Below are 288358 nucleotides of genomic sequence, written 5' to 3'. Positions count from 1 at the left end.
ATTATCCATCAGGACAACGACAGACCAAACATGGCCAATATGTTACAAAAGGAATGCATTTGCATCATATTGGGCTTGCAGTAAAATTACCATACGAATATCCCTTCGAATATTACCCATTCTTCGCCAGAAACCATCCATTATCTTCGCAACATTCTTCGCCGTAACTTATTATCATAAGTTTTCCAACCATTTGCACCAAATGCACCAATTACAAAGCGTGACACCGACCGTTCGTGGTGTTCCACGACTGGTGACCTGTATCACGCCCGGCCAACTGGCCAACTTTTTATCAACCTTCAGCTCATCCGCAACTCATTGCACTCCTGGTTCACAATCATAGACCACCGGTGGGACTTAATTAATACTTCACTAAATTATATCGCACTGTGACAAATTAATGGAAACGATAAATTTTCCGACTTTCACGCGAGTCTTACCGTTCGTGTTTGGAGTTCCCTGCCGCCTCGCCCCGTTGCCTCAGTGCGTTTGCCACCGCCAGCCCACTCCAACCCCTCGCAACCCCTTTACAGATCTAAGGGCGAAGATTTATATGCATCCATGGTTCGGCTTTATGGTTCACGTATATAGCGTGAAGCCGAGTTGATCCACCAAAGCCGGCGAATGGAGGAAACCGGCCAGGAGTGGACGAGGAAACTCTTCCGTGTTCCGAGGTGGACGATAACGAAGCACAGGCGAAGGGGTGGTAAAGCAGACGTTGTTTGTTCAATTTACTGTTCCTTGCATGCAATTTCCCTCCCATCAGGGGAATTGTCTCGAAGTCTCCCGGTCGGGAATGTTCCATTGCTTTTGGGTGTCCTTTTGCCGGGTTGTACGGCAGACACACACACACACACACACACACAAAGGAGTTACGGGTGGTGTTTGGCCGCAATGCCATAAGGTCCGATAAGACTTATGATTTAGTAAGTGTAAATGGCAATTTATTCCAGCGTGTTTCTCCGGCACTCCGATGGGGGGGGGGGGGGGGGGGGTTTGGCCGACGAGAAACCATTTGCATACTTGTGCACCATTGTTTTGGATGGAACAGGTTTGTTTGATTTCTAATGAGGAACTGGTTGCAACGGTTGCATCGTTTGTTTGAGTTTCTGTCCCAGCAGCGATGAATGAAGGTTTCGATTTGTTGTTCAGAGGGGTTGGTCCCACAGAAGAACAGACCAGTACAGTATGGCATCAATAATTATGCAAACATTCCTCATACACTTGATGCGTTTTCCGGGTGGAAGGAGACGCACGATAGTGGGGAAAGGGAATGGACTGCAATTTCGCCCCGGATCAACAACACACATGCCGCACCCAGTGAAGGGGAAGATACATTTAAATATTGGAAAGTACGAAACGGCTAAGCTGTATGGAATTTGGAAGACAAAAAGTGGAGTTATTAATTCAATTTAAATCAAACCCGAATGTGTTCGGTATGATAACGGGAAGCTTAAAAGTGTTTCGATCCAAAGCGAATAGTACGCATGTTTGTGCAGCTATATTAATTAACGCTTGAGCAAGTCGTACGTAAAGCTTTTAATTTTTCAATCTATATGCCGAATAGCACGTGTGCTCACTACATCCTAAGAGACAATAGCGAACAGCACACACAGCTATTGAAACAGCTCGGATCATCAAAATGATTGGTTTTGTTTGAGTGTTTAACACTCAGAATTTCAGTTGTTGTAGAATAAATCTGCGCAAGTCATGCATTATCTACGCCAAAACTTGTTTAATCGACAAAAAAAAATGCGATTGAAAAGTGTGGGCGATTTATGTCTGTCATAAAACGTCCGGATTTATTGACGATTTTTCAGTACGAATGATGGCATGGCATGGCCGTCGTTATCGTCTATTTGCTATGAGATGTTTTTATTACAGTCTCGAAAGGTACCTGGAAGTTGGCGCTTAATGCCCACTACAAACAGGTGATCAATAAAGCAAAAAAAAACAAGCAAGATTTCAACTGCGAACAGTCTCAAGAACTCATAAATCCTCTTATGTGTCAAAGTGTTACGTTTGTAGTGATCCGGGTAATTCACCCATCACTACACAACTTATACCACCTATCATCTATCACCACCAATCCCATCCTTATCATTTGAACACACCGCGGACACTACCACCAACAAAAAATCAGGAACAAAAAGACACAGGCAGGGCACCGAAAAAAGTCAAACGATAATCGACAGCCGATCAGATACCACGTAGTGACGATCATAAGAAATAAAAAGTGACGCCTAAGTTAAACCTCGTCACGTTTGACGCTCAATGCAGGAGTTCAAAAGTGTCTTTTGGTGTCCATACTTAGGATTTTAAAAGTAAACTAAAGGGGATGAATGAGAAACTTTCATAACTCCCATGAACATTTTCACAACTTGAGATCTTTAATGTAACGTTTCAAAAATAAACTATTACTCCTTTACGCTTGAGTTAGTTCTTAAGCTCAGGTTAAGTACATTGTTTAGGCCACATTTTGGACCACTGACTGAATGATAGAGCAAATGAGTAGCTTCATCATCTGTGGCACTTTGTTTAAATGTAAAAGTCACGCTTATTTGGATAAATATTTCGACCGAAGCTGAACCCACTGACCGAGCTAAGCGGACTGCGCTTGTTACCTCTCTAATGTATGCGGATGTTCCTGGAGAACTCCATGCTTGTTCGTTTCTATCCTATGTTTTACCTTTACTATTAAAAGATTTGCATTGAAATGTAATCATTTCTCTTCGTCTATTTGATGTTATAGTCTGCCTTATATAGAAAGTTTCCATTATATAACTTGAAATCCTTCGAGACGGAAACGAGATTCTAAGACCTGATGAACTTACTCAAAAGGGAGTTTCCAAAAAATTAGGTTAAAAACAAAAAAGTTATGATAAGTGTGGTAGTGTTACTCAATATACTAAAGCAAATACAATGCTCATAACATCCGGTACATCCGGTAACTTGATCGTACAGAACGATCTCGTCGCTTTAAATTCTGGATTTATTTATCGTTTTCTCCCTCTCTATTCCTTGTTCTTTATTTCTCTCTCTCTCTCTCTCTTTCTCTATCTATCTTCACGTTCAATTTCCAACCGAATTCCGTGCGCAAAATACAATTAAAACTGGATACGGGTATTATGGCTTTCCAAAGGGATACAAAAATCGTTCCCAAAACCATATGGAATCGGTTCGGGATAATAAAACAAAAAAACGGCTCTCAAACGGCTGGCGAGCGGTTGTTGTATCCCTGTCCTCCCAGGGACTTCCCACTGCTTTCCATCCGAACCGCTGGCAGCACGATGGCACTAACTTTTATTACACCGATGTCAGCACCCATTATCGGACGGCCATTTATTCCACCGGCCATGATGATGATGCCGACAACGAAACTGCCATTACTGTTACCGCTTTCGTTCGATTTGATTCCGTGTCCTGGTTCTGGGATGGTTGTTTTTTTTGCGGGTGTGTGTGAGTGTGAAGCGAGTGTGTTATATCGCGGTTACGTAAACTGGCACCTGGTCGGGTCATCCAAGGGCTGGTGGTCTTGGTCATTGCACCGTCGGGGAAAAAGCTGCCGGAAGCCGGAAGTTTTCCATTCGTTCGCTTTACGGCGTTCTTTTTTTTCTTTAGTGCATGACAGCATGACGCGGGCTGGTGGCGCACCCGCGTTGACCAAACTTGACTGCAGTTGACTGTTTTTCCGCAGAAACTTTTGACAGCACTCTCACCATGCAATGGAAATACGCTCGGAAGGTTTGCTGCCGAAGGTGCAACTGCAAGCTTTTGCAGACCGTGCCATGCCTGCCGTCTCCGTACGTATTGTGTACAACAGCCTCGTCGTGGATGGGGCCAAAGGATGGTATTTAATTTTCACTTCAACCTGCAAAACTTATCCAACATGGTGGAAAACGCCCGCGCGTCCAGTGCAGTTCGTTTGCAACCGATTGTGTGTAATGTTTGTGACGAACCGCGCGAGACGCAAGGCAAAAAGGTTGTGTGGTAAAAGTTGTAAAAGTTTTGCCTGAAACAGTGCGGGGTTTGGGTTTGGGTTTTAACATATTTAATTTTTAATAGACAGTTGGGGCTTGTTACTTTACACTGTTTTACTGAGTGTTCCACCGGTGTGGTTTTGCTCTGCGATGCATAGCGTGCAGTGAATATCGTTTTGCTTGGGTTGTTTATTTTTAAAAAAGTATGTATATAGTAATAGATTTATTACAAATTTATGAGTTCTCAATCTGCGTCGCAGAATCAATGCTAGTCTGCAACAATACGTACTCTGGGAATTGAATAGTTCTGTTTAAAGTTTAGTTCCACAATATTTAGTAGCGACCATATGACTTTCTAGCCACAAGTACATTAAGTCAAAGAAATTGAGACATGGCAAGCTTGGACCTCTTGAGGTTGTTGTGCCGGTAAGGATGAGTAGACTCGTCAGCCTCCGGTGTCCATTCCATGTCAACGAGTCAATCTGTATGTCGTTTAGGTTTTCTACATGGACAGAGCTTGAGATGGACGTTTTGAGATTCGAACTAAGGTGGAGTTCATGGTCAGTTCATCACAAAGGCCGAAGTATTTGCTTAATGATGGCGCTTGATCCTGAGTGGTTTGAGGGATCTAAGGATCTAGTCTAAGTTTTGTGGATGTTAGATAATTCTTGTGTGTGTAAGAGAGAGAGAGACATTGACATAAAGGAAGTAATCCCTGCCAAGTTCAAGGTTACTATGGCCATTGGCTAGTACACAGATGTACATTTTCTAATCATCTTCCTTATTCCAAGATAATCGTATTTAAAGGTAAATGCCGGAAATCAGCAATTTGGAATTGAAAAAGATCCAGCAGTGGGTTTGAAAACCATTCCAAACGCATGTAGGCCAAACGTTTTAACATTAATATGATACAGAATTTGTTTCAATTATCATGGAACATGTGAGCAACACTGTTTCCCCATCTTAATAGTACACCCTGTAGGACGCAAGACAGGAAGTTTTCCCTTCGTTGGAATAGGTGTTCTTTTGGCTTGAAGATTGAACAGGGCGTGTCGAAATTAGTGCCGAAAGTGTTGATTCGTTACCGCTTTTCTAATCATTTGGAAAATAACCTAGTTTTGCTCATGCTCATTGCGATTGTTTTCTATCCGCCGAGGATACCACGGAAAGTGTCCTCACCAACGCTGTTCTACCAATTTCCCGGCTGTACTTGTCCTGCCATTACTCCCTGTTCTATTAGGCATCAGGTGACATCATTAGCACTTGGTGGAAGTACATTTCTTTTCCCTTTCTACCACCGTAATGTTCTCCAGCATCGGTGCCTACTGTACGGTGGCGCATCATTCGGGTTCGCGTACGTGCCACATGTGAAAAAATACTTCCAAGCGCGTCCCGACCACGCGTGGTTGAACAGACGCTTGCAAAAGTGTGTAAAATTTAATTGAAACATGCTGTCTCGTCGTAGTCGTCACCAGCAGCACCATCATCCAAATCGGTCGGTAATGGCGATGGTACGCAAACGCACTCTCACCCGGTTTCAACCATCCACACTCACTACGTGTCCCGCGTGCAGGCTTCAAGCAGCACACAGGTGTTTTGGGTGCTCTGTTGAGACGTGGAAAATTACTTAAAATTTGAAAATTTAAACACTTACCCGCATGTGTTGCCGTGTGCGAGTGCCACATCCACAGCTGGAGCTTTCTTCACATTTTCGCAACGATCCTTCCGGAGTGGCTGCCACACATCCGTGTGGAACTGAACTGAACCGAACCGACGAGAGGTAATGAAGTTTGATTTTATGTGCTTTCGATCCATTCTACGTTAAGACTGGAGGAGAATTTCATGAGTCGATTATCTTACTTTCCCTCGAGTGCGCTATAGAATCGCTATTACAACGGTTTTGTAGAATGGGTAGTTTATTACCCATGGTGGTGGGTGGTGGTATATTGCCGCACAAACCTTTTTGCGGAAGTACGGCAGATAATGGTCGTGTGGTACCGACTGTTGCTTAATTTTACAACGATCCAACGAATTTGCTGCATGCGTAAAATTTAATGCGCATGTGACAAATGTTGTAATCATTTTTTGAATCGAACCAATGAAATTATGTCAAGCAGGAGCATTTTTAATAGGGTGGAAAGGACAGTTCCTTTTACCTTTCAATTTCTCCTTTCTTTAAAGCTTTCATGTGGGAAAACCTTTCTCATCTACAGAATCTTTTATGGGAAGGAAAGTTTCAACACTTGTATCGTATCTGGTGCTTGCATTGGAACTGTAATTGGTGATAAATTGACAATATTATATAAATTCAAATAAAAATCCGCTGCAAGATTACAATACCTTAGGTCAATAGGACCTTAGATCATGATGTCTCCGGGAAGGATAACGCCAAAAGTTATGCAATACGTTTAAATTATATTCTTTAGCTGCAGTTACGAGCTTCTAAAGGCTTCTAATATGATGATAAGAAATCAATAAATATGTAAATCAATATTCATGTTATGAGTAGTGTTAGGAATTCATAGAAGGCTCGGTTTAATTGAGATCTACAGGGTTTTTGGAGTTGGAAATAAAGCAAAGTTGAAGACATGTATGGAATATTTCCAAATTTATATGAAATGTGTTGAAGTAAAGAGGTCTAAATAACTGTTTGTATTGTTTTAGCTGGTATAAGTTACACGTCCCTGAATAATGCGCCCCTGAATAGGTAGAATGCACATCACAATGAAAGAGATATAAGCATATTCTACACAAATACATATCGAAAAACTTACAATGCTGCATTTGACGTCCATTAAACAATGTGTCCTCTCAGAACATCTCGAAACCTGTCGGGCTACCATTCTTTTTCCGCCATTCCCTTTTGTTGAGCACCATAACAATTTACTTATTCATACACTAATTTGATCATCTTCGGGCAGCTTCACCCTTCTTCTGCTTCCGATTGTTATACCAAACCCATTCTCTAACCTCTGCACAATAAACTTTTCCCAATTTTAAACCTCCGTACCTCCTTTTCCGACAGTGCGCCCGGAAATGGCCGTACCAATTGCCGATAATTATTACTCACCGAAAATGGCCATAAATGCCAAACCGGGCTGCTTCATCGCAGCCAACATTCATCATCTGCGGCTGACATGTGACAATTCGCAAATGTAATTACCCACATTTGCACGTTTGTGGTCCTACCCCGCCGTGCCGGAGAATTATTGTCTAGTGTCATTTGTTTCCTTCCATTCTTTCCAAACCCTCGTGTGATACAATTTGGTACAGAGGGAAAACAAAAAAAACCTCCCTCACAACATACAAAGCCCCCCAACAACATACCTTTATCCTTCCTGAATCCAGCGTACGAACAGGCCCACGAAAACTGGAGCCGAACGGGGAACTGGGACAACTAGGGCAGGAGTTCAACCCTCCTATCCGATCCTATCGAGCTCGGCTCATCCTCCGGGCAATCGCAATTGACGGGTTTTGCCGGTACGATGCTTTTGATTTATAATTTAATCATAATTACATCTCACGGCACAGCAAAAATCCCTTCCATTAGGCGGAAATACATTCCACGAGCTCAATCTTGCCGCTCATCTCGTGGCCACCGATAAGACCCGGCCTGCCAGTTATGGTATCAATGCGGGAGGATAGGAAACAAACAGAACGGTGAAGGCATGGGTACAAATTGTCCAATAAATTTCCTGACCAAACTGGACGGTATATCTTGCTCGCTGGGGAGATGTAAACACCATCGAGGGTGGATTCGGCTATGGTTTTAATGTTTGCTTCTGGTGGTTTTGGCCACACTTTGGCCAGCGGTAGGTGAATTTTCGAGCCTGGGCGTGTAATCTTTCGGTTTAAATCCCTCGGAAATTGTGCAGCGACGGCGATTTTGTTCGCTTATTTTGGCAGTGGAAGCAAAACAATTGCCATGCAAATAAGCAATTTCATGTGCAACAGCTGTGAGTAATGAGGGTTTATGGGATAGTAAAAGGTAAATTACCACTTACTTTTTTTCGTAAACGATTTTGTTATTTTAAAATCAGTAAGAATGAATTTCGTGTGTTCTGTAGCACCTTCATTCTTTGCTTAATGTTTATTGACATTCAAAGCACTTCTTATATGTTTAATGCCTTAAAGAACACATTTCGTGACAAGCATAATGTTATTCAAGATAAAAACAAATAAACCTAGCTGTATAAAATAAGTCTGAGTAAACCTAAGAATAAGACTTACACAAAAGCATTCAAATTTAGGGAAGTATAAGTCCTCTTTGACCTCTTTTTCTTTTTTGAAGTTTTAAAAATTATTGAAATTACAACAAAAATGTAATGAATACATAAAACATAAATACAAAAAACAACCATATAAAACATAAAACATAGAAAAAAAAGATGTTTAACTGTCGCTCGAAACAAATCCCCAAATGAACCAAAAGAACTATTCATGCAGATGATCTGACAACATGCATTTTTTTACTAGAAAAAATCAATCTTCTCGTAATGGTATATCGTACCATTTACTAAGCTAATCATTTTGAACGTTGAACATCTCAAAACGCATGTCACAAGCAGGAAAATGCGTGCGATACGAAGGATTGCTTGTATCTTCGCAATCATTTTCCTTTCTCAAATGTACAAAATGGTAGAATGGATACGGCAAAAAAACACCATCTAGTGAGAAAGAGAAAAAGAGAGATAGAGAGAGATAGAGAGAGATATATTGGAAAGGAAAGAAAGCTGACCTCGAAAAGGACAGATTATTAAAAGGTACGACACATCGAGTGGAAACGATGCGATGCGCGATTGTAGCAGCCTACTACGGTTTTGTGGGAAATCGAAAATATTGCACACCTACACACACCCACACACATGAACATAAGAAGCAAAAAATGGAAAAAATGGGAAAAACATGCAATTTAATGGAAAAAATGTCCCCAATATACGCCCGCACACACACACACACCCTAATTCTCTATTCTCATAATTGGATTACAAAACATTTTCCGCCCGTAGATGTGTGTTTTCCTTTTCTCATCTCTTTTTTACTGCTATCCGAAGTTGTGTGTGTGTGTCCAGAGCCCTTCCTTTTTGCAAGGAAGACACTTGTTTTCGGCTTTAATGTGACTTTGGTCCAATTCTCTGGCCTACAAGCATCCATGGCATGTTATTTTCACCATGGATAGGCCGTGGTGTAAGCTTAAATCTTACACCCAGCTCTAAATTGTCCGTGGTAAAGCAAAAGCCAACAACCATCCCGGGGTGGTGTGCTGCTGGGTGGAAAAACATTACCGAAGGGTAGAAGGATAACAACAGCAACAGCAAGAAAAAAAAAGGATGCTTACACCATGGGATGGCCAGCTTAAGGTCAATGTTATTAGAAATTTCATCCCCAGCGGCACAAGGATTTGGTCACATTTGTTCATTTGCGCCTCCTCTTCATTTACCCAAAAAAAACACACACACACAGAGCGGAAAAGCGGCCTTTGGGTATGATGTTGTGCCTTCCCTCCTTACGCCCGATGATGCGCCGGTGACCCGAACGGAGAACGGATTAATGTAGATTTTAACGCGCCACCCACTAGCATTACCCCGCCAGTAATTTGGTCTTGTGTGTCGCCCCGCACAACGACACTCAGCACAAAATTCAACGAAAGCCGACCATTTTCGAGCCCCGGGACCCGTCCGGAAAATGGTTCTTGCACACGCGATAAAAATGCGGGAAAATGGTGTGGTTGATAAAACGTAAAGCACACACACATACACACATTCACGAATGACAAGGGATAATCATCACCAGGACACAGGGCGATCCCGCTAGCTCCGTACCGTGTGCCAGTGTCGCTTCGTACAACGTAATTCCAGACCAGCGTAGTGAAATGAAATTTTACGCCCCACTGCACTTTCACATTATCTCTCATCTGTTGCTTTGCGCCGGACAAGCAACAAGGAAGGCCGGGATGCACTGGAATAGGGGGAGAGAAGGGTGTAATGGCAACGGGGTAATGGGTTTGTACTTTTCGCTTTTCGTTTTATTGCGCGGCAGGTCTTACTGTCGGTAAGTCCAGACCCCTCCCCTCCCACCTCACAGGAGGTGGAGGATCACCGTCAACTCGACTGAAGGAATTGCAATAACAGACAGACGGGACTGGACAGAAGAGCTTTTTCGGAAAATGAAGCGCATTTTCTTGCAGCAACAGCAGTAACTAGCGACAGATTTTTCTCCCATTTGCTTGCAGGATTAAGCGTGAGCTGGGCTTTGGGAGGTGCGAATACTCCCGCAGTAACTCACAGCAGTGAGCGTGACGTGAAAGCTAATGCACAAGCAGGCTTTGCAAAGGATGGGGGAGTTTTCATGTTGATTAACGTGTCGTTTAGTAAAAAGTTTACGATATTTTTGTTTTCATTCAAGAGTGTCGTAATGACCGTGATGGTGGAAAGACTTTAACTTGTAACTTGATGACAGGAGCTCACACACTTCGCACTTTTTGGATAACATCAGCAGCACTTTTGAACGATCCGAAACGTTTGTTCGTGTGCCAATTCTTTACTACCCATTCCCAATTTTAAAGTTAAATCGCCCTTGTGCCATGAAAGATAGGAATTTGTTCGTGAAATCAAAATTGATCATGATGGGAGTTTATGACCCAAAGTTACATCTTCAACACAGTATGTAAATCTTGTAAAGATGCTACGTCCCATGTTTAACATATCAACTTCATTTGAAAATGTTATGTTCACCGAACAAACTCCATAAGGCTGTATTTTATCCAAGTTGTCTACAGCTGAAGTTACTCTGAACATTTCTCCAAGAAATCCCAGATGAGCCTGTACCAACTTTGAGGTTTGGAAGACACTTACGTGTCTTTTTTTTCTTTTTAAATTGTAAGAGCATGAATTGTATCCTCTTGTACTCGTCGATACTTACTTTATACTGCTTCTCGACTTCTAGGAGTCAAATTAGCTATTAAGTATATATACTTCCATGTCTGCGTATCTACTGGCTTTATTGATGATACTGTGAACATTTAAAATAAAAGTTTAATTTTTTAAATTTTAAAATAAAGTAATATTTGAAAAAAAAAAAAACTTCAATTGTTAAGATTTTTAATATGTTTTATTTTGCTTATCATTGTGTTGTTACCAAAGGATTACAAATTCCATCACTACACTGCTGCTAGAATAGTGCGCATCCGTAAATGTTGCCGCCTGTCGTGTGTTTTGCTTTCCTTACGAAAAGCTCTACTCTCATACGTCATACAATTCTCTACCGGTGATGTGTGTTCCTTGCAAATTGGTTCCATTCATTTGTCCAGCGGAAGTTGCCGTGCTAAATGCTTCCGGTTACCGGGGTTTGCACCTGTTTTCATTCTACTTTGGTTTTTCCATTTTCGTTTTTGATAATTGTTTCACGTGTAGATTTTCCGCTAAAAACTATTTCATTATGCATTATGGCTTGATTTTACAGTGGTTAATCTATCGAGAAGCTCTTTGTTATTTTCCATTCGGGTACGACACACACGGTGTCAGGTTGACTTACGGTTACGAAAAGCGAGCGAATACATTCCGGTACAGAAGTTTACTACAACTATCATTGTTTGACTTTCACTATGCAGGCTGCTGATTGATTGATCGTAGTATTTTGTTCGAATCAAGTTCACCAACGTTAGTTTCGATTTTTTTCGATTGATTGATCTAATTGAATTGTATTTCTAACGTTACTCGTTTATGTTTTTGTTGTTGTTGTACGGATTACTGCGCTAGCGGTATATTTCAAACAATTGTCTCATCTGCTTCGTTTTATCAGAAGTTTATCTTCTTATGAGTTTCTGTTGCACCTTTCTTCTACTTAATGGAGCCAATTTAGGAAAGTTTTCGTTTTTATTTTCATTTACGGATAATGCGTATTCCCCATGATACACATCGTATTACGATTCGGATTTGTTCGCGTTACGATTCCATTAGCTACTTCGAGATTTGCAATAAAATAACTTAATTTTAAAATACAGTTCACTTTACACTTTGTACAAAATGAATGGCTTTTCGCTTCCATGCTACTATCGTTTTTTTTACCTCTGTCACTATACTCTGTACATTGATGGTGATTAAGACTAACAGGGCATATCACTCTCCCATGGCATTGTTATAGTGAATAGGTCGAATCTGGTTAAAACAATTGTTTCAATTTTAATAACTGCTGCTGCAAAAACTTGATAGCATGAGCTTGTAGTATGTTTGTTGAGTATTACGAGGCGTATTCGTAAGTTTCCTTCGTTTTTAAAGCGCCATTAGTTTATTCCAAATTCGTCCTTGCTTGCTTTCCTTTGCTTCTACTCGTGCCAGAAAGCGTTTGAGGCAAAGGAAGAGTTACAAATGCATTTAAATTAGTTAGCGCATTATGTACACAGTATTCATATCATATCCATTTCTTTAAAACAGTTGCAAAAATTAACCTTCATTATCGTAGCTTTTCATTGGGGACGATTTAAGCCGACATAAAAAAAAATCCTCTACCAACTGTTGTGCCCTATAAAAAAAGCGGGGTTTAAGCCTGGAACAATGACGAAAAAAAACAACAACACACAATCAATGTCACGTAATGTACAACTAATAATAAATATGATTTACTTTTTTTCGCATCGACTGCAAAACAATAAAGCAGGATCGACTGCAATAATGAACCACAAATAATTGAACATCACCACATCAACCCTGAAGCGGTTGCGCACCGGGAGAGTGAAATTCGTTTAATACGACACGTGTGTTGTTGGCTTTTGTTGTTGAACCAATAATTGGATAGACGTTCCCGTTAATGCTTTGCCAGTGCCGAAAATTGACAGTCGGTCACTGTAGTGACAAGTGCAAAAATAAAATCGACACCACTTCGTGCCGGTGTTCCATGAGTATGGAACACTCAGAACGTATGCTGTTGTTCCAGGGCGGACAATTATAATGAACGTTAATTCAATATGTGGTTCTTATACTGGGATTTCTGCTTTCAGTTTCGACTTTTACCCTTTTGCCCGGTTTTATTCCTACCCTGTCTCACGCGCAATTTTATCGCAATGGAGTGCGAACCGTATTAATCGATTTCGAATCGATTTCACACGTCCCGTTTCTATAATGGGTGCACCAGTTATTTTGAATCTCATCCGCTGCGTGGTAGTGTTTGCGCTTTGTTTTTTACTTTCCAATCAGAGCATCATTTTATTTGCGATTATTTTATCATTTTCGCTCTGTTTTTTCTTCCGCTGGCTCTTACCTGGCCAATTAATAAATCGCCAACGGCCGGATACTGGTGCCCAATCATTTGCGACTCGTTATATGCATGTTTATCACGAGTGCTGAATTTTTCATTCAGCATCATTTAATCATTATTCATCGATAAAAAAGGAAACACGGCTGACCCGGTTAATTGTATCGTGGATTGATTTTGTTATAAATGTAAAATTACTGCAAAAAAATAAATAAGGCTACGATGCACTGAACCAACTATCGTCGCAACTATCGGAACGGAATGTGCAGAATGTTTATCAAAAATGTTCAATTATAACACTTTTATTCGTATTGCTATTTACTTCATGTCAGTTGTGCAACAAAAAGCTCCAAAACAGTACACGCCACAAAGCCTAGTATGCAAATGCTGTACATTATCTTGTATCATCTCGAAGTGCAAACACTGGTTCAGTTTTGCATTAGCATAGCCGCGATTAATCGGCCGCGAACCGTACCGGTGTATTATATTTCTGCATTAATTGGACATAGAACGGGAGGTGGCACGGAAGCTACGAAACAGCACCGTAGACACGTGCCCTTAAAAGTAACAATTTGCCGCTTTCACTCCGATGTTGCACAGATCGGTCTCATTTGCTAGCGTGTGTTGTATGAAAAAAATAAAACCCACCAAGAAACTACCTATTGAGCACCCTTCTGACCTCACGAAAGCCGTTTCGAAGGATTCTGCACACAGGGTGAAACGATTGAAACGAGAATATGCAAATATGGGCTCATCTCTCCCCGATCCGAGTGGCCAATTCGGTACATTTCTATTAGCATTTGCGCATCGAACAAGGTTTTGCTTCGAGCGATCGGACGACACGGACCGACGGAAGGTGGAAAAGTTGCGAACAAAATCGTGGGCAGTGATTGAAACCAACCGATAAAACGATGGCGTTCCGGTTCGAAGTTCAACCGTGGGAGACACATCAGTTGGTCTGCGATGGAACCGCTTACATATGTGACCGTTTTTTCTTGTTTCGTTCGAGATATTGTTCACATTCTTACCGACATACGATGTGTCAATGTGATTACGGTACGAATGTACCATTTGTTTTATGCATGAAACGTTACGATGGAGCTTTTATAACTGAGAAAAGGTTTGTACAGAAAAGAAAAGAAACATTACTCCATTCAATAAACATTCCCTGGAACATATCCCCCGAAAAGATTGTTTTTGATTTTTTGTTTTTTTTTTTAATTTAAAACAGTTTCTAATACCTAGTTGTGATTATACAAGAGCAACTTTCTACACGCCACATACTACATAAACCTTTTCACTACACTCCGGTCAAACGTTAGTACCTTACCGTGTTAGCGAACGGTGGAAGGAACGTGTGAACCTCGATCGATCAGATTGCCGGGTCGGTGGATCGCGGTTCAACCGATTTCTAGTGATAGTCCATGCGGGGAGCATCCAACCCAGTGTGCAGGGTCAGTGTCACGCCACGGTTGACGCTTACGGCCGGATAGAACACACCGTACAGATCGCGGAACGCTACCGAACCCTGCGGCATCTCGTTGACGATGAAATGAAGCGTGTGCCGTTCGAGGTCGAGCAACACACCGACCGTACTGCCCGTCGAAATGCCGCCCTCGACGCGTCGCTCGTGCACGCTGTTATGCTGGAACCAGGACCGCTGCCTATCGATGTACATCGCGAAACCCTTGTCGTCTTTGCCTGCAACCAAATCGGGAAAAGAAAACAGACAAAACACTCGCATTAGTTGTGTGCCGTCGTTCCAGGTTGCAGAGATGCTGCAGCAGCATCACATTACGGCGACTTACCAAGCATCTTATCGCGGGCCACATCTAGCCTCGCCACGCCAAATGCCGGATCTGTGTCGGCGGTGTACTTGTCGATGGTGAACTCCCAGTAGTGCACGCCCCGGGAAAACCCGACCGAACCGAGCGCAACCCGGTGCTCCCAGCCGTCCGCCGATACGGTTTGGTTTTCGTTGGAAAAGTTCAGCCCGGAGCAGGGACCGCCGCTAAGGACCGAATCGAATGTGAACCAAGCAACTGGAAGGAAAAGAAAGTGGTTTTCATTTTGCACGAGGAAATCGATACATCGTATGGGTGGTATTGGTTGTAAAATAAACGAGCGTGCAGAGAATCGGTTCTAAAGTATTTTGTTAAATGCTGAAATATAAATTCTTACAACACTTCAATTCACCGCAACTGATAATTCACGGAAAACGCCCACTCCTCGCAGTAAAATGGAACAAGTTTTTCATCGTAGTTTATTTGATGCTGTCCAGAACCTCCTATACCAGAAAAACGATAGAGGCTCACAGTACTATAGCAGTGGCAAAATGTATTCCAGCATACGATACCCACCAGCCACCACCAACGATGCTTGACGAAGCATATAAACATCCCTTTTTAAATTGCGTCCTGCTGCAGCACGATAGGACCGTACACTAACCATTCATGTTATTTACAGACCACGATCGATGTGAAACACCGTGAAAAAGGCATTTAAGCAACAAACATAACACCTGAAAGGTGGAATGTGCACGCAGGAAAAAAAAACGTTAGTTCCACCGCAAATACATCGCCCCAAAATGGCGTTACATTAAACGAAACGGGTTGAAATGGAATAGATACGGATGGACGGTAGCAACAAGGACTGAGTCGAACATTAAAGGTTCGGGTGGAGGAATACTGTGGTAGCAATTTTCCAGTTCGTTTTAAGCATCAGTGCATTCGATAAATACATCACCGATTGTGGCAAAAGATGAATGCTACCCACCATTGTGGGTATATCCTCTTCAAAAGCATGAATGATAGTGCTGCCTGTCTTGAACTGAAAAATGGAATGGAATCGCATAAATTCCTTTTATCTGCAATTTAAATGGTGCATAGTTTTGAAAATAACTTTAATTTGTCGGGATTATTCAAATTTATGAGGGTTTTCTTTTATCGTCCAAAACCACGTTTCAAGTAGGAACTATTCCGGATGAATCGTCCATTTAACTTGCTCGATTCATATTTTTCACATTTTCCATCCATTTAATAGTTCGACGCCTGTAACAAAGAAATGGTTAAATCTATCTTTGAAACTTCAAAATGGTAGAAAGTGTAGAATTTCACAGATAGAACCACCCTATCATACCTCTGAACATCTACAACCGCTATTTTCGAGTGTCTGTTATCGTCACTTCCAACTGACAGCGATTTGTGCACCGCGATTGATGGTCTGGTCTCTAACACGCTAGTCCCAAGGTTTGGTCCGTTCAGATGGCCCATATGACTGGCGGTTCGGCTGCGGTTGTCCTCATCCTGCTGCACATTCATGCTTTGGACTGACTGCACCGACTGGTGGTTGGTACGGTTCGTCAACTCCATGTTCATCATGACCCGAGCATCCGTGATGACCTGCCAGCACTTGGTCATGCTGTTGGCCAGCACCGTCACATTACGACCGAGAACGGCATTCTTCCGCGTGATGGCACTACAAATTTCCTGCAGCAACACGTACAGCTCCGCCACTAGCAGCAACTCCAGGCCGCCCTGTGCTATCTTTAAAGCTATCGCTTGGATACAGTCGCATTCGACCGTTCCACTACTTCCCAGCAGGACCATCGATCTGCGTGCCTGCAACGTACAGCGTTTGTTTAGATTCTCTTGCAGTTCCTCAAGTTTTTCGAGTGAACTGTCCAGTTTGTTGCGCCCAACTGATACCTCCGACGCATCATCGTTCGCTTCGTCCTCAGTGTGCGCTTCGTCCTCCGGTTCAGATTTGATTTCCTCCGTTTCTTTCTCATCCTGTTCACTGCCAAACTCTTCCTTGATGGAAAGTGGTTCAAATTGTTCTATTTCATCACTGATACGAACGCTCTTTCGTGATTCCTTAGAAGGATTAATCACCAGTCTGCCTATTGCATCCTCCTCATACACCGCTAGACGTTTTCGTAGTTCAGCAAGCTCTTCCTGGCATATACGAACATCATCGGAAGGCATCAACTCCTTTCCTTCAGCCGTCTCTTGCATGTTCTGTTTGTTCTGAAGTTGCTCAATCAATTCGTTCTTTTCGGCCAGCTGGGATAACAACGAATTCAACTTAGCACTATCGTCACCAACTTCCTGCTGCAGCACTGGCATAGTTTGAGGAAGGCCTTCACCCTTATCCATGGTTTCCTGCAGCGTCTTCAATTGCTGTTCCCTTTCCTGCAGCTCTTTTTCTAGCGTAACTATTTTTTCCAGAAGGTTTGCATTTTCCTCCACACTAATCGAGGTCACAGGCATTGCATTGGAGGCCTCCTTCAGTCCGGAAATGACTTGCTCCAGCTGTGTAATTTTGTTGGCCTTTTGTACACAACATTCTGCACCCCCACCAGAATCAACCTGAATCGAGGAACTTGGCACCGATCGTACTTTTGATTGAAGTTCTGCGACAGTAGCTTGGTTTTTGACTAGGTCTTCCCGAAGCTTTTCATTTTCCGCCTGTAATGCATTTAGCTTCTCATTTGTTGTAAGGAGCTCCAGTTGTCCCACGGCCTCATCGGATGGCGTTCTATCACTGGTTAGCTGGTCTAGTTGCAGCTTCAATCGTCCCAATTCCTTACAGTCAGCAATGGAAGTTTCACGCAGAGCGGCAAACTTCTCAGTTGTTTCCATTAACTCACGTTGACACTCTGATAATTCGTGCCGAAGGTCCAATACCTGCTGTTGAAATGCACTTTCTTCAGCGACTGTTTTTGTTATACTGGTACTTTGATCTAACTCTTCAATGTGTTGCTTTTGCTGGTTGATACGTTTATTAAGTTCTTCGATTTGTTGCAGATGTCTGGCGCAGTTCGAACAAGCATCTACAATCTCAAGATCTTCGTGCGGGATTCTCTCTATGGTCGTTTCTGAAATGGTTGTACGAGATCCATACGGATCATCCGTGGATTCATCAAAAAGTCGATCATGGGAAGATCGATTCAAGGTATGAACTTGACTCTTCAGTTGATTCAATTCAATTGATTGCTGTTCGTACATGTTCTATAAGTTTTGAACGAAAGCAACATAGTTAATGCATCGAGACTAGCAACACGTTGTTCCCTTCAACTTACCACCAACATTTCAATTTGTTCCTCACACAATTCTCTACGATGTAGCTCGTCTTTTAGGTTCTGTTTTAGTTCCACTGCCCTCAATCGGTATTGCTGTGCACGCTGAGCTTCTTTTGCCAGCTTCCGCTTCTGCTGCGTCAAGTTATCATGCTCGGCTTTAAACAGGGTCAGCTCACTTTCCAATCGATCATAGTCCTTTGCTTTGAACTTGAGAAAATTATTTTCAGCCTCAACGTTCACACGATCTCCTTGATTATCAGCACTTGCAGAATCTGCGGCAGCTTGTAATGCTTTAATTTGATTCCGCAAGGTTTGCATTTCCTGCTCGAGATTTTCATTATAGTCCCGTAGGTCAATGATCATTTGGCTAATTTCGGCGAGTTCCTGCTCATCAAACTGGTTCGTCTCCTGTTGCAGATCATGACAAACAGCGATCCGTTCGATTTCGGCACTGAGCAAAAGGTTCACTTCTTGTAATTCATTCAGTTTTTCATCGAGAGATTCAGTTTTTTTCATCAGCTCTTGTTTGGTTTCCTCTAACGATTCAATCGCGCTGTGCTTCTTTTTCACCTCATCCCTTAGACTCAGGATATAGTCGGCTAAATTATCGGCATCCAGACGAACTAGAATTTCTTTCGTTAGTTCTGCCCCGGAAAAGAACTGTTTGAAAAAAAGATAACTTAATGTGCACCAATCATCCGCAAAAGTATATCCTTACGTGAATTGGAATTTTAGCAGCTTGCGATAGTGCCCGATTGGCGACATCCCCAATAAATTGCGACTGCTTCAGTCCATCTCGCGACCAGGCACGGTAGTCGTAGCAAGAGCTGTACGATTTCAACACAGCATCACTACGTTTGCGACTCGGTAATGTTGGGACTTCGTTCGGGAATGCAATGCTTAGAAATTGTCTTTGGGTGGTGTACGACATCTTTTCCCAACAAACGCTTCTGCTAGGAACTCCTCTCTTTAGCTTGCCAACCGAGAAAGATTGTATTCACGACGAATGATGAACTCTCGAGCAACACCCAGTACGATTCATCAAAGACTACTACGTAATAGTGTCATTTCATAAAACCCCAAAACATTGGTTACTAAGCAACACTTTTCATGCCGACAACGAAATTACTTTTCAAATAGGCTCATATTTTCATCTCATTCGTGCAGCTAGAGCCAAACAAGCAGGGCAAAAGTGACACTAATGAGAAGACGGAATCATTATGTGCTTGGCAAGAACACACTTCTTATGTGGTAGCTTGCATATTCACCCGAAAGAATCTTCTCAAGCATTCACTTCGCTTTTGGAGTTCTTTCACAACGGAAAGGAAAAAAAACGTAATTTTCTCCATCATAAAACAGCAGAGACACGTGCTGCGCACCGAAGGTTTAGCTTCCGTTCCCGTGAACAAGTGCTTAATCTGTGTTTGCAAAATACGACCACCACCGTTGCGATGGTATACAGTATTGTGCTGTGTCCTCTTGGGAAGTCAGTAAACACGATGCTAGGTGCCCAGCAGAGAAATGCCACACTCATCTGTCTCGGAATAATCCTGCATCCCTTGGCAGTAGGGTTTTGTTTCTTTTTTCCTCTGTTCTCATACTATGCTACGAACCTCACTAGCTCTACACTTTATTTCAATCAACCACCACCGTCACGATGTGTGTGTATGTGTGTTTGTGTACTTAGGGCGTAACGTTGCAACAACCGATCCAACTTACCTTCTGCCGTCTGTAATCCAATAAGCTCGGAATATTCACCCTCGCCGGTGTTGTTGAAGGCTTTAACACGTGCGTTGTACATGGAGTTGAAGTGCAGTCCGTCGACGGTGCAGATTGTTTCCTTGCCGCAATAGACCTCCTGCACAGGGCGAAAGCATTGAAGAAAAAGAAAGGATGTGTTTAAAAAACAAGGGTTATTATTAAATGCATTTCATTGCAATTTGTACTCATTTATATGTTATATCAATTTTAACAGGTTTTCATAATTAATATGCTTTTAACTAAGTAAATATTTTCTGTATGAAACTTTATATGAACTTTTATACTTTTATTCCTGTGATGTTTTTTTTCTTTGGGAAAAACGTTAAATTTGTACAACAACCTCTAAAACGCTAACAATTGTGCAATACCCTGTCTGACATGTTGGTCATGAACTGAATATTTATGCTTCTGTCGATTCACTGTCTCTGGTTGCAGCACTTCAATTGCATAAAGAGCAGACCCGTGTACAATGATGCAATCCTGGGCGCTGGTTGACTCAAGAGGACGAGTTTTGAATTTTTAATTCCCTTCGGAGGAGCTTTAAGCAAACCTTTGCCATTCCCCAACGGCACGGATCGATGTTTTTCATCATTATCCTGCGTTTTGGGGTGTACCTCGAGTAGCAAATACACTTAAGAGAGGAAACTGTTTTTTTTTTCTTCCGGATTGAAATAAGCGACACAAGTGACTCATGTTTTATTCCCTTTCCTACTGTCTGGAAGATGACTAGGAAAAACCCCGGAGTTGTTTTTACGATTGTGAGCATAATCAGTCGGAGTAAAAGGAAGCAATGCTCACATCCACCATGGTAGCATGACATATGGAAAGGTGAAGGTTCATACGGTTCAAACGGTATGTGACCGGGGTTAACAGTAATTACCATGAATTTTCTTTTTTGTGACAATCTAACCTCGGATATCTTGTTCAGCCATTTCTTGCTGTCTTGGCTTATGTTTAAACCCAGCAGAATAATTAGCCCTGCATATAAGGCAATCGAAAGTAACAATAATAAGATAGACAAAATACATTAATTCAATCTCATAGTGATCAATCAACATTGTTGTGAGCGAAAAGTTACTAGTGACATACATTTGAAGGTGATTGACGGGAATCGATCGAAACTTATCTTAATCTATCTGAGCCAATAATATGGGATCAACAGCTCCAGGATCACTTATGTAAGGCAAAAAGTTATGGGAATTATTTACTGCAAATAATATAGGAAAGTTGGAATCGGAACGAGCTGATCAAATCGCAAATTTTGGAGCATTTACCATCACTAACTATTACTGACAAACAAACTAAATTGTTTTCAATAATAATTTGGGGTAAAAAAATCAGTTGACGGAACAGAGCTCATCTAAACTTTGTGTATCAATTTCACAAGAATTTTTTAGTTGTGAAATTAAAATATCGACAGCAAGTTCGTTTATGGGAAAGTAAAGTACCAAAAGAACTATTGTAAACAATTCCGCAACCATAAACATTAAGTAAAACATTAAAACCATTGAAGAAACATAAAGTAACACACACTTCCAACATATTTCAACACTTTAAATTAAAGCTTATTGAAAAATTCATGTAACTAAGTAACAAATAAGAGTATTCTAAAATTTCTACTTGAGCTTAGTTCGGCGAAAAGCGATTACAAGCTAGCTTATCAAACATTCACCTACGTATGCGGTAACCACAATATCTACTCGCCACCATGTGTATAACCGATTCCTTGCTATGGCTCTGGAAGCAATTCTGATAAAGTGTGACATGGAACTACCTTCCCGCAACAGCAAAAAAACACACTTTTCTCTCCCGTTTGAATATAACCACATTGGAAGCGTTATCGCCCTCGTGCTTAGAACCGTGCCGTGTCTGAAGATGCAAAGTTCTCCGACCACCGAACAACGTCACTTGACATGATACGGTCGGTGCATGGCCTGCAGCCATTTCGTAGCAGAGCTGCTACTCTTGTGCGTCGTCGTAGTCGTCGTCGTCGTCTGCTGCCATTGCAAAAATATTACACCAGCTACCGTCAACCGTGCGTCAGCAGAACGGACGATACCCAAAGACCGAGTTGGGGCCGGGTTTCGGTGGGGGAGGCGCAAATATGGAACCCGAATGGCATTCCATAAGATATGAAAATCGCTTTCGCTGTGGTCTCAGCTCAGCAGGGAATGGAAAAGAATGTATGGTTTGCACACACTCGCCAAAAAAGAAAAGAAACCCAAAAAGGACGATTTCAGCACGCGATAGTAGTCGGATGGTTGCAATGGAACACAATGTGTGTATGTGTGGTTTCCCGCGCAAGTAGGTTTGTATGTGCAATATTTCTTTATTTTCCGAGCGGAATAAGTTTTTTGTTATTCTTGTCTGTGCACTGTTCTACTGCTGATGGAGTGTCAGACCGGAACCGGAACAAAAAGGGAACCGGCCCACACAATCACTGTGTGCCCAACGTGGTGTGCGTCATGGGGATCTCCCCGGATAAGGATGGTCCCATCGGAGTCGGGGAAGGAATGTCATATTGCGCTCGCAAAAAATATAGTCATTCGTTCATACCGAGCCGGCGTTTGCTATTGTTGGTTGGACGAAAAATGAAAGATTTTATGCACGGCTGCCATCCCGGGGACGTTGATTGTTTGTCGGTCGAGGTGAGAATCAACTTAAATTTGAATCTTCTTGGTCTTGGTGCGGACAATTCTTCCCGATGGGGGTTGGAAACAGATTTGTGTTGAGTTTGAATTTTGAATGAGTTTGCAACATAACATCATGCCCATTCCGACGGTTCCCATCGAGAATTTGAATTCAGACATGTCAGTAATGTTTACGCTATAAAGATTCCACCATGTCAACGTTATTCTTATGAAGAATACACCTAATAATGTCGTTAATGGATTTTTGCAAGATTCTATATTATTTTAAAACATTTATTTTTCAACACTCATGTTTCATTGTCATATCCACCAAGCATCCTTTTTCTAATATAATAATTTTTAATGTCTTGGTGTTGGATAAAGCTAGACTCTACCTGATATAGAAGTATTTTTTATTAAGTTATTCTTCAGACATAATGAAACAAATTTAAATGGAATAAATTAGCTTAAGCTAATTTAATATTATCAGTATATAAAAATAATGAAAAATATATAAAAAATATAGCCATTCAGTTATGTTAAATTATGATATCAAATAAATATTTAAATTTTCCTAAGTAAATAGAACGTTTATTCACGGAAAGGTCCAAATTTGCAACCGAATTCGAGACTCACAGATGAAATATTTTTTTTTTTAGTTTTTGAGCTTTTTGAATGATAAATGATAATAAACCTGTTAATTGTTGGCAAATGTTCAACACATTACATAGTTTGAAAAGCATTAAAGTAAATAAAATACAACCAATGTTATAGATAACAAAAACAGATTACGATAACAACCAGTTTAAAGCAAAGAGGGACTGCTTTGAATACAATTCACTGCTGCTAATAAGCTACCTTCAAACCCAAAGTACCATATAATGAAGTCACGCTGCTTACATGGGTGACAATTGGCCTGTAGTAGTGTTTTCTTCCTTTTTTCCCTTCTCAATTGACGCAAGAAAACTACCGCCCTATTACTCAACAGAATGGGCCACCGGAAGTGGTAAGGCTACTTACGAAACGACAGCTTTCAGAAAGGTTTTCCCTAACTTCAATGGCACAACGCACGTAAACGAACTCTTTGGTAAGGGGAAGAAAGGAATAAAAAATAGTTAACAAAAAATATTCTAGGAGTGCTGCTAATTTACCATGTTGTCCGATTTGGGAGATGTCCACTACCAACCTACAGCGACGACGACGACGGGCATTTGCTTCGTGCGCGTGTAGTAATATTCCCGTGTCCGGGGTGGATGAAAACCCCTTATCCACACTACAATGAGAATGTTACAATTTTCCTTTTGCCCAAAAACCACACGCGAACGCGCACACACACACACACACACCCACCGTCGTCATCATCTTCATTCATTTGCCACAAATGCCTTTGTCGTTGGAATGCATTAGTTTTCTGTCGTCCCGAAAACCCGGAAGCCATTTTCCCCGAGGGAGCATTCCACGTGTATGCCCCCACGGGGCGAAGGGTGCGTGAGGTCACTAGAGAGGTGAGGGGATTCCGTCCTGTAAGCGGACAGACCGTTGGGGTAGCAATTTATGTGCATTTTTGCCTCTAATGATCCGTACAAAGTCGACGTCGGACAACCTCCCTCGGGTTTGTTGATGGGCAGGCAAAAGGTCAATCCCTTCCTAGGACACCAAGTTTCGGACAGCTTTTAACCGTGCCCCTGCTCAGATGGTGCTGATAATGCCACACCGATGTTGTGGCCATGGTTTGACGAAGGCACTACTTTACGGGGCACAAGAAGGCGTCTGAGGGAGCGTCTTGTTCAACTACAGCAAACTCACGTACTACTTCACCGTGCGAGGTGACACTTTGATGTGTTTCAGGACAAGCGGGGATGAAAAAAAAGCCATTTCTAGGATTTCGACGCATGCGAAAGATGCCAGTGCGAGCCAGGGGTAGGTTTCCGGTGGGATTTCAAACTTTACGACACGCACCATATAATGGAATTCATTCCGTACTAGACATATTTCAGTGAGAGAGAGAGAGAGAGATTTCACGTACCAACCAACCAACATGGCGAGAATGCAGTAACTTTAACCGCGGGAGGTTATTATGGTATTAGAATACGTTTTATTCTACACCGTTTATTTGCTAAGAACTCAAAACTCAGTTGTATTATTATGTATACATTTTACGAAAATACTATGAATATACTACTTATATGTGAATACTGAGCGTACGTAGTAAGAATGTGTTAAGTTAAATATTATTATTGAATGAATTAAATCGAAACTCCACAAAACGTTGGTACAACTCTTAGTGAAGATTATCAACTCACACTCAGAGATTGAGTTATTACACTAACAGTAACATAAGTTTTAACACTCGTTATACTTAGGAATGAATTGATAGTCGTCGCAAATTATTATAACTCAAGAGTGACATCAGAAGGGCTGCACTTCAATGTGTCAGATAAAGAGTTCACTTTTCCACGCAGCTTCCCCGCTCTGAGGCAACTGATCTTAGTGATTTGTTATTCCCACCATTAGTGCTTACGACAAATGAATTAATGTACTAAGCTACAGTAAAGTTAAAGTCCTCTGTGAGGCTCAAAGCGACATAAATCAAACCAATCCTACTTTCTCCTTCTGAAATGCTGATTCACATCAAAGACAATCGGAAAGGTTTTTCCTTTCCGATGCATTGCTTCTCGATTATAGTCGACATCAATGGAAATACATCCGTAACGAAACATTGTCCTTTAGTAAATAAATCCCCAAAGTCATCATCCTGTCTTGCCTGAAGCTTCTGATGCTACCATTACCGCTTGTATGTGATAAATCCTTGCGGTAAACCGTGTGTGGTGTTCGAAACCATCCGACTTACAAAGCCGATTGGCAATCGCAAAAACCCTACCCCGGACGTCGTTGCCGTCGTTGAGACATCGTTGAGAATGTCTTTCCTTGTACCTAAAAGGAGAGTTACACCATTTCCATAGATGGAAAGCAACAGACACACCACCGATTAGGAAAAGCATCTGTTTCTGATGTGGTTTTAGCGCTTCGTTCCTTTTATCGAACCCAAGCAAACACACGGGCTGCAGTTCTGCAAAGCACTGGAAGCGCAATTGGAAAATGTGCAACCGGTAACACTTACCCGAAACTCGCCTCCGTTCCCATCGTCCAGCTCGAGCACATATCCCTGTACGAACGAATGGCTGGGCGCCTGCCATGCAACAGTTACGGAGTTATTCTCGGCCGAACAGTCCTCCGGGATGATGACGGGTGCTAGGGGCACTGTGGAAAACAACAACGAGAGTATTAGCACTGGCGGGATGGCGAAATGAAAGATGAATTATTTAAATTATGAAGCGTTTGCTGGAGCATTCCAACGCTGTTGACTGCAGCGAGTTCCGTAAGGAAGCTGCGGATACAAAAACGGAAACGGTGTGATAGTGCCGTTGAGTCGGAAAAGCTTTTCCAGCTAATGGGAAACCCGTGCGAACCGAGGCGAAATGGAATGGCAAAAAGTAAATGGAGCAATTAAAATTTAACGTAATCATAAATACTTTAAAACTATGCTCATTGGGAGGAAAATCCTTCAATGTGCTCGCTTTTTTAATGTTCGTCTCGAACGAGAAAAAAATTCAACTCTGCGATGCGTCTCTAGCGAAGCATGGTACATGGTATAATACCGTGCGAGACAAATAATACGATTTAAAAAAACAGATAAAAACGAAGTAAAAATATGTTTTACGGTAGATTTAATGACATTAAAGCGATTTTTAATTCCATACGCTTCGGATTGCGACTTACGGCGCCAGAATGTATAACATGTTGTGAAGTTAATTTCATACAAGAAAATATTGCAAGCATTCTAGGTTCGTTTGATCCAAAATATCCAATAAAAGTAATAAGACGTAACGCTTATGCATAGCCGATACGTTTCAGGAAAATGCGTATCAGACAAAAAATGGCGCCAAAAGGTATGCAAAGTACGTTACAAACCAGCAGATCGTTTGTTTTTCGGAATTTTAAAAGCTGTCTACTAGCGCAATGCTGGGATTTAGAAGTGTCTCTAAATTATTGCTTCCCAAATACCAATAAAAGCGTATTTTTACTCATTTTTGAACTCTTTGGATCAAAAGGACCACCATAAAATCATGTATGTGCATCTTAATAAAGATAAAGTTTTATCACTCTCCTCATACTTTAACAAAGTAATTACTCAACTTTATTCATGAGATAGCTCAAATGTGCCAAAAACAAACCGAATGAACGAAACGTTGCAAATAACAAACGAAACAAACCTCAAGGTAGACCGTCAACAACCTGCCAGGAATAGGCCGCCGTCAGACAATGTTGCAATTTTCAACTCAACACAACGGTAACAACCACAATCTACTACTGCTGTGCTTCTGGTGTGATTGAATGCAGTGTTGCTGCCGTTGACGCTTAAAAGTGCTTCTGCATGTGCGATACGGTTCAATAATGACCGGTCAATAAATCACCACACCACCGACAGCTTGGGAGCGAAATGCAGCAAAAAATGTGCAAAATGAGGAAAAAAAACAGTTTTTCCACACTGAATATTTTGCTTGGACGATGGACGCGTATAGAAAAAATATGCACGACAGGTTACTTTTACACATAAAACACACACATGCCGGGTTTGGGTTTTGGTAAAACGACTGCAACAACGACACTTTATGCATGGGGCGTGCGGTACCAGTTGAGATAGCACGTAATACGCACCCGGTACCGCTAAGTGGCAAGAGAGTGCAACAATGTCGTGTAACTTCACACTTTATCACATCCGGGCGTAGAACGCACCGAACGTATGAGGAGCGCACTCTGCTTATATCGTTTACGTTTATACCGAGCTTACGCAGTGTACGGTCTCGTCCATTCTTGGCGGGAGTTTGTGTTTTCTTTTTTGATGACCGTACAGCGTTATTATCAGTGCAGCCGTGACACTGTAGGTTAGTACGCGTAAAGCCCGCATGAGTGGGCTACAATTGAGGGAAGAGTGCGTTCCACTGCAGTAAGGTTGATTGGTACCGGGAGCAACAAAAAATGTACAACACCCCCTTATTCTCTACGATGCGCATTCCGAGAAGCTGTACCGGGCACAGCATGGTCGTTAAATCGATACCGATTAGTATCTCGAACCAGAGTTGCAAAGAGACACCATGAACCTCAATTTGTGAGTGGTCGCTTACTAGCGAGAAGCTCTTGGTAGAGAAAAAGAATAGAAAAAACATTACTCAAATACCCACAAACCAGGACAGAGCATCCTTGTCATGTAACGAAAACCTTCGTCAGAGATAGACATGATCGATGAAGCTTTATTTTTCCGTTGCACCGTAATGGTTTGATTCGACGTTGGCGTCAGCCCAGTTCGGATGGCCACAATCAGTGTGGTTGGGCGTTGTCAATGTTTTTGAAGTGGCGAGTGGATTTTTTGTCCGTCCGGTTCGGCACATGTATCCGCATTCTCTGGTAGAATGGAGATTGTACCTTTTGCGTTCACTGGTCTAATCAGAGGCTTTCGCCAGGACAAAGTGCGTACAAAGTGCGTATTGTAAATAACGATTGAAGGCACAAGAAGGGTACTAGAACTGTAACTGTGATAAAACGAACGACGAACACCATGGGAATTATTCCGTTTGAATGGAAAAATCTCCATACGAATTGGAGAAGATGGAAATTTGATGTAATTTCTGACGAGAAAAAAAACGTTGATCCAATAAATCTACCTATACCTAAATTCAAAAATATCCAATTCAATTATTTTCTGACTAAAATAAAGTTTAGCATTTCAAAATGAGCTATCTCAAGAATAAGTAATTAATAGTAGATAAATGCAAGTAGTAGAGCAAATAAATAGAACAAAAACTTGAAAAAAACAACTTGTCCTTTAAAACCTAGTGTGTGTCAAGTAGCTAACAATCAACTTTTGTTCGCATTGTTGTTAGACATAAAACTCGCAGAAAATGTCGTATCGATTTAACAACGCTTTATACTGTGGAGTGTTTCCATTCAACAATTTATATCAAAACTAACCTCGAATTACAACGTTAGGAATACACTGAACTCCAATTGATGAAATAAGACAACACCAAAATATATCACCCATACCCACATTCCCATATCCTATCCGGATAATCCCTTATTACTATTCAAAAATGGTACCTAATCACCAACAGAATAGCCAAAACAGATCATTATATACAACGATTTGCAAAACAATAAATAAGATAGGTTATAATTAGCTAGGATTAGAACTTCGAAAAAGATTAGGCTTAGGTTTCGTTCTTGTTACTTCTCCTTTCTCTATGTTTCTCTTTACACCTAATGCGGGTTTTTATATCAAAACTTTTTCCCCGCGCAACTCCCATCACAACGCCTAAACAGGTAACTAAAATTAAGAACGATAAGCTCAAAGATTTGTTACACATAACGAGGAAAGATAGATTCGAACCCGTTACATAATTATCAAATAATTGTATACTGTACTAAATAATGTTGCAATCAAATATATTCTTCTACTACTACTACTACTACTGTGGAGTGTTTTGTGACGAAGAATTAGCAATTACAAAATAAAAAAAAACCTTCAACAGCACATTTGCAAATTGAATCCCATTTAAATCGAGTACATTCGGTTTAATTTCGAACAGACGCACAGACACACAGCCGTACGGTTTTCGTTGTTTGAACAGCCCACTGTGCCAATGTTGACACGCTGATCGAACGTGGATGGAAAGTACACCCACCCGGCGCAACAGCCCAACATCGACCGAAGGGTGTCAAGTGGGTGTTTATGTCCACAGGGTCCCCGTGTGTATTCGGGTCTCGTTGCTCTTGCGGCACCCTGTTCATGGTACTCCCCTCAGAAAATCAGTATGGGCTGGAGAAGTATTAAAAGAACACGATCCTCAGCCTGATAAGAGGATCTCCCGGCATGTGGCGGAAAAACCGGGTAGCACACAATGTACGAAAACACTCGTTTCGAAGGATGTTTTTGTTGCGTTCAAGTGTCCTTGCCGCAAACAGTGTCACCTCCTAGCGAAAACGCCTGCGATGATAAAGCGGGTACACGCTGCTATGTCATCGTTCATGCTGATAGAGTGCATTCGATTTTCCCTAGCGCTAGGACAAAGAAAATCCTGGGACTATTCGGTTCGCGTTCCTGCAATGCACTAACGAACCGGTTGCCAAGGCTTATGTGAATAAACCGACGAGCCGAGTGGTAGCAGCCTTTTTCTATGCGATGTTTTGCACAATCAGTTAACAACACTTTGTGCAGGCGCGAGCGTATGAAGCTGGATTAGATTGTAGCGAATGGTCGAACCAATTGTGAAGCGCCTATGAAGCGTTGAACAAATGTTGAATATTTGGCATAGAAACCTATCGTAAATTTAGTAACAAAAGCGTAAATACCCTTTGAATGCATACGCGTTGAATGCACAATAAATAAATAAAAATGGAAAATAAAACATATAAAATTCAATTATATGTTCCAACTCAACAAAACCGTGACATTAAACCAACCCAAACAGAATGGAACAAAAAACAAACAGAGGTGTTATCTACGTGTTCTCACCTGCCGGTAGCCGTTCTTCGCCCTCCTTGGCGGCTGCATGAAACGAGTGAAGAAGGATAAGAAAAAAGAACAGGTTAAGATTACCATACACGCCCGTCACGGTTACAACTAGCGATCGTATCTTGCGTGTCTCCAGTAGCGAATGTGCAACTCTGTTGCTCCGTTGCCTGTGATTGCATTTCCCATCGATCGCGCGGAGTCGGTGCAATTAACGCATTCATTCTGGGGGTTTTTATGTTAAATTCCTACCAACACCCAACTATCTGCCACATCGTTGGTCCCCTCGATGGTACATGTTGTTTCCATAAGAGCATTAAAAACCCATTGCCTCGGCCACCTTCAGCAGGGTGACTCGTGTGCCACCTACCACCATGTGTGGTTACTTCACGAGTTAATTAAAATTCAACTGCCATCGAGTATAGCCGCAAATTACCGTGCCGAACGGCATCGATGTAAATCAGGGAGGTAAAACTGTCCAACGACCAACGGCTCGTTATTATTAGCGCATTTCGCGACGGGTTGAGAATAATTAATACACACGATGCTCACCTGCTTGAGATGCAAAGTGAGATGGTTTTGTTGATGTCTTTTTTTTTTGGTAACAACCAGTGACAAGATGCATAATGCACATGTTTTGATGGGGATGTAGTTGGTGAATTTTGTAAAACCACAAACAAATACATTGCGTTCCCTCCTGCGACACTAAAGAAGACGAACATCAAAGAAATTATCCTCCTTCTTGAATCAACTTGATCATTAAGGGATTTCTGAAGATGCAGTTCTATTTTTCAAGGCTAAATTTCGACCAAATGCTGCATCTTATGCAAAACGATTCTTACATACGTACAATAAATCAGACACTTACAATACACATTCTACAGCAGCTACTGTAAATTCTACTTTAACTCTACCCAAACAATGCTCCAAAAACCTAATGATGGTCTGCGTGAGAAAATCTTAATTCCGTCTTTAATTGAACACGAACTATGCAGCTCGTGCATTGTTTCGCCCAGCGGGGCGGGTTTTCTGTGCGCTCCTTAACACACCTTGAATAAATTAATTCCACACCCACCCGGGGACAGGCAGCGACGGACACCTTCAAGTCGTGTGTGCCGGGTTCTTATGGTGGTGAAAGTCACGCCCGAACCCATTCCTCACAACCATCCTCATCATGCGCACCCCGGGGGGAAGGATGGACGGCCGCATGCATACTTACGCTTCATCTGTATGAAGTTGAGGTTATCGATGGCGCGAATCACCGACGAGTCGTCGAGCGTGAGATCGATAATTGGCGATACGCGTGGGGCCGCATTTGTGACCTCCTGGTGCCAGGTCATGTCCGTGTTGGCGACGCGGTTAATTAACATGGAGCCCACCTGCAGCCGGGAGAACCGAGAAGGAAGCAGAAAAGAAAGGATAAGATTAATACATCAGCCGAAACGAAAGACGTTGGACAAGCGATGGAGCAGAATCGTCACCCGGGCCATAGTGGGCCAGATGAATAATGTTTATGTTTTCTAACCCTTCGACACACCACAACCCTTTCGGGAGATTCGTGTCGTCGGTCAGCAATCGGGCAACACATTTATTGTGTTATTTTGCAAGCAATGAACAAAACCACAAAACGTGGCTCGCTACTTTAAGGCTGGTTTTGCCGGTACAACCTTTGCGCACCTTGCGCGTTTGCGTAACTGCAGCCGAAACGAAGACACCAGTGCCAACTGAAGGCCCAACTGGGAACAGTGCACGAGAGACGTATCTATTACGAACTCGATGTCTCCTTGTTTGATTTATTTCTTGACCTTTAGCTAACCGATGACCTCCATCGGAGCGGTATTGCTCTCTATTTGAGAAGCGCTTCGCGTGTGCTTTGGACGTGTTATGTTATTCACCTAAATTCCCTGCCTTCACGAAAGCGGTACCGGTTTAAGCGGAGCCACAGCGTCAACAGTAAATGAAGTCTAAAAAGTCGTGGCAGCGACGAGAACTCCATATTTGGAGGAGGCGTTGAAAATGTCTGTCAAATAGTATTGAACCGCGGGAAGAATGAACGGGTGGAGCGCTGACGCAGAAGGTTAGGCAAGGCGGTATCACGAGTCGAACTTCAAAATGCTGTCCTAACCGCACGTGATTTTTTGTAAGAAGGCTCCGAAATTAAACCACGTCATGTTGGTCGGGCGGTTGTTAATATCGTTATGAAATATGGTGGAATCGATGGTTGGATTTTCTCACAATAAATCAAGGCTTTTGTGTATAACTGAGCAAAATATATGAGAAAATGTGTTTTAAGTTCTATGAAAGATCAAAGCGTGTAAAATAGGGGGCTTTAAAACATATTTTTGATTATTGTCATACTTATTTTCATTAAAAAGGAATCATTTAGACGCGAGGACTAACTATGTTTGTGAAATAAAACTATGAAAATTGCTTAAGTAAATTAATGTTTTAATAAAATCGAATAAAGTGCTTCTGATGTCCTGATGGGAATTCAACGTCCAACCTATATCTAACTCAATGAAAACATTTATCATTCCTCTTGCTACGCATGTGATTAACTTGCGAATTAAATTAGACGCACATGATTGAAGTATTGATTTCCGAGCACCAAATAAATCCTATTCGCATGGACAGCATAAAAGCGCCGAGTAATTAAAGCGACTAATAATGTTTCACTGTCAACGTTATGCTTCACCTGATCCAAAACCATAAACGGTTCGGTTTTTGGGAGGCATAGGTTATGCGATCGAAAACCACAACCAATGGAGCAGCTTTACCCAGCTCGGGTGACCACAGAAATCGATTGCCAGTTTCAAAGAGCGCATTCCAGCCAACGATGGACAGCCATTAGGACACTTGGTGACTGATTAAGTGGAAACGCCGTGACTTGTGGTGGCGGTACACTGCTGTGTTGGCTGTGCTAATGTGCCTTGGTAGCAGGTCTATCACACCCCATTTCAAGGCTGATTGTTTGGAAGGGTGCATTCGATAATTTCTCCCGGGAACCGTCTATCCGGAGCAATGCTGCATTCCCTTAATGGTTCATAATGGAATGGAAATTATGCAACGGTTTGAGTAACACCACACTAAACATATGAAATGAACTTTTAGTGGTTTGTGCACGAATGCAAAACGTAATGGACAAGAATTAATATATGCCAATAATAATATGCCATTTAAAAATGAATTAAAACATTCCTAACCTCGAAAGGTGTACAAAAGTATATATTCTTTTGGAACATAATTTTCTCTCCTTGGCGTAACAACCTTCTAGGTCATGTCTGCAATTTCTGGCTTACTAAACTTAATTTTACCACGTAGCCGGATAGTCAGTCAATTCTTGCTACGGGTGTTTGGTCTGGATATTTAATCGGTCCTGTCGTGTAAAGACTAATGCCGGAACATAAGCGTCATATAAATATCTGCAAAACAAGCGCCACCATGTGTATGGTAAATAAGTACAAAAAATATCCCAAATTAAACAACGAGTGGAAAAAGGGGAATTTTAAACGAACGCTTTATTTGTACAAATGTATTAACACTTGAACTTCACACAAAAACCATACGAATTTACCCTAGTCTAGAGGACACAACTCTTTAGCACTCCATAAATCTATACCAACAACACCCAGACAACGATATTATCTCTGCTCGCTAATCGAAAGCGGAAAGTTACCTTCACGCCAAACCACACATTCTATCAGTTTACCCTTTCCCGGCTGCTCGATTCCAATGCTGAGCAGCGTCGGGTTTTTCCAGTTGGTCGCATCGCAGCCAAAAGATAACGGGGGAATTAAAAATGCATTTTAATTAGTCGCGGATGCGCATCACCCAGTCGGGGCAGCGAAGGGATTATGTGGTTTTCGCGATTTTTTGCCTCAAAATCGAATGGTAAATGATTTCAGGTGAGGTGTAAAACTTTGCCCAAAACAGTGCCCGATGCTAATGTAGACAGGTCCACCGCAGGCACCACAACGGGTGGAACGCTCTTATGCTTATAACAGGGCATTAGCTTGCCGAAAGGTACGGATTTATTGAATAGCTCCATGGTTAATTAGATGAAGTGCTATTGAAATAGTTTGAAACACGTTGACAATTCTAGAGCAGTTTGAATGATAGTTTGCTTTTAATCCGTGAAATGCCAATTTATATTAAAACATCTACATTCGTCAGCTTCAGCTAGCAAACCACAATTATTGAATGAGCATGCCTCTCAACGTTCGAGATGCAAGAAAATAGTAATATAAAATAAATGTTTGAATAATAGTTCATTTCCACCCGTACCAGAAAAACCATTTCATCCGAACCACAACCATTTCCTATTACGAACGGACGTAACCCAACGGAACGGAAGTGGTTGCTTCTGCTTTTGAAACCCACACACTCTGTCCCAATCCACACTTTGATGTTGTTGTTTTGATGTCTATTTGGTGAATTCTATCGGCCATAAAGGCAGACAAAAACCCAATACGCATGAAAGCGCTTTTCCGCGTAAGTCGGAAACAAAAAAAAAGACGAAACAACCGATTTCACCTCCTGTGGGGCACCAATGCCTAGTGGGAAGTTCTTGCAAAAGGATATGGCATCTCCTAACTGAATCGTTTTTCCGGTACGCTTTGGTTAGTGTTTCCGCTCTCGATTCGGAAGCGAAACTTTCGACCGAAAAAAAACTATACAACCACTGAGCAACACAAAAACCATCCACATTCGTCGCGGGGAAAATAAACAAAACGGTAGCAAAAGTTTTCCTAACCAAACCAAACATGATCTTTATGGGGGATGGAAAAAAAACCTTTCGTTAACAAAATGGAGCTTGGGATAAACGTGGAAATTTATTCAGTAAATTGTTAAGAATGTAAGGAATGGAGTAAACATAATGCAGAATAGTAATATAAAACAGGTATTCAACAAGAAACTATAAAACTAAACATTGAACAACAAACATTTTCATGTAATGCAGATAAATTAACTTCAAACTATAAAAAAAAAATCATTTTTAAACCATTAATGAATCAAATTTTTTCGAATATTTGAGTTAATAAAAAATAAGCTTTTAAGACAGCTTTTCATACAATGTTTAAGGGTTTCCTTCCAAAACAAACACAGATTCGATGGAAATTTCCATTCGTGGTCTAGTTCAGCGTATGTGAATTTGCTCAAAAACAAACAAACCGGATCGTACAATAACTCCAAACGTTAAACAAACCCTTACGCCCGTGACGCTCACAGGAGCCCTTAAATATTTTATGGATTTTTCTTTCGTCCCTGTGACGCCAACACTATCGCATGCGGACATCTCGATGGGTGGCTGGTGGTTGGTACATCGTACGGTTTTACTGCAATGTTGCAATCGTAAAAATGATATCGAAATGATGGCCATATGAACTTGTTGGGATACAAATGTTTCATACAGCACTCGAATAAAAGAAAAACACTCAATTCAAATAGTACCCCCTATAGGACATAAAGAACTAGTTAGCTCGGCATACGATGTTTTTTGATTCTGTTTATTCAAAATAAACTATCCTACAAACATAATACTTTTTAGCACAAATTACCTGTAAAAATGCTGCGCTATCCGTTTCCTTTAGTGCTTCGATGCAAAACTGAATTAGACCGGTGGTTTGCTGAAGTTTCCCAGTACAGCTTGCCTGTTGATCCTGCAATACAAAATGCAAACGAATTATGGTTTAATATAGTGCAAACAAGCTACGCATCAAACGCTATTGCATGCTATTGCTTCACTATCGATAAAGCGCCAAACTTTCTCCCTTCCATGGAACGGTCATCTTCCCCCGGCTCCGGATCACATTCATTTGTGTTGGGTTTGTTTCGTTGGACACCACCGTTAAGCAACTCGGGCGTTATCAATCCCGTATCGCAAATCAAAGCGGTCCGTATCCGGAATCGGTTTACATCCAAATCAATCTTACCTTCAGTGTGCGTATTTTGGCTTCCTTATCGCTTCGAATTACATCGAGCAGGACGTCCCTTCGAGCGTTAATGGCCGCTATCAGCGCCTCGCACTGTACCGTAACCAGCCGCTCGAACTCGATGCACGAATCCTGAAACGAGTCGAACCAATGCGTGTGAGAAGTTTGTACCGAAAAAGGGAAGAGAGGAGGGGAGGGGAGCGTGGATATGTGCAAAACGATGGGAAAAGCACACGTGGTGCGCAACCGATGGGATACCCATTCGAGGAACCAGGCAGTTTGGGGCCGTATAAAGAACAAAGGATCGGCCACAGTGCGGATATCGTTTTTCAAACGGCGGATGGAGAATTTCCCATCGAAACACAAACGACCTGCGATGCAATGGGATCCACATTCGCGGACTCCCGGTGCCGGATAAAGGAAGTAAGTTAGAAGCGGCCTTTTTTGCACAAACGGGAACTAATACAGGAAGCTGGAGTTGGGTTGGGAGGGTTTTTGAGGGGTTCATATAGGCCTCACCGTCACTTTATCGCTCATTCCTTTCAGTCTTTGGATGAATTCGGTTGTAGAGCGCGCCTTTTCCGAAAGCTGCTGCAGATTGTGAGATAATTCAGTCTGTAAAGATAGAGTGAAGATGTAAAATACGCATATTAGTACACTGTCATATGTTTAAATTTCATTCCAATTTTATGTTCTTTGTTAAATTTACAGTCTTGTGAAATTATTCCTCCATGATTAATATAAAAAAAATAAAAATTTATGAGTTTTGCACCTTCAATGGATCCTCCTTCAACGCAATGAGAAGAAATTAAGGTGCAACATAAGTCAATTAGCTTCTGTATGCATTTTACGGTCCAGGAGAAAGGATAATACCCTTAAATTCATTATCATTCGCTAAAGGAAAATGTTTACCATGGAAGAAAGTTATGGAATGTTTGCTTTGAGCAAAGAAAATCGATGATAAGACTGATTGCAACCCATTGAAAACACTTGCAACCATTCGGCTTAATGAAGGTTAGTTAGAGCTTGTGCTGAGGTAAGCATATGCTGGCACTAAAGAAACAGTTCTGCGTGATGCTGCTGGCAATGCGTCAAGTAAATGGTTTGCCACCAGACAGCATTCCCTGCTCATCGGTCGGTGTGTGGTGAAACGAGTAATTAAGGTGCCAGACAGCATCAATAAAATTAGACCAGCCCGAATGTATTCATGTTACCGCCGGCTCCGTCCACAACTCCTGCAGCTATCTGTGGAGGAGATACAGCGGAACATCCCAAACGGTTACAGTCGCTGCATACGTTTGCAGACATTAATTTGAAATTACACCCAACCGATGTCGTCTGCCTGCTAGCTATCCACGCACAAGCCGGATAGCTAGGTTTGTGATGGAGGAATATCACTACAGGCTGTTGCGTACATGTCACGGTGAAGGGGTTTTCCCTGGAGCTGATAACTTCGACTACGCACTACGCAAAGCGGTGCAACCCCAACCGGGATCGACAATGAGTGAATGGCATCTGCTTCGTACACAAAGCTGACTCCACTTGACAGACAGGAAGACTATTCGGAAAGAATGTACAGGAAGAGTTCGTAATCTATGCGGTACGAGTACAGTGCAAAGTGCGCGGATATACACACTCAGATGGAGGAACTCTTAAATTAACGGATAAAATATACCATTGCTGAGTTTCGGACCTTTAGTTGAACTTGTACATTATAATTAACTTCCACAAATACAACATTTACATGGGTAATAGCTTTCTTCAATAATCAGAAGCAAACAGTTTCTCCGGTCCCACTACTTGGCCCCCTTATCTTCTTTATCGGCACAACAACCTTAAGAGGTCTAAGGGCTGCCATTTCAGGTTGTCTTATACTTTGATTCCCCATAATTGGATAGTCAACCCTGCGAAGAGGCGATGGTATTTTAGCCTGATCCTGTAGTGTGAAGACCGTTGCCGCTACCAATACACCACCAGGCCAGGCACCAAATTCATTATTTTTGACCCTCTTGTTTGAATGAATATTTTTAATAACGTAATAATAATTTATGCTTTTCGGAAAAATGGTCTCAATTCTTATACTTCCCGTTACACAAAACATACCAATGCACGAATTTCTTTTATGTTCACGAAATTTTTTCGGTTGCCCGCATTTATGTTCATAAAATGCCTTCATTAATTTACATGATAACAACCTCCAAAGCCCATAAAACAAAAGCTTAAACTACACACACACACACACACTCCAAGCTTCTTGAATGCATAATGAACTACCGTATCTTGGCTTCCCATCGATTCCAACGAGATTCCCAAAAATGTGAACCAGTTTGACTGTTTGGTACCGAGCTCCAGTTTCTTGCGCTCAATCGCAACAAAACAAAGTGCCGGAAAAGTTTAGTACTGGTAAAAACGGGCACACCAATAGTGCCGTAAGATAAGCGGGTTTCATGTTCGGTGTGCGCGGGAAAAACTCAAACTATTCGCTAGCGAAACACAAAATAAACCTGTAGCCCTTCCGCTTTCCCCTCTATTTTTGTCCCCACGGTTGTGGACACGGTTCTCATGATCTGGCATGATAAAAATGGAAATCATCACTAAACACGCGCAAAAACATCAAAATATGCAAGGCGTGGTAAAATCTTCACCGCTACCGAACCGAACTTGTCAGGCGGCGTTAAGCCAGCAAAATAGCTTCCAAAAAATATGATAAGAGCAAGCGATAAATTTAACCGATTTTGGACACTAATTTGCCATAATTTCTATTCTCTTTTATGGCAACATTATATTGTCTCGTGTTTGAAGCGACTTAACATCTACAAAAACAGCAGTCAACTAAGCCTGCACCTATCAGCAAATAATGGCTCTAAAGCAAAGAATGTCGGTCACATGAATAGTAAATGTCTCATTAACGTAATCTTATTAACTTAAATATACAGTATTACCAAATCGTCAAAAATTTACCTCTCAGAGGTACAATTTGAACTCATGTTAAACCAAATCGTGATTGGAAATATCATCTGTAGCGACTAAACTATTTTTGCCTAAGTCGGTTTAAATCGAGGTGTTCAATTCTCAATTACTTGTCCGTTAGAACAGGGGTCTCCAACCTAAGGACCGCGAGCCACATGCCTCCAGTCTCCAGTGCGGCCCGCAAACAGCTCGAGAGCCTCCAGTGCGGCCCGCGACGCTATGGTTGTTGTTACCATTTTAACAAATTGTCTAACTATAAAATATGTAATATTGTTTCACTGATCAAATATTAATTACTGTAATAGCCAGTAACAGTCAATACCAGATATTGTGAAAAAAAATCATCTTGAGCGCAATATCTGTGTATATTATCCGCAAGATAATGTGTTAGTAGCCCCCAATGCTATCGCAGTATTAACCAATGCGGCCCGCGGGCTGAACAGTTTGGAGACCCCTGCGTTAGAATAACAACACCTTGTTCCACAACTCCGGCAAAAGACTGTTCGCTGTACGCACACTACTCGACTAAGAAACAAAACCACTTTCCACCATAAGCACACTAGTTTCAGTAATTGTATGTGCGGCATTAGAACAAGCTAGACAGCAAAATAGCAAAATGGTCATAAGAAATAGACATTTGTTTGAACCCATCCTCAGCAACAAACTAACTTACAATTCCAATTGAATCGCAGTCCTTCATCCAACTGTAGCTCTTGCAATCGGCGGTGTTTTCATCTGACGATGAAAAGCACATGAACAACTGTGTTTTCTTTCCTACCTTTTCGTATTAGCTATTGACACAGTTGAATTCTGGCACACGTTCCAGTAAAAATTACCGCCATTCCAATAGGTTCCGTACGCAACACAAACCAGTTTTGCTCGAAGGTCGCATAACGACAATATGTTTGTTACTTCATGCTCCGATTTTGAGATATCGAATCGCGGTATAGGGAGCAATGTTTTAGGGTTAGGACGAATAATAAAAATAGCTGAACGAAGACACTTTTGTGTACTTTTCGTAAACTTACGCACGCGGACACAGAGTTCCACGAATGAGTACTATAAATTTGCCGTAGACTTGCTACGTTTGAAGCTCATTGAAGCTATCGTAACGTAACCATTATATAAAGATTGCTGGCATCGTAATGCATAATGAAAGCTCCAATAAAAGCTCAGCTAAAATCAAACATTCTAAATTCCATTCAGATTATCGAGGCAAGGTTTTTTGCAAAACAAAGCATTTTTAAAAGTATTTTGAATCATACTGTAGAGTATCTAGAGCTTAGCTTATATGGTTACAGTTTCGCTTCGTTTCGTCTCCAATTCCATCCAAACAAAATCTGTTTTCATGCTCGATCTGTTTGCGCAAGTGTTGAACGGCGAGTATCTGTATGTAGATCTGTATACTCCCTATAAATGAATACCCCACGGGGAGCGACTAGCTATTCCCACTTATTCGCCATTGGCACGGTGTACAATGGCACGGTTAAGTACATCGCTGTTTCTTCTGCTGGGCTGCGTGTTGTTTCAGGTAACGTTGAAGCAAACCAACAACAACAAAAATCTTCCACGTTACCTACTACTAAAGTGTGCCAAAGTACTAATCGATCCCCTTTTGTGTGTGCCCATTTTCTTCTAGCGCGCGTTCACTGAACCACGGCCAGAGTTTGGTTCACCCGGCACAGTGCAGTCGAGTTTGACTATCAAGAACACTGCCAACTCGATCACACCTTTGCTCGATGCAGTAGACGATAAAAATTCTCTTGTATTGAAAACGGACTATTCAGTGCTCGTTCAGGTACTGCCTTTAATGAAATCGCTCGGTACCAAGGTGGCAACCCTTGGCCCTCCGGTATCTAATGCGATTGTCGCCGGTGTGCCTAAAAGCGACGGGAACTACGATGGCGTGTTCGATCTAGTTGTGAGTGCGATCACTGCGTTGCAGAACTTTATCAAAACAGAACAGCAAAGCACGCGCAGCACCTTGAAAACCATGCTAGGGGACGATATCGACCATCTGTTTGGTGATGCATTTGGCAACATGGCTGTTGCACTCACGCAGGTGCAAAGTTCATTGCTACGTTTGAAGGGCGCTCTGAAAACTGCCAAATTGGTGAACGGCCGGGCTCAAGTCGACCCGTCTATTGTGACGGATGTAGTGGTTGCGATTAGCTATTTCAAGGCAACCATATCACCAGTGGAGTTCACGATACAGTCCACCATCGACAACATAGAGTTTGCAGATTACTTCCTCTTCGATCTGGAAGACATGAACAGTTCTTTGGTATCAAACCTTCAGACCTACACCACCGATTTCTCCAATGCTCTAACGAACAACGGTGATCTCGTAAAAACTGCAATCCAACAGTTGGAGGATAGTTTTAAGACGATAAACGATGGCTTGGCTGGTGCCACGTCGAATGTTGCCTCGTCTGCCGAATACACAAACGGTGCTGATAAAGCAGTGAAAACATTCCAATCCGGTTTCTCAACATTGACAACGTTTAAAACCAACCTTCCGCAGGCCATTACAAATTACCTCACTGCTTCAAATACGTACTTCACCCAATACACAGATATCCTAGTGCCACGGTCCTACGAGGCCATCACCTTCCTGATCAAGACGCTGGTTGCAGGTGGTCCCTATTCGCGATTCTGCTTCTTCAAGTTTTCGCCCCGGCTAATCAACTACTATGCATTACTCGTTAATGATGTGGAAAGATGCTACAATCAGGAATCATTCCGACTATCTTTCATAGCGGATGTGGCCACAGCGATTGGTAAACTGATCCTGTTTGATGTGGAAGACCTGATTAACAATCTAACGGCGTGCAATGCAAAGTCCCCACCGGGCCCATGCCTTACTGCTGTAAGTATTGAACTCCTATCTGACCATAGTGAGTCAAAAGGGGGCGGGGGGAACAATGTGTTATTGTAAAATAATTGTGTATATATTGATATTTCACAGATCGGACCATACTACATCGCACTGGCGGATAAGACAACAGCGAAGATAACATCGTTTACAGCATATGTAGGTTACGAGAGCACCGCGAGTGTTAATCGTCTTGGCAGCTGCATCGTTACCAGCAAATTGCATAACATGCAATCACTCACTTCGGCCGTGACCGATGTTCAGAAATGTCACGATCTGGGTCCACAGGCTCCGTAATAAATGCATAACTTGCCCGAAAACGCTTGCGCATCGATAAGTAAGTGCGATTTATCGACTCACGATGGCTAATACAAATGATCGTTGTATCTATCTAATGTGTGTTTTTTTTTCACTTTTATATTCAAACCTTCAGCAGAAAGCATTTCTATTGTACGGCACATATTTAACCTTAAATATGAAATATACAGCTTATCATTTGTGTGGCGGTTCCATAGTGTTCTATTTTTCGCGTTTGGTCTAATAAGCCGAAGTTCAGACTGGCCAGTCATTCCATGAACTGACTGTTGGACTGTATGCCAAAATAATTATAGTAAACCATTATATGGCAGGAAATACTTGGTGAGATGGTAACCCAAGGAAAAGCTTAGGATTTTTGACAACGTTAGTTATAAGAATATAAAAATATACGAAAATGGCATCCATCACTACGAAACCACGTGTATAATATACGATTCATACCCATCATGAGTAAGTTTCATTAAACGAGTGCTATTCGGCACTTGACAATCACCTAATCTACAACCCTGGATTTGAAACTCCACTGTCTTCGGAATAAGCATCGCACAAAACTTAATGGCTCAAGCATTCTTTTGTTAGCTGTATGACCTTGCCGTTCTTTATGCATTAAATAAATAAATTTAAAAATTGGGCTACAACCGTTTATGCCATCCTGCAAATTTAATAACACCAAGGACGAAATTATATTTATTTTAATAAACTTATTCATGTGTACCTGTAGTTAAGTCGGTTTAAGTATGAAAAGTATTTTTTGTGAGGAATATTTTTTTTTTTTTAGGAAAACGAAGTTTATGCCACGTCTAAGGCCATCGTCGGTCTAGTGGGTTAGTTTTCTGCATTCAGGATGCGTGAAATGTTCCAATATGGCAAGAAAAGTTATTATGCTCCCTACCTACAGCTCCCCAGGAGACATTGTGTAACGAGATCGTGGAAAAAATGGCACGATGAACACCACTACCGTATGGGGGACGAAAAATAAAGCGGATGAACCCATTCGTCAGCACATATGGTGGGTTCATGCGTTGAACGGCTGTAAAACTCAAGATCTGCCTGCGGTGCGGATGAAGGGAATCAAATTTTCGCTATTGATTAGAAGATTTACGACTCTACCCATTCAGGATCAATTCCCCAAGAGATTGGCCAATTCGTTGGAAGGGCGATTTTCTTTGTACTTAATGGCGTTTTAACGTCAATGACCTTACGTACGTGGTTAGTTGACCAGTCTGAACATTGCTTTAGCTGAACCGGAACTAGGTCAAACTGTTAACGGCGTGGAAATATTTTACCAAAATGGGCGCATTGAGCTCTGCCTAATGGATCAATGCAGTATTACAATGAATAAATGAGCAAAAACGAATACATACATCATCGCAAACTAACTTCGATGTAAAATTAAATCGTATCGTATCATCGTTTTATCAGTAAATTAAAGTATTAAATTATTATTAATACAATATAAAATAGTGCGAAGCAAATCAATTTATAATAAAATGAAGCAGAGAATAATTCAAAACGCGTAACGAATATAAACAAATGAATAGAAATTAATTGAATGAACCATAATTGAAAAGTAAAAATTGAAGAAATCAAGCCACAACCAAAAAATCAAAATAAAAGACATGAAATTATGATCAATCTAAATTCATACTGATTTTTTATTTCATACGTTTATACTTCCGCAAACAAACACAACCAGCAAAGACGTGACATGGCCAAATCGCTCAGCAGCTCGCGTTATGGTTCAATAATTTGCAACACATACGAAGGCAAGGAAACTCAAGAGAATATCAAGAGCGTGTATCCGCCAGCGAGTATTGCTTATATTCATACCTGCTTGAGTGATGAAGAGCTTGAGAGTAAATTTGACATTTATTGAAGCGAAACGATACGGCTTGATGAGTTTTGCGTACTCATTGAACTGGTCTAGCTCCGATGTTACCTCCGTATGCCGTAGCAATAGCACCGTCTTAAATATTCGATCGTATAGATAAGCACAATTGTCCTCCAAAAATAAACAGCTTTCATGTGCATTCGCAAAACATAAACCCTGACTCTAACGCCTACAATTTATATTATTCTGCTATTCAATCATTGCCATCTCATACCGCAACACGTGCGTATATATCACAATCAAATGCGTTTAAAATACACACAACACATAGAGACAGATGATTGTGCATTCTTCCAAAAAAAACCCCGCATCCATTATCCTTATCGGGGTAATGAGGGTTTTGCAAAAATAGCTATATTCACATTTAACTGCGCAAACTTTGCACCATTTGGCTGGCTCGTTCCCGTCCGAAGGTCGACCATCCCGTCGTGCGCAGGAACGGAAAAAGGCTAAACAGTGTTACCCATCGAAAGGGCAAGAGTTCAACCATTAAAAAACTTTGCCTGTCAAGCTTGGGGAAGAGATTTTTATTTTTCTCGCCCACAAGATAAAAGGTTCGAGAAAAGGGATGAAAAAGTTTGCTTACTGTTCCTTGATTCGTTATGCGATTGTTTGCGAATGGTAGAGAAAACTGTTGTTCCGAGCGCTTGTATGTAGATTCGAAAGCTGTTGTAGTGATAAAACAATCAATAGTACAAGTTTTAACGATATCCATCATACATCAAATTATTACCATGGCTTACAGTTGATGAGGGTTTACTTATTGCTCACTTTAAGTGATGTTTGCTTCCAAAAGATTCGGTACATGGTTTTAATTGAAAAAAAAGGTAGCGAGAATAAATCTTTCTTTTTTAGTTACTCTTACTCGTACATATGTTAATGTTATTGTTGGTATTCAGCTTAGAATCAGATACAAAATGAACTATCACATTTACTGTCTTACTGTAAAGAATTTTACTGTTTCTAACTCAACACTTGAAAACAGCACAGGGACAGGAAAATTCAACTCACATTTACTCGTGGGAAAGGAACTCCATCAAACCAAGAATACTTCGATCAGCGAATACTGCGGCTTGCAATACAAATTGGTTTTTTTCTACTTTTTTTGTCCGTAAAACAATCTAACACAGCCCCAACCGGTCAACATATTGGCCCACCTTTCAAACAGAAATCGTCCAGCTGCTTGGGAAACGAATGAATTGAAATATTCATTTCCGTCCAACCACTTGCGGCCACGATGGTCGTAAAAACGTGAAACAATAAAACACTCTCCAGTGGCCACCCACCGCGGGAAAAAACAGTTCTTCCCGCTGCATTCCAGCGTTGTGAAAATTCTACTTCACCGTTCTCCCGCTTACTCCACCCCCCCCTTTCCCGGCCGAAGGTAAACACATGGAAAAAGCCCATAAAATCTACGCAGTCACTTTATGGCTCACTATCAGCTGCTTGTTTTTCATTCGTTTACCTTTAGCTGGGTGTGCATATTGTCCCTTTTTTATGTACGCGAACCGGGACCCACACACAAACATACACACACAAGCGGTAGAATATAGTAAACTGGCCATAAAATATAATTCCGCATACTTTTTGGAACACCTTACCGATGGCTCCCCAGAGAATGGAGGGTTACTACTACCTTCACGGCCACCGCCTGGAGACTGAGGCACATATTATATGCTCAGCTGCCACTGTTCTCGGTCTCAGTGGCACGGGCAAACGTCAGTTGATCGCTTTTGTTTCGCTTATGTGGCAAAACAGGCTCAGCTCCTCCCACCAGCTACCAACCGCGGCACAGCAGTTCATATTGAAAGCATAAATTAAATTTTCATATTTTATTTCTCTATTTTGTGTGCAGAAAGTTGAACATATCGAAAACGCTGGTTCACCGCTCGCGTGTGGCATTCCCCGCACGCATACGCACGATGAAGTGCGAAAACTTTCGTCATTTGTTTTGTTTGCCTCGGTGTGCGTCTCCTGCTGTCCGAAGGGGAACTGGTAATACAAAAAAAAAAAAAAACAAAAGGTAGCGCAAGGAAAGCGCAATCATTCGGTCGGATGTTCAGTCTTCCTTGCGGCGAAGCTTAAGATACCGTAAAGCACACCACTCCGGAGCACTCTACTAGCTCGGTGACGTTATGACATCGAAAAGTTGGAAAATAAGGTACCAACGTTATAAACCTTCCACAGAATGAAAGCAGGTAGCCACACACACACATACACACAAATCACATCATGGACTTCGTAACCATTTACCATTTATACGCTACCGTTGCGTTTAGTTGTTTACACGCCTTTACACCCCCGTCGTGCTTCGCAAACACGCCGTGTTTTCACAGCGTGTTCCGAAGGGATAAACTTTTCCAATGTCCTTTTGGTTTTCCACCTGCCATGCCGGAAGCTTTGCCGGGCTACAATACGGCGCTACACCTTGGCAAAATATTTCCTCCATGCATATGCTTTGCTTGCCACATACTTCCGACAGGACTTTTCGTGACATACGGCCGTAAAAGTTAAAAGGTGTATAATTTTCCCCTTGTTCGGTTTGGGGCACTGTCTTATTTACGTTTCAATGCTATTGCGGATCTGGGATGGTATTAGGAAAGTGAATCGAATACGGGTTACAGTTCCAATGAAGTTAGTTTTTTTTTTATTCGTACTTGTTGGAGGAAGAATTGTTGGAAGAATTGAATGGCAAATGTTTTTGGTAAGAAAAGGACGAAGAGGATTTGACTTAGGGTACATTATTATTGAAATATTTCATATTATTTAAAGATTTGTTTGCATTAAGTATGCATCATGAATACTTTTCAAAAATCTATTCCAATACGATCGTTTAACATCACAGCGGATAAAATTATTCGAGCAGAAACAAACAAATCCTTCCATTCGTCTAAAGACTAAAATTTTCTTACTTAAGGTGTGGTAGGCTACCCTTTACTCAAACACCCAATAGCAATGCTAGCTTTGTTTTATGAAAATAACAAAATCGTGTAAAATTGAAGTCGATTCCAAAGAAAATATAAACTAACGTGCGTAGTATGTAATGGCCCTAATAGTAATTTAGCATGCATTAGTTGGTAACGGATGGATGGGATTTTTGTCATCTTTTTTTAAAATTTATTTCGATTTATTTATTTATTATTAGTAAGTAATTTTGAAAGATTTTTGTAGAATTTTTTTTATAATTAATTACTCAAGTGCATTCTAAGAAATTGGAGTTGAAGAAATTTTAACTTAAAATTACAAAATACAAGTACTACATGAGACACAGCAGCGCATCGTCTGCAAGCATTCCAATGCCGATGATAATTAAGCACGATAGGAATATGATCACATCGACCCCACGCGGCAATCACGCTACGATAAATTGCTCCACGATCATTTATAACCACCGTGCGCAGCACCGTACCGTACCGCATCACCAAACACACTGATTTAAATCGACCCCAGGACAATCCTCTGATCGACCCAATTGAAATCGTGAGCATCAATCAAAGAAATTAAAATTACATAAATCGAGCAGTAAACTATAAAAATAGCCCTAGAAGCGAACTGCAACAAGGGCCGTTGTAACTGTGCGATCGTGCTGCCTGGTATCTAAAGTAATCATAATTCATAGCATGGTTTGTTTTTTTTTTTTTTGTTCCATAGATCCAACGGCTGTAACGGCCGCATCGATCGGCAGGCGGGAAAGAACGGAAGAAAACATGTCGAATGGAAATGAATTGACGTTGCATGTAAATTACGCGGGTGCCTATCAGCCAATGTTGACCGATGCTGAATGATGTCGGGTCAAAACGCTATCGTTGTAACACAAAGGAGAAAAGGTAGTGGACTAAAAAAAAACAAGCGATACAACAAACCCTCTCAAACGAGACCCTTTTTCCCAAACGGCTCACGTCTTGGGTGTGGTACATTTTAGGATTGTGGTCGTGTTCGGTTGATTACCTTTTTTTTCATCGTCGTTTCATCGCACGGGAATGGTTTTTTTTTGTTGCTTATTTTCTTTTTTACCCATCCTGGCAAGTAAATCACGCGACAAACGCCCAATGCTGTGGGGCTCTTGGTCTGTGGCGGAATGCTAAAGTAACCCAACCAATGCTTCGAATATGATTACCAGGAGGGGGGCTAACCCAGCAGTTTGGGTTGCGGTGGCGGAGAAGCGCGGGCGGAAACGAAATCGAATCGAAATTCCATGCCCGATGGCAACGCGAACGCCACCGTAATAAGGTAAATCAAATAAAGCATAATCGATCCCGTGCGATATTGTTACAGAAAACGAAGCGTGGCGCCGCTTATCGGTGTCCCCACTCGGTGCCCCTCTGGTTTGGTTACTTTTCGAAACATATCAACATTGGCCACCGCACCGGAGGCAACACATATCACACACCCGCGCACACACTCCCCCGTGGGACGATGGAATAAATTGGAATCGTGAGCAAATTTATGCTCTCTGCTTCTATTTTTTTGGAGGTTCAACAACTCTAACATCGTTTGGAAAGTTCCATAAGTTCTTCTGCTGCCATTTTCCCGAGGCACCCAGTACCAACGCCGGTTGCGACTTCCGTTCCTTTCAGCGCAACATATCTTGGCTGTGCAAAACCATGCGCGCGTGATAGCGTGTGACGGTGTGATTTGAAGGCATTCCGATAAATTCTGCTTCCATTTTCGTTCTTTTCCATCTTTCCATCACCTTAAGGTAAGGTACAACAGCGGAAAAAAAAAAAACAAATGTATAAAACGATTCCCATATTCGCTAATCTCTTGCCTTCATTCGGACACCGGCGATTTCGTAACGAACCACCACGCGGCCATCCATCGCCAGTGATAATCGGTGCCGAGGGAAAAGCTGAGCGTAATTAATGGAAATGTTACCTGCTTTCATCCATTTCCACCGTGCTTTTTTGGGATGGTACAACAACAGGTCGCCGGGTGTTAAGTATTACTCGGGTTTTACCAGCGGGAAGTCACTTTGCTTAAACCACCAATTTCATGGTAACCACCGTTGATTAAAAGGGGAATTTGCTTTGGAACACATTTCGCTAATTGATAAAAGTTTTGGTGAATTTCTGCGATAGAAGCATTTCGGAACGGGTGATATAGACTTTTATCGAATGATAGTTAAATCGAAGTTTAAGTGATGTCCATCGATGTGGAATTAATTATCCTCAATAGAAAAAATACATTTTTTAGCTGTTTGTCAATGATACAGCAACTACAACGCTTACATCAACTGCAAAATAACGACTTAAATTTCCAAAATTTCCTTATCTAATCTTAGGAAAACGGGAGCAACATATAGCTGGAAAACGGTCGTGGAGTGCAGGCTGGAGTGCAGGAAACGGAGGAATTGCTCACCGAGAAATTAGATATTTCCCTCAAGGACTATTGCGACACAATATGGTTCCCGGTTTCACACAACGTAAGACCGGCACAACATCTCATCTGGACCAACCTCTCGTACGTAGGAAAGAGTACCAAGCTACGGGTAAATAATGTCAAAAAATGCCAGAAATGACAGATCTAGATCTCTTCAGGATATCGTGCAATTAAAGAAAAGGATAAAGAAGGAGGGATCTCAGTAAGACAATTGCTAATGTCTATTTTTGTTTTTTTTTTGCTGGATGGGATGTCCAATAGAGATCAATTAAACAAAGCTATCAGGAGGATCATAAAACAAAAAATATCCAAAATGACGGTATTGTCACGCTTTTCAGAATATAGTTGCATTAATTGAACTTAATTTTTTTACTCTCAATTTCTGTTCAATTAACACAATTTCTGCTTTTATTTCTCTGGTTCCCACTTGGACGCACCGAACAAACATGGCAGCGTGAATTTAAATACTTTATTATACCTAGTTACCGATTGGTCATACGCGACTACCAGCTTAAGTGGTCCTTGCTGCGACGATTCTCAATAAAAATATGACCAAAAAAAAAAAACGAGCCGGTCATAAAAGACATTTATAGCAACACTCGTAAAAGTGTTACTAAAATCCGGCTGCTCCTGCCATTCTGATAACGCAAGCAGGATGGGTGCCGGGCAGCGTTAGTTTAACGAGCCAGACCCCGGAGGCTTTTTACCCCGAAGAGCACATTGGTTACAGTTCGTTTCAAGTGCCCGAAACGGGTGGTGATGCTACCACCACGACCCGTACACGAGACCGTTGGCTGGGATCGGCTTAAAACGACGTGTAAATATGTCGTTGATTTTTTATGACGAATGGAAATTATGCTGCACAGCCCAACACACCGGGCCCGAGCAACCACCGCCGCAAGCTGTAAAGCATGCCGCACACCATATTTACGTCATTAATTTCCTTCGTCTTGTGAATGCCACGGATACACACCAGCATGATGACCGGACCATTTATTGAATCAAATATTAAATTAACTTGTTCGCCGTGGGAAACCGTAACCAATAGTGCTGCTACGGCATTCGCCCGAAAGCTGATCCAAACCGCGATTCGGGACGGTTCGTTTGTGCCGTCAAACCGATGGACCACCGATCGGTCATCGTTTGTTACGATTTCGGTCCTCAAACAATGCTGTCCGTTTCTACTGCAATTGTGCTGGAAACGTATCGAAAACCAGACACTGTATGGAAAGAGTATATTGTTACCTCAATTCTACATAACCGGGCAAAGTAGGGCGCCTTGGGTTGAATGTTTGCCTTCTCTCTAAGCCGCAATACCATTCGCTGCATGTGATAGCTCATATTACATTCTCGAAAACAACGGTTCCATGTCTCTGGGGTAGATTCATTTAGAAATCCTTTCTGAACCATTAGTAATCTCTGTCTGGAGCAAACGGAGATCATACGGAATCTTTTTTCTTCTTCCTCTAAAAACAGAAATACAAACCAGAACCCATACCCCCGATACATTTACCATGTATTTATGCACCGATGAGGGGTTTTCCTCTTCAAATTTTTCTTATCCTCACGACGACGTCTTATGCCATGTGACCGCAACAAAAAAAGGGAAAGTGCAGTCAGTTATTATTCATGCTTCGCCTGACGTCTTCATCGAGTGCAACGGCTTCCGTCTAGCAGCAGCAGTGACTTACCTTTTTTCGTTTTGAGTTTTTGGTTAGGTTTTTATAAATCATCCCGCTGCATTAACACGCCACAGCGAAACGGCTGGTTTGAGTCATCCCCAAAAGGGGAAGTTAAGCCACCCCAAATAAGCCGCCTAAAATCACCATTGGGATCGGCAAATGTTATGTGTGATGGTCTGGCACGGCCTTTTTTCCCTAATTCCAGCACCGTTTTGATAGCTTAATACACAAATGATCCGTGACCCATGGAGCGTCCCATGTATTCTTCACCCGTATCGAAACCTGGTTACATGTGATAGCAATTAGGCGCCGAAAAGTACTTTATGTTGCTGCTGAACCGAAACATGCCTCTTGACACGCGAACCGTACAAAACGCATCGTACGACTAAGCCCGTGGCAATGAAAGATTGGAACCCACGTGTTCTTCCTTCGTAAAGCATGTTTTCACTAATGGCCTCACGTAAATGACTTACGTGAAGTGATGTTAGATAGTTTAGGGCCCCTCCACACAATGGATCTCGTAACGGAAACATACCACAGTTCGGTTACAAACATTCTATTAAGCAAATAGGTGTACTCTAAGTAAGATAAATGGGTTTAATTCTGGATCTATCTGTTAAAGTCGTACCTGAGCGTAATCTGATACAAAATGATATATCGTACAAAAATTAGCTTACAAAACATAATTTTAATATGATTATAGAGCTTATAGAGCTTAGAGCAGAAATGTTCTTTGTACCAAATAATTTATATTTGCAAAATATAACGATATAAAGCTTATCCCGGTGGATAACTTATGGATTTTTGGCATATTTGTTTGACATTTCTTTTACTATGATGTTACGCAATGTATTTGTGTATCCCCGTGATAATAGACAGAGAATACATCACTAATACATCACTAAACATCTAAAAATGTTTCAAATAATTATTAGGAAAGCTTACTATCGTAAAATAAAATCACAATTAATAAAGATAACTGTTTTCCAAAGAACCTTCCAATATCTGTAAATATCTTAATTCTGCAATAATGACATTATGGTAATCCAAAATTGGTAATCTGTTGATTATACATTATTTTAATTTCAAACGTTAACGTGACAAAGAACAAAATAAAGCCCACGTAAATGTTTTACAAAGCCAAATCACATAAATATGATGTCCACCAAATGCGTTTCCGTTTCACATGCAGCACGCACATTCAATAGGTCAACAGCGCTACATTCACGCCCCGTCTCAATAGCGCTTCATCTTGCCGAACGGGGCAAAAGCGGAAATATTACGACCTTAATGACCATTTGCTCCACGCACCGTGTTCTACACACCCAGAGGAAAAACAAAACCACAGCATCTAAACATCACTTCCCACCTTTCGCTACACCACAATAACTCATCTGCACCGTAATGCATCCGAAAGAGTTACAAGAATAGCGCCCATTGCCCGTCCACCGTGCCGTGGCAATGCCAACCGCATTTTCAAACGCAACATTCTAACGCGGGTCCAGAGAGATTTGTGCTTAGAAAAGGCGGGGGACATAGAAAAGCCAGGCCTGCCAGAGTATGGGGCCGCTGCACATAAATATGGAGAAAAAATGTAATAAGATGTAAACAGCGCACCGTTGAATGGCCCTTGGGAGCAAAAAAAAGGAAAGCAACCGAAGCACAAACACGGCGCATCTTTATACCCGGTGGCAAACGGTGCCGCTCCTTCTGCCCGCTCCCGTTTGCTGGGCACGTGTGGGCGGGCCAGGGTCATGGATGGCACGTGCTGTCGAGGGTATACTTGGATGAGTAGCATAATAATAATTGGCGGCATCGATGGCGTCCCCATTGGCTAGAGGGTTTTCTCACCCCAGCGCCCGACCCAGGCAGACAAAGTCGACAACGGTCAGATCGGTTGATGGTTACAGTGGAGAGTTGCCGTGGAGAGCATCGAAGAGCAATATTTACTTGTGTCTTATTTTTTCCTCGATCTTTGCTCATTCAGTTTTGTTCTTCTGCCTTTCCGTCCTATGTCCATTCAAATTATTTCCTCATCATCTGACGGGTGTGGGTGTACGCCACACATCATAAGACACTTCACTGCACGTTTGTTTCCGGTGAATTGAGACACGGATAACGGGCGAAGATGCTGGATGCTGTCAAGCGAAATGAGCGAGAGTGTCGTTCGCTTTGGTGGCAGTATTTTCTTTTCCGATGATATATTATTTACACGATCAGTTCACAATCGTTCACGGCGATGCCTATAAATAGTGGATTTAACGTCAAACACTGACAGATTGATGTGGATCAAATTTTACCTTTCAAACAGATATGATTGAGGCAGTTGTGTTATCTTATTAGAACATTCTTTAACCGGACCGAATGCATCCGATACACGATGAAGTATGGACGATCAATGAGATGCAAATATAGATGGCTTAAATTAAGATTGAACACATACAATATTACTACGATATTTCAACAGAATTACTTTCCTATTACACTAGTCTTCTTCCGCCTGCTTAAAGCAATATTGATAAGCAACATGAACGCAAGAGAAAAGAAACCGATTGCAAAAATAATTACGCGCTGAACTGGCTCTGAAGTTATCTTAACGTAGCATCTGACAAGTAGATTGCGATTATGGCACCGAAAGGCAAGCTGGTAAGCTGACGAAAAGCAGCGAATCGTCAAAGCAAACGATAATGAGAACTCCGTTTGGTGCTGCTGTTGCAAATCACAACACAGCTACACACACCCTGCAGACGGACCTTTTCCCAATCAACATACACCGCCCGTTTGTAACTTTGCTCCATTTGTATCATAAACGCAGGCCAACACACTGACCCCAACTCGGAGCGGCACAAGATTGATTCAATCAGATGCTCGTGCTTGATAGTGTCAACCGTATCTTTCATCATTTGACAGCTGATGTTGAAGGTGTTGGTTGATCGCCGATAATGTCGACTAGTCGTTTGTTGGTTTTGTTGCTTCGCTAATGGTTTTATAATCACTCGATTACAACAAACTACGGTTTGCCGTCATGTTTTGGAATGTTTCGATTGAAATTTACAGCATGTCTTTACGTTAGTTTTAAATGGAGTTAAATGAATCAATTTGTTTTGACTTGCTGTCTCCTAATGTTCGTGCACTGTCGCGGTGTTTTAATGTGGTTTTCAATATCTTACCTAAAGGGATACTGAAGTACATATTTAACTAAACAGTTACTGTATACGTAACTACTCACATATGGGATGCATTTGCATTTCCATTGGACTTGGCATTCATGGACATAATGATATGCGAAGCGCAATGAATTGTAGCCAAAAAATGATAACTTCACGTACGGACATCATACTACAAAGGAATACCGTGCATCAGTTATTCCATCTAATTACTTAGCGTCTTATGCCGTTAAGTGTCGTTGCCTAAGTAACAATCATTCGAGTGGCATATCATTCCAGGTTGTGCCGGAATGGCAAACACAGCTTCTCGTCCACACAACATTGATTCCAATAAATGTAATTAATAAAAAAAACAACATCGACGCTAAATCGCTCGTTTCGCCAACATAACTGCAAACAGTATCTACCATTGCATGTCTTAGTCAGAGCTCCTCAGACTGTTTTGCTTCTTCCAAAAAAGGGAATCTTTAGGAGCATTGGCTGCTTCCGAATGCCACGACGCAAAACAACCCGGCGAACAAAAGAAAACTCCATTAGTGTAATTAAATTCCATGCAAATATTACAACCCATTGCTAATGTTTTCCATTCTTCCAAACCCCCCAAAATGGAAGGGACCTGCCCCGTCCGTTGGCACTCACTGGCTGTGGAGTGTGTGCCCAAGCGCGGCATAACAATCGGACCATAATTCACTCCGTTCGCTAATGCTTCTTTCGCAAGCGCGCTGCGTTCGCTCGAGGGATCGATGCAGTTAAATATGGTTCCGTTTATGCTACGGTGATGGGCTTGCTGATGGACTCCCCGGGATCCGGCCGTGCCGGCGCTCTCATTGCTAACTAGCATATTAAGCCGTTCAGTAGGGTTTTTAGCCTATACGAATACTCTTGCTGGCCAGCATCAAGTGAACTTCCATCCAGCGGCTAGTCAAGCTTTTCTGATTTATGTGCAGCACGTTAGGTGCTTGCCTGCCTGATGGCCATGAGCTGAATTACGACGCATACCCTTTCCTAGCAATCATCTCACACAGTTCCTAAACACTAAGGGCTTCGCCGATGTCATTAAGCATGTGGACATGTGTTGAAGTTTTGCGTAAGCGAAACTATCTATCATCTTTTAACTTAATCAAAAATCAGTTTCAGACCTTCCTCCAACAACTATTTAACGTAAAAGCTTAGTAAAAACTCTTAATTCAAATTCGGTTTTTTAATTCTTATTTCAATACCTGAAACATAGCGACAAAAACAACTCACAAAAGCAAACAAGAAAAGCCAGAAGGTGATCCCAAGACACACTGCAAGGGCGAAACTTTTCGTTCAACCATCTTTCGTCCCAAACTTTTACCGCTTACGGGGTTTGAGTGCAATCGTAAAAATTCCCATTCCAATTCCTCATCCCCAAGTCAGATGTTAAGTATTCAAAATAATTCCTTCATCGCAGCCCTTCAATTCTTGCCGATTTTCCTTATTTTATGCTTCAATCCGTGTATGCAAATGTTTGCTTATATTAATTACTATTATTCTTTTAAAATATTTAACAATTTAACGGACATTTCAATAAAACATGGAAAAAAGTTGTTAATTAAATTTTTGTTACCTTAGAATGGAGGGCAAGAGAATAATTAAGAAATATGTATATATGTTCGTTCGTTCCTGCTTTAAGCAGGAAACCAACGTCGCAAACAAATCCGGGGTTGAATTTGTTTAATTTTCACATTTCTGTTGTCTAGCTCTCTTCACGGCATCAAAACTTTACCATGTTACCGTAGTGCATAAATGTGTACACTTCTTCACTGCATTCCATTTGGGACGAGCATCAAAATGTGAAGACACAGACGTACCATACCGACCGAGACGAATTCCACTCCGCGACGAGTTACACTGTCCTACGCAAACGCGAAAAAACAGACGGAAAACGCATTAACACAGCCCGCTGCGCTTCGCTCCTAACCGTTTCAACTTTACACTCCAAATACCCTCGGTTGCCGCCCGCTGCCCGTGGAACGGTGAAAACGGTAATAATAATTTTATCTCCTCTCCAGGAAATGTAAATAAAATTATGCATTTGAAATCAGTGTAAATATTATGATTTCCGACCGGCATCCGTCAGTACGGGTGCCTGTGGACGACTCGGCAGTGAAGGTCTAGTGGCTGGTACGTAGAGCACCAGCTACCAGCAGTGCAAACGCAACTGGACGGAAGCTTAAAAGCAGCATAGATTACCATAGATTGGCTCCGTCCAACCGTGCACCACTTCCGAAAAGACTCGCCGAAGAATTCACCGTGCACCTTTCGGTGGATCTCGCTACGGTACGATCAATGTGCGGAAAAAGGCACAAACAAACGCACATCGGATGATTCATATGCAAATGCACACAATTGCAACATTGCACTTATGAATGCACACGATGGGACGCAGTGTAGGCGGGAAGAGCCAACATTCCAGTAAGACTCGCCAATTACACAAACATTGATCGACGATTCGACTGCCGCGATTGATTCAGTCATCCATCAGTTGTGAGTGCATTTAAGGCAAACGGCTTTTGCGGCTTTCGCTTGGATGACATTTCTGTGCTGTGTCTGTCTTTCATACGCTGACTGCGTAACTCAGGACAGCAGGTTGCCCATGGTGCTTTTCAGCAACGAATTGAGTTGGAAATGTTTTTTCAGCGACATTTGGAAGCATAACTTTATGATTTTAACCGGAGTTGCAGTAGGTTTTCAATAAGCGAATGTAAAGTTTTATAAATTCCCCTGCAATCGTGATATTGTGACTTATAAAAAATTTTACTAAAATTTCTTCCATTTATATTGTCGGAATTGTTCTAACAACAGCCACGCAAAGTCTAGCATAACAGCAGCGGTGTCAGACTTTCACACGACAGGATCGAGTATTACATTTTATACTGATCGTTATCTAAACATAGGATGTTTTCAGATGAAAATTGCATTAAACTTGTTCATGAAATAAAAACATCTATCAAACAAGATAAAAACAAAAATATTTTAAAACAAACAAACTGAATAAAGTAAATATATCCAAAACGTCACACAAATTTGTACAAAACATTCTAGAGAGTGGTTGAAATATTAAAAAAAAAACCAATGAAGTCCAAATCCAAATAATGTAAACAAGAAATAAAACTCTCTCCATCAGTACAAGCGTATTCCTTACAAATTCGTTTTAACGATTTTCTTTTCAGCTGTAGATTTTTGCTTTCAATCGCAAGACGCATACAATACAATGCATTGAACCAACCATTGATAAAACTTCTCCCATTCGTGTCACACCCTTGACACATCCAATTTACAAACCAACATGTCGCAGCAAAGCGAATAAACATCATTATCAACAAGTCTAAACAACCCGTCAAAATATGTCAATTCATTTCATCCACTCTGTCTCTGGCAACGAGTCCGAAACGAACGAGGAAAAAAAAAGAACCGAACTTGGAAACAAGCGAGTTTGGCGCTGCCGTCTGTGTGACGTTTTGAAGCCACTCGAAAGGATCGGTTGAACTTTTGCTTGCGGCAATCGTATTATGTAATTCCCGTCATCCGTGCAACGGCTCGGGTTTTGGTTGCAATTTCTCAATTTCCGTTGTCAAAGTTTGAATGTTCGATCTGGAGTTGAATTTTGGCTTTTTTTGCTTGTTTGCTGCTTTTCCCCTCAGTTATCGATTTTGCACAGTTCTCGGTTTTTCTTCTGCATGATGGTGAAAAAGGGATCCATAAAGCAAACAGCAGACGGTTCGGAAACGAGGGATGGGCAAATAGACAAGGTTGGAAAACGGGCCGGCACAGTTGATCTGTGTCCTCGAATCTGTGCTAAATTCAGGTTTGCTGTACCCGTAACACCCGAAAGGATAATATCAAGCTGTCAACAGTGTGAACGGGTAGAACGTCGTTCCGTTCCTTTTCTTAACGCTCGATACATTTTTATGCGCTGGCCCGAAGTTCTTCATTCAACCCTTTATTCTTTCCTTTTTGACCTCAGCCCGGGAATAGACGTTGACAAGATGTAGCAGCAATATAGGGATGCTGCCCGCAAGGCACCATAGATCAGCCCTGTTTGTGCCATTCTCAGGACATGCTGTTTTATTACGCCGGTGTCATACAGCATCCTTGCCGGTTATTTCATCACGGGATTAAGGACCGATATCGGAGTGCCGGGTGCCGGGGAGCGCACAAAGAACGGTGTACAATATTTTACCAACACGATCATGCGCGCGCGTGTACGACATGATGGTCATTGTTTGCGATTCTATTTCCTTCACTTATCCTTCCTCGTTAAGTTCTTATCGTGTACGTGTACAGTGAACGGTAAATAATCTTATTTTTTTGTGTTAACATTTTGGACAAACTCAATCATTTCAAGCTGGACACTGAAATCTCCGAGGTGGAGTTTGATTTTCATCAAAGTCCTGATTTCGTTTCCCCCAACCATACAAACACAAAGAGTACTTGCAACTCGGAAACAATGGCAGATACAAAAGGCGTTCGAAGGGGAGCAAGGTTTGAGAGTAATTTATTCGCATATTGCTCCACACCACATAACATCTTTATTCAAAAACATAACGTGTACTATCGTCAGCAAAATCCTCTTCTCCACAGCAGAATATGCAATGGTTCATGTTATTACCGCATTCATTTCGCCGAGATAATCTGCACCACCATGGCCACATCTACGACGTGATCAACGGTTCTGGCTAAACCAGAACCCCGAGGATTGAGCTTGAGCAGTCGATAGTGAAACAGTATCGTACCGGTCCTGTGTCACTTTGTCTCAGGGATCATGACCGCGTGTGCATGTGCATAAAGATTATCATTTAATCGGTCGGTTCCTCCCCCAGCCCTAACGTTATAGCTTCATTGTAAGTGCACTCGAGGTCGCCGGACCGGCGCGGTCCGAACCGTTGACTCACACGCTTGCTAATGAAATGATCCGCACTTGGATGGACTTTTCCCTAGCTATCGATTTGTTCTTCCGGCATTCATTGCTGCTATACGCTTCTCGCTCGTGGAACATGGTGCGACGCATTGCGATCCTGGGAGTGCATTGTCATTATGAAACTAAATTAATGGCGCCTCGTGAAAGATGGTGGATGCGTCTATACCATCAGACAAGAAGGTTCTCCTTTGTTATGTTCTATCAGGGAACTGTCGCCGTCGCTGTGAAATGTTTCCTGTAGATTATCTTAAAGGAGTACACTTGTTTGTTATTGGGTTGCATCAATCTTGGGGCACGAGTTATTTTTATTTATTTAAGAAAATTAATATATGTGACCAAAGATCATCTGATGATTTATGTCTTATTTTATCAAAGAACTACAACTTAAAAAATTGAAGCACAAGAATCAATCTATTTATCTATGGAACATTCAAGACTAGGAATTGCATCAGTTGTACAAATAATACAAATTAATTAATTATCACCCAACGAGACACAGCGCATTCCATCAAACAACTAACTGTGTACTGGATAAAACAAATCTTAGAGTTGCGAGACACCGAAAAATCAAACAATAGATTATTCAACTATGGTTATAGACTCAGTAAATAATTTAAAATATTCTGTAATTCAAACTTCACCTATACGGCTTTCATCAACTTATACGACTTTAAAGGCGTTTCTAACCATCACCTACGTAATTTATTAATAAACTTATTAAACCCTATTGTGGATTTATGACGCATTCTGTCCATAACATGGCAACTTTATCCATCTTCACTAGACAAGAACAAAACCTACATTAAATTCTCATTTTTAATTCACACAACGCATTACCACAAGGTTGTTCAACAAGGTACAGTGCTTCTGCGTAGGAGAAGGTCCCCAATGACGGATCCGTCCGGATGGTATCGAATGCAAAAGACGACTTTCCTACGTTGGAAGATTAACTGTTCACATTAATCAAACAATTAAAGAAACATGGTTCGCTCGTGTGGTAAATGCGTAAATCCACCATCGACCCATTGCGTACGATGCCAATTCTTGAGTAAATCTGCTAGCAAACGCTGCCGGGCTGAGAATGATGAATAATACCATTTAAATTAGAACAACTTGGAACAACCAGCCCGGCCAGTTTTTTTTTATTAACAATGTTCGATAACTATCCATCAAGAAACGAATGGGATTTAAAGTTCTTTTACATGAATCCACACTCGCTCAGGAAGCGTTCAGTGGTAATACAAAACGTAAAGAATCGTATTTATAACAAACATAAAATGTTTTCGACTTAAGCAGGTGATACGGTAACACTTTTTTTCGACTAGTCAACGTACAGTAAGCAGCAAACTACAAACACCAAAGCCACCCAGTTAATTCACTTAAGCTGCAAAAACTGGTTCCACATTTTTGCTTCCTGCTATCATGTGATTTCATTTTTACACGCTTGCTTCTTTCCTTTCTGACTGGCAGCGTGGTAATGATCGAACAAACCAACCAGCTGTTTTTTTTATCCCTTCCGCCTCATTGACGTTCATTGGTGGTGCTTCACGGGATGACATCTTAATTTTATCATCGCCTTAAGATGTTATTATTTTGCCGGGGGTATTTATTTTTCTTTTAACGACCATTTTTGTGATTTCACCGGTTTTTTTGCTCGGATTTGCCAACATTCAAAACGTGAGGCGGATTTGTGTCTGCGTGTGTGTGTGTGTGTTAAAACAGCGACCTTACCGTTTGACCAGTTTGCCCAACTTGGACAGCTTAGAAGAGATTACGCCACTTTGCACGACACATTAACACCACCGGCTTTAACATTGTTTTCAAAGCTATTGCAGCCAATTTTTTGTTTTTTTTTTATCTTTTTATATCTTTTTTATATATTTGCTGGGCCGGGTCGTTTGAAGCGAAAATTCCATTGCAAATGTACAGTGAAGGTGTCGAAAATACCGTTGGCTTTTCATATCGATTGAATGGACAGTTTCGCCCCACCGTTAAGACAGGGATAGTGCCGGTGTCATTTGCGGTGCGTGAAATGGAATGGATTTTCGGCACACACTTCTGTCGAGCACCTTCGAGTGCCGGAGGCAGTTGGTGTATAAGATGTTGGCTTTCGCATAGTTGCCAAATTAACGCTTCAGAGTTCATTGCAAACTGTTGAAACATAAGAAAGAGGTGCTTAACGATTGCTTGCGGTGCAATATCGGATATTGGCTGTTGTCCGAACTCCATTGTCCAGCTAGCTAGACCCAATATTGAATAAGATATGAGTTCATATAAGGAGCGTTATCCAACTCAACTCTATAAGGGGACATATTATGAACGGTTGTTTTGTAAATTTGTCTCTCAGTTCAAGGCTAACAGGACTAAAAAATACCCCTCAGAAAAAATACCCCTACAACGACATTGAACTTTCCCCTGAAAATGTTTGCAAAGCTCTGAGTCTCAGTGTCTGCCAATCACTATGTCTAAAAAAAAATACTTATTCGCATGCAAAAACCTGTATGATAAACTATCAGACACGTCTTCGGACTCGCCAATAAAATGAGTGTACTTTCGCAGGAAAATACTCCCAATCTAATATTAAAGACAGCTTACCCATTGAAACCCCCAAAAATAACCATTTTCTTCAAATTACTGAGATTCTATATCTACTTACACTAACACTTACACTAATATAATATTTTAAAAACTCGTTATGTAACTAAGAGTAAATAAAGAGGAGGAAAATCAATAACCCAAGACCAATATCTCTTAAGATTACAATGTCCAACGGATATCCGAATTAATTCGTAATATATAAATACTCTTCATATATCTAACAATGACATACATTTATCCAATATCTCTGGTAAAATAGATTTATGTTCTGACGTTTCCGGTACATTTTAACAGATTCCATATTATTAAGCAAGTAATTTGACTACCCCATGAATGGTTTAATCACCCATTTTCATTGTGCCAATAATGGTGAATGTGGCTAGTATCCAAATGACTTGTGATCCCCATCATTTTGCTATGTTACGGATCCTATTATTTGCACACGTGGCACGTTAATATGAAAATTTTCAACGAAAATAGCTATTATGGACACTTAACTATGAGACGGAACCTGTCCTAATAATCCGACACCTACTACCAAAAAGAGCTCACCCTTAGCTCTGTCGCCGGCATGATACTCAAGAAAAACGCCCGAACACCCTTTAGCCAGAGACCCGCACGCCGTTGCCTGTGAAGCGTGTCAATTTCTTCAGCACATTAAAATGCCGTTTAAACGACACTAATTAACTTTAGCTTCGGTACGCTAGATGCGCAACCATACCCATGACACTTCCGACATTGGCCAGACGTCCAACAAGATACAAGATGCAGAGAGAATGGCGCGGAGTTGCTGATGCTGCTTCGACGCTTTTTGGCTAAAGTGTCCCAAACGCCTTGTCCCACCTTTCCCGATGTGTTTAGTGAGCCGAGGCGCAACCGTTGACGACTTAATTCAATTAGCCGCTATCACATTTTGATGGCGAAATTAATTGCAAATTGCAAGCTTTCCATCAGTGAAACTCCCAAAACCTACTTCCACAGGCAGAGCATGTCGATGAAAACGTGCAGTTGTGCTGTTTACGCTGTTGTCACGATGAAACGGAGCGCGAACAGTTTATAGCGCGGGAAAGTACGTGAACAAACGTGAAAGGATACGAGACCCGATGAGGATCCGCTGCTGATCAAATGCTTCGAATTGCTTTTCATCCCATCGGAAAAGGATGCTGATTTCCCATTGTAACGCCACGATCCTACTGGAAGGTGGTGGAAGTGGCCCAGGAACGGTCGGTCCACCGGTGGTAAAAATCGACTGAAGTGAAATTTTCAATTTCCGCCCATAATTACGTTTTCCCAGGTGCCGACACTCACTGCCGCCCAACAAAAATGCGTTCAACGATGAAAGGCAATCGAAAAAAAAAACTTCCATAACATTCCATCCTCTTCCCAAACCGGAAAAGCAACAAGCAAGAGGATTGTGGAAAATGAGAAAATAAAATAAATCTAACCACGCGGAAGTACCCCAAGTGCCATCGTAATGGGAAAGTGATTGCCCCAAGGGTAGAAAGGAAACCATTCGGTCACCAATATTGGGACGGAGAGCTTTTCATGCGCTAATTTTACGCACCAAATTGGCGAACCAAAACCGAACACAGGGCATCGGTTATCATCCATCGGTGGTTGGCGCAGTATTAGGCCGTTACATTTTATGGCAACACAATTCGATTTCATTAGGTAAGTGCGTTTTAGGGCGCGGGGCAGTTTTCTAGGGCACAATTTCACTGTGTTCTGTTGTCAGGAAGTTATTAGAAATCGAAATCACTCGATTAAACCTTTATTGATTGAAAGCTCCATTAGTCCTTTCCGTTTCCAATCATAGATGTTTATATACAAAAATATATATGATTTCCACTGAATAAACCAAGATTTCCACAAGTTTGGGTTTGCCCTTGAGTTTTAAAGCTCATGGTTTTCTGGAGTTGTTCCATGTTATTAAATTGCGCTCTCTACTTAAATGGGCTGAAATTGAAGATTAATACACTCTACTGATGTAAGTTGAGGCGGCCCGGTGGTTTATTGGTAGCGGCGCCGATCTTTACACGATAGGACCGGTGGGCCTAGACCTCTTGATGACCTTATGCCGATAAAGAAGAAGAGAACTGATGTAAATATTATTTACGAATGAATCGGAAAAATATTTAAATATGGTATCACATTTCAAATAATATTAAATTTTACCAGAATATCTAGGAAAATCTTCCAATTGTCAATTGAAAATGATTACCTTAACAGTTTACCGATTCCTGGTGAAAGTTTAAATCTGGAAAAGATATTTTACACTCATTGAAACATTGTATACTCCAAACAACAACACTGTATCACAATAACAGTAAGATGCATCAAACAATGCGTGAATTCGCTATACGTGAACAAAATACAATTTTGTTATCCTTGATTGAGAATTAATGAATGAAAATAGAACTTAATAACCCAGACCTTACGGAAGATCATGCCCCAGCCTAGCCAGCTCAATACTGCATGGATCAATTTGGCCAACAGAGCGAGCCTGTTGCAATCGGATGTTGATTCGTCGTCTAATTACGGTTAGATTCAACGGCTTGTAAAACGCTAGCGCTAGGGAATAACCGCTTGTTCGAGTCCGATGGACGGCCGATATGTTTCCGATAGGTTTCCGGGCTCCGTGTGCATTGACGCATAAGGACGTTTGTGAGTGTTGATGGTTTGCATCGAAACATCCAAATGCATGTTGTTGAAGCCGATCCATGGAACAGCATCCGTTTTAGAACGATACGAACTCGATGGTGCATTGCCATGGCAAGGTGAAATTGCAATTATATCAACCCTTGTATCCACGCGCACACACTGTGCCGGATTGACTTTACCTTGGGTGTGTACTGGTAAGCCGCTGATACCGCTTTATGACCTGCTGCTGCGTAACGCTTTTGTAGCATAGCTACATAATCAATAATTAAGTGATGTCAAGTGGTATTGCAGGCACGCATTCCGTACCCACATGGTCGTTGAACACTGAATGCTTGGACCCAGCGCCAGATGTTTAATTGATGAGCATGGATTATGGGTTTTGATGAGCGTCATTTAATTACTGAATTTAAATATCGGACGGCCGAGCAGGAGACTAATTGGAAAATGTTGGAACGAGCAGTAAATCACCCTAATGTATCTTTTAAAACGAATTAAGAATAGCACCAAAGATCAAACACAGAGTTCAAGCGAAAAATATTGGATCTAAAGCTTCATGCCAAAATACCTCTCACACATGGTATTTTCGTTCGCTTTAAGCTAGAAAAGCTAGCGAAGCTATTAAAATATTTCTCATTCATATCCTTTTACTCCACAACCATGTAACAGAGTGAGCCGATTGGAAAGCAAGGTCGAAGACAGCAATAAGCCATCATTCAAGAAAAGTCCCAACGAAATGGGATCGCAGACAGTCGCACAGACATACACTGTTTGTCTCCCGCCTCCCATGGCCCTGTGTCAAGCGGCGTGCATACCATGCAGGCGCACTGCACCGTAAGCAAATCACCAACCAATGACTTATCCATGTTATCCAATGGTTTATCACTGAGCTTTACCTTTTGCCGGGCGTCGCGCCGTACACTTAATCTATTTTATACCCGTTTCCTCCCCGACACAACCAACGCAGACACGAGAATTCCAGCGAACCCACCGACTAAGGGACTGACGCGCGTTTCACATTCTCACATTTTTCCGATGGTTATCGAATGGCTTTTTTTTTGGTTTGTGCCTCCTGTTACGCTCCGCACCGCACCGTGTCAATATGGAGCGATGGCGGCTAATCCCTTGTTGAAACGATAATAATCAATATCCACCATGGCATTGGAGCTGTCAAGAGGATATCAAGTTTCGACACGGGGCCACACGGTACATTGAAACGATTCCACACTAGCCGCCAACGACGCGCCGAGTGCTGATCGTTCGCCTTCACGTTGGCTCTTCTTGATCTTGGTTTGTGGGTCACCTTTCAGCGGGGTTAGAGAGCGAGAGGGTCTTGGGAATGGAGTCTGTCACTCTGCTCTACAGATTTACAGACGCAGTTTGACAGGTTGGGTTCATTTTTTTTTCGTCCGTCCGTGTTAAAAAAGACCACTTTTACTTTCGGTATATTCGGTTGCCATTACGTGTCGTATCGAATGTTGCTTTTCGACTAACTTGCATTTATTGCTTTTATTGGGCAATTTCAACACACTTATGTTGGGTATTGGTCGAGAAGTTTTATCCATATTTAGTTACTAATTTTTCGTAATAAGTTACTACATAATTCGCAGATGCAGCAAGAACATCGAGCTTTCTATAGAAACAACATCAAAATCATTTATCTGATGTCATTTACACAAGGATCAAAAATGTATGCTATAAAATAGTCTGTAAATAAATCGTCACTTGAAGGCAGACAATAAATTTTAAGTAAATTCCAATGTACTAAATAATTCTGCACCCAAAACTGTCTAAAGTTTGAAATTTACACATTTATAACGCTGCTAACGAATTCACGGAACCATTTCACCATGTTTTCTAATTAAAGCTCAAATACATGACACCGAAACAAACAGCTCTCGTCCACAGCAAAACAGGCAACAAAGAAAAAACACAAACATTAGGTTGTTGTAACAGTATACGCTGTGTCGAATAAAAACGCTTCAAAGCTCTTCCAGCTCCTCAGCGAAAGGACTCAGCTGCCCGCATTTCGGTGACCGTTCTCCACTGGGACGGGCTGAAGGACCATCTGCTCACTCATCCCCCGGAGGCAGTCCCACACAAGTGGATGGTTACCCGACAGTGGGTGGATTGGTTGGAAAAGTGATATTTTAAAGTGTCCTCAAATATTCATGATGTGGAAGCTGTAAGTAGTAGCAGGGACTGCAGCAGTAGCAAAAAATAAACCATCACATACAAATGGACCCACGGCTCCATCAATTTCACTCCCGTTACCCAATTTTGGCTTCCGTTTCATTTCCGGTGCCATCGTGTGGAAGTGAAAATGGGGCCGAAAAAAACTCCCGCAGGATCCCAGCTAAAGTTGCTGTATGTGTGTAAGAGCGGAAAATACACCTCCGTCCTCTGCACACATTTAACCCACATCTACAATGCTAGGGCATGGGAAAGTAATAGCGTTTGGAGCGTTTCAGAACGCTTTTTTTGGGCCTGGCGTTCGGCAACTTTGCACAACCTGATGAAATGAAACAAATAGTAATCACCTCTTCCGAGAATTGGGATCCACACCGTTAAGTGATACATACGACCATCCCGAACGAATGGGAAATGCACTGCAGAAAAGATAGCGAACCTTCAAAACCGCACGACTCAGCGCTTTGCACAACAGGATATGGGACCAACACTTTCACCCTGCCCGGGCAAACAGGACATGCTTTACGCGCGCGCTGACCGGAAAAATGGCAAACGCACGGTGTTCCTGTCCCGTACCGTACCCCGTGCCGAGGGGAATTTTAAATAGCTTCATGTGAGGAAAAATGCCAACAAACAGCTTCACCGAAAGCAGCACGACACCTCATCCGGGAACAACAACGGCGAGAAAGTAAGATAAATGGGATCACTAAAGAAAGCATGACTCGTGTGTATCCGGAAGCTGTTAACGCAAAGTGTAGCGTATGGTTGCATTCTTGCGAGCACAGTCCGGACAAGCGCGAGGTGTCGTCCATGGTACCATGGCGCCACGAAGAACATTGCAGTTAATCTGGAATGTCTGACGGTGACGGACTAACGGCATGAGGGCAAACAATGTGAATTTTTTACGATGCAACGCAAACAAAACCTGTTGTTCGCAATGTGCTAAAGACGCATTTGGCAGTGATGCAACACTGTAGAAAGTAACAAACTTTGGTCGTTTATTTTGGCTACAGTTTGATTTCTTTTTAATTGGATGACGTCAGATCAACTCCTTATACCAATTCCAATAATGAAACAATCAATTTATACATCCAAAATTAATTGAAAATAAATTTATCTCAATTAAAGTAATGCATAAATGAAAACAATATTCAAAATAAAAACGAATTAATTTGAACGCATTGACGGCCTGTTTTCAATCCTGTCGTGTTCTCTTTACTAATTTAAAAAAAATATTTTATATGAAATGTTCGATGGTAACTTTATGCAAAAACTGAAGATAAATCTTTTTACTTCTTGTGATATAACCCAACTAAGTAGTATTATACAGTACAGTATTATACCCATAATTGAGGCGGTCGGGTGGCATGAAGGTAGCGGTGCCGGTCTTCACACGAACGGACTGGACCAAAATCCCGTCCGGACTAATCCTCCGTACGCAGGACTGATTATCCAGCTACAGATAAATAAAGTCACTGAAAGCCAGAAATGGCAGGCCACAACCTCTTGAGGTTGTTGTGCCGATAAAGAAGAAGAACGCCTAAAATTATGCAATCGCTATCTTCAGGATAATTTGAAATAATTAAAGTGTTCTATTACATCACCTCAACCAAGATTTATTCGAGAAATATGTTATATATCTGAGTATCGCGTTAGAATACTAGAATACTCTAGTATTCTAGAGTTCTAGTTGAAAATTCTAAATATCTCCACACCATTATCAAGAAATTAGTAAGTTGAAACTGAAACACACACAACCAAATATTATTGAAAAATTCAAAATATCAACCATAAAGCATTCTGAATTCAAGGTTCGTATTTTTAATAGTAACATTATTTGCTCTTCGACGCCATCTTTTTCCGGTTTACTAGTTCCCCAGTATCAACTTACCGCGCTTCCCCTCAATGAAACGGTTCGCACAACCTAGCGGATGCGGATATTTCATTTACATCCACAGACTACTGCGGAACCTTTTCCGTAATTAGATTCCTTTCAAGAAAGTCAACGAGCGACCAAACGTGCTACGTCTATGAACACAAACATAGCGCTGGCAGCAGAAAACATAACAAGCAAAAATTACAAACTTTTCACCGTCCCGTAGCCCGGAGAAACATTTTGCATCTTTATACAATTCGAAATAAGTTGATACTGCAACCAAAAACCATTCCCGATGCTACGCGAACATCCTGTGTGTACCAGTTTCCCGTGGATCCCGAGGATGCAGCTGGAATTTCAATTTTTGTTGCCGCTTCACAACTCTGTAGCAAAAACTAACAGCATACTCATCTTAAAGAGCGGGGAAAATACATCCCTTACCGATAGACAGCATTTATTCTGGCGAGTGCCTACGTGAAACCGTACCAGTGCACCGCGTGCTTGCGATGTAATTTATCATTGTGTTGTTGTGGAATTAATAAAATTGTGTTACTTCGGGCACTTCTGATGCTGTTTTTGAGGGATCGTGATAAAGTTACAGCGCAACGGCAACGAAACATCATCAAATCCTGAAGTAGCTCACCATAGTTTTCAACGTTGCTAAATTGAATCTTGGAAATTATTCTTCCTTTAAGACGGTTTTCTATCCCCCAAAACGAACATGATGGAACAGATTGACCTGCATGTAGTTGGATTTTTTCATTAGAAAATGTTAGCACACAGCAGACGATACGAGCATGATGGAGAGCCGCCGTACACTTTACTACAGTAATGGAATTTTAATATACATAAGAAGCAAAACAGATCATCATTTCCTTGATCTAACGGATGGTGATGAGAAATGTTTCTCCGTTTCCCGGTTATTGCAAACGGCAAAGGAAGTTATCTTTCAGCTTACTTGCATTCCCAACTGTTTACACTGCTTTTACTCTCAAGGCAATGTTCGCTCACGGCTTTGAGTCTGTGAGTTCAAAAGTCAGAAGATCAGAAGAATTTGTTTGTATCAACCTGAGCGCGATTAGAGTTGAAGAAATTTGCAATATTCATTACATGTAGTTACCTGAAATGAGAGAGAGAACAAAAAAAACGTGTTAATGTATGAAGATATTTTAAGTGATCGTAGTAAATATAAACTATTTCAGGAGAAATTAGCATTTATTTTTGTGCAATATATTTTCTATTTCATTTCAACTATTGAATCCATCAAACGCGATTAGCGCGACGTAGCGCTTCCGGATTGCAAAGAAGATTAGTATCGTGATTACGAGAGATCCGCTTGTTATCTGTTTTCGTTTGATCGAGCGAACGAAAGAGTGGGCAAACAAAAAAAGCAACACAAAACACGGAAATGCTACAAACGAATTCCGCTTCGAAAACTCATCCACAGACGACATCATCAATTTTCAGTTCACCATTGAAGCGTCCCGTTACCTAACGCGCTCTAAAATTACTCAGATAATCTGCAAACGAGCAGCGAGCGGAAAGTGAAATGAAAATTTCCAATTGACGTGAGCTGGTGCTATTTTTTCGCACTTTCGAATGTCTACGGTCCGCAACACTATCCCTAGACATAAGGAACCGTGTCCAAAGCGAATGATAAAAGGACACAATTCGAGACATGAATGTCGTTGAAAAGGGATACCACCGTTGCACGGGAATGGGTTTTTGCTTCGGAAAAATAAATGAAGCGTCAGTGCAAATGACAGTATTTCGCATTTGCAAGATCTTTTCAGTGCAGAAATTAAATCTCCCATTGGCACCATACACAAAGACATGCCATGCTTCTTTTTTTGCGCTCTGAACCAAAACGAGATCTCGTCGGGAAATAAGAGTATACTACAGATTTGTGAAAATGTTCTTTGTTTGTAGTTTTTGAGCATGCAATGAAGTATTTCTACTGTCATTTGAATTGCTGCAGTTAAGGAAAATCAATAATGAAATATGTACTTCCTGTCTTATTTATTCGAACAATCATCAAAACGATGGATCAATTGACCGAAACTAAATAAATAGGCTGAAGAATTAATCCCGCACTAGCCGGGCACAGTACTGTCAATCTACTGTTCACGATCCCACGAAAGTGGGTTAATTACTCCGCACATGTACACGTTTCGACGAAAACGCGCATTGATCGGTCGGTCAATAAATTGTCATCTTAATTTATCGCTTTCCCAAACGCCCAAACAAAGTGACAAATGAAGTTACTCAGCAAAGAGAGTGAGCAGCAAAACCAAGCGGATAGTGTAAAAATTGGCTTCCCCAAAACTCAACCGTCGGCGGACACTAAATCACGCCAAACTATCCGCCCATAAATCTATTAAGATCAATCACTCTGCAATAAATCTTTCAAACTGTCCCGTCTGCCACCTTCCCAATGAGGAACGTACCCTTCACCGTACAGGTTTTTCAGGGCTTTTCGGCCGGGGAAAAACAAATATCCGCGCACCCTAGAGATGCAAGAAATGCAATGCCGGGTTTGTGAGCGGAAAAATTATCTCACCGGCTGCCAATCCGCCTTTGAAGCATATTTTGAATTCTTTCAAATATAAAAAAAAAACGGGACGGGAAAAAAACCCGTGCCCTCTCTTTCCTATCTTATGGAATCCAATTTCGTTGAATTTCCCAATCAACCTTCCCCGCTTGGCGACAGTTTGTTCCGGAAAAATAAAAACTGTCCGGATACCGCTCGCGGTGGTGAAAAACGGTGGTCCGAAGAGACGAGAAATCGAAATTGGATACGTTCCCAGTTTTGGTCGCTTGCTTTAGGCAGAACTATCAAACCAAAGCCAGACGTTTTTAGTTTGCATTAGGTTCTTTTCCTAAGTTGGTTCCTTTTTATGTAGAGATTGAACTTTTTTTTCTGATCTAACTTCTTAAATGTTTAAAATACAAAACAATTACTCCAAGACATAGAAATTACTGCATAAACACACGATCTAGCCAATTTTAGACTAGAAGACGTTAATGCATGAAGAAAATAGATTTTTTTTGCCACCAATCTTCAGTAAACACATATCTGCACCCAAAACCGAACAACACGCAAGAAAACACGTTCGAGAAAGGTGGCCAAGCAGTGGTAGCAGCAGTACCACACATACACAAAACGGAAGCAAATGGGGAAGCTTGTTGTTGCGGTTGGAAAAATAATAAATAAACTAAGCTCCATGCATCTTCCATTTCTTTGCCGGTCCCTGCCCAACACACGGGGAGCTGCTCGCTGGAGGAAAATTCGATCAAACAAGCGAAACGGTCCCAAGCGCTGAGAAAAATGCCTCGTGTCGTGACGAACGACTAATGCTAGTTTATTTTTATTTGTATATATATTTTCTCTCCCCAAAAGCACCACACATTGTTGGCGTGCAACGAGCTAAGGAAATGCTACACTGTAGGAAAACGTAATTCATAACAACTAGTTGTGGCCATAAATAAATCGGTACGAAAAACGTAATTCCTTTATTGATTTTGATGTACATTCCAATTTTATTGGTGAATTTCATGACTGCTCTTAACAATTACAGTCGTGTAATAATAAATACCATTATTTACAACATAATTTCAAATTGTATTCTAATAGCTTCATAAATATTAATAACTATCCGCTGTTTTTATGTTTAGAATTCAAAATTCTAATAAAATGGTAGACAGAATTCCTTAAATTAATATTTGATATTATGGAGCATTGGAATGACTTTAAATTTTCCATAAATAACTATTGAAATTAGCTAACGATCTACACAAACTTCACATATAAATATTTTTGAATAACAAAGATACTACCGACAGTTCTTTTGTGCATGACATCACCCGAAAGGGTAAATATTGTACATTGAAACAACACTTGTTGAGCCCTTATCACCATTAGCGAGCATCAATACAGCATCCATCATGATGTGCTTTGCATTCATGACCATAACTCACCGCCATCATACTTCCTTTACCATGCATACAAAAAACACGGACACAACCACACACATGCTGAATGAATTATTCCGACAAAAGGCAAACTACTCCTCTTTCCGTGCGGCATCGGTAGGATGCTGTTGGAGCGGACGAAGAAAATGGAGAAAAATTATCCACCATTAAGAGCAGCAGCAGCATTGATCCGTACAGCGATCCATTGTTTACCTTTCACCGTGAGTAGGGCACAGTACGCGCGACCGGGTCGCATCAATCATCATTTACTCAAGAGCCGCTGGAATTGGACGATGCTAGAAGGGTCCTGGCGCGTTCAGTCTCTTTGGTGTTGGATACCTTCCCAACACCTTCAGAGTTACCTGCAAGACGAGATGCGTACTTTCGCTCGATGTACCACGTTCAACATGGTTCGTGTTGCTCCAGGTGAATTCTGCTGGAGATAGTATCGAACAAATAAAAACCTTCGCCCATTATTCGTTATCTTTTTGTTTTGCAGCGTACGGGTTGGTTTTTTATTCCACCCTTAGGCGTACAAGCATCCCATCTCTGGTGTAGTTATTTATTTTTCAAAAGATTTATAAACAATACACATCAGTTACACACGATTGGATGTATTCACCGGAGGCAGATAACAGCCAGGCAAAACAAAACAAGACATCCAATCTAGAGAGAACATCGGTAAGTACTTCAACCTGCGTGACAAATCGTCCAAGGGCATAGAAAATCACGCCACAACCGGCAGGTCTCAAATTGCCATTGGATCTTTCCATATTGGTGGACTCTTAAAAATAATCTTGTCTAACCACCACCATGCCATGCTGAAGATAGATGAGACTCCATTTACAGGGGGTGGATCTATACGGTTGATCAGCAAACACGTTTGGCGCAAAATGCTGGGAGGTACATCAGAAAGATAACAAACTATCCAGACAAGCTTTTCCGGTCGATCCGCTTAGGTTAAACAATCGAAATGCATCATGTAAAATTACCGGTGTCGCGCGGCCACTGAGCATCATGATAATGATGATGAAGATAAACTAGCTCCCCCTGCCGGATCAACGCAACGTGCGGAAACGACAAACATCTGCACGTGGGCAAACCCCGTGAGGAAACCCCAATGATAACCCAACATTATGAGGAATGGACGCCAACCGTATCGTTAAACAAATCCCACTCGCAAAGCTTCGTTGAACCTCTTCACATAGTACGGGTGTATGTGCACGGGCTAGCATGTCATCTTACGGCTACTCCTTCCTGTGCGCCTTTGCGGACAGGGAGCGCGCGTAGCGAATCGAGCGGATTATTTGCTACGGTTCAATGCTGACAAATGGGATCGTCCGTACATACTGCATTGGGAGGTAAAGCCCAGAACGAAGGACCGAGGACCGAGTAGCTTCATCCCTATATACTAATATGTCGTCGGAAGTTCGGTTCGCTTCCTGAAGAACATTGCTAAGTTTTGAGACTTGCGTCTCGCAGAAGTTCTTCGGCTTCACTACGTTTATTTAATACAATATTCGATCGATCGAATGCTCACGGGTGCTTCGGGGGGGCGGAAGTTTTGGCAACATTCCAATCCCAAAAGGACCACGTGTGTATGTGAACACACACACACGGACTGTTCAGGCGTACCTAACGTGACTGTACCCTTGACATCGAATGGAGACAATGATTTATAAATCGATTTTCCTCTGTGTCGGAAAACCCAACCAATCGTGACCGAATGTGCGATCCATTAGTGATCTTGATATAATTGCACTTGAACTTATGCTTGTCGTAAACGTTTCATAATGCTTTCCCAAAAGAGAAATCAAGCTCTTCATTTAATATACCGCATTGCTTTGATGCAGTCAAGCTGCAAATCGATTTGAATTGCAATTGCAATCATTTGATACATTTAATGTTGAAATAAATTCTTATACGCAGATGAAAAACATTAGTTTCTTTTTCCAGATGCGTTATGGAAGTTTAAATGAGAATAATTTAGTTTGATAGATAGGATCAATAATATAAAAATATAAGAAAAAGGAATGTTGTTATTCTTGTTGCTCTTGTTTTGTATGAAATATGGTTTAAGGTTTTTTTTATTGATCACTCCACTAGACTTTCAGGAAGCTGCGTGACACTAAAGTACGTGTTCTCCTTCGACAGTATGGAGAAATGTCATTCATAATCATGTACTCCTGCTTTCCAGTCAATACAACTAATCATAATTTATGTATGTAGTTCAGCTCTGCTACCCAAGTTCCCGCGCCTTCGGCGAGATGATAACCGCCCAAACACAGTATCTAGAGCTGGAGCAGTAGCTGAACTTGTGAGAACTTTTTTCCCCCACATCAACAATACTCACATATTCGATCTGCGTCTCCAATTCCCACACCATTAATCTTCACTCTGTTCTTTTCTCCCCACCATGGCATGTTTCTTTGGCAGCTGAAGAAGCATCACGCCCATCAAGCTAGCACGCGCCTTACGCTCCATAAATCGTATCGTATTTGACTTATTGAAGAACTCACGAGCCACCTTAGCACTCCCAAAACCCGCTTCCCCATTGGACGTATTTTAATCAATCAATCCCGCGTGAACGAGAACACTTCCCCGAAGCCCAGACACATCAAACGGAACACTCTCCAGTGTGTCCAGTTGCTCACCGTGAAAAGTTCAAGATAGAAATAGGTCACTGTAGAGTCCGGTACGACAACACCACCAAATGGATGCATAAACAGCACTTCATCCCGTGGGATCCTCCCCACGTCATATGTTCCCGTAGCAGTTATCGTAGTGCCCGCTCTGTAACCGACAATGGATCTGTGGGCTGCAATAAATCATCGCCGATCAATCAAAACTGATTGGCCCGGGCTGTGCACCAGCTCCAACCCGCGTGGAGCACCATCAAATAGTGGCTGTAGGAGCGTGCTCTTCAGCGCCTCTGAAAACATCACACAACACTTCAGCGTACTGACGCGATCGATTACCAGCGCGGTATGTTACATTCGTGGGATTGGAAATCAATAAGAGCAAATCAACGATCTGTTGAATTTAGCAATGAAGCGCCTTAATGATGATCAAATGAAATAGTGGGAAGTAAACAACATTGACAGTGTTCAATGGTGCAAAAACGGACGAAGATATATAGATCATATAAATGGGGTGTGAATTATTGTGTAAATAGATTCAACGCAATACAAAATCGTATGAACTGATGATAAATTTATCATGCAGAATGAATGTCTAACCCAATGCAAGTATTCTGTCATATTCCAGGAACTGATATAGCTATTAGTTGCATCAACTTAAGGTATGGCTATAAGAATTTAAAAAAATATATATTTAAGCAAGTCCTGTACGAAGATTCCAATAATATTAAAACGTTATTTAATGACATGCTCCATTTAAACTACTTCCATCGACGTACTGAAAAATCAGTTGAGTTGCAAATAATCAAAAGCTTCATAACAGTTTTGCAATGCATGTTTTAAACTATTCACTCTCAGGTGAAAGGATACAGAGTGACCATCAGACTGCCCCGCGATCAATCTTTGCAATCATGCTTTACTAATAAGGATCACTTTCTAGATTCTACGTTCACTACGGGCTCTCGACATTGTCCTCAATGGTAAATTGGTTTAATTTCCAAGCTGGAAGAAAAAAAAATCAACCATGTCCAATAAGAGTCGGCAACCACGCCGGCAGGAGGAACCAGGACAACATCATGCACCATAAAAGGTATCCTACCGGTCAGTGCGCCGCATTGGTCACGATATCGCGACCGGGCACGATTGACCAGGAGCAACCATGCACCGTGGTCTACAAGAACTCTACCTCCCCATGATATATATCGCTGTCGGCATCGATGGGACAATTCCGCGCTGTGGGCAATTGAAGGATAGCGAAGCAATGGGAACCGACGAACACCGACCAGGACGAAAAACGAGATCAGGCACGGCTTAATGAGTGCATTGTGGCCGAATACCGTGCCGTGTCGTGGGCAGTGATTCGATTTTTTTCCCGTCCCTCGCATACTTTCTCCTCCACCCTTCAACCCTTTTTCTAACCGATTCCGGGCGACACATTTCTGATGCATCGCAAACCATCACTCCGTTTCGGCGGTCTCGGCGTGACTCCTTCGTGGTAAAGGTAGAACGAAAAAAAACTGTTCCAGCAGCAGCACACAAATCGGGAGGGGAGAAAAAAAAAACTATCCCATCGTTTCGATAATGATGCGCCAAAGAACGCGCCATATACACGTGCATGCGCCCCCCGTCTAGGGCGACGACGTGCTCTATATGGGCAAGAAGAACGGTGCAATGAAAAACGGCCAGCAAATTATCGATCCCATGACTTGCTTGCCCAGATCAAAAGGGAGTTCTACCCGTTCGGGGGAGGATGGGGCCGCTGGGGCTTGGAAAGCTTGTCGGCACAAACCAGCAGGTAGCCTCGCGTTAAAAATGTACATGCCGAAATGAAGGCCTATGGTTCTTCTAAGCGAAATTGTTCTTTGCGTACCTGTCCAACGGTAACAAAGCAAACAAAATCGTTTGCTATTCGCTAGACAACATGTACTAAGGCTAAATGTTGTTACGTAGTTTGGCAAACAATTTGAAAATAAATTTTCAAACCCCACAACATAGTAAGTCAGAATATTGTAGTGAAGGTAATTTAAAAGCTAATCTTATACTTTTTAAAGATATCTCAGTTATCTATCTTCAAATGTGACTATAAAATAAAAAATAATGCAGTCCATATTGCCCTCAGAAATTACTTCAGATCCACTGAGGAATTGTATAAAAATACTGATAAATTCTTTCTAGAATTTCTTTTCACACAATTTTCTTATGTTCCAACAATATTTTCTTAGATTCCAAACATTCCAACGGCACTAAAACTGATGGGATATTCCGAATGTGCCGTTCTACAGACAAGACATCCTCCTCACGTCAAACGATAATTTGCTGATGATTTGACATGCAGTTGCAATTCCATATCCAAGCGAGCAAAACGAGAAGAACCTCCAAAAATTCACGTCGGAGAACGTTGTTTTGCAGATAGGGACATTCGATATTCGCTTACTGAGAATGCGTATATAAAAAATGGACAATAGATACGTAACGAATTCGTCGCTGATCTGTAAAGTGTGATTGATGAGGGACAATGCCTCTCGCGCCACACAACATTTGCATCCGGTGGTGTACATGAAAGACGTAAAGGACAAAAACGAACAGGCATCCAAACCTAAAATTCGGCTACCCTTGATACAGATAAACGATACCAGCATCTCGCAAACAATGGCGCACAATATCCTAAACACTTGAGCGTTAGCGCAGCTTACCTTTTGTTTTCCGACACTGCCAACATTTCCTTTGGAACCATCATTATTCCCTGCTGCACCGGCGTCATCTGCACGGGTTTAACTAAGCGCTCACTGGGTACACAAAACAATTCGCGCGGATTTCAGCTGAGCTGTTTTCTTGGTCCAAATTTTATCTTACTATCCTGGCAGAACCCGTGGCTGGCAAGATCTTGCGGCAAACAACGCGATAACGACATAAGTCTCGGTTCTCACGGTTCCCATGACCACAATAGCGCGCCACAATAATCTGTCCTATCGTTGAACCGACATACACAGGCACGGCAACTCAGTCTACTGCCTGGTTTTCAGGTGGTTCCATCCGAATCCGAGGCGATGTTCGGGGAATGGTAACGGAAAAGAAATTGTTCAACTCCACAATACCACTGTGGTTTGTGGTTGAGCTCCTACACCTGAATGTCCAATACACATCCACTCAGCCCTCGCCCAAGGGCAAACTATGCTTGATAAAGCCTAATCCCGTCTGTCTATGAGGAGCACGCTTATATCTCATCAGAAATGTGCATGCCCAATGAGGCGGTCACATCAAACCTGATACATTCTCTCGCTTCAGGCGACCCAACAGCGGCAGTAGTTCACACATGCCGAACCAAAGATCTGTGATTCGGATGCGCAAAACGATGAAAAGAGTGTTTCAAACGATGTTACGCGACCTTTCAGACTGCCAATCTTCACCGCCGGGCTATTCATCGAAACAGCTCTGCGGCCACCCCGGCAGGGCAATATCGATTAGTGCCTTTCACTGATTAAATTGTTAACATGCGAAAATGTCTCTATTCCTGTTCTCGTTCCACCTCGCATACGAATTCACCAGGAATCCTAGCAGGAGGTTAATTAATGACTCACGAATTTTCATACACATGCGGCGTGGATCTATACAACGTAACCGCGTTCGCCCCAAAACTGCCCCAAATTGTCCCACGTTTACTTCGCATCGCGTTATCCTCATCATAATGAATAGCAATCAAATGAATGGTGAACTTCATGCTATTCATGTTGGATTTGATCATCTTTCATAAAGTTTTGCTTTGACTATCTCCCTCATTCTACCATGTCTAAATGACTACTCAATAACGTGGATATTTTAAATGTATTAAACAACTTCATCGTATAAAACAACTTCAAACATACCCAATTTCATGAACGAGTTTCGATAGTTTTTAATTTCATTTGAAAACGTAGCAAAATCTTCCCTAACTGAATGGGATCATTTAGGTCGAACAATAATTATTGGAACCCCGACCAAAAGGCTTAACCGCCCACTGCCATGCTGATTACTGGATTCAAACATTAAGCGAAACCCACAACATGCGTAGGATTGCCTACCTCGTACGACCAGCAAATATGTGAAAGCAAACCACTCCTGGTTGTACGCGGACGGAGCGTCAAATTGCGAAACATTGGATATTGAAAATTCCTACCAAATTAAGGTAAAATTGTTTGCCCCTTGGCAGCATTCATTTGTTCCGCGCGTAAGGGAGCAAATAACTTGTACATTCCAACATTCCGTATCTGCTCATCCGACTCATGTTACGTATGTTTTAGTTCTTTTGTGCATTTTATTAACACTCACACCTGAGAGACCAACAAAAACAAAGCGGATAATTTATTATACAGACAGGAAACGGAAGGGAAAACATGTTGGATTGTATGGAAAACAAGCAAACAGTCGCAAAAATGCACGACAGGTAGCTTGAATTTTATTCTGGTAATGTTTGCAACTCACGAAAACATCGTTTCGTATCTGCTGTTGAAATGTTGCAAAATTCAATAATGCATATGTAAATCAAGCTCCAAATTATACGCTCAAGGGGTTTTACTAGCGCTTGCATCGATGTTTCTGCGCCTAGGAAATAATTGCAGCAGGTGTAGTACGTACACGGGAGTAGAACGATAGCTATATCAAACCCATCCGCTTCATATCGACCAGAACAAAACCCAAATGTGTGTACATCGTGCCTGAAAACTGCATACTAATTGCTACGAGTGCACATAATGAATACGCATGAAAATTAATACATGACAATATGTTAAGCCTCTGCCATGTGCAAAGAAAAACACAACAAGCAAAACATAACAATAGCTGCTAATGAGCTATTGGGAAATGAGCGATTATGTATTTATGATGTGTTAAACATTTATGCCGAAGCAAGATAAATTCATAAAATACAATGATTTATGCAATAAAGAGACTTAAAAACTAGTTTTCGCTCAATTGTAATGAACAAACAGTGGTGGAAATGAATATAAACACAGAATGAATTATAACTAATTATGTAATTATTCCAATGGCTCAAGACAATAAAGGATACCTGGAATAAAATTTACATTTAACACAAGATTACAAGCTGCGTACATAACTACTATTAAAAGGGGTAGCAAATCACCCCATTTTAACTAAGGAAGATAAAAAGAACTAAGGCAACTTGCGCTTTGGTACGACTTTATGCACATAAAAACAACAATCTTTATAAAACCAATGTGTAGTAGTAGCGATATGCACAATGATTCAGAAAGAATGAATGATTTAAATCTTTATTGGGAGTGAGTTAATTCAAATCTCCAATAAGAGTATTTATAACTCTACTATTTTACGTATTAAATCAATTAAAATAATTAAGATTTAACTCTTCACGGCGATCTTTAACTCACGATTTAAATCGCAAGTTGTAGGTCACCGTAAAGAATTGAATCGCGAGTTGACTTACGATTTAAACTATGCGATAAAGGCCACAGTGCCCTCCGTCGCTTTTTTGAAATTATTGAAATCTTGAAATCTCTCTCATTATGAGTCAAATCTTCATTCTAACTCTTTTAACTCGGCTTCACTATCTTCGAAAAAAATTAATTTCTAGTTCCAGTCTGTAGTACAATTATAAATAGATAGCAAAAGAAAACAACTTGACAGAACTGTATTTTTAGTGTGGAGAAAAAATAGTAAATCGGGCTATGAAAATTCCCATTTCCACTATTTAAACGCAAATTCATTCCAAAAAGTATTTTGTTTTGTATGAAGATTTCTATGTACCATTTACTGGGAATAGGGAAATTCAGTTTGCTACTCGATATAGCCAAAAAAAAATCATGCATATTTAATTAATTCCATACTAAAAAAATGCAACAATTAAATAAAAACAGGTTGTGTTTATAATTATTTCCATCAGTGTATTAGTGACAAATAAAACATCATTTGCGTATTTATTTTATATCGTTGCAGTTTACGATGTTTAAGAGGCATGAAATGAACAGTATAGCTTCACATTACTTTGCCAAACATCTGCTTTATAACAAAAGGCTTCACACAGAAATATAATTGTAGCCCAAACCCCATTCACCACCGACAAAATCAAACACTAACCAAACAATTGCATTAAGAACAGCATTCGGGAATGGCAGAATGTAATGGATAGCCCACACGACCGACCCACATCAGTGAAGGCGGTATGTGCCCGGCAATATCTGCAATTATTCAGCCTCATGCCGAAACAACTAAACCTTCACTCGTACCATGCTGTTCAGCTGTCCGTCTATGGTCCATTTAATCTCGATTCCACACATACACACCCTCGGCCTACACCTACATCCCGCTGGGCTGTAGATAATCATCTCCAAATGCTGCACCGCATGCAACCGTGCGGTAAAAGGAAGAGAACAAAAATGCTAAACGAGAATCCAGCCCTCCATTGATGCAGCATAATTGAAAACATACAAATATGCTGCTCGTTTCCTTTCTGGAATCTTCTTCTCACTGCACTGCACAATGTTGCAGGTCTTGCACCGCATCTCATGATGCGCGCCGTTCTTCGTTCTTTCCCATCTTCCTGCGCTCGAAACCGGGTACCGAAGCAAAATGGTATGATGGCGCGTGCCAACACCACACCATGCTTTCCATTGCATCCCGTGTGTCAACGAGAGATGCATCGGACCAGCAGCTGCTGCAACGACTGGCGTTGCCGTGATTTCATACCGAAAAACCAGTTGCACTTTTCGGAGGTGCCCATGCTAGAAAGAGGGTTCGGAAAAAATATACAAGCATTTTTCTAATATATTAGGCTTTAAAACAGTCATTCCCGCTATAATGTTGTACAATATGCGCTTTAACATCAAAAGCAAAACGGCACCGGACCGGCGACAGAAAGATTGCCTTTGTGTGCCGTAAAATAAAAAAAAAAAACTTGATTGGACAAAGGTTGGAGAGCTGTGTTCGTTTCACTTCGATGATTTCACCTCCGTCGGGAATCAATAAAATGTCTCAATACCAGCCAATTTTCGAATATAGATTTCAATTTTATGGCCCACAACAGCGAACATTCGTCTCCTACCGGTCCAAAGCGCGTGTGGCTGGAGGTGAATTGATTCATACGAAACTCAATAAATCATCATATTAAGAAAATCCCAAAAAAAGAAAACATAACACCTCCCGTATAAAGCGAACGGCCCCACAGCCACGGCCAAAACAAAACAACGTTGTTTCAACCTTTGTATACGGCCGGATTTATCATTCGGTACGATTAAAACCGTTAATATGACATCATTTATGGGCAACGGCAGGCGACCATGTGGCGTGCACCCATGCTGTCACCAGCCCGAAATGAAATGGTACACCGCACTGCTGCCGCGCGTGCCCGTAAAGCTGCGCGAGAGCCATTAAATCACGATCGGGGACAGAAAATGGGCCCAAACGCATTGAATTATTGGACCTCCCGGTCTCGATTGGGTGTTTGTGCAGTGGACGTTAAAAAATCTCGGGAAAAGACATAAATTCCATTAAAAACTATAAAGATAACGCACCACAGGGCAGCTGATGGTTTGCGAGATATGGATCCATATCGAACCAACCGTTATGTGGGTTATTGATTGATTGATGTTTTTTCTCAAGTTATTAAAACCATGAGATTTCAATCAATTTTAATTAATTTTTTACTACAATACAAATATGCTCAAGCAGGTTTAATAGGTATTTACTATAAAACGCAAAAGAAGATATTGATTGGTATTGGAAAGTGATTGGTAAAATCGGTAAAATGTCTCTGATATTTACAGAGAAGTAATTATCGTAAACTTTTGTTTACAACTAAAACTAACCAACCAGTTATTTTGAATTTGACATACATTGTTTGGGGTCAAACAATTAGCTCGTACACGAGGCATGAGTGTTATCTAACTATTCTATAGTACTGGAAGAGTTTAAGAACAGTAGACGAAGCGACCCAATAACAAATTCTATTAATTGTACGATGAAATCACTATTCTGAAACGAACAAAACCAACCATGTTTTAAAGTGTTGACCATGTCATTAGAATGACACTGGACGACTTAGAGCGTAAAGTCTTTGTAGGCGACTAAGAGCGGTTTAAAGTTCTCTAGCAGTTGGTCAAGGCCAGATAGGTATGTAAGTAGATAGCTCTATAGTACGAACTCAAAAAAACACTACAATATCATCCGTATTACATAGAAAGCTGCCGTATTTTAAAGATCTACCTACTTTCTACTTAATTTACTGCAGTTATAATTATTTCATGTTGTGAAGAAAGTGGTTTGCAGCCAATTTAATCAGAAATATGATTTCGTATTCCTCGCACAGCGCTGCTGAAACCAAATGATTTGCTATACTGGTCCGTAAACATTCATTCCGCTCCACAATAATGTTTGAAGTACGAGCAGAAACACGCAAACGGATTCAGAATCCTAATTCTCACTTCTTGAACGTGGATGCAATGAATTGCATCAAGAGATGAGTTCTGATCGAATCGAGGGATTAGATAGTGTTGCTTGTTGTTAGTCACCGGGCCAAGAGAGAACCAATTTAATATCCATAGCATGGTGCTATCGTTTCTATTCCAAAATTCCATCAATATTCCAAGAAGCCCCGATCTCATCGAGCAGCAAAGCAAACAATTATAATCATAACTTGGCTGGATGCTTGACGATGCCCGGCGCTTGATTTCGGTGTGAATTGCATGGTCGTTGAACCACAGATTATGGGATATCCATAGCTAGCATTGGTATTGAACTTTACTACCAAATACATTTTAAAAACCTCAACAACATAAAACCCATTCAATCAACAACACGCTTCCTCCTGGAAGGAATCAACTATTTGTATTTTTGTGGTTGTCCAGCGAGCAAAACAGTACCATGCCTCGTAGAATAATCCATACAATAAATCACATAAATCACATCACCAAACACGATGCCGCTAGTGGACATAAAACAAAACAAAATATTGGATGCTCCATCGTATTTACCCCACATTGTCCCCATTTGGCAATAAGCTAAACTGTGCTGATAACGTGCGTGAAATGAAAAACTTTTCCCCTACCATTTGGAAATTTTGTAAGAAACGGTCAAAACAGCAATCTGTACCATGCGCCTAGGATAAAACATTCCAACAACCAAACGGTACCGAAACAGAAGCAGGATAATTCAACAACAATGTCATCTTATCATCCATTCCGAGGTGTCTGTTTGCTGATCAACTTTGGCGAGCTGTGCCATCCCGGCATTGGGCGGTGTTTTCGGTTGAGAAAGAAAACAAATAAATTACATGCCGCACCGAGGCGTACGAAGCGCGATGGAAAATATGTCAAACATACCCCAAAGCACAGCGTTTGTAGCTACGGCGACAACACGTACGTGACATCCTAGCTACGCAGGACGTTCTCAAGTTTTATCGCAGTCCTGTTTTTTTTTTCAAGTTCCTCGCCGTGGATATATTTTTGGCTAGAAAGAAAACCAAGTTGAGCTTCTTCAAAGAAATAAAAATGAAAAATACATCAGACCGTAATGCGCAGGATATGCAAACGATTCTCGTTTGCGGAGTGTTTTTTTTTTCGTTATTTACCACCAACAATCGATTGGAGCATATCTTTAGCATAAACGCATCTCAAAAAAGGCGGAAACCTTAACTAGTAGACCGAGTAAGCAACCAGACCGAAATAAAGGAGCTGATGATCATTAGTTTTGTTCCGGGTTTATTGTAATAAGGATATTTTTTTTCCTGTTCCTCCGCAGCTTGTTAAGAAACGTTTTCGCTTTTTCTTACACTCAATGCGGATGTGCAAGGATCCTTGTTTTTTCCCCCCTAAGCTAGCTAACTAAATTATTTATATCCCTGGCTATGATTTTCCGTCTGCATCCTACGAGCACACCCGTCATCATAGGGCCTACTCGTTGAAAGATCATTACCGAAGTTCCGGATAATATCGGCCCACCGCGTTTGCAGCAGCAGTAGCTCCGAGCGCCTTGCTGCGAAGGATGGATTAGATCCAGTAGATCTTTTTCTTGGGCAAAACATGCACAAAAAAACCAACAACCACACACACCTACATCCATGCACGTTTGCTTCCTGAAGCATCGCCTTTTGTGCTACCATGTGACCTAGTTCTTGGAATAACTTCTCTCCTGGTCACGGCACCGTCCGCTTTCGCGAAACAATAGAACCGGAACTGGCACGAAGCAAATGCAGAAACGGTTGGCAGAATGCTGCTCAAAGCAAACAATATGCTCCACTACACAAATTCTCCGGCAGCCGTAAGTAATTGATTGGTGAGCCACTCCGTCTACACGGGACGAGCGCACTCCGGCAGTAGCAGCTCTGGATCATTATTAAGCAATTATTGTTGATTAATGCTTGGCCAGATTATTCCGTCTATTTTGATTTTTCCTTCCCGTAACAGGCGACGGTATGGCAGGAGCAGGAACGGGAAGGACCGGGAAGCTGATTCGCAAGATAATGAATCAATTTGGATTTTAGTTGCAAAGTGTGCGGAAAGGATAACGTCCTTGTTAACGGTGCTGAACTAGCTTAAAGTGGCACTTTTCTTTAAAACGCTATGATTAATGAACGAAACGCAATAAAGACATGAACAAAGTGATAAAATTTACAGCCATAAAATATGCATGAACACATCAACCAACCAATATAGAAGAATATATAACGCAGCAAGGGAAAAAACCCCTTTCGAACATGCATCATTAATGATGCGCAACATTTTCTTTACCCACCGCAAAGATTACAAGACAATAATCGTCGTGACCTATTCGAACGCACAGTAGCAAACGTGCGCAACCCCACAATTGAAGTTCTATTTGGTATTCCTTTCATCCTTAACGAAAACAATCGCATTCGTTTGTTCACAGACTGATGTCCCATAAAATACATCCGAGCAAAGAAAAAACAACTACAACAATCGCCCAACATCACCCACATCCGTCCCATCGGCTTCTAAGAAATCGAAAAACAGCAAACCTTCACCTACTTCGGCTGCTACCCATCCAGGGAAACGGTGTCCTCCAGCGGCCGACAGAAGCATCCTTTTCAATGCGAAATATCAAGCAATCATTCGTCCTATCGAACACAAACAATTTATGTTCCACGAATAATCACCCTCAAGTGTTTCGCACAGAAGGCGCTCTACTATCCGTTGGGTTCGCTCCCGTCAACTACGTATTTCGCATCGTTTTTCTATATTCCTTTTAAACCTCCATCTCACATTCCTTGCCTGGCAACAGAAGCATCCGTACCGGATGCTTAGCCCCTCTCCTGGGTGGTTAAGATTACGTCAGGAGTCGGTCGGTATGAGCAATTTTGGAGGGTGAGCACTGTACGTTACTACGAAACATTGATGCAGCAGCCACGGCAGCAGCAGCGAAAAGGCACCTTTGGAAAACCACTTACGACCTAAATGTTATCCCTCCGCAGGATGGCGCACTTGCGATTGGCTGCACGGTGGTGAGTGTGGCTGTTGTGTTCCAGTGCAGTAGTTGCCTGCGAAAATCAGACATCACGTGAAGCCAACGCTAGGAACCAACATTCGGGGTGGTATGGTAGTAGCAGATGTTGGTGAGTTTGAAATTTTTCACCCAACACTGGTTGGGAAATTTCTAGAAACGTGATATAAGGAAGGATGGTTCGGGAAAATGCAACATTCGGCAATATTACCGATATCAATAAAATAATGATCGTAAATTATTAAAATCTGGCAGTATAAGACATCCATTTTACTTTTTACAATTTCGTAACTGACTAGAGCTGAAAATGTTTGTTGGATGTATCATAAATTAAATTGCTATATTGTCTACAGAGTTTCTGAAATAAGGCTACTACGGAAAAATAACAAACTAGGTGGTTGAATTAAGGAATGTATCATAAATAGATGAAGTAAAAACAAGTCGGAAACTAGGAAATATAAATTAGCTTTTAGTACAAGTACTAACGAAGTTAGAAACAAACCTCGTCACTTCAATTTTTTATGGCGCAATTGAAAGCAAGAATTGTACATACATTGCAACGGAAAATGCACCTTTTATCGCGCACTGGCGAGAACCTTTCTCCTCACGCGGTTGCAACAACTGCGACAATGGCTGAACAGATTTGGGATCAACGACCCCATTACCGGTGGTTCGTGCCAGCGTAATTTCAGCTGGGTAATAAAATTTCCTTGTCCATTTTTCGTTCCTTTTTCCCTTACCCAAGGCGATTACTCTGTCACACACACACACACATACACATGCAAACGATATCCTGAAAGCATTCATCTTCCTCTACGGGGCTTTACAATGTTCGGCTAAAGAAGAATCAACCTATTCGAACCGGGTATCCTTACACCGGGCAGACTCTTCTGCATCATCAATGTTCACTTTTGAGGGGCAACGAATTTCAGGCTCGCGTGCCCGCAACAACAATATGCCTCACACAGGAGGGGAGAGAAACAAGCAGCACACCGAAAACCGATGTGGAAGCGAAACATATTTTCCTGCTTTCCGTACCGCGCACAACATCACATGCAACCCTCCTGCCTTGCACAGGACAGGACACAACCTGGCAGGAAGATCCCTTTTCCGACGAAACACACCAAAACACCCGGTAGGACCCTTTTCAAATGGGCTTCAGCACTTCCTCAATTCCCGAGCGGGTGCCAGGCAATGTTGGCCGTTTAGCAAACGGGCTTACATTCCAAACTCCCCGCCCGGAACACGTTTTGCACCACTGCCACCATTTCCATTTCTTTCCTTTTCCAAACAAAAAAGGACATGCACTACACACACTTGTAAAAGACTTGCCAGATTGTGCAGAAATAGTTGCTGAAAGCCAAACATTCATCGCCCTTTTTCGTACGTCAGGGAATAGTTTCTTGTTTTTCCCCTTGGAAGATTCGAGGAGTTTTCCCTCTTCACCGTCACTCGACTGTTGCTCAACTCCACTGTACGATTGATTTCAACAGTATCTGTAGGCGTAATCTCCAACGGAGGCGAATTGTTTATCTAGGTCCATGAAAAGGACCTCTGGGAGTGATGTCCATTGTTTCTGCTCCTTTCTTTGCCTTTTATGTCTCAAGGAGAACTACTTTCGGGAACCTTTTTTCGGTGCAGGTTTCTTGCATTGATGTGTCCCGTCTTTCTAATGGGTTTATCTGTCCGTAGAGACATTCACCTGCCAGCTGTGGATTAATATTTAAAGCCCAGTTGAGATAGGAATCCGGATTCATGTAAAGCACAAAGCAATTCCTTTGATCCAGAAGGTTGACAGGCACAACAAAATGAGAGAGCGTTGAGCATGAAAAGGCTGTTGGTCCTTGATGTTGCTTGGTTTTAAACTGACCGAAACAATTGATAACTGCTGTGGGAGTAAAAATCAACCAATTTACAATTGATCAGATTTGCGATAGGATTGAAACTTTTTGATTGATCACAAATCAATTTTTAACTTGTTTTTATTATTAGTCCTACCACAAAATCGCCCCTGCCTTCTCCTAACTGTTAGGACCTAACACATATAATTATAACATCCTTCTAAGCATTTTCCTCTCTATGGTTACTTTGAGATTTTCGGTCTATCACTGAACTCATGGTTCAGAGGTGCCTTGAGTATAGTGTCTATTTATGTTTTATATAATCCCATTTTGGGTGTTCAAAGCAAAGCAAATTCTTCCTGCTTGTTTCGATATCGGCATCAACAGGGTCGCAAGTGATGCTACCATCATTTTGGGTTTTAACTCGTTAATCTTCACCTCAAAGTTTCCCGACATCTTCTTACTCCTCTAGTGGTACTAAAGAGGTTCGAAATTCATCACGCGCACATCACTAGCGTGTATATACCAATAGATGATGTTCCTTGAAGATTACAACTCTGAGTCTTGAATAGCCCTTTCCGTAAATCCGTAAGGTAGAAGAGTAGATCTCGCAACCAGAGTACTTCACAATGCCAATAACAAAGAATACTGAGAGTCCCCAATCACCGGGAATAAGATGTTAGTTATTGGTACTTCTGATTCGCCCTGATGAGTTTGCCCTGGATTCTTGAAGAACACAGACCAACCATTAAATGAAAACATTTTTTTCTACTCAGCAACTTCAGATGTCTCATATGAGTACGTTACAACAAACAACATTCTTCAACATTACACTAACACGGTAACCCACAGTAGACATCAGGTCGAATATCAAATAACTTTCAAACCATAATTCGTACAAAGGTGAAACACACCCGGAACCGAAATACCTCAGCAATTGCAACGGTCCCGTTGATGAACTCATTAACACTTTCAATCAATAAAAGTCCCTCTAAGCCGACTTAACCACTGATTGCTTCCTTACCGGGTAGGTAGGTACGTGCGGACGAAACGAAACCATTCGCTACTGCATCTTCCATCCAGCAGCTGAAAACACAACAGACCATATCTTCACCCCCGGCCCTGCACTCGGTCCGGGAAATTCAGCAATGGTTTTCCCATTTCCTTTAACTTGCCGAAATAGAAAACTCAATCAGACACTCTAATCCAATTATTGCAAAAAGCCAACCTTTTGCACTGGAGGGGCTTTCCCTTACAGCCTTACCAACACACGCATTCATCCCGTTTGGCAGGATAACTAACAAACTAACACTCCATTTCCGCAAACAGGACTCGAATCAGCACAATTTTCCCGTAGCCGTATCCGGGTGGTCCCCAATCGAAACCGCTCCATAGTACGGAAAACTATCGAGCATTTGCTCTGCATCCTCTTGTGGTCCTCTTCTGTTGTGCCAACGGTCCTGAAATTACATCCCCACCGTGCGAGATCGAAGGATACACAAGAGCCTCAAATCAAGCGAGAAAAGCGATGACTAAGAAAACCTGGACCTGGTTTTTCGGGTTCTTGTTGGAAAAGATCCTTATCTTGGGCTTTAAATTACGTGTAGCGCCTCTTGTTACGATCAAGCGTAATGGGATTTCTTGCAAATTGTACAATATCTATTGTTGATGCCTCTCCGTGACGTCCTCGACGAGTGTCATCATTTGATACCAGTATTCTTCTTTCAAGCGATAGAGTACTCAAATGGAAGAAGCACAGACAGTATTGCTTCTGGAGCAGAAAAAGTGCATGCCTGTACAAAACCAAAATCAACACAAACTGCATTTGCTTGCGGAAGGCCGCTCTTTCCATTCGAATTTGCGATGTCGCAAAAATGTGTCTTATAGTTAAATTAAAAGCCCGAAATAGTACTTCCCACCCATTTTTTTTAATAATGCGATACATTAAATTAGAGATAGGAAATTTTATTCTTTTTAAGGATTTCTTCTTTTTTCTATGTTGACACAACAACCTCAAGAGCCCTAGGCTTGCCATTTCTAGCTTTCTGTAACTTTATTTACCCGTAACCTGTGTACGGGGGATTGGTCCGGATGGGATTTTGGTCCGGTCCGTTTGGGTGAAAACCAGCGTCGGTACCATCATGCCACCAGACCGCCCCAAAAGGATTTTTAAGAATTTCAACCTGACTTAAAGAGTTATAACGAAGGTTTAAGTCTTAAACTGACTCTTCAAGATTTCAATAATTATAAATAAACGACGGAGCGGTGGGCCTTCATCTCATGATTTAAATCGTGTGTTAATTCGCGATTTAATTCTTCACGGCGATGGAAAACTTAAATGGCAGCTCATATGGGAGTTAACTCGCGATTTCGTGAGTTAAAGGTTGCTGTGAAGCATTGAATCACCTGGGTTCAAGGTCGCCGTGAAAAGTTAAATCTGAATTATTTAGAATGATTTACTTCTTTGTGAATGATTTAAAACAAAAAGAGTTACAGATACTCTTCTTAGCGTTTTTTTATTAAATCACTCCCTAGAAAGATTTAAATCATTTTTGCTTTCTGAATCATTGTGCACATCATTACATTAAATGGCATACACTTCATAAAGAAAAATGTTGTTTTCCACTTCCATTTCGAATCAAACACCCTTCAGAACCACCCTCATGGATAGGAAACGCAGCACGGAACGTAATTTCTTTTGTTAAAGTTAGTTCAATTTCCTTTTCATATTAAATGCAATGCTCTTGCTTTTTGTAACACTACTCTGTTTCGTGTTTCGCAAAAAAAAGCAACAGCTGTACGGTAAAATGCTAACCATTTGAAAGTAACAGTGTTTGTTATTATAAATTGGTAAGCATACTCCCTTGCACCACGGTGTGTTAAGATGTGCTTGATAAAAACTTCATTCGCTTCTGCAATCAGCAAGGCCAGATGGGTTTGCTAATTTTACCTTACAGAGGGTGATTGCATTGGTTATGAATTTATTCGGCACCCATTTTTGCACTTGCAGGGGCCAATTTATTGCTTAAAATCCCTGCTCTGGGCACTAACCAGCAAGTACTCTTGAGAAGTTCGATTGGTTCCGTCGTGCAAGTGCAACTGTAGCAAATCGGAACGTTTTCACCGTGAGTGATTCTACTCAGTCGTGGTTCAAACTATTCAATTAGTTCTCTCGTGAAGTGGTGCAATCGTTTGTTGCTTGTTTTCGTGTGTATTTTCCCATTATCTTTCATTTAAGTAGGTATTGTCTCGTATTACAAACAAATTTATAACAACTGTTGTCTAAATATGGTTTAAATTTATAACTTAAATGTTTGAAACAGAATGTATACACACATAAACCATTCAACTCTTCAACAACACATAAATAAGAATTCTTTCCAACATATTAGTATTGAAGAACATTAACTACTTCAATTTATTGGCCTCACAAGTGCAGTGATGATTGTATGAAACAAATGAATTGCCTTCAAGTGTACTTCAAACCCTCTATGTTCGGAAACTGTGAAAGCACACTTTCAACAGTAGTCGCAGCTTCCACTATGAAAAGAAAATAACAAATGGTGGGTATTAAATAATTTTACACCTCTCACTAATTAATGGGAGCAAATTGGACAGCTTCAGTACCGCTACTGCCACTTAAAAAACAATCCTTTCAATTACGTACCGTGATGAATTATGATTGGTAAATTATTGTACACTGCTTTTGATCAAGCTGAAGGGGTGACAATTCTAGGTTCTCGCTACCAAATCTCATCACATGGTTGAAGTTGTAGTTGAAAACACTACAGTATCCATCCACTAAGCAATCATTTTTAAATAGATGAAAGAATTATTGTTTGATACTCTATTTTACAAAGCACAAAAGGTGTCATAAATCAAACTATATTCCGTTTACAAACTTCCATCTTCCAGAAAAACGGCAATTTCTCGTTGCGCTGAAGAACCTTTCCATTTTTTTTTTTCAAAGCCTCCAGCCAAAAAAGCCCTCAAACATGGAGCTAATTCTTTCCAGTAAGTTAACTTTATTAACTTGCTTCGCAACGAAGCAGAAGCTCGGGCAAGGAACAGACACTATCACACCAGCGATAATCGCACATCCGCTAACGTATATAACGCTCACGGTCCACAAAATTCCCCTTTGTGTCGTTTTGCATTCCGCTCGTCTTCCGTGTTTGCTCGACATCTTGACTTCTTTGCCACTTTGCACCGACACAATCAACCCAACTTTTATCTCAACGCAAATGTACGACAACAACCCATCTCTAAAAAAAAAACATGACATTAAACGCGGCAAATGTGACATTCTGGAAAACCTCGCCCTGGAAAACCTCGCCCTGGAAGGTCCTGGAGGTCCATAAAAGCCTGACCCTCAAAGGGTATGGTGCAGACTGCAGTAGCTTGGCTGGCACACCACAACCACGACACTACACAAACAGTCCATATTCTTTCCACGTAAAACTTTGGCCAAATCAGACGAAAACCATACGGCCTCCGGCCTCGCTCGGCTATTTTCCCGGCCAACTGGTTAAAGAAAATAGTGCCCCCGCTTGAACACTGTTCCAAAACCATGAAAAACACAGACCATGCCACTTGATCAGAACGCAAAATGGGAACACAGGAACAGTGTACATCCGACACGACTCGACTCCGAAGCAAACCGTTCCGCCAAGCGCTAAAGACCGATTTGGTGGTGGTGGAAAAATTTATATTCAAAAGCAAAACTTTAGGCGTATTATTCTACCGCTCCGTGTCTCGTTTCTGTTTGACTTCGTTTCTTTTTTTTTAAACGACAGACCACACGAAGTAAAAGGAGACTTGCTTGCTTCTAGCCCGACATTTATTCAGCCGCTGCAGACGAGTAACAGTAGGAACTGCAGGAAAACCCATGGATGTAACTTCCGACAGGAGGTGATGGAAAATTGTCGACGAAAATTCTGCTCCTCACGGTCACACACACACTCTCTCTCTCTCCTCGGCGTTCCTCCGAGATCCTTTTTCTTTTATCCTGATCAATTGACTACAGCAAGGAAGGCATCCCGAAACAGCCTGCGGATGGGCGATAAACGTAGAAAATGGAAAAATCCGCAGAGGCATTCCCGAAAGAAAGCAGCAAAATAAGACACACCAGGACCAGAATGTAAAGTGGCGCAAAATAGCATAGAATGAATGAGGCTTGGGCCTCAACCGTTGCGTGGCTTTTTTTCACGTGATACATACACAGGGTTTCCCATGGATAAGTGGCAATTACTGCGTGAAATGTTACTGCCAGTGTTCTTGGAAAATTAGTAACTCATTCACGCTAGCTCTCCATCAAAATAAATAGACCAATTTATTTACTTCTGATGTTATACGTTATGTATTAGGTAAAATAACACGCAAGGAATTTTGGAATTTCTCGCCGTCTTAAACTTTACTATAAAATACTAAGAATTGGAAGCGTTTTTATTAACTCAAGATGTGCTTTTATAAGAATCCCTTTATTTCCCCCACCATTGAATATGACGTTGAAGTCAAAGTTGCGCTCCGGATATACGGACAGCCAAACGGTTATCTACAGCGAACCAGCCAAGGACACGTTTGGTATCGGGCCGACAAGCGAAAATCGAATCCATCTTCAAGTGCCAACGAAACTGCTCGCCTAAGAAGACAAATCCTTCCTTCTGCACGTGTTTCAAGCGGTATACGAAAACGAAAACGATATTTTACGTTTTACACCATCTCGACCCTTACATCCGGTGCGGAAAGTTAAACACACACACACATACACAAAGACACTGAACACAACACAGCTCAGGAACCGAAAACCGGAACCGGATTTCTTCCTGCCGTGACGCTGCGCAGAAGTATCCGCACGTCCTCTGCAGTGGGTTGCTAGAGCAAAAGGGGATCCCCTTCCTTATCTTGGTGATTCAAAAATTTACATAATTTTTGTTCTACTCTTCCTGTTTTCTTTTGCTCTGTTTTCACCAATTTTTAATCCCTTTCCATCCTCTGTGCCATTTCGCTTCCGGGCAGGTTGGAAAAAGAATGGAAAACGGACAATATGAACCTGCACCGTAGATACCTGCAAACGAAGGTATCAACTGAAAAGCTGTAGCTGTATCTTCTCGTCAGAACGTACGAGCGTTCTGGCAGGTTTGTGTTTTGCATCTTTTTTTTTTTTTTGAAGGCAACATCGACCTAATTTTGCCAACGTGGGCATACACACCAAAACATACTGGGACAGAGTGTAGAGACACGTCTTTTTAAACTCGATGTTAGTGTTTCGGTTCGTTTTCGATTCGTCTTATTTTGTTGCAGGTCCTTTTTCTTACTTGCCATTATTCGCAAAACTGATGCTCACCGATTCGCGCCGTTGGCACGATTATGCAAATTGCCGCTGTTTGCCCGTCTTTGGAAGGAAGACAAATTGAATACACACGGTTTGACCGACATAATGTCGACCACCTTTAGGCGCCAGTAAACTGTAACTGGTTTTACCATTTGCTATAATATATGGGCAGACGCGAGGTCTTGATTTTATGGCTTAAAGCTTCATTGGCTGCCATATTGATTGAAGTGATGGAAACTAATCTTTTTAAAGTGTTTACGGAGAAAACTTCCTTGTTCTTATTTAAAATTGTTAAAGAAGAAAACTGTATGAAACTTTTTTAAAAGTATAAAAAAATTCTATAAAAAAAATGAATTTCTAGATGAAGGCAGTCCGAGACGTTAGTATAGGGGATCGATATTAGCCGGGGAAAATCCGCGTATGTCGAATTGGGTAGTAACATCGTTTATACTTCATAGTTACATTGTTGACTTCTTGCTTTGCACTTTATTTTTTTTTTTAACAAATCAGTCGACTTTTTGAAAAAGAAATAAAAACAAAATAAAAACAAATATTTTATATGACAAAGGAGGGTATTTCACCTTACATTTCCTGCTATAAACTAACTCAGCAGTCATATTTCCAAAAACCGCGTATCTCGGGGACTGCCTGCATATATTTTTTATTGGTTATTCAACCCTTTTAAATTTTATATTTCTTTCGATGCAAATAAAAAAACACAAATCAATATTTTTACGAATCAAAACTCATACCTAGACACGGAAAATCAAACACGAATTCTCGTTTGATGCGATCTTAAAGTTTAATGCCTGTATGAGGGCATTCCTTTTGCACCAACCAATAAAAGTCAACCGGATACATACTCCCGGCGAAAGAAAACTTCATTTCAAACACATTTCAAACAGCACACGGAGCACATGGAGGATTAGTATGCTTGCGCAGTTGAAAAAGCAATAAAATGCAAAAAAAGTCTCGTTATAAAGCAAACTTCCAGTCCCAAAAGTACTTCACCCCCACAAACAATGTCACTCCCCGGCAAGTACACGACGCATGACGAAAAATCAATGCGCCATGAATTTTATGACACTTTGGTGCGAAATTGATGTGCAAGATATATATTCATGTATAAACCCCTTAAACGCGAGTTGCCCCCCGTCATTCTACACGCCCCTCTTCCAACCTGAACCTCGTTTTGGTCCGGAGATGCAATGCCTGGAACGCTAACTTCTTCCACAGTACAAGGGAAGCGATTTGAGCTGTGAATAAATACATAAATTATACAGCGAGAACGGGACCAGATTTTTGCGACCAAATAGTAACACAGAAACAACCGGCTAAAAAAAGCGCCCCTCAACGGTGACGTCTTTGCCGTTATTTCCGCGAGTGCATAAATCATCCTAGAGAACGGTGTACGGCCAAGAATCTTTGGAACTCTGCGTTTTTTTTTTTATTTTGTTTGTAATCGAGACTGGCCGAGACATGAAACACCTACAGATAATTTGGAATTTTATTCCGAGAGCATAAATACATACAGTTCCCAGGCTTGTGGCGTGTGAAAAATGTCATTTTGGAGTTTATTGCTTCATTTGATTGCACTTTGTAGCATGATATCACTTATTGTATATTATTAAGATCAAGTAAATAACTTGAGTGATTGCAACTGATCTCGTTTTCTGCTCAAATAGTTGTAAGTTACTGTGCTTAACCAATAAAACAATAAACATATTATTGTATTTGTAATAGAAGCGCTATTTCGTCCCCTTGTTTGTAGAGCCGTTAGCTAAAAACCCAACCCCTATACACTCGCCCAAATTATCATCACGTGTCACGAAGCTAGAGACGTTTGTCACCGCCATAATTACAGCTTACGGTAATTGTTTAATTCGATGAGAACTCTTTCACTGTGCTAATTTCATAGCCCCCGATTCTTGCTACCATTCTGGAATACCTCCTCAGCAAAGAGTGGAGTACTGTGGAGTGGAGTAACGAAAAGAATCGTTAAACAATCGGACCCATGAATTCTGGTGGTACCCCTTCGGCTGTTTGCGAATGAAATTTCCACCCGGACTCGATCTGGCCAAACAAACGAAACCCCTCGCGCTGGTATCCGTTACGGTTGGACATGCTCGCGCACTCAAGACATTTTTGTTTCGCATGGTTCACCAGAAACCTTAACACCGAGCGGGCATACAGTTGGGTAGTAAGCTACACTCCCCGAAAATACAGAAAAAAAACAAATTCACTCTTTCTGCTTGAATAAACGCAACGACCCGCCGGCTACGAGATAAAGCAAACGGTACGCATTGTGATGAACTTTCTCACGGAAGTACGCTGGGCGCTGGGATCGAACCGGAGACGCACTGTTCAACTGTTGTGCCCCTAAGGGCCGTACGATGACGAACGAAGATTAAGACGATAAAATGGGGCACCCCATCTTGGGCGCAGACTTTTCACCAAAAAGCATAGGAAAACAAGCGAAGTAATTAAACTGTCATGAACGATCAGCTCGGAAGGGTCGCGGACTGTGGGCCGCAACCAGTTGTGACAGGCCGGAAAGGTGTTAAGATGTCGGGAAGATATTGGATGTAGCCAATCGAACGCAAACCGAACCCGGATGGGCATGACCAACAGTTCCCCTTCTTATGGGTACCATTTCTTCTTCACCGTAATTGCGACAAATCTGCCCGATAATAATGCAAACTGACAGCCAACATGGTCAACACTGTTTGGTCACTCATCATGTATGTTTGCTATCGGTAAACATGCCAATTTACGTCCGGTGTTATTGTGTTTAACAATATTCCGACATGATTATTGCTTTAGTAAAACAAATACAGTTGATTGGTTAATAAATACTAAGCCATTTTTCAGCTTACAAACGTTGTTAACTTCAATATCTTTTTAGTCAACTCTGACTGAAGTCAACATGTCAATAAATTTGAGCTTTGCTCAATATAACTATTTGTTAAAACTAAAGAAGAACATTACTACATTAGTGTCCAGTTTATCTCATTTGAAACAGTGTTGACTGTTTCAACGCTCAAAAAATCCCTTTGAAGTTCCATCTGTAGTTCGCTTAAAACTCCCTGTTTTCTAAGTGATTTTGCACACTTCATCACCTTCAAAATCAAAACAAAAATCACCCTCGCCAGGAACTCCAATATCCATAGGAACACCCCGTGCACATGCTGTTTGTTGACGGCAAACAAATGCAACTGCAACTTCCAACTTGCAACCCAAAACACCTCCGCTCCAGAATGCACCTTTATGCTTGTTTAAATGCACCAAAAATGCATCGCCGTAACGCTTCAAAGAGTGTATTGAAGAGTATTGAACCGACAGAAGGTGACGATGGGAAAGGATGCGTGATAATTATCAATCCAGTGAACCGGTTTTTCTCACCGAACTCCCCAAAAAAAAACCTTACCGATGCGATGCTTAGCGGTTTTGTGCTTGAATGGTGGAAGGTATTTTTGTCAGTTATGCAAGCTACTTGTACCTTGATCCCTGAACCTTTTCCCCGGCGTCATCGGAGTTTTGATATCGTTTTTTTTCTCTCGCGGTTTTTGTTTTGTTCGTTTTGGTCGTACCGTACGATGGGACAGGTTTATCCTTTTGCTTTTTACGTTCCATCCGACCTCAAAATGCCTCTGCTGTAACTCTTCAGTTCCCTTCGCTATTAGTTCACCTCGGTGAAGTTGTCCGACCACCGCTCTTTAAACGATTTGAACTGGAGTACCGAGCAGTAGATAAAGAGTTTCTTAATCCCAAACCAGTTAGTTAGTCTTCCTTGAGAAGGAAGAGAAATTGTTGATGTGGATAAACACAAAAAAAACATCTAAAACCATAAAACCTTTTCAATGACTCATCATCTATTTGGGACGGAGGAAATTAAAAAAAAAAATGATACTTTATCGTACTTAGGGTTTACCTGACCTAAATTCGTTCCCATTAAAGGTAAAAGGATAGTCTTACCTAGCTCAGCTCATTAGTTAAACTAGCGGCATTTAGCGATCCCTCGAATGGACAATTCGTGTCAAAAGTGATGATGCAAAACCTGAGCAGTAACTTGCATAATTGCAAGGTACATCAATATTAATTTAAGGAAGTCAGGATAAAAAGGGTTTTTTGCAAATCATTTTTGTATGAGAAGTAAAGGCATTCTACTTCCTTTTGGTAGTTTGATCTCAGGAAGTCTTGCCATTTCTGGCTTTCCATGGCTTCTTTTACTCAAAGCTAATCATTTAGTTCTACGCAGGGGTCTGAATGAGGTTTGATATTAGTTCTGATCTGTGAAGATTGGAGGCGCTGTCACCAGGCCACCGAAGACTTACGGGTATCTCTTCTAATCATTAATGATATTAGGTAATCATGAACCTCCAATCTATGATCCAATCTTTTTTTGACGAACTTTGGAATTCTGGAGACATTTCTAAACTGTATGGAAAACACTGTAGAAACTTGGCCAGTAGATGTCGAGCGATGTCGAACAAGGAGCATATTTAAAGTTCCTGGCGCTGTAAAATCAACAATCGAGAGTCGCAGTATGTCTAGACGAGCAATAAAAATATTATTTAAGCAATGGAATTGCCCATATTTTTCCACCCAACCGAGACCGAGAGCGTTATTGGGCGAACTCGAAACTAAAAACATCGATGTGCTCGATAAATAAACACATTGATGATGGTAAATTCCAAGACAAATTCCATGTCTGGCGTTGATAGTCTGCTATCCCACTTATAGTGCTTAAACTTCTGAGATGAAAAATTGTTTCTCTTATGTTTAGCCTCTAGCAAAACTTGGAACTCCAGGGCGATCAAAATTAAATTAATGGAGAAACAAACAAATGCTAATCCGACGCCTCTTCAATTGAAGATTACGGCAAATTGGTCGCCATTTTCCCACTCTTTAAGGAAACAAATCCAAGCAAGTGTTTACCTACCTTTTGGGCTTTGCACATCGCCGTAATGGACTGCAGATCGTGTGACTGGTGCCGGTTGTCACCGATGCACTGATTGCAGATGGGCAGCTTGCACCCCATGCAGTACATGGTTAGCGGTTCCGTGTGCTCACCGCAGATCGACTCTCGCAGCTGGCAAGCACCCCGTGGCTTCGTAAGACTATGCTTCGCCAGTGGTCCACGTGCCGGGTGGCACAGTTCCCGGCAAGCATCACAATACCGGATCTCGCACTGCTCGCAGATGACGGTCGCCACCTTCGGTGGTTCGGTTTCGCACATCTGGCAGCGCAGTGCTTCCCGCTCGCAGAACCGATCCACAATCGACTCCATCGCCCGGTACAGGGGCAAATTGCGTGCGCCAAGCTCGTCGAAAAACACCAACTTCCGGCAGACGGGACAGGCGAGCGAGTAGACCGACCCACCGGAACCGGCCGGAGGGAACAGCAGTCCCTGTAGGTTCGGTGTGCCGGCGTACGAGCCAGGCCGGGACGTGCAGCAGATAACACCCGAGTCGGCCTCGCTCAGGATGCTCACCTTGTCTGCCTGGTCCTGGTCGGAGGACACACTTTCGGTTGCGCTCGAGCTGCCGGTACTCGCCGCAGACGAGGACGAATGTTGCGAGTGTTGCTGGTGTATGTGGGCGGCCGCAATCGCGGGATGGCAGGGTGGATGTGCCGTACCCGCGGCCGACGATCCGGCCGAAGACGACGAAGAAGCGGTGGACGAGGATGAGGATGCCGACGATGAGGAGGCGGTCTGAATGTCCAGGGCGCAGGCGAGACACAGGGCGTGATAGCAGGGCAGCAGTACCGGGCTGGCGTAAAGCTGCTTGCACACCGGACACCGCAGTTCTTCCTCCATGCCTACGGACAACGGTTGCCTCGGCGGGCACTGGCGAACTTGGCGATGATGTTCCGGACTCCCCGGAGTCCACGGACAACGAGCACACGCAGCAGAAGCCCACGAAGGTGCTTAACCATTCACTCGCAAACCTGGTTTGTGGTCCAAAAGGACACCAAACATTCACTTCACTTTAGGATGGCAACTTTTAAAACACACATACACCAGGATGCACACGTGGACCTGGTGGAGAGATATTCTGGATCTCTTCTAACACTGCCTAACACACTTTTCAAACACCTGAAGTAAGCCCACCTTACAAGACTTCACTTCCACTATGCAAACAAACCGGCTTGGTGTTTTTTTTCCTCATTCGGGGGATGTACACACCACACCAATCAATTTATATGCAAATCTTAGCACAACCACCCCACAACACCAACCACAAACATAACGCATAAACACACCTTACACACACCTACACTTTTCCCGCCGATAAAAAAAAACACTAATGCATCTCCCTCGAACGACAGCACGAACAACATTCACCTTTCTTCTTGCACACGTTCCAAGCTTTTTCGTGAACGATGGAAAATTGACATTACCATCACAGCGTGCGCTGCCACCCCGGTTACTTCGATTAAGGGATTGAAAGGAGAATTTTCCTGTGGACGTTATTCCGCTCCGGTTGCTTTGCGGTTGTAACGAAACAGGACTTCAATCAACCGGTAGAGCGTTGATTTTTCACCTTAACTTTTTTTTCTCCCTTCTTGGTTGTATCTTGTGATTCTCGCTATCAGTAAAACACACACTAGCGCGGGACTCGGGAAATGATCGATAATATTATTACGGTTTTGTTTGAATTGTCCTCTTCGATATGTTTGTTTATCTTGCCGGGGAAATACCTCCGAGAGGGTTTAATAATTTTACTTTTTCAGTGCAAAACTTCACCGAATCGAATGCGAAGATTTTACCGCCTGGCTATCGGTTAATTTGAATTCTTATCCGGCAAACACAAACTGGATACACGATTCACGCAATGTTGCACAATTTTTTTAGGCTGTTTAGGGTTGTTAAATTTCTTTCTTTTTTCAAAACATCACCATTGCACACTCCACTGGGATCCACTGGGGCGATACAACCGATACTTTATAGCGCAGAAACTTTTCCGTCTCCATCGGTCCTATCATAAACAGGAAACACTAGCGAAGAAAAATCCCGACAGGTGCAGCCACTTCCAGGATGCACCCAATCTTCTCTACGATACGATAAACTTCACCCATACACCGCACCCCCTTTTGCATCGGTCCGCCTCTCCGCGCCCGCAGCCCCTAAAACAAGGGCAGCAAGAAAATCCCAGCGCACGCGCGCCTTTTACACCGCCCGATATGCCCGAATCGATGGTTGATGCCTATGGCTGGTTGCGAGAGATTTTGCTGTACCGCGGCAAACGCGGCAAAATATGTACGCTCGTGCAACCTCCTGACGCGCACAACTTGCTTCGACGAGCTTCTTCTTACTACTGCTAGGGATGGAAAAACGACACGGCATGCACAACTGCGTCCATGCTGCACTCTCGCGGCTTTTAGCAGCTGCCATCTACCGTGCATGCACGAAAGAAACAACATGTCGTACCCGAACAGGCGCTCCGTTCTCTTTTCGCCAATGGAGCAAGCAGCAGCAGGAGAGTCGTGAGGCCGATTGGTAGATGATACACTCTGTAAGCTGTTTGAAAGAGACACATTTTTATAAATTTTAAGCAAAACATGTTTTGGAGTAAGCTACTTTCATGATTATGTAAAAAATATTGAAAATTAAAAAAAAAAGCTTTAGGTTAAAAAAACCCTAAAAAAACGACTAGCCAGAGCGGTAGAGTTTATCTACAAATTCTAGCATATTTTGTTGGATTTCCTTAGATTTTACAGACCTCAACAACTCAAACTATATAAATCAATCTTTACGCCGGTTGTATGCCTTTTCTTCTCGGCGTAATGACCTAGTAGGTCTTTTAGTTAACTTATTTTAACACGTAACCGGATAGTAGGATTGGTCCGGATGAGATTTCTTACCGGTCCTGTCGTGATAAAAGTATGAAATAACCTAAAATCTGCTATCCGCCGAGATCAATTCAGAAAATATAAAAATTAAATCACGAATCCTTGAAGATTATTTAACCATTCAAGATTCAAGAATTGTGACCAATTTAAGAATCTTCAGACTTTCATGAATCTTCAGGGATTTGTGAACCTTAGGACAATCAAAATACTTTAACCTTCAGACATTTATTATCTTTAGATATCCATAATCTTCATAGACTGGTCAGAGATTCATGAATCTTCAGAGATTCTCCAGAGATTCATGAATCTATTTTATTATGGTGAATATATACAATGATTATACAATGATCTAGCCTAGAACCATCACCACGGCTCTCACAGATGAGTGAGATGCTGTGGGATTCAAGATCGAAAGCGTCAGGACCAGAAGGACACTCTCTCTCGGTAGTGAGTTAGAATAGTGGTAATAAAATAATTTTATCGTACTCGCGTGCATGTCTTAACACATATATTTAACCCATGACCCAGATCTTAAACGAACATTTTACATTTTACTTTTACGAACAGATAAGGAAGGATCCGCATGATACGAGCTTCTTCTCATCGCAAATTCTGATGAGCGACTCCTCTAGCTGGATTCATTAAATTCAACACAACTGTAGTGTAGTGGCAAATCAAATTAAAGTAAAATAAATCAACCTCAACTACATCCACTTAATTCTATTAAAATTAATTACACTTCACAACAAGGTTAATAAGGTGCCATTTCACTATGGGCTGTAACGAGACACCCCACGAAACTCGCAGCCCATTGCAATAGTAAACGATCACTCGAAACGAGCTTTTCATGTTTAGTATCAAAACATAATAATTATGCATTCGTTCCCTTACAATAATGCGCTCGCTACTCTCAAAAGCATGATAGATGATTTCATTTTTCTGTCACTCACTAGTACCTTCGTTTACTACCGAAAACAATGCCGCCGGAAGGAAGAAAGTAGATAAATGAGCAGAGCGATCGGTTAACGTTCAGCCGTCGCCACGCCACAGCCATGCCACACCTTTAAAATTTATGTGTTACTCCAACCGTCGGCGCATAACCATCCCGCTAGTACAAGAAAAGATCAGAAAGACGCCATAACCGTAATAGTATTTTTAGGTCCATTCCACCACCATTCCGTTTGCATAAAAAGCCAATAACCGATAAAAATCTGCTGCTTCTAATGAACATATTGTTCACTGCACTCGGCAGGAAGGTGCCCTCGGTCTCACGTTTCACGAGATTTGCCGCCCAAGATAAGCGAGGGAACCGCGGGAAGGATGGGAAGATAAAGCGTGGGTAGGAGCGACCTATGCACGTAGCTTAAAGTGCTTCAACCAGTGTAAGTCACCCAGTTCCGGGAGGTTTGGAAAAGATGCGTCACATTATTAATGGCAGCGTAGCACCATTTAAGGTGAAATGTCATCATCTTCGGTTGGGGAGAGCGAAATTTAAACCGAAGGAGACCGTCAAGGGTAGCGTGCCGGGCAAACGAGAAGTAAGCAAATGCACTTCTGCAACTGCGCCGTTACGCTAGCCGGACAAACATGGAATTGGATTCAGAACCATTTATAACGACCGTACAATTTGACAGCGATTATTTCATTCCTTGTTACAAAAAAAAAAACTTTCTTATTGCTCCAAAGGCTGGACCACCCGTTAAGAAGGGTGGCAAATCCCGTTCTGCATTTAACAAATCCTTTGGGTGGGTGTGTCTTACGTGACCTTTTTTCCAAGTGTTCATATGACCTACCTCAATTGGTACGATGTTTTTGAATGCAATATTTAAGCTAGAATTAGAAAAATACCCCCGGAAGTGCCACTATGTCCGGAATAGCTCCTGCAGACCCCTAATCAGAGTGGAGTTGTTCACAAATAGAACCCATCTTTCTACCCATCAGCGACGCTTTTCTTATCGCACGCAACTTACTGCTTACTTGGTAGCGATAGTGAAACCGGCTGATCGCTAACGAAGGTAAAGGCTAGACGAAACTAAATGACCTATCGATAACGCATCAGAGTGGCGTCCTTGGTAGCAACATTGTAAATGCAGTTTTTCGCGTAATCTACAACTAATATTTACTATTGTGAGTTCCTGTCTCTCGATCCCCCTAGACGAAACCCGCCTGATGGCTTGCTGGTTGCCTAATCTGTACAATTGACCTGCTCCAGAATGTGGAAGTTTCATGTTTTTGAAACAAATTCATTGAATAGTTTAACGTCCTAAGATTAATGTTGTAAAAATCTTATCTAATATTGACACTCTTTCCCATACCTCTTACCTTTCTCGACGCAACGCGTTCGATAATTTCTACAATGTGTTACATTGTGATCATCCTTCAACCATCGCTGATCGCATTTGTTTGAGCATACCGGGTTCTTTATAAGGATCCGAACCAGGAAGATCTTGCAATCAGTAGTGTCGAGTACACTAATCGAATCGCTTCCCGTGATCGTGATGTAGCAAGTGGTCCAAATGTGCTAAAACAAGTAAAGTGAATCAATCAACAAGTGTCAAACAATTGTGAACAAATGAAACTGCAACCAACTTACCAGCACACCTTCACGGTGGTTGTTCTGCTGCTGCTGCTGTCTGTCATTCTGCCGCACTTCGATTGCCTAGCAACAGCAAACCATGGTAGAAAAGCAACGAAACGTTCTGCAAAGCGGATGATCCTACTAGATCGTACACCCGTGCTACCGGATAGGGTACGCCTGCTAACGGACTGTACCGACGGAAGCGTTAACTGTACACGCACCTGTCCCGATAGTTACACGCTCGATGCACAGCAGCAGTACTGTCGTCCCAAGCGCCAGGACGGTATCTGTCCGCCCGGGTACATCCAACGTGCCGGGGCCGGCGGTGCTGGTGGTTGCGTGCTGGAAGAAATCCAATGTCCACCGGGCAGCAAGCTGGAAGGCAATCGGTGCATAGTGCGTAGCTACACCTGCCCATCCGGTTACATCCAGCGCGGACAGAGCTGCGTTCGGGACAACATCTGTCAACCGGGTTACCGGTGGGAAAGTGGTCTATGCTTCCCGGCCACGGCAAGAATCTTCTGTCCGCCCGGGTACACGGAGCAACATCCCGGTGGAAATTGTGCACCGGCAGCCTGTTCGGATTGTTGCGATTGTCGGGATGAGGTGGTTGCTACCATTTGTCCATCCGGGTACGCTAGCCAGTGGGGCCGCTGTGTCCGTCTACAGCAAGCATCACCAGATTTAAGGATACATGCCGTCACATATCGGCTGCCGGTGGAGTGCGCCGCCGGCCAAACGTTTAACGGTGGTCAGTGCGAAACGATCAGCACGGTTGGTCGGCCTGTATGTCGGGCGGGCCACTTCTACAACGGTTCGTGCGTGGAGGTTGCCAAGTGCATGCGTGGTACGCTGAACAATGTGTGCTCGTGCGAGCTCGAACAGTACGTGGCAAGTTCGTGCACGGTGGGTAAATTTCAGGACGGACAGTGTGTGTTGGCACGGGCTCACTGTAGGGCACCGGCACGGCTTCGGAGTGGGGTGTGCGTGCGGGAGATGAAAAGCCGTACCACCTGTCCGGATGGTGGAGTTCCGTTCGAGAAGGAGTTTTGTGCGCTGGAAGCACCACGCTGCGGAAGAGGTTACACGCTGGACGAGCATGGTCTGTGCCGGAAGGTGACACCCTGCGCGTTCGAGTGTGGGCCTTATCAGCGGCGGAACCGTTGGTGCGGTCTACCAGCAAGCTGTCCGGAAGCATACACACTAAGCGAGGGTGGACACTGCGTCAGGGAAACGGTCCAACCCGCCTACAGCTGCCCCGAGGGAACAATCGAAAGGGGTAAACAGTGCGTCAGCGTGACTCCGATCTGTCGCTCCAATTTCCGGTACGATCCGAGAGTTGATCTTTGTGTGAGGTGCGAAGAACGGTATATGGCGTGCACGCGTGGCAATCTCACCGATGGACAGTGTGTGTGGAGCGAACCGGCATGTCCAGCCGGGTACGAATGGAAGGATAGCATGTGCGTGCGCAATGGCTCCCGGAAGTACCACTGTCGGAAGGGTTACGAGCATGGCGAGCAGTGTGTACAGGGCGAACTGTCCTGTCCGGCTGGATACGAACTGCAGGGCGAGAGTTGTATCGTGCGGGAAGATATCCACTGTCCGGAGGGATCCTACCCGGTGGATGGCCGCTGCACCATCCCCAAGGAGTGTCCGGATGGGTTCCAATCCGGGTCGGACGCATGTGTGCGGGAAACACGGCGACTTGTTAACGCCACCCAACCGACCTGTCCTGCGGGCTACGTTTACGATGGAGATGCTTGCGTTCGTCGCACGACAGTGGAGGCTACGATCAGCCGCAAGGAACCGCTTTGTCCCGATGGGTACGAGCGAGGACGGGATGAAAGCTGTGTGCGATTAGTGCGCACGTTTCCCGTGTGTCCACCACGGACGATCTACACCGATCGTACCGATCGGTGTTACTGCGAGGTGGATCTAATGTGTCCCACCGGGTACGAACGAACCGGGACGGATTGTACGTACCGTGCGGCAGGATATAACTCGCTGATAAACTTCCTCAATCCGTGCTACGGTGCGTTCTGTGGCGGTGGTGCGTACTGCATCACCCAGTGCACCTTCCCACCGTGTCCGTTTGAACCTTGTGCTGCCGATGGACCGGGACTTACGGCAACATTTGGACCACGGGCAACACGTTGTCTAACACCGGGCGCAACCGACGAAGATTGTCCACCGCAGACGGTAATTGGGCTCGTCTGTCCGCCGGGTTACGAGCGCGTAAACAGTTCCTGTCTCGCGTACTACGACAAGGTGTGTCCGGAAGGATACGAGCTAGATGGAGGCGATGGGTGCACACGCATCGTTCATCACGCACCCGTATGTCCGCCCGGGTACCGTACCGCACCGGGTGCTGGTGCTTGCATACAAGCTTCCTGTCCGAATGGTTACAAACTCACTGGGATCGGAATGACGTGCGAAAAGCGTGAACTTCGCTCACCAAAAGCATGCCCGCCTGGGTGGGACTTCTTCCAGGGCGCTTGCTACCGGCGATCGCTCTGCCGAAACGGAACCGTCGAAGGTGCGTACTGCGTGGAGCGAGAATTCATCCGTCCCACCTGTCCAGAAGGTTACGTCCAGCGTGGGGAGGACTGTGCAACGGAAGGATCTTGCCGGTCGGGCGGTTCAGCGCTCATCGATGGAATGTGCGTACAAATCACAGAGCCCGCACCCTGCCCGGATGGAACATACCGACACGGCAAGCATTGCGTTTATCCGGACGCACCGGAGTGTGAAGATGTCCAGTACGTGGCTACCGCATGCAGCTCGGAGGTGGATTCGCGAGGATACTGTTGGCATAGGGCGGCTCCCACCTGTCCCCAGGGTTTCCGGATGCGGGACGATCTATGTATTGCGTGTCAGACGGAGAAACCCAACTGTCCGACCCACATGACCATTGGGCAGGAGATGTGTATAGCGGATCGAGTCACCTGCCCCGAGGGACATTTTCTGCGTGGTGGACACTGTGTCACGCTGCACGTAACTCGCCCACGTTGCCCAGCCGGGGAGTACACACTATGCAATGGGTTCTGTATCGTATCGTACGCACACGAATGTAAAGGAGCCGAGTATGGACTGGCAACGTGCAGTCGGGGATATATGCACAAGGGCAGGTGTGTGGAGCATGGACGTTGCGGGGACTCGGACCATACGCTCGTTAACGGTGAGTGTTTGCATCGAACGTTTACCGATGCGTCCTGCCATGGGAAGGGCTCTCGGATTGGTGAGCTGTGTATTGGCGGTACACCGCAATGTCCTTCAAACTATGCGCTGTGGGGAGGCCGCTGCTACAGTTCCCACGTAGAAAATGCACAGTGTTCGGCTGGCGGATCAAGCTGTGCCGATAGCTTCTGTCAATTGGAACCACCGCGCTGTACCTCGTCGGGGACCATCTTCGATGGACATGGTTGTAGACTGCTCGTTACCAGCAAACCGTCCTGCCCCACCGGCACAACACCCGACCGGTATGAGTCGAAATTCTGCCAGCTGAAATCCGAACGGGCCGTGTACAACTGTCCCGCCGAGTATTACTACCAGAACGGCGTTTGCGTGAAGAAACTCTACAAAAACCCATCCTGTCCAACGGACTACAAACTGCGCAATGGTGCCTGTGTAAAGCGAATCTGCACCAAAATGTCCACCGGATCGTCGTGTGCAGTTATGAGCTCATCGGCAAGTACGGTTGGAAGTGTTTCCTGTGCTCAATGTTTGAACGACACTGTTAGCGCGAACGGTGCATCATGGACCCCGAACCGGGAAAGTGTGGATCTATGCTGTACGGTATACTCACCACGGATCTGTAACGAGGCGGGTACCTGCCACCATGAACAGGAACGACTTTGTGGTTCCTTCTGTCTCACGGAGGATGATCGGATCTATCTGACGGTGTCACGTACGATGCACATAGGAACACGACTCTACGTCGCTCCAAGCCAGCGCAAAGGAGTGAATGATTCTGATGAAGATGATGACGAGTATCTGGAAGAGAATGATGTTTACTCGCGGGATTGTACGCAATGTGAACTTGGACCGGCCAATTGCCCGAAACGATGCAGTACGTACGATTGCGAAGACGAGGACGGGGATGGATGTAATTTTAAGGAAGCGTCCACGTTTTGCGCCCAGTACAGGGAAGCGAAAATCTGCGAACATTTGCGCCAGGGTTTTGTAGCTAGGAACTTGTAACTAGTATAAAATTTCAATAAAGAGGGGGTTTCGGATAACACATTGAGTATGGTGCACCATAAAGAACACTATGTTTAATTACATTGAAGAGTGTTGAAATAAAATAAAAACAAATCAAAACTGCCTTATTCCTGAACGTATCTCATATAAACTCTCTTCGTTTTCTATAATTACTTAATAATAAAAGGTTTGAAAATTAGAACCAAATTAGATCGAATTTAAATTTGATCAGTTCGCGCGCAACATCGTGAAACATCTATTTAACGATACGTTTGCAAGAGCATCATCTAACCGACTTGACGTTTGCCTTTTTAACGAAAGCAATTTGAACGTAACTGTCAAAACTGTCACTCGGCTAAAATCAAGCACAAAAAAAAACAACGCGGAAGCATCATTCGAAGCGGTCAAACGAAAAACACAAGCCCTCCAAGCAAACGAAAGGCATATACAATAAGTGGTACTATTGTGGCGTTTGATTTGTGTTTTCATCCACGGTAAGTTCTTCTAACCATGTGCGCGCATGGATCGCTTTTCAAACCCATGTGTTATCTGAATTTCTTCTGCATGCAAACAGCACCTTCCCCGCATCATCATGTCGAGTACATCGCAAAAGCATAGAAATTTCGTGGCGGAACCGATGGGCGAGAAACCCGTCACAGATCTTGCCGGTGTGGGCGATGTGTTGGGCAAGCGGTTGGAAGCAGCAGGCTTCGATCGAGCGTACACGGTTCTCGGGCAGTATCTAATCCTGAAGAAAGATGCGGAGCTTTTCAAGGAGTGGATGAAGGACACCTGCGGAGCGAACTCGAAACAGGCGGCCGATTGTTACCAGTGTTTGAGCGATTGGTGTGACGAATTCCTGTAAATAGCAATCAATCAGTTGCATTTAAGCGCATTTTGACAAATGGATAGCAACACAGAACGACAGGACGGTATTGCTGCATCAGGATATGGCTTCATTGGCCCTGTGGTTCCCGTTGGTGTTGAAGCGCCTTTTATCCCTTCACGAATGCATGACTCTGTTCGTGAGAGCTGCAGCGGGCTAATTGTGCTTCTATGTAATTAACAATGACGAATGGATTATTTACCGCAATTTAAATATTAACTTTATAAAATCTCGGATAGTGTAAGTGAAAGGCATGGCATGCGTGTTTTTCTGCTCCGAAAATGTGTATTACTCATTGTTTAGATTATTGCGCGTGACGCCACTTTCGAGGTGGGATTTTTCTAGCATGACGACACAGCACCAAGGGAACGGAATTTGGTCCCGGCAGTTGTACATTGCAGACGCGAGAAAAGGTTTGTTTTAGCTAGTACGCGTATTATAAAATGTTAAACGTTTTTCTTAAGAAGAATTAACAAAAATAAAGTTATTTTCTCAAGATTAAAACGGTATGTTCTCCACCAGTTCGATGGGTTGCGCACAGTCGCGTGTTGCATTGTTGTCATCCAAACAAATTGAATTTATTTTTGCATGGATCATCTTAATCTTTACCCGGTTTTGTCATATACACCCGCAAAACATGCTAAAAGATTGCAAAACAAGGCAGAAATTGAAAAAAGAGGATAATTTTGGGGCATATTTTATTATTCCAAATCGCCATTGCTGCACGCAGCTGTCAGTGCGCTATAAATTTCGCCCCGTTCCTGAATCGTCACCATCGTTCTCTTTTGCTCGCAAATTTTTACCGCACGGCTCTGTCTCGCTCACACACTGTCGAACTTCACTCGCGACAGCACCAAATTCGCTCGGCACGGAGATGGTGTTGGTGGCAACCGCTATCCCATGTAGCAGCTAGGCGATGGTGGTGTTGGTGAAACCCGTAGCCAGTTTGCTCGAAACAGGAAAATCCGTACGGAAAAGAAGTTCCATCAATAGAGCAGAGCGAGTTAAAATCGGAGAAAAAAGGCTGATCTAGTGGGAAAAAAGGTCGGTCTGCACTTTTGATAGTGAACGTGCACCCGAGTTTGTGCGGTGTGGAAAATTACATCCTATCTTTCTTCTGCCAGTGTGAGAAAAGGCGTGGAAAAGTTGTGTGTGGTGTGGTACCTTTCGCGATGGACCAAAATGTTGGAGCAATGGATTTACGGTAGAGGGTGTGCTGCTTTGTGAAAACCGATGTGGCGTTTTTTTCAGTTCGGTCGTCTTCCGCAATTTCCTTTCGCCGTGTTCTTCCCGTGGAAAGTTGGATCAGGGGTTGAGAAAAAATGGGTGTATGGTTACACGGGGAGTGTCACCCTGCGTTCAGAAGGAAGGTGTTGAAGAGTGTGTAGAAGAAGAAGAAAAAGGAAATATTCAGATTTACGGTATATTCAGTGAAAACGAGTGTGATGTGGGTAGAGCAATGCGTGGATGTGTCATGAAGTGGGGTCACCCCTTCCCAATCTGACATCTTCTGCAACTCCCGATTGCTCTGGTTGGATTGGAAGGAAGGAAAAGCAAAAAAGTGCAGTTCCACACTCCTATCCCAACTACGGAAGTCATTGCTGGATTCAATCGATCAAATCGGAGCCTCAGTAGCATCTGCTGCTACACACACTTGAACTTTGATCGCAGAGTGCCATGAACGAGCGAACTGAGCGCATAAAGAGTTGTGCAGAATTGCAACCCCAAAGATCGGGTGTTGAGGGATTGCAGCGCTCCAATCGTAGCAACCCGCTACGCCGTACATGCCCCGCTCTGTGTGTGTGTGTGTAGAACGCGGCTCCCTAAAGGGCCTGAACACAGCCACACATACACACTCGTTGGGGCAGAGTGTATTCCTCAATGTTCCGAACTCGCGCGAGGAAGCGAATTGAAACACACGCCTTTGTGTTTTTCCTTTCTTTTTGCCCTCGATTGCTCACGGTTCAGTTTCACGGTTGACACCGTGGCGCTATCTCATCGCATCCGTTTGGCATGAGCGCGACGAGTGCGGTGTTCTGAGGAGCGCGCGAGGATCCGCCGTGAGTTGGTGTTGGTTATGTGTGTTTGTGTGTGCTTAAATCTAGTTTTTTTTTCGGTGGTCACACATAAACTCTCATCAAACACACTGCTCGGTGTGTAAATCTGGGCAAAACCCAATCTTGCGAATGCATTCTTCCTGAGCTTGCGAGGGGAGGAATTGTATTCTTGGAGACTTAGCGAATTTCTTGCGATAGGATTAGGATGCAAAGCGTTCTCCACTATTGGTATGTCAAGAGTTGCAAAAGCAAGCTGACGGTGTATTGTTTTGTCATCTCATGAATGACAAACGAATTCCCGAAAATGACCTAGAGCAGAGTGGAGTGGAGTCGGAACGTTAGTTGTATTGCTCGCTTGCAGCAAATTAATGAATGGAGCCAAAGCTTTCGCGCATGGAAGATTACTTTTACACTCACCCCCCAGAGAGCACATACATCCCTCGGTGCAATGCGCTTGTATGCGTTGTATGTACCTCCGGCTTGTTCCACAGTTTATTATTGAGTTAATTTCTAAATGTTTCGTAGAAACGTCATCCTCCTCATGCGTGACGGCGAGAAACCACAGGGCATTGTGTAATCACAATGAGCACACGACACACACGCCGAAACCGTTTCCTTACGCTGGTGTGTGGTGTGCCACTGTCCAGTGTAGCGTGTGTGTTGGCGGTACTGTGGATGTATGTGAGTGCAGCTGAACTCAGTCGCGTATTATAGCGTGAAATTCGCAATCAGAGCAACCGTTGTCGGCTTTTCTGCGTGTAGGTCTACGCCTCCCCCCAGGCGCAAAACAACGAGTGTATGTTGTGAGGATTAATATTTGTATCACTGTTGGAAGTAGAGCAGCAACGATATAAAGATTGCCCAACCACTTATCAGTTTGTGGAGTAATTCTAGCACACGTTCGACGCGACGTCAACTTTAGAAGAAAGTCTGAAATTTTTGTTGCTCCCAGAAAACCGGATCTTAAATGGACCATAAAACCATACCCATTAGACGGGAAAAAGAGGCCGAACAGTTCCCTTCTGGTGATGGTGTCGCGAGAGCTTGTCATATCAATTTGGAACATACTGGACGGCTTCTTCACAGTTTGGTCCAGGCGAAGCAGTGTGGTACCCCTAGAAGGATTTGAGGAGAGAGCGAATGACACCACAACGCAGGAGGGGAGGTTTCCACTGTTGATCGCCTACTTTTCTGCACGGTTTACCACCGTCGTGTGTGTCGCGCTAATCAATACTATACACGTTTCTGTACTAATGTGTGTGCGTTTTTTCTTCTTCTGCAATCCAATATGTCACAAGGTTTTTCCAGGCAGCTTGAGTCAATATGTAATCGAACTTTTTTCATTTTTTTCTTGCTAGCTTCGTTCGCATTTTTTTTATATCAAAATGAAGTTGTGAAAGGAAAAGCGTGTTTGAGGATGGAGCGCGTATGTGAATGTGTGTTTGTGGCTCTTCACTCAAGGTTGTGCTGTTTCTCTCTCTTTTTCTCGTGTGTTGGTTGCGAATAGGTTTTCTTTTTCTATTATCTGCTTTTTCCACGTAAAATTTGTCGGTGCGTAAGCGGTGCGTGTTTTGTACTATCCGAGCGTTACGTGTTACGCGACGTTACGCGCGTGTGTGTGCTAGTAGTAGTGTTTCAGGTGGTGACTATCACAACAACGTAGGCCGTGTGAAAAGGAAGAAAACGAATATGAATGGTTGCCATAAAACAAAAGTTTCCTAACTGTCCACCCATACAGACACACTCACCCACTCACTTCAGTTATACGTATTTTTCCATTATATCGAGAATTAATATTGATGCAATATTTTGTGCGTAACTTTTATTTGAATTATCCTTTACAGGCGGTCGTGACAGTGAGCTGTAGTGGAAAGCGTGAAATCGGCGCGTGTGTGTGACCGGCATCACCCCCCTCGGGGAAGAAGGAAGTAGCAGTGGCACCTTCTTCCGATTGCTGAACACGTAGACGAACATTTTCAATCGGGCGTGCGTGTGTGTGGTGTGTTGTTCTTTTGTGCAGAATGTGTGCAGTGATCCGTCACCGCTGGTGTACAGTGCACGTGTAAAAGTGATCCTCGTTGTGACGATATTCACGTAATACGTGCGAACGCGTGAGCAGAACATTTGTTTTTCTCTCTCGCAGAGCCTACCAAAGGTTGATGTGTGTACGTGTGTGCGTACGTGTGCTAGGGCGTACGTGTGCGCAATAGTGTAGTTTTTGTAACCCAGTGTGTTCGAATGTCATATTATGCGTGCAGATTTGAGCACTAGAGTGAACGGGCCAGTTGTGTAGTTGGAGTGGAGTGAGTACGAGAGTGTGAGAGAGAGTGAGAGAGTGAAGATTCATATTGAAAAGCCGGATGAAAGTGTGTCTTTTATACGGATGAATTGTGCTTATTGGTGAATATTTTTTGTTTTGCTTCAGGAAACCCCCTTAACCACTCTCCATTGTCCCTCCTTCTTTTTCACAAATACCGTGCGTGTAAAGAATTGGGTGCGAAGCGGTGCGTGTGCGTGTGTGAGACCTCTCTAGCCTGTGTGCGTGCGTCCGTAGCTGGAATCATTTTATTTTGCTTCTCCGGTGAATGGTGGACATGTCATGAGAATTAATCGTATCGAAGATAGAATGGATGACAACAGTTCGCTCGGTCACCAGAACGGTGGCGGAAGTGCAGTTGGCCAGCTGGGAGGTATTGGAGGCGGTGCGGGCAGCGGCCAGGGCGTTGGAACCGGCGGGCTTGGTGACATGAGCAACAGTGGTGCCGGCAGCGGGCTGGTAGGCAAGGGAGGTGCGGCCGGCGGTGGTATGTCCGGTGCCGGGAACTGCGACGATCAGAACAACAAAACGCCGACCCAGTACTCGATCCCCGGCATACTGCACTTCATCCAGCACGAGTGGGCACGGTTCGAGCTCGAGCGATCGCAATGGGACGTGGATCGGGCAGAGCTGCAGGTAAGATTGGACAGGAAATTTTACCGTTTAATAATCCTGTGCTGGTTGCCCCAGAACTGTGGATCACACATTGAAGTTTCAAAGTTTTTAAGGGATCATTAAAGAAAGGACTTCGGCGAATATCTGGTTGTGTTGTCTACTATCAAACACTTCATTACAACAAGACATTGACGTTACTGATGATATTTAATTGATTGACACTGTTCGATGGACAATGTGGACCGAAATCACCATTGTTAATGCATATGCTGAATAATTGATTAATGATTTCTTTCCTTATTTTAGTTCATTTTGATGGATTATGTTTCCTCCACAATGCGTGATACAAGGTCTTCAAAAGGGTGTTATGTAGTGATGGGTTCTTTGGAGTGCACCTACAGTTCTATCTGACTATCCGACTACGTGGTAAAAATATGTCTAATAAGCCAGAAATGAAACGCATGAAGAAGAATCTGGTCCCAACTCCTGGGAAATGGAATCGCTAGTGCTATCCGGATTTTTTCGGAACCTTCGAAACCGTTCAAATCGTCTAACTCGTAGTACCGTCTAGAACCGTCATTTTCGTAGTAAGCCGATATCAGTTGGTATGAGGCGCTTGGCTCATTTATGGGCTCAAACATCTTCAATTTGCAAAACGGAGAGAACCAAAAGAAGAATAAAATATTTATTACTATACCCTCTGATATCCGCCGGCAGCGATTTCGAAGTTTCTGGACGGTTCCGAAAGTTTCAAACGGTTCCGAACGGTTCTGATCGAACCTATTATTCAGAAGTAGTTTATACATTTTTGGAACCGTACCCAACCAGCCTCGGTTTTTCGTGAATTGGGTCCAATTCTAGTGTCTTGCATAGTTACAATACGCAAGCGTAATCATAGAACAATTTTCAACCCTAACGCTCGTCATTTGACAGTCAAAGGCACAGAAGAAAAGTGTCTCTTATTGAACCTGAAAGTGGCTAAAAGCTGGTGCATGCAGTGGTGTTCGCGCGCGCGCTCTTCAATTACGACTAGATTCCAACTGAACCGAGATGGACCGGCTCCAGCCGCTAGGTGTTTGCCCGAGATACGCAAGATACGCAAATGGAGCGAAACCGGAGAGAAAGCCAGACGGGTAGACGGACGGCACCAAATCCAGACAGACTCCACCGGCAGTCAGTACAGGCTATGCACACACGACGCACGCTGGAACTGATTACCAAAGCTGGGATTTTAAAACGTAAAACACATTTCTTTTTTTCCTCTTCACACCTTCAAGTGGATTGCGCGCGCGAGCTTCATCGGAGTGGAGATGGATGGATGGTGCTATTTCCACCGTAAAAATCCTGCCCTTTATAATCCAATACAGAATGGAAATCGCTAACAAAAGCGAAGATTCCAAGGGTTACCAAAGTTTATCCCTCTTTGCTGCCCTCCGGCAGGTGAAATTAAACTTTGAATGCCGGAAGTATGCCATCAAGAACCCCTCCCTTCGCATCCCCGCGTGTGCGTGTGTTGGTAGTTGGCGAAGACCGCTGCACCGGATATATAGCTTAAAGAACAGTGGCGACGTCGTGCTTACGCCATCTCAGGTTTTGAACATTTTGCCGTTGCCGTTGGCGTTTTCTATGGAGCGCGCTTTTGTTGCATTCCTTGCGACGACCACACGGTTTGGGGATTGTTACGTGCAGAAATTGGAACCGGGACGACGCTTTGCGTTGGCGATAAAGCTTATGAAGGTAATGAAAAACTTAGCTTCAACTTTGCGTTGTTGGGGAAAGTGTTTTATTATTAATAGCATTAAGCAAAGCGTGTGGCGGTGCGTGATACGCTAAAGGTAGAGAGTTATGAGCCGATTGCCCCAGCAAAGATGCACCTGTTGTATTCGGCCTTATGTGATGGCAGATTTATTCAACAGTGCGAAAACGTATCCTCTGCACAAAAAGAGGTCGAAAGAGGTTAACATTTTCATAAATTTTAAAGACGCGAATGGAAATTACCTGTAAACTACATTTCAAGCTCCAAAACTCAACGATCTCAAGCGGATGAGCTTCTTCTTCGGTCTTTGCTTCTGTTGTTAAACAGATGTGTATGTTGATCAACTGTGTAACACCTTTTGCACATCACGGATCTTGGTTGTGCAACTTGGTTCAGGAGATTCGGGTATAATTCAGGAGGTTTTGTTGCCTTAGTTTTGAACGCCACGGCACAAGAAAACATGGCTCTGCCGCCTCTTAGTGTACTGTTTGAGGGTTTTCTTCTTCATATGTCGATGGTTAGTTCCAGAAAAATGGCATAACAAGATGATAAAAACCATGAACCATATCGTGTAACTCTGCGGTTATACGGTGTTTATCTGATTCTGGGACTCGTACACTGTTGCTACTTGCTTACCCTATGCGATCATTCACTTTTCTTTCCCTCTTTATCGCGTCCCTTTCAGTTTTAGTTCATCAGAAGCAGTGGATGATGAAGACTTCCACCACGCCGTAGAAGGATCACACTTTGCGTGATTGTCAGTTTTAATTACCGCAGCGCGTAGTTTTCGTGACCATTATTTTATTGCCGCTCCCACCCCCGAATGGAAGCGCACGAAACGACGTTGCCTCTCCGGAGACGATTACACATTGTTAAAACCGATGCAAATTGGCGTTGAAAGCAAACAAATTCTTCGGTGACCACTCAACTGATTGGCCAATCGAATTGCAATGAAAAATACGGGATCGATTGATGTGGTCCCCTGGTTCGCATAGTGTTGGTGTAGTGGTTGTGGTGGTGCTTTGCTCCGAAAAGCCGGATGGGTGTGAAATGTATGCTTATTTGTTCTGTGCTAACGAGCACCGGACGGATTAGTTACATCGTAGTAATGACTATCCTCCGCCACGGCAAAGAACGGAGCGCATGGAGTGATGTTGTGTATTTCTAACGAGCCAAATCAACCGCGGCCGATCGATAATCCTCGATAAGCTGTTCTGCAACGTTGGGACAGGCCTGTCCGTACGCGATGCATGTTAGGGCTGGAAAGCACACACGCTTGTCCTCCTGCCTGTTCCTTATGGGATTGTAAGTAAGCCCATCGGCTAAATCTCACAAGGTCATTCAAGGCTGCATTTGTTGTTGTTGCAGTTGCTACTATGCACACTGACTAATGCAAGCGGTGTTGCACGGCACACGGTATTTGTAAAGACGGATTTTTTTCTGCGTCGTTGTATTGTACAAATTCTTGTCTGGGTCTGGGTCTGGGTCTACACATGTTGCAAAGTGTCGTATTTCTCTGCAGCCCGTTATCTGGACGCGCTTATCAGTACTATTACAAGCGGCCACACTCGTCACGTAATGATCAACAGTGTTTTTGCTGTGTGTATGTGGATATAAATGACCTTTTGTTCATCGTCCAACCATATGCAGAGCCAGGGAACAGCAAATGGCGCAGTTAGAACACACCGGGCATATTAAATGAGTCTTCCGTCGATAAAGAGTATTATGGTATTAAGTAATACCAGGCAAAACAGAAACAAATTTCATTCATGCAACTGTCAATTTGGACAATTTGTTAGACGAATCAGAGAACCTTCTATGATCAAACCGTAGGATCAATACCAATCTTCTAACCCTGTCAGTTTCTGAAGTAAGGCTTACATTTACAAAACTATTTGCACAGAATATTAAAAGAGTATCCTTTTGCGAATGGAAAAAATAAATGTCGATATGTGTTTTTAGTTTTCGGCGCCGGTCTTCACACGACAGCACCGGTCCAAAATCCCATCCGGACCAATCCCTCTTACGCAAGACGGACTATCCTGCAATGCGTTAATAAAGTCAAAGAGAGTCAGAAATGGCAGACCTAAACCTCTCGAGGTTGATGTGTCGATAAAGAAGAAGTTTTTATTTAAATCATCACTCGAGTTCATAATTGTTTTTATAGTAGAAAATAGTTAATTTATTACAAAATAAAAATAAAGCTAATTTAACAAAAGATTTTTAACACAACTTAACGAGGAATATTGGATAACGTTTAAGCCGGGTAATGCGATTAAATGTTTAGTGAATTTCTTTCAGATAAATAGATCTAGAACAACCATTAAACCGAAAATGATTGCTAATCTCTCTATTATATCATTATCTCTGTAAGATGATTGAACTTTTAAAGAGCCAAAAAATCTCTGAAGATTCTGTGATATCTTATGAATCTCGGAAGATTCTTAAATTTCTCATGTATCTTTGAAGATTCTTGAACATCCCTCGGATTTTGGAGGATTCTTCAAATATCTCATGGATCTCTGAATATTCTGGAATCTCTATTGGATCTCTGGAGATTTTTGAATCTCTCATGAATTCCTAAAGTTTTTTATGGATCTCTTATGTATTTTGGAATTTCTTATGGATCTCTGAATATTCTTGAACCTCTTATGGATCCTTGATGATTCTTGTATCTCTTATGGATCTCTCAAGATAATTGAATCTTTCATGGATCTCTGAAGATTCTTGAAGCTCTCATGTACCTTTGAACGATCTTCAATCACTCACGAATCTCTAAAGATTCTTAAATACAGTAGTTGAGCTCTAAGATTATTTTACTATGGTCACAGTCCCAAGGTTTATTGTTTAACAAATCCACTGCAACCTGCACGTTGTCGTGGTTAACAAACCTTCAGCACAGATACGTATAGATATTCGTTCAGTAATGATGTGCTCCATTCATTAATAATGTAGGTGCATACACCTCATAACATACCCATATCATGTTGAATTATCAAAGAAACAAGACATATTACACAGTCCCCGGTCCATGTGCCCTTGCGGAATGACCTACATGCACGCTATACCTATCGATAAAATCCAATTAAAAAGGAACCCGGTTTTGAGATAGTCGATGCGGGATTTTGTGTCCTTCGTCACCCAGGGTACCGGTACCGTATTTTAATGTGGGACAAATATACTAGATCCTGTTCCTCGTAGTTAAATTCGATACTCGAGCTGCACAAAATGAGTCTTGAAATGATTTGTATCAGATGCAAGCTGCTAGTGGGAACTGGTTCTGGTAGGTACACACTGCCGGATGTTGCAAGAAATATGTTGCTTGCGATGACAAGCAGCAAAAGAATGCTTACCTTGGTCCCGCTGTAGTGCCCTTTGGTGCGGTGCTATCTTCATCGCCACATTCGCTATGGGTGACCCCGAGCAAGGCAAAACACAATATGCAATTTTCTTACCAATCCTGGCGGCCACTTGTCCGTGGCGTAGGACGACGCGCGGATGGATGGGTTGGCAGATGGTGGCCGTGCGGCGTTCTTTGTTGAAGCAAACCCGTCCAACCCAGAGTGGACCGCACCACCGACTCGCTTAGAAAACATGGACAACTTAAACTCCTTAAAATAGCTCCTGCTCCCTGCGGCCCAGTTCACTCTCGGGCTGTAATGGCGGAGGTGACTGTTGCGAGCGAAAATCTCATTAGCGAGGTTGTGTGCTAATAACCCCAACTCTGCCACCATTCGAACAAGCCCTTCCCCCTCCTTTTTTCCCTCCCGGTCTCAATTTTCCCCCTTAGACAAATGGATTTGTTTTTACTGCTTCCTGATCGCCTGTAGAACAACCTCCGTCCTATGATGCAATCGCGAAACGAAGCGGAAACAAAGAGGTTATTTCTTGTTTCTTGTGTTTTTTTTTATGCTCGCAGTGGTTTCTTTTTGGTGTGGATTAAATGACCTGGGTCGCTTGGGTGGGTATCCTTGCTGCTTATACCGCTAGCGCGTAACAGACCGGCCACCGAAAGGACCCGGGACGAAACGTGTGCAATCCCTTGTCGAGCTGCTTACAACGGTTTTCAATGCTCGTTCTTGGCGTACGCCACCCACCACCATGCTGCAGTCGTAAGCAAACCTTCACCATAAAGGATACGATGTCGATCGTGTTCGCAACCTAATGCGCATGGAAGGTTGGAATAATTTGTGAGATTTGTGAACGTTTCAGTAAATAAAAATTCGCTCGCTTCCAGCCGATTGCATTTCCGAATGCGTTCCCCCCTTCCATTAGAATGACATCCGTTGATGGGGGAGGACAGAGCGCGTTCCTGATATCACAATCGAAGGACCGGGAAGAGCACCCGATGTGGTGGGGCTAAAGTAATCGAACGGTGTCGAACCGTGTAAAATCAATGCCATTTTTTGTATTAAACCAGGGCCTTTTGAAATCAAAATTCTATGCTTTTGCTTCGCGCTTGACTACGATGAATTCTGCCCTGTGTGTTATGCTGTGTTAACACCTTCGGGGAGGGGGGCGAAAAATGAGTAATGAAAATGGTATTTTCTTTTACAGCAAGTCAAGTCGCCGTTAGTAGCGCTGTTCGCGAAGGCATAGAACCTATCGCCTGAAACCGTGTGCCAGCGGATTGATATTCTCGCGTAGTCAAAGTAGAAAGCGAGAGAAAAACAAAAATCGTTGGCACATTTTACGCCGCTGGAACGAACGCGAGGTGGGTTCGGAATCGATCGCATGTAAATGTAATATTTTCACGAATCATCGACCTCGGCGCCGGGTATTATTAAGGACCCGGTGACGATGAGGCACTATAAGTACCTGTACACGAGTTGCTACCATTGAATGGTAAACAGAAATATTCACGAAAGTAGGACAAAAATGTGTGTTTTTTTTCAGTTGAAATCTGATCTAATACACTTTTTGTACTAACTGTATGTGAAACAGTTTTCGTTTGGTGATCATCATTTTGCATATTGCTAACAAATATTTACGAATGTGTTAAGAGAACAATAAATAGAAAATAGTTTCAACTAAGAACTTATGGTATTCGAGTTCTAAAGTTCGATTTTTCTTAATGAAATCGTTCGTATAGAGCTATAGGTTTTTGGCCATACGAATCTTTCATTAATGTACACTACGACAGAATCGAAGGCGTTTGCGTGTTAAACGTATCTTGAAGCTAGCACAACAGATGGTCGAGCGTTTAAAGTAAATGTAGAACTCGTAAAATCGCCAACTTTATGCTTTATTTCCAAGAATTTGTCATTTCCATCGCACTTGGCCGCCATCCCATCGGTTCACAACTCATCTTGGCGTGATTTAACTGGATAAAATAAGCAAAAGCCGAATCGATCGTTCGAGCGCTGTTCTATAATTACTATTGGCTGCTGCCCGTTCCAGGGGAACCTTTGTTCTATGCCATCAGTACACCACGGTACATTTGATTTGGAACTGTTGTTTACACGATTCTCTGCAGCCGGTGTGAATGCTGTGAAGCTTTACACCCCTTGTGCTGCCAGGTTTGCTACTCAATCCACACAAAAAAAACCCGAGAGCCGCATCCTTTTCGGTGAGAAGATTGTGAAGTGCTTGTATGACACACCCTTAATATTAAGAGCTCCAGCACGACCGTTGGTACACCAAGCGAAGAAATGGGAAATCTTTGCTGTGGCAATGCGTAGCAATCCCACAACCCGATCTTCGTGCACATAAATACCTGGAGTTTGTATGTGGCAAGTGAAATGAACCAGGTGTGGTTTAATGTTTACGGGCAGGCAAAAGTTGCTGTTTGAACTACATTAAACAAGCTTCAGCTTTTTTTGTGTGTGTGTGCATCGATCCGATGCGGTCCGTATAATGGGGGAACTGGTTGAAACGATCCTTTATTATGTTCTAGTGCTGAAGAAATTGTCCGTTGTGGTATGGAAGATGCTTTTTTATATCTCGCAAAATGGTTGTTTTATTTAACTTTAATTGAAATCTGCACAATTGAAAAGAATGTCATCCCCAAGAGATTTTGATCTTTAATTACGTTGCGATACTGGCAGATAAAATTTCTGCGGTGGAGTGCCTTTTTTTGTTAATGGTTGTGTAAAGCTATCAACTGTTCGTATTCGACTGGTCAGGATCGGTTCTGTACAGTTATATATTATTACATAAAAAGTATTTTCTATTTTGATTCGGTTATAATTTGGTTAGTGAAGCTCGTACTCACTAATTCCGAGTTGGTCCCACCGTTAGCAAAGCAAATCGGTGTCTTCGCATTAATTTATTTATTATGTTGGGTTTTGGAGTCGGTTTAGGTTACGATTCACGGCTAATATTTGGGTGAAATTATAAACTTCCTTATATCTGGTTATGATCCGCTGTTTCATCAGCTTTGTGCAGCTCGTAGTATAACACTTCCAATTGGTCCCACCGTTAGAAGAGTTAATTGTGTCGTTTTCGATGAAACGTGAGTATTTTTCAATAAGTTCCTCTAACAACCGGGACTTTTGATACGTTTTCGATATCTTTAAAGTTAAAATTTTCACACCCTTTACTAGCAACGCTTCGATTCGAAACCTTTGAATATTATTTACCGCATATTTCCATAAGATTGCTCCTCGTTCACCTCAAGCAACAGTGCGTTGGTGGCAGCCAATGGTTTGATAAATCTGGAAAATTTTACTCATACAAACGAAAGGAGTAAGAGACTGTGTGTATAAGTCTGGTAAAATTAGTTACACCATCCCATATTTGGTGCTTCTCTTCAATAATTACATGCCCAATTAATTTTGCCATGCATTAATTTGCTCTCTTCGTTGCACAATTTGAATAAATTAATTCAAATGTGAGAGACAGAAGATGGTCAAAGGCATAGTGGGAAGTGGGTGTGCGTGTTTGTGTGTGTGTCGCTATAGTGCCCGGCATCTAAACATCATAAATTTAGAACTTGGAACGGTGCATCATCCACCACCTTATTCGAAATGGCAGAATGGGGAGGTGGGTGTAACTAACGATGGGAAAACGGCGCACAGCTCGTGTGTTGTTGATGATCATATTTCATTTTTCGCTTCCCTGTAGCGAAGTGGCGTTCTTTCTGTGGCCGCCCGCCAGTCAACACCTGTGACTCTAGCCGTGTATGTCTGCGCTCCCGACAGCATCACAGGCAGCTAAACGACCCGGTCGTCCTGTCAATGTACAATCCGGGGCCCAGCTATGTCGTTGGCTTAATCTCAGTTTTGAAGTTGGGGAAAGGATGCACAACAAAAAAACAAACCAGCTCTCTCTCTCGTAGGAGGAGAATTGGATCGCAAATCAATCATTCGCAGAATGTTACCCGAAATTGTTGGTCTCGGCGGGCGCGCGCTGTTTTATCAACGGCCGCCGCCCTTTTCCTTTGTGCAGGGACGGATCGCAATGTTGGACCTTTTCCAGGAAACATTTCAACCCTTACATAATGCTCGGTATGCGCGTTTTGTGTAGCGTTTGTTATGATACGCTAACCTCCATGGCCAGGGGGCGAAACCGAAATATTTGCTTAAATGCTTGCGAGCGTGAAAGTTTTTCCTTTCTTCAAGCTAATTTGAGTATTTAAGCCAATATGTATAATTTGTTTATTTAAAAAAAAAAGAATGGCAATCGACTGGGCTGCCCAAATTCTGCTCTTAGAAGGTGACCTCCCGACCGTGACCTTTAACATAAGCTTTGATAATAAATGTTTCGTATCGTATGGCGAATGGTTGCGCTCGCCGAGATGAGTATCGCAATGTATCTGCCACATGGCATTCCCTCCCCCTCTTAGACCCCCGGGAACGGGCCCGTGCGGCAAACCACAATTCAATTGGAAAAAGTTCCACAGACATAACACTGCTGAAGCGTGTGTGTGTGTGTGTATTTGCTTTTTAAAAAAGGCGGCTAACATGCCGGCAGGAAGGAGGCCGAAGAGAACCACAAGCAAAAACCAGACGGCAATGTGTTTTAATGTTTATTTTATGGTAAAAGAGCGGGTCACTGCCTATGTTTGTGCCGGGTACGAAAAATGATTGGAATGTGTGTTACCGTGTGTTTGTTTTATAATTTCTATCCACAATATGACTTTTGCTAGACCTGTACCCACCGGTAGTACCTGCATCAATCACATTTGCAAGAATTCTGGTTTGTTAGAAGCTATTATTTTTTGCTGGTTTTTGGGTCAGTCTAATCGAATAATTAAACGGCCGTATCATATTGGAAGTTTTTCTGTTTTTTGTGCACAAAATTAGCAATTTCTTATTATTGTTTCTTTTATACAGTGCGTACCATAAGTATACGATCATTGGATTTTTTTTTGTTGGGAATAAAACTTAAGGATATAATATAGAAGTAGAAGAAGTAGACAAAAATGCCATTCTGGTGGCGTACATAGTTCTAGAAGGTTAATTTATTAATAAAAGTAGAGGCGTAAAAAAGGCGTAAATTTTCTTAATTTGGAAATCATATAAATAATGGTATGTTATCATACCATTTTAATTTTTATTTTTATTATTTTTATTATTTTATTTTTTTATTTTATTTAAAGTATTGTTCATTCATTACAGTCGATACCCGAGATGAGCGGATACCCGTTCCAGAAGAATCCGCGCATCTCGAGTTTCCTCTTAAACATATACGTTTATATGTCGAATTAAGGGATCGAATATTTATTTTCACGTTACGAAGCAAATTCAAATTTGATATTCATTTGTTTATTTCAGAAATTGCAATAAAATGTTATGTTAATTCATTTTTATAATAATCAAATGCAACGCTTTTTTTTAATTTGCAAACTAAAAACTGAATTCTGCATACAACACTCTGCGAAATGTCAATTTTTCTAATCCGCTTATCTCCGAATCCGCGTTAGTCGAGAACCTCGTAACTCGGGTATTGACTGTATTTTCATAAAAACAAACGAATTATGTAATAATATTGAGACAAGGTAGTTTATTAGAGATCACCAGACTATTCACCACCAGACCAGCTCTTCGTTGCACAAAGCGTTTTGTGTGACGTGCAGAAAAAAATGTGTAAAATTGTTTGTAGCAGTTTTTAAACTCAAGAAAAGAAGTATTCTCACGTTTCTTCAGAATTTACTGGAACATCGTTTTATGTATTTATTTTCAAACAAACAAACAAGTGGTTCGTATTGTTATGTTACGTACTGTACTGCTCTCAGCACTGAGCATTTGTCACATTTGCAACACATTTTTCTTAACTTTTGTGTCACGTTTCGCGTTGAATCATTGATTAAGGTTGAAAGGTAATCTAATCAACTTCATCATTTAAAAGGAAGTGACTTCCTACCCATAAAGCTGCCCGATTTCAGGATGTTACTAAATCTTGTTTCGTCCCATACGGAGGTCCCTTTCCTCCTTTCGCTCTTCCAAATTTGCTACGTTTGTTTATCCACTTCCGCATATACATTACACCTTATGCCAAACGCTTATACAACAACCACGGCGAGCGATGCGAGTGTGTATGAAACATGCGTTTATGTTTCTTCTAGCCCGGAGTTAATTTACGGAGGCATCCTCTGCCCGAACTGCCGACAGAAGCAGCGACAGCGACTAGTCGAACAGCAGTGAAAATTATTTATTTTTATATTTAGTCCACATGCAGCAGAGGGCTGTGAAACATGCCACCCATACCACCGGCCCTATGCTGTGCCGCTTCTGCAACGGGAGATGCTCGGTGTTGCATGTAGCATCATCACATCAGCACCACACCTTCAAACGTTCTCGATTGTGTGTCTAAAATTATAAAACCAATTCAATTTCTCCCGTTGCGCCTTTCGAACACACATACACACAGCTGGGTCTCTGTATGCGGCACCGGGGAAAGGGATCGCTTTCTAGTGGAGATGAAACTTTTCCTTGGCTCGTTGTGCGGAATGGTAAAAGTGTGTGGGCGACTACTTCCCGCTTTCCATCAGTCCCATCCATCTCCACCGCACTCGTCTCCCAATTTTTGCATCCATCTGTATGATGTTGCAATGTGCGCTCCGATCATTAGCGTCATGGGGTTACTACAGAGTGGTACGGACAACGATTAGCACACAAGTTCAGCGCTCGCTTTTCAATATCATGGTCATGACCCAACAGCCGTGTGGCGGATCAGGTAAACGTGACATCAGCCCACCACACGGGTACAAGAGGGTGGAAGTTGAGATGGACTCTCCGCAAACGGGTGTCCCAACCCAACCTGGCACCCTGTAGCATGTTAACATGTTTCGGTACGAGGAATGAATGTGATGGATAGAAAACAAATCGTCCACTTTTTCGAGGGCTTCCAAACACCTTCATCAATGCCCGCCACCCCTAAACCAGTGACGATTTGTTTTGATGACATCCAATGAGTAGTAATTACCGTGGGATCACACGATCCGAGTGTGAACTATCACTGGTAGCACACCAAAATGTATGCAAATTTGTTGCAAATCTGTTGTTGAAGCAGTTTTCTATTTGAAGTTTCGTCACATTGCTGCATTAGTATTTGTTATATATTTGATGTTTAGGAAGTCTATAAAGCCTCCTGCAGTGTATTTTAACGTTAATTTAATTAGTAAACTCCAGAACGGGGTTTCGATTCAGGTGGAGCCATCGAAAGGGTTCCCAAGATTGGGGCAGATCTTACCATAAGTTAGAAGGCTTAAGCTTTCAGCCTGTATCTGTCAAATAATCCAGGTACCGGGCTGTATCATTCTGTACAGAATCGTGAAGGACACAGCGTTTGGACATAAAGCATGACATAGGGGATCATTTTCGCAGAACATCAAATTTGAGAAATACTTATGAAAGTTTAGAAATAGAATTTATTCGAAACAATACATAATTCTGGTTATTAAAATAATTCTTTGTTATATTTTTATATCAAAAATGTTTGTTTGTTTGGTCGAAGCTTTGTTTAGGTAAAAAAATCCAATCATTTTTTTTCTAGATTAAACTTGACTTGGGTGGCATGATGGTAATGACGCCGGTCTGCACACGAACGGACCGGACCAAAATCCCACCCGGACCAATCCTCCGTACGCTGGATTGACTATTCAGCTACGGGTAAATAAAGTCACAGAAAGCCAGAAATGGCAGGCCTGGACTTCTTGATGTTGTTGTGCCGATAAAGAAGAATATACTTGGCTTGTCATTTGTATGGGGAGCTGTAATCGGATAAGCCAGGAAACGTCAAAACACATACAAAATAAAACTGGCTCAGAGTATAATTCCGGCCATTGTTTGTAATTGTCCAATAGTGACGTTTGAACAACACCAAATGCACTCATTTGATGATTCGTATGTAAAGTCACTAAACACACTGTCGTAAAAGTTGGAAAGCGAAAGATAAGAAATAAAGCAAATATTTAAAGAATTTGTGGAATATATCTGTGGCTCTTGTGTATCATCAAAGTCGATGATTCGTAGCTCGTTGGTTATTCGAGTAATTTTTGCTTGAACAGGCTGATTGGGCCTTTCGAGCTCCCGCCCCACCCAAAACCAAACCGAAGTCATGAAAGAGAAATCATAAAACGGTGCATCGGCACCGAGAGACAATCAAAGACCGCATCACATATCAATCTATGACCGTAACGATAGGGGCGGATAGACAATTTCGACGTAACGCATACGCATTATTAGCTAACCCCGCGTACTGCAATCAACTCCTCATCATTAGATATCGATCCTGTAACGAAAACGAATTTCACCCGGGGGTATCTCAATCGCGCGAGCGGAGTCTGGAGTGTGTGGCAAATTTGGGTGCCGAGTTCGATGTTACTTTCAAGCATGAACCAGTTGGAAGTACCACGAAACACCACTGCTTTGGGTGTGCGTGAGGAAAACTCTCTGCGCTGTGTGGGCAAACAGAAACGGCAAAACAAATAATGAACTCACGGCAAGATCAAGTCGATAGGGAGGGAAAAAACACGGGAGACTTATCTTTTTTTTTGTTTGTTTGGAGAAGTAAGTCCCCTCTGCAAAACGATTAGCACAAACGCAAATGTCTCCGGCCCCGGATGGTAATACATCATCTACTTATTCACCGAGACATCGATCATGTTGTGTGTTGTGGAACGATGGAAAAGTTTCAAAGGAAAAGTTTTCACTCGCAGCATCACGGTTGAAGTGTTATATTTTACGACGGTTTTGTGGTGCGTCAAATCCTGGGTTATTGCCTGAGTTTCCTTCAGGGAGAATTGCTGTTTCGATTGGTCTAGCCACGTTTCTCTTAAGGCGGTTATTGTTTTATCTGCTGCAATTTTATTACCAATCTGGCTATTACTTGCCGTTCGTCGAAAGTATGTCTTTCGGTTGGGGCTCATGAAAGAACAGCGAAGGAGATACAAACTCGGTGTAGCACCAGAAGTAGCCCAGTGGAGTTTTTGTTTAATATATAAAAATTGCGATCGATCGAATAAAAGATTTCGAAGGAAAATAGCTTAAACGTACCCCTTGATTTAAATACACAAGAGAAGGAATAAAGTCATGGCTTTATATTATTGGGCTTGAATTCGCCTTGATCTATTCTTATGTTAATCTGGTTTATATATGAAGGATTTCATAACAACAAAGTCTTCAAACGTTAGTGACCGATATTATTCGCATATCGGTCGCAACGCTGACGCATTAGAAGTACTCTTGAGGAACCGTCGCTTATAGAGAACCGTCTGTTGATTCAACGTATCCCCGTCGCTAGCAGAACAAGCTCAAGAACAAGCCGCGTCTATAGTAAAAGCTTCTTCAATGCTGTCACTGCCAGTTCCGGCCAAATCGTCTGTCAGTTTCTGCACAATTGTGCACGCTGCTACCGAGTGGCAGCGAAAATAATAGAAACAAACGGAAAGTGCCGCAAAAAAAAAAAAACGATAAAGGCACAGAGCAAAACTACAAACAGCTGGTTGTTATTGTTTGTCGGCAAGCGCCAAGCGCGGGGGCCAAAGCAACGCATCCCCGAGCGAAAGTGTGTGTTGGAAGTTGGGACTCTCGCTGTAACCGCTGTTCCACCGATTTCCTCCGCCGTTGCCCCCTTGTGCGTCATTATGTGTACGTTCGATGCCTACTCAAGGCCTCCCACCCCGGTGGGCTCCCCCGTTAATAGGCTCCGAGGCGCGCAACGCTATCGCTCTTCAGCATTGTGGCGCTTCAGTGTTTGATGGTAAAAGGTGGAACTATCACTGGTTATTTGTTGCTGTCTCGGTACCATTGTTTGTACGCGTTGTTGTAGAACTACTGGGGTTTTTGTTTGCTTTTGCCGCCCGCTAGTGAAGTGGTAGTGCGAATGTTATTGTGTTGCCTTCTGTGTGTTGTGCAAATTTTGCAACGGAACGCCACCGAATAGGAGCTTTTTTGGTTGTCCGTTTGCTTGTCCGGTCGTACAGTAAGGAAGAAGTTCGAAGCTGCAACAAGGACCTGTACGAACACAGGGGAAGGAGGACACCCCCTGTGGCAGTGTTGCCGCGTTACGTTCTTCTTGTATAATCTACGTATGGCGGAAATGAAGCAAAGTTGTAAGGAAGGGTGTGAACTGTGCACACGTAATATTGTAGCGTATGAAAACGTATTAAAGCGGAAAATGTATAAAAATCACGATAAACTGTTACTGCACCATCATCACCATGCAGTTATTCGAACATTCATGCAGGACATTTAAACCGGCTACTGTGATGGAAATGGGTTTTTCTAAAAACAGCACCACATAAAATTGTTCATATCGTGCTCAACACACACCGTTCTTCTTCTCCACAAACACACACACACAAACATTGTGTGTATAATGGAAGTGAAATTTAATTATCGTAATAAATAGATATATTGCCCATATTCTCGATTGTGGACCCACACACACACACGCCAACCAAAGGATATAGAAAAAGGAAGGAAAAATCCCACCACAAATGGGATTTGCGAGTTGCCGTGCCTTGCAAGTGTATCCCCATTCCCCGACTTTTGGGATGGAAATAGCTCCACGCGGTGGTGGACATGTGTGGACAACCAGTCGAGAGTGGAACTTTTTTCTCCCTCGGTTCGGTTGCTGCATCCTGTCGGGGGCAGAAAACACTGACCAAAAGAATAATAGTTTGATGATATGACCATGTGGGTGTATACTTGTGTTCTTCGCCGCGTGTGTCCTTGCTGCTGTGACACATTGTAGAACAAGGGATGTCCCTTAGCGCTGTTACTAGCAGGATGAGTACGGTGATAAACGAAGTGGACCGATCAACAGCAAACAGCTGAACAGAGTAAGAATTCACTGACACGGTTGTGCTGTGTGAAATAAATTGTTGTTGTTTGAGAAATAATCAACAGAAATGAAAACAAACAGCCTGCAATTCATATTGAAATATTCTCAAATGTTATTTGAAATTAATACTTCGTGAAGCAAATCACTACCGATCTCGTTTCGTTCCGTATAACGTTTGTGATCGTTTTGTTTTGACGATCTGTATAACATCGTTTTATTCTCACACCCAACCATCCGGACGATGTTTTCTCACATGCCAGTTTTGTATTGAGAATCAGAGATTCCCTTGAGTGGGATGGAGAAATGGCAAAACAATAAGACAGCGCATATAAAGAGAGAAAATACCCACGGATATAATTGCCGTGAAGCAAGTTACAGTGTAGTGTAGCAAGTTACATGTTTCCTGACACTTAAATGGTGGTTCCGTTACGCACCACATCATAAGAAGGCCCTCAATCTTTCTTTACTTCCTAATCAAGATCGTACTAGATCGTATGTATGTTCTTATTAATCTTTACTCCCTAATCAAGATCGTACTAGATCGTATGTATATTCTTATTAGTGTTGGAAATATCAAATAAGTAAAGAGAGCTGAGTATTATACCTCACTAAAGACTTAACTTTTTAACTCACTCTTTTAAGAGTTGCTGGGGAGGAAGTTGGAAAGGTTTCTTATTGAACTCACTTGTGAGTTTTATTATTCAGAAGTGGTTCATAGAGATTTAAACAACACAACACAACACAACACTAGTTCTTATAAGATAATTGACCTTACAACCAAATAGTGTAAAGATCGAATCAGTTTCAATGGTTAACCACTTAAAGTTAATTCAATTTTACTAATATAATCTATTTATTTGTCATTCTCGTATAGGCAAAAATTGCAGTGCTGGTGGGCGAACGGAAGGGTCAGGAATCCCTCAAATCCGATCTGATCCGGCGCATTAAGATGCTAGAGTATGCACTGAAACAGGAACGTGCTAAATTTCATCGATTAAAGTACGGCGTCGATCCACCAATGAACGATATCAAACCACCAACGGATGAGCCGGGTATTGGAACAGAAGTAGCTCCCGGTAAGTAGTGCACCATTTACGCACCGCAGCAATTCACTATTAACGCTTTTATTTTCGCTTCAGATCCGGAGGTACCGTACAGTTCCGTGTCGAACATAACCTGGCGGCAGGGTAGACAGCTGTTGCGTCAGTATTTGCAGGAGATTGGCTATACCGATACAATACTAGATATACGCTCGAACCGGGTGCGCTCGCTGCTAGGGTTGAACAATAACAGCGAGCAGGAGGAAAACGTCAATCCGAACGTAAACGGCGGGACGGAATCGAACAAGCGGGCCAGCGAATCGCAAGGTAACGTCGTAAATGGTGGCATCGTCAAGAACATGCCCGGTCGCTTGCGCATATTAACTGTATGGTAAATTATGCCCACAGGACGCCGAACGCCGGCTAAAAAACCATCCTCTGTAACTGAAGCGATGATACTGGACTCGGAGGCGGCGGTCATCGCGAACTTTGAGTTCCTGGCCCGGGAGGACGTGGAGATGTCGGACGACGATGATGTGTCGGACGAGATAGACCTCGTCGTCGGGGACAGTGACGATACGGACATGAAAACGACCAAACGGAAAGCCAAAGGAAACACTTTGAATGACGGTGAGTTAGAATGAGGTGTTGTTTGCACTACCACCATCACCGGACGAGTTGCGTGAAAATGCTCTTTTACGCATTACAAAACTCCCAAAAGCGTATTTGGCAGTGTGTATGTGTGTGTTGCAACACTACCGTTTGCGTACTCCAAATTGTTCGTACTAAATTGTCTTGTTTAATCTTTTTCTTCTTCTGGGCTCTCGTAATTATCTTCGTTCGGTCGTTTATATTCTACCTTGGTATGAATGCCTTTACTGTTTGGATGTGTATCAGATATGGACGCAGAAGCGGATGAAGTAATCAATGAGTTGAATCCATTAACAGAAGGTGAGGATGTTATTATGGAGGACAGTAACAAAATCGGGGTCGCCGGAGATGATCTTTATGTTGGTGAGTGATTGCTTTGGTGGAGCGGTGGACGGAAACGGCTCGGAATACGTTTGCTGATAAAAAGGACATATGCTGCTTTTATGTTCTGTTTATATCGTTCATCAAATATTAAGATGTTGAGATGGAGCTTTTCGTGCATGTTACGAGTTTGAAAGGGAATTATGTGGATATTTTTTTCATCTTTTTTAGCTTACAATTTCATGAACGAACTTTGATAAGTTCTAGCAATGGATGCTTTCGCTTACTTAAGTTTGTTCGTGTTGTTTTGCGAATAAATTGCTTATCAGCTGTCACATTGATACATTTTTAATATTATTTTCATCGAATTGCAACATCTTTAATTAAGTTAGGAGTTTTATTTGCTGTTGTTATACTTCACATTACCATATGGAAGGAGCATTTGATCGTCACAATAGACACCTCAACATACTGATCATCTTCTACGATCGTCACAAATATCTCAGGAACAAAATCATTCAAATCAAAGAAAGCAAACCCGAAATTCTGGTACTTAAAAATTCACGGCCGGCTTTGTTTTACTTTCCCTCCACAGGATATAATAAAACTGGAATGCCACGCCATCCGACGATACCGGGCATAGGCAACGATGAGGAGGTGGATTCGTCACTCGGTGAGCTGGCTCAGCTGACGGTAAACAACGAGACGGAGTCGGCGTACGATGTGTCCAACTCGAAGGAGCCATACCGCAAGACGTGGAACGCCAAGTACACGCTCCGTTCGCACTTTGACGGTGTGCGGGCATTGGCTTTCCACCCACAGGAACCGGTCCTGATAACTGCCTCTGAGGACCACACGCTGAAGCTGTGGAATCTACAGAAAACTGTGCCAGCGAAAAAGTCTGCTAGTCTCGACGTGGAACCCCTGTACACGTTCCGCTCGCATAACGGACCGGTGCTGTGTCTCGCAATGTCAGCGACCGGCGAGCAGTGCTATTCGGGTGGGCTAGACGGTGCGATCAACTGCTGGAATCTGCCGAGCTCCAACATCGATCCGTACGATAGCTACGATCCAGAGGTGATGCGTTGCACAATCGATGGACACACGGATGCCGTCTGGGGGTTGGCCGTGAATCATGCGAAGAACACGCTCGTGTCCTGTTCGGCGGACGGTACCGTCAAGCTGTGGTCACCGTCGGGTAAGATCCCCACCAACAGTACCACCTTCACGTCCGAAACGGAGGGTATACCGACGTCGGTGGACTTTGTGAAGGATCAGATCGATCGTATCGTGGTCGCGTACAGCAGCACACACTGCATCATCTACGATACCGAGACGGGCAAGCAGGTGGTGAAACTAGAGGCCAGCCAGGAGATGACCGGCAATCTCGGCAAACACATCAACAAGGTGATCAGCCATCCGACGCTGCCGGTCACCATAACGGCGCACGAGGATCGTCACATCCGGTTCTGGGACAATGGTACCGGATCGCTAGTGCACTCGATGGTGGCCCATCTCGACGCGGTCACCAGTTTGGCGATCGATGCGCACGGACTGTACCTGCTATCCGGTTCGCACGATTGCTCGATCCGACTCTGGCACATGGACAACAAAACGTGCGTACAGGAAATTACGGCGCATCGGAAAAAGTTCGACGAAAGCATACTGGACGTCGCCTTTCATCCCTCGAAACCGTTCATTGCCAGTGCCGGCGCTGACGCCATAGCGAAGGTGTTCGTTTAATATCCTCACCGACACGTGAGACGTGAGCGTGACTTGTATGTTAGTGTGTGTGCGTGTGCGTACGCGAGACTTTGTTAACGAAACGAAGGGCGGAGGAATCAAGGTCAAGAAATCCGTTATGAGACTAGCGCCCTTATCAGTGCGGTCACAGAAGTGTGTGTGTGTGTGTATGTTTAGTTTTTAAATCATAATACTGCTATAGTTCTGTACACTGACAATTGTTTGTTTTATCCCAAATTAGACAACTGACGATCGAAGCAAACAAAACACTAACACTCCTATAGCAACGTTGTGTGAACACAGAAGCGTATATCGGTGGTTCCACGTTGTTAAATAGTATCGAGAAGGTACTGGAAGCAGAGTATGGAATGAAAGATGAGCGGCAAACGGTTTTTGAGAACCGTGATACGTGGATGACGATGGCACGGGAGTTGCAGACGTAAGGAAGGACGGAAATGAAATAGCACATTGGAAAACAAATGCTACTCGAGATGAATAATGCTCTAGTACACATGACATGTTGCCATTTTTAGACAACTGTCCATAAAACCGTAACATCTGCGTTGATGTGGTTTGTCTGTCTGTAAAAGTGTAACATTTTTTGTTTTTTTTTTGTTTGCAGCTTTTTTGTAACGGCCTATTGTTGGTCGTGACCCGTCCAGTTCTGGGCTTACTAGACTTATTTTTACCACGTAGTCGAATAGTCAATCCTTGATTACGGGGAAACGGTTCGAATGAGATTTTGTAACGGTTCTGTCGTGTGAGGCTGATGCTTGGTATGGTGAGACAATGCGGAGAATAACACCTTTCTGTTCCATTCCAACAGTGTGCTCTTGCTTTTGCGTACAATTTCAACAGTTTTGAGTCGAATTTCAATATTTTAGTGTGTTAGTCGATCCAGACTCGATAGGCTCATATATCCACTATGAAGATCTTGCATTTATCAAAAAATTATGCAACGATCATTTTTTAAACACTTGGTCTCAGTGATCACTGATGTAAAATTAGTTTTTGGCTCGTTGGACTAGTTTGCATGTAGAAATACTCTTGTGGATCTGATTGTATGTACGTTCATTCAGACAACACGAAGTTTTCGTTATTTCTTTGTTTCAATCCTCGCGATCCGTATGTTTTACATGTCCGCTCCTTATATATATTTCAATCGTGTACGGGATCGAAATATGCTTTCTACTCGATCGCCAATTGCCGCCTTCATGAGGAAGATTAGCAGTTCCAGCGATCGTAATGGTCAAAATTAAGTCTTATTATTATTTGTGTATTTGTTTATCGTTCTATTTTTAGTTTTACTCATGACAATATACACGTGATCATAGTAAAAAAAAAACATTTACATTAAGTTTTTGTAAAGAAAGTGATTATAATTTTTGAAGAATATCCTGAATCCAGATTACATTTTTGCAATAAGTTTACGGTTATCATCCGTCGCCAGTAAATGGGCAATTTTTTGGTTGACAAACTGTTTTGTTCTACGGTCGATTAGTCCAGTAAGGCCGCTGTGCTATCTTTCTTTTTCGCCTTCTCTGTTGTGATCGCTCCGTAGAGTGGCTAATGATGATATCCTTCGCCTAAATAAACGATTTCTGTAATAACGATGCGTCGCCCGCACAAGCACACACACGGGAAGGACACGAGTAATACAAACATACAAAGAACAACACTAAACAATCGATAATGCGTACTGTGTATAAAAAAGCGGGCATATGAAGATGTAGTAACCCATTATTCCGAATATTCCGACAAAGTCAAACGGAACCTACGCATACCCTTACTCCCTGCATCTTTTCGTATGTTTATCTATTGATCAGTACATAAAACCGTACAGTTTGTTATGGGTGCAGGATTTCATTGTATCAGTTTAAAGTTCATTGGCAATTTTTTAAATTTGTGTTGTTGTATTTAGCAAAACTGGACACCACAACTGGCATAAGGATCGTTTAGTGTACATGCAAATGAGAACTAGTTTTAGTTAATTTTCCTTTCCAATTCGTTTCTATGCAAAGCTCAGTTCGAACTGCACTTTCATACGACAACATACACACTCTCATACATGCGACAGTTAGACTAAACAAAATATGGTAAACAAAAAAGAAACAAACAAATGATAAATCAGAGGGGTAGTAATGCGAAGGAAGATAATGAACAATACACCGGTGCCGGAATCGCAAAACTATCAAGCGTTTGATATAATGTGTACCGAAGGAAACGAGCAAGAAGAGAGAAACTTCACGCCCCCTGCTCCCAGTACAACCATGGCACGGACGGGAAAGTGGATCGTAAAAAAAGTTTCAACCCACAAACAAACGAACGGAAGCGTACATGATAACCTTTTTGCACTAGAATTGTTAGAATAACGTAATGGGCAAAGATTAATACACAGGTGCAGGCACTGCAAAAATGCTGATTGATTTGATATTTCGTTCGATACAGGCTGCAGACGGAGGTGGAAGCATAAGATACTGGGTCGTATTTAACTGCGGAAAAGAAAAACACGACACGTTTAAGAAGAAAATTCAAACAATGCTCCTGCTCTCATCGTGTTATTGCGTGCTTGCAAGATATTCATTAGCGAATCGCTGACAAAAGTCCTAACAAGAAGATTTAATCTTTACCCAATTAGGCATAACGGATCGGAATGTGCGTTAGATATATCTATATATAACAAAATAGAAGTCATGCAAGTATATCATATTGAGCAGATTAATACCCCGTTCGATCCGTAGATATGATGAGGATCGATGGTAAGGAAAACAAAGAAAAACATGCGTCTACTTACAAATGCGCCACCACCCTCACACGGTTGCCCGATTTGCTGGTAATATCTGCACATCATCCGTTTCCAAATTTGTGACAAAAGTCCTAGCAAAACACGACACCACCCAACACACGGTATATGATAAAATAAGTAACGAGATGCCCAGCAAACTGGCATCGACATTTGAAGGACATTGCAATCGGATGTGTACACAAGAGGCGCAACATAAGCATGGACGTATGGAACGTATGGTCGAAAGGGATGAAACTCTGTAGTCGTGTGTGTTAGTAGAAGCAATTAAAACACATACAACCGCTAGAGCGCGATCGCACTGGACAAACAAATTTAATGTCGCGCGCGCGAATACGCATACGATATGATATGAAAATTGTATTTATTTTACTCAACTCTCCTCCCTCTCCACCCTCCCCCCTTCCACACCACGATGACCCCAGCCCCCAACACACACACACGAGCAAAGAAAACGGAAATATGTTGTTAAAGATTTTGATTTATTAATAAAGTGTAGAGTAATTATGATTTCAATCGTTCGTCATTGTGTTAATAGTAGAGCGAAAGGGAGGTTTTATTGTTTTATATGTTGTTGTGTAGCATTTGTTACGTCCAATTTTTTAATTTATTGCCTTTTTTGTTTCAGCCAAATAAAACAAACGGCCATTGTGGCTTTACTTTGTTCAGCGCTGGTCGCTGAAATCACACACGAGGAAAGGAAGCAAATAGTTAGCAGTAAGCGCAGATCCGAACGATGCGAAGAACGAAGCGTTTCATAGTTGCTACGAAGCATAAGTCTAAACCACCACCACGTGTGTATGTTAGCAAAGCGTGTGTTTTGGGCTGTTATTAGCTGCACAAAACACAATAACCCAATTAACTGAGCTGACCATATATAGAGCAGGGAAGTGCTTACACAATCGTCCGAAAACTTTTGCTGTTTCCGCGAGGCACGATAGTACTAGGAATAGTGATCATTAACAGCGATCGTACACACGGAGGCACACTAATAGCAATACAAATTTTATATTAAAGCAACAGCAGAGCAGGGAGGGGCACGGACGTTAACAAAGCGGAGCATAATGTAATACACAACACTTGCTGCACGATCTTTGCACTGCAAGCGACGCAAGGATGTGCTGCAGCAAATAGCGCGTAGGCTAGAACGGGAGGATCTTAACGCCTAGAAACTAGTAGTGCAAAAACTACACAACAAAAAGTCTCTCTTCAGTGGCGCATCTTTCATCTCCAATCCCAATAACTGGCCCAATACGTATGGTTTCTATGCTTATACATAAATAAGAAACACGCAGGAATCATCCTTGCCAGGTACGTACCGTTCTATTAAAAAATGATCGAGACGTCGAATTTGCACAGCAAATGCTGCCTTCCGGGTTTCCCTTTTTCTTTTCCGACTAACAACACTATTTGCTATCAGACGATACAAAAACAGGAAGATGTTGCGGATGAAAATACGGAGGGCTAATAAAACGTTTGTAAATAGGGAAAACTATGATGAAACACAGATGAACTAAAAGCCCTTCAGCAAAGGCAGTGTGAACGGTCCAGCAGCAGAACAAACAAAGACAAAATAGAAAGGAAACTCTAAATATGAACAACTCGTAATCGAAATGTAGCATTTCAAAGTGTAGTAATAGCCATAGAAATAGCGAATTAAAACAAAGGGGATGATAACGTTGTTCTTGAAGCAACCCCGACGGGAACACAATAATATCGTTCGAAAACATATACATTAACGCGCTTTCTCTCTCTCTCTTTCTCTCTCTCCCTTTTGTTTGTTTGTCAGTAAACACCATAAAATGGTGTTAACGTGGAATGTGTGGCGTAAGACGAGATAGTAAAAAGCAATAGAACCATTTTATGTTTGGCTAAATGTGCTTACTTTTTCGGTGACCGCTTTATAGATTATAGATACACACAGTGTTTGAGGGTAAGGCAAATTGTTGCAAGCATTAATGCAATTTTTAGTTTGTTTTGAGAAATTCAACCAAAACCCCGAAACCACGGCTGATCGGAAATAATCGTTAAAGACGCGCAAACACAGATAACAGAACGTAGCAGCATTCATTCCCTTCCTTCACGAGTCGTAACGATAATAAGTAGATATATAAAGAAAAGAAACCCTTTGATATGAATAAAATTCAACCGCATTGCAGAATTGTAGTTTATTTTAATAACGTACCAATAAAAGTATAGGAACTCTAGCGCATCAGCGTGCACTGGCTGACACTGGTGGAAGATTGAATGCAAAACAGGCGAAGTAGGCGGCCCAGAATGATATCCCGTTTTAAATTGAGCAAAAGCGTGCACCAAACCATCATCATTAGCAGATGAAATGGAACCAGTAGCACCTACACACCCGATATGGTGCGTAAAAACAGTCCTAGGACGGTACAGGGGCATCCAACACACTACCGGACCACGTACGTTTGACGCTCGTATGCAAAATTAACCCTATTATCCTATCCGCCAAACGAAATAAACCAAAAAAACTGTCCACGGGTGAAGGAACAATGGAACGGGCGAAGCGAAGTCACTCATCATAATAAGTAGCGAACCCTGTCTCTCACTATCGAAACGCAATATTTAGCAATGAAATTAAAAGCGACTCATACTCATCTCACTATAGCGAAACCATTAAAAAAACACTCACACACACACACACCTACAAACACCATATATGATGGCATACTAACGATGATACTAGGGGGCACATCCTAGCAAAAACCAATAGAAAGTTAAGTGTCCTGCAAAGCACGTACATAAAGCGATAAGCAGGAGCAGAAGGAAAGCGGAAAACAGAATGAAAATATGCAACAAAACGAACATGAAAAAAGACAAATAATTACAAAAGTGTAGTAAAAGCAAAGAGACAAAACAACGTCGCTCCAGTGTTTCGAAGATGTAAAGGCGTTAATATGCTGTGTAAAATCGCTAAACTTGGAGAGAGAGCCTTGCCGCGGTCATTTCGGTTCGGGGTTTGTCCGCGAACGATTATGCTCGAAAGTGATGCGGGTTACTAAGAATGAAACTAAAAGAAAAAAACGCAGTCAACAAAAAGGAAACATTAAAAACAAAACAACATCTACACAGACACACGCACACGTGCATACCGAATGGCAAAGTGGATCATTGTGTTTTACCTGTAATATATTGTATTTAAACGAAAAAATGTACTAATAAATTGAGTAATGATAATCGTATAAAAAGAAGACAAAAACCAGCAAAGGTAGAGGGAAAAAGTAGAAGTTAATCTTAAACACGATAAACGAACAACAACAAAAACAACAAAGAAAGGAAAAGAAAAGTGCTAACTACAATTGCGAACCAATATTGCCAGCGGGTATGTGGTTGTGGTGGTACGTCCGAGAAAAAGAAAACAGTGGAAAATGAAATGATGTAAACAAGCAGCAAGCCGAGAGGGAGAGAGAAACCATGCAATAAAACGCGCCCGAATCGATGTGATGTAATTGGGAGAAGCAACCAAAAGAGAGCAAGCAAAGTGAGGCAAAAGGATTTGGCAAAACCAACGTAAGACGATCAATTTCACTTTACACTTTACTCCATTCACTAGATCCCAAAACGGTGGAACATGGCACAATAAAAAGAAAGATGGGAAAACACTAGCAAACCAACAAAACAGATAAAAGAAAACACTCACACACAATAGAACGAAATTAGTAGTACACTAGCATTATATACATACATCGTATCGAATGCCATATTAAGAAGGGAAAGTCTGTTTTTTTTGTGGCCGAGTGGAGTGAAAGGGCGATAGCGGCGGTGACGGAACACGTGAGAAAACACAGGGGAAAACACAGCATTCGAGCTCTCCTTCGAAAAACATAATAAAGGGGGAAAACAAACCTCCCCAAAACACAAACTGTGGCCGGAAGGATGGGAAATGCTGGTAAATGACATTAAATTTATTAAAGTTTAAATAAATGGACTAAAATCAAACTAAGGGGAAGTAATTAATTGCACTGTTCTTTTGCCCTTTACCTTAATCTTTTTTTTCATTTTACGATTATTTCTCGATGTGGTTTAAGTTCGAAAAGTTTTATGTTTTAAAATTAATATATGCATTTATTTTTTTGCTCCCGTAGGACAACGTATTACATGATCTGTGTTCCGTGTTATATACAAACAATTGATTTACTAATACACAATCTTCAACCTTCCTCCCAATTTCCTCCCCTCTTCAATAGCAGATCCGAGTGTTCCTTTCACCTCTATGTGAGCCATTCGCTTCTCGTTTTTTTTTGCAAAAAGCAGAAAAAAGCAATAAAATCGGTAAAATTTGCCAAAAAAAAGTAAAACATAATATACTACAAAAGCTGCCGCTTTGTCGCCGTGGAAAGAATTAAACTTGTTATTACACCCTGAAGAAAACGTAGCAACTTTACATCGATAAACAACGGGGGAAAGCAAGCAGAGATAGCGACAGGGACGGGACAAAACGGTAACCTCTCGCCGGCTCATTCATATGAATCCGAACCCGGCGAACCCTACGCCAGGAAGATGACGAAAAAGATGAAAAACATTATCAGCACGCCAAAGATCTTGATCATTAGCCAGCGGTTCTTGGTGACGGATTGGAAGTACTTGAGAATTTCCCCGTGGGCCGCCTCCACGTTTAGCTCGACGTCCTGCAGATTGCTATCGATGCGTTCCACCATCTCTTCCTGCTCCTTTACCATGTGGGCCAGCTGCTGGAAGATGCCACCCAGCTCCACGATCGTGCTTTCGATGTTTTGCATCGTTTCGGCCCGTTCCTGGACGTAGCTATCGGATTCGTCGTACAGTACGAGCTGTTGCTGCTGCTGTAGCAGTGGTGTCCGGTCGGAACTGGAACCACCACCGGTCGCCGATGCGCCCCCCATATCGATACAGACCTGATCCTGCTGTTCCTGCAGCAGCAAACTGCCTTGCGTTGAGCCCCGCATCGTCGATGGAGGCAATCCACCCGCCATTGGACCTTGACTGAACTGTAAAATCCCGCACGAGAAAAAAAAACCGATCCAGAAATTTGTTGTTAGAGTGCCGATGGAAGGGTCTTTGAATCGCAGTATTCTACCTGATCGCGGCGCGTTTTCTGTTGCTTCAAGTTTTCCGTCCGCACTTCCAGCACCTGCTTGAAGTCGGAACTCATGTTCGCCAGCTTTGCCTGCAGCGCGACAACCATGTTGGAGGAATGTGAGAGCAAATGTTTACCGTTCGTGGATCGACGTTGCGATTTCGAGACTTCCTGCAGCCGGGCAATTTGCTGATTTAACGAGTTCAAATCGCCCTTGATTATGTACGTCAGCTCCTGAATTTCGGCCGGTCGATCGTCGAACAGGGTTTTTTTCTTCGCCACTGCAAAAAGGACGGGAAACCAATGATGAATGGTCCGTACAAACAGGGACGTACGTGGAATACTTACGGAGCGTTAATTTTTCCAGCTTGGTGTACGTGCTGGCAATGTTTTTGCCAATGTGTTTGGCAATCATCATAAACTCCGAGTAGCTCTGCATATGTTTCGCCTTTCGGGGATCCTTCAAATTCACTGCTCGCTGTATGTTGCGACCCTGCAGCGAGCGGATCGCACTCGCAAACTCCCCGGAACGGTCCCGTGCCGTCATTGTGAACTCCGGTATTAAGCTGTCCTTAGCCTCCGAATCGTCTCCGTCGTCGTCGTCGTCGTTCTTGGTGACTTCGTTTGATCTGTCACCCGTCCAAAAGCCTGCACCTTTCTTTGGAGGCACCTCGTGCCAAGCGTTGCGAGGTTCCGGGTTCGGTGGTGCAGGTGCTACGGATGCAAAGATTCGTGACGATATCGATGGTAACCAGCTGGTGGCTGAGGCTGGCTGTGGATACTTCGGTTTTTCCTGGATGTCTTCGACGCGCTGATTGTGGTTGGTAGGTCCGTCAGAACCGATCGTTATTACAGCGAATGAATCACCCGTATCGTCAGCACCGTATCGACGTCTTGCCCTTGATTGCATCGCATAATAGCCCTACTGTGCCAGCACCAATCAAAACATCCATCAATTTTTTACCAGGGACAACTTGGGATGTTGGATGAATCTTCACTGTAACGGGGATGAAGGAGATTTTATTCTCGCACAAGATATCACTTTTTCTACCGTAGGCACATAACACATATTAGAGGGGGTTTGCTTCGCAGCATACGAAAATTTGGTGTTTTTGCGTTTAATGGAATGAATGAAATCAATTGTTTTGCTCGGATTCCGTGTAAAATGACGTGGAAAGGAAAAATTACAATTTGTTTTTTTCTTTCATGATGAGTATTTGACATTAAAATTCAGAGGTTACTAGATGCAGGGTCATAGCTCAGATAGTTTCGGGCAAAATTTTTATTATCATTCAAATCACGTATATTTTTTTACGAGAATTAAGGCATTTATCTATTTCTTTCGCGAAGAATGTGCCTTTTCCGGTTAACAGCGATAAATAAATGCAATAAAGCGCTGCTCCAAAAGTTGCTATGGCGAAGTTGACCTACCTACCTGTATAAATCTTGCGTGCGCTAGGAGAAAAGTCATCTGTTTTACGAGGCCCATGGTCCGGTTGTATTTTGGAATCGGTGCACCGTATCAAATTAGGGAAATTGTAAAAGAAAACTGATTTCTGGCACCGAAAATGACGCTCTATCACTTTGGTAACTGTGCGGCACTGGTGTATGTGCCATACTACTTCACCTACAAATACTCCGGACTGTAAGTTGTTCGTTGGCGGCCTAGCAGATACAAATGTTCCCCCAAAAGCAATCCTCCGCCTAGCAATAATTTGCTTCTTAATTAAATTATGTACCATCTAAAACGTGTCCCTTTATTTTCTCGTACAGCTCCGAATATGGCGCCTTTTGGAAATGTGTTCAGGCAGGTGGAATATATGTGTTCACACAGCTTTGCAAAATGCTTGTATTGGCAACATTCTTTCCCGACACGGACACCTTCAGCGAAGGCGCACCGTTTAATTTCATTGCTGTAAGTATCCATTCGCTTTTCGCATGTTAAGTATCTCCAGTGAATCACGTTTTACGCTTTTAGGAATTCCTGCGCTGCAGCGTCGATCTGGTCGACTTCCTGGGTCTCGCGTTCGTGCTGTCGAGAATTCCGGGCAAGGGACACAGTAAACTGATAACTGCCGGTTTGGGATGGGCCACCGCAGAAGTAATTCTATCGCGCGGCCTTATGCTGTGGGTTGGCGCTAGGGGTGCGGAGTTTTCCTGGATCTACACACAGAAGTGTCTGGAATCGAATGTGCTGCTTGTGCAGCATCTGTCGACCGCTACACTGCTGTGGCTGTTTTCTCGCCATGATTTGGATAAAAAATTCGCTCCCATAGTCGTGCTGCTGCTGGTGGCTACATCGTACCGGGGTGTATGGTTGGAGGGCACCCTGCACGCCATGTCCGCCGGTCCGTGGCTTAGCTTGGCTCTGAAGGCCCTCATTACCAGCTGCATGGGTGTTGGTACGCTGCACATCTACTCGGGACTGGCGCAACAGATCGGGTTATAAATCGACTACCAGCCAGCCAAGCACCACTATCTCTGTTTAGTAGTTGAATAAAAACTATAAAGTTCATAGCAACTCCTACGTTCCGGGTGTTATTAATTGTTTGACGTTGTGTTCATATTTGTTCAATTGAAATTCTTTTCAGATGAGTATAGTACAAAATCTAAAATAGGTTTAGCATATTTTTATAACTGCTTCTGCAGTACTAGTTACATCCAGTTTATGTACTTATGTACACTAAAAGGAGCTCCTTGCTCGTTCGTAGACACTCGAATGATCTTTTCCTTTGAAAGCTCTGTGGAAAAGAGAAGAGCACAAAATGTTGCTCAGTGAACAGAATACACAACGCATAAGTTAAGTAGAGTTTGATTTACCTAGAAGCTTTGCGAAAAGCGATACAGCAATCAATCGATTTCCCATTTTGGCCTGCAGTGACTTAAACGGTATGGAATCTTCCGTCGACTCTGCAAACATAGCGTCCAGCAGCGTTTTAACAGCGTATTGCGAGACGACGCCTTCATTCTTTTTCTGCTTAACCCCTTCGCTTGGCGAAGGTTCGCAACTTTTTAGCAACTCCCATTGTGATTGGTTTCCGTTGAAGGACGTTAGGAAATTTTCCATTTCTGACGGCTTCATAGGCCCAAGTGAGACAAAATGTGGATCGTCGCAAGATTGTTCTGGTGGCAAATCTGCTACATTCTGCTGTTTGGGGCCAGTCTGTTCCATGGATTTATTACTGAAGCATTTGCTGCGCTTCCTGGACGACTGGATATTGCGATCGAACTTAGAGCTATTGCAGCAATCGCGCATTGGTTTCGTGAATAGACTGTTCAATCTATGTACTGCTAGTAGCTCTTGAAACTGTGTATAAGTATAAGTAACGGAGTTAAGACGCTTGAGAATTGATGCATTCCGAAAGTTATATCAGCTACTTACGCTAGGAGCCTGTCGTTTAGGACATGTTGATGACTGGTTGAACATTGTTCGGGAGAAACAATTACTACTAATTTGCTTGACAGTGTCGATGATCAACCGCCTTTTTTGTCCCACCTTACACTCCTCTATTAGTGTATTCTGCTTTTCAACTACAGGCTCTGCAGGCGGATTATGAGCATTATTGTCAGCCTCGTGCAATGGTCTAAATATAGGCACAAGAAGGAAATAATGATTATTCATCTGAAAAGTTTAATGAAATAGCTACACACACTCTTCATGGATATGGGCATCATTATCGTTTATGGTTTCCATCGGCAGGGGTTCTAATGTGTCTGCTAAAGTCTGCTCACTGCAAATATAAAATGTTTCGTAACGTAAATATTTAACATTGAATCGAATTCATTTGACCCATTCTTACCTATAGCTGCTGTTATTTGGCATGTCTAAATCTGCATCTACCGATTGATCAAAATCCATCATATCGTCTAAGGTAGCCGGTTCCGGCTGGATCTGAGCAACCGAATCTTCAACCAATTTATCATTGGAATGGAGAAACTCCATCATTTCTGAGGGTAAAGTTTCGCCAAAATCATTATCATTGGAATGGAGAAAATCCATCATTTCTGAGGGTAGAGTTTCGCCAAAATCATTATCATCAGTCAGTTGAAGTTGGGTTCCGTAGCATTCCGATCGCATATCATCGCGCATAGTTATGTCTTCTACGTTTTTTACCGTGGTGTTATTGTTGCACGACAGCGAATAGATGACCTCCTTTTCAGTAATTTGCTCCTGGATGTCCATATCCATGTCGAAATACTCTAGATCCAAATCCAGCGGAGCTGCAAGATTTTTTCCTCCACCGGTTTTACACTCTAGCTGTACCTTCAGCTTTCTTACTCTGCAAACAGATCGACAACAAAACTTGCACCATCTTGAAAGTGAAAACGAAAGATTGCAAAATTTGAACCTTACACGTTCTTTTCACCGTATCCGATACGCTGGTCCAGCGAAGATCTCTTTTGGATGGCCAACACCTCAGCTGCAGAGATACCATTGTAAAACAGGTTCAAGTTCATTCCGTGTTATGCATGTGCGGTAGATCGTTATTCGTCATACATACCCAGAATGTTCTGCAAATGATGCAGAAGAATCCGTCCCATTCCGCACACTATTTTGGCATTCACTTCCAACGGCAGATTACGGCTTTCCACGAGCCGTAGCACGTATTCGCTGTGGCGAAAGATAAGAACAATGCAAGAGCAGAACCGTACAACGTACATGCACTGTGTAAGCGCTGTTTTTAACTCACCTCACTTTCACAACATTCAAGTTCTGCTTCTGCTTTCCCAGTTGTTGAGTAAATTTCTTCACATTTGTACCAGCAGTATACACGCGGGAAAAAACATCATCGTTCATCAACACTAGCTTGTTGTTTGAAATGTTTGTCATTTTTGTAACTTTTTTATCGTTCTCTTGGCGATGAGAGTTGTAGATCGAACAGGGACAATTAAACAAACGACACGCACGCCGTAACAAAACCGTCACCTTTCGTGCCGCTACTGTTCTTGCAACTGGCCACCTGCCCAGCTTGTACGCACTAACTGCCCAACGTATCTTCTAGGGGTTACCAATGGCAACTACATCGCTATAGGGATGCATTTTTTTCCGGCGTCGCTACTATAGTGTTGATTTTTTCATGACTTGCTTGATGGCTATAGGAATATGCAAAAACAAATTTGTTGCTTTAAGTTGTTGATACTAAGCTATGACCGAGTCATTTCAATATTTTCAATGTATGAGTATTAGAACTACTTACCAACAAATATATGTTCCATTATCTGAGCCTTTGGACTGTGCTGCCATACAGAAATGTTATTCGTATTCGTAAGCGCTAGTTAGCAGTAGAAAAGTAAGTAAGCTACTACAATAAAGCACACCCATACAAGTGCGCATTAATCCCGCCGTAGTTGTCATAGCAACGGCGGAGACAGAGTTGCACAAGCTTCCTTCAAGCATGAAGGAATGATCTAGTAACCAATCGGTAACCAATAACCTTGTATGCCTAGTGCCTAAACCCACTTATTGAAGCATCTATAACCCACACCAGTAGACAAACAGGTCGAATCAATCTGTATGCAATATCGAATATCAGTTACATGAAGAGCCAAACGATGTAATTTTTGTTCTGGAAACTAAAACAAAATCTTACACTGATATTCGAAATACTCTAAAAATACTTGCAACTATTAAACGCAACATGAGAAATCCATCATGAAGACAACAAATATTGAACAAAAAACGAATCCCAGCTTTCGTTTGGGTTGATAAGCAGATAAACTTCAGGCAACAGAAACGATAGTTCCAATTTAACACTGTCCTTTCTATATATTGGCTATCTGCCTGATCCCCAACGATAACCCACTTTATACGAAACTGCCCGGTTGTGTAACCGGAGATCGCTTATTATACACAATTGATTAAACAAACATTGGTCCATAAACATGCATCCTCATGAGCAAATATCGTACGGGAGGCATTCTGCGCTTAGAGTTTACGTAACACTCGAGGACAACATTATGACTTTTGAATCGGTGGTAAATTGTTAATCTTCCGTACCAAGATTGTGTATCCAGCGTGTGGTATAAAGGTAACCAACCCAAAGTGGAACTTCAAAACTTCTTCAGCGGTAGTCGCCATGGAATCTGCAGTTAATTCTCTACAATTCAACAGTGCATTGGAACTGTTTCTGCAAACGGTGGTATTAACACATCTTTCTGTCCACTATAGTGTGTGTGTGATACGTGCAATTCAGGAAGACATCCGACTGCAGTTCCCAAGGGCCACCGTTACACTCGCACTGGAAGAATTCAATACCTCGCGAAGCTTTGAAGAGCTGCTAGTGAGCTCCATTAATGCGGGATGCGAAGGATTTCTGGTCATGGAGGATGCCCTGTTTCCGTTTCTGGATAGCTTTCGTTCCGCTCACGAAGCTGCATACTTCCGTGCTTCGAACAAACGTATCATAGTCGTTACACGCCTTGGTGAATCGGAAAGGAAACGATTACTACAGCACGATTCCATGGAAGTTACACCGAATATCTTGTTAGTGACTCCAAATGTATCTGCCGGAACCGTTGAGCTGTATACGACCCAGCTGTCCCCTGCAGAGCCGAGAGGAGTATCAGCCAACTTGACGCTAATTGATCAAATATCTGTAAAGATTGGGCAGGGAGTGCTGCCGGATTCCGTGAGAATATTTCCCGACAAGTTGAGTAACATGCAAGGGAGGCGTGTCCGATTGTCCACCTTACCGTATCCACCATGTGCCGTTGCGAATGAAGTGGTAATATTTCGACATTTAACTCGGGGTATCCAATGTCCGTTTTTAATTCCTAAACTTCTAATGCAGCCCTTGGGACAAGGAAATGCTCGCAGTATCGGTCCAGCAAACTACTCGTTACAGGCGGACGGAACGGAAATATTGATGATTCTGGAGCTCTGTCGTCGTCACAATTGTACGTTGGAGATCGAACTGGGTAAGTTCACGGAGATTGGTAATTGTTCAGCAATTTGTTACAAGGGTACTCTTCTTTACTTGGACCACGAAAAAACAGTTGCGAATTCCGAATGGGGTCAGGTGTATCCGAATGGTTCATCTGATGGTTTAATTGGATCGTTGATAGATCGACGATCCGATGTTGCTGTGGCAGCAATCTATCGTTGGTAAGAATGTTTTTCGGGATTATTCGAAAGAAGATGTGCCTCTACAGCGTTACAATTACAGGTACAACTGGTATAAATACGTGACGATGTCTGCGTACACCGGCAGATCGGGAATATCCTGCCTGGTTCCACGGCCACGACTCTTACCATTTTGGCAGACTCCCTTTCTATCCTTCCCGGCGAATCTTTGGCTAATGGTTTGTGTGTCTTTCTGTGTGGGAACGACGGCAGTTTTCATAACCGAACGTGCCCGGCAATACGTGCGTCCTCCATGTGGAACGTCCTCTGCCGAACGATATCAACTACCTGATGCCATCTTCTTCATGCTCAGCCTGTACGTGGAACAGTCCGTTCCATTGCCGAATGATATGATGGCGGGTACGATTCTCTTGTCCTTTCTGCTCTTTGGAGGTTTTATGGTCGGTAACAGCTACGCCGGTGCTCTCGCAAGCGTGATGACTATACCGCGGTACGAAAAGTCCATTGACACCCGTGCCGACTTTGCAGCGAGTGCTATGAAATGGTCCGGTCCGACGGTTGCGTGGATGAATTCCTTGCTAATGGCGGAACAGCCGGAGCTCGTTGCGATTAGGAACAGGTACGAGGTCCACGACGATACTACGCTGGCCCGGTTTTCTCACACACGGCGCGATATGGGCTATGTGCATGAGCGGCTCCAGTATGGAAGCTACGCCCTCGAGTCCTTCATCGATATCAATGCCACTCGACTGTTGCAGCCACTGAAAGAAGACGTGTTTTGGGAACAGATCATAACGGCGTGCAGCAAAACTTGGCCATTAATGGGCTTTTATGATGACTTAATATTGCGTGTGCAGCAAAATGGCATTTTACGATATTGGGAGCTGGGGGTAAGGTTTGCGAAGGAGCATTTGAGGGGTTTTGCATAACTAATAGCTTCTTCTTCTTCACATTTGGAAATTCTGCAGAGCGTCATCCGGAATATGGGACTGGAAATTCAACGCAATCTAGCGGATGCCCGCGTACACGATGCTGATCATGAGCCGGTTAAGCTATTGATAGCACATTTTCTCGGGGTATTTTTCATCCTTTTTGTGGGACTAACACTAGCAACTGTAACTTTCATTGTTGAGCTTGTGGTTTCTCGTACTAATGCGGGTATTGCGGGACAGCCTAGCGTACCAATTGGGACAATTAGCGTACCTAGCGGGACCAATTGAAGCCTAGCGTAGGCCCGAATGACAAAACTTATGCACGAAAAAGTAATAATGTTTATCTAGACATTATTTTTTAGAGGGTATCTAAAAACAATTGTGCTACAAATACTAGCAATTACTCGATTCTCACTTTGCTTCAAAGAGATCCGAAATAGTTGATAAAGGTGATCTAGAAATGAAGCACTAACCCATTCTTTCAATGTAGATTGACTGATCTTTCAAATCATTTTGGATAAAACTATATTTTCTATCCTCGTTCCATCAATTGGTTTGCTATGAAGTTAAACAATCTATTTTCCTGTTCGCATGCAATGAACGGTTCAAACGCGGATCTTTTCTTAAATATGCAATGTATTTCTTATTTCATAATACAAAGTACGATTTTTTACCGATTACCGATGTACCGATTTTGTACTATTATGAATTATCGCTTCACAAAATTTCTGTCCATGGCACCATTCGACCGTTGAATGTTGTTGCGATTCGATCGGATGCGCGATTCGACCGTTTCACTGGCTGCCGCACGCTTGAGTTGCTTGGTCAGGAACTCTTTATCATACTCCCGGCATGCCGTCGCAGACTCCTCCCGATGATCTTCCGACTCGTACCGCTTCACGTTTGATTCCCGTTCCTTTTCACGCCATTGTGCGTTGCTCATCATGGCTAGACGCTTCTCCTCTAGCTCCTTCTCACTAAGCGGTCGTTTCGTTTCCTTTGGTTTGGTCCAGGTTGGTTTCTGCTTCGATTGTTCTGCTTTTATTTCTTCCCGCTTGTACAGTCGGACTTCTGGACGCGACGATGAGGTATCTAGCTTTTCGCCGGAAGCGGTTACGAGTCCAAAGTTTCGTATCTTTTTTATTCGTCTTTCATCGTCTGAATCGCCAGTGAACGGTCGTGATTGTGTAGGTTGTTCCGTTGCGTCAGAATCTGACGATGATGAGCTGGCAGAAGGTGTCCTTCGGGATTTTGTTGCAGGTTTCTGTTTTACTGGAGTACAACTTCTTCGACGCGGACTTCGGGAACGAGATCGACGCTTTGTGTCCTTCGGCCTTTTTCTGTGCGTTGAGGTCGATCGTGAACGGGATCGACGTTTAATATCCTTTTGGGATTTCTTTTCCGCTGATACCGACCGGGAACGACGACTGTGTTTGTCTTTCGTCGGGTATATCTTGCGCTCTGGGGATCGATTGTTGGATCGGCCTGGTGGTGACTTATTCCTATATCTTTCTCTACTCCTGTCCCTTCTTAAATTATTGCGCCTTCGATCTGTTTCTTCAGAAGAATCTCTTCTGCTTTGCCTCACATCTCGAGGGCGATCGCTCTTTATATTTCTTGCTTTGTCTCTGCTCGATTCATCACGGTTGTCACGTTTGCCACGTTCTTCACGCCTTTCGTAACGATTATCGCTACGCTTTCGCGATTCTCTTCTATTCGCATCTGAAGAACTGGAACTTTCACTTCGACCGCGTCGTTGTTTTTTCTTCTTCGTACCACTGCTGCCCATCACATCCAGCCCTTGGGATAGTTTTGCATACTTCATGCTGAGCAATTTGTCAATGCTAACACCGTCTTGGTGTTCTCCTGCCACTTTTTTATATTTCTCCGCCAACAGCTTATCCAAATCGGCGCTTCCGTCGCTATCGCTTCCAGATCCGCTGCTATCGCTGTGCTTTTTACTCTTTTTCTTCTTCTTTTGGCTTTTCTTGCTTTTCTTAGCCTTTTTATCCTTCTTTTTGACTTTCTTTTCCTCCGAATTCTTTAAACTTTGGTCGCCTTTTAGCAATCGGTGCAGTTCCTTTAGTTTAACCGGATTCTGAAGAATCTTCTGCCGGGATTCCATCTCCTTTTGCTTGATCATCATCAACGGATCCTCCATGAGCTTTCGTGCAAGATCTACCTGATCGTTACTAAGCACATCCTTGTGCTGTCGGATGGAAAACGGTATACACTCATGCTCGACGTGATTTTTCGGCTGTGCAACACCGAACGTGGAATTGGACGCTTTTTCCTGTGCATCCAGCTCTTCGAACGTTTTGTCGATGGTGCGCCCGAGCAGATACTCTTCTCGATTGACCAACTGTGACGGGCCACGGTACATCCACTCGAGCTTCTTATCACTGTCATCGGTTGGAAGGATGCCTGATTTTTGTCCGATACTTTTCAGCTCTTCCCGATTCCGTTCTTCGTCTATTTCGCGGCGCAATTCGTTCAGCCGACGCTTTTCGGCTGCTTCTTGCTGTTCTGCCTTCCAAACGCGCTCCTGGTTTTTCATCGTGTTCGGGTGCCATGACTTTTTCGTATTCTGATGATTGGATTGGATACCATAATACAGTTAGAAAGATATTTGTGAAATGCAGACATTATGCTTCACTTACCAGATCGCCACCACCCATTTTGAATAACTTTTCGTACAATATTTAATCGATGTGCAAATGCGCGTTCCCGGGCTATTCCGAGCAATACGGATTGTTTTGTTTTCATACCGCTTGACGGCAGCCCTGCTTGCTTGACATTTGGTTTGGGACATTATAATAACCAAGGTCACTAGAAACACCCCACCAGACGGTGATAAATATTGTGTGTATTTTATAGAAGGCATGGTCCTTAATTTTTATTTTTCTATTGCATGTTATGATTTCTTCAACATTTTGCATTCATCAATCACTATTATTTTCTCATTTAGTATTTTAAAAATAATTTAGTAATTATTTATTTGAGGCTTGCGTGCACCTGGCAACCCTGCGCTAACTGTCAAATTTGGGACACCAAAATGACAGTTACGATTCCACATCGCCAAGAAAGTTGACACGTTTCGTTACGTTTACGTTTTTTTTGGTCCTGTTTCTTCGCGTAGCGGTCCATCGACGCAGCTTTTCGATTGTGGGCATTCGTTGCGGCTTCATTGATTCCATAGAAATTTCGGTACGCACCGTGAATAGATCACCTTGTATCGAGTGCAGTAAATAGTGTCGGTTTCGCGTAGAATCGTTCAAGTTTAATTAAAAAATGGTTGAGGATACGAAAGATCTAGGTTTCACCAAGGAGGAGGAACTGCTGCTGCAGGATTTTAGCCGGAATGTGAGCACCAAATCGAACGTGCTGTTTTATGGCAGTGCATTCATCGTTTCGGCGGTGCCTATCTGTAAGTGGAACCGGAATCGCTGCTTTCTCGCTTGGGGAAACGTAACTCTCATTGATGTTTTGCTGATTTTCGCATTCTATCACACTTACAGGGCTGTTCTGGAGGGTGCATCAGATGGAACTGCTACCGTCGGTAGTGTTCTTCGTGATAGTCACCGCACTGTGCACGTACCTGTTGGCTATGGCTTACCGTAACACGAAGTTCACGATGAAGCACAAGATTGCGATCAAGCGCGAGGATGCGGTAGCCCGCGAGATGACCGCACAGCTGGCCGACGACAAGAAGATGAGCCGCAAGGAGAAGGATGAACGTGTGCTGTGGAAGAAGATCGACGTAGCGGAATACGAGGCGACCACTTTCTCGATCTTCTACAACAACGCTCTCTTCCTGGCCGTGGTCATTTTCGCCAGCTTCTACCTGCTGCGATCGTTCACACCGACCTTCAACTACATCTTCTCCATGGTCGGTGCCGGTGGACTGTTGGCCCTGCTGTCGACTGGAAAATCGACGTAAATAGGATCGTAACAGCGCCGTAGGGATTCTGCACGCACATCATACAGTTTCCTGGCTAGCATCAGCGAATCCATCCTATGCTAGTGGACGAACAGGCGCAATCAATTCTCCCTGTTTATTTTCCCAACAGCAACAACAATAAGACTCAGATAAATAATTTAAACTGCGAGTGTGCCCGTTTTGGTGCACGCATTTTCGCACTGTTACGAACTGAGACATTCATTCACTGCTACACTGTACGTCGTATGGACGCCGTTCGACTAAACAAAAATCATTCGAAGCATCGCTCAGTAAAGGTTAAGTTACTAAAAGTAGCTGCAAAGTTATGGCATCAATTTCTCGAAGGAAACAAGTAACATCCGAACAAAAGTATTTAACGTCGAAAACGTGTCAATTCGATCATCGACTCTGTATCACTTTCGACGAACGATGCCGAATCGTTTAATCGATTAACGCGCAGCCGAAGTCGCACTGAACTCACGCACACTTTGACACGCGTGACGTCATGGGACGTTTTCAAAACAAAAGCACACACTTCACAACATTACGCAGAAGGACAACAACGTGAAAAAAACGCGAGCTTCCAAAGGCCAGTGAATTTTGAGAAGATTCTCCATCCAAAATTGGTGCACCCTTCAGCAGAAAGTGTAACGAAACAATCCGACAATCTGTTTTGGTGGATGTAAACGGTTTGGTACAGTGAAAGTGGAATATTTTTAGCGAATTTTGTTTGCGTGTTTACATTCTCGGCGAGCGAAGAAATCACTATCAATTTGTCGAGCACTTGAAATTGAGCTCAACAGTATGGACTACGAGGAGTTGGCGACGATGGTGGAGGAGCAAAATCAATCGGTAAGCCCCAAATGTGATGCCATTAATGCTGTTTAAACGTGCCCAAGGTGTAGTGTAAATTGTGTTTGGCCAGCAGACGGAAATGACGATAAAAACAAAGATGGCGACTGCTAATAGCAGCGCGTGAGGTTGTTTGTTTTGATTTGGGCTTAACGTGGGACCTTGAGTTTTTAATTGCTTTTCTCCGCAATTTTAATGGTAGATGGTTGTGCAGTGTTGTGAAAATGGTTTAGGTTTTTGGTTGAGGCATTCAATGTTGTAGCATATACGGTATATAGTACATGGTTTTAGTCTATTTTTGATACGCTTCCGCAATAACAATACCACAGGTTCGTTTTGCTACCCCTTCGCGTGGCTATGACGTCATAGATCAGTTGACGAAATGGTGCTTGGCTCTCTATCTCTTTCTCTCTTCCTTTGTTGGAACAAGCAGGCGCAGAAAAATAGAAGGTAGGGTATGAAGCCACCCTTAAGAAGGGTTCGATGACCAGCTTAGTGCAAGTATTCTAACTAAGGGTGGAATATTTAGCTACGACGCCATTTATCGAGCGTCTTTTGGGCTTGGAGTGCTTAGATGATTTGGTTTTGATCTCGATAGAAGGAACCACAGTTTGGTTTGCGAATGCTTCTTAAATACATAATTTGATTTGGAAACTTCATTACACGTTATTTACACGTTTTAAGGGAAACGGTAATTCCGCATTATGAACTCTCATAATATCAGGTGTACGGCTTATTATGTCCATTGCTGTACCATTCATCTGATACTTTAATTAAAACAGATGCAAACAAAGCATCTTTTAAAATGGTACCTTGCACAAATAGTTGCTCACCCCTGGATTTGGCTACGCAATCAAAACCTTCTCATTCTCTCTTGGCCACACCGATTTCCAATGCGTAATACATCCTGCACAATGCTCTGCTCCCTTCCGAAATAGCCCTTTCCTCGTTCTTGCTCTCTTTCTTTATCTCTCCACCTGTCCCTCTCCCTTTCTCTCTTTCTCTCTCTCTGTTCATCGTAAATGTTTTTGTTGAGAGCGCAAAAAGGCTGCAATTCTAAACGCAAATTACGTCGTTGGCCTTAACCGAGAGAAAACCGATTTCGCTTGTCGCGGGCGGGTTGTGGGAGGAGGGGGAGGGAATGCAGGGTGGACAGTTTACCGCCGATTCGCAACTTGAATGGCGCAGCATCGTCGTTCTGTTGCCGTTGGTCCGCTTCGTGGGGAGGGTCGTTCTTTGGGGTTCCGTGTAGTGTGTTCCGCGCGCTTCAAACACCCGTGTTGGGTTGGAAACGCTCCTGCTGTGTGCGTGTGTGGCTAGTGTGTCCGTACTGGATAAAACCGGGATCATCCAGGACCTCAGATAGCAGCAAACCTCCGAGAGATCCTCGTGCAGTGAGCCGCAATTTTGAAACCGATTGATCGAGGAAAAGGATCGTCTCCCCTCAAAACGCACGATCGTGTTCCGGCTTCGGGGAAACCATCGGGAATCGGAACCAAAAACTCATAGGTTTTAGTCTGCCGGCACCCTGCATCTGTTCACAGAACTCCAGTGTCCTTTCTCCGTATTTTCGTTGGAATTTTTGTTTTCCCATCCGGCAACAACTAAACTAAACACAGGTAACTTTGTTCGCGGGTCTCCACCGGAGAGCCTGCACGTGGAGGGCCTTTTTTGCGTCGTGACTGCTTTTTTTTTGCGTATTCATAACCAGAATATCTGCACATAGAAGATAGTTTCTACCAGACGGGGGGAAATTTTCTCCATTTTGCTCTCACCCGGCTATCCTTTAATGATCTTTCTCTCCGAATCCGTGTACATAACCCGCGCATATATGCCGAACGGCCTCCCTCATACCCCCGGACCCTTCGTCCCATCGGTTGAGAGGTAGTGCTGTTGCGTCTTGTTGAATTACGTCGCAAAACGTCATGTAATGTGGCTACCGGTAAAAATTTCATAAAAGTGGTACAAAATAACTTAACTTATGCCTCTCCATCTTAAATACCTTGAGTAAAGAGAGCACATACATTCATAACGCAGAATAGAAGGATAAAGAAAACCGGTATACGGTTGGAGTTGAGGATTGGGTCTATTGTGGGGAAATGGATACAGGATGGGTGGCAGCTAGAATCATCACTGATGCGTAATAAATCGTCACCGTCGGGAGCTGCTGCGTCTCGGTTGGTCAAACTCTGCAGAAAACCGTCAGCCGTCTCTCGTCTCTAGCGGTGCGTTAATGACGTCGCTATCGTTCACCAGCGCTCGTTGTGTTATCCGAGACCACTCTTGTGGATTGATAATACGTTTCACAGTTGGGCCACCGGGATGATTTATTAATAGTGCATTGCCAAGTGGTTGAAACCATGGGGTTGGGAACTGCAACTGGTGTTGTTGCAGGTCCGTGAAGATCGAACGGGACATTTGTTCTGTCATGCTCGCATCGTTCATGAGAGAGTTTTTTGGAAGTTAATTTAGCACTTTTTGAATTTAATTTACTTTAAGACTAATCCTAACGATTTTCTCTGGTCAAATTCTGCTTCCTAGCCAGACCAAACCATTCAGGCCTACTCATTAAATGAGGGAGAGTACATTGTTGCGTCCAATTTAGAACAAATCGTCTTATTCAACAAGTTCTCACTGGTTATACATGTCTTGAAATTGTAATTTAAAAGTATCTTCCATTCATTTTAATATATGAATGAATTAAACTGTGCTCCATATTAAATATCTGCTAATTTTTTGTTTATTTTCATCTTCTACTTCACAGGAGCGTAAGGAAAGCGGTAAACGAGGTCGCAAACCAGGTCGTAAGGTATCCACTGAGAAGATCGACATGAAGGCTAAACTCGGTAGGTATAATAAACCAGTACGCGACGGCGATCTTCAGAGAATCTTCCTTCCCTATAAGCTCCTCCAGAACAGTTCCCAAGTTCTAATGATTCTTATATTATCCTTTCCATTTCGTTGCTACCAAAACCAAGCAGAACGCAGCCGGCAAAGTGCTCGTGAGTGTCGTGCCCGTAAGAAGCTTCGCTACCAATACCTGGAGGAGCTGGTGACCGATCGCGAGAAGGCCGTGGTTGAGTTGCGCCACGAGTTGGAGAAGCTGTACAATTGGGCGATGGAAGTTGAGGCCGGCCGTTGCCCGGACGGTTTGCAGGAACTGCTCGAAGAGATGGGCGCCATGAAGCAGGAGTAAAATGACCGCAGGCTTGGTTTCGTCGAGGGTTGTGTTTATGTTTAAAAACGTAAAAACCAAGAATCGATGCTTCCTTTATGAGTAGCTTTTGGGTTTCGGAAGGAAGGCCCGCTGTTATTGTTTGCTCTCTGCTCTGTATTTATTCGGTGTTGAGTACGCGAGCAAGAGCAACATTCACGCAGCTGGCCTTATTTCCTTTGCATTTGGTTGCACATAAATATTAGTAAACAGCTTGCTTTCCTTCATGTATACTTCATGTTTTCTCCGTTACGTTTGAGTATTTCTGTTCGATGAGCATTTTGCCAAAAAAAGAAACGAGCTCCAGTGTGCGGAAGAGCGGTGATTAAGAAAAGCTACATAAAAAACGAAAAAAATAATGAAAGTAAAGCAACAAAAAAAGAAGAAGGAAGTAACCCCAATCTGAACATGACCTAAAGACACAAGTTTTACAACTACGAGTGGCAAGCCATTACCGTTTTCTCGATTTGAGGAAAGTGTAAATGAAGTAAACGACCCCGTACACAAACTTTATTCAGTTGGTGTGTATATTAATGCGTCTAGTTTTACGATAATAGTATGGTACAAAAGAAAAACCCACAAACATAGGTTTCGGATGGCCTGAATGCAGGTGATAGCAGGTCAAGATTCGCCCAAATGCTAGGTGACCCGTACATACGATACATATTAGGCAGGTTTATGGTTAAGTGCGTTTGTGTTAGATTTTACTCGGAAAAAGAAAATAAACAGCTCACAAGGAAGATGGTGTTATATTTTGTAATTTGCCAAAACTACACTAACGTTCATGTTCAAAAGGGAAGTCCAAGGGTTCGTTTAACATAAAAAAAACTCGTTCCTTTTTGCACCACTCTATGTGAAAGAGACTTATCAGCTTCGATGTGACGCATTTATGTACTGGAAACAGTGCGAAGAATGTGAATAAATGATCGTTTTGCTTAAGGACAGAGAATATGAAACAATATTTTTGTACGATATATTTGTGAATTTTAATAATAAACATAACATTTCCTCCATCATTCTATACTTTCTTTCTACATATTTAGTAACTAGCTTTTTGATGTATAAAACCAGCAAAGTAAAGTTGAAGAACAATTGCTGCTTGAGATAGAGTTTTACATAAGTTATTATTAGTTTAGTTGAGTTATTATGAGTTTACAATTTTTAAACCATACAACACATTACGATGATCTATTCGTAACGATTGAAAAAAGAAGGAAACTGGTTAGAAAATTTAAATTCTACATTAGTTTAGCTATTACTTGATAGGTGGCGCTGCGAACTTCCCTGCAGCGCACCATGTGATCGGTTTTGGAAACAGCCCAGGGAGCAATGTTCCGAAGTTGGCACGAAACAAAAGATTGGCCGTTTTTGGGCCGGATAATCGACCGGATAGCAGGACTGTCCTGCCCATCGAGGGGGTGTGAAAGGAAGGAGGAAGGAACGACGAAGAGGCCGTGCGGGTGCCTGACTCTCATTTGAGGGGTAAAAATTGTTCCCTGAAACCAAATTGCTAAATTTTAAGACGGAAAAAATCGGTAAAGCTGCTTCTTTATCGGCACAACAACATCAAGAAATCTAGGTCTGCCAATTCTGGATTTCTTTGGCTTTAATTACCCGTAACCGAATAGTCAGAGAGATGAGATTTTGAACCGATCCTGGCCGATGTGAAGATCAACCCTGCTGACATCAAAAACCAATATAATACTGGGCCTCTCCGAAGTCAGCACCAGTCATTCTACGAACAACTTCCCAAAGGTTTTCATCGCTTGTCCTTGGGATCTTATCGATATGACAGTTGAACGAAGGCTTAGTGTCTACACAGATCCCAAGATCACGGACATCAAGACAAGTCCCAATAAGACGCCCGATTCGAGACAAACTTGTCGTGGGTGTAGTCAAGGAAGTCATCGAATAGTGGGAGCACTTTTCAGGGAGAAACAATGCAACAGAAGTTACAGGAGCACCGGAACACATTTAGTATATTAAGCTATTTGTGATATGCAACCAGAAACACCCGAGAACACAGAAACAGCATGTATGATTTTTTCTCATTTTATTATGCAACAATAGCATCAATTCTACTGCTCAGCGTACAGTGTCTTCAACAGAAGGAAGAATAATATGTACAATAATACCGGTAAAAGTCCGAATGTTAAAAACATCACAAATCCTACCAGCTGACAGGCACAGTCCCATGCTTGAGGCGTACTTTACAGCATTGCCCAGCTATGTACGTGCTCTTGCCATGGCTGGTGAATCGATATACATTCTTCAACATTTGCTTCCTACTACCTAGCCATCCTTCTTAGCCTCTAGCGAAACGCATCTCCTCGAGCCGCAGGTCGAAGGCTGGTGCCGTTAGGAGATGCCTTACTTAAATTTTGGTTTCGTTAGCTTTTTCGAGCAATCCGCAAACTCGGAATTGCTTTGCGCGCGCGCGTTTGTGTGTGTATGTGCAAAGATGGACAGGATCAGGAACGTTGGGGACAAACTCAACTGAAGCGGACTGTTTCACAAAAACAGACCCCATCCGTGATCCGTTCGTACCCGGGTCAAGGTTCCCATTTGTTCCTAGCGTGGACGGCATGTTCAAAATTGGCATGTTATATGTAATGTAAAAACATAAAAAAAACAAACACTGGTTACTTTTAAAAACACGAAAGTACACAAAAAAACAACAAACAAACATTTGCAGCACGTCGGATGCATCGCACACGTTGGAAGGCTGCATAAATAAGGAATGCTCCAAATTGGTACATTTGGAAAGCATTCCGCGGTCCAGCCTGTAGGCGAGCGCATTTGAGTGCATCGTGTTGCAGAATGCGGTGCTAATGTGTTTCTTGCTTGGGTGTCAGTCTCTCAGGGGGTGGAATTGTCAGTCAGTGGGGAACAGGAGCAGGGATCCTTCCACTATCTGGCAGTTGGCAGTGAGAAGCCGGTAGGCGTCTGGTACTGGAACGGTGCTAGCTGGAGCAGCTGGAATGGTTGCGGTTGGGACTCGAGCTGGAAGCTACCGCCCGGATTGGATGGTGCTGTCAGGGCGTAGGTAGCCTGCGGTTGACCGAACCCGGTAGTATGGTGGAGACCGGATGCGGCACCAGCAGACGGGGGCGTGACCATCACTTCCTGGTGGTTCGAACCGGAACCGTAGTGATCGGACCCGCTGTGGAGTCCGTACTGGCCGTACTGGCTACCGTCCTGACCAGTCGATTGCGGTGCCGTACCGTAGTCGGCTCCTTGAGAGGATTGGCTCGGGAAGGTAGATGGACCGTACTTGGACTGTTGGCCGTAATGGATGAGCTGCTGGTTGAAGAAGCTAGTGGCATCTGGACTACCGTACTGTTGTTGCTGCTGCTGCTGCTGTAGTTGTTGCTGTTGCTGCTGTTGCTGGTGATACTGCTGGAGTTGATCCTGGTGCTGCTGTAGAAGAGCTTGCTGCTGCTGCTGCTGCTGTTGCTGCTGCTGTTGTGCTTGCGACTGATGTCCGGAATCGCCATGGTAGATGGTGGTCTGCGTGTAGTGTGCACCGTGATCAGTGCCGGTGCTCAGTGAGGAGTAGGACGCACCCATACCCGTCTGTCCCTCGCTGTTATCCTCCGTGACCGGGGCACTCGACGGCTGTTGCGATTGCTGTTCCGTCTTTTTCGACTTCTTGCCCTTGTTCTTCTTATATCCGGTCTTGGTCGTACGGCGATAGCTGTCTTCCGATCCGGCGTACTCTTCGTGCTGTTGCGACTCAAATGGATGCAGTCTCGTGTTCGAGTAGCTCGAGATGTCCTTGTCGAAAGGGAACGGGAAGGAGGCCGATTTCACCGGCACTGGGTAGGGAACCTTCTTCTCCACTGGGTAGGGCTGTGGTACGTACACCTTCACCGGATACGGGACCTTCTTTTCCACCTCGACCTTCACCGGAACGGGGACCTTCTTTTCGACCTCAACCGGTACCTTTACCTCGACCGGATAGGGAACTTTCTTCTCCACCGGGTATGGTACGGGCTTTGGGACTTCATACGGAACCTTCACCTCAACGGGCACCGGAACCTGCACCTGTTTGTACACGGGGTAAGGCTTTGGGACGTGGATCACCTTCTCGACAATCTTCTCCACCGGATAGGGTTTGTCAACGTGCACGATCTTCTCCACCGGGTACGGTACCTTCACCTCCACCGGATACGGTTTCGGTACGTGGACCGGCTTTTCGACGATCTTCTCCACCGGATAGGGCTTCGGCACATGCACGACCTTCTCAACGATCTTCTCCACCGGGTAAGGTTTCGGGACGTGCACGATCTTCTCCACCGGCACGTGGACTACCTTCTCGACGATCTTTTCCACCGGGTAGGGTTTCGGCACGTGAACAATCTTCTCCACCGGCACCTGGACGACCTTTTCCACCGGGTACGGTTCCTTCTTGACTACCGTCTTGACGTGATTGTGATGGTGATGGTGATGATGGTGCTTGATCTTGATCTTCTCCTTCACGATGTTATGTTCGCCGTAGTCGTAATGCTGGCTTTCGCCAACGGCTGCATCTGGTGCGTCCGAGGTCGTATCGATGACGCCCTTGTCCGAACGCGTCGTCAGCTCCGGTGTTTTGCGCGTCTGCGTTTCCGGGTCACCGTCCGCGCCGGTGGGCTTCTTCGACTTCTTGCCCTTGGGCTTACCGAGAAAGATGTGGATCTTCTTGCCGGTTTGGCGCTTCTCGTGCTTCTTCACCGCCTGCCACTGGCGATCTTCGGCCGGTGTTTGTTCCAGCATCGACAGCCCTCCGTCATCGTGCCCGTCGGCGTTCGGGTGCAGCTTTCTGCTTTCGAACTCCAGCGCCAGTGTTGCCGAGATGACGACAGCCACCGATGCCACCAGTATCTGGGAGTGCACAAATAAGAATTCAAATTCTATGGTTATTCTAAGTATAGGTAAAGTTAAGTTTTGTAATAATTGTCCATTCGTATGAAGTGGCACTGTACGTCAGTATAGTGACACCAGACAATCTAGAGCTTAAAGCTAGTCTTTTCGAATCCGCCGTGTCAACTGGTATGCTGCAATTCAGTCATATTAATTGTTGGGCCAAACAGTTCTATATTGGTTGACTTGGATGACTTTTCTGGTCTATTTGCCACTAAAATGAGGTGAGGTAATCTAATGTCTTTTACCAGTCGGACATAAACAACACATTATGAGAAAAGCAACGATGAGCCATTATCCATGTACTAAAGATCTTCATGTTCTCTTATGTTTCTTCAGTTCGCGCTGTATGCAGATCAATTCAGTTATCCAAATCTGTAAGTCATGCTGGATTCACTTATTACAATAGAACATCTCTGAGTTTTAGTAGATCCGTGAGTCACAATATCACAAATAAATTATCCTTTTCACGAGTTCATTTGATAAGTCACTTTGTGTGGTTCTTTTTAAACAGTTTATTCATTGTCATACGTAGATCAGCTTAAGATCACTGAAGCAGATATTCACGTCATATTCAACACTGAATTCCATACACGAAACACACTATTCAGTTCTTGATTATTAGAATATCAGTAGATAATTTTCATTTTCACTACACAATCTGGTAAATTCACCAACAAGCCTCGTGAGGCTCACCAAATTTAGCTTCAAACAAGGCACCAAGCGCAGTATCCTTACCGTAAACTTCATTTCGATACACTTATGGATGGACGGAGAGTACAAAGTTTACTGGTTGAATGTTCGACCAGCGCAAGCCTATTTATATATTAATTAACCAACCCAACCGTATCCGCAGCGGGTTTTGGCCTCCGAGGCATGGTGCTCGGGGTTTTGAAGTTTGGCCTGTTCCCCACCACCCAACGCCGGGACTGTTCCAGCAACGAGTGGGGGAATCGTTTCGTTGGAAAATTTGCTGAAAAATTAGTCGAACAACCACGGGGGGAGTTCGTTTGCATTGGACGCGCGCAATCTATGTTGCGGGCCGTGTCCGGATCGTCGTGCAATGTTTTCCGGACTCGCTTTTCCATGCCATCACGCAGGAGAAGGCACGACGGTGGCGGGCAACACTAGCCCTGGTGTAAGGGAAATTGTTGTTGCCATCACGCTCTCAAGTAAAAGGCCTTCCATTTTTAGCGCCAATTAAAAGCACCAACTGCAACTAGTGCACCCGCGGTGCAGTGGAGTACTTTCGCTTTTCTTTTCCTATTTCCATCCAGCACCCACAAACACACGGCCGGTTACATGGTTTCGTGTGGATAGGGTGCAGACGGGCGACGGCGCTTTGACGCTTTGCGCCGGGGGTTCTCCCTCGCACGAAGCTACTTTCTTTTGTTTTTCGTTTGTCAGCACCTACCGACCGCGGGGGGCGAATGCTTCTTTCCGCGCGTGCAAAAGCTGTACGGCGGGGATGATGATGATGAATATGATGAGTTCGTGTGTTGTGGATGGGTGTGCAAAATCCGTTGCAAACAGGAGGAAATGCACGAAAACGATGAAACAAAAAAAGTACATTTCAAACAAGCCGGTAGCGAAGGTAAAGCAGAGGTAAAACACTGAGGCGAACAAAAGGGAAAAATAGATTGCGGCTGGCCCCACGAATGTGCGAATGGTTATGTAGATAAGGCAGATGCCTACCAGAAACATTCGGGGTGGTGAAACGTAATAGTAGCATCAGAAAGCCCTGTCGAGTGCAGAAGATTCTCACTGACTGATCGATTAAAATCCAACACAATGACCTAATTAGCAATGGACTTAGAAAATGCGAAATTTTCGTGCAACCCGGCTAAGATGTATGTGCGTATTTCGATAATAAGTATGTCAGGGGAGATAGTCAAGATAATAATTTTAATGAATAATTTCGTTAATAATTTGGCGTGAATAATTTTAAAGATTTAGTAGATTTAGTTTTAGTAAAGAAAAAGCTTTTTAAAACATTAAAGTTACAATAACTACTTTCTTACTAACTTTCTTACTTACTTACTTACTTACTTACTTACTTACTTACTTACTTACTTACTTACTTACTTACTTACTTACTTACTTACTTACTTACTTACTTACTTACTTACTTACTTACTTACTTACTTACTTACTTACTTACTTACTTTATTTCTCTTTTATGTTTTTTTCTTTTTTTATCCTGTTTTTCCTTTCAATATTTGATATATTTATAATTTTTTTCATTCACGTTGTTCTGGCCTTTACGTCCAATCATCAACGCTTTCAACTAAATAACTTTAGCTAGCATATTTATTTTACATAACATACCTTCTTTAATGTTTTTCTTCATCATTCGAACCTACGTATTCGAACCACACATATCATATCAATCGAATGAATATTATAAGCAAAGGCAGAGTGCTACTCCATTGGTCAGCACCCTCAAGTTTTCTAGAACTATAGGCTCACATTTGCTGCGAAAGTTTCAATACAGTAGTAAAAAGAAATGTTCGTTTTTTGCTCTAATCTGCCATGCTATTTAACGGACACTTCTCATATCATCGTTCCCGGCGTTTAGTATATTAGTTAATATTGGGCTTTTGGTTTTAATTAAGCTAAAGCTAGAGAGAATATAATTTTTTTATTACGACTCAGACCTCATATCTTAACTGTAGTTCTTTTCTTCATGTTTCAAATGTCATTACACCGATCGGTCATAGTTGTATAAAGTGCAATCGAATCGAATAAACACAGCTGGTTTCGCTTTTGAGCCACGAAGCTCCGTTTGCCGTTTAAGTCATTCAAATAACTCAGTCCATGCCGCGATAAATGGTAAAATAATTTGCTTCTTCCCTTTTCCCACCAGCTGCAAATAAGGCTGCATTTAAAACCACCCCAAGGAGCGGAACTACTCACAGCACACACAGCATATTGATCGGTAGCAAGCGCCTGAGCCATGTCTGCACGTTTGCGCGGTGGTTTAACTTACTCGCGTGAACTTTCCTGCGTGCGGGTACGGTTTCGTGACAGTGGCGGACCACGAACGAAAAAGCCTGACGGCCGAACGAGCTGTCAAAGAAAAATGCATCGCACGCCCCGCAGGTCTAGTGCATCGTTTAGGCCGTGCAGATGCATACGTACAGTGCGGGGCGGGGTTTTACCGCCATGAAGTTCGATCAACTTTCGATGTTTAAGGAAAGAAAAAAAAACTCGAGAGGAAAATGTTATGGAAAATTGCGAAGATGGCTAAGCAAATCGAACGAAGGGTACCAAGGCAGTCATTTGAATATCGTATTAAGTTGCAGTCAGTAAAGTATAGCAATAAAAGCTTTCGTGAACTGTATGCAACAGCAATGGCTTTTTAATGTCTTGAGAAAGACACCGGACAGTCAGGTCTACATCAGATTCATTGTAATGCAAATTTGAGATTCTTATTACCTTTTTTGTCAATCAAACGCAGAATAATCAGAAAGATTAGTAAACAAGTCAAATAAGCATGTCTTATCAGTCTTTTCTCAGTTTTCTAGACTTCCTGGAATACTTTTTTCTGTCTCAATACCTAGTAATATGCTTGATGGTCTGTTCACATTTGTGAGAGCAAAAACGAATAGATAGAACATGCGTTGCATGTATGGAAACAAATTCGGTTAAGTAAGAGCCTCGGCGAAGCAGGAAGACTTGCCAACTGATGCTTGTTCAACTGTAGCGTCTCACACTTGCAAATTAGGCGGCTTCCATTGAAAGTTGGGAGCTTATGTTCTCTGCATACTCTTGTGCGATGGTTGAGCATTGCGTGCCACCTATCTGACTGCTCGACTGCCTTTTGATTCACACTTCCCGGCTACTGTTTTTTTTAACAGTCTCTTCCCACACGGTTCTGGGTTTGAAAGCATAAACTTGATCGCTCACAATCAAGAAGATCCATCCGATATGGAACAAACATATTCGATCTGCAAAGTGAAAATGAAACCACATTTGGTGCACAATGCATTTACCTAACAGTGCGGCCATGTTACGTGCGTGGAAGAAAGTTCCAAGGGCGGGTGGAGGGTTTTCAACTGACGCCCGTTAGTAATCAGCAAGTTGTTTTTAGCAGCGTGCCGCGCTGCACTTCCCATTTCAATTATGTGTATCGTGGAGTGCAGATTCGCTACAGTTACTCCCCATACGGCTTGCCTACCGTTGCTACCCGTTGTTATTGTGCGTTTGGGGACAGCCACTATAGACAGTTGGAATACGTTGCGCCATGATCGACGTATGCGTGCGTACAGTTTGCACTTTCCGCGGGGTGGGTGTATTTTGCTGCTGTTGTTTTGCATAGGTGAGATTTTTCCGCTTTTCCACCCACCAGCACGTTGTTGCCATGTCGTTACCATGTTGCTTGTCTGTACATATTGCGCAATTTTACTAGCGAGAAAGAGATAGACAGAGGGGGTTTGTTACAACGATGGCACCGGTGCAACCATGTCGGGGAAGCGTTCGTTCCTGCGAATAGGCAAAGAAAAATAAATATGTCTAGCATAATTGTTAGTGCGTTTATTTTATTGCACACCGGCCGGGTGGGCCGGTGCGGGTGGGCAAATCTGGGCACCCCGTTGCCAACCATCAATTTCCTCGGTGCCATTAAAATGTGGAAAAGCGGTACCAGGTATGCTTCCTGTTTCCTACACGCCTTAGCTCATTAGCGATGGTAAAGCGTTTGTTTAGGAGCGAACATGTTAGTGCACCCCGGACTGATCCGGATCTGTGGCACAAACCGGCAACAATGGGCAGGTAAACCTAATTAATGTAGTATTTGCTATATTTTTTTGTGGTGTAAAGGGTAACCAAGATACCATCTTTTTGTTGTGCTTATTTTTTTCCATCTCAATAACGTGATGGATGGGAGTAATTTCAATTACATAATAATCTGGGTAAAAAGGTACACAAAACAGTGCGCACCACCTAATTGAAACGCTCAAATAATAATCTCATCTACACTCTGTTTGCGTATATGCGGTGGTAATGGGAAATGATGTGTAACGACCATTTTTGATTGTATTTTAACAGCACATAATAAAGTGGTAAACAATGTATTTTTAAAATAGGTGGATTGTTTTCAAAAGGAAATGAAAAAAAAATACAACTAAAGATAATTATATAAAGCTGATTTTGTTTGAATTCTATGTTTAGTAAGTCTTCTCGAACTATGTTTCGTTACGCTGCCGAACTGGCATACAGCAACGGGACGGAACAGTATCAAAAGTACCCAAACTATGAATGTTATCTGAGAGGGAATCCGTCAAGGGTAACGCACTTCGATAAATCGCATATCTTAAACTGATCCTTCTTCTCTAGTGTTCTCATCTCACGATAAGTGAAGCCAAGCGAAACTAAATGATCATGGAGTTCTTCGCACTGAAATGATTTCGGATGAAAGTCCCAATTTCTGGGAGGTACTTTATGACTGATGTCCTCACGCTATCACTGGAACTTTTGAAAGATAGAACACTTTCTTTTTGCTGATCATCAAGAAGAGAGGGAAAATCTGGTGCGGAAGTCATGAATACTTACCATCATGAGCTGGAGGACGTGCAACGTGGATTTGGAGGAGGTACAACAAGAATGTAGTTGTTGACGTTCAGGGTAAAGCAGGTTTCGTCATTCGAGAATGACCAATATATTATTTAACAGCAACATCAACTGTTCCCTGAAGATGATTCTCCGTACTGTTAAAGCATAGCCTGCTTTTCGTCTAAGTACATTTTGTATCATTTGATCAGCTGTTCAGACCTCCCGGGGGCACGATGAAGTATCTTTGTTTGCGGGGCGACATCTTTAATTTCTGACGCATTTCTGCTGTCCTTTAACTGAACTAGGCTCCAGTTCGTTGTTCTGATATTTCTTCTGAGGGGAGAATAAAGGAAAAAAATGCCATATTGGCTATGATCGGAAGTACTCGAAGTGCTTCATGACGTAGAAGTTCTTTGCTTCGGTGTGGAGCCAGCAGTATGGCCACAGCCATCGAGAGTAGTTGTTTGACTGATTTCGTGATGATTGTTTCAATTTAAACGATGAAGATATCGCATTTACTCTGTTTACAATAGAATAGCCGTAAACGACTTAGCACAGCTAGATTTGCCTCTAGAAGCAAGAGAACTCTTATGAAGCAAGATCGTTCCAAATCAGCCCATACGCTAAATTAATTACATCCATCAGGATAGAGCCCACACTTATTTCGCGTAGCAGATAATATATTTTCCATTTTTTTTTTAAATTTTTTGTTGATACAACTGGTAATAAACTATAGCTTTAATTGATTTGTCAATTTTCACATATAGAAAAAAACAAACAAACTTACAATCTCCTAATGATTAAGTGGGTTTGTAGAAAATGATGAAAAGTATTTCACTTTTAACTTCTTTTTGTGTGTTCTTACTAAACATTGTTTGAATAAATAATCCCTGTCCAATCCTAACATAACGTCACTAAGCCCTCGTTTTTTTTTTAGGCGGCATATGCGCATTAGCGTTACAGTTCGTATTACGGAGGTAACTAAACAAAAAGCGGTTTAAAAGTGTATTCCTTTAGATCGTACGAATCTGATTGGCGGTACAGGCTGATAAGCTGGTACGATAAGTTGTTGCAGTTGCAGTTGGTGTTATGCATCGATGTGCAGCCCTCCATTCACTGCCACGCTACTAGTGACTAGGATTATGCTTGTGCCCCTTTCTGTTGCGCGATGCGTTTGCATGCATCTCGTTCAATTAGCATGGTTGCCTAATTTGGACCACTGTGATCGCCTTCCTTTTTTTCCTTGCTTTTCTGATTGGATTTACGCGATCGTGCGGCTGGATGGCACTGACGTTTGGTTTGTTACGAATGCGACAAAAAAAAACCTTTCAACTAAAACGCAACATGCGTTGCGTACATCGCGCAAATGCGTACAACAAAGAATTGCGATTTGGAAATCAATCGTTTCACAGTTGGCTGATAAAGAAAAAGAATCATATCGCCATTTGAAAGGAGTAAAAAAATCTGTCAAGTAATAAATAGGGTTGATAAATAATGGGGGTAGCAGAAATTCACTTCTGAAATAAATTCTGATCGAATTAAGGTAAGCAAACATACACATGAAGGGATCGTCCCTGATCGTCGTTTAGCGCTTTTGCTAGAATGGTTAAATAATTTCATGCTTTAATTGGTTTGTTTGTGACTTAAGCTTCTTTTTAGTGGATTTTCACCATCTTGATGGAATGTAGTCTGATCGCTTCGTTAGGTTTGGTTTTTCCCCCCTGTTACTTTCTCTTTCTCTCTCTCTCTCTCTCTCGAACGTTTCGAATAAAGTGATCGTATGCACATCCAGTGCTTGTTGGGTTTTGGTTAACAAAAGTTTGCTATCATTTCTTTGTTCCGTTCGATTCGTCTTGTTCGTTCGCGACGGCCCGCGGCCGTACCCTACTCAGTGGCGCTACCAGACTTGCAGTCCATCAAAAAATAAAAACATAAAAAAAACTCGAAAACATAAAAACGCATTTAAATGTAACAGCCCGTTTACCCGTGGGCCATGGGTCGTTTTGGTGTTGGGGTCGTTTCCGATCGCAATGCTGCGTGGTAGTAGTGGTAGCAGTCGGCGACCAGTTACTTGGAGGAGGGATAATAGTAGAGGACAGTGTTTCCGGGTAGCTGCCAGTGGGACGCCTGCAGCTCGATCAGTTGTAGCAGTGTGCGCCGGATGGCTGGTGCTGAGGCGGCGGAGTTGAGGAACGCATCACGAACTCCGGCCAGCAGGGACTCGAGCTGCTGCGGCAGGTGCGTCTCCAGATCGCGCCCAATACAGGTCAGCACAAAGAACAAACATTCAATCTACAAAAGGACCATAGAAGGGATGTAAGAAGGATGACTAAATCGGGGATATCCTTGTGTACATACCTCGGATAGTGACCGGACCGGTGGTTGAACGCAATCTTCGCAGCATTTGCCGAGGACGGTAAGCAGCACCAGCGGTGGCGGCACACCGTCACACTCGGTGCGAAGTTGCAGCTGACGCCGCTTCAGCTGACAGAACATCTCCGTGAGGAACGCCATGAACGAGGTGAACCGTGGACGGGATGGGTTCTTCGAGTTTTGCATCGCACCGAGCACCTTGTCCCGCTCCTGGTACCATTGGCGGCAGGTGTTGAGCAGCGCCTCGAGAAATGTTTCCTTTTTCTCCTTTGCAATGATTGAAATGCACAGGCGCGATATGGGCAAGGAGTAGCTGGAAGTTGAGAAGTGAAGCTTTATTATTTTGGTTCTACATAAAGTACGTTGGCACTTGTGTGCCGAGATCAAAAGTGATACTGTTTACTAGAAGTTCACTTGTAGTGATCGGTAGTGAAGTGAAGTTTGTGTTTGGTTTAAAATGACTTCGACTCTACTGCTGAAGATTTTTTTATGACTCGTGAAGAAATAAGTAAACAAAACCGTTTGAAGTTTGTATTGTGAAAATCGTTAGAAGTATTTACAACACATAAAATCAGGACGTCTGGAGATTGGATGACTGTTCATCTTTATGGGAAGATCACTTAAGGTGGATATTCAGGTCTGATGTGAAGCCAGTTGCTCCTTAAACTCGAAGATGTACATCACTATTGGATTTTATAAGAATTCTTAGTTACCCATATTCTCTGTACCTTTGTTGCAAAATATTATGCCAAGAATATCTTATCCTAGATCGTTAAAGGCCCCTACAGAGTTGAAAAATTTATCAATTTCCAGGTGTCCATATTTGTGTTTGTCACACTGTACACCACTTATAATTCCGCCTACTATGCCGTAGGATTCCTTTTCATCGATAATAGAAATAATAAACCCTCTCAGTTCCTTACCGACGTCCTTCGACGGCACGGTGAAGCAGCTGTGCGGCCAGATCCATCAAACAGCGCGCATTCAGCTGGTTCGGATCCTCGATCGCCCTGTTGATGGCGGCTTGCACTTCCGGCGAGAACATACCGATATCGCTTGCTTCCGACCCGATGCCGAGCCCGAGGCTGGCCAACCCGCGGGTCAACGTATCCGCCGACGACAGGGACTTCGAGCGCTGCAAAGGGGCCAGATTCAATTGCGTGTTGTTATTGTTGTTGGCACCGCCCGCAACGGCACTGTTGTTGATGGTGGTGGCATGTGGCGTGTTGCTGCTGTGTGCGTGTGCTGTTGCGTGAAGCATCGGTTCCGGCGCGAACTTAACGCGTGGCCCGCTGGACTGCGAAGGATGAAGAGACACGGAGCGGTCGACATGGAAGAGCAGAGACGACATTTACGTTTTACAGTAAGCGATGCGGTAATGGTGAGCTGTAATGAGAGCGTTGCTCCTAGGTCGGGAGGCTGTCCCAACGTGCCACGGTCCCAGCTTAGGAGGAATGGACTTACGTGAAGAATGTTGCTGCTAGAGGGTGAATTTACCAGCGGCATATGTGACGGTTGCATCTGCACCCCGACGTGGTGGAGTGGCGTATGGTTGGGCATCATAAGTGATCCCCTCGGGACGGGACTACCGATGCTACCGAGCTGCAGTGCATGATGCTGCCGACCGTGCATACCACCCAACGGCATCGCGACACTTGACTTCGAGTGCTGCAGGGCGCTGCTGTAGATGTTCAGCGACCTGCACCAGCGGAGGATCGTGTTAGTGTTAACCTCCGACCGATCGTTTGTGGAAAGTTTTCCTCCACCCCGCCATCTTACCTTGAGCTTTGCAATGGAAACCGATGGTCGTTAAGGGGAAGGTTATTCATCTGAAATTCCTGCGCGTGCACGTTCAGCTTGTTGTTCATGCCCGACAGCCCGTCCAGGCGACCCTCTAACCTCACCCAAGGCAAGGATGGCAAAGGAACGAGTTTAGAATTTGACTGCACATTGTTTCGCTTGAATGAAACCTACCGCGTAGTTGCTGTTGGGCGTGTTGGTGGGCCTGACTTTGGGTGAATGCCAAACTGCGCCGTTTGTTGCTATTATTGATCTGCCAGATGTGAGTAAAAGATCGGGTTTAATTTTGTTTTGCCATGATGGACGAAATTTCGTGTTTGCAACAAATTCCAATAAAATAATTAGTAAAGGTAATAAAACATGTTTAGAAGTGGACAGATGGTATATGGCAAAGAAGATCGAGGAATGAGCCCATGAAGCAATGTGTCATATTACATGCGGGATTAGATTCTAATTAAGTTCAGCAATTAGTAGCATGTTACAGTGGGTTAAAAGATTGTTAATACGTGTTACTTTTTAACTTCTTAAAGCTTAAAAAAGTTACAAAAATCGAACAAATGTGTTAATGCCATTGTCCCGGAAAGCAGATGTCCAAGCGTCATAAAAAAGTAATCTTTAATTTAAACTGCTCAAAACATATTAGACAAAGGGTTTTACCTCAAATAGCGGCTACAATAGCCAATTTTGATAACATTGCAGAACAAGTAGCAACCCGATGGAAAGGAAAGTAAAAGGTCGTCAACATAATTTTAATACACAGTTGAGCTAGACGTGGTGCGGCAAATTTGCGTTCTTCTCGGTCGAAAAACTAGTCTAACTTACCTGTTGGTTAGAGGTGCGTATAAAACTTCGCTCTCGCGAAATACCCGGCGAAATGTAGTCCTGAATTTTGACACTCTTTTTCGTCGACGTATTTTCGTTCTGTTCGGCCATTGCTGTTTTTTAGCTCGTCGTGTGACGTTGTTGAAGGCGTGCGTGCGTGCAATGAGACTTCTTTTTTCGTCTCCCTTTTGAGGAAGTGTTCTTCAGCACTGTTTACCGTCACTGATGTCGGATGCACAATTCCAGTGTGTTGCGATCAAACAAATGGAAGGCACATTATTTCGTTTGGTATTGTTCGGTAAGTTACAACTGTTGAAGTGAGAGGTTGAAGATAAAGGTTATTGGAGAAATTGTTCGTTGGGTTATGGAATCAGCTCGTTCAATCATAATATTTCAATAGTGTAAAGTCCACATTATTCCACTAGTATTGTTTTTCAATGTTTGCTTGGATTTAAATGGAACTATTAGCTCTTCCTGCTTAGATAGTATAAACAATGCATGGTTCTTGGGCCGAATCCGTTTATTGGGCGATGGTATGCATGGTAGACAATTCATAAGCAAATGCCCCATTCATCTACATGTTTATTATTCATGCTTAGTACACCCTGCTGCAGTCGCTCATGTTTACACGTCAAAGCGCAACGTCGAACCGTCGAAGAGAGACGATTACCATACGTTCGAGAAATCAAACGGTGTTAACTTTCAGACCGCTTCGCCCAATGACTGGTAATGGTGGTTGTGCCTCCCGTTACGCTCTGCCGCGATCGCGAACGTTACGTCACCGGAGGTGTACGCCGTCCGGAAACAGAAATAAATATTATTCAAAAATATTCTCTGCGCGCTTCTCGCGCACGGTTTGTCTTCTGATCTTCCTGTACTGTTACTGTGACGATGCGTGCACGGTATAAGCGCGCGTCCGTGTGTGCGTTCATGCGCACGCCAATCGTTTTCACGCCAGAGTGTCCATTGCAACATACGCTTGGACGCACTGATGGTGGCAAATTTCGTATCTGTGGTTGGTCTCCCTGGCCTGGTTGAACTTGAATTGTTTGTGACCCCAAATCATCATCCGTTGATTTGAGCCGACAGAGGGTAGAATTGTACTGTTGCACCCGTTTGCTTATTAAAGTGCAAGTGCATCATACACGTAGAGTAACGATTGCAAATCGGGAAGCAAGACACATCCACAGCGTGAAGGTCGGTTTGTACGTAATTCGGTAACGGTGGGGTGGATTGAGATTGCAGCAGCTTGTAAACATTTTCACCTGTTCGTAGGTGTTAAGAGAGTTATGTTAAGTTAATTCAAGGTGATCGAGGTGTCGCAAAAAAAACTGTTGCGCCGATTGACGGTGTATCATTGTTTGGTTTATTTGCATATGAGTGGGAAGCTTTGGAATAGCTGGAACCTGCTTGCCTAACGTTTTAATGTGAATAATTTATTTAGTTAAAATTAGGACCGTGCTTCTCAACACTATAATCACGAGTTAAAAAAAATTAAATTAAAAGCTAAAAACTATAAATCGAAGTGTAATTAAATTTGCTTAACGCATATTTACACGAGGTTTGAATTTGAATGATTTTAGAGCAAGCATTGTCAAATAATAGTGTGACCATGGACTATAGACAAGAACTAAACTTAGGTTTCTACAGCCTTAAAACTTGATAAAAGAGAGTAAATATATAAGTATCTTGGTTTCATTAACGGTTTTTAGATTAAGATCATCTACAGGCGTTCCATAAGTACATTCGTTGATAGACGATTAGAAAATATCCGACTTGGAATTGAAAATTGGTTTGAATTCCTGCTAAATTGGTTTTTTTAATAGTAAAAACAATAAGAAAATTGAAAAACAAAGACGATTGAAGGAGCAAAAGGAAAGAAAAGAATATTAAAAAAATTAATAACAGAACAAAGAACAAAAGTAAAGGGGAGAAAAAAAGAAGATAAAATACAAAAATGAAACAAAAAAAAATAGAAGAAAGGAAAACGAATTCAAACTAAACATGATAATATAGAGCATGACAAGAACGGAACAACAGAAAAAATAAGAAAATTGAAGAAAATGCTGAGTTCTATACGTTGCAGCAGAAAATATAATTTTAATTTATCTACCGTCCTGTTTTTCTCCTTTTAGGAACTTCTTTTTATTTTTATTTCCTGCTTTCTTTTTTTGTTGGATGCCTAATATCCTTACAAAGTTTGCAAAATGCCGATCACAAGTAACAATCTGTTGTGTTTTTCCATTTCTGGTCTAATCTTTTTCGTGGAAATGCCACTATCTCAGAGGTTTATTTGGATTTCATTCTTAATTCTGTGAGAGCCACTAATCCACTGTTTTGTTTAAATAAATTAAAACTAACACTTATGCAATCAAAACCAAAATGTTAAACCATATAAAACAAGCTAAAACTTGAAGATTGATTTCGTTACTCTCATGTTCTTAATCTTTTATCGTTTAAAATTTTATTAATTATACAATTCATTAAGTTCATGTGGCACGTGGCGCACTAGCCCAGTGCTACTATTTTATAAACAAATTACAAGTCGAAATCCCGGAAAGATCTATCGAGTTGCATTTGTGACTGTCAAAACAGAAAAAAAATCTTCCCACCATCTCCCCGCATCGGTGCATCACCATAAAGATGCATCGCAGTACCAGTTCCACGGGACGGGATCACACTTCAGACGCCGTTTGTTTACACGTACCGAGGTTTTACAACTTTAATCGAAACACACTGCACCACCACCCACACGGTTTGTACGGTACACGATACGACCTTAACGCAGAGAGACAACAATTTGTTTAAATACAGAGCAAAGGCACAGTTCCACTGTCTTTCAGTTTTCAGTTTTGTTCTCTTCTTCCTTCCAATCCGTTAGAGATCTTAGAGTACGAGTTTCAAGAGCAACCACAAACCACTGGAACACCACCGAGGAAGTGATATGTTGATCTTAATTAAATCCACTTTTCAACGCATCTACGCCTCGCGGTGAAGTCGCTCCACTCGCGCAAAGAAGCGCCGCTGACAGTTTTGGCCGGCAAGATCTCGACAGTTCCCGGTCGTTTGCACTAGGCGTCTAACAGCAACAACATCGGTTCGGTTCGATCGACCGATGACATCACCGCATTTTGCCAGCCAGCTGATCGTGTTCCCCGGCTGGATAGAGCGATCGCGACGCGCGTGAATGTGTGCGGCCATGTGGGTGGGACGGGGTTCAGTTTAGGGTTGGCCCGCGAGGTTCGGAGCGTGCGTTTGATGAAGGTTTACCAGCGCACCAACTTTATCGATGTACGCAGCACCAAAACAGATCGATTTTCTAAACTTCCAAACAAACCCGCCCGGATGGTGTTGAACCCGGCATTCTGCTACTGTGTGAATGGTACATGTTCATCGCAAACATGCCCCAGCCTCGGTTTGCGCGTGCCGTCGCATCCGTCAACGAGTGCGCGGGTTTATTATTAGCCGACTGACCGTGCCAGAACTCGCCGACGTGTATTTTGGTTTAGATGTTTTCGTATTAGACGAAGATGCTGGTGCGTCACCGGAGGGTAGAAAATCGTTCGTTTCAATAAAACGCCAACACCAACACATCGCACACACGCGCACGAACGCGCTGCACCATTATCTCATGCACGGCGTAGTGCAACTGTCATCTTGTTTAATTATCGCAGCGCTGAATATGTGCTAGATACCACCGATAAAGCTTAATCGCGATATGAGTCGCGGGAGGGATGGAGCAAAGAATTCGGCACACTAGTGAAACGGAACCACCACATTCGCATGTGCTCCGTCGGGGCACGTACGAGCTAACTGCACGTTTGATTCATCTCACGGAAATATCTCACGCGCACTGGCTGATGATGGTGACCGTGTCACTCACGCTGTACACTTCTGATTGGACCCGATGGCAAATAGTTGCGTTATGGAATTATTCACTTCATGCAATATAGCGTCCCATTATGGCCATAGGCGTTTACTGCGGTGACAGTATGCGTGCGCCTGGTAGCTCGTGAGCAACACTCGTCATCACACGGGCATTTGTGCTCTCCTCATTTTCTCTTCCATACGCGGTCGAATAAAATAGATGGTAAGATTAAGGAACCACTTCAATCTTGCAATCAAAAACCATCGCTGAGTACACTCACTTTTCGTAAAACTTCAAACTAATGACGACACTTCGCCGAAGATAGCTCAACCCTTTGCGTATGCAAATTTTCTCACCACTCACTCAATAAAACCGCACCAAGCGGGAAATAGTTCACGCTTACCGAACTTACTCACACGCAGCTTCCACTAACTACGGCAGGGATCACGGGATTTTTCCTTCAGCCCCCTTTTTAATGGCACCGCACTGGGTGATCTTCCGCAAAACTGATCGGGCCGGGATGGTCGCGCGCACACGCTCGTGTGTGACGGATGGTGACGGATTTGGTTATTTCTTTTTCGGAACAGTGTGTGTATCGTGTCGGAGTGGTGTCGAGTTTCTGAGCCGGTCCGTTTCGATCGCGGATCGTCGAAGGTGCCCGCAATGCTCGGTTCCGATGGATGTCGCGCACTCTCTCGTGCTCTTAGAACCGTGCGGCCTAGACTAGATGGTGATCGGAGTTCTGATCGAACGGTGAGAGTGCCTAGTGCGGTTGGCGCAGTGAGCTCTGCAATGCGTTTCTTGGAGCAAGTACTATTTTATGAGGAAGCTTTAAACTATCACTCTTCAAACGAATAGATCCATCGAAACAACTGCACATAAGTCGACTTGGTTTAGATCATTAATCGTTGTATTATAAATGGTTTGCTATCGCCTCCGTCGTGCCACACCGATATGGTGACATTTAATGGACGAGCATTTACGGTCGCCGGATGTGAGAATATGTTCTGCTCACATGCGTTTCAGTCTCATCGGTTCTATCGCGGTGTGCTCTTTTAGTTCTCTTGCTTGAGGTTATTTTCGCGCATCTTGGCGCTGGCATGCAATGCCATCGCTCGTGGAAGAGCTCGCACAGCTTTGCATGTGCGGTAGGGGCGTTGGACGTTCTACTGTTGTAGACGTTGAGTAACCGATGACTAATCAAGCGTGATGACAATCGGTTGGGCTGTACTCGCCCTCTCGATGTTATGATATTTATTCTTTAACATGATTGTTTAACAAAAAAGAGCATCAAATCAGAAAACGTTTCAATTGCATTGCGATATGAACGATTTGGAAACAAATTAATTAATATATATATATTTTTTTTCGAATTGATAAATCTTTCCCCTTTTACTAAATTAATTAATATATAAACAAACTAATTAATTATTACATATCTGGGTGTATAAATAATTTAAAAAATAACTAAGTGAAGAAATAATTAAATAAGTAAACAGATAAATTTAGAGTTTAAATGTACTACAAAAAAGCGATCAAACCTGAGCGGGATATACGCTGCATTTTGTGTGTTTATGACGACTTCTGAATCGCAGTAATTTGTGGAGGCCATAGAAAGCACATATCAATGCATCACGGTATATTGCTGCTTACGCCGAAGTTAAGATCATACTAAGATATCAAAACACCTCAACTCCCTGGTAAACTTCGCCATCAACTGCAATCCCTCTGAGGTCTCTATTACTGGAAGAACATTAGGGAAACATGTACTTTGTCTTCGTTACCGTCAGTCTGAATTCAATACTTAAGGCTTCGCGTCGATGTCATCTGTGTGTGAAGTCAAGTTATTGAAGTGAACGGATATCCTTGATGTTGAACCCCGCACTTCGCATAGCTTTCTCCAGAACTCTTTTTAAATAACAGAGAGGAGAGTTTGTCTCCTAGCCTTAGTCTCTGGCGAATTCCAAACGGAACGTATATAAACTGCTCGCATAAATTAAGATCGAACTTTAGGCTGATGTGGCTGATAAATGTCAGCAATGGTCATCATTAACTGCACTTTTTATAAAAGATTCACCAAGCGCTAGATACTTACCTCCATTTGCATGTTGCTGTCATAATCTAACCAAAAAACAACATGACATCAAACCATCGTCCGGTGTGTCATTGGATTGTCCGATGAACTCTTAAATAGAAGATCAAACGTGACCAGCGTGTATAATGATTGTACCTATTAAAATCATCCGGACACCAACACATCTTCAAATTGAAGCTTAAAGCGTGGTCCGCAAAAGAACTGATACCAATCCATCCGCTAATGTGCTGATGAAGGAAAAAAGACGCTAAACCATTCGCCGTGAATTTAAAATATCTTTCTTTATTGAACTCGCGCAATTAGTATCCAGTTTGCTTGTGTTTGGTTGTTGTTCTGGTTTGCTATCTCACTTTGCTTAACGCCAATCTACGGGCTCGACATTGCGGTGTTTTTTTTTGTTTTGGTTTTTGCTTTACGCATTTAGTGATATCATAATAACTTACAACTTATTGGCTTTTACTTTCTGAGTAACGGTTCAGGCTATCGAGACTGGAAATGGGACTTGTTTTGTAAATACTTAACCATTCTGGTTGTGTGTTTATTGTGAGTAATTTTGTATGTTGTTGCTGCAGCATAATTTGCCTTTGATTCTGTGTTGCTGTTTGCTTTTGTTTTTGGTATCGTTTTGCTTATTCGTTTCGGTCTCGCCACCCATAGTACTTCCCTTTTCCTTATCCTTCGTCCTTGCTTTAGCGTCAATACGAAACCGAAGGTAAAATGTATATACTAAGTTTTGTTCTGTTATGGGGTTTTCTTAAACATTTTGTTGACATGTTTCTTGTTCGTATTTTGTATTTCCGCTTATAGTCAGCTTACTACTTTAGTTGTTTGTTTTACGTTTAAATTTTTGTCCTTGTTTCTGTTTTACTCGTCGAATAGAGACTTATGCAGAACGTTCTATTTTAGCCAGTTGATGAATGTAAGGATGTCCGCTCGCTCTATGTACAGTTCACGCTACGTTCCACCGCGTTGTAAAGGTGGTCCTCTGTTTGAGCTTTCGTGATTTCGAATTGGGTAGAGTTGATAATTCATAAGTTTTATCTACTTAGTACCGATGCAGCGGATGGATAGAACGAGGCTACGCTGATATGGGTGGACGAACAGTTTAGCCGTGCACCAAAACATTGCCAAAACCAGGCAAACGGTAAGTTATTGCGTCATTTGAAACGGTTAAATTCGAAGTCCCCGAAACAAAAAACACGCTATTGGGAGTATTTCGTAGAATGCATAACAGTATACGCCCTTTGTCGGGTCGAATGGTCTCACAATTCCAACTACGGTACGGGTAAAGGGTTTGGTAAGGTTCCTCTTCTATGCGGACATTGAGGATACCTTGCTTGAAAACGGAACAATACGCTCCAGCTACGTTCACTATTTATGCAATGAAGGTTATATGTGTGGTATTCTGCTTTATATCAACGCTCCAACGTTTTAAACGCCTTAGAACAGTGATGTGGTTGAGTGGGTGTTGTTGTTCTGTTTGTACATACTGTGTTTAAATGACACAACTCTTAACCACTGCCTGCCTTGTCGGTAAAATTAATTTAATTATATTTGCTCAATTTCTGCTATCTTTATTTATAATTCACTTATTTAGTACGATCTACACTGTTGATTACGGTGGATGAGTAAAGTGTGCCACACGCTCACGGCTCTCTCCAAACGGGGGCGTTCGCATTATGTTATTAGGTTGTCTCTCGGTATAGAGCGTAATTTAAAAGGCAAACGGTACGAAAGTCTAGGACCTTCATTCCTAGGAATGAAGGTCCACATTATTGCTAGAGTGATTTGTTTTTTGGTTTTACTTTTCATTCATCTCCATACTATCACGAACCGGGGGGAATGGAAAGATGAAGGTAACGATTCCTACACGCCTTACGACGGGGTTCGAGAACGAGCACAGAGCGTGGAATTGCATTTGATTTCACGCAAGCGTGTTTAATTAGTGTGTAATACGTTCACTGGTTTTGTTATTATGTTACACGTGTTTTGCTTTTGTTCGCTTTAATGTATGTCTATCTTTTTTTTTACAATTAAAAACAATAAATACCACCATTTTTGTCCGGAAAAATTGGTTTTCCTCCAATTTGTCTGCATTTCGCATTGGTGACTTGGATGCAACCGTCACGACGTGTGGATTGAACACGTGCAATGTTGGGTGCAAGGGTGGGTCCGGCTTGTGTGCAAGTTAAGCTTTTGGTTTCGCTCAACGGTCGTTTTGCGTGTCGCAATTTACCCTGCGGTGACCACCTTCCGACATCCAATATGAACTGTTTACCAAACAACGGTCGTGTATGACGTCACGCCTCGCAATCGCATCCGGTCCAGGTTTTTTTATCTCTTTGGTTTCGTTTAATGATATATTTATATTTCTCCCGTTTAGAATTGTTCTGTTGCACGCTGATGAAAAGAAAAACACGGGGCGCACACCATTGCGTCGGACGGTTAGTCCTGCGCAGCGTCCTTTCGTTCATCAATCGTATTGATCGTTTAACACAAAAAAACCCCAATCGGTAAAACATTATGCTGTCTTTCAACTTTCTTAGCTATCAAAAGATTGCATTTCCCTTTTGTATTTGTTTGCTTTGTACAGAAGATGCGCATCGGATTGCGCTTTTAACATTTGAGAATGGACGCTTTAAAACAGGGAATTGTTGTTACTTTTAATTCAATTCAATTGAATTGACAAATGTCTCAAAACAAAACGCAATATCATGTTAGATGCTTTTCTTACCGCACTAGGAACACAAAGGTAGTTAAAACAGAGAACAAAAAAGCCAATAAGCTTTCATTGATTTTACCTTTTCCAACAGATGGCTGCAAAGACGAAAAAAGGATATATGTCTATGCGAGGAAGGTTCTATCTATATACACCATTCTTACTGTACTCCTTGACGCAGCTCATGTGTGTGTGGCTCAAACGAATAAGATGCAAACGGTGGAAGAAGAACATCGAAGGCAGCTACTCAACGACTACGCACACCAAAAAACACGCACACTTATTATACGGACGAGTCCATTTTTTTCGTCCTTTGGAACATGGAAACAGAAGCCCGTGTTTAACCGAACGCACTGCGCTCATGGTGCTTTCTATCACCCCGGAAGTCAGGGCACAAACATCAAACACTAGCCTGCACTATAATAAACTCGAGCATTTTCTTTTTGTTTGTTTGTTTTTGCTAATTTTACATGCAACTTACAGTGCTACAGCAGCTTAGTTTAATTAATTTGGTTAATTTGTTATGTTTTGTTTCTGTGACACACTATGCGTACTCTGTATGCTACAAGTTTTAAACTCCGTTTTTTTTTTCAACAATTTTTCTTTTGCTTTGTTTGGACCCTTAATTTATTATGTTCCTATTCGCTACCCATTATTCGATCGTTACGGAGCGGTTTTTTTGTAAGGTCAAGAAGAGGAGCTCTTATTGCTAAAGGTCTTACTATTATTGTATTATCGGTTTTGTTTTGTTTAATTGCTAGTAATGTATTGTTTTTTTTTGTTGCAAACTCTAAACCAGTATCACATCAAGCACAGTAAACGATCTAAAGGAAAGGAGTGAGTTCCGTTTCAATAGCAGTATTGCTGAAGAAAACGAAACCGGAGAAAGTGTGTTCTGTATATAGAGGAGTATTATCGCGGTTCTCTACTTAGTAACATTGCAATACCCGACATCGGATAAAGTAAGCCAGTAAACGGAGCTGATAGAATTGGTAGTAAAGGTTAAGAATAGGAGATGCCATGAATGAGATGCCTTTTGTCCGATCTGGTTGCATAATATTGTGGCTCACAGTTAATGTTCCGTTTGCAGCATCATATTACCAGCAGGTTTTCTACCAGATCACTACGTAAGTGTGTTAATTGCTATGTTTTGATTGCCTATCAAACCTAGCAGGAAGCGGGAAACGTGTCTACTAGTATCACTGATATGGTCGAGAGTGGTGGAACAATACGCGAATGGGACGAGTTTGGAACAGTATGAGAAGAAAGGGGTAAATGTTTTGGGGTGCTGAAATGACATCGTTAAAGCAACTCACCGACACCTTTCGCCGAGAATAGGACAAAACAACCTGCCCCCCCCCCTTCCCCGTAAAACGTGGTGTAACTTTTCTCGTAACAATTATTTCGATTTCGATCGGCTAATCAATCTGTCATAACTGAGCGTTATGAGTTATGTGAGGTACTGAGCGTATCACATAAGGGAAAAAAGGCATTCGAAATAAACGGGTCGTAACATTCGCAACAGCACCAGACAGGAAACAATGTGCCTTACGTAGTAAACCACCTAAAAAGCATGATTTGTTAAAGCCTTTTGAATGGTAGGAGCAAGTCCTCTCTGCAAAAAGTTCGCTAAAAAGGTAGAAGAAAACCACCCCTTCTGCGCGATGGGGGGCCATTTATTTACGCAACAAACACCGGCCTGCGAGCGGTATTCATTTGGCTTCATTTTGCTGCATACCATCAGCGCGTGATTAATGTTGGTTGGTCAAAATTGTTTCCTAAAGTACAGTGATAGCCCACATCCTTACAAATCGGAGGAGCATGACGCGTTTTGTGTATCTTTTTCTTTCACTTCCCAAGCAAAACTCCCGCACCAACCGGGGCCCGACAAACGCAGGATATATGTGAAATGATGTGCGAGTATTATGTGAGCACTGTACGCTACTGCTAATGGAATATGCCGTGCGTGAAGTAAAGGTAAAACTCATCCTTTTTGGGAAAGCTTTCACTGCGCGAAGGGTATCGGGATAGCTTTTTGGTCTGCGAACCTTCAAGAGCGGGGTAATGATTTCCACGCATCATCGTGTATATTCATTGGCGTGTGTGTTTGTGTGTATGTTTTATCTTTCCCCACAATTTCCTTTCGAAAATTCGTAACAGTATCAAAAAAGAAGGCAAAAAAAAACCCTGTGGAGCAAATCTCTACACATCATGGAGACGCCTGGTGGCGGTTAAATTTTGTGTTTGAACTTCACATCACATCCTTTCGGTGTGGCCCTCCCGACCCTTTCACGGTTTTGTTGGGAATGTTTGTAATCTGGGCAAACCCGTAGGCTTCCATAGTATTGTTTCTTGAGCGTACACGTACACCTATGTTCGGTTACAGCGTGTGTCTGTGTGTGAGCGCATAGGGTTGGCATTGAGGCTGATAATAATGCCAGCAGAACCTTGGTTGGAGTTTTGTTTTATTTTTTATGATTTACACTGAAGTGCGATCCTCGCGTCGGTCATGCTGGCAGGCTGCAAGGTAAATAATAAAGCATCCAAACTCGCATCGGGATTTGACGATCCGTCTTCGGGTGATGGGACCATGGTTTTATGGTTGGGTCGTAAAAATGTATCGTCATACATACTGCTGGAGCATGGTTTTAAATTTACCTTTTCCATGTAGTTAGGAAATAACTAATAATTTATTATATTCGCTCGTAAATAAGGGTATGTTTCAAAATATTTGAAGTTTTTTTTTTAAATCAGATTTTATCCGGAGGTTTGTTGTGAACACTCGTGGCAATTTAATTTTACATCAAGTAAAATTGTTTCATCGCCCACAACCCAAAACCAAAATCTTCCCCGCATTATCGTGTAATTGATGAGGTTTTAATTTTGCATAAAAAAACTCCGCTCGCTTTCGCCCGATCTGCATTGTAATGAAAATGGCACCATCAACAACGGCTATGCCTCATGCGTTAGGAGTGAATTTAAAAGTGCGTCACGGTCAGAGACTACCATCAATCGTCTACCAGAAACAAGACCCTGCCCCTTTCGTGTTGTCACACACACACACACATGCCTTGTAATATTGGGTGGTCGAGCGAATGTCGTGCCTGCCACATGTAACGCTCCAAGCGTTCACATAAATTCAAATAACCCGGCCGAGATAAAAAAAAAATGGGAAGCAGGGAGAAAGCGAGAAATAACACAACCTAACCTCAGTTCTGTTGTGTTGGTGTCGCTCTAGAGAAGAGCTTTACGTTTAATCCACCTACGCGTTCGATTGGCAAGGTACCGTTCCGGGGAATTACATCCCTCCTGGAAGTCGCCGGAATGTTTGGAGTTTGGAGAAATTGGCAATTGTGCCTCACACCACCACACGGTGCCGGTTGTGCGGTTTGCCAAATGTATGAAATCGAGCGGAATCATAATCGTAAATTAATTTAACACCCATGAAATCTGTGTCCTCCGAGCTACGGCCCGGCGCGAGGATGTTTAACTCGGGTATGAGCATGGGTGTCGGAGAAAATTGGATCCTCGGCTTCACCGGGAAACCGCAAAACCCATCGGTGTCCTTGGCAAGTGTCCTTTTTCAACAGATGGTTTGCCGCTAGCTGCCGGACGGCTGGGATTCTAGACCACGCAAGACCTTTGTTCCGGTGCCTACGCTTGAAGCGTAGGAGCATGAGTTGTTGCCATCGGGTGGTTTTCCCGGATGATACCATCGGGGTGTTAATTAAATTTAAAACAACGTAACACAGTGCCGTTCCCAAAAGGGGGTAAACGGTTTTCCTTCACCGCCCAGTACAGAGATGGTAATGTGCAACACTGCAAACGGAAGAAACGGGAGTTTGGTTTGGGTGCCCGGGGCCGAATGTGTTGTTTTGCGTCCGAATAAAACCGTAGGGACCGCTGTCCTAGGTTACGATAGATGGGCACGATTAGGATTTCGTTCGCATAGGCTTGATTCGTGTTTGTTCCGTTGTGACATTATGGCGAATGTGATTGGAAAGAATGGAAAGAGCCGAAAGCTTATCTGCCTGCGGTAGAGATAACAATTTACAATTATTTGCTTGCATGGTAAACAACAGTGCATGGGATTGTTTGATATGGCTTTTGTTCTAATGTTATTGCTTTAGATGTTGAGCTTGCATGTGATTGAAACTCAAAAACGCTGTGAAGATGTGTTCGGTTTGTTTCTTTAATAAATTAGATTGAGGAAAAAGAAATCCATTACAGTTTTACTGTAGTGATCAATATTTCGATACTTGACAGAACCGTTGCTGAAATTATGTTAAAACCATAGTTGCTATTGAGATTGTACGGTATACCAGTAGTAGTAGCATCGGCTAGGAGCTAAAGATCGGCCAGAAAACAATATTAAACCACTTACGCAATGTTGAACTACAAAAAAAGTTCGATATTCTCAGATGCCACAACAATCATTATGCCATTAAAAAAGATGATGAATTCATCTGCGAAATCTATGAAGAAAAATATCATTGACACATTTTTTAAATGACTGTTGACTGACGAAGAGAAATGAGTGAATTATAACAATGTTACAGGAAAAAAATCATGATAAATCAACACAAAAGATCATGACCACACCATAACTATCGGCCTGGAAGGTGCTACAGGCGCAGAATTTAGATCTCTTATTGAGTGACCCGTTTGAAGTTAACGAGTGACCAGAAATGTCCTGAACTGTAAGTGGTCTTGTGTGCTTTTGGGACAACGCTAGGTCACACGCGTCTTTAGTGACATGGCAGAAACTCAAGAAGTCAGAAGTTCAAGAAGCGGCAAGCAGCCAGAGTAGTAAGATTTCTTTTTCCCCAATCTAATATTGAAATATTTGAAAATCACCCTATACGAATTTGTTTCAAACATAAATGATAAACAGAAACGACCTCTGTGTATGGAAAAGTATCTCCATCTCACAGGAATGGGCTGCATAAGAATCGGGATTTCTCTTGTTATCTCGTTTAGATAAATTTACAAACACCACTATATAACTACATCACTTCTCCAACCTGTGGCGCACACATCTGTACACTTCGTTCCAGTTTAATCGCGCCAAAGACGCTATCTTTCTTGCTAGCTTAAGCCCCACCGTAACGTAAACCGTACGCTGCTGCTTACTAACTGTTATTGCACGTGTTTGCGTGTTCTCTTAGACCGCATCCTCGGGGTCATATGCGTTGGTCGCACTATCACACGTTCGTTTTGCTATATGTACAGTTTTGTTTTTTTTTTATTATCAACAAGGAAAATAGAACGATAAAGTGAGAGAAAGAGAGTAAGAGAGGGTATCAGAGTTCGAGAGGGGTTACAAGGGTTCGATAACCGACGAGTCCCCGAGTAGGGGTCGCTTTAATTTTGCACGTTGCTGCTTTGCCAACTGGGCAATGAAAGTAAAAAACAATTGGGTCCGTACTTTCATGTGGACGCGTAATTCGTAACCTATGGCTTAGCCAGGGCTTCTTAAGGTGGTCTTTTCTTTACGCACATATTTGAATTTGCGGGTTTGGTTCGTAAATGAACGTCGATCGATCGAACATTACTCGCTGCTGTATGAATCGTTTAAGTGTTTCACAACCATATTTTTATGCACGTTCTCGCTCAGCTTCAGCTTTCTTGGCAGGTTTTTTTTTTGCTCTCCATATTTCGCTTCTTTTCTCTTAGTGTGCTCATATTATTGTATCGGTATTGTTACATTTTTCAATTAGCAAATTCACACCCCTTTCTATTTCAGAACAGATTTAGAGTGTTGTTCTTTCTCCCAGTCGGTACGGTAGACAATTAAAGTCTACCGTACAACCTCGTCAACCTCCGGTATTGAAGCGCAAAAACGTGCCAACCGCCGACTGTGAGCAGGTTCCTTTCAAATATGTGCCCTCCCGTGTTCGTAGCACCCCGTGCCCCGTTCCCTTATGCTACAACACGGACTGCCGCCACGGACTAATGTTGTTCGCGTACTGTTTGCGTACCGTCTGTGACGATGTGTTTGTGGTGCTCGTGTATAATGCTGGAAATGGACGTACCACGAGCAGTTTTTAATGATGCAGTGTATTTGCTCAGCGAAGTGAATGGAATGGTGTTTGAATTTTGACACAGCGCCGGCGAAAGGATGTTGAACGCCACGCCAGACCAAACACCCCGCATGAGCTTTCTCTACAACATCTCTACTCCGCTTCTGCATTGTGTGTGTGTGTGTGTGTGTGTTTGTGTGTACGACAGCACGTGCGAGAGAGAGAGAGAGAGGTTGGATGTTGAAAATCCTACTTCAGATACTACGCAGAAATTGGCTCAACTACAAGTTTGTGTGTAACGTATTGTTTCCTATTTGTCATTTCGATTCCTTTCTTTACTTTCACTAGTGTGTTTGTGTTTGGTTTTTGCACACGCACGAATCGCCCGCCCTGGTTGAGGTTACTGAGCGTGGCTGGAGATGCCTTGTCCGATGGTACCACATCCCGACGATGATGATGGGGATGCTGTTGATGGTACGGCAGATTGATCAGGGTTGATCAGGTTGGTCGGTGTTGCAGAGCGATGTGGTAGGCGTTCGAGTAAAAAATTACTCGCACACCAAAGAAAGACTCTGCACAAGAATCGCCAAGACTTCGCCATGTACGAATGTTCTGCAGCCAGTTTTTTTGCGGCTTCACTCGTTTGTCCTTGGTTGTTGTAGCCATCGTTTCTTTGTACCATTTCCGGCAGGGCTCCGATTTTGCGCCAGTTAGAAGTAAAGAAAGGAAACGGTTTTGCTAGAGAAGAGTGAGAAACTTTTACATGAAACTTGAAGCTGAATCAGTAGCACCGAAGTAATCAAGCAAATATTAATCACTGGAACCACCATTTCCCAGGCCAGGCTTTACGTCCAGTGGTACCTAGAAAAACACGACACAAGAACAAAAGAGTGAGAAGATCAAGTACATGTAAAAACTAAACCAAAGCAAAAACAAAGGGATATTGAAGGGAGTAAGCAGTTGGTAAGGAAAAGGCGTGCCCGGAAAAACGAACCACCAAGACGAACTTGTCAGAATAGTGCGTTTGGGGGAGGTGTTGAGGGCAACTGTCGTTGAAATGATGCGATGTCAGTTTATTAGAGCGGGCGGGTCAACTTGGGGGCAAAAATGGCTTAATTTATCAGCATGTTTGCTCGATATCGATCAACCAACAGCGGTGGCTCCCAGGCATTGGTGTGGCCTCTACATACGACTCCTACCGTAATGCTTCCATTTCAACCCTCAACAAGTAGGGGGTTGTGCACCAAGTGTGAGAACATTATTATTAATGAAACAACTGGCAAGAGACTCGACGGTGGAGCCAAGCAACTGAAGTTCGACGGAAAACAGCAAAACCCGAACTTTCATGGGGAAAAGTTTAACTTCCGTTGGAAGTTCACGCGCGCGCTTGTGTGTGTGGTGAGACCCGGAGTTGGGGAAAAATAAAGCATTATTTACTCTGACCTGTACGCGGCACGGTACGGAACGGTTCGCACCGTATGGAGTTGCGATTTTGAATGTTAATTAAGGTATCCAAAACTCGCTGCCCATGATCCAACGAGCAGCGATTGGGTTTTCGGTCGGTGCGAGGCGCTTACGTGACAAACAAGGCGGCTTAAACCGGTCAGGGTTTTATGCAATTTGATCGGTTTGATTGAAAATAATTTATGCATTTACACATTACATGGGAGCGTTTTATGAAATTAATGTCCAAAGTTGTGCCGTGGAAGGAAACTTCCATTTGCGGTACAGCGGATTTAATGGAAGGCTAAATAGGGGAGCAGATTAGGAATAAATGTTTTAATAACTGGGCAGCTTGTAGATGTCGCGTTAATGTTTATATTGTTTTCGGTTCGTTATCGTTATTACAAATACGTTTGTAACCTTGAAGTGGCAAGTCAGAAAACTTGTTCGAAACGATGTATTGAGAACCAAATTGAACAATCTGCATTTATTGATATTCCTGAAAGGATTCGGTTGGAAGTATTACAATAAAGAATGTAAATTTCTTCTGTTTTGCTAAACCAAAGGGAAACAATAACGTTTCGCGGGTTTTACTACGGCGAGTAAAGCAAAACTTCTTACATTCCCAAACAGCGCACAACCATTTGCAATGCAGATGGCGCCTGTACAGGCCTGTACAACAACTGGCCAAAGACTCGTCAAAGCTCGTAAAGCGTACTGCGTTGAGCATCAATTTACCGCTGTTAAGAATAGTAAAGCCTCGATACTCCACCACAGCCCAGCACGGCCCCGCCTTGGTGCCCATTAATAGCGAACCGACCCGGTAACATCGTGCACGGGGTTTCGTAAAAGATTTATCCGGGCACTTTCCACTCAATCTCGGCGCCCCCGGCTAACTTACCAGCTTCCGGAAACAGTCCTCGAGGAAGAGCGTCATCGAACGGTAGAGGTGCTTCTTCACGCCGGCCAGATTGTGGCCCTCGTCCGGGTATATCAGCTGCTTGAACAGTGCGCCCTTGCTGGAGAGCGCCTTCGAAAACACCATACTCTGCTGGAAGTGCACATTATCGTCCGCCGTACCGTGAACCTGCGTCGAAATGGGGTGGAATGAGACGAACGGGTTGGGTGTATAAATCGTGAAGAGGCGAAGAAATGGTTGATTAAATGTAATGGCAGCGGGTTTTTGCGCTCTAGCCGAGCGGGAGGTTTGGAAAACATAAATTTGCCGAGCGATGACGGGAAGAAAGGCATTTTGCCGAGTCGTTTCCTTTCGTTTGCCAACCCCGCGGGTGTTGTGGGTGAACGGGGCCGTTAGTGGCGAACGTTCGATGAAGGAAGGATGAAGGATGAAGGTTGATAGTCCCGTAATCTAGCACACTCTATGGCTGCAATCGATCCTTTCCATTTTGTTGCGAGCTTTTTGTTTTGTTCGTTTGCTGCTGTAATATCTAATGCCTAATGGACGTATGCGGTCGCTTACCATGAGAAACTGCTTGTCCCGCAGTTTTTCCGCGTGCTTCGACAGATCACTATCCTCGTAGCCCTTATAGTTGTCTGTTACGTTCGGCATGCCCATGTACCGTTCGGTGTACGTGGAATCTGGAAGTGGAAATGAACGTTGGAAGGAAAGCGACCGATATGAGAGAAAGTGTCGGAGGTTGGTGCAAAGCTGGGCAGCCCGTACCGTAAAGCTTCCAGTTAGTGACGGGTGCAACACTGATGCCACACTGGAACAGGCTGGTAGGGCTGGCCATTGCAAGGGCCGCCGTGTATCCACCGTAACTCCAGCCCCAAATGCCGACCCGCCGCTTGTCGACAAAGTGTAAACTGTCGCGCAGATATTCGGCCACCTCGAGCTGGTCGGATACCTCGACCGTGCCGAGCCTTCGGTAAACTTCGTGTAGCAGCTGATAGCCCTGGCCACTCGATCCTCGGCCATCAATTTGCGTCACGATGTAATCCTTGGTGCCAGCAAGATAGGTGTTCCAATCGACACGCCACTTGTCCGTCACCAGTTGCGTACCGGGTCCGGAGTATCTGCGAATTGGACGAGCACGTCATGGATGATGGATGAATATCTTAAAGCGCCTTTAATAAAGTCTCTTGTTGCTCATTTAGATTTTTACTACTGTAAGGCAATATTGGGTGTGTTCTTTCACAAAATTGGATAATACTGATGAAGAACTTTTCCCTACTGCTGTAAGACCTCAGAATTCTTCATAGAACTTTGTTCAGAGAACTAAATGGAAGATTGAAAGTATTCCAAAGCGGGATATCGTTTTGAGAAGTTGTTAGATTTACTTACACTTGCACAATCATCGGGTAACGTGTGATCTCGTCTTCCCGCAGTCCGGGCGGCAAGAAGAGTCGCACCTGTGCATGATATCCGCCCGATATCATCACCGGGAAGGACTTAACCTGCGGTAGTGCAATTTTGCTGATACGCTCGGCCAGTGCCGTATTGTTTTGCAGGTAGTACAGCACCTGCGTTGGGCTCTTGGCAACATCGGGCACAATACGATAGATGGCACTGAACGGTACAATCGGACCGAGACATTCGATCAGCGCGTACTCGCTATTGCTCGGCGCAAAGATGGCCGTAAAGTATTGGCAGGGCATCGGGGGCATCGGGGCCACCACCTCCGGTTCGGAGGGTTTTCGCTTTCGCTTCGTCGGTGGTGTTGTCATCGGCACCTCCACGTACTCCTCCTCCTCATCCTCGATATCTTCCCAGTCGTCGTTCCACTGTTGCTGCACGCGGTTCGACGCCTTGATGGTGACGTGCGCATGCGAACTGTGCTGATGGCTACAGGTGAGACAACGCGGCGGTCGGGGCGAGGTACCTTGCTTCGGTGGCAGTGAGGAGGCCCGGTACAGATGCTGCTGAGCCGGGGAGTGCTCCGGAATTCCGAGGTAGTATCTAAAGTTTCCCGCAACAGGAAGGAGGTGGCCGAGCAAGGGGGAGAAAATAAATAAAACCGTTCATAAATTACACCGAACCGCACGCTTCCACACTGCAACTGCGGCAGCTTTATCGGAGTTCGGTCAACTTACACGAAGTTGTTCGCCTGATCCCAGTGGAGAATTTTATTAACCTCGAACCGGCCATGAGTCAACGGTATGATGCGCTTTTTGCCAATGTGTACGTGGACCAGGTGCCGAAAGTGTCCTGCGCCAGCAAACGGAAGCAGCAAGAGCCGGGAAGAAGGAGGATATCATATGTACAAGGATAATGGAGTGGCTGAATAATGAGCTAAATCCTCGGAGAAACTTCGAAAGCCGGAACCGAAACGGATCAAACGGAACATCCATCTTCGGTTTGCTGGTATGTGCGCAGAGAGTGCGAAAGAAAGGTTGCACGTGTGTGTGTGTGTGTATCTTAGAGTATTTTATTTTTATTTGTGGTCCACCAGTCGAACCCGAATGAATGATGTGCCTGTCCGTTAAAGGAAAACGTATGGCTTCTATGGCACACTGGGGCTAAGTGTATGCATTTGCGGTACAAATTGGCAAGATGACATATCTTTGGCATTAGAGTGTACATCGACAATGCTTTTAGAGGGTGGTTGTTCTATGGTTCGTCAGAAGCATTATTTAGACTTTATTTTCATTTTTTTGGTGTCCAAATCAGATCAACAAGACGTCATCAAACGTGTTGTTTAATGATACTTAAATTTTATATAAATTATTTTATTTTTATAATATATTTAATATCTTTTTCGAATAATTTATTTAATGCACATTAAGAATGGAAATTTGAAGCATTTTGTTTAAATTAAACTTTAATGAAAAATGATGTAAACGTTTTAGTCCATTTTGCTGACGCCATTTTGTAATTGAGCTAACATACAAATTAGTACACAGCTCCAGGGAAGTGATGCATTATGCAAAAGCCTAAATAATTAATACACACGAGCTTCGTAAAGTATCGGAAGCGTGCAGACTCTCATATGCTAAAGGGAAGTGTCTTAACTTCCGGTACCGGATGTTACTGTATGCTAAAAGAAAATCACACACACACACACACGTGTGTGCCTTCTAACCAGCAAATGAAATAAAAAATCCAAAAGCACACATTCAGAACCTACCTGCGGAACCATCGCGCAGCGGTGAGATGGCAATGTACGAGCTGCCATTAAGGCTGAAGAACGGTACAGACATCTCGTCGACCCAGCCACGTCCATCGCCACTAATCCGGTGTGTCTGTAGCGGAGGGGTAGAGGGAAGAAACGGTGACAGGGTAAGCAATGAGACGCACTCGAATAAATCCTGCTTAATTCACAAACATTGCAAAGTGGATGATGTCGCTTTTAGCGTCTGTCCATTCATCCGTCCTTACGGGTCGGTGGCTTTGATCTAGCGATTCGGGTTAGTGGTCGGATACTGCAGGTACCCATCCTTACACCGCTGCACCCACGGACCGACGCTAATCCTTGTTCGTAGTGAAGGAAGCTTTGCGTCACTAAAGCTCCTTACTTTACAGTTTTCCTTTCGCGGAGGAAAACAAACAAAAAAGCGTAGTGTCGTTAGGTTGTGGTTTGCCATGGTGAGATACGCGATGAATGCAGCCGTGGTGAAATGGGTACGGTTTGATTGGCCGCTCGAATCCATTTTACAGTGTGCTGCTGCTTTCGCACCTGTCACACTGTCCCATTTCACGCGCCCTGGACCTGCTGACCAAAACGATGGTCAGAGATTTATTGTTTCAATTTCACAGTTGAAATGCACTGCGGTCACTATCCGAGATTCACACAGGCACACAGACAACGCTCCACGCTCGATTGTTGAGCTTTTTCACATTCTCAAGTCCCACGTTCGTACGTAACATTTGGGGCATTTCACGTTCTTGCGTGCCAGGCACATGAATCGTTTGAGGAAATGCTGGCACTGGGACGATTTAGCTCTTCAAACAACGTTTCGCTGCAGAGGTCACTAGGGGCGCTTAGTGGGAGCGTAGACTGGATGTTAAGTATCTCGGTGAGATTTAGTCGTATGCATTTGATCTGTGACGGTTGGTGTCGCCGTTGTAGTTCGCTTCGTTTGTTACGCCGTCTGTGACCAGAGATTGGAATAAAGCCATTCGCCGGGATTTCTCCCTTGCCACACGTCTTATGGGGCGACCCGAAAAACCCGACAAGCAGTGAAGGCAAATGATTGTCCGTCGACCACCGTCGGGGAAAATTGGGAAGCGAATGGGCAAAAGATAATGCTGTTTGGAAGACAAATTACCTCCTGACAGTACCACATCGGGCTTTTGCACAGCGTCACGACCGACAGGTTCTGGGGCCGGTTCATCCAAACTACGCTGACCTCCGACGGTGACACCCAGGACGCGCTGGTAAAGTAATGCTCTCTGCGTGCAGGAAGAAACAAAAGTAAACAGATGGGACAGTTCGTTAGGTGGGTCGGTTATCGGAATCGAATGTGCAGTAGATTAATAGAGTAAGAATGAAGTTGCTGACAGCCTTAAAACATTGGTGTTTGGAGCAGTGATTGGAATTTTATTTACCGCCAAATGAAAAACATGAAACAATACATTGAATAGCACATTGTATAGCACGTTTTTTTGACGTACAACATTTTATCCTGCTGGTCGCCGTGTTAAAAGGTAAGCCAGTGACGACTTTGTCGAAAGTTGTTTGCCCAAACTGCTCACTAATTCATTTGCAACTTTGCTCATTTTGCTGACGAAAATTTCGCGATGCCATCATCAATTGTCGAAAGCGCGAAATAGCAGTGAGACACTGTGTCGGAGCAGGAACCTCATGTAAATGAACGATTGCCGCTCGTTTCTCGCCGGTCTCCCATGGGAGATTGAAGGGATCGTGCTGATGGAAACTTGTGGATCGATATGCAGCCCGCGGTCTATCTTCACCGGCGGTACAGCAACGAGTGAAATATTTCAATTGAACGGAAAGTTCGTATTTGTTTTTGAGTTTTGTTACGCTTTCGTTTACGCTGCAGCGAGTGTAGCAAGTTTGGTGTGCACAGCACATCCTAATAATCAACGTGAAAGATTGTGTTACAAAGCAGCTTGTTATGTGGCTCTTGCCGATCGTTTACTGCCAAAAATGCGCTGCAGGAAAAGCAGGAATCCTTTGTTGATATTGTGCGAACGATTAATTGCGCTGCAGTTTGTTCGAGGCCGGGTTACAAGTTGTATTTACTTTAGTCGATAAAGATTCTTGTAAGGGCCACTTATGTTTTATGTTTGCACACATTTTATTCAGGTTTTATAAGCATTCTTGCAAATAGTCATATTTCTTTCAAGGTAAAACAGTATTCTATACAAGTTCTAGCTTCAAAAAGAGATAAAGTTAGCACAAATATCATGTTCAGTTGTGATTCAAGGCTTTTTGATATGACGATTTGAAAATCGTGAGAGTGCAGTAATATTAACGTCTTTCATTTAATCTTGCAACAGTTTTTGACTTTTTGGTGACAAAAGTAAGCAACTTCTTGCACCATTTTGTAGGCTTTGTTCTGAACGTGAGATAGAAATGTAACATATTTTCCATCGCAAACAAAATCCCACCGGCCGCAGTGCCATACAGATAGAGCAGAAAAATGGCTTTCAGTGTGTCTGTTTTGAGGACCCCCGCTTGTTGATCAGTCGTAATCTTGCGAACCATTTGCTGCTCAAGATGATCGTACCAATTTTTGTAGTGATCGTAATGTCCTCCTTGTAGAAGATACTGCCGATAGGTGCGATATTTCAGCTCCAGTATTGTGTAGGGATGGAAACTGAGAAACTCCAGCATCGGAATGAAATTGTCTCGCATGATGTAATACCTTCCACCCAGGGGATCGATTTGAAAGCTTGCGTACACTCGATAAGAGCATGGTACCAGAAACGCAACTCGCTCAGAATTAGCTTCATAGTCATCGTAATACTTTTTTAGATCAGCAGTTGAAATTACGCGATGTTTTAGCTCTGGTAAGATGGAAAGTACAAATTGTAGCACGATTGGGCGTGTAATTAAGTAATAATCAACAGCAAGCAGTTCATCCAGCGTGTCGATGCGCTTCTCAAACACACGCAGTGCGATCAAAGATAGTATTTGACTCTCGTAAATTGTGTGACAGAACAGGATAAGTAGCGCAAGCATTACGATCAGGATGCGATCGTACCCGCTAAAGCGTGCCCAATTGCCTGGTGTTTCACCGAAAAAGAATCCCACGTTTAGGGAGATCCTTTTCGGTGAAATAATTTTCACCAACAGTATAATCGTAATACTTGCAATCACACATATCCAGATGTCATAGTGGAACGGTTTGATGAAGAAATTGATCAAGCTTATCACATCTCCGAGCGGTATGTGAACGCAGATACCACCGTGTGTGGGTATGCCGCGATATTTCCGGACGCTAATACCATTCAGAAATGCCTTCGATAATGCAAGATCTCCGGACCCATCTTTAGCGAAAGCATCCGAAATGTCCCGCGTGATCAATAGCCGATAAGTAGCGTTCTGGTGACAGACAATGTCACGCATCAAATCGGTCTCCACACCATAGAGCTTTCCGGCAATCAACAAAGGTTCATGAGCAGCGGATACGATCGAGTATTTGAAACCTTGCAGATCGACCAAATAATCGGGGAACAAGGATGAGAAGTTAGTTTCACTTGCCGTCAGCGTTCGCGTATGGTTCGTGAACGGGTTGATGGTGAGCATGCTAAACGTTGCTGAGTGTATATCCACGCTCAAAAACAATATTCGGTAGAGTCCAAGCATTTTATATGCATGAAGTACCGTACTGAGGACATGCTTCTTGTTCGATGGTGCGTCACGTTGGAATAAAATCACTAGATACGCGTTATGATCCCAGAACGGATGGTGAGTGTAGCGAAACAGCTCGTACGGGGGCATATCGTCAATGATGCTATTCTTGAATACGATGCACACTTTTGCCATGTAAAGTACCCGTTTTTCGTCAAACAACCCATTCCAAACCGATGATTGGTTGCTAAAGAGTAAAGGATTCACAAAGGCGCTTGTCGATCGGAGTAGTTCGGTAGTAAACGGAGCGGCAAACTGTTGTGCAAAGAGATGAACGATGATGATGGGCTGTGGATCTCGCACTGCAGCAAAGATAGATTCTAGTGCATGTGTCACTTGTGTTACTAACAACGGTTCCTCCACGGGTTTAAGTTTCGTATGTCCAAAAACTAGCGCTAGTTGGATTGCTATAGTGAAGAAGATCAATGCGGCACGGTTGTCCATTTTTACTGATGTGAAACAATGAGTATACTAGCATGAGTTTATATACTAAGCATGCACAACACCTTGGTCTATGTTTCGTTTTGGAATGGATGTGACTCTATTATGTTATTATTTTTGATGTCCGTAAAGTGCTGATTATTGCAGTCTATTATTTGTTCTGATAGGCCCACTATTGAAACAAATTTTTGAAACATAGCACAATGCATATTCCAAATTGTGTAGACATTAAGGCTCGATATGACATGCACTATTTTTAAAAGCATATGTTTTCTGATCGGATATAGCAGTCTTGTGTTTATTACGAATCCGGATAATTGTAGGGATTAACACCATGCGTTAGTCGATGGACCATCAAATACCTATTATTATTATCTACTGTTTGCTTTTAAGAGTTTTTTGTTTAAACTTTTATTGTTCAAATGTTGGCGGGATCTAGACAAAACTGGAAAATTATTCAAAGTCAAATATAACGTCCACAATTCCATGCTATGTGGTATTAATATAATGGAGGACAAACTTATGCTGAATAGAAAATGTCCTTCATATTTGTGTATCATGACGATTTTTGTACTTAACTATTCAGAGTTATGTGCCCCAGAATCCATTTGCAAAATGAAATTTTTATATTAGTTATGTTTTTATATTATTTATATGCTGTTATAATGCAGGATTTGTTTTTTTTTTGTGTCAAACTGGTGTACGCGTTAAATGTATTCGTCTAGATCTGAATGAATATGCGATGAAATATTCATTCCGTTTTCATCACATAAAAAAGATCATCCACTTCATATCCATTTTAGTTTTTGTTTTGATTTCAGTTCAAATGTTTTCTGTTTTCACCCATTATGTATGCTATGCACCAGCGTGCGATTTACATATCATTCAATCATTTGTTTGTAATAAAACCGCAAAAGTACAGAAGGGTTGTGCCCTGAAGATTTCGACAGGCTGTAAAGTGCCGTGGGAAGTGATACGCAGGAGTTTTTTTATGATCTTTGATGAAACTTGTTCGCGAGTGTTTTTATTCATTCTTTTTACCACTGGAGTATACTTACTGATTGAGTAGAATCGGTGGCGGTGTAAGTTTGTTCATCCGAATGGTTTTCGGGTCGGTCAGATCGGCAACGTTGAGTGTGACCGTCGGATTGCTGGTACCCGGTTTGGGATATCTGTGGACGAGTGAAAGAGTAGAGGAGTTTTCTCATTAATATGATCAAGTGCACGCGCTCATCGTCATAAAAGGCTGCTATAACAACGGTTAAGATTATTGTTCAAAGAGTAAGAAGGATTCGGTACGATATGATTCCAATGTTTACGACAGCTACGGTACGATAGGAAGGATAAAATGGTTTACCCTGTGGATCACACTTGTATATTCTAGCACGCCACCAACTAAGAAAAAACAACGAGCAACGACTGCCAATGCGTTACAGTAGCCATGTGCAAGTAGAATGACTCCCTCATGCACTTCCAATGCAGGCTGTAGCAGGGAAATGGAAAAACCCTTCAGCCAAACGAAACGGAAGTGCACATTTTAAAGCTTAACCAGCGAGGCAAACGAAAAACGATGAAAAGTTGCTCCATCGAAGTTGGGAGCTACTTTTATGCTGTTTCCCGCATGGAAAAAAAGCACCATTTGAACTTTGCCGTTTTGCTTCCGCCACTCACGCAAACGCCTTGCGCGTGGGTAACATGGTTTTAGAAAAGTTTATCCATCCAGCCGACTGCAGCATCCACCGCGGCTCGCTGTGCTTCCGTTCACTCCGATTCCGAGTGGTAGGCGAACCGGACTGGGTGAAATAGCAAAATGGCTGTGATTTTATTGCAGTTTGCAGAAGCGTCCCTTTCCTTCCTGGGTTGGTTGGTGGAGGCACGATAATAACCGACACAGATCCGGCACAGGAGCGAAAGCTATCAATTTCCAGCACAACTTTGCACGCTGCCATTGTTTCATTAGTGGCGACGTGTTTTTGGGCGGGAGCGATTGGCACGAATTGAATCATAACGTTTACGGTCGCGAACTCGAAGAACAAAACGGCACCAGTTGTGGAATTTTGCAGGCATAAATTAAATCCGACTTACACAAAAGTGGTTGCGATTTGTACAATATATCAATAGCAATCCATCCGATGCAGCTGTAAAGAGCATAAATTTTAGACGAATGGTTTTCCCATTGTGTGACCTGGAGGTGGTTGCTAAGTTTTCATGCTATGAAGGATGTTTGCCTCAAAATTTGACGAGACGTAGAAACTTGATGTTTCATATTAAATGTAAAGCAACATACAGAATACCAGCAATTTTGAAATTATTCTGTTTTTGATTACACGCGATAGAAATCTAACATAGATCATGTACAAGACAGCAATACAAACCACAAGTTAACACTGTTGGCGGAACATTTCTTGAACATCACAGTCCTCTCAGCGAGATACGTTTGTCACGAAACGACTTTCACAACTGTGCATGCAATGTAAATATTTGAACAGTTTCACGTATTCCTTCAACGAACAGATCGTTCGCGCTGAATTTTCGTTCGTAAGGGCATTGATGAGTTTGAGGTAGCTTCCAATTAGTGAAATTAAGTACTTGATTCGGCACGACAAAACTCGACGGGTCTGAAGCCAGTAAATTACTATCATCAGAAGTTAGAGTTGAAATTGGGAGGAGTGTCTTCCCACATTTCCAATTCTGATGAAGGTTTGACCGTTTACTGGATGATTTTGTCATTGTTTCATGCGCCCGCGTTAGCCACGTCCTGTTTGCTATGCTAACGTAGGCCAACACGATTTTAAATTGATACGAACAAAGAGTTTGATAAGCTGGCGAAAAGTACTGCGGTAGGAATTTAGTTTACTTTAAGTTTCCGGGTAGTAGCTCGGAGCGTTTCAGTGACAGTTCCAGCATTCCGAAATTTTGCTTAAAGGCAGAAGAGAGCCTCAGATGATCTTCCCTCACCGATGAAGCAATATCAGAAGAACACACAGGAGAACTATTAATCTCATTAATAATTAGACAGTGTGCAGTTGGTTGGTGTATTGGAGGGAAGTGAATAAATTATTCATCAATGGTAATAGTACCAGAGCAGTGTAAGACATGTGATACTCTTAACATGTTCACCGTTTAATGAAGCAATTTAAAACAAACGACCACAGGTAAGTGATAAGAGAGCTTTTGTAAAGTTATCAAAGTAGCTAATTATCAATGGAAGGCCTGCAAGAAAATTCCTCTTTCCTGACCTTTTAAAGATGCATAAAATTATTTCAATTTCCCGTTTGAATAAATTCCGTCCTTTAAAGCACAGCTTATTTAAATGTGCTTTATTTAACATTTGCCTACGAAGAGTAAATTAGTATTTGCAGTGCTCTGAAGCACGTCGTTCGATAAAGTTAATTAACAACTACCAAAACCCTTTCCAACAAATACCGTACTATGTGCGTTAGAAAATGTAAAAACAAACAGAACGCACCAGATGTGACAAACAAATTTTCACCTTCGTTAACTTTCCATCACATTGCGCATTGGAACATTGCAGGCGATCGGTGTGCACGGTCGATGCCGGTTGGCACCTTTTGTGTAGTGTAAAGCTGTAACCTAACGATTATGTTTGTGCTGATCATTCTTCCGGAAATGAACACGGCTAACAACAGGGCACGGTGACTCAACGCAGCAGACGGGAGAGCGTGGATAACGCGATAAAGCGGAGTGGCTGATATCAAGTAAGTGTACGAGCAGTGCGAGTACTTTAAGGGTTAAACACTAGCGAGCTTTAACAGGTTCATTTCAATGCAAATTAAGATTATGCAAAAGTCGATTTTAGTTGCTGTTTTGCTAACGATGGACAAACAAATATTTACAATTGCAGGGATTATTTTAAATCAATCAGATATTTTATATTTTATACACTAATTATAATATTAATACGAATATTACCTTGGCACAGCTTTGCACAGGGCCAAAATAAGCACATTCACAAATCTTTATAAACTATAAACCACTCAACATTGTTAATAGCCCGAAATGGAACAAATTGCGTTGCAATTTATTTGCTACCGTTGTGTACACTTTCGTCAGCAATCATAATTTTCCTCAAAATGGTGTTGCATTGGTTCGAACATAGCACGAAAATAATGGATATCATCAAACCAACATCACGACATGTGCCGGAAAAGGCTAAATACAAATGATAAATAATCGTTTGGTTTCTATATTGGATACCCATTGGTTTTTGCAGATATTAGACCACACGTCGGGGACAGCATGCATGCCTGCACATTACAGTCCATTTCGTTATGTTTGTGTATGTACTAAACCAGCATTGCCAGTAGCTTATCCTTTTCGCTGTTGTCCCACAAATGCGGATCAGCCAGGGTGCGATTTGTCAAACGTAAATCGCACAGATCGTTACCGAGAGCACATTCTGCGCATTCCACCCAGAGACGTATGAAGCTTCTGCTGCAGGAAGCTTTTCTTCCCGCGATTGTCCTTGCCAGCCCACCCCAAGTGCTGGTCATTTTTCATTTGCGTTATTTATGGGTTTCCATTCAGAAGCATATTCTAAATAATTCACTCACATGTGTCATTTCCGAGAGGTAACCAAGGGTTACATGGATGGAAAAAAGGGATCAAATCGCTAAGGCGAATCGCTGGGACTCCGATGAACTTCTCAGTGACAATGGGAGTACGGGTAAGGAACGAGTTCGAATGAGTTTCCTTGGCGGGAAGCATCCCAGCTCACGCGAACATCAAGCATTTGTTCATGGATGTTTAGCAAAAAAAGGGATAAATATACAAAGAAAAGGCTTCCAGATGAAAGGATAATACCCGTTCGGCAGGGAAAAGGCTGTAGTTTTTGTATTGAAATTCCATTCTCTTCCGTTTGTCTTGCTTACGGACCGGGAATATTGCTGATGATGGGTCGTTTTTCGTATTTTTTTTCCACTTATCAGGATCACGACCCTGTTCAAGGTTGTATCGGGCTTATGGGGAACTCCCTCTTGCTTCGGGCTCATTGCGAATACTTCGCGCCAAAGAATATGGAGGAGCACCGGCTTCTCAGGTTTCTTACAACACCGGCTTCGGTGAAGATATGCAGCGACCCATCATTCCACCATTGTCGAATCTGATTGAGGAATGCAAATAGAAACTTGATGAAGAATGGAAAAGAAAAGCAATGACAAAACAGAAGCGTTTTCCAGGATAAGACGCGAACAAAATGCGATATTGATAAGAGCTAATGTACAAAAACAGCACAAGTAATTTTGCGCTCAGCTGAACTGTGCTACATAAACATGAAATTAAACACGGCATCCGAGATATTTTGATGCTTTTGTTTCATGGTTCTTTCCTGTTTGTAGATCTGCAAAGGATAGAATGTAAGTAACTGTTTAATACTCAACAAAGCGCTTTCGGTAGTGAAATTTCTTGAGTGACATCAAATTAAAATTAAATAGCAGAATGAAATAGAGTTAAGTTAATTTAAACAAAAGGAATTTAATAATCTACCTCGAAATTTCAATTTAAAAAGTAATCTGGTTGGGCCAATTTACGAAATAAGTAACATACGAAGAGATAAATTATTTTATTAAAACGCTACAGTTCAGTGGATGTATTGAACTTTAACGAACTTTTCATATAATAGATAACCTTGAACTTTTGATTATTTTTTGAAGGTTTACATTAATATTTAACCAACAAGTGAATTGTTACAGTTTGTTTTAGAATTTTGCTTTTAGTATTTATTCTTTATTATAAACAACTTATAGGCTTAGGTTACTTGTGAACAAAATCAAGAGTTCAATCAACAACAAGTATGGTGTCGACGTTTGAGTTATCGATTATACGAGACAGGGTATGTAAATGAATTTTCAATGAATTTAACTTTTACATTATTATAATTCAACATCATCACTTCTGGAAAATAATGTATTTTTTAGAACTGAATATATGAGTAAACTTAAGATAGGAAAATATAAGGCTTAAATTACAAAAGTTCTTTTACTTATTGTGAACAGTCGGTAAATGAACTAACAAGGAAGCAAACCAGTTCTAAGTTCCAAACACGTTTCCTGTATTCAATACATAAATACATAAATCAATACATAAATCACAAGGAAACAGAGACACTATAGCCAAACGCGAATTTAAAGTCACTAAAAAGCTTAAAAGTAACTAATAAAATGGAAAAGAAATCTTCTCACCAAAATCAGCCGTTGAATCATCCAGGAAAACTATTACATGCCCAGATTACACAATCGATCTTTTACATTTCAAGGCAACATTCTGACCTTTGAAAAAACTACGCGCACAAACGGACGGAAAGGATTGTGTGCAAAAGTGAATCTACTTTTTTCCCTGCATCTCCACTCGATGTGCTAAGCCCAAGAACAGGCGGAACAGGAAATCATAAGCAGCGCAAACGACGTCATTTAGGACTTCTGTTTTATCCTTTAATGGCATCGTTTGGCACTGAAAAGGGCGATGCGCAGCAGGGCGATCTACAGCAGAATCAATTGTGATCCTTGACGTTCCAAAGAAAAGTTGAAAAGATTTTGCTTTTGGTTATTTTTTTGGTAGCTGTTGTTGTTTGTTGCTACTGCTACACTGCGAAGGTGATCGTTTTTGAAGGCAACCCGTTTTTTTTTGCTCTGCCGGATCCAAAGCAACGAGACAAAGTGGCAAGGATAAGCGTGGCGGACACGTTAGGACCATTCATCCATACGCTGGGTTACAATGTGATTGTGTGCTGGGCGTGTCCTTGTGCAAAACAGGAAAGGCGTTCACGTAAAGGATTTTAAGTTGCTCGTATGCAAAAGTTCCGCTCGGGAGTATTGGGAGGATTGGATGGATGTTATAGTAAGCATCCAAACAAGGGAGGCCGTGAAGTAAAGTAACACGCCTGCTCATCAGATGAAGGTACTGGAAAAAAAAAGATAATGTCCTTGTGAGTGGTTGCTAGCGGATGGGATGGATGTGTGAAAAATGGTATGTCCTTCAGTGCTTATTCTTTTTACGATGCTTTCCCCGACGTGTAACACAGTAAGTACCGCTTTAAGATGAGCTTCACCGATGTAATGTTTTCGCACATAAACGGAGTGAACGGGAGGCAACGCGTCGAAAGGATGGCACACAAATGGCTCGGCACGGTGGCCGGATTTTGTACCGGATGACGAACGGATGCAAGCATCAAAGGATGTAACGGGGAAGGCATCTGTCTGTCTGCGTACCGGAAGAAGTGAAACAGCGCCGCACACAAGACGATGTGGCCAAGGTCGGGTAATGTGCGTGGGTAATGGAATCATCAGGTTGGTTACCGTGTGGCAGTGACGCATACCAAGGCAATATGCTCATGCCCTATCGAAATGAAAGCATTTGGGAGTGAAACAGTGGAAAACAAAATGGAAAAGTACAACACCAAACAAGAAAATATTTCCTTGCAGTGATACAGTGAGACGCCATTTTTCCAACGTGTAAATGAAAAGGAAATTGAAAAACAAAAATGATCTGATGCCACCAAGCAGAGGTTCGCGTAAGAGTTTGGCGAAATGTTAGTATTAAAGATCATCTCCTGACAATTTAAAGACCAAATAGCGCGCGTTTCAAGATGGGAAAGTTTGTGAAAGAATTCTTCGAGTGCCCGGAAGGTAAAGCGCATAAAGTAGCAGATAATGGTGAGGGAAGCAATAGCGTTGTTGCAGCGTGTGAGTTTTTTTTTGTTGATACTCTTCCTTTTATTAGCCAGCAATCGATGTAACAAAAGCGAAATGGTTCAACGATGGCAATGAAGATAGTGAGGGAAAATGTTTGGCGTAATTGAAATCGAACAGGGTTCCGGAAGAAAAGACCGATTCCTTATCAGCTCTACGGTTCAAACTCTTTCAGGGCATCTTTATGTTGTGAATTTGCTATTGTACAGAGCACGGGAGAACAGTGAAGTGAGCAGGAGATGGAAGCAACTCGTAATGGATATGTATTTCTCATCACTGCCAATTGTAAGGGGATGTTGCTTGCAATGAAGGGCGATCATTAGTGTGATATGAAATAACTTTGCATCAAACTGTGTGTTGGTGTTTTTGGTTTGATAAAAAGACCTTCTTTGGTTTCGCATTTTGAAATCATATAAAGTTTCAGGTTTGAACCTTTATAACATAGTTTAATGTAATGCATTGTACTTCCATTTTGTGTGAGGAATAACAGCGGGCATGCAATCACTTGTCACCAAATATATTAAATTCTGGTGCTTCGTAGGTCATTTGACATTTAACGGTGACGGGCAGGAATTTCATTACATTATGGAATTGTTTCAGGTTGCTTTATTCTCTTTTTGTAATTCCAATGAAAACGGTTGTGGTGGACTGTTACAGAAACGTTTATTTTGATTGAAATAGAAATCATTTTGTAAAATTCCTATCTCATCTCAAAAATACTCAATCTTTGCGAGGGGTAATGACAGTTGAAGTGGATAATTGGAAACAAAATAACCATTAATCGTTTAGTCGATCGTATCAAAGGATAGGTCGATAATCATGACACATGTAGCACGCACAAGAACATCTTGAACGAGTTGATAATGTGCGGAATGATTTAAGTAGCTGATCCGTTCAGAGGAGTTAGTTCTGTTTGCGCTGGAGGAGTATTTTCTTTTCTCCGTAACCAATGCGATTGATTCAATAGAACTTGTGCGCCAGAAGACGCATACGTGACTTTAATGCTAATGTTACTTCTAACCCTTGAAACATCATCGAACAAGTTTTACCGTTTATTCAAGGGTGGCGCGAAAGGCACGGAGCATTATAAATATTGACCACTGGAAAGACTTTCCCTCTGTGTGTGTGTTTGTGTGCGTGTGTGTTGGAAAAAACCCCAACCCATCGCGAACACTTTCCAACACATTACAAAAAAACCCCAACCGCAATTAATAGGGAAGCTTTTCTACGTTTTATTCCGGACACCACCGGATGGCTTATCCTTTGTGGGTAATTTATATTCTCTTTCATCGTCTTGGCGCTGATTCCGCTCCGTTCGCGATGCTTTAGAAGGAGACATAACAGCAAAAAGAAAAAAAAAGAAAAACGTTGTTGCCGAGCACTTACCGTAGGGAACGAATCTGGGGGTAGAGATTGATGTCACCGGTCGCCGTGCCGTACCAGGCAAACTGTTGCTCCTGTACGAGCGTGTCGTTGAAGGTGGTGTACAGCATCAGGTGGCCATCGGTGGACAGCCAAATGGCTTTGTTGGTGTGCAGAATTTCCTCTGCGTCGATACGGGTCAGAAGAGCGAGAAAGTGAGACGTTAGACCAAATGGTAAGTTAATTAAAAATCACATAATTGCATAGGAGAGTCAATGTAGTAAATGGCCAACTATAGAATAAGGTGGTTTGCATGTGATGCAATTGACCTTTCGGTTGAATTCCTTTATGGTAACAGCGGAAATTTGTTCTAGGGAAAGCAAATGCTGTTATTGCAAATTGTGTTGTTGTGTTCGAAAAATAAATGGAGATTAGAATGCACGGATTAATTTTAAAATAGCAACTCACTTTGTAACGATATAATTAGTTTTGGTTGGTTTAAGCGGCAATTTAATAAAAGTATGGCAATGAAACTGGTAAGATTTCGACAAATATTTACGGCCTTAACATTTTCATTTGACTCGGTCTTCAAATAAGTTTCCAGCGTCTTATAAAAGGTGACGCATCCAGTACATATTGTACTGTCAATGCAAGAATGTCGGTTTTTAGGTGCTATTTTTATGTTTAGTCATTTATTAATAATTCAACTTTATTCCTTTTAGGTATTCTATTGGAGTTGCAACCGCAAAAACCATCATCCGTGAGAAACCTAACTTATAATATCTATATGAAGTACTCCCGGCTGAGGTTTATAATTTACTCCAAAAAAATTTACTTAAGGCTTTAGGATAACCTCAACTTCTGAAAGAGAAAAAAATTACTCACTGAAAGCTGGGAAGGGTATAGAAGGATACTGCATTATTACAAGGTAATTAGGAATCGGCAAACCATCATCATATTTAAAAAAAACGCAACATGAAACACGAATGCCTTCTACTCCACCAAGTATAAAGTTTGCTCGACTCGACCGTACTGTTTCAACTCACCCTCATATAGCCAATCGGGTACACCGTTGTAGACGATACCGGGTATGGCGTTCTTCGTCAGCCTGTGGGCCTGCGTAGCCCGGGCCGATGGTCGATAGTAGATGTCGTAGTTGTACACCAGCACGATGGCTTGCCCCTTGGGAGTGAATTCGGCGTGCAGCAGGAACGGCCAATCTTCATTATTCGAATTGATCGTCAGCGGGATCGTTTCACTGGAATTGGAGAGCCATTTCAAGCGAAATAGTTAGGTTGCGTTGGTGTTGCCCGGTGAAAGTGCATACGGTAATTACATCATAATCGATCGAGCGTGGTATATACTTAAGGACGCTTGGACGCGGAGATAGACTTTGATGTTCGCGGTGGCTGTCCAAGGTAGGTCAGGTTGGATAGTGGTTTTTGTGTGTGCTATGCGAGAAGAGTGCCGTAGGGAATTGACAGGGTGTGGGCTTTTAAACGGACTGTCCATCAACATTAGCGAGGTCGATTATGCTTATGATAATGATACAGCTTTTATTTGGTAGTTTATTAACTTATGATTTTAATTATTCAACCACAAGCTGCGTCATGTACATCAAGCTTCATATGCGTAGCTGTGCAATAGACTGAGTATAATGAGTATTTTCATCAGCTCTACTCCGTCACATGTGATGTTTACTGACTGAATCGAAACTGCAATAAACCACCCGCTGGGTCAAATAAACAGCATCAACTTGTAACACATTATGCTGCACCGCAAAGAATCAACCTCGGGTCACAGCTGAGCGGAGGCCCATCCAACATGCAGGGTTTCGGTTTACGATTCCGAAAACAAAGTAGCAAAAAAAATACAACAAACCGTTTCTCCCACCATTCCAGTAGCGCTGTTCTGGGTACGGAAGCAACAAAAATCAATGAATTATTGTCCAATCAGTGAAGCAAACCGTTTCGCACCGGGCGCGCCAACCAGTGTCTGCGGATGTCACGTCACTTAAAGGCCACAAATTGATCCAACAGCGTGAAACAATTTTTATTTCTCCGGACAGCGATCCAGAACGGCCGGGAACGATACGAAACGACAAACTGGATCTGGACTGCTCGCACTATACAGTGGCAGCTGTCAGTTGGGCTTCCGGTTTAATGGGCCATTAAAAGCACGTCATCACGAGTTTTCCGGTCCGGTTTGGGGATTGGGTCGGAACCCTTGTTTTTTTTTTGTTGTTAGCCATTCGGGCCACCGTTAATTTTTCGCTCTCGGAATACGCTACGTCCATTAAAGCTCTTCCCATCTTTGGTCCATCGTAGACGAAAAGGGATTGTGTTATCGGTACTGGTGGCTAGCTTCGCTGATGGACGGAAGCTTTATAGGAACGAAATGATTTTCCGAACAAATCAAACATCCGGATGCATTGCACCCCCGAAACCCCCGGGAAATGAGTTACGCTTGAGGGTGATCGTTAGCTTTTAGGACGTCAAGGGTCTTGAACGGCTAGTGTAATATTAGCGTAAGGGTTCGATTTTATAGGGCGGTCTGTTAAACCGTCTCTTGCGTAGCGTTTTTCATGCCCTGTTTTATTCCAGAAAGTTTAGGTTGATTTTTAATTAATGCCGAAAGTAGCAGCGCCCGCTCACCTGGTAGTTATGTCGTAAACGGTGTACTGTGCCAAAAACGAGTGTCGGAACAGCTTGTTGACGTTTTGCGCTAGCAGTAAGTACCGTCGATCGGCCGAGATGGAAAATTTCACTGGGGCAAGGGTTTTCTGTGTAGAAGAAAGGAAATGACAGGTTATTAGTGTTTACTGGTGATCAAAGACATACTGCACGGGTTCGCATTGTTGCAGTAGTAGTGCACATGACAGCTAATTCTAATTTCAATTATTTTATTTTATTAAACAAATTATCTCACTAATGACATGTCAAATTAAAAAAAAAACAAATAGATTTAAAAAATATAGGAAAATGATAGATTACAATTTGTATTTCTTGAAGCTTTTTTTTTTATTTCAGAAGCTGTTCGAGAAGCTGTCTAGCAAGAATTTTATCTACAACAGCAAGTTTAGCAAGAATTTTGGGAAATTTTACCAATTCCCATCCTTTTTTTTATAAATATTAATCAGATTTTGATTCCTCGCTAGTTTTGTTTGTTTGCTTGGCAAGTCACAGCCTTAGCTAGGCTACAGCAATTTTCAAACTGTATCCCAAAATTCTAATGAACATCTTGTACTTATTCACATTATAAATTCACCAAATTTACAATATAAATACATCTCCCAATCTGCTTTATTTTAACATGGCTTTCAAATTCTTAACAACTTTCGCCTAACTCTGCTTCATCGGTTCTTTATGTTTCATCTCCAATCCCACTGCGAAGCACAAAAATCCCGCTGGTAAAATAACTCTGATGCCAATATTTTCAGCGAAAATAAGTTATTTCAGTAAGAGCACAACTTCGGCCACCACTTCATGATGCTCTGGGTGCCAAACCTTATCCGACCGATGCGATACAACTTGATACGAACAGCTGTTCGGTTTTGCAACATTCCATCCCCAACAACGTCGCGGACGTCTTGAGTGCTGGTGAGACAACTACCAGAAATAAAAAAAAGAAACTCTTCGGAGAGCTTTTATCTTGCATGGTATATTTTTTTTATTTATTTCCATTCGGGCACGATATAAACAATACATTTTCGTCATGCTGGCGGTTGTTGGCACCAGCGTGTGTTTGGAGTATGCTGGGAAAGTTTCGGCCGGGCTGCCCATTGCTTGGGTACAGTACCGTGGGTTTACCTTTCCTTGCACACTACAAGGAGGAAAGTAATTGGGAAAGTTTTTGGGGTAAATGTACTTTGGCTGTCCATCATCGGGGTGGGCCTGATGTTGGTAGTTGCCAGAGAAGAGCAAAAAAAAAACTAGCACGATGATAGTGATTTCCTGCGCTGGGAGTGTGTGAGTAGCGAAAAGCCGCCCCTTTACGGCTAGTTGACAGTTCCCTTTTGGGTTTTTTGGGGAAGTTCGCACATAAAGCATAAACTTCCACCACGAGCCTACTTGAACGTCAGATAGTGCCCGTGGATTGGACACGCAAAACCGCACCCACAGTCCCCAGAGAGCCGCCACTCATGCTACAACACCGTTCGTGGTTGGAAACCCCAACTTTTAACGCTGTGTTAAATATTTCGCGTCTGATCTTTATTACGCGTCAAGTTAGCATTCAGTCCATACGGTTGGGTTGTCCGTTTGCCTTTTTTTTTCGTTCACTTGCGTCAGTTGGTTTGTATCCACGCAGCAGGCAAACGGGTTGAACGGGTTGCACTTTGCAAAATTGGATTGAGATTTCAACCCTGGGACTTTCTGCTGGCAGCTGTACAGTGTACAATGTTTATTCACCCATCAGCACAAACAAGTGTTTCTGGGTGGGCAGGGGAGTGTCGATGAATAATTGGGGAACGATACAGAAGGGGAGACGCACTAGAGGGGATGGTAAGAAATGATCATCGCTATGATAAGAAGCTTTCGTACTCCGCAGAGACACGAAAATAACATCGCGAACAAACTCTCAACGGTTCTCTGTTTGCTCTAATCCATTTCATCCTATTCTACAACGCTTTTTTGGGGTTGAATATTTTCCTACCAGTCATCTTCAAGCTGATGTTGCCCAAATTTGTCCCTTTAAAGTGATGTAATTAAATTAAGCCTTCTCTCGCGTTGCGTCGACACCGACCGTACAGGCCGTATGATACCGTCCAGGGTGACGTTGTTTTGCGGCACGAAAGCAGAAGGATTTGTGGCTTGTTCAGCAGGTACAACGTTTCATGAGCCTGTTTGTGAGCCGTGGAGTGGCACGATTAATTACAATTCGCCCCCAGTGTCCTCGAAATGGTGTCACTGGTAGCTGGTGGCTTACATTTTTGGTGTGCGGTTCTAGTCAATTCTAGTCGTAAAACCCAGAAACTGTCGTGATGGAGGCCTAGCTTTGGAGCGTTTAAGAAAAGAATGACAGTTTTTCCCATCTAGCAGCTGCAAATCAGATTTTAGATGATGAGATTAGGAGCTTGCTTCGTTGCGCTGTATCCGATGATGATACTGAGGTTGACCATCGAAGTGTGCGTAGCAAAGTTTGTTGGTAGATTGTGTGTATGTGTGTGTGTGTGGTTTTGATTGAAATCTCATCTCAGGAAGATTAATGGATGCTGTTAACAAAATGGAATTGAATCAACGAATTCTTTAAACGGTTGCTTCAAACACGATTCACATCATGTTCAGGGTTGTTTCTATAGATAAACTTACATGGTTTACATAAAGCTTATTGTAAATTCTGACAAATATATAGCCGGTAATCTGTACATAATGCTAAACACCACTCTGACTTACCATTGTCGTGTTGGACATCAGAACCCGTTCCGACAGATTATTCATGTTGAGCAAACTTATTTCTCCCCAGTGGTTTTGGTAGAGGAATTCATCGGCTATCATCGGGTTCGCATCAACGTGGCAGACAGCAAATGAACGCAGCACATCCGGGAAGAAGAAACGGTTAAGTAGATTATGAAGCGGTCGTAGAAATAGTACCTCCCTGAACAACTTACGTCCAATCCAACTACCGTTGAGTTTCTTCGGTGCGTACTCGCCATCGATGATGTCCTGCAATCGTATCCGTTGGCCCTTCACACGGGGACCTTCGTCCGGGGGTGTCAGCAGTACCTGGGCGGGTGAAAGGGGTTGGAACGGGTATAACGAGTTAGTGAGATGGCTGATATTGAGCTTCCGTAGGGCATGAGGTTTAGTCTTCGTAAAGTGTGGTAAGATGAGTACACGCAACCTCCGGCCAAATTGACATCTAGGCGTCAATTGATGTTTGACCCGGCGTTGAAGAAGATATCCATTGAATGGGGGTTTCGGGTCATAGTATGCTGGGAAGGTTAAGGGGTTAAGTAGCTTAAGCAAGGAAAACTATTCGAACTATTCGGAGCATTGCCAGTGAGGTACGGAAGCGATGCGGCGTCAAATGAGTTGTTTGATCAGAGATTCCTAGACATAGAGCTAATCCGAAAGGTGGTTAGAAGTCGCATATTTTAAACCTTTTGCTGAGAATAAAGGGATGAATAAACTTATAAGGAAACAACTTCAAAACAGCAATAGAGAAAAGAAGAATTTTACCAAAAGTTCATTGCCATAGGTCAAGAAGAATTGTTTTGAAAAAGATGTCTGAATTACTTGTTTGAATATCTTAATTTATCATGCTCAAGGGAGATGGAAATGATAGGCCACTGTTGCTGAAACGTTCCAAGAGTACCATCGCTCTATATTTGGAAAACCTGAACCGCGCCAGTCTTTGCTTTGCTAATGCTACGATTGTGGAGAAACTCGTCGCGTGTATGCTCTACCGCTGTCATTTGGATGTTTGATTGAATGATGCCACAGGCAGGAACAACGTTCCTTAAAACAATTTGAACAAGCATGGAATGTGTGCATTAGGTGTTAGGCGAACGACGATACATTCAACATTGTTTCTAATTCTGCATTGAGCTGCATCGTTCAATTGCATCACATTTGAATACCGCAGCATTGAACGGTTCGGTGGCACAAATTTCGCAGTACACCAACTACGCAACCAAATGCACAAACAAGTTTTCGTTCGTTCAGTTTCAGTTTATTCAACGTTCAGTTTATTTTGCCATGCACTCTTGTTGATCACAAGTGCACAGCAACCCCGGCAGAGCAAGCACACTTTGAATTCAAAGGCTTTCGCGTAAAACTATTATTGCAACACAGTAGAACCGTTGTGTGATGGTACGTTTGAGTAGCAATCATCACAAAACTTGGCCCAGTTTGCTGTTAACAGTACGATGCATTCGATTCGTTTTTAATATATTTTCATTTGCATTTCTTAGAAGTAATTAAAACATTTTAATTGCGTAGCTTGCTACAGCAATGCTGCGACCAGCACCACTCCAGCACCTGTATGCGGTGATTTCCACTCGGTAGAAAGTGTTTAATTGAAAAAGGATTCGAAAACTGGGTCGGTACAGTCGAAGCGGTACGACACCAGATAGTACGAGGGACAGTTTTCAACAAAAGCCCGCACCAGATTTGCACTGGACAGATCGTGGCCGAAGAGTGCTAGCAAAGAAATGCAAATGATTGTCACTGGTGGTGGTGGTAGTGGTGATGTCGTACAGCCGTTGCCGAAGCAGCTAACCTTCGGTGAAGGTAATTCTGTCACGGGCAGGTGAGCAATTGTAGAGTGCAGAGATTTTCTGATTTGCAAGCATGTTTTCCCGTTTTTCGAGACTGAACTTCAAGGGTTGTCTTTTCAGTTGAATATTGCTCTGCTTGAAGGTGTAATAGATGGTTTATTGAAGTGTGTAAAGGTATGCGACCTGTGCTTCTTGATGTGACTTATATTTAAATGTATGACTTTTATAAATATTCACGTACACATTACAAACATTTAGTAACTAAACAAACATAAGACTTAGATTAATAAATTTCTACCAAATGTATCGGTATTATTAATTAATTTCTTCCCAAAATGTTCGTTCAAACAGTAAATAATGTGAAAACCCTATGTTTAAAACAATTCGGCATGCCGCATACGAGTTTCAGCAGTGCATATCAATGACTGCACTAGAAAGCAACAAAAAAAAAACTATGCGCTATGCATAAGGAAACATCAGTGCCAGTGTTCGTGTTGCGGCACCAAAGTGCATGCTGGAAGCCAAAAAGCAATTAAATATAATTTTCTAACTGCAAGCCGGCATCGAAACGTGCTTGGATGACCGATCGTCGAAGCATGCCCTGGTGATGTTTGTGTGATGTCTATACGCTACCATGGCGACTGAGCGAGAAAACATTCTATTGCTTTACGTGCGTTTTTCCCACCGGTTGGAGCGCACTGCCGTCATTAAAAGAGTGCCGTAGAAGTGGTAATTAGACTTTTGGGGAAAATGTTTTATGTTTTAATAAATTGTAACGGGGCTTACGTGTTGATATGTTGACTGGTACACCGTAAAAGGAGCGAACGTGAGCGGGTTTAGTACAGTGTGCCGCCCAGGTTGGAAAAGTTAAAAACAACCTTTACCAAAGGAGTCTCTGGGAGAAAATGTCAGACACTTTATTTTGGTTGTTGGTACCGGACTTAAGATGATTGACGTAGGAAAAGGGAAATGGGTACCCGCGTGCCGGACAAGTGAAAAAGATTGGTGTTGCGCTACCAAAAATAAGCGAGTAGCATAAATTCGATAACAGTTGCAGACAAGTCAACCAGAACCGACGTAGCGCACTTCGTGGAAGGACCCCGTGTTTCGGTCCGTATTTCATAGAAGCGGCTAGATACTTGATAAACGGTGTGCGAATAATGTACTCAATTATTTACGGAAGCCTTTTGGTTGGAGCTGTTTGGAGATTTGTTGTTGTTGTTTCTTTTTGCTTTGCCACGGGACTGCATGCCGACATGCTCGGAAAGGTCGAATTGAAGTGGAAGCAGATCAATTTCCAGATCGGACAACGTGATACGAAAGAGTTACGCACGATGGCACCAGATGGTAGGTTTTTGGGGTACCCGGGAAACTCAATTGCTGGTTTATTCCTTGGAATGGACTTAAAATTGTGTGGGAATGTTGAAAAACGTGCAAATTTCACTTCTGATCCTAACCGATGGACAGGAGATAAAACAAAATGTTTGGAGGCTTCAAAACGAGAAGGAGTAGCATAACATCTAAAAATAGAAGCGGTTTATTTGAAGAGAAGAATAAACAATATGATAAACAATTAACATGGCAGATGCAAATGCTGTAAATTTAGCCTTAATAAAGAAAATTCTTAAATCTACAAAATAATTAACGGAAAATAATAAAGATCGCTTGAAAATGCGTTGCCTTCACAAATACATTCACAACACCTCTTTAATGTTATGCTTAGGATGTTAACACGAATAACCATCATTGGCTTGATGAATAGTTTGCTACAAATTGGCTTTAAGCCAACGGTTTGTGTTCTCTTGACTTCATTTTTCTGTGTGCTTCACAATACCAAAGGATTAAGCTTACGATCGCCAACTCTGTCCACTCTTGTCCTTCTCTTGGTTTTGTTTTCCACAAAACTTTACCTTTTTTGAGTGGATAAGGTCAAAAGTAATCTGCCAACTTGGTCAAACCACTCGAGCACGCCGTGCAGTGACCGTATCCAGCAGGGTCCTCAACCACCATGCGACATTCCCAACTTCGTAGCATGAGCGGTCCAAACGGGATGTGCAACCGAGGGTATAAGGAAATTAACCACATCGTGTCAAGTGCCCGAATGGCAGGAATTGGGAAATAAGCTCGTTTTCGACAGAAGGACTTCCGAACTTCTCGGATGCCGTAGTGCGGCACTTCGTGGAAAATGGCGAAGCGAACGAACGGTGTCGGGTTTTTTGGCACAAATTAAATTATTCGGTATATTGAATTTGGTGACGGATCCAATCGTCACGGGAATAGAAATAGCACGAATTCTAGGGGGTAGCTATCGGATTCAAGGTCGCATCGGAGAATTGCATTAGAGTGTAGTCGCACGCGTGTGTCTAACGGCGCGAAATCGAAGTCTGGGACGAATGGTAACGAAGGTGTGACGAGCCACATAAATTGGATCCCATGTGATGCATTTGGATTTGGTCAAGGTAAAAGGCTATCGAATGGCAATGGCAGCTCGTGTGAAAAGGATTTGGTATGTTTGATAATTTTAAATAGTGATAAATAAGGAATGTTTTGTACAAGCGATTGGAGTTTTACCCTTTTTACGTCAATATTTCGCTTCCAAGCTTTGGTTTCATGTGAAGAGATTAACTCTACACAGATGTCTTAAGGTGATAATTGAGTATGCCAATATATGGTATCCATAACAACCTGAAGAAATACAGGGTTTAACAAGCCACTTTGCCTTTTGAATGGCATACTTCGCCGGTCTTGAAATGTATTTCGTAGCCTAGGAAGTATTTCCTCCCGCTCAAAATGTAAATCCGCCCGCTCGATATGATTTTCGCAACGATTGCTTTAATTTTTTCACCAGAACTACAGAATGTGAGTATTGTTACAGCTGGCCAGTTAATCGGATGAAACAAAAAAGAAGTTAAACTAAACAATATTCGATCTTTTACAACCACCTGATAACTTAGAAATTATTTGATCTTATCTCTGGAGAGTTTGTTTACTTTTGTGAGCACTTGTTTGTGATTTTGAGCAAACGTCAAGATTTTGTCAGCTCTCGTGGGCCTGCAGCTGGATTCATTGCATGGAGTAGATGTCAAAAAATAGTGGTAAATAAGTAAATGAAACCACAGATGCAATGTGATTAAATGGGTTCTCTCCATATTTACTACAAGTATACGCAATCGCTTCTCTGATATAATTAGTGTTATTATGGGGATAATATTGTAATTACCTACTGTGATTATTCAAAGGTTTGCAAAACTATTTCACGCGAATACATTCTGTTTGAAATAGAAGCAAGCCATGAAGAGTAGTTCGTCCAGAACAGTCGTACCAGCAACATCACCAGCGTACTCAAGCAAGAAAAACGCTGGTGCCTAATTTCGAGCATTCAAAATTTCATCGAAATGCAGCAAAATTCCAAATCTAATCCATCAACAAATGATGGACCGAACAGTGGCAGTGAGGTTACCGGATCGGCCGCTACCTGGAGTCGAACCAGAGTGAAGAACGTTCTCAATGCGAAAGGCTATATCATCGGACGGTGCATTGGATCTGGATCGTACTCGAAGGTATATCAAGCGTTTTATCGACCAGCACGGTTGGAAACCGGTCCGGGACACTTAATAGCCTGCAAGCTGATCGATCGACGCCGCACCTCGAAGGATTACGAGCGATTGCTGCCCCGCGAAACGGTGGCAATGCTGGCCCTCAGTCATCCACACATCGTGTCGGTGATGTCGATCCAAGAGTATGGACCGTTCGTGTGCGTGTTCATGGACTACTGCCGGTACGGCGATCTGCTGCAGTACGTGCAGGAGCGCAAACGAATCTCGGAGCGTCGGGCAAGATTGTTTTTCCGCCAGCTGGTAGGCGCTGTACAGTACATGCACGAGCAAGGCTTTTGCCATCGGGATATCAAGTGCGAGAATGTGCTGCTGGCCAGCCCGTCCTATTTGAAGCTGACCGATTTCAGCTTTGCGAAAAAATGCAGCGAACCGAAGGGTGCGCCAAGTGAGCTGAGTGCAACATTTTGCGGTTCGATAGCGTACACCGCACCCGAAGTCCTGAAGGGAATTCCGTACGATCCGAAGGCACACGACATGTGGTCGCTGGGGTGCGTTCTGTTTATCATAGTGTCCGGCACGATGCCTTTTGACGAGAACAACATAGCCGTCACCATTGGGCATCAGGAGCGTAAGCAGTACGGTTACCCGGCCGATATAAAGCTAAATCCCACGATCATTGATCTGATTGACAGGCTCATTGAGCCGGATGTGAGTGTGCGTGCTACCATCGGTCAGGTGGCCAAAGACCCGTGGGTCATAGGTTAGTATGCAGGGTGTCACGAATACTCACCACGGATGTCACGATCAGCGCCAGTACAACGATGATAACGAGCAGGGCAATCAGGATCCCTCGCCAGTTCCGTTGGTTCGGATTGGCCGAGACGAGCTGGAAGAGAGAAGGAAATGCGAAGACGCAAAACATCCAATTAGAATGAGGCATTTGATTTATCTCGGCGGTTTGCTGAGTGGGAATTCCCTTTATGGACCTCTGAGACGTTTGTAGGGTGCAGCGTATGCCGTGGTGAAAGTGGATTAATTAAAAGTTACGACCAGGAAGTTCGGAATGGATTATCCCGAATCCCCAAAAAGACAATAAAGCTTAAATTGGGATCTTTGTGAAGGTCAAAACAATTCTTTGGACATTTTTCGTTTTGTAGCACAACAAATAGCAGCAACTGTTTTAATGACTGAATTTTGTGTTTGAAAATATTTGGTAGCATCACATTGAATGTTTCTTTTCCAGTAATTATAAAAAAGATAATGATATAGACAATGAACGATTGAACACACAAGATTGCTTAGCGCTAGGTATTTATCCTTCAGTTTTGTTCGAAAGTATTTTCATTAAATTTTATGTAATGTAATTTCTCTTTTTTGTTATCATTTTTCCATTCTAGACATTCATTTCAACATTTTTTTCAGGATTTCATGCGTCTACGCAGGTTTTGCAAATGCTTTGAAACTTTTTTCCTGGAAACGTTCAACTTTTTACCCGATTTAATGAAGGTCATCGTTGGTGATTTCAAATATTTTGCCGAAGTGTTAACGATTTAGAAGATCGGTGTCTATCTTACACCGCCTGTTCATTCGGTATCTTGGAGATGACATTTAGTTTTTGGAAGCAATTTCATGTCCAATTATTATAATCGAGTGAAGTAAAGTCTAACTCGTCTAGGAACGAAAAGCGTTCGGTAAGTCGAGTTGAAAACTAAATTTCATACCATAAATTTGTTTTTGTTACTCATTTTGATCGGAAGTCATGGTGTTTTGGATAGTCATTTCTAGTCTTCCTGACTATATTTTAGTCTGAGGCTAGTTGCAGGGTTAGTTTTATGTCAGAGCTCATGAGGTATGCAATTTTACGAGGCACAATATATCATAATACTCTGATAAAAAGCATACAAAACACCTCGTAGTAAACAAGCGGCTAAGTGGTGTTTTTCTTACAAAGATACACATTTGAAGGAAGATGGCGTTATGTGTCACGTATTAGGACGAATCGATCGATTAATATCGCACCCATACCTTATTCATCAAACAGACTGTAAGTGGGTAAACATTTATCACACAAACGTATTCGTTGCAAATGTAATACCATCGCATCCATCATGTTTCCGTTCCTTACCGGGGCTTCCAGGAACACTTAAGCAGTTAGCATTTTTCGGATCAATCGAGCTCGTACGGCAAATGGTCATAAATAATCGCAAAACGTGATCCATCAGATGGATAAATAAACCTCACCCGAGAAGATGCGCACAACTCTTCCTGCAAACCATTGTATGTTTGTACTGCTGAGCTGTGGCACGCGACGGGGAGTGAGTGTTGAAAAATGGTAATAAAATAAAGGGATGTGTTTGTGTGTGTGTGTGTTTTTTAGTTGCTTTTTCGCCCCAAGTTTAATTCCCCGGGACTGTGATCACGATTTGTACCGAGTGGTACTCAACGGGCGAACGTTTTGTGGGCGCTACCCGTTGCTTGATTGATGGTGTTTACTGGCAGAAGTGGATGCGTTTTGTGTGACCACTGATGTGAAGATGAATGGCGAGGCGCAGAATTCGACTGTCATTTGAGAAGTGAACGTTACATAAACGCCGACGTCGAAAACAGAGCATTACCATTATCCTTGCATTCATTGATGCATTAAACGGAGCGAAAGAAAGACAAAAAAATGGTGCATCAAATGGCAATGAAATGAAATAGATCCGTTTATTAGCACTCAAACAGTGGACGCATTCATTAGCATGAAGACGTTTCACTGACCGGTGCATTTCATTTTTTCAATTGCCTCACCTGTAGGGTCGATCCCTGAACAATTGTGCATTCGTTCCTCATTGTGCATTCGTATCAGTATTCTTTTGCTACATTTCGTTCAGCTCTTCCCTCATTCATTGTAGCAAGTCTATAGTTCTGACTTTTGCAGACTTTTTTTTTGTTCGAAAAGGCATTTCACTAAGAGTGAAGCGCCCGGAAGCGATAGAAGACGAGAAAAACAAACACTATCGATGAGTGGAACTGCAAAGGATAGGTCAGGAACGGAAAGTAGCCATTGCATGGTGTGCACACATAGGTTTTTGCGATGACGATGATGATCACAAAGGCTACTGACTGAGACTGCACCGCTCTTGCTTTGACAGCTTCGACTCGGCGCACTTCCGGCGAAGGCTGTACCATGGAGCGAGATTATTGAAATTAAAATCCTTCCGGGGCTTAGTGTGCCTTTGTTGCCGCTTTCTGCATCCCTCAGCACAACGGTCCAGTGTTTACCGCGTCTACAAAATGAGGTGCAAAATATGAATGTGCCCGGGTTCGATTGAAGCAAGATCGAACCGTGGTAGAATAAATGATGAAACTTAATCCACCCGGGCAAACAAAGCCCGACATCAGACCGGTGGGGATTGATTTGACGGGAATAATAATGCACCGACCTGACGATCGGGCTTGAAGTGATTGAATAAAGCCCAATCCGGTAGGGGTGAATGAATAATTCATGCTGATGCCGTGGCAGTGTGCATCGCTTCGGTGTGAAGAGTAAGAATGGAAAAAAACATCTTCATTTTAAAACTCTAACTTTACCGAAATCCATGTGTACAGAACAGTATCATCAGTATCAAAAATGCTTTATATGCTATATGACAGTGAAGCTTTTCTGAATATGATAATTTTAAAATTATTTTAAAGATTATACACCTTTTTTGCATTGTATTTTCTTTACCTTGATAGCATTGGATTTTGGTAAGTAATAGAAAGAGACTTTAACTTTATTGAAAGATAAGTCCATCTTCTTACAATAAGCTACGAGATTAGTACTTCAAGATGTTATGATAGTACTCGTTTTTTTTTTTGTTATCCCCTGTCGCTTTTCGATTACTACCCAAAAAAAGGTGTCACGAACGGTCGCGGTCAAAGTTTTGAGTCAGGACGAGGGACTTTTGAGCTTGACAGTTTAACCCCGTGCAAAAGCTATTCGACTGCAGGGAGACCACCGTAGATGTACTTTTCTACTGGCCTTTCATAATGAAGGACACTCGTTTTAATTTTCCTTCTACTCGCGGCGACACCTGCTGCTCCCTGGACACTTTCAGTTCATTCGTTGCCACCTTTTGCCTTTTGCGGAGTGGATAAAGCAAAAGGGAAATCTTCACCCAAGTGGGGAGATTTTCTTTCAATTTTTACGGGCTTCGTTTTATTTTACTCGCAAAATGTCTCCTACCGCTCCCATGTTCCGGAACATGTTAAAATGTGGGACTTTCATTGAGAAAAAGTTCGGTGTAAAGTACGCAGATATTTAGGATATCTGGTGTGGAAATATGATCAAACAGAAAATCGCTACATTCACATATTGCATACTGCTTTTGTGCTCTACGACAAAGCCAGCCAGCTAATTTGAGTACTTAAACGAAGCTATACGAACATTGCAACGACTGAATGGACACCGTGCTGGGCAGAAATTTATTGCAGCCAAATTACGATTCTTCTTCTCCTTAGCACACAAATTATGAACCGTATGTCGAAGGGACAGTAGCGCACTCCTCTGACAGGCACAGATTAATTTTTATGACTCTTGAATTAGTCTTCATCATCATAGGACCAACCGCGGTGCAAAGTTGGGTCGTGTCTTCCGCCGTGTTCTCGGCGTGCGGTTGGAATAACTTTTGTCATAGTCGGCAAAGCCTCGTAGCATACCGTCCGGTCGAACAAGTCCTTCTTTCTATCGGAACCCCAACACCCCAAATGGAAAGCAAACTACACACCAAAGCAGGCTGCTGGCTGCAGACCGCGCGGCTTCACACGAGTCGAATTTCCTGGCACGGCAAATGTTCCAATGTGTTTGAAATAAATTTGATCATTGGATTAAATAAATTTATTCCAGTACGTGATCTCTAGTTTATCGGCAGACACGGGACTGCATCGTAAGAGCGTTTGGCCGGGCTGGATGTGTATTACGGGCGCAAAAGGCACATCCTGCAGGTTTTGCTAGGCGAGGCAGCAGAATCGAGAAATCGAATAAAAAATTCACAGTTCATTGCAATTGCTCACGGGAATCGGTTGGATGCGGACGACCAGAGCGGTTGGGTGCAGAGCGAGAGGGCAGGAAATTTCAAGTCGATTGGGAAAATGCTAGGACAATTTATGTGACGTCTGCTTTCAAATATATGGTCACGTGTTGTTTGCTACCACTGCACTGGGAGTTTTAAAAACGGATTGAGAAATGTGTTTATTTTACTGACTAACAGGCTTTTTAATTTAGGGAAAAAGAGCTACGAATTTGTAAAATTAAACTTAAAGATGACTCGACGCGATATTTTCGTATTGTAACGTAAAGCAATGTTATCGTGCTTTCGTCCTCCAATTTCAATCACAAGAATGGAATGTAGCTCTGTTTGCTTTGTGGCGTATTGCTAAGGAATCGTGCCAGGCAGCATCAGGAAATGCGGAATTCGACTACCAAGCAATACGATAAGCATTTTCCATTCGACAAAATGGAACCGAGTGGGGCAATGGTTTGTTTACCTGGCGAACGGTGTGCTTTTTTTCCTCTTGTTTGGCAAACGGAACGAAATATCGTTCGAAATTGCATGATCGTCATCATTGTACGGCGGGTGGAGGGAACCAGTTTGGGAGTTGTATGCTTTCAAATGTATAAATTTTGTTCATCGGCAAAACGGAAATCTAATTTAACTGTTTGGCTCAATCTTCAGTGAGTGACTGTAAATGAGCGGAAATCGTTGGTTATTGGATGAAAGCTTTCAGGGTGTCGTCTACTGTGTCAAAAATAGCTGTATGATTTTTGATTACAGTAGATAGCGGAAAATTTCATTTACTACAGTGAAATAGTACTTGGGAAATTTATAGACTTCCAACATCAACACGTAAAAAACATTTTAACAATCGATCTGCTACCACACTTCCGAGATATAAGTAACGTTCCGAAAACGTGAATTTTTGATGCAAAAATATCTGATTATATCGATTCGCACCATTCGTAATGGGAGAAGTGGTTGGTTGGTTTTGGATGGAACGGCACCTCCAATCACGGACCGGGACGTAAATTCCCATTACACTTTGGCAGAGCCTTTCGGCAAGTTATCAGAACAGAAAGATAAAACAGATCGACTTGCTCCGACCTTCTCAACCGTAGCGACCTCGATTGCACGACCTCCTCACACTCGCCCATTCCTGGCAACGGTTCCCACCGGACGGAAGTGGTTTTCGCCCAAATCGATATGATAACCGGCAGCGGTTCTTTCTCCCCGCACGGCCGTATTTGCGTGCGAGTGTGAACCGTACGACACTGGCATAATCGAAATTCGATTGCCCAACATTCGGCGTGGGTCGGCGTGAAGGCATCGGCATGACATCGAAATCAGGGTGCGCACCTTGGAGCATCAACACCAAGGAAAAGGCGACGCGGAGAAAGCCAATGGCAATGACGAGGCAAACAAGCAAGACAGGATAACTGTTTATGGCGCCCGAAACTTCAATTACATTGATGGGATTAAAATAATTCCGCACGTAACCGTTGGTGGGAAGAGGTGATAAGGGACGAGCCGACGGGTCAACAGTGTTGTCCCTGCCGATTACATTCACCGTGTGTCTCCTGACGCTCCGTCACCATGTCGCTTGATGGCATTTAGCTGCAAGGTTTATGGAACATGTACACAAGCATTTTGTGCCATGTCCAACATTCAGTAGATGTCACGTTGGGTCCGAAATTGGGTCAGCCAGATAAGGAAGGGTTACACTGGATTGATTGATGTCGTGCTCCGGCGACGGTCGATAGTGCTGCGATAAACCAACATTAAGATGTTAAGATAAGTTTATTGAAGCAGAGCATTTACGCTTGTTGATCGTTTTTTCCCTTGCTTCACGGCATGGATTAAACAAAGACATCGATTCGGAAAACACTTTCGGACTGGAAGTTGGAATTACAATGAATTGATTCGATGATTGAGCGGTGGTACTCAACAACGATTCTCCAGTGAATTGTTTGCAATTGTTTGATGTATTTAAAAGAATGCGGAACTTAATTAAATTTTCATCACCAGTCAAAAGGTGGATTGGATGGAGGGTAATTGAAATTGGATTATGATTTCCACTGATCAACACGTCCAATTGCATGACAGAGAGAAAGGGAAATGAAAACATTCCCTGTTTTCGATTGATTCCTAGACTGGCTTTGGTGTGTACGCCTGGAGATATGCAATTTATTTAGTTTTTTTTTGTTATTTATTGAACTTAGGTTTGGAAACTTTATGGATTACATATCGCTAAAATTAGTATTTGCTTAGGTTCCGGCCATCTGGGGCGGGGCAATCCGTTAAGGTATTTCAGTCTAGGTGTTTTAGAAGGTCTTATTAAACATGGAATTCTAGCACACTTTATTGCTTTTCGTTATATTAGTTTTATATTTTTTGTTCTAACGATCCCGTAATCAAGAAAAGAAAGTTCAATGCGTTTCATTTTAAACAAATGCATTGTAATAAGCTGCAATAACAAATTAAATAAACTAAACGTAAATTTTATTTTCACGTTACTAATATAAACAAAAACATCCTACTCAAAGGACGCTTGATTTTACGCGTCGCCGTTCCGTGAGCTAACCAGTTCAATTAACATTTTGTCAATAAGTAGTTCTGGGAATTGTAAGCGCTTTCGAAACTCGTGTCGTGCGTAGAAAATCGTTACGTTACGCTGCGAAAAGGTTACGTTCTAAGAAATCAGCATGCTGTAGCGCACTCGAAACGACTACAATTCCACACGTGCGGAGAAAAATACAACATCGTTATACACCGTTCGTGAATTATTTCAATATTTAAATTGTATTTCTCCCGTACGCGCTGGGAGGTTGAGCGAAAACCTTCAGCACGAGAGGATGAAGCAGCAGTGGGACGGTGCAGAAAAAGAAAACCCATCAAATAAACGTCAGCAAAGATTGTGTTCGCCGGTTTAAAATCCTCTTCAAACATTTGTTTGCGGCTAGTGTGAGTGGTTGTAAAATATTGGTTCGGTTACGTCGTCCATCATTATTGCTGCGTGGTATAATGGCTCACTTCGTATGGTATCTTTCTCCACCTTCGAGAGAGCGTTATTGTTCCAGCTGAAGAAGTGTTGGCTTTTGTTACATGACAAATTAGCTCTAGACATTGGAGTAGAGCAAAGAAGCAATCATGGCGGTCCTACCATTCTTCATTAGCTCGGGAAGCGAAGGATGGCTAGATATCATCATCTATCGCCGCGTGAAAGGACATCGCTCGTAGGAGGGTATGTAAATATTGTGTGCGAAAATATCTGTATCCCTCCTATTCACGTTCGCTCCCTTCGCAACGAGCGTCACACGGTGGGTGTTCTTGTTTGGGGCTGATGTTTAATGTGAGGACAGATGAGGCAAGGTTGTTTGTCCTGTCGATCCTCTTCAACGTCTAGGGCCACTTATCGCGCTTCCTTCAGATTGATGCCTCCCGGAAACCACGTACCGTGTGCGGAACATGTCCGACGTGCCGATCGTTGAGCTCTTATTGGCCCGAGCAGTTGTTCATCGGTGACCAAATCGGTGCTCGCAAATGACGCGCTGATCGGGATGACAAATTTGCTCGAGCTACATTCGTCGTACCGTGCGTTGGTGTGGACACAGAGCCAAGAACTAGAAAAGCGTGCGAGTGGTTGGGAAACAGCTCCATCAAATATCCGACCACGCGACCACGCACCAACGTGCTCCAATTTCGGTGTAGAAGTGATACGGCCGGTCTGGTTGAGTGATTCCTAGAAATATGGCTTACGTTTGTTGGTGTATAAGAAAAATAGAGTGAAAGAAAGGAGAGCGAACCTCGGAACATACGTTATGCATAACAAGGTTGTGTTGCGGACATGACGTGCGGGACGTCCCACACGCACACGCATAATCGGGATTAGCGTGGGATAAACCGGTCTGATATGTATTTGCGAAAGGGATACAGCAGCTGACAGTCTGGTATCTGGTACCTGGCCAGTGCTGCGCAATAAAACTCTGGCTTTGATCTGTTGAAGCGAATATCACGCGCTTCACATACCTCAATTAAATATTTACGTGGAAGGAAATGAATGGTCGGTGAGTGGCGAAGGTTTTATCTTCCAGCGAACACCACGAGGTCAATACGTTGTCTAAAAAGTGGCACCCAATGGTGTGTGAAAGTGATAAAACATGTTTGTTAGGCTTTTAGAATTTAGTCAACTTCAATATGATGGGATGTGAGTGATTTGTTTCAATATGAGGTTTTTTCATCCAATTTGCTATATCATCATTAGTCTATTAATAATGCTGTTGTGTTCACATTGAAAAAGTTTTTACTTATTCATCTTCATCTTTTTTATTTTTCTACGTCTTATTTCTCGATTTGGTTTTCGATCTTATTCTCTTGCTAACAGAGTGAATATTTCTGCATTTTTTTTTTCATGAAAGTATTGTTATTGTTGCGCATGAGTGAACTCAAACAATTCATTGTTGAAAAGCTAGTTAGCAAAAAAAGCAACTAATAGAAGAATGCTTCCATTTTTTTTTGCTTCAATAGCCTTCATTAGCACAATTGCTACGGCAGATGCTCTCACGCCATAAAGGCCTCAGAGTAATGAATTCTTTTTTCACAAAGCTCATTCATTTTCCTGTTGCTGTTAGAAGCTACATCAAAGCAAGTGCTTGAATCCGTTTTGATTGTTTTTCTCCTATCTTGCCACCATGATTGTAGCCAAAGAAAGAGTAAGAAAATCACGAGGAGTATGATAGGAAAGTTGATCTCCTGCGGTTTGATTATGTTGCAAAATCAGAAGAACTACGACAGACAAGCCAAAGCATGGTGTGATGCGTGCAAATGGCTAAATGAACTGTGTGCTCGTGCGAGGCTAACGATCGCGCGTACTTTGACTTCTTTCGAGCCGGTACAATGAGATATTTTGCTAATGTAAAAATGATGTTCGGTACATTCTGCGAATGCAGTGTGCTCCAGTTTGTGCTAGTACAATTCGCTTGTACTGTGGGGTTACTGGATTTGGAATTGTTCAAAAACACATACCGAACATAATTCTCGGAGAGCTTGAGAGAGTAGCTCTTATAAAAGGATTGCAAAAGGATCTGCATTGTATTGGTTGATGGTACGGGAAAAGCGAAAGTTATTCAATATTTAGAATTTTTCTTTGCACTTTGCTACTAAAGAACGGGAAAAAAATCCCCCCCTTGTGGTTTTTGTTTTGTAACCGAGACAATGTTTTATACATACATGTAAGTCAAAGACATTCCTGTTCAAAGTTGTATCTGTGTTTTTTTATGGGCTACAAATAATTGTGCATGGCTTGCTTTATATCAAGCACTAGGCATTTCCACCGGTAAGGTTATTAGCGCCGGGACGGGCTCGTTGTAATCAAGGTTCAAGCCAAAGTATTGTAGCATGCTTTGTTAGCCTCTGTACTGTTTGATCGGATCTAGTAACTTAGTAAAACCTGAAAGATGGCGCATACAATAAACGGCAACGAAAATAGAATAAAACAAAACTACAGCGATCGTGATCCTATTTCAGAATATTAATGTTTATATCATAGTAAAGATAAAAAGATGCAAGTGCTTTAATAATTATAATAAATACATTAAAGTACCAGGCGTCTCCATTGCGCACTGATTTAGTTGCTACACCCTTATTTGAAGTATAACTGATTAAATACAGTAATACTTTTGAATAATACAGTAATGTAGTGCATATTTGTTAACAGAGATTTGATTGAAATGTTCTATTATTTTTTTCTAGTGTAGAGTATAATTTTCTTATTTTTCCTCCAACCACTGTCATGTAGCACCATTAATGTGCTCTGATGATGATTACCATACGCCTTTGTCACCTGAGGCTGGTTCAAGTTTTCCTGCAATCAATCTTCCTTCGTTAAACTCGCTTACACGCTTTTCGCTGCTGTAAGCAAGTCAGAGGCAGAGTATCTGAAACCGAGTGCTTTCGGAGTTTGCATACTGCTTCCATCAAAACACTTTACTCACTTGTTGCTGTATGTATGTGTGCCAGGAAATGAGTTTCTCACTTCATTCTACGAGAGCGATCCAATCAAAAGCCATCGCTCGATTCTTTCAATTTTTTTCTCCATGCTGCTCATACCATCGGCTAGATGGTAAGGATCAAAGGTACTGGTGGCTGGTTCCGTTCATTTTTTTTTATCAGTAATGCAATGTCACAAAAGCTTTGCTATTTTCCTTGCAGTTTACCCGTGCTGGGAAGAAGCAGTAGGTCCGCTAAAGGGCATTGTTACTGTCATGGAAGTAATCATAGTTCGATGAAAGTTCTTGTAGTTGGTTGCTGAACTAGCTGCAAGAGTTGATCGGTAATCGATTTCAGAGAAGATAACGTTGTCTAGTGTGATGGCGTTTTAATTTGTTCCTGTTCTGAGAAATAAAGCAAAAACATTTCTCACCCGTAGGGATTATATCCTTTTGTACCTCTTTCGATGCTTGCGCATGAGAACATGATGAATCATTATAAAGATTGTCCTTTTTTGTGTCTAATGCTTACATTTATCACCAATAGCTTAATGCTTCGATGGTCTGTTTATTCTTCATTTATTTCATGATTTTCTCTGTAAAAGGAAAAAATCCTGCTGAAGAATGAATATATTAAATTTAAGATTTAAATATAAAACAACTTTAACAATTTCATTATGCTGTAAAAAATACGAGACAATGTTTCAACCTTTCAACCTGCAAATTTTTAACGGAACAGTTTCATTTCCCGTGTGTCTCAAACCATCCCGAAATGGAACGGTAACAGTGAGCAGCATAAATAATTGGCATGAATAAGTTAAAGCGTAAGTAATGTGCACATTTTATGTTTGCTCAACGTTGCATGGATCGTTGCACTTTCTTCAGCAGTTTTCAGTATTATCTCGAATGCACCGTACTCGGGTGAGCAGTGTCAATGTAGCCCGGTTTGGCGTATATTTTATCGTTCCTAGTGTGTTTGAATCAACTTGAAGGTGCTCTCCCCCGAAAGGAGGAGGTGCCCACGATTGTTTTTATCCTCGCCTGTGTAGGAGTACAAGTATTCAATACGAACGAGAAACATTTGTTATCGGGAAAACTTTTTCAATTGAGGCACGCATAATGCACCGCTGGTTGGAATAACACGAGCAAAGTGTTGTTAAGAGAGGAAACTATTGAAACATTTTTGTTTTGTGGCATTTCATCGAAGGGAAAACAGGGTAAAATGTGTAAAGAAAACATGATGCTGTAGAGATGTTGCCGTGCATATCAAACTGTGAAGCTAAAGTAGAAGTGAAATACTTCCAAGAATGTCCTCTATATGCTGTAACGAGCTGCGACATGCACTTAGCACAAAGTTTTGGTCCAGTGTTTAGTGACATTTTAACGAGGAAGCATCGTGCTGTTTGAAGGCGTGTTTGAAGTTAATGCTGCTCGCTACAAGCAAGAAACAGTGCTCATGAAATTTCATGCTACGCCTCTTACGACAAAAAAAGAAAGGATTTCTACAAGGAGTGAAAGTTCCAACCCCAAGCCAGAACTCTGACAGCACGGAGTGTAATAGTTTTTCCTCCTTTACATGATGTTCAATACTCCATAAAAGTGTCATTTCGACCATTAACTGTCCACCGTGGTACCGACGGCACGGGGTCAAATTAGCTAATGACTTCCCGGCCGAGTCCGTACCGAGTTGCTCTGCACAAGGCAGCATTCATTAAATGTCACTGAATGCGTTTGGAACCGAGACGGGAAACGTTTTCGTACCCACCGCAAACTCGAGTCCACTTCGCCGCATCACAGCTTGACGTTTGAATTCTGGGGCGCGTTGCCTTGCCAAGCATCATTATCACTAAATTAGTGCTGTGTAGTGGAATTAATTTAGCTTCCCGTTCGCTGCACGCGTAAGTGTTCTGGTCCGTGGAAGATGCCGGCACTGAACCCAGCGCACTGCACAATTGCTTCCAACTCGGCCACTTTCGCCACTTGAAAAATGGCAGTTTGGAGATGTGTCTCAACGGCGTTAGTACCGACTACTTCGTCAAGGAAAGGGGAAAAAAGCTGAAGAAGTCACATTTACAATGAATAACCATTACCACCGTTACCGTTCGTTTGATAATCCGTTGAGAAGTGAAAAAAAAAACACAGTCTTATTCGAAACCCATCCGGAAAATTAAATGAGTTTCATCGTGAGCGGGCATGCAGCAGCTTACAACGTGGTTTTGAAAGAGCACATTTTAACATCTTTATCTGCTTAAACTCACAATCTAGTAAAACCTTGTGCAGCTGGTTGTGTAAGGTTGGGAACAGTTGTCTTTGTTCTGTTCTGTACCTTCGGTTGTATTGACGGCGTACTAACAAAAGGTTTGCCAGACACTCCAGTAGCAAATTGCAATACTTGCTGAAGAAAATTGATTGAACGAAACCCGGCAGTGAAGATGCCGATGGACGATAACAATTAATAGTAAAAATGATTAAATGGTTGAAGTGAAGAAAAAGCAAATATTTCCACACGGGTTAGTACTTTGTGTAGGAAATACGCAAACGAGAGTTATTTAAATAAGGAACCGTTTTTATTAGGAAAGTTTTAAATTATTGAAAAAAAGTAAAACTTGTAAAATATCTAATCATTTGAAAAAAAAACATAAAGAATTAGTAAGAGATGAAGAAAGCGAGGAACAAACAGAGAGAGAGAGAGAAAAAAAAGAAAGAAAGAAAGAAAGAGAAAAAGAAAGAAAGAAAGAAAGAAAAAAAGAAAGAGAGAAAGAGAGAGAGACTGAAAAGCTAATGACAGGAAAGGGAGAATGAAAGAAGCTTCGTCTCATTTGATCAAGTATCACCTTAATGGATAATCCTGATTCTGTTCCAAATAAAGAACCTTTATTTAACTACCAACTCCTCCCGTATACGTCTTCGGTTTGTTTCTGGTCGTTTTCAAGTCGTTTAATATACTTTTTTTTCGTTTTTTACAACTGTTTCAGTTGTTTTACACACATTTTAACGTAAAATATAATCTGTTAAACAAATCAATTTTATGTTGTGAAATTATGCAATGTTAAATAATATAACATTAAGTGTATTTTCCTATTTTTCTGTTTTTATGAACCATAAATATATTTAGTATTATATATACTGCTATGTATTTAGTCCTAAAAAATATATAATTTTCGATGTTTGGAACAAATCCATGTGACGTCTGTAAAGGGTAAATCAACCAAATATTGGTGTTCCCAATGTTGCTGCCGTCTTCGCGCGCTTATTTATGTCTTCTCTACGCATATTTGCAGAACCCGTTTCGTTCGGTCCGATAAACTAATGTGGACAAAATTAAACTACGAACTGATACTTCTATTTTGTTCCGAACCCATATTTACGCTTCGGCAAGCTTTCCCATCCGGAAGATCCAAATAAAACGAGTTCCTGCGATAGTGTACAACAAATCTTTCCCCATTGAAGATATCTGCATCAGTGGCAACCGGCAAGGGATGGAGTTTCTTTTTGAAAAGTTCCCTTTTTGCAGTACAATGCTGCACCGATCCTTGATGGCATGTACAAATAATTAAACAGTGTCCTCACCCCGGGGGGGGCCTTCGAATAGCTTTCCGGGTCAGTCTCGGCACAATCCCGACGAAGCGAACGTTCTTAACCCGGTTCGGTTATCACCGAGCTGTTGCCCCCGGGTGATCTCGGCCACATGCATGTTTTCGAGCGCATCCAGGCAGAAGATGCTGCCGGTTCGTGCTCACATAACAACAGCAGCCACAAGAAGGGCAGCGACCGGGCGTCTTGCTGCAATGCTGCGCTTGCCGAGTCGTGCACACAACGGCCACCCGACTGCGAGAGCAGAAAAGGAATTCATTAACACCGACCGCTCGACGTTTGGTGCCAATGCCGTGCCGGGGACACGTTCGCCATTTTTGTTCCCATGTTTCCGAGCATACCGTCTCTTTCCTTCCCTGCTGTCCTGTTTCACCCTCCGGAGTTGGGGAGAGCAAAATACGGCACGGTCATGTTTGCTCGATTCCAGGAACCACTTAGAAGTGATTTGTAGTGAAATGGTGGGCGGTGGGTGCGTGAGTGGCAGGAGTCAACACAATTGCCAGCGTTGCCTTTGATAGTGCATGAATGCAAATGTTTGCCCAGCCGCTGCAAGCATTCGAAGAAGATAAACTGTTTCCATTGCGAGCGTTAAAGCGTGATGAAGATGGTGGCATTTGTAATCAATGGATGTGGTGTATTTGTGTGTTTTGAAGCGTATTGTAGCCATTATGTTATGTAAACAAAACACGGGTTTTATTTGGATTGTTTCTTCCGGATTTAATTAAAGAAAAAAATCTTATTGGTTCAGTATAATGCAAATAGATCAAAGTAAATTTCTCTTATTCTTTTTAAACCTCCGTACTGAATATGTTCCCATAAAACTTTATGAAACATTTTTTAAATTATTTAATTATTTTGTAAGTTTGTTGTTTGATTATTATTTAGTTATTTTTTGTATTCAAATCATTATTTAAAAACTTTGTTTTGAATTTAATTTTAAATCAAAAGTTGATCAAAGTCGCTAACCACTAGGTTATAACAAGCATCTCAAATAGATAACATGTTTCTGATTACAACACCATTTATGTCATCTGTCAGCTGATTTCAACTCGATTAAAGTCTGCCCAGTTTGCTGTTCAGGCCTCTAGAGCCTGATCGATGGGAGGAATTAATTAAATCATGTTCCATAAGCTTCACCCTGCGATGCAATTTGGCGTGTTCTATGCTATGCTGCCAGGATGTTCAACAAGCCATCAAGTTCGACTTCTTGGCCGTTGTCCATCATCATCATTCCGTAGCATTTTGGAAGCACACCAAACGATAAATGATGGACCAGATCGGTCAGCTCTCAGCCGAATGGCAATCATGTTTCCGTTATGCTAATGGGGCTCCAGTTCTGCACGCCTCCTCTTCGTTTTCTCGTTGCATGTAACGCGCGCGCTACAGGGACGGCTTGGCCTGTGTGTGTGTTTTTTTTCCGGCTGATGCAATTAGAAATGCAAAAACGGCCATCAAGCATCGTGTTGCTGGTCGTTTTTATGGTCCATCGTCGATGGGCGTCTGTCCGAAAATGCGAACATTTGTTGCCTTTTCTGCGTGTGCGAGTGGAAAAGCTGGCTAAGGTGTGGAGCGTTCGCCTCACTCAAACCAGTGTAACGTAACAATTAATTTCCAATTTTGATGATCGAGGACCTAGGTCAAGTGGTAGAAGGTCGTACACATCTCAACCGTACCATGTACACACTCGCTGATGTTTCCTTGATGTTGTCAGTTTAGTATTTTCCGTACGAGCTATCTGCTTCTCCGGGGGAAAACACCTCTTTTTATGTCACGTTCCTTATCGAGACAATGGTTTGAGTGCGTTCCTTATCATACCAAACACTCGGCACACTGTAGCAGGAAAGCTTAGGCCATCACGCTTTTCTGGAACTTGAGTTGAAAAAAAAAAAAACCAAACCAGAAAGTGACCCATTCATTCTCATTTTCACGGGATGTGCCACGGTCGATAAATTTCGTTGCACATCGAGCACAACGGCATCAGCTATCGGGGTGCCATAAAACCAAGCGCTTTATGACGTTTTCTCGGTTTGCTGGCCCCCCTTGAACGTAGGTTGAAAATTGGGGAACGTCCTTGCGTTACGCCTTCGCTTGTGTCGTGAATGGATAAAATCATTCCAAGGGTACGAAAGCGGGCCACGCATAACCGTGGGTGTCATCAGAAGGATGAAGCCGGGTTTGGTACTACGCACCTGAAAGAGTGCTTTATTTTGCTGAAGTGGGTAGAACGGGCATTCAACGACGAGCTGCCAGTTCAAGAGGTAGCAAAACATCAAGCAAGAGGAACGGTGGAGAAAAAAAAACACTGTAATCGAATTTACCTTGAGTCAACAAACAGATAAATTCAATTCCGAGCACCTTGCCTTTGCACTTGGAAGGCAAAACCCGTCGAACCAAAACCGGTGTGCATAGCGAATAAGTAATGCGTAGCGTGATGTATTTTTCATTCGCGTTCATTTGCATAAGCTGCCAAAGTGATGATGCCGTTTTGGGGCCGATTCCGTGGTCCTATAAGTGTGGGACGAGATGGACGGTACGGGTTTTGATGCGTTAGACATAACGAGTTATATTTCGGTGCTTAACTTTACGTGTATTTGATTTACTACATCTTTTTCAAGTGTCTTCATCTGGGAGAGTAACATTTTGAGATTGTGTGCGAGTTGCATGCATAATTTTATGGGGCTTCATCAGTGTGGAATATGTTAAATCTGGTTAAGTACACCTGGTGTACCGGGAGCTCCAGCTAAATTCCACAGAATTAAGATTGTACTATACTATTTTACTTCATGGAGAGAACCATTTCATGTTGTAATGTTTTAGCAGTGGCATTTCGGATTGTACGAAACATTTTGGATGACGAGTAGTAAGAAACTGAAGCAAAAGACTTCTTACCAGCAAGATATCTAAGAATTCTTATGATACCAACCGGGGTAATAGCTTTTAGAGTCTAATATTTTACAAAGACGAAGTTTTATCTGTATAAAAAATTAAATTTGCTTTAGAACGGATTTCTACATACGAAATTTGTTTCACGGCTTGAAGGTTCTTGAAGGGTTGAAGCACAGAATTTGAAGGTTCCAAAGTACTCCATTATAGGTGTTGCAGCTTAGCTTTAAAATGCTAGTAAGGAACCTAGGCTTCGTTAAATTTAAAATGAAAACCCTCTAGCATAACACAATAAAAAGTATAGGGACGCTCCGGAAAGTTGCTGGATGCGGGAGCAAAATGAATGTGAGTCCAAATTTAGGGTGCACCGGTGTTAATAATGGTAGCTATGCTGACGATCCACAATCTTCTGCTGGAAATATATTGTCTTAAGTGTTTGCAGGTGTTTGTTCAGCGTTAGCAAACCAACTTCACCCGAAACCATGCCACTCCGGTTTGGCAGTTTTTGGCCCACAAGTAAAGATGCTGCCACCGACCGGGCACTCAACGATAAAGTGACCATCGAGGGCTGATGCTATTTGAAATGAAATTGTTAGCTTAAAGTGGTACACTTTCGATGGCCAGTTGTGCTGCCGTTATAGAGACATTTCATTGGAGTACAGAGTAACGCCAGGAGATTAAATGAAGTAAAGAGTGTTTGCATTTAATCTTATCAATATTAAATTTGTTTCATGGTTTCATGATAGCAAAAAATCCCGTAAATATATGTCGAATTAGTAATCACGTAGTAAGGGAATCGTTTCCATATGCCACGTCTTTAGATCAGCATCCGTCCGATCTAGATTGTGCACGATTTATAACGCTTCACACACCACTCGGAGCAATGAAATAATACGAAATGCATAGAATTTTTCATTCGTTGTACCCATTTCCCAGATCCAGGTGAGGATTGTTCTCACATCGCACCATCGACCGGGTGGAATTTGTAGCAAGGAGCGAGTGTGGTATGTATGCGAGCAATCAACTTACGGGGACCAATTGGTACGGCATGCGCTGAAACAGATGACACGTGGATGTGCGATGCTGGGAGCATGATTGGGAATTCCGTTCCATTACATCGAGATGGACATTACGTTAGGTGGTTTACAGCCTTTGGCAATAACTATTCAGTGGTTTAGGGTATCCCTTAAGTGCTATCAAAGGTCCCGGTTGATGGGCAGGAACGGTGTTAACACACTTCAGTTTAAAGTTGACGTACTAAAAGTGCTAAACAGAGCGATAGATGGCTATCAATTTTCCATCTCGAGTTGAGTGTGGCCAAATGGAGAATTACATATTGATAGTTAAGATTAATAGACACTACCTGAAGGCTGCATCACCGTTGTAATGAGAAATTAAATTTTATGATAATTGTACGTGGTGTTTTCTGTTTTTCTAACAGTTTTTTGTACCTTTATTCACTATATTGGTTTTTAAATGCATTGTTCATATCAGCGTTGAAATAATGCATTGGTTAATTAATACTAGCCGGAAATTAGCCCTTATCACGTATGTAACGCGCTTAAATAAATTAGGCCACTTGGTCATCAGTGCTTCATTAATTGCATGTGGCTTCAATTACACTGCACGCGTTGTTTGCGTTTCGCTGTGCACGTTTTTATGCTATATTGCGGCATTCTACAGAACATAACGCATACGTTGGTTTTTGTTGCACACGTTTGTACCAGAACTGGTTTTTATACCTTGGACCACATTATTAATTAAGCTTTTATTCTCGTGTTCATGGTACATTCCGAATGGAAATGCTAACAGTGACATGAAATCAAACAAAGCACGAAGTAGTGTACATTTATAGCAGCTAAGGATGTACGTGTATGATTGTAACATTTTAAAATATCCGTTCAATAGCTATTGCAATAATAAGCATAGTTTTTTATGTAACTAAGCATCGCAGAATTAAAATTAATTCACGTCCTTTGTCCATTAAAAGCGGGTCAGCAATTCCGGTACGTTGATTTACCCAAAACCACACCATCCGGCAGTGCTAAAACACTTCAACCGAAGTTGCAACCGCCCAGTTCCACATGATCCCGGTTTATCGCGACGGCATCCCCAACAATCAGATTATGTGAAACCGCCGAAAATGGATCCGTTTAGCTGTGCGAATGTCACCACAAATCGGAGACATGCGTTACGTGTCCTGACTGCGATATAGGAACCATTGTCCACCCGGTCACCGGAAACCAAAGCGTCGCTAGGTCTACTAGGATACTGCCGGCGGGTGACTAAACGCCCGCGTACGGCACGCAAACAGAATTCTTGGTCAGCCGACCAAACATAAGCTTGACCACGGGCAGCGATGGTAAGCGTGAAATTATTATCGTTCACTTCGGGGCGCACACCACCATCACAGCACAGTGAATCGTTTAGCGCATATCCAGCGAACCAGCGCAAACGGTATTAATTCACTAGGACGTGTGTGTGTGTGAGTGTGTAAGCGTTATATGTTATGTTTTGGTTTAGAGCACCAACCCAGCCCCGGTATGTGTGTTCGACAGAACGTATTCATTCACGTGAGACATTATTGTACTTAGCGGCCAAAAATGATTTTCACGCACGAGCAGGTTAAGCGGTTTCACACGCGCGTCATGGGCAAACATAAATCTGGTTGCGAATAAATAGCGCTGTGTGGGGCCAAAATTCTTGTACTGACGCATTGGGTAATGAACACGTGTTTGTGGAAAATAATTGACTCGCGTGCAGATGCTTACGTTGCCTTTTGGGCGAGAAACTCGGCAACGCTGCTTGAAGGCAATTCCAAATTCGTATGTTGAAGCTATGTCGCTAATTTCGTATCAAACCATTTTACTTTACCGTAGTGTAAAGCAAGCCTGTACGATTGAAGTAAAGCAACCAAAAAAGTTCTTTTTGAAGATTTCCACAGCATTGCGTTCATTGTTTTGGGATGGTTTTGCCCGTGTCTTGACAGTGACATTTTGAAACAAATGTTAGAACGCCCCTGTAGAAGTTGTTCCGTTGTGTAACAGCTTAATCGCAAAGCTACCCACAAAATTGTTATTTCATAAGCAGTTACGGTGGGTTTAGCCTGCGGAACGGAATACGTCCACCTACGCTGTGCCGCACGAGAGAAATTCTCATAAAATGTTTGAACAAAAGGGAGCCACCGGCTGAACAAGGGCCGGTTGTTCGGTTTCGGTTCACTGTGGCGTCAATCATAGCGGCGGTTCTTCCTCCTTTGCCCAAGTGGGGATCTAAGTGGGGAGGGTTATCGTTTCAAACAAACTTTTACAACCTTCCAGTAGGTATTTGTTTGATTTCGTTCTAACACCCAGCTGCATGAAGACACGTGAGAGACGTTACGAGTCACATTATTGCACAGAAATATTGTCTAAACATGTGGTTAGACCAAAGTTATTTCATCATATTATTTTATGGTGCACTATAATGTACCTAAATAATCGTTTCTTTATTAATGAAAACGACTACGATCCTATCGGTAAAACCTTTCTTTAACACGAGCGCATGCCTTATCACATTTATTCATACAAATAACCTTTTGGAGGTTAAACATCTTATCGCTACACCGCAGTTGATGTATGACTTAAACGAATAAATGTTATAGTAAAAACTTCCAAAAATGTTCAAAATAATGTCATCTCTTATAAAATTTTTTTGAAGTAATCATAAAAAAACGCTTTAAGATGCATTATAATTTTAATGTTAAAGAACCGATTATCCTACTTTGGCCTGAAGGCTGACAACATCTTCAAAAGTTAATTTTTTCCCTTACATGTACAACGTGGCTGGCTTATAAAGGACTAGAATTGTCTCACTCGCCTTAAAAGATGTGATGACTCATCACTGTGTATATTTGTGGATGCTATATCCCAACACATGTCGACTGTGTAATCGCTATAAAATGATAATCTTTGAGGTTTTGCTAAATTCTGAAATAAAATGTTTGGGAGTTCTTTTTATGCTCTATTCATGGGCCGACGTCTTACCACAATCATGAAATACACAATCATTCAGTATTAAAACGGAAACAGAGGAAAGAAATTTGCATTTAAATCGAGAACTACAGCGTACTAACATCTTATCGCCCCATCATGAACTCAAAAACCCTGTCATGTACTCGAATGTTATTAATCGATTCCAGGATAGATAGCCCATTTTAGATTTGATACCAGTCCAGTCTTGTCAAAGGGCCACCCCAAGAACAATCGTTTCAACTAACTTATATTTAACAAATCACTAGCATTGCGTTGATAGTATTGAGTCAGTTTAACGGAATCTTTCCATTCATTTCAGGTAAAGTAACACAGCGGGCGCTAAAACTTCTTGCAAACATTTCCATCGCAATAATTGAAATTGATGGATAATAGAACTCCCTGTTGAATCGTGCTGCTTTATACCTTCATATCCTGCTCATACTGCACACGAAAATACTCCATCACATGCTAGCTAACTGACAAGCGGGCAGCAATGTGTTGTTACAGCTGGAATTGATAAACTTTTCGCGCGTTTTAGCTTTGGTGAACTTTTGAACCATCATCCATCGGTATCATTGTTGCATCGCTAGCAGATCTACATTATCGAATGAAACCACACACACATACACATCACTCAACACGATTCCGATTGCCCGAATTTCTGTTTGCGATTAAACTTCGAAACTGTTGCACTTACATCCGACCGCTGACGTATGCACGACTGCACTGTTGCACACACCTGTGGATACAAGCGCAGCAAAACTTTGAGCGCGTACGAGTACAATGCAACTGTATGTCATTTAGCACTGCAGTCAAAGTGGTGGCTTCGTTGAGCTTGACACATGTGACTTGCAGCACGTGGCGATTTGCTGATGGATGAATGTTTCGTTGTTCTTTGTGCATTGTTTGTGTAGCAGCTCAATGTGACGGAATATTGATTTACGAGGAAAACCAAGCAATTACAAGGATCAAATTGTTCTTCAGGTTGAAGATTGTTATTTAGCAATAACTGCTAAAGCTTGCTCCATAGAATTACAAGCTGTTAACAAGCTGTTTGTTGTTCTTTTGTAAAGATCATTCTAATCAAACATGTTATTATCAAAAGCGATAAGTTAAAATATAATTGGTCTCGTAACTTATGGTAGCACTTCATAAGAAACACATATCGACTGTTGTGCAACATTTCAGTTTCAACACGACAAAGTTGGTACTACTTTTCCCCATTGTGTTTCGACTAGGTCAGGATTGAAGGCTATTCGCTACAGGAATCGATAAAGTCAACCGTTTGACGGTCACTTATCGCAATCGGGTTTCCTTTTCTACCGTCTGAGCATTGGCATGCTAATGCTTCAAGTAGCAGTATTTAGACGTCAAAGATCGCCACGAAGGTGAATGTATGGAACTCGGAGAAATAGCTCTCGGTGCAGCCTTTTTAAAGCCATTCTTTACGTACACGAGCTTTGTCGAGCGGAGAACATTTGCATAAGTAAACCTCTTAAACCTGGCTTAAATAATGTCACACACCCCGCCGGATCCCATTAGATGTGCATCGTGTGCTTTTAAAGGATGAAGAGCACAAACATTCATCTTACCCGTCAGACAATGTCGACACGGGTCGGTACATTGTAGCGTGCACATTAAAAAAGAGCGACAGGCGCTCTGGTGTCCAGTGGAGCAGCCGCTCGGTTTCATTTCCTTCCAATATCCTGACGGATGGGGCTCTATTGAATTTCCACGGGCTGGTCACCATTCATGATTATGACCCCCCCACCCTGCCTGAATGGTGAACCACCGTACGGTTAGGGTAATAAATTTGCGCCGCTTGCTGAGATGTGCTGCACTGGTGCTCTGCCAGCGCTAGTTGAGAGCACGGAAAGCAATGGACTTTGGTTTGCGGTTGGCCAAAGCTGTCCTCCTACATCTGGAGCATTTGCAGCAATGGTGTATTGTGGTGGAATGCATCTTATTCTATGGTTGGGAAACCATACTGCTCGGTGTATGCTAAATTTAAGATGCTGTGGCAATTCTAAATCGTCGTAAAAACGATTCCCTCTGGGGGGGAATGCTTACCGTCTTGGGCCGTAAAGATTTCAAGGAAAATCTTCAGTACAAGTACCTGTTCAACATGTTGCATACTGAAATAGTTTCAACATTGTGTCTTTCCCTGTTTTCCATTTTCGATGCAAAGTTTTCAACTTCCTTGGAAACCGATTTTACTGATTGAGATGTATGTTCTAGGTGTCGAAAGGCAGAAACTGGCATAAAATATTATAATCGGTGGTTTAGATATGTATGGTCTTCTCTTTTGAGAAAAGTTGTAATTCGTCTAAAATGCTCCTATGTGGCAAAATAAACGTAACAATTTTCAAGGTAATCATAGATATCAATAAGTATCACGATAGAAAAAATGTATGAAATAAAACAATATACAATACATATAGGAAAGCGTTTGCCATTCTGGATTGAGCATGGCTGTTCCTGCTTTGAGCTGCTAATAAAAGTAAGTAGCAAGTAGCGTCACACTGCAATGCTTCTCCAAACAAGCCAAGCCACTCAGCCAAAAGCGTCGTTCATGACTGCATTTGCACCGTCCGATCGCAAATTGGAACATTGTTTTATGCGTTTCTGTTCGATCACTGCAGTAAAGAAAATTGCTGATCGTCGCTTTGTGATTGATTTGACATCTTCTGTGCTCTATGTGCAGCGTAAGCCGATACCATCGCACGCAAAAGGCAGTCACATTTTTAGCACTGTCGTAAATTTTACAACCATAAACCAGTTACCATCAAGGTTTATACGTTGGTTGGATTAGGCGACGAGTGGACAGATTGTTCTTCGGATTTTCATACCGAAACTACCAGAACGGACAGCCTGACCGCCGTGCCAGTGGACGGTTCCGGAAGGCTAGGAAAGTAATTCATTAGACAATGGAACGACCTCTTTTCATCGTTGTCACTGAGAGAGTGAGAGCAAGAGATTGCGTGTGTATCTTTGCCAATGGTTCGAGTCAGTTGGAGATTGCATAGCATTAAACTAAGCTTATCTTAATCGGCTTTCGGATCTACTGTCGGCTGGCATCTATGTGTCGTAACATCGATGAATTACGGTTTAGAGGTTTCGTCCAACCGGACCAGTTATTACGGCCGAAGGCTGTTTGTGGGGTTTTTTTTTACAACGCAAATAAATTTACTCCAGGACAATGAATTTTGGTTAAGTGTGATTCTGAAACATTTTTTCATATTAAGAAGTATTTCTCCTTCACGAAGCACACCAAATATTTATTTCTAAAACGTTTCTTTGCTTATAAAGAAAAATACTTTCCTTTGTGCTTGTATGAAAAACATTCACCAAACGTTGCATCTGCATAAAAAGGCCAATAGCAAAACTAATCCTATCCGTATGCATAACACAACACAATTGGACCCATAAAAACTGACAGGATATTATGTTTCTGCGCTCGCTGTCTCACTCTCTGCTACTCGTTTCTATTCAAATGAATTTAAATAGCTGTCAACGGAAAACCGACTCCTAGCAGAGTCGAAGCAGAGTTGGGCATGAGAAATGTGGTTTCAGTTTTCTTTTCCCACTTCTATTCCGCTTCGTACCGCCCGGTGCCGATTGCATGATAAGCCAAAGGGTTCTCAGTAACCGCAATAAGTCGAGCTACTTCAGTATCATTCTGCAGTTCTGCTCGTATTTACATCGGAAAATCGTTAGCAATGTGCTGGCAACGTTTTGCGTTTTGCTTTTGTTTCAAGTACCGTGCCAATCATCGGTACTGGTGAATGGGAAATCGTTGATTCCTTCGCTTCGAAGATAAACATCGCCAGTATAGCCAATAAACTTCTCACCGTGACCAATCGAGCTTGCTGCTGGCGATGTGCTTTCATTCTGCCGGCCAGCCAGGTGATGATTGTGCCTTAATTTATGCACAGTCCGTACCAAAAGCTTACCGCATGCACTTGCACTCATGCCGACACTGTTGACAGGGAAAAAATTGTGCCATTCAAAACTACACCAACTTTGTAACTGAGGGATCCGGGTTGCTGGGACCAGGTTGTAGCGGAAATGGTTGCATGTGCAAATATACACATAAACCTTTCCGGTGAATGGCTGAACGATGGGCGGTTGCCCCCACAGGTGGCTTGGATAAGGTAACGAGATGGGAAATGGTGTCGAGTCACGAACTGTTGAACGATGACGATAAGGCAGCAGCAGTTACAAGGATGGACAAAATATTGCTTAATTTTATCGAAGTCGATGTGCGTTGATGTTTTTTTATCGGAAGAATTGATTTTATTTGATTTTCGTTTTTCGCACCTTTTGATTAACGTTAAGATATTGTCTTGTTTTTGTGAATTTTGCGTAGCAGCTCATAATAGACCACAGCCTACTGATCCCACCAAGTACCAAGTACATGTTTTTCCGAGTTCCTTTGGTGTTTATGCATGATCTTCATCTAGCTTTGCTAAAACCCAAATTTCAAACAAATTCCTCATGATACAAAACAATACAAGCATAGAATAAGTATTATACAATGTCTTTAAAAATGTAATTAACTTGATTATGAATCATCTTGTCGAATTGATGAATACTTTTTAGTCTTCATTAATTTGATTGGGTTTTTGCAACATCATTCAAACATTCTACATACAGAAAGTTCTACATGAAACATGATTATTTTCGATTGGAAAATTAATTCTTTACATCAGCCTGTCTCTCCTTTCTTGACCTTCACTGTAAAACATTTAGTTACAATCCGATAAGCCTTGTTTGTACCGTGCCCATCAACCCAGTTGTTCGCGCGTAAAACACTCTTCCGGTGCTTCATTTTTCAACGGCACTGCCGAAGAGGCGAAAAGTGCAACCGGAAAGCGATGCCACGCTCGCTAATGCGCATAGATTGACGTGTGTGTGTGCGGTGTGTGATATGGCGTGTGGCGTGAAAAATGTAAATTTAATTATTGCTGTAAATGATTCAATCATTTATGCACGGACTTTACCCATGAGTTACCGTTAACCCACAACTTACGCGCCCCACTTTGAGGGGCCACTACTGTAAGTACCGCTGATGTTGAACGTTGCGTGACTTTGGGATGGGAATGGGAAGAATGGGCATGGCAATTGGATCTTTGCAGGCAGTGGAGTTATCGATAATGCAACCCCATTCGTTGCGGTGCATGCGATTCTTGTTGATGGATCGCTTCCATCAGTCCCTCTGATTGGATCATTTGATGTAAGAAAAAAATGTTGGAGGAGGAAGAGAGTTTGTTTCAGACTCGATCAATGACGATACATCATTTAACGAAAGCGATCGTCTGCACAAACCGAACCAAAAAGGCACCAAAGGACTGAAAGCAACGAAAGAGAACAATTTTCCCGTCCCAATCGAATGGCAACCGAGTCGATTTTGCCGTCTCATTAAATCGTGCTCGGGCAAAAGTTTTTATTTTCCCACCCCATGCTCCAGTCTGGGTCCAGTTTTCGTTCGGACATTTTGCGTTAACTTTCGCCAATGTTCGCATGAAGATGGCTGCCGGTGGAAAAAAGGGAGAAAAAGCGATTGAACGTAATGATAAATTGATTCGTAATTAATTTTCTCAGCTTCTCGATCGGACTCGCGCGGACACACGGGGATGTGTTGTTTGGCTTCCAGCGAAGCTGGAACGGGTGTGCTTCTTGTGGCGGTGAGAAAGACTGCTTTCTTCGCTGAAAGGAAGTGTGCACTGCAGACTAGAACAGTGTGCAGCATTTCCCAGCCCGTCGGACGATGGTTTGCGATCGATGTCGATTGAACGAACGTTGCTTAATGTTTTGGAACAGTTTGAAATGAGTTGAAAAATATTAATCGACACCCGACAACGAAAGGAATAGTGCTCAGTTGAACGGTAAATTGATGTTGTTTATGGTATGTATGTCATTGGGAATTATCCCTTCTACTTCTACTACGAGGAGATAAACTGACATAGTCATAGTAAGTATGAAAATAACCATAAACGCAAACATTGGCGATCCCGTAGAATGTAACAAAAATACTTCTTTTTTATTTTTGTGTACGTTTTCTGTTATATGAAAGGTTTGCAAACATGGAAGAAAATATATATTTATATATATAAATATAAATATAAATATATAAAAATATATTTATTTGTATTTCGTATTTTTTATCACAATGTTAAACTTATACCTATTCTCTGCTTTCCCAATTTATTGATATTAACCCGAAAGGTATTCAACCCCATTGGCGAGAAAGCAAAGCCAACCTTTTTCCTTCAGCAGAACATAAATATTTGCTCTGCGTTGGGTCTGATAAAGTCCGCTGGGTGTGAGAAAAGAATTTCAACCTTGTTTGAAAATGGCATCTTTGCGAGGAATGTAGCATTGCAACAATATACAAGTGAAACTTAACGAAAGGGTTATAAAAACATGTTGTTTTAAGGCTGATTCAAGTTTTAGTCGATGCATTCAAATGTGTTTATTTCGTACCAATCAAAAGAGGTATATAATCACAACCGAAGTTTATTCATAGCAAGCAAACAGGCCATTTAAAGAGTGACTTTAACTCTCGAAATTGTGCAGTAATATCGCACCAAACGTACAGTAACATTAGTCGTTCTTCACAGTGTGCCGTGCCAGTACGTGGAGAAGAACGTAGGGAAGTGTTAAAAAACACTACCAAAACAATTTCACCACACCATCAGCGTAATGAAACAGCTTGAAATACTCGATACACTAATTGGATGCTTTAGCCAATCACGTCTGCAATGGCAAATTGATTGGCATGGTAACATTCAATGCGTTCCGGGAGCATGGTACGAAATCCACATGAGCATGTAAATAAGACCCCACGAACACGATTATCTCAATCGAAATTGGAATTGAAATGGCTGGGGAGCGTTTTAAATTTACGAGTGCGTTTCGGTAAACAAAACGAACGCCACAACGAACGCTAGGTTAACGTCGGTTACACACAACACGATGAGAAGCGAGTGTGCTTCAGCCGTCTAATCTACGATCGATCGCTAATTGACCTTTGTGGCCAGATTGTGGTTCGATGGCCGATTGCATTTTCCCTCACTACCGGCCGGCGCAAATATCTCATTAGAATTTATTGATCTACCGTACAGAAACCGATTGCGTCCCGGTGTGGTGTTGACGTTTCCACGTCACCAAACTGCTTCCCGACTTACGCACAGTGTTTGCAGTGTGGATGAAGTTCGAGATGGAGAGTGAGAAATTTCATTGCATTGAGCTAATTCGATTAGCGGACACGCTTGCTTGGTGCAGTGGTCCGCATAATTGATGCGATGGTTTCGTCTTGAACTTTGTGCCCCGTAATTATCATTAATTGTGGGTTTGGGCTAGGCAGTTAGCAGGCTATTCGTAAATGATAACCGTTGGTTTTAATTAGATTAGGCTACGAAATCATATTTGGCGAAAGGCATGATCTTATAGCGCAAGATAGGCGTGGATATACCTGCCGTATTGGTATTTTTACTCAAGCGAAAAAGCTCTTGGGATAGTAATTAGATATAAGAAATACATGGATGTAACTAAACTTTGTTCAAGGAATAATCCTACGTTTAACCATATCATCATCATTTAATTTAACTTAATAAAATTTCCAACACAAAAAATGTATTCACCTTAAGTTGTTGGAAACGATTAAGCAAGAGGAAGAGAGTTTTCGTTTTTAAAAGTAATGATATCATGTTATATCCTCTGGCTGATGTCTACGACCTCAAGCGATACCTGAACTATGAAGATTCCATAGGATATCCGACACCAGTGTTCAACAGATCCTCTTCACGCAGTAGAATTACGTCTTTGACACCTCCATCATACCATGTCCAGTACAAATAATTTATATTCAAACAATTCTTACAAGTCACCGTTCTCGACTCCTTCTGAAGTTTGTTTTGTATAGTGATACTTCTAAGAAGATAGAAAGATCCGCAACCTTCCTTCAATCTTGTGACTTTAAGATGAATACTTTATCCATGTTCTCCGAATTGGCACCCTATGATGTGTTTTTCTGGATATCAGGGACTGGTCAATCATAGGAATCTCTCAACCTGAGGCGGAACAAGTTTCTTGGAGGTACTAAGAGGGAGGAGTACTACTTTGCACTACTGATGCCAACTTGTTTCGGGAACCCCCTTTACAAGGAGTCCCAAACGGCCCTACTTCGTGTGTGTTTAATTCAACCAGGTTCTACGGGAGACTCTGGATCTCGTGGCTCCTTAGAGCTCCGAGGCTCCCGCGGTCGCTTATTGTGCTATATGGATGATCCGTCCTTGCTCTCAACTCTTAACTTTAACCAGATTATATTTACCATATTTACCATATACATCATGTCTAATCAAACATAGTCATTCGTCAAATATGAAGAGTGACTAAATGGGGTTTGCATAGATGTCAGAAAATAATGAAATTTATGAGAAATGATTCAATGATACTGCGTCCGTTTTCAATTCTCATGAAATATAATGTCAAAATTTTCTTCTTAATCGCTTACGGTGACATGCTGCTCTTGACCCATTCCGACCTTACACATTCGCAAATGCGGAAAACTCATGGATTAGTGATATGATTGCTGAGGGAAATTTTTCTCCACAAATTTACATTTCGTTCGTGCGCAATTTTCAAAACGAATCAGTTAGCCTTAATAGCTCAAGACTAATAATTGATTCAAGATTTGATAGATTACATAAGATCGACTTGTCACAAAAAGCGAGCAACTATTTTGAATTCGAATGAGAGAAAAAAATTTACTATACAGTTGTAAGTTGAATACAGAATGACAAGAGCATCATTCCTTGCATACAAATGTAATTGAGCATTCGGTTGTCCACTAAACGAAACATATTCGAATTATTTAGCCATGAAATGCGCTTTTGTTTCATTATTTACTTTAAAACATGCGCAGGCGGTCTCATTTTTCAAACCGATTTCTGCACGAATTTAAATACCGAGTGCCGAAAAATGTCCTTCCTCAACCAGCCCGTTGTTAACAATGATTGATGAGTTTTTATCGAGTGCGCTAACTAACCTTTTAGAGAAGAATGTTTAACTCAGTCCACGGACGGACACGGACACGGCTCAGCAGACATGCTAAAAACACCAGCAGAACTCGGGGCTAGCTTGTTGTTAGTGAAACAATTTTATCCAGCCTCCCGGGTATGTCATGAACAAAACTGTACACTCGGGCTCGAGGAGAAAAAATAGAAATGATAGAAATTGTCAGTGAATGGTATTGCAGGTGGGCTTTTTTATGGTAGGGCCAGGTAAGTCGGCGGTTTTCGGGTTTGTTCATGCTGGTCTCATCGTCCACAGTAACTGACTGGAACATGATTGATTAGATCTAAATTTGAACTTTTACGTGGTCCGCCCGAACACCTGGCCCGACCTTCTGTCTCGATACAGCTGATCGGTCGGCGGTGCCTCAGGCACCCTTCGATTGCTGCCATGGCGTATTGTTTTGCAATCGACAAGACGGGCTGGACGGGGCCATTGTGAAGCCTTTTTCTCCGTCCTATCGGGGTTGTGCTGTGTGCTGGGAAGGTTTTTCATTCGAGGCTTATTAGGCACGAGTTGGAAACAGTTGCGACGGGGTGGAGATAAACAACGATTGATCACTGTCAGGAAGATTGAATTTGAAGGCAAGTTTTAAGGGCAACGGTACGTGCACGGAATCGGCAGTGGGCCACACTATTGGGGGTTTCCGCAAACTCGCTTCACTGTGATATATTTGCTCGTAACGCCGATATCTCGTCAATATTGACCAAATAGTTTGTCGTTTACTTTTAATCAGAATATTTTATGGCATACTGAAAAATGCTGATCGAGATCATGGCATGCTTTGGTTTTTGGCATAAAATTGAATTCTGTTTCATTCATCTTTGTTACGAAACAACTGGGTTAAAATTATTTGTCAAACATAGATTTTTGAAAAAAATACCCCGTAAATGTGTAATAAATAAATAAATATTTTTAAATCGCTTACAAAAAAGGTGGTATTTGGTGGTACATTATTTATCGCATCAGTGATATAAAATAAACTTCCTGTTTATGGATGTCATAATCCCCCCTCGATTTAACGGTTCAATTATGAAAGCTCAGCCATTTCATGCACGCAACTCCTTTTTAGTATTTTCACAGCTAATGTCAAGCGGAAAATAAGCCTTATAATAATCGAATACGTCACCACACACACGCGCTCAGTATTTTCCCACACCAATAAGCTTTACATTCAATGAAGCGACAAATGAGTTTTCCGATTCTTTTTTTCCCTTCGAAAAATAGCATCGATTTGTAAGGGCAAATAATGAGGAAAACTTTGGAGCTAAAACCTAAATTTGTAAACAGGAACTACAACAGCTCGAAAGGGGGGGTGAGAATGGATTAACAAAAACACCAAACCGCTTGATACAGCCCACAGATGTTCTGACGGGATACAAAAACTTATGCTGTGGTGAGTTCCATTTTTCCCCCTTGTTTTATTGCGTCAGTGTTGAACCGACACGATAAAGTAACGATAAAGAGAAATTTCAATCTCAGATAGAGCAAAACAGAAAATCAAATGAAGCCAAAAAGCAATACCGTAAGTACAGTGCGGTCATTGGCAAGGTATTGACACCCAGCGCATATTGCATAAAAGTATGGTTTTGCTCGACTATAAACCCAACCAACATCAGATGGAAACAAATACTTTTTCCCACAGTTTGCCGCAGGGTTGCGCAGGGTAGTAAAGCAGAAGCAGTAGCTGTCCTTCCTGTGGATAGACAGGTTATTTCGTGTTTGGCCGCAAGGTAGAAGCTGCAGCAGTTGATAAATCGATGTCGAAACAGGTGAAAAGTATCGAGCTGCAACGTGAACGTAACATGTTTTGACACTTCCGGGACTAGCGGGACCATGATTTAAGGCTCGTCGATCGTTAAAGAAAGCAAAGCCAACCAGGGTCTGGCTCGGGCATGCAATGTTGTGAAGGGTAGCCGCAATAGGAGGTGATGTAGGTTTTGCAGAGAAATCAATCCCCGCAGGAAAAGTTGGAAATGAAAGTGTTCGAAAATCGGAAATGGGGGCAGAAATCGTTAGCTATCGCAAGGCAAGCAAATGTTAAATCCGACATTAAAGATTTGTATGTTTAGTTTGACCTTGGTTTGGATATAAGAAATATATTTTATTTAGGTTTTTATTTTTTATAAAAACCTCTTTTCCAAATCTCTGAATTCCTTCGTAATCTTTCATTATTTAAAATAAACTCTGAACTCCATCTTTGTACTCTGAATGGCTTGCATTTAATTCGAAAACAACACTGGTGTGAGCACAATGCTTGACGATTAAATATTAAGCGTTTGTTCAAGGTCTTCAACATTGTGTTCGAAACAATGGACGGAAAACTACTCTATTTTATGACCACAGCATTGCCGTTTTTCTCCGCACGCGGTCACAAAATGGGGAAAAGATTTGCTATTGTTCTTAAACCGTAACGTGCTGCCATCGTGCAATGGAGGCGCCTGGTAGCGCCTCGGAGCAGTAAACATTTTCGGCATTACTATTTTTTCTCCGAAAATGGTTCTTAATTTGATAAATAAACCATTGTACAGTGGCGGGTGTAGAGAGCATGTAAGAACAAAAAAGGTTCTCCGATCAAATGGAAGAGTAAACGTTTTTAGTTTATCTTTAGCTTAACTGTGGAGCGTTAAATCATGATAGGAAAAGACCCGGAGCAAGTGTGCCGTTTGCTGGAAGTATTAGAGTCACTAGTAACTCACGGTGGTACAGCTTTTGGAGCGAATGAATGCCTTTGGCTGCATCCGATTTCCTTTCCAGACTGCCTCTTCCGGTATCTTAAATGCAGTGTAATGTCTATTCATTGAGCGCTGGTAGAAAAAAAGCGATATGGGAGAAGCATATTTTCCCATTCATTCCAGCTCCAGCAGCAGCAGCAGTGCATGGTTCCGTTTTATGATAATCGTAATGCCTGTGGCTTTTAGTTTCATCCTCCGTCCCGTGGCTAGGCTACAAAAGCCCTCGGTTTGGGTCTTATCAAAATAAATTCACTCCCATATTTATACCGTTCCAGATCAGCCTGCGGGGGGTTTTCTTCAGGCTCCCACCTCTTCCACTATCGACCCCCACCATACACATGCTGGTGCCGGCTGTGTGACAAACGCTTTAAAACAGATTGGATTATGGGCACAACAGCGTTCACCAATATACCAAGCAGCCGATCAACTACTGTCGGAAGGTGTTGGGGGTTTGCTCGGCTAGCTTATGGGCGGGAACTTGCAGTTAGACTTACGCTCTATCAGAAAGATTACGCTTTCCCATCGTAAAGTGAAAAAGAAGCTGTGGCATGAAAAAATGAAATTTAAATAGCATGCACATCTCTGAACTGTATGGAAGGATCCGGCCGGAGCAGTAGCTTCATGATGGCGGGGCCGCTGAGGATGATTATCATTATTGAAATATTCATGAAGCGGTTGGTTGGTAACGTGGGAAGCAAAGCGTCACAAATCGTTTCGCACAGAAATAGTTTCAGAAATCGCCACCGCCAATGGTTCACAGTGCAAAGTGGCTTAAATTTTTGACTCATAAGTTGTGGAGGAGTTCTCCGAAGCATCCCGTAGTGGAAGCTACGGTTCAACCAAATACGGTCACGACCGGATGTGTTGGTAAGGTTTGATTAAGGAAACTATCATCATAATCATCAAAACGATCAGCGTCTTGACGGTGGTGGTTCTTTGCACTACGATACCTTCCGCGTAGCTGCTTTTTCCACTGGAAATGAAGCGAACTGGAAGAAATCAAGTAGCTTCATTTTCTAGAACTCAAGCCAGAAGTAAATTTTATACTCTGGCAGGTTTTGCTGTTGTTTGTGCTTCATTTCTTCCGTGCTTGTACTGATACGGGTGAGTAAAGTAGCTCTCTACACTTCGCAAGACGGTTGTGGCCGTTTTTCACATCAGCAGTTTTTCTCCGGCAAAAAAGTATGAGGCTACAGCAACCTTATCCGTTACCATACTTGACAACAGCATATTTAGTTGTCAAGCAGCTCCGTACGCATTCCCATGCAGTGTGGAGGGTACAACACCACCCGTAGAACTTGTGTGCCCATTATAACGTGATACCGGTGACATTGTTTTACCATCGTCCGCGATCGGGATTGGTATGTGGATATTATTTTCCATCGCGCATGTTTTGAGTTTTGAAGTTTCTGCTTCCGGAAGTGTATGATTGCAATTCTGCAACAATGTGAGACTCATCGCGTTGCTAGATGGAAAGTATGTCGGGGAAACTTTCGTGGATAAAATAAAGAACTTTGTCTCGTTTCACCCAGTTTTCTTTTGCTGTTCGAATTCGCGAACAAAACTTTGGGCGAAAAAGGTTTATGATGATTTCTTGATGTTATTTTTCTTTTTCAATCTCGGGGACAAACTTGTTACACAAGTTTGAAGCTCGCCCAACTCAGAGATTGTGAAGTGATCGTGGTGAACTCGGTTATAAAATGCAGGCCAACGGTGTCCCAGTGGCTGGAATCCGGTACTGTGTGAACAGTTTGTTTGCACATTTCTTGAGTTGGAGTTTATTTGCTTTTCAATTGCGCTGTCCATTTTCTTCTGGATGCTTATGGCAGTGTGTGTCAACGCGGACGGGACAGTTAGGTTGAAATTGTTGGACGAAGCAACGTTTGGCTGGTGGGAGAGTTCTTTATCGCTTCGTGGACGATATTTTTTGTTTTTGTTTTGTCTATAGTTTGCACTGCACTGTGCAAACTTTTGAGGAGTTTAATTTATCAACGCAACATAAAGAATGCAGCAGAGGATAGCATTGCTGTATATTAAGATTTTCTCTGTTGATGTTTGTAACTGGTAAAGTGGTACTGACAGCAAATAATCGACCGCAGTTGAGGTGAAAGTAGAGCAAATTACTCTACGATTAATGTTGTACAGTTAAGCGCAAGTTCAGAGATACAATATAGAGTATGTAATTATTTATTCAATAAGCAATCAAAACGAAATTAATTTATAAAGTGAAGATTTTGCAAGAGATAAGGTATGGGTCATAATGATGAAGACTTGGTTGGTTGATTTGCTACACCAAGAAGATGGGTTTTCCAATAGTTTATTCTCAGTATTTTTGGAGAAGACCTTCGGCATCTTGGAAAACCTGAGACTTTGGTTGTTATCTTGTCTAAGGAAATTCGATTAAAAGAATTCAATGTGCTGAAATTTCTTGCTTGCGTTCTTCAATCTGTCAGTCTCAACGAGAACAACTCGTAAAATTGCTAAGTTCCCCTTTTGAGTGACCCAACTACAACGCTACGTAGATAATTTCAGTATCTTGATCTTGTCATGAGAATGACTTTAAACGAATTACCCTCAAAGCTACAGCATAAAATGAATAGTCTTCTACAAGGTTTGCAGTCTTTTGCAAGGCTTATAGCTTTTTTATGAGTAATATTTCTTTTTAAAGTATTGTCGTGACTGTATATTTTTTTCCCGATTATTATCTTATCCGATTATCCGATTATTTTCCCGATTTTCCTCTTATTTCAACTAAATTATTAGTTAAATAAAGTGGAAACTTTAAGAGACGAATGATACGTGTCATTATTTTTAGGAATAATAGGATTAACAATTGATTTTGACTTATTTTTCGCGACTACAAACGGTAAATGAATTTGCACGACTTCAACAGTATCGCCCTGCAGTTCATTATAAAAGTTCGGCATACACTCTTCTCGGAAAGCTTTCCATTATATTTCAGGCTTGTGCAATGTACTACACCATATACCTTGTCAGCCAAACATAACATAACGAGGGCGAAAAGGTGAAGGATGATACAGTTTGTGGCAGTTGGAATTGACATTTGACTGGCAGCATGTCACGGCCAGGGATTTGCCGCTATCATGACATGCACGCACGCATGTAGGTTGATTCGTCATCCGTACCGTCAGTGCAAAGGTTTTTATTTTATTCATCCGATGCTACGTGCACTTGGATCGAAATATGGCAGAACAATCGGTTCACTACATCAACGTGAGAAGCGTAATGTTCATTTGGAGATGAGAAGATATCGTGATATCTAACTTGGAATTTGGGGAAATTTGTTTAATGGTTGCTCTGAAAAAAAAATAATACAGCTAATTGAATTTCAAAACTGTTGCTTTGCAGTTGCTTTGCACCCTTTCAGAAGTACCTTGAGGTGTATTGGATAAGTCCCTGCATAGCATTTACACGAACAACTCACATTATTAAGTTGTTTTTTTTCTTATGGAGTAAAATTTCATTAAACAATACTCACTTTGAGCAGCTTAGCAACATCATAACATAAAATGCCTCAATGAACAAGTTAATTTAAAACATGGCCGTGTTAGCCCTGGGATGCAATGTCCATTTCTTGGAACCCACCAGGGAAGTAAAATAAATGATTAAGCCGTAACGAAAAACGAGTCAGTACCTCCGTAGCCGATGTATGAAAATTATGATTTTACTTTCTAGCAGTCACCAACAGGAACTTGCTACCGACAAAAGCTCCAACACCGGTCCCATCCGGTGTCGATGACTGGCGCAAAACGGTTGTTCCCGCAAAGAAATATGCCGGCAGTGCCTGAAGTGGGAACCAGTGCAATGATGGATACGATAACCGCTGGAAAGCAATAGTATGCTTTGTTGGGTTGCGTTTGTCAGACGACCCCGGGAACCCGCATTCGAGGTTTATGATGCTCCAACCAAACATCCATTGCACCGTCGTCCCTTTCACCGAATGAAAAGGGACGAACTAAGCGTGTATGTGGTATACAGCGTGAAAAGCGAAATGTAACACGAAAAGGAAAACCCCCAAAACTCCGGAAACTCCAATTCACCGGAATTGTTGAGTCACGGAGCGCTTCCCGTGCGCTGTTGCTTATCGCTTATCGCTGGATACTTGCTGGATAGTGGTGGGAGAGCACCGGCGGAAATAGAGTGGTGGCAAGAGCAATTATGTGTGGGGTGTGTATTGCGCGTGTATGTTTGTACAGTGATGGGTTTGTTTCTTGGGAAAATTAATGGCCCGCGGGGGAGAATCACAAGACATACACGGATACAAACACACGTACAACTGGTCCCGCACAAGGCCTAAGGATTTACTGTCCGTTCACGCAGCTCCACTCGATACGATACCGGGTCCTGTGCGGACGGAAGTGAAACCCGAAGTTGAAATGAAAAATGTTTTACAGTAGCAATGTAACCGCAGGCCTTTTTTACAACAATAAAGGTAAAAAAAGCAACGGATACATGCGTTGGTGTTGTTGTGCTTTTCTTCGGTTTTATTTGCCGAACCAATTGGGAGGAACATTGTTGGAATGTTCATTTGTTTAATTTTGCGGATCATTCGGTGCCATTTAAAGTGGTTGGTTTTTACTTGCGAGGGAAAACAAGTAGCAGGGGGTATGACTGTGAAATTCTTTAGGCAATACTTATTGCCACCTGGTCGGTACTCCGACCTGTGGAATTCAGGGCTGTTGATAAATTATTTGTCGGAATTGAATAACAATTCTTCTCGGCAAGATATATTGTCTAGAATACTGGAAGAATTTAATGTAAAAGAATTCGCTCCAAGATCCAACACTTGATGAAAATTTCAAATAAAACGATTTATTTGTGTCCAAGAAATTCAAATTTCAAGGACACATGCGGTTTTTGTATGGCAATAAGCGTACTATTTGGACTAATACTTCGTTACTTCGATCCACCCATGCTGGATACTTATCCATTCAAATTTTTGACCGAATATTATATTTGAATGCTTTTAAAATAAGGAAAAGAGGGAATATTACTGCAAATTATCCAAAAATAATAAGCTTATAACAGAAAGATAAAAAATAGTTCCAAGTATTCAAACGAAATAATAGCATATAATTGCGTAATAATGACAAACAGCAGTTACAGCTATTTTTCTCACAGTCTTTCGAAATATATTTCACAAAATCGCTATCTCTCTCCCTCTCTCTTCTCGCAATGAATTTCTTCCTGTATCCTGTTGTTCTGAACAAACAGCCCCATCAATCACAGACCCCTAAAAACCCGTCCCGGATGTACCCAATTAGTTTTGATCCCGCTTTTTGCGTTTGGAGAAAAAAAACAGGAAACCCATCGACTGTTCATTCAATGCTAAGCCCTCACAGAAAAGGATGCTTACTTAATCCCGTTCGCGAGATTATCGGTCGGGTAATTTGAACAAAATTCCTTTGAACGGAATTTCTGCTCCGTCCAAATAACAGCAAAAGGGTTGGGGTCGAAGGGGTTTCTATACCGCCCGGTTAATTATTTCGAAGCATCGAATCGTAAGCGCGATACTTGCTGGTATCACACTCGAACCTTCGACGGTACCGGAAAGAGTGCACCTACCTCGTCATCGTAGTTGTCCGCTTCCGTCATTGCGCTTCTCGGTTCCGATGCGTTTCGTTCGGTGGCAGGATACGGCGCTACAAGCTTCTGCTGCCGCTGCTAGCAATGTCACACGCACTGGCAAAACCGTTCGACGGATATCCCGAAGCAACAGAACTCGCGCCTTTTCGACGAACACCACCCTCCCTGCCGGTCGGGTTCGCACGGGAAGTGCTTGAGATTAGGGATGCTTTTAATTTATGGCAATTCGGAATCGAGCTTCACGGCTGGCAGCGCGCCAAAAGCGACTCCAGCCACGCCTGGAACGCTTCCGGGCTGCGTCACGGGCAGCAGCACAAGCACAAAGCTCGCTTGCTCACTTTTGCTTACTGGTGGCAATAACACGGCACGGCACAAAGTACACACTAACACACACAAACACACACCTACACAAACTCACGGCCAACGAAAAAAAAAACAAGCTCGAGCTTATCGTCACCGGCGGAAGAACCAGAGAGCGGTTTCAATTATAATTATCCATCAGGGCGTGACGATTTTTGCACTGCTTTTCTATAAATATGTACTCATTTACGTTGGCCCACAGTCGCCAAAGCCGCGCAACAAAAACTCCAGCACCAGGGAACCGCTTTTCATCACTTTATTTTTCCGCGCGATTTACGCGCAACTTTTCACCGCTTTCCCTACGGCGACTGTGTCGGTGGTGCCGCCGGTGATCTTTCGCATTTTTCGTGATGTCTTTATCATTGGAAGTTGCTCAACCGCAGCCCACTGTGGTAGTGGGATTTTTGAAGCTGTTGTGGGAAAGATGGGAAAAAATTGTATATTGTGTGTGTGTGTGGTTTTTTTCGTGTTGTTTTCGTATCAAAACTGTAGGGTGGGAGGAGCTTTTGTGCCTCAAAATGCAAGTTGGTGTGAGTTTAATATGAGAACAAAATAAGAAAAATTGTCCCATTAAAACCGTTAAAAGAAAATAAAAACTAACAATGGAAAAAGCTCTTGTACCAATTTAATGAGCTATGAATACAGCCAAGCAAAGCAAGGAAAACAATACAACAAAAGACGCTTTTTTATTAACTGATTAATTACACGAAAATGCAAGTGATATTGTTCGGCTTTATGTCTGTTTTGTTTGCTACAATGGAACTAGTGCAACAAATTCAACTGTACAGTACAATTTAACTTCTGATTGGGCTGTATTGAGCTTTGATTGGGCTATACCGAGCTAGACCATCAAGTTCAGTTGCACCGCTCCAAGAAACACACAAGCTACAGCAGTTTTCTTGCTTCCGAGTTGATTTAAGAACAAAAAAACCGTACAAAAAAACGAGGAAAGAAACTTTTCTCCACGACAAAAATGTCATTGCACAATCATCCGCTTCGTCAGTACGATTATGTTGGGGGGACCGCCGCCCAGTAAGCGTGCACTAACTGTGACCAAAGATTTCACTTCCGGACGCAATTCAATTGCAATTGTATGCCGGACTGTCCCGCTTTCCGGAGTGTGTTGCCGGTGATGTTTCTTCGGTCACGTCAGATGGTACGAAGCAACGATTGCGGTTGCTCTTTTTTGTCCCTTTCCTCCGGCTTGGCAGATGTTTGTTGTTTATGGTTCCCGTTCACGTCCGGTGCTTCTGTCATGAACGGTTCGGACGCAGTATCGTTGTCGGGTCGTCCTTTACCTGGTCGCAAGCAATGTAGTTTTCTTGATAAATTCATTTCATTTTAGTTAAGTTTTATTGCACCGTAAAACACAGTAGTGGCACTGGTGAAGCAGTTGTGAAACCAATCTTAGGGAGCACTCTGTAAATGAAGACAAGAACAAAGCAGATTGCATTAGATGGTTTTGTTTCGTTTTAACTACGATTGTTAAATTTAAGTTGATACAAAAAAGTAGGAAGAATTCCAGTTTTTTAATGTCTTCGGTGGCGTGATTAACAAATTGGATTACTTGAGATTCTTGTGTTGTTAATGTGAATTTGTGTTGTGGAGTAAGAGAAAAAAAAAGTTTGGTAATATCAGCTGCATACGAGCTTAGTAATTTCAGATACTTTAGATGTTGACTGTCTTCAAAGCTCTCAATCGTCAATCATTTAGCAGCATTTTTTATTTCTTACAGATTATGGAGTATAATGGAGGAGCCGTTATAATTATGAATTCCACGCGCTGAAAGATGTTTTACCTGAATATCACCAGACAACCTGGATAGGTATTTTTTCTGACTTTTCATATAGAAAGACACAGTTGTGGTGGATCCCAATTGTGGTTGACCACCAGTAAGGATGAGATAATGAGTTTGTATTTATCAGTGATCAGGTAAGAGGATCCCTACCGACATGTTCAAGACAGTGAATCAGTTATTTCACCGTTTGACTAAGTAAGTAAGTATTTTTCTTACCATATTTAAAAACATTAGAATATCATATGTAATGATATATTTGCTTTAGCAAATCAGTTAAATAGTTTAAAAAACTTACGAAAGTGCAACGAAACTTTTGAAGTTCAGAAATAATCCCACATTTAGAACACATTTAGATTTAAGTTGATGAAAAATAAAAATTCTTGTGATTATTATGGCATTTCATTATATGTGCAATTTCATAAACATAAGCGTAACAAAATTATGAAATTGCCTCAGTTAAAAGTCCTTCCAAAAAAACAACACCTTATTTCATACCAACGAGATTATCAAACAATATACCATCGCAGCAAATCAATGCAGCTGTCTGTACTGCACCACTGTGCTTATTCAACAGCTTATCACTAATCAGAAAGATTTTTTTAACTTTTCAGCAACACAACAACAGCACTGGAGCATATTTAATTAGCTGCTATGAAATGTAGCATCGTTCAACATGTTTTTCCCAATGCACCGCGTGAAGAAATCGACAACAATCACCGTGTACTTGTGCTCCACCCATACGGTACCTACCGAACGTGGTAAAACGATTTCGAGCAATATTGAATTTAAAACCAATTTAGCTACGTTTCCGTTCGCCGTATGCTCTCGTGATGCGGTATGGCACCCGGATGAAATATGCTACCCATGCGGCCCTGTTGCATGATGCACAAAACAAATTGCACGCATTTGTCGTTCGCTTCACGGGTTAGGATACCCGAAAAACCATTATAACCACCCACCGTTCACTGTTCAGGCCAGGCCTGACGACCATCCAAACGTGGTACATCCGTTTGCACAGCTTTCGAGAGCACAACTTTAGACTGGTTCGGACAGTACCGGACCGCATTCAATTAATCATGAGCAAACCAATTTTAAAAGCTTGGACAACAGCACCGGAGTCGAGCGGTGGCGTAACGTTAGAGAACATCGGCAGCATATGGTAGCAATGTTTCTGAAAACACTTAGCATCCATCGCACATTCATTATTAGTGCTCCGGAATTTAGGATATTAAAATAACTGGCGATGGGTGGGGTGAAAACATTGGAGAAATATTTGCATGCTGAACTATGGAAGGAATGTTGGCAAGTTTGGAACATATCTGAAAATTATTATTATTTCAATAAGTACATCGTACTGATAAGTTTAATGTACTTCATCTTGTAGTTGTAGTGGTAGTTCAAAAATCCAGTTGAAATCGTTAGCGTCAAAGTAAGAACATTTCAATCAGAAATGATAGAAATTCTCTTTTTTTCTTAAAAAAATCCATTAAAAATTTAAGAAAGTCAGAAGGAAAAGGTCTTTGTTTCGTTTTTAATACTAAATATAAAAACTAAGCTATATAAATTTATACAAAAAAGTTTCACTGTGTTAGTCTATCAATTTGGTAGAAATTCAAAGACATCGAAAGGTTGTATTAAAGCCACACCAGTACGCCTCTTCAATACGCCCAAAGAAAAACATTTCTTTCTGTTCGGTTCATTCATACAGCACGGGTTCTGTTGCGTGCCTACCGATAGCTAGTAGAAAATTAAATCTCTCCCTTAATAACTACATACAATTTATTGACATTCGTTTCACATTAGGGGGTGGCGACACTAAAGCGCTAGCCGAGCAAGGCCAGGTGGCACACAGCGAACGGCAATACAAATGCCGCCGTTCATCATAAAGCGCACGAAGCCGTGAGCGGTACGGATGTTGAGGTACGCTTCGGTCTGTATAATATCTAAATAGAATTCACAATAAAATCGAATACATTTCCGACAGCACCACGAAATGCCACAGAACGGAAGCTTCCGGGAAGTAGCTGTAGAGGACGCATTTGACCCAAGAAAGTTGGTCGAATACTCGTGTAATCCTTTGGTTCGTCTCGTCTGCGTTCCGTGTTGAATGGTGGATGGAGCAAAGAAAAAAAAAAGGTAACGGTGTCAATATACAACACCAACTCTATCTACAGTGAGCCGTGGGAGTGCGTCTTCCCACAATCTCGCATGTACACAGTGACAGAAGAATGAAACATTTCGTCCATGGCCATACCCAAGAAATAACCCGTCCCGATTGCGTTTGTGGTAACGGATCGTACTGGTGGGAAAACTTTACGTTCTTGGAATGGGTTGCACGTGAAGTCTGGCTCCGAAACTACGTACGTTACTAGAGCACGCAGCACGATTCCGCCGGTCACCAGTTCCGGTAGACATTTGGATTCGCAATAATAAAGTTTTGCCTTTTTACACGCCACATACACGCAAGGGAAGTACTGTTAAGCAGTAGCAGATGAGTAGCAGCAAGAAAAAAGGGATACACAAAAGTGAATAAATCGCTGATATATGTTCGTGTAAGCCTCCATGCGTGTGACATCGGGGAATAGGTTCCTTTCCTTTCCGAAACGAGCGTATTGCGAATGTCCCAAAAGACGACAAAACTTCATAAAGTTGCTGAATATATTACCGCAAAGTAAGCTCTGCCTTGGTACACTTCGGTTCCCTCCCTAGACCCGGGCTAGATTTCAACGATGTGGCTCGGTTTTATTTCCAACAAACGGATAGCCTTTGCTTTGCCACCTCCATTTGACATGTCTCCGATTGCTAGGATCGCTTAGAAGTGGTAAGTTCAATAAAAATCAGTGTCAGAGTGTGGAGGCCGCAGCCTTTGAATGATAGTGACAGAAAGTGTCACTTGAAGCATCAAGCGAGCAGTGGAAGGGATCAGAGACTACGAAACCAGCCGCTGCTGTGGTGGTACGACGATCAAAATGCTGTCAAGCCGTTGCACAGAACAGTTGTTATGTAGTCCTGCTTCTGCGCCCATTCTGTAGGGAGCGATGCGCGCTAATGGGCAATAAGAGCCCATCGGAAGAGTTTTATTTATGTTGTATTTTTCTTTGTTTGAATACAGAAGAAAGAAAAAAAAAGAGTTTTAGAAGCAGAGTAAAGTTTAAAGAAACACTGGACATGTATAATTTTAACAGATAAACTATTCTCAACACTAGTAGTAACTTTGATACATATAACTGAGGTACTAAAGTCAACGTATGAATCTTATCTTGCCTTTTGCATATATGCTTGTATTTACTGACATATATGTTTAATAAGTTCTAAAAATGTGAGATATGAAGGTTTTATAAATAATAATAGATAAAATATAATATTTATTACGGTTTTTAATAAAGATGGTTAATGGTTCTTCACAATTTGATCTACCACTATTGTAAGTATTAACCTTTCATACCCAACAGCTGGCAAGCTAACCTCAACTACCACTTCAAACTACCATAACTAAAGTCTTGGTTCCACGTATCAAGAAAACGATCAACTTGAACAGTTTTTTTTAGTTACATTATTGTATTTGAATAATGTGTCATAGTAGGCAGGGCATAATCTTGGTTACTAAAATAAAAATAATAATAATAACGGACTATGGAGGACATTGGATACATGTGTTACAAAAATGATCTCATTCCATTCGTACCTTAGACCTAATGCTATCTTGGTTTACTCGGTGCCAAATAGTCAAACTTACCAACGAGGAAAATGTTCCCGTTAGGATTGATTCTGTCCTGTGTATACCGCAGCCGTTAAATTACTGGGCGCCTCCACCGAACCGTGTGCCATACCAATACTTTACTTTAATACAATGTATTTCTTTATACTCTATGCAGTATACAGAGTTTTTGAGTATACTTGTGTAGGATTTAAATTTATGTGTGCTAATTATATCCTTCTTGTATGATCTCTTTTCGCAACAGGAGCTTATAACATCCGCCTCAATATCCTGCAAAATTGCATAAATTATGATGTACTTAACATAAATGGTACATAAGCAATGATAATTTATCACTAAAGCACCGAAACTATTCTACCGTCATTTGTTTTTCTTCACTTTTATTTCTAAATCTTTCAGTCGCGTGTTAAGATGAAGTTTCTCTAACCCACCATCAGCACATGGAAACGAATGTTACTGTTGCTTTGAACAAAATCGCCTAAAACAAACTGTACTGTCGGACCATACCGGCTATAGCTTAGCCGTGAGTTTGTATCTCCATTCCAAATTCCCCGACCGTATGGCAGCTCTACTGTCTTATGGGACATTTTATGTGCAATCGAGAACGGCTACAAAAGGGCGGCAAATTGCATGTCAATTATTCACGATGGGAAATGTACATTTTCACCTTGCGCAACGTAACGATAGTCACGGGATGGGACTTACATCGTACCAGGTTCGGGTTGATACAGGCGTGGGAAATTTGTACAGGGTGTTGCGCAAATAAAATTTCTACTTTAGAAAGAAGAGTTTTTTTTATACTTCTTTAATCCTTAAAACTTAAATTGAAACAAAATTAAGAATTCTATGTTTCATTGGGAATTTCTCGTAACTTACAATATGATATCAAGCTATGCCAATTGAAAGTTTGATTCTGACATTTAAGCATAACGATATTTTCATGTGTGGAATACGTTTCATTGAAAACCCCTGTTAACAGCTGTCCCATAGGTAGCGCCCTGTGGCCATTCATTGTCTGTTGTGTTGAAAGGAAGAAAGCAGCAGTTGCAAATAGTTGATGGGCGTGTAGTATGTTTTATTACTCAAACTAGAACAGGCAGAGAGGTAGCATTTCTTCGGTCTGGCCGAAATCCATAAAACGACCTGTACTTGACCGTGGGAACCTCAGATTCGAGGGCCTGGGCTCGTACGTTGTTGAAGTATACCGTTGGTGTTCATTACTGAGAAGCAGGACGCGTTTTTCTACCATAACTTTAACGTTCTCGTCGGTTGGCTCGCTTGGCAGCGCCCAAAGCAAAATTGGCAGTACAGTAACGAGCACACGCGAGTGCCTTCTTATTTCTGCCACAAATTGGAATAATTTGGATGTAATTGAAACAAATCTAATCTGTATTTCTACGGGCGAATGTTTCGTGCACCGGGAGGTTCATTGCTGTATCTGCGAGGTTGCCGGGGCTCTTTGTCTGTTCCATACTCCGGAAATTGAGGCCATAAAAGGACGCCGGAGCCCGGAAGCGTGAAGCATCGTTGGGTGTGCTAAGGTAAAAGCACATCAATATTGTACTACGGCGGAATAAGGAAGGTCAATTCTGTCGAACCGGGTGTTGCCGTGTGCGTCTGATCGTTGCATAAATTCTCCCTTTTGAAGGTTAAGGAAAGCATGAAGCCATTGCAACGAGCTGGTGAAACGATCCGTTTTGAATTTATCACCGTCTCACCGGCAGTCATAACTCATGCATTGACACCATACGGCTGTTGGATGCCGAGTACCTTGTTCTAAGGAAGATACATATTCCTGGATGCATGCGTGTGTGTGTATTCTAGGAAGCGACATTCGTTGACATGGCGGACACATGATGAGAACACCAACCGATAGGCCATTCATTATGCTACGAACCGATCATCGTCCTTTTCAACGTGAATCCTCCTCAATCTGGAATGTCGCAGCGGGTAGTAGCAGTAGTACATCCGGGAACTAAATTGCTTCCACGAACCTGTGCTGTCTGTGTGAGTGTATGGTGGTTCTGGGTGATCAGTGACACTGCTTCAAGGCAAGCTGTAGGACGTACCAAGTCACACCACCACAAGAAAATGTGGAATGCGCGGGAAATGAAAGCAAATTAGAAATAGTTCCCGACAGTCAGCCTGATCCTTTTCCGCTACCCAAACACTACACATACAAACGCACAAACACACACGTTCATGTAGAAAAATACACTGAATGTCCCGAATCCCTGCATTCGGTAGCGCGAGTCCTTAACGATACGAGCTGAACGAGTTAAGCCGGAGTGTTACAAGCAGACAAGTCCTTTTCGCCACAATAACCCATTCCGGCCAATGGGAGGGAAACCAAACATGGCTTTACCCACCATCGTATAAAGTGAACCCCTTCAGTCGCTCTCCACACAATCCCCACGACACATCCCTTCTACCATCGCCCGGTAGGATGTGGGAACACGTGATACTGAGATGATGGTTAGTTGGATAGGAAATGGGGAATACTCTTATCATGGAGCAACACATTCTGCGTCCCAAAACCACAGCCCCCAGTATCGTACCCGCTTTGCGACACAGCTCACCCCGACAGCTAATTGGACAGAAGGTGGAAAACTTTGCAGTCCCCCGATCGTTCCACTTTCTACCGTCCACACACGCCGTCGAAACCGCATACGCTAGTACGCATCTTCCATTCCCGACGTTCCCAGCCGGTAATGCAAGTGTTTGTACTTTAACTTCGTACATCACTCGTCACTTTTTCCGCCATTATTCATCTCTCGCTTGCTCCTGCTTTTCCCACAGCACTCACGGAGTGCACAGGACAGAGCGGCTTTTGCACAGGACAGAGCCTTTCGTACCAGAGTCTTTTATTTATATTTAGGTCAGTTTTTTGCCCTTTTATCAACTGCGTCATTGCTCCGGAGTCCTCCGTCTTTCCACTGTTTGCGGTTTTCCTAACGGCCCGCCAGCCATCGATGCCTGGTGTGGTCGTATCGATTTCACACACAGTTTTCACACACCTCGAAATGGGGTCCCCACCACTTGGCACACCTTCAAAAACATAAAAGCAAACCGTAACTTGGTCGCAAAAAAATCTATGTTTCATGAAACAGATAAGAGTGTCCGTCTTGGTGTTTGCACCAGCACTAGCCGCACGATGGGAAACGAAACAATTGGTCTTTTTACTGTGCGCGCTGCACCGGAGGAAGCAAAGAAACCAATCGTTATATGACAGACAGCAGGGAAGCAGGGAGGAGAAAAATGAACCCATTTCTTGGCCGGCTAGTGGACAGCGTGTACGGCTTCTTCCGCAATGCTGCACCATTTGTTGCGACGGCAGATTGTGCAGCTTGGGCCGTTGCGGCCCGGTGCAGGTATTGATTTCCAATTTTAAAATTTATGTCAAGCTAAACGACACGAACCCTTAACGATGTTAATGTTTGCGGACGTTTTCGATTGGTCCGTATTCGGATCGGATACACACATGCAGTGCTGCATTTTGTCGCAACGATGGGAAGACAAGCGTATGTTTTATCTTTGTTGAATGTTTTATTAGCTCGTTACGGTTCGTGGTATGTGTGCTATTAAGAAATGCGGAAAAGATGTACTAAACATGATAACTGGATTGGATGAATAATAGAACGATTTGTTTAATAATTTGAGCCGCGTTCATTGCGAATTAATTTAAAATGAAAGAAAAGGTTGTTTGTTACCAGGGCAAACCAATAAATGGTAAGTTTTAGCCACATTTTATCATATAGGTATTTGTTTTCACTAAATTTAGCTAGGTTTGATTATTATGGTGATTTATGTTAACAGATGCACTTAGCTGCAATTTGAATTTAATATATGCATGACATATGATAGGATTGGGAGAATAAACCTATTTAGAAGGTTCATCTAATAGAAATTAGTTCAAGGTCATAATGGTTGTATTCGAAAAGTTTATTAAACGGTTTTCGTATTGTTTTATCCTGTTTATTGTTAGAAAATATTTATGAACCAATAATGCTCTAGTCAGAGCTCGGTAGATGACGCGGATTTGCCATAACACTAGATCTGCTTCTAGTGTTAGGAGTTAGGTGGTTGGGTCCATATTATAGCAGATTACAATCATCAATGAACTCTCCTCGATTATTTTAATTCATTTCGCCCTCCAAAAAGAAAAAAAAAGAATTCAACAAAAATATTCATCGGAAAAGATGCATTTAGGCAACATTTTTCACGTACAATGCTTCCTCACCAGATGTGCATCCCGACCAAGAAACTTCAATATTCTTATGTTTCGCGCACCTTAATGAGCTCTCGTACGACTTCACAGCGTACATTTTCCTTCGCCCCATTGATTCAAGGATTTGTTGCGCTGATTTTATGACATCTTCACTAAACAACACTTCTATTTATACAGCATGAAACCATAGCTAATCATCTTCATTAGTGTAAACGCTTCGAAATATTTGTTGACGTTTGCGCGTTCCCGATATTAGTTTGCTACCGATTGCAGCGAGCGACAGAGTTGGCCGTCGCGTCGACCGTGGTGACTTTTTTTTTTGTTTCTCCACATTAACCACCGTTCGTGTGTTCGGTCTGGAAAACGTCACCATAAAAAGCTTTACGATATTGTTATTGCCATCATTACCGACTGTTGGCGCCGCATGGCGATGCATGAAGTATGATAGGAAAGGCATAACTGGTGTTTCTTTTCACGTGATACAAAATTCCAGCGGCAGGACCTCGGCTCTACGGTACGCCAACGGCGACACCAGTGAAGCAACCATGGTTTCAAATCGATGGCATTGAAAAAAGAAACACATCACAATCCACGAAACCGGAAGTGCCAAACCATGATCCAGCTCAAGAATTGGTTGACATGCAAGAATCCTGCGTAATCATTGTGGGGTTATTCTCTTTTTTTTCTACGGGACGACTAGCCGAGTACGAAAACCAGTTGTGTCATCCGGGCGAAACAGTAACAATGGTGCCGAAAACCACCACAAAACCGGATTTGGAACGATGTCGGGACGCGTGGGCTTGCTGAACGTGAACTGAAACCAGTTGAATGGCGGCCGGATACAGATTGAGCGACGGTGGGAGTTTTGTCCGAAAAAATGCTTCCTGTCACCAGGGAGCGCTCGCAATTTATTAACTACGCGCGCTGTTGCCAACATTTGACCAGCGCCAGTTTAATGACCTCTTGACATTCTGGCTCGACGGTCGGTTAGCACGGTGCTCAACCGTCTCATGGAGTGCTCATTAATGGGATCGTTCATATTCATGGCCGTTGGGCTAAGGGGCAGGATAACTTAAATTATGGCTACGAAAGATTGGTCCAAGTAGTGGTGACCGGTTTTGGTTGCGATGCAATGACAGTTTCTTGTGACCGAACGGATGTAATGGCGAATTTTTTAGTGTGTACAATCGATAAAGGTGTACTAAAAGTGAGATTTAATGAGAGTCAATTAATAACTTTCTTTTAGCCTGGAGGAATGGAGCAGACCACATGCGTTAAGGGTCATAAAGGCAAGGTGTTTGATAGTTTGTATTGCAAAAATTAAGCGTGCCAACTGGTGTATGTCAATGAGAAAGATTCGGTCATTATGATATTATTCATCCTTAGAATATCGGACTTTTTGTGTCTGTCTGGAAAATAGCTGCAATTTCCTGTAAATGTAATGATGATGATGATGATGATGATGATGATGGGGAAGATTATGATAATCTTTTTAATAAAAACAGAAATCTTCTCTCTGATTCCATCACAGGAAGAACTGCTTTACTTCTGTAGTGCTATGGTAGAATTTAAGATTAACAAAGTTCACTTAATAAATAGATCTTATTCGAAAATGCTCTAATAATTAGTTTAATACATAATCCTCTTTTTGGAAACAGCTGTTACAACTAAAATAAAGTGATCCGATGAATGAAGACGAACAGTATTTTAAGCGTTGTTAATCAATATTAATTCCAAATTAAATTATACTCGCAATTTCAGGGCTAATTTTTAACTTTTTTCAAAATAAATTCAAATAAGCAAAATAGCCATCAAAGCTACTTAGGAACCATGGTCCACATTACTACAAAGCTACAACAATCCACAAGAATTATGGTAATACTGGCGGATCCCTTCACATAATTTCGGCTTTGGTTCTAATAAGCATAATTTCCACCCGGCCGTGGAATGGCTATGGCGGAGCTGCGTACATGCGGGCATCGTGTGAGGGAACTTCGCAAAATAAATTACAAACTTACGTTCAGGATTCGGCGGAAGGTACGGTTCATTGGTCCATCTCCCTGGAGCATTTCGACCCGGTACTAGCCGGACCTGAAGCGAAACAAGAAGCCTAGCATTGCTGTTAGCATGAATTTATTACGATGCTCTACTATGTGGTTGAGCATTCCGAAACACTGCAAGCACTGGTGGAGCAACATTCTCAACCTACCAGGCACAGCGAAATTCCCAACGATACCAGCACAATTGGCATTTCGGACTGGCTGGACCAATGTTTTCTCCTGCTTTTGAATGCCTATTTTTGTTTTCTAATCAACGAAGCCTTTCGTTTTCTTCATTCATATTTGAAAACCGACTGCCCGTTTGTGTGTGTGTTTTTTTTTTGCACGGTTAGTTTAGCACATCTAATATACGCAAGAGAATGCGAATTGCTGCGAGTAACTTTGTTTTGAACAGAACCATATGTAACATTTCATATTTTATTAAGCATGTTTCAAAGCTGATGGACCTTTTGAATTGTCTATGAATTGAATCTTTAAAGTTTAAAAAACTTGAAGGATTATATAAATGACAAAGTCACATTATTAATAAATTATACGTTTGTAATCATTGCAACTAATTACACCTTCAAATGATTTGTGGAAGGTAAATTCGTACCGTTTAGTGATATTTATAAAATTCTCTCTTTTTACTTCAAGCCATAATTCCTTTAGAAAATCGCCCCAAATTGCATCATTTATCTCATTCATTAAAGGAAAGATTAAACAACATTTACGGCCTCCCACTAAGGGTGGCTGAAAAATTATGTTAGACATCATAACTTCCCATACCGCAGCGAAACCTCCGAGACCAAGTTAAAACTTTTCCGATGAATTGCAAGCTGCGAGTGAGAAAGGAGCTAACGCTGATGCTGCTTCATACCGTACCCGAAAAGGGTCCGTAATTCATACCTGTCCTAATTTAGTTCTCGCCGAGCACACCCATTACACATGCCCAACCCGGGCGTATTTAACGTAAGCCTCGGTTTAATCTTTCCCACAAGCATGCGTAATAAGTACGATAGTTGCCAATCTGTTAGCGCATAACGTGTGCGTTGCCGCTTGGCCACTGTTACATTCTACGCGCCACGGAGCCGTGCAGTTTTGAAGGGCAATAAAAAGTCAATAAAAGAGCTATCTTTACCAGCAATTTGGAGTGGAGTGCTTGTTTGGCTGACGATGTTTAAAATGTAATAAAATTACTCAAAACGTGAGGGTTGTTTCGTTCCGCTGTATGTTTACCGTTTTGCACGAGTATTTGCGCCTACAAATAACAAATGATCAGCTCTTTTCTTTCTTTTTCATCGCACGGGTACCTTAATCTTTGCCCGAGTATCATGGTGAACATGATAAGCAAGCAAAATGGCGGATGCCCACATTTAAGCGTAATCCCGTTTGAAGGTCACGTCGGCCCCCGAACGGGACATAGAGCGAGAAAGTGAATGAGAAAGGGTGGGTATTTTTGGGAATGCTTCTCACACCTGCCGAAAGTAGCCTTTTGGCCCAGAGGGCCTATTTCTGCGAAGAAGTCCCCTCACTACGAGAGAGTAGCTATTTTCAATCTGTTCCCACTGTTTTCATCGCATACATCCCTTGAGTTTTTTTTTTTGTGAGCAGCATCTGGACGTGGGATTTTCCGTTGTTTCATCCTCTAATCCTACACCGAAAATGCTCAACATTTCTGTAGTGGTAGGATCTTTCGCAAGCGGAAGGACAGGCTTTCCTCGTGCTAGACTCGAACACGGTTTGGGAGGAGAAAGGTCCGGCAAGAACCGTCATCCGCCGGAGACGACCCACTTGACGAGTGAAGTTTGTCCATCAAATCACTCACACATACACTCACCAAGAAAAAAGGAAAGTGAACATGAAGAACACAATCCTTCCATTGAGTTTTCGAGACACACACACGTGCACGTGACAGTTGGGTGAGAGTTGCTGGCGAGAAGAGCTACGCAATTGTAGCAACCTTTTTCGGGGATTTAACTGATATGGCATTGTAGCAAGCTTCTTTAATCAATAAAACCATCAGCTCCAGTGAAGCTGATGTTGATGAAAATCCAATAAAACTTCGGTGACAGAACGTCATAAAAAGTCAGTCAGCCGTCAGGATGATCCGTGTGGGGCGGTTACACGCCGGCAGGCGAGGATATGAAGCATGATAATTACTTCGGGATGACTTTATCTACCGGACCTTTTGGTAGAGTGTACCCTTGCACGACCAAGGTGCTCGACGGTCGCGGGTTTTTGAACACTCAAAAAAGGTGCTCTCGAAAGACGCCATTTAATGTGCAATCGTTGGGATGAGTGGTGATGAGTCAGCGATGGGGCAACTATTCAGCGTGGCCGACACCGACAAACCCGTCCAGCAAGTCAACCGCAAACAGGGCGAAAGGTGTTGACTAGCGTTTCGGAAAACTTTTGCACCCTTTTACGGAGGGGGCAAGCTGTATCGTTGCGCATTCATCCCTTTGTGATGTTTGAGTAAGCTCGGTTCGGTCTATCGGAACACTGAGTTGAAAGTACCAACTCATCGTTTATCGTATCGAACCATCGATGGTCCCATGCGACGGAAGGATAGTGTTTCAGCTTGGCGGGCTGGAAGACTTAAGTGAGCTTAGTTGGTATAAATTTTGAGCATGGTTTTTTTATGCAATGTCCAAGACGAATGCTCAATCTTGCGGACTGAAAGATGGATAGGTAGTGGTTTGCTTAAAAATCAATCAACTTGAAAGAACTATAACATGGGCACCGAAAGCCGATTTAAAATAAAATTATGGTGTTTTCTGTAAATATATTTTATTTATGTGAAATTGTGTAGTACTGATAATTTTTTTTTTGTTTTCTTCAACTAAAATGTTAATAAATTAAAACAAACGCATTTGAAGAATTATTAAATATATTTGTTTAGATTCATTTCTAGTCAATAATACTAAATTGAGCTAGTTTTTGTTCCATACAACGTAATTCAACGTTACAGCCATCATCCTACTACCAAAACAATGGATGTGACAGTCGACATGAATAAATAAGTTTATGTGTGATACAACAACATTATACATTCAGCCAAAACCGAAGTGGATTTACCTGTCATCCTCCGTACGCAAACGCAATTGGGCTATTGTGTACTAATTTATTTAGCGGTTTTCACCGACCACAAATCTGGTAGCCTTATCACATTGAAGCAGATTGATTTTTCTGCTCTATCCCCCCCCCCCCTCGCCACACACACCCACACTTATACACATTTCGACATCACATTATGCGATCCATTTACTAATTGCTTCATTACTATACCGACCGAGGTGGGATGAAGTACAATGCTATATGGAACAAAGATAGCTCACAGTGTGGTAACGTGCAGCGAGTGTTTTTTTTTGCCTCCATTTGCGCTAGTACAACAGAAATAGAATATTTCTGATAATGTTTCAATGTTCTAATTGATTGCTAACGTTACTTTTGATGTAGATGGTGAAGTCAACGGGGCCAAAAGGGAATCGAAATCGAATATCCATCGCTGGTGGTAGAACCTATCACAGCTGTCATACAATGCTACACCATCAAATTAATTTTCCAACACCAATCGGAGGAAAAATCTCAAATTTGATAACTAGACGGTTGCCATTGAATTAATAAAACAGGAGGAAGGACAACAAACCTTTGTATAGTAGAATAAATATTCATTATATATTTTTACTTTGATAGCTGTTTAAAAACAAAACTTATGTATCAAATAATACTACGGAAATTATCGCTACAAGCTATGATGGAAATTTCTATCAGGAGCTGTTCGATTCATTCACTTTTTTAATATGAACCTTTTGTATTTTGAAAGTTTAATGTAAAAGTACAGTAAAGTTAAAAGCTTTGAAAATGCTAATTAAATCTAAAAACAACTTTAAAAACTATTTATAAGCTCACGTACACGGCCAAAGTTTTAGTGTCTTGCTTCGACGGAATTAAAAATGCTAGAGAACGAAGAGATTTTTTTTCATCAACCGATTTTTCCCAAACCAACACAAAAAGTATCTCATCAACCCAGACAGAGAACCTAAACCTCATTTGCATATGACAACACTCCTCACAGCGCATACTAATCAATCGCTTCGGAATAAGAGCGTATTTTCGAGGGCTTAAATCGGAACACAAAAGTTTTAACATTTTTCTGCGGCTATTTTGGATTAGCTTTTGCGGCTGTGTGATTGTTTTGAGTTTTTTCAATGGTGGTTATACGAACGACTACCAATTGCTTTCGAACGTCAATGACCATTGCAACGGGATCGCAGAGAATGCAATCTGTTCCCTGATCTCGTTCGAGCCTCATCGATCAACTATCTGAATGGATGAAAAACGTCGTACCATGCAGCGATTGAACACATGTTTGAGTCATTTCCCGGAACATACGATTGTTCTACGGCTATGTCTCCCTGGGCTAGCCTTGTGCTACGGTACTCTTTGAAATAGAATGGATTGGATCGAAAAAGGACCCAACGTTCGCGCCTTCCATTCGCTTCTACAAACGTTTCATCGGGATTCGTATATTAATCACTTCACAATTCGATGGCACTATTTCGAAACAGCACCGGGCACTTGATTCATTGAAAAGCTCCACTGACCGTGACCAGCCGATGGTAGTGCTGGACTCGTAAAACAAAAGGGACAATGTTTTTTTTGCCGAATCGTATTGCGAAACAAATCGCTGGACGGAATCAATGAACGGTGAATCGGTGCTGCCCCGGAAGAAATATATCATGACAGTGACACATATTATCTGCAACATTTATTATCTCACCATGTCATACGTTTGAATGGACGCGGAAGTATGACAATTTGGGAGTAAGGACAACAATATTGTCCAGGTGACTAGTTCACTGCAGCAGTGAAATAAAATACTTCAGCCCGACATTGTCATTGTCGTATTGATTTTGTGTATAAATGTCTCTGTTCGCTATAGCATCTATAGCGGCACCAAGCAGAGGTGAAGTTTTTCGGGCTGTTGATGCAATAAACAATGAGGCTTGCTGTGGTACAGATTTTACATGCCACCGAACCGGCTTTCGTGCCTGGCGCTGTGCAGGCATAAAAAGGCAATAAACAATTGTTAGGAAATGAAAAACCATATTGCGCTCTTGCAAATAGCTTACCAAGTGATACATTTGACTGTAGCATAAAATGTACCAATTGCTTTTTTATTGCGTAGCGAAACTTTTTGTACTGAAGCAACGTGTGTAAAACATTGAATTGATCGTATACTGTGTTAGAATAATTTCATCAGTGATTCATTGTTTCAATAGGCAAAGTTTAAAACTCTTAAAAGTTTTATTTGTTGCATTTATTTATCTATTAACACTGCCTACCGAGCTATACTGTAGGTTGTTCAATAAATGATTTAATATTTTAATCATGGAAAAACAACCATTCGGACCGGAATTCTTGAATTCTTGAACTCTGCTACAAGAAGCTGGGCGTCTCCATGACACATTAGGCATTTCCACAAAATACTAGGCGTCTCCATTAAGTATACAATGTTTTCATGAAGTGACAGGCGTCTCCATTGTTAACCACTTTTAAACAAACGGCTGCAATTCTAGCTTTATTTACACAAAATGGCTCGCAGTCATAACGCCCCTAACAACAAAAATATCACTATTCGATCACTTCCTATATCTGATTAACACGTAATAATATTATGTATTAAGCCCCATGATCGTTTGACAACGATACGTTATGACTTTATATCAAATATAACAGCCGGTACGCCCACTAAACACACCCATAATCGATTAAGTCTCTTCTTTATCAAATGTTTATCTGTTCGAGTTTTCTTCACCACTCGGTTTTACCAATAAAGACTGAGCATGTTGAAAAAACAGGAAAGTTGTTCCTATCATCATTTATACAGATTCCCAATAGCACATCTTTTTCTTCTTAGGCCCTTTTGTTTAACTTTCCTCAACACTTCCTTTACTCTTCCATCAATAAAACGGACCGGACAGCAAAAACTACGACGAAATTAGGGAAGGAAAAAAAACTCGTCTATTGTTGTTGCAAGACCACAGCTCGAATAGCCGGCGGGTAAGACGATCAACCATCTATGGCCGAAAATGTTTTGGTTCAATTTCCCCGCACCTTTCCTTGGCATCTCCTATCGGAAACCTTCGATTTTCAGCTCGACTGGAATGTGCGAAGAATTATTGTAATCGCACCAAAACGTATCGATTGCCAGACACAGCGCAACCAAACGATGCTTTTCTTACTGAGTTCTTTGCACGCTTGATGAAGGTGGAATTCTTTTGGCCACATCACACTAACTCAATGCGCGCCTAAGAAACGCGCTATGTTTAGGTACCGAGCAGAAGGAAAATAAATACATAAAACATTACCTTCCAGCGCTTCCCATCCCATGCTGTACTATTACGAACCCTGTAAACATCGAAACATAAACCGCTACGCAGAAGCTGTTCTAAATTAGCATATATCGATCAGCAAACTCCGTTAATTGGCCAGGACGAGCGTCTTGGATTATACACATCTTGAAAAAGGCAAAAAACTGTTGATTGTGCCCAGTGTATTCCCTTGCGGCTGCTGAATGTTTTGGGTATGGCTTTGACTTTGGCTTTCAAAGAGAACCATTCGTGGAGGCCAGCATCGTTCAAGGTGAGCACTGTGCGTAACAGGTTTTATGCCACCGATGTTTTGATTGAGAACCTAACAGCTCGTGGCATGGCCACCGGGAAAGCCTCACAAAAATAGCGGATATAAATATGAATAACGTCACACAATAAACAATTCGTACCCAGTATGCTAGCAAATGGGAGAACAGGTCAATCGATGAAATGCGTTCCAGGAAGGGCAAATATCATTATAATCTTCTATGTACCTTTTTCCCTGGCGATCTGCTTTTGAACACTAGAAGCTACAAAAGAAAGGTAGCTTTTTTCAAATATAATTAAAGGAAATAATAGCTAGCTAGAAATAATAGCCCAGGAAAGGTTTTTAATTTCACTCTTTGACGTATAATTAAATATTGGCAGTTTATCTATACATTGCTATTCCACAGCCAGATTTCGTATAATCAGAAGTACTTGGATTTATCATATTACGCGTTATCAGACATTAGTACGACTTTTTAATTTGAATTCACAATTATTTAATATCATTTTTTTATGTAATACGATTCATTGATCAACTAATATTTGTTTCAAGTATATAACCAATCAGCTTCCCAGCGCCGAGTTAGATTGAAAAATCTATTATCAACATGTGTTGTCTACCATATGATAGAAAAAAAATCGGTTCCCGTTTTTGACTTTGCATATTGTTTGCCTATTTCCTTGAACCCAATCGAATTCTTGATTAAGTAGTCGGTTCTTTTCAATTCCATCCAGCAACGAATAAACTTCCCAAAACAGCTAAGCCTCTTTCGCCATTATGCTGCCCGACGAACCGACACAGATGGTCAATGTCACAAAATGGTCCAACCGGATCCAACCTTTCCCATTTCATTCTTGCGCCAAACTTTACCTATTTGGACTGTTTTTTTTTGCCTCATTTTTTCGTTCCCCCCACACATTTGCATAGATATGTTGCAGATAGGCAATCGTCCATTTTGTCATGGGCTTTCTGGTTTTGCGTACGGGAACTCGTCAAAATTCTTCAAGAAAAGAGCATAAAAGAACAATATCGCCTAACCGTGGGCCGGTAGGCTCGATGTTGAAGGTCCAGGCAAAAGTTTCATTTGCCCTTTTCTTGTGCATTCTTGAGCAACGTCTTGGCAACGGTACGGTACGGAATAAACGCTCAACCATCGGACCGTTACCCTGTACAACGGTTGCCCATTTTGCTCAGTACCACCCACCGTGCGCTCGAGCACGTTTCACGCTGTGATTGAATTGAAATGGGAAAGAAATTCTTTCCACTCAAAAGACTCAACTGTCCACCATTTACTATCCACCGGCCACAAGGGGCCAAGGGGTCCAGAGCAAATGGCTAACAACAGGGTCCCTGGTAACAAAAGTCCCGCCGAAGGTTCATGAAATACTCAAAACTTTAGGATGAATAGCAATAGGGCGGTTGGGAACGAAGAATGTACCAACAATTAAGATAACCGCGGGAAATCGTCCCACCCACACGTCGGAAATGGTGCGAGCTATGGAGGAACGTTTATGGTTGGGAAATGCCTTACCTTGTCACGCAAGATTTCGCGCCGGGAGGTTGGTGAGACGAAGGGCAGGCGGTTGCGTAGCTGGCCGGAATCATAATTCTGCCGTCATCAAATGTACAATTGCCACTGATTTATGAACCAATCACGCAAAGGTTCTTTCGGATGGTGAATGAGTCGTATCGGAAAGGTGCCAGCTGAGAGAAATCTCGATACCTAATTGAATCACGCTTTCAACCTCCGCAGATAAGCAATAAAGGCACCATGGCAACGGTTCTGTGCGGAGTTTTTTCACCTTCGACAAGGTTTATATTCGTTTTGAAGTTATGATTGTGCTTTTACTGGTAATATTTTCTAGTTTTCACCAGTCGATTCACTCTCACCAAACTATCCAGAACAGAGTTGAATTCGCTGTTGAACTCAAGCACCATCGAGTCGTGCTATATCGTAAAGCACGACCCAACGCACCGAGCTTCTTCGCTGACAGCTCTGAATCAAAAGGAATCAATGCACTCAGTCGCTATCGGATGCAGCTGGAGGTAAAGACACAACGCGCTAACAAACACACACACACACATGCACTCGGCTCAAGCCGCGGGTTGGCCACCCGTTATTTGCCGAACTGCACCGTACATCAAACGCAATCTAAACGGACTGTGAAAACAGGTTGACAGCAGTTGCACTAATGTGCGAAAAGTTTGACAGCTGATTAGAGAAAGAGAGAAAAAAAAACGGCGGAGGGCACGAGCACGAGAGCATACGAGAAGCGTGGGAGGTTATCTAACCTTGGGGAGAGCGTAAAAGTGTTTCACATTGAGAGGTGCCACCGAAGAGAGTAAGTAAGCACGTAAAGTTGTTCCTGGTTTGACCGAGAGCAGGTAGATGATGTGTAGTGATTTCAGGGAATCGAACAGCTTCAACTCGCTACCGTATTGTTGATTTGTTTCACTTGCGACTAGCTGTACTACACGCTTTCTTTATGAAAGTCGTAACAAACACGCATAAATCCAAGCAGTAAGTAAGTTGTTTGTTCGGGACACGTGAAAAGGTTGCCCCTAATAGAGTCACAAGCATCCGGCTATCCTATCTATCCACAGTACACTTTAATACGTTCATAGAGGCAAGCGGCAAACATTCACACAACCACTGATCCCAATCGATTTGCACTGATTGTTAGAGCACACTTGAACGTGGTACCTTTTGCTGGCGTTGTTTATTACGCGTATCACTTCCAGCTAGCATGGATTTCCCGGGAACTAAACTTCTGCTGTGAATGCTCTCAGCCTCCAGACAGCCAAGAGTATCCAAGATGCAAACGCAGATCTTGAGAACTGAATGCTCACACGGTTACAGAGAAACTAAACCATCAGCAGACTGGCTGGCAGCAGCTGAGCTCGAGACTAATACGACCACGGGTTCAATGAGTGTAGGTAGGTTGGTATGTGCTCCGAAACGGTCGGTTCGCTCTTAAGAGACTCCGTTAATCCCTTAAGGGTTGAACGTTTAAATTTAGAACGTGTGATTTCAATGTTTGTGGGCAAACAAGTAATGAAATTAGAGTAAAGAATTCTTTGAACAAATTAATCTTATAAGAAATTCTACAAGAATAAAACATAATTACTTAAAGTCAGTTAAGAAAAGCAAATACAATTTGCAAGTTGTCAATTCATACCATTTTGACCACTTTCCGTGAATGAAAAATACCACTGTGCTTACTGTGCATTCCACAGTTCTCTCTCGTCCTGACACCAGGATAACGTTAGCCCAGAAGGATAATACAACAATGCGTGTACACACAGTCCCATAATCACACACAGACAATGTACTAGGATGCGTCATGCGCAGCAGGCAGGCCCACATAGCCCCCAGGCTACAGTTCCTGGTGATCCATAAATCCACACCACAATACAACGTGCTCGTCACATGGAAGCGTTCCACCACAAAGAGAATGTGCCATAAGTGCGCGCGCGAGAGAGCGGGAGAGAACGAGACATTCTCACCGAATGTCACGCTAACTTCGAGATAACAAAACAAAACTTTTGCTGGAGAAGGTCCCAAAATTGCTCTCGGGAAAATTGTTGGGGAAAACTATCTGAATACAAAACATTTCCGTACCAACACATGCATTGCTGAACGTTAAAACAACATTTTGAAGCTTTCTACCCATGTGTTGGTGGTGTATTTTTGCATGCCGTAAGCATACCTTGGCAAATACCTGTTGGGGGCTTTTATTTTATTATGACAATAGCGATGGTGATTTTTTTCCCCTCTCTCGTCTTTTCTCTCTCTTTTTTGCTGCCTTATTCTTGTTGTTGCTTTGTTGCTTTCGTTTGGTAGAAGCTTAATGCAGTTGATCGCTCTGGCATGAACCGATGCGGTGCGCTTTAAGAGGTTCTTTAGGTGTTTAAAGATTTCAGCAGAAAATAAAAATTGTACATTGCGCGCGGAAAACAAAATGTCAACCCATCTTTTGAGCGACCGTTTGCTGTCAAGGTAAAATGGAATTGGACCCGTCTGCTCCCATGTTCCCACCAGCAGCTTGTTCAACCGCTGATGGAAGCTTTCTTGAAGTTTTGCCTTCTTGCAGAGCAGTCGCACGGTCCCACCCGCACAGGACTTTCCGGGTACAATTTTCCACATTTTTAAATCGCCAACAACTCGAGTTAAACAATTGTACCGTGCACTCGACGCTCGTACCGAAATCGCACCGGGGCGATGGTGGGAAACTCCACGCCACGGGACTGCATGCTCGTGTTTCAAATTGCATCCGGAACTACTTGAACGGTTGCAAAACAACAACAACAAAATATGGAAAAATCTCCCGAGATTCAGAAACCAGCGACGGGGTTTCGCATGACATTGTCGAGAAAATTGAAATCACTCACAATAAATAATATCCGCCAACTGCATGCTGCTGTTTCCTGGAGGGAAATATGAAAGAGCGAATATTCTTGTTTCGCAGCTTTGTAACGGAAGCAATGCACGGGTGAGTTGAACATGCATTGTACAAATGGTTGTTCATTTGGATTGGATGGCTTGGGAGTTAACATGTTTGTCAAGTGCCGGTTTCACAATGCGTAGGAATATGAAAACATGGGTTTTTATCACAACAAAATATCAATCCTTACTATATGCAGTTTAACCTATTCCAATGACTGACAACTATAACTATGAATGCGTGCTATGATAAAAACTGTTTAAAATTTATAATCCTTCTATTAAATATTTTAATAAACGTTAGGTATATAATGTATAGGTATACAGTGACGATAGTTCGTATGAACTAAATAAAGATTATCTCACTAAAATGTTCGATAATGAACCAATTCTTAATACTTCAATAATCAGTAAAAAGGTTTACAATTCATGAACAACCAAAGCATGGTTGCATCCCAAACTAATCCCGATAAAAAAATCATTAAAGATGGAACAGTTGCATCTGCTCCTGCTGCATTCGAGACCCCGCTTTAACGCCATGGGCAATAAATGCAAAGCTCAATGCAAATAAACGTTGCATAAATTTGCATTCGATGATTAATAGCTTAAAAAGCAGCTTCTTTCACTACGGACTCGTTACGTTGAAGCATGTCACTCATCTGCAGTGAAATTTTCTCCTGAAATGAATTGCCCCGACGAAGGGAGCAAAAAGCGTCCCCAGGGGAAGGTTAGTTTTGCGTTTTTTTTTACCTCGTTCCATATTGCTGCCGGCCAAACTGGTAGCATGATAACGATGCAAATCTTAAATATCGGTCGCTGTCAATAGTTAGCTGGGCAACTCTTGGTCCCTCGAGCGCACTAAGTCTTTTAGCAAAATCTCTCGAGTAAAGTCACTTCAGAACAGCCGTCATTCTCGGTTGCTCTTTCGCGCTGTTCTACCATCAGCATCTGGAAAACGCTGAACGTTTGCTCTTGATTTTATTTACCTTAGCGTATTTTAAATTACTCTTTATAGGATGAGCGGAATTTTGTTATCGCCCTCGTTCTCCATTTCGAATCGATCAGACCAGACAAAGAGCCGGAGATATCTTAGAAAGGCGAAAATATTGATACGAAATTGCATTATCGTTCTTTCGATTGGTTCCGAGAGAAATTTATCGTATAGATCTGTTTTACGATTAACCTGATTGATCATATTTAAACGATTCCCCAGAATAAATCCCACCTAACAGCACATGTTTGACGAATAAAAATTAATGAATCTTTCCCGAGTTGGCATTCCGAATACATCTCTAATCGGTAACATCCAGCAATCCGGTTGTGTTGTGTTGTTCCCGCTTCTTTAGATATTCCGGCAGATATACAAACCAGCACGAGCCGAATGCGAACCGGCCTATTACTATCATATAATCACACAAACGGTTTATCAAGATGCAGCTTACCGGCGTCCACAATCAACCAACCCAGCATCTTTTGTTGGACAAATAAAAGGTCTACGTAACTTCTACCGTGTCTGTCTCACGAACCGTCGATGATGATGATGATCACGATGACGCATCGTCCTAAGCTTCCCATTAAACGGTATCGTTGCCGGTCTCGTTTTGCGTGACCTTGGCAAATGACCCACATTTTCCAGCTCATTTACATTGCCATCAACTTGCAGCTGATATGGACGTGAGTGCGTGAACGTGCGTGAACTTAACACAAATGTATATGCGAGATGTTAAATGTTTCATTGTCTGCACCTTGTGCGAAATGAATGTAAATGGATTTCTTTTTCTCTCGGTGACTGCTAACCGAGATTGGTCTAGATGAGCAATGCTTCTTGAGAAACTTTGCGAAATCTTTGGCATGTTGTAATAAATAAAATCTAGCATCTAGTCATGTGTAAACTCAAAACAGACTCAGAATTATTGATTTGCGAAAATTTCATACGATGGAATTTAGGGAACTTGACTAGATATGCACAAGCTCTTAGGTATTCGGCAAATATCAGCTCAGGATAATCGCATTCTTATACTTTGATACGCATCAGAAATCAAAATTGACACCTACGCAAATGAACATTAATACTGTAAAAGCCTCCTAAAAGCCTGTTCGAGACAAAAATTCCTTTAACTGTTTTAAAGTAGTTGCTCACTCTTGCTCTATTGCTCTACTACAAACTTTAGTAGTTGCTCTATTACAAACTTTATACTCTTGAAGAATTGTTCCCAGAAAGACCTCGTGAATGACATTATTGTTTACAAGGTGAAGGTCAATATGTTCTTGCCACAAAGTATTGGGAATAATTCCGCACGACCGCATACTGAATTCATCAGGTTCATGCCTAAGTGAACGAATTCCAAAAAGTTATGTTATGATATGAGGCCCAAATTTTTATCGGAGAATCTGAGCTGCATGAACAACATTTAACAAAATAGGTTGTGGTTTTCCAATCTAGGAGCTAAACGATTATTAATTAAAAATTACATATCGAATAAGATTAAAACAATCAGCATATTTTATGCAAGAATCATGTTTTACGTCATCCGCATCAATTTTAGTGCTAGTGGAAATTCATCTTTAAAACCTCTCTCAACTTAGTTTTCTGATTGGATTTGTTACGTTATATTGTCTTGTCTGTGGCATCACTTAAAAACGCATCAAATAGGAAAAAAGTACACACATTTTCCACAGCCACAAGAGCGACCACTCAGTGAACCATTTAGGACCGCCGGTATGGGGCGGTCGTAATGATACCATAATTTTATCATTTTCCACGCGGACAGTTTTGCTGCACTCTGCTGAATCGTTTATGCTTTTTTTTCGCTCCTTTCTTTCATTCTACAGTTGCATATTGAGCGTTGAGGATTGAAAATGATGCCGAGTCTGCTTTTTTATTCATACTTCATGGTTCTTGTATCACTTGTTGGTGGAAATTGTACACTCGGACAGATAATGTAGTTGAGGGAAGAACGGAATGGGATAAAACTATGTTGATGATGATCAAATTAGTCTCATTGTAAAACGATAATGCGAAAATGCGAAGCCTTACTGGAAGTTGCACATAACATTTTGACGCACAATTTATTGCACCATAGCATTTTGTGGTATTTCATGAATGCTTCATATTTTATACATATTTGTATTTAACTGTCACGACAAACGAGCCTTGGTGTTTTTTATGCTTATCTTACCTTTAAATTTTCAATCTACATATTTACGGGGCGGAAGAAACAAAGCTCGTACTTCCTTGCCTTTGAAGATTAACGCACATCCTGTACACGTTGTTCGTTGCTTGCCTCGAGGGGATTCCGTGACATTTTACCTCCAGGAAGACACGTAAAGCGGGCCAAGCGTGTTACATAAACCGAAACCGTGCCACCGTACCATTCACATACATTCGGCCCGACTGACACCTGCCGTTCCTCCTCCCGTGCTCCGGATGAATGTAAATGGTCTGCTGCTTAATTTGCACATCATCGTCAACTTTGCACCTCTGCATCAACATCTCAACGGCCGGGAATGCGAATGGGTTCACGTACCAAAATAAATACCCGGCTGCTGTAGATCAAACAGGCGACCGACGGACAGAGCAGGCGTGGCAGCGGGTGGGAGTTTTATTTTTTGTAAATTTATTCAGAACACCCGAAACCAACAACGAGTAAGTGAGGAAAAAAACAGGCACATGAAACCATTTCGGTACATTTTTCCCACGATGCGAAAGCCAATGTACAACTGGAAACTTGTACATTCCGGAAATGGGGCGGAAGCTCATGCACGCTGTGCCGATGCAATTCGATGCATTTCACACCACAGACAATCGGGGCCAACACTTCAGTGTATCAGACGAGGTGCAACGCGCTGGTGGTACGTCTACGGGGGCTTAATACGAAAACTTTTCGCATACCATTTTCGAGAGCTGAATTTCGTTTGACGCCTTGGGGAAGGTTTATGCTTGGGGGCAAATATTGGGTATGTTTGTTTCTGTTACTGTTCTCTTTGTGCGGTGGTGCTAGTTTCGTTGGATATATTGCTTTATTTCGTATACTACTTCCTTATATTAGCTGTCTTATTTTCGTTGAATGTGTTGTCGGAGTAGCACATAAAAGTTCATTTCAGTTGAGAGTTGATATCCATTCTGTTCATATCCATATTCAGTAGAGATATTCTCTCAGAAGCTAGAAAATCGGTCACCTTTAAGTTTTTTTTTCAAATAGAAAAATATCCACACAAAAATATTTCCATTTGGATGTATATTTATTCAAGGGTACGTGGAAAATAATGTAGAGTTATTACAAAAAATTTGTTCACGAACTTATCGGCTAATCCAATTTTGCCGAGCTCACCGAGGTTTAGTCAAAATTCATAGGAATACAAAAATTGTAACAATTTCGGCATAAAAAAGATACTGAAATTATGTGCTTGCCGTAGCGGGTTTTAGAATTTACAACAAAATTACAAAATGGATAATGTTTAAAGTTGGAAAAGTGATTATTGACCAACAAATTGCCATTTGTTTTCCTAAATTGATGGAAAAATTCAATGTTCAAATCAATCACTACCTAGGTTTTCGAGAAATTCTAGGTTTCGATATGAAGATTAATGAACTCTTTAGATTGTTATTTCGTTAGCTTAAGATTCACAGGGCAGAGAATTTGTGTTTCTTCAAGATGCTCTCATTTTCCATTTTCATACTTATTACTAATGCTCAAACCTGAACGAAACACATCCTCGAGTAAATGTTGTATTATAAATTAATTATAAATACAATTCTTTTGTATAATGAATGTTAAAAAACTTCACAAAATTATCATTTTATAGCATTAGCAATGCTCATCCACCTCAATTTGGCATGCATACGTCCCAAGTTATACAACCCTCTGTGACGACTCTTTCCATTTAATATTGCCCTTCAAAACCCCAACGCCTTCACAAGTGATTTACAACATCGCCATGAAAGTGTCACACCATTTCGTCAATCGTAAAGTTTCTCATCATTGCACGTCGGTAACTTCATCGTTCTGCACTGCCTAAAGTACCTGCTTGTGAGCTACTCGGTAGTATCCAACTTAGTGTACGCTGCACACCTGCCATGGTGCTCGATGTCAGCGTAGTTTGTCAACGTATGTACCTGCTTATCGGAGAGCTACGGCACCGTGTACGGTCCTGGCTTCTTTCGTGGTGCCTTTATGCATGCATCAATGTATCGTGTACGAATCGTTTCGATCCAAACCCAATCAGTGTGTATTCGTGTAGCACTGCCTAAACGCAGTTTGCTCCACGACTCATTCACCCTCAACCACGCCGCCGAATACCGGACGTGAGTTGGCTGTCAAAGTCTGGCCACGACCCGCTGACGAGGAAAACTAGCATGAAGGTGAAAACTGCGTTAATGCATAATTCAAACGTGATGCGAACCATCCTTCCCGTGTCCGACAGGAAGTGGTTGCCGGAGTGTCTTGGTTGTGGTTAAGCTTTGAACTTTCAATCGGTGGATGGTTTTCGCAAAGCATTCGTTCCGTGCGCAGGTGGCACGTTTCGTCAATTGAGCGGTGGACCATAAATTCTAGTTGCCGTTTGCAAACTGTTCTCTGGAGCGACGAGTGCTTGTTGAGACCGAACTCTGCACGGAGAACGGTTAGTTTTGTCAAGTTACCGGTCGTACGCGTGTCGTCTGTTGGGAACTATCATCTGGCGTACATCGTTTCGGTTGGTACATCTTTTCTGTGTATACCAAACAGTCGATATCCAATTTGTAGACAACGTTTTGCGACAACTGATCGACAAAAAAACCGATTGGAAACGATAATTTTGGGTAAGTTCATCAACTTGTAAAGAATCTTTAGTGTTGCAACAAAATAGATCTGAGTTTTAGTATAATATCAGTAAAAACACGGCTTTTGTTATAACTTTACTTGCGATTTTTTAAGCTCTTTTATGTGATCTCTTTAAATATTATATTCCGAATACTTATTAACTACTCTACTTCATACTTTTATATAAAGTTTCGTTATATAACTTTTTTGTGTCGTAAAGTTAAAGAATACATATTTTCTTAGATTTTCCAAGCTTAACATTTAAATCTTCTCAAAACAATTTCACACAGAGTCAACTCCCTGGTGTGAATATCCTCGGGCCCATATTTTAATCTCAGTTTTAATATGATGCGTTCGTAACTCCTGCTGAGCTGCATTCAACTGTTCAACCCCACCCGCACATTGTTCTTGTGCATACATACATTTCAATGTGCTGCATCGAAACCATCTGCCAACCGCGGGGTTCCTCGAACTGCCCTCCCCCCTCCCCCCTCCTACTTACACACATTCAATTACGCTACAAACTGTGCAATTACATACGTAATACTGCTCGTCTTCTTGAACTCCTCCATAAGAAACCCTACGATACGTGGCACCAAATACCATTATTACTGCCATACCGTTGGTTCGTACCGCGTGCCATGCGAAGTTCATTTCAATAAACCGAATGTTGGCTTTTCTAATTAAAACCCCCAAAATCATGCTTCCAGCGTACATCCACCCGAACGGGAAACCACATTCGATGCGGGTGTGATGTCGGTGATAAAAGTATTACAATGTTTTTTTTTCTCTCTCTTTTCTTGTGCGCATCGTCCCTTCAGGGCTGTTGGAATGTTTACACTTTGTTGCACAAGTAATGGCAAAGCGTCTTAAGAGGTTGGGAAAACACATTGAAAAACAACAACCCGTGTGCTTTCTGCCTCTTTTCGAAAGATAACCATCTTCAATCCAATTACAATCTCGACGCGCTGCCTTCGACGTTCGGAAGGTTTAGAGTTTCTTCGACCAGTTGAAAGTCCTTGAAATTCTAGAAGATAACAAACAGTTCTATTGGAAGTAGTAGGAGATGGGAAATGTAACGAAATGCATAACACACAAAAAAAGAACTCGTCACATCACCAACAACCTCTAAAGGTTTCGAAACACAGCAGTACACGATCTTCTGTTCCGATGTAATGGTGACTTTTTCTGAGGAATGGAATCTCCATTTGTTTTTCCCACGGTACCCGAATTCAATCCGACAGATCTAGTGGCAGTCGGATCTGAAACAAGCGCTGAATGGTTGAGCGAACATGAAAGTTACCCAGCAAAACCTATGATAAGGAACTGATCCATTTAGTGGTAGCATCCATCAAATTTCCACAACTTGCCCGGATTTCTTTTAAACCTGCCGGAGAAATGTTTTCATGCCGCAAGTACAGACACTGCGGATGAATTGTGAGTGTTTTCAAGATTGCATGCCTTTGGTACAGCGCAGAGAGCAAAACATTCTTTCATTCGCAAAACAACGCAGGAAGCACACTTTTAATCTCTGTACTCGATTTAGCTGCGAGGCGAACTTGCATACCTCGTACC

The 288358-nt window shown here is 42.3% G+C and overlaps 16 protein-coding genes across 16 annotated transcripts; 8 read left to right on the top strand and 8 right to left on the bottom strand.

Moving 5' to 3' along the window:
* Nucleotides 1–14640: 14640 nt before the first annotated feature.
* LOC128710895 (E3 ubiquitin-protein ligase TRIM9) lies at nt 14641–100828 on the bottom strand. The gene is made up of 10 exons (XM_053805753.1): nt 99950–100828; nt 36726–36821; nt 36207–36338; nt 35832–35933; nt 31493–31652; nt 30277–30309; nt 25825–25964; nt 20032–20170; nt 15038–15271; nt 14641–14930 (listed from the first exon to the last, which is right to left on the bottom strand). Exons 1-10 carry the CDS (start codon nt 100826–100828, stop codon nt 14641–14643), a joined length of 2205 nt encoding a protein of 734 aa, XP_053661728.1.
* On the bottom strand, nt 16225–19243 carry LOC128710894 (uncharacterized). Its single transcript, XM_053805752.1, has 4 exons — nt 19031–19243; nt 18313–18972; nt 16368–18241; nt 16225–16279 (listed from the first exon to the last, which is right to left on the bottom strand). The coding sequence occupies exons 1-4, from the start codon at nt 19241–19243 to the stop codon at nt 16225–16227; spliced, it is 2802 nt and encodes a 933-aa protein (XP_053661727.1).
* Nucleotides 100829–105436: 4608 nt separating the features above from the next.
* Nucleotides 105437–109642, top strand: LOC128712449 (zonadhesin-like). Its single transcript, XM_053807341.1, has one exon. It carries the CDS (start codon nt 105437–105439, stop codon nt 109640–109642), a length of 4206 nt encoding a protein of 1401 aa, XP_053663316.1.
* A 592-nt stretch (nt 109643–110234) lies between these two features.
* On the top strand, nt 110235–110507 carry LOC128711353 (barrier-to-autointegration factor). The gene has a single exon (XM_053806222.1). It carries the CDS (start codon nt 110235–110237, stop codon nt 110505–110507), a length of 273 nt encoding a protein of 90 aa, XP_053662197.1.
* A 4677-nt stretch (nt 110508–115184) lies between these two features.
* On the top strand, nt 115185–135260 carry LOC128710869 (striatin). Its single transcript, XM_053805723.1, has 6 exons — nt 115185–115538; nt 132380–132581; nt 132645–132872; nt 132954–133175; nt 133443–133559; nt 134113–135260. The coding sequence occupies exons 1-6, from the start codon at nt 115185–115187 to the stop codon at nt 135258–135260; spliced, it is 2271 nt and encodes a 756-aa protein (XP_053661698.1).
* A 7314-nt stretch (nt 135261–142574) lies between these two features.
* On the bottom strand, nt 142575–144053 carry LOC128711509 (syntaxin-5). The gene is made up of 3 exons (XM_053806389.1): nt 143492–144053; nt 143144–143424; nt 142575–143054 (listed from the first exon to the last, which is right to left on the bottom strand). The coding sequence occupies exons 1-3, from the start codon at nt 144051–144053 to the stop codon at nt 142575–142577; spliced, it is 1323 nt and encodes a 440-aa protein (XP_053662364.1).
* Nucleotides 144054–144711: 658 nt separating this feature from the next.
* Nucleotides 144712–145592, top strand: LOC128713546 (transmembrane protein 147). Its single transcript, XM_053808407.1, has 3 exons — nt 144712–144788; nt 144917–145058; nt 145122–145592. Exons 1-3 carry the CDS (start codon nt 144712–144714, stop codon nt 145590–145592), a joined length of 690 nt encoding a protein of 229 aa, XP_053664382.1.
* Nucleotides 145593–145798: 206 nt separating this feature from the next.
* LOC128712448 (uncharacterized) lies at nt 145799–147974 on the bottom strand. Its single transcript, XM_053807340.1, has 7 exons — nt 147835–147974; nt 147646–147755; nt 147498–147564; nt 146944–147423; nt 146526–146727; nt 145964–146450; nt 145799–145884 (listed from the first exon to the last, which is right to left on the bottom strand). The coding sequence occupies exons 1-7, from the start codon at nt 147972–147974 to the stop codon at nt 145799–145801; spliced, it is 1572 nt and encodes a 523-aa protein (XP_053663315.1).
* Nucleotides 147975–149026: 1052 nt separating this feature from the next.
* LOC128712446 (glutamate receptor ionotropic, kainate 5-like) lies at nt 149027–151447 on the top strand. The gene is made up of 6 exons (XM_053807339.1): nt 149027–149119; nt 149188–149868; nt 149935–150061; nt 150140–150248; nt 150310–151117; nt 151196–151447. The coding sequence occupies exons 1-6, from the start codon at nt 149027–149029 to the stop codon at nt 151445–151447; spliced, it is 2070 nt and encodes a 689-aa protein (XP_053663314.1).
* Nucleotides 151448–151868: 421 nt separating this feature from the next.
* On the bottom strand, nt 151869–153837 carry LOC128715505 (pre-mRNA-splicing factor CWC25 homolog). Its single transcript, XM_053810410.1, has 3 exons — nt 153820–153837; nt 152855–153746; nt 151869–152644 (listed from the first exon to the last, which is right to left on the bottom strand). The coding sequence occupies exons 1-3, from the start codon at nt 153835–153837 to the stop codon at nt 151869–151871; spliced, it is 1686 nt and encodes a 561-aa protein (XP_053666385.1).
* A 613-nt stretch (nt 153838–154450) lies between these two features.
* On the top strand, nt 154451–155133 carry LOC128715506 (translocon-associated protein subunit gamma). The gene is made up of 2 exons (XM_053810411.1): nt 154451–154586; nt 154678–155133. The coding sequence occupies exons 1-2, from the start codon at nt 154451–154453 to the stop codon at nt 155097–155099; spliced, it is 558 nt and encodes a 185-aa protein (XP_053666386.1). The 3' UTR covers nt 155100–155133.
* Nucleotides 155134–155903: 770 nt separating this feature from the next.
* On the top strand, nt 155904–159147 carry LOC128715507 (REPTOR-binding partner). Its single transcript, XM_053810413.1, has 3 exons — nt 155904–155951; nt 158716–158797; nt 158933–159147. The coding sequence occupies exons 1-3, from the start codon at nt 155904–155906 to the stop codon at nt 159145–159147; spliced, it is 345 nt and encodes a 114-aa protein (XP_053666388.1).
* Nucleotides 159148–162075: 2928 nt separating this feature from the next.
* Nucleotides 162076–164820, bottom strand: LOC128711000 (bromodomain-containing protein 4-like). The gene is made up of 2 exons (XM_053805867.1): nt 164809–164820; nt 162076–164031 (listed from the first exon to the last, which is right to left on the bottom strand). Exons 1-2 carry the CDS (start codon nt 164818–164820, stop codon nt 162076–162078), a joined length of 1968 nt encoding a protein of 655 aa, XP_053661842.1.
* Nucleotides 164821–171690: 6870 nt separating this feature from the next.
* LOC128710897 (uncharacterized) lies at nt 171691–174729 on the bottom strand. The gene is made up of 8 exons (XM_053805756.1): nt 174619–174729; nt 174454–174465; nt 173971–174049; nt 173776–173890; nt 173461–173695; nt 172920–173293; nt 171982–172309; nt 171691–171915 (listed from the first exon to the last, which is right to left on the bottom strand). Exons 1-8 carry the CDS (start codon nt 174727–174729, stop codon nt 171691–171693), a joined length of 1479 nt encoding a protein of 492 aa, XP_053661731.1.
* Nucleotides 174730–190133: 15404 nt separating this feature from the next.
* Nucleotides 190134–257756, bottom strand: LOC128712445 (venom dipeptidyl peptidase 4). Its single transcript, XM_053807338.1, has 16 exons — nt 257727–257756; nt 219623–219718; nt 213665–213779; nt 213450–213544; nt 210711–210838; nt 209103–209314; nt 208081–208240; nt 200047–200160; nt 195996–196119; nt 194855–194969; nt 193821–193935; nt 193072–193686; nt 192451–192803; nt 192247–192365; nt 191668–191853; nt 190134–190184 (listed from the first exon to the last, which is right to left on the bottom strand). The coding sequence occupies exons 1-16, from the start codon at nt 257754–257756 to the stop codon at nt 190134–190136; spliced, it is 2628 nt and encodes an 875-aa protein (XP_053663313.1).
* On the top strand, nt 218566–219597 carry LOC128716410 (testis-specific serine/threonine-protein kinase 6-like). The gene has a single exon (XM_053811330.1). The coding sequence runs from the start codon at nt 218671–218673 to the stop codon at nt 219595–219597; it is 927 nt and encodes a 308-aa protein (XP_053667305.1). The 5' UTR covers nt 218566–218670.
* Nucleotides 257757–288358: the final 30602 nt, after the last annotated feature.

Source organism: Anopheles marshallii, chromosome 3, assembly GCF_943734725.1.
Source record: "Anopheles marshallii chromosome 3, idAnoMarsDA_429_01, whole genome shotgun sequence".
In the NCBI taxonomy this organism is placed as follows: domain Eukaryota; kingdom Metazoa; phylum Arthropoda; class Insecta; order Diptera; family Culicidae; genus Anopheles; species Anopheles marshallii.
Note: the sequence above shows the minus strand (reverse complement) of the source record. Positions and strands in the feature narration are given on the sequence as shown.

Bases quoted from the DNA above. Each gene is read 5' to 3' on its own strand.
- LOC128710894 (XM_053805752.1), bottom strand. From the start codon at position 19,243: ATGTCGTACACCACCCAAAGACAATTTCTAAGCATTGCATTCCCGAAC. The intron at 18,242-18,312 runs GTAAGTTGAAGG...CAAAACTTATAG, and splicing joins AACAAATTGAAATGTTGGTG to AACATGTACGAACAGCAATC. The intron at 16,280-16,367 runs GTATGATAGGGT...TCTTTGTTACAG, and splicing joins GCGGTTGTAGATGTTCAGAG to GCGTCGAACTATTAAATGGA.
- LOC128710895 (XM_053805753.1), bottom strand. From the start codon at position 100,828: ATGGAGGAAGAACTGCGGTGTCCGGTGTGCAAGCAGCTTTACGCCAGC. The intron at 20,171-25,824 runs GTAAGTGTTACC...CGCCCTGTGCAG, and splicing joins GGAACGGAGGCGAGTTTCGG to GAGGTCTATTGCGGCAAGGA. The intron at 15,272-20,031 runs GTAAGTTGGATC...TTTTCCTTCCAG, and splicing joins TGGATTACAGACGGCAGAAG to TTGCTTGGTTCACATTCGAT.
- LOC128712449 (XM_053807341.1), top strand. From the start codon at position 105,437: ATGAAACTGCAACCAACTTACCAGCACACCTTCACGGTGGTTGTTCTG.
- LOC128711353 (XM_053806222.1), top strand. From the start codon at position 110,235: ATGTCGAGTACATCGCAAAAGCATAGAAATTTCGTGGCGGAACCGATG.
- LOC128710869 (XM_053805723.1), top strand. From the start codon at position 115,185: ATGAGAATTAATCGTATCGAAGATAGAATGGATGACAACAGTTCGCTC. The intron at 132,582-132,644 runs GTAAGTAGTGCA...TTTTCGCTTCAG, and splicing joins TGGAACAGAAGTAGCTCCCG to ATCCGGAGGTACCGTACAGT. The intron at 132,873-132,953 runs GTAACGTCGTAA...TTATGCCCACAG, and splicing joins GCGGGCCAGCGAATCGCAAG to GACGCCGAACGCCGGCTAAA.
- LOC128711509 (XM_053806389.1), bottom strand. From the start codon at position 144,053: ATGCAATCAAGGGCAAGACGTCGATACGGTGCTGACGATACGGGTGAT. The intron at 143,425-143,491 runs GTAAGTATTCCA...TCCTTTTTGCAG, and splicing joins GCTGGAAAAATTAACGCTCC to TGGCGAAGAAAAAAACCCTG. The intron at 143,055-143,143 runs GTAGAATACTGC...GGGATTTTACAG, and splicing joins AGAAAACGCGCCGCGATCAG to TTCAGTCAAGGTCCAATGGC.
- LOC128713546 (XM_053808407.1), top strand. From the start codon at position 144,712: ATGACGCTCTATCACTTTGGTAACTGTGCGGCACTGGTGTATGTGCCA. The intron at 144,789-144,916 runs GTAAGTTGTTCG...TTTCTCGTACAG, and splicing joins ACCTACAAATACTCCGGACT to CTCCGAATATGGCGCCTTTT. The intron at 145,059-145,121 runs GTAAGTATCCAT...TTACGCTTTTAG, and splicing joins CACCGTTTAATTTCATTGCT to GAATTCCTGCGCTGCAGCGT.
- LOC128712448 (XM_053807340.1), bottom strand. From the start codon at position 147,974: ATGACAAACATTTCAAACAACAAGCTAGTGTTGATGAACGATGATGTT. The intron at 147,756-147,834 runs GTGAGTTAAAAA...CTTTCGCCACAG, and splicing joins TTGAATGTTGTGAAAGTGAG to CGAATACGTGCTACGGCTCG. The intron at 147,424-147,497 runs GTAAGGTTCAAA...ATCTGTTTGCAG, and splicing joins GGATACGGTGAAAAGAACGT to AGTAAGAAAGCTGAAGGTAC.
- LOC128712446 (XM_053807339.1), top strand. From the start codon at position 149,027: ATGCATCCTCATGAGCAAATATCGTACGGGAGGCATTCTGCGCTTAGA. The intron at 150,062-150,139 runs GTAAGTTCACGG...ACGAAAAAACAG, and splicing joins TACGTTGGAGATCGAACTGG to TTGCGAATTCCGAATGGGGT. The intron at 151,118-151,195 runs GTAAGGTTTGCG...GAAATTCTGCAG, and splicing joins TACGATATTGGGAGCTGGGG to AGCGTCATCCGGAATATGGG.
- LOC128715505 (XM_053810410.1), bottom strand. The intron at 152,645-152,854 runs GTAGCGATAATC...AGTCACCACCAG, and splicing joins TAGAAGAGAATCGCGAAAGC to GCCGATCCAACAATCGATCC.
- LOC128715506 (XM_053810411.1), top strand. From the start codon at position 154,451: ATGGTTGAGGATACGAAAGATCTAGGTTTCACCAAGGAGGAGGAACTG. The intron at 154,587-154,677 runs GTAAGTGGAACC...TCACACTTACAG, and splicing joins CGTTTCGGCGGTGCCTATCT to GGCTGTTCTGGAGGGTGCAT.
- LOC128715507 (XM_053810413.1), top strand. From the start codon at position 155,904: ATGGACTACGAGGAGTTGGCGACGATGGTGGAGGAGCAAAATCAATCG. The intron at 155,952-158,715 runs GTAAGCCCCAAA...TCTACTTCACAG, and splicing joins TGGAGGAGCAAAATCAATCG to GAGCGTAAGGAAAGCGGTAA. The intron at 158,798-158,932 runs GTAGGTATAATA...AAAACCAAGCAG, and splicing joins CGACATGAAGGCTAAACTCG to AACGCAGCCGGCAAAGTGCT.
- LOC128710897 (XM_053805756.1), bottom strand. From the start codon at position 174,729: ATGGCCGAACAGAACGAAAATACGTCGACGAAAAAGAGTGTCAAAATT. The intron at 173,294-173,460 runs GTAAGTCCATTC...CATCCTTCGCAG, and splicing joins CTAGCAGCAACATTCTTCAC to TCCAGCGGGCCACGCGTTAA. The intron at 172,310-172,919 runs GTAAGGAACTGA...CTCAACTTCCAG, and splicing joins CGTGCCGTCGAAGGACGTCG to CTACTCCTTGCCCATATCGC.
- LOC128716410 (XM_053811330.1), top strand. From the start codon at position 218,671: ATGCAGCAAAATTCCAAATCTAATCCATCAACAAATGATGGACCGAAC.
- LOC128712445 (XM_053807338.1), bottom strand. From the start codon at position 257,756: ATGACGGAAGCGGACAACTACGATGACGAG. The intron at 196,120-200,046 runs GTAAGTATACTC...TCCTGCACGCAG, and splicing joins CCACCGATTCTACTCAATCA to AGAGCATTACTTTACCAGCG. The intron at 193,936-194,854 runs GTAGGTTCTGAA...TTGCTGGCGCAG, and splicing joins GCTGCGCGATGGTTCCGCAG to GACACTTTCGGCACCTGGTC.